This window comes from Bubalus kerabau, chromosome 16 (assembly GCF_029407905.1).
Source record: "Bubalus kerabau isolate K-KA32 ecotype Philippines breed swamp buffalo chromosome 16, PCC_UOA_SB_1v2, whole genome shotgun sequence".
Taxonomy (NCBI): domain Eukaryota; kingdom Metazoa; phylum Chordata; class Mammalia; order Artiodactyla; family Bovidae; genus Bubalus; species Bubalus kerabau.
Genome location: NC_073639.1, coordinates 4,715,940 through 5,004,297, shown reverse-complemented (window position 1 = coordinate 5,004,297; position 288,358 = coordinate 4,715,940). Strand labels below are relative to the sequence as shown.

Below are 288,358 nucleotides of genomic sequence, written 5' to 3'. Positions count from 1 at the left end.
TTCCAGCCCTTCACTTTCAGTCTGTATGTGTCCCCTGTTTTGAGGTGGGTCTCTTGTAGACAACATATGTAGGGGTCTTGTTTTTGTATCCATTCAGCCAGTCTTTGTCTTTTGGTTGGGGCATTCAACCCATTTAAGTTTAAGGTAATTACGGATAAGTATGATCACGTTGCCATTTACTTTATTGTTTTGGGTTCGATTTTATACACCATTTTTGTGTTTCCTGTCTAGAGAATATCCTTTAGTATTTGTTGGAGAGCTGGTTTGGTGGTGCAGAATTCTCTCAGCTTTTGCTTGTCTGAAAAGCTTTTGATTTCTCCTTCATACTTGAATGAGATCCTTGCTGGGTACAATAGTCTGGGCTGTAGGTTATTTTCTTTCATCACTTTAAGTATGTCTTACCATTCCCTCCTGGCTTGAAGAGTTTCTATTGAAAGATCAGCTGTTATCCTTATGGGTATTCCCTTGTGTGTTATTTGTTGTTTTTCCCTTGCTGCTTATTGCAAAAAAAAATAATAACAGAAAATTAACATGTGATAAGTATAAAGAATCCGCCTGCAATGCAGGAGACCCAGGTTTTGATCCCTGGGTCAGGAAGATCCCCTGGAGAAGAAAATGGCAACCCACTCCAGTATTCTTGCCTGGAAAATCTCATGGACAGAGGAGCCTGGGGGGCTACAGTCCATGGGGTGCAAAGAGTCAGACACAACTGAATGACTAAGCACACACAGTATTAGTAACTAAAGTACAGGTTTTATTCAAGTTTCACGCTTTATGCTATTATTTGTTTTCATACCTTATTCAGAATTCCATATTGTATTTAGTTGCTTTGAGCAGCTTCAGCTGCATACAATAAATTCTGATAAAATCTGTTACAAATATTTTTATTTTGTTACAAATATTTCTAATTATCCTTGTTTATGGCTTCTTAGATGTAACCATCATTTACAAATGGAAATTTAATTTCCAAATACATGCTTTTTTTTTTAAGCATGCATGCATGCATGTGTGCTCAATTGCTTTAGTCATGCCTGACTCTTTGCAACCCCATCGACTACCAGGATCCTCTGTCCTTGGGATTCTCCAGGAAAGAATACTGGAGTGAGTTGCCTTGGCCTCTGCCAGGGGCTCTTTCCAACTTGTGACCCCTGAGACTCCTGCAATGAAGGTGGATTCTTTACCCACTGAGCCACCTGGGGAGCCTTTTATAAGTATCATTGATATTAATTTCTCATTTAAATTTAGAGAGAATAGCATTGAAACATGTATATTATCATATATAAAACAGATAGCCAGTCCAGGTTCTATGCATGAGACAGGATGCTCAGGGCTGGTACACTGGGATGACCCAGAGGAACGGGATGGGGAGGGAGGTGGGAGGGGGGTTCAGGATGGGGACACATGTATACGCATGGCTGATTCATATCAAGGTATGGCAAAAACCACTACAATATTGTAAATTAATTAGCCTCCAACTAAAATAAATAAATTTTTTAAAAATGTAAATACTGTCTTCTCTGAAATCACCCTTTGTGTTTTTTTTTTTTTTTTAGTCTTTTAACCTTCTTGAGGCTTTCAATTGCTAAGTCAAATGTCTCTTTTGGTAAATATTGCATTGCACTTGAAAATATGTGGTTATTTTCAAATATCTTTTGATAACGATTTCTAACATAATTCCACAGCAATAAGAGAACAAATTTTGTGTGATTTCAATACCTTTAGACTGTAAAGTTATATGTCTTGGTATATGTCCATGGATATGTTCCAGTATCTCCTGGTTTATAGTCTATGGGAACTTGAATAGAATTTGTACCCTGCTACTGTGTGAAAAATGCATAAATCTTAATTACATTGAATTGCTTCATAGTGTTTTTCATGAAAAGCTTACTATATCCTTCTATTTTTCTGTCTGGCCATTCTATTAATTTTTGAGAATTTGATGCTGAAATTCTAACTAGAAATCTTAATTTATCTACTTAAGAATATAGCTATAATATATAGTGGAACTATATGTAACTTTGTTCTATATTTTAAAGTCTCTTATAAATTTTTTATCATCCTTTCATAATTTAAATTAAAAAAAATATAGTTCAAATGTCTCCAGCATTCAATACTCTTTCTCATATTCTCCAGTCCCAACTATAACCCATCCATTCTTCACAGAACAGCTAGAAGAAGGAGGAAAGGAAGAGGAGAAGATGGAATCAGATCTTGCCATTCCTCTTCTTTCTAATTAATAACAAAGTCCAGAATCCTTAATCTGACATCCATAGTAAGTATTTAAGTCACTATTACTCTCTAATTCTTGCTGATGCCTTCTAGTTTCCAACTCTGCAATTTTTTGACCTGCCATAGTCTGCAAAGCCAAAGATCCTACCATCTTTCACAGTCCTTCACCTCCATCATCTTCTCATCCACTTCTTTGAAAAATTGGACATTTGATCAGTAATTATAACCAGTTTTTTACATATAACCTTTTGTTATCCTAGCAAAGCCCAAACACTCCATTTATGCTTAATATCTTATTTCTTCTCATCCACTTGAACACATGGCCTCATACCTTTCACATTTCTTTCCAGTACCTTAAAATTTTCCTCTGCACTTAATCTTTTCCAAAAGCACATGAACAGTATACTTTCTCCCATGTTAAAATTTGTGCTTTATTTCATATGCTCCTCTATTTCTGTTCTATTTCTACTTTTTTTTTCTACAATAAAACACCTCAGAGGAGTTCATTGTTATCAGTATTCCTCTCCCCTTTCCTTGAGCCCACTCTAATTGTCCTTTTAACTACTGAGTTGGAAACATACACTCCTCCTGTGGGTCTCTTTTGCTTTCACACGGTACCACATTCACAACATTTCTGATGCCAGATATGTGGGGGTTTTCCTCAATCAAGCAATACTCTAATACCAGCTGAGTGTCCCAAAATTTAACTCACTTCTGACACTATCTATCTGGAGATGGCATCAGATCCCATAGGACTCAGTCCCACAATAGTCCCCCTCCTCATTATAGATGTCAATTACTCTTCACCCCTAATTCTGCCAACCAGCTATAAGTCAACTTTTCCATAGCCCTCTCTCTGGATTGGACCATTTTGTAGAAGGGCTCACAGAACTCAAGGAGACACCTATTTATGTTTACTAGTTTATTAAAGGATATGATTAAAAAAAAAAACAAAAAAAAAAAACAGATGAACAGTCAGAGAGGGTGTCCCTGGTGGCTCCATGGTAAAGAATCCACCTGCAATGAAGGGGATGCAAGTTCAATCCCTGGATTAGGAAGATTCCCTAGAGAAGGAAACAGCAACCCACCCCAGTATTCTTGACTGGGAAATCCCTGGACAAAGGAGTCTGTGGGATCACAAAAGAGTCAGACATGACTTAGCAACTAAACAACAACAAATAGCCAGATAAAGCAATACGGAGGGGGGAGGTCTAGAAGGACCTCAAATACACAAGCTCTATCCCCATGTAGTTGGAATACGCCACCTTCCCAGTATTTAGATGTTTTCACCAACTCAGAAGCTCTCTGAACCCTGTATTTTGGGGATTTATATGGGCACTTCATCATATAGGCATGACGAGCTATTAACTCCACTTCTAGCTCCTCTCCCCTCTCTAGAGGAGGTAGGTAGTGGCAGTACTGAAAGTTTCAAGCTTCACCTCATGGCTTGGTCTTTCAGATAACAGGGCCACATCCAGAAACTGTCAAGGAGCTCACCCAAAGTCACATCATTAGAACAAAGTCACTCCTGTCACCTAGGAAATTCCAAGAGATTTGGGGGCTCTGGGTCAGGAACCAGAATCAAAGAACAAGTATTAGAACAAAGGATGCTCCTAGTTCTCTTATCATTCATGAAATTACAGAAGTTTCAGGACCCCTGTACCAGGAACTGTAGCTGCTGCTGCTGCTAAGTCACTTCAGTCATGTCTGACTCTGTGCGACCCCATAGACCACAGCCTGCCAGGCTCCACCATCCCTGGGAGTCTCCAGGCAAGAACACTGAAGTGGGTTGCCATTTCCTTCTCCAATGCATGAAAGTGAAAAGTGAAAGTGAAGTCACTCAGTCCTCTGACTCTTTGCGACCCCATGGACTGCAGCCTACAAGGCTCCTCCGTCCATGGGATTTTCCAGGCAAACATACTGGAGTAGGCCGCCATTGCCTTCTCCAAGGAAGTGTAGGCAGAGACCAATAGATACAATTTCTGTTATTTCACAACTACCACTCCCACAAAACTTCATTTACCTAATTCACCTCAAAGTTGTTAAAACCCAGTGCTCTATGTTTCCAAGCTATCTTTTATGTGACTTGCAGCAGTATTTGAAACAGTTCTTTACTGTTCTTTACTTTACACCCCCTGCCTTGTTTACACTTCATTCAATAATGTCTGGCATCCCATACTCACTTGCTTTACCTTCTATCTCACTGGTCATTCTTTCTCAGTCTACATTGTTGGCTCCTTGTCTTTCCCCCAATCTATTACTGTTGATGTACTCTAAGGTTGAGTCCTCAGACCATTTCTCCTCTCTTTCCAGTCTTCTTCCGTTGACGATCTCACTCAGATTCATGGCTTTATATAGAATGTGGTGGTGGTTTAGTCACTAAGTCATGTCCAAATCACCCTATAGACTGTAGCCTGCCAGGCTCCTCTGTCATGGAATTCTCCAGGCAAGAATACTGGAGTGGGCTTCCATTTCCTTCTTCAGGGTATCTTCCCAACCCAGGGATCCAACCCATGTCTCCTGCATTTCAGGCAATTTCTTTACCACATATATCATGCATATACTAATAATTCCCTAATTTATAACCCTGAACTCCAGATTCACAAACCCAAGCACCTTCTCAATAACCTTCAGTTCAGTTCAGTCGCTCAGTCTTCTCCGACCCTTTGCGACCCCATGAATCGCAGCACTCCAGGCCTCCCTGTCCATCACCAACTCCCAGAGTCCACTCAGACTCACGTCCATCAAGTCAGTGATGCCATCCAGCCATCTCATCCTCTGCCGTCCCCTTCTCCTCCTGCCCACAATCCCTCCCAGGATCAGAGTCTTTTCCAATGAGTCAACTCCTCACATGAGGTGGCCAAAGTACTGGAGCTTCAGTTTTAGCATCATTCCTTCCAAAGAAATTCCAGGGCTGATCTCCTTCAGAATGGACTGGTTGGATCTCCTTGCAGTCCAAGGGACTCTCAAGAGTCTTCTCCAACACCACAGTTTAAAAGCATCGATTCTTCAGTGCTCAGCCTTCTTCACAGTCCAACTCTCACATCCATACATGACCACAGGAAAAATCAGAGCCTTGACTAGACGGACCTTTGTTGGCAAAGTAATGTCTCTGCTTTTCAATATGCTATCTAGGTTGGCCATAACTTACCTTCCAAGGAGTAAGCATCTTTTAATTTCATGGCTGCAGTCACCATCTGCAGAGATTTTGGAGCCCCAAAAAATGAAGTCTGACACTGTTTCCACTGTTTCCCCATCTATTTGCCATGAAGTGATAGGACCAGATGCCATGATCTTCATTTTCTGAATGTTGAGCTTTAAGCCAACTTTTTCACTCTCCTCTTTCACTTTCATCAAGAGGCTTTTTAGTTCCTCTTCACTCTCTGCCATAAGGGTGGTGTCATCTGCATATCTGAGGTTATTGATATTTCTCCCAGCAATCTTGATTCCAGCTTGTGCTTCAATAACCTTAAATAACATCTAAATGTTTAAAAGCTATTTAAAACTTAAAATGTCCAAATTTGAGCTCTTGATCCTCCTTCTCAAGCTTTCACCTCTAAAGTCTTCCCCATTTCAACTCTATTTTTCCAGGAAAGTAGGCTGAAATCTTTCTTTCTCTCATACTGCACATCCAATATGTCAGCACCCTATGCAGGTACCACCTGAATACAAACTACTAGGCTTCCTGTTTCTCTACAAATTACCTGTGTAGATTACTGCAGTAGCATCATAACAGGTCTCCCTGCCCTTATCTTTGCCACATTACAGGTTTTTCTCAATGCAGCACCCAGAGTGACCCTGTTAAAACATAACTGATCCCATCAAAACCCTCCAATAGCATCCCATTTCAGTATATGGAAAAACCACAATCCTTAGTATAGCCTACAGGGATTTAAGTGACATGACCACTACCACTCTGATTTCATATCTTCCTATGTCCTCAGTCTGCATTGTTCACTTCATTCCAACATACTGGTCTCCTCATTGTTGCTGAAACAAGCCAGGCAGAAGCCCTGTACTTGCAATTCCTTTTCCCCAATGATTAGCACAGCTTATCTCTTTTATCTTCTTCAGGAATTTTTTAAATACTACTATTTAAAATGATAACCTCTCTTTTCCTACAATACTTCCTATTCCTCTTTACTGCACTATTTTCCTTGGTACCACTTATCAATATTATTCATTTATGAATTCACTTCTCTGGAAATTCTTCAACTTCTTTAATCCATGAAGTATGCATGCCTGTGTGTGTGAGATAAGGGAGACCATATTGGACCCAGTCCTCTAATCTGAATGCAAACAGAATAGAGTGGAAGATTTTCTTCTGGGTGTCTCATGAGTCCCCCATCAATGGTATAATTAAAATCTGAGACTAAGCGATACTTCATAATAATCATTTTTATCCCTATTTTTGCAGATAAGAGTGTCTCAGAAAGACTTTAAATGACTGCCTAAGGTCACTTAGCCAGTAACAACCTGAAACATAATCTAAATCCAGGACTTTCTGACCCCAAAGTTCATGCACAAAATCACTTTCTAGGCCACACTGTCCTAAAGCTGTGCTAATTATGTAATATATAACTTTCATGAAAAGAATGTACTTTCTTTTGCAATATACTAGCTGCTTAATAGTTATTTTGCCTATGAATGTTATAATACAAGCTATGACTTCTTTGTCCTTTTTCCATAGTACGTTAATTCTTTGTAATTATAAACTGCAAATTCCATTAATTCTAAACTGAACACCTGCTTACATCTTCAGTACCACAAATATTTATTTTAACAACTTGCTTTATTCTTTCTACTTTGCTCAATATACTCATAATTGCCATAATTGAGGCTGAGATTCATTTTTCACAGTCAACCTAGGCCAAACAACAAACATAGATTTGTACTTTGTGAAAATGAAATGTGATTCACACTACCAGAAATTTCTCCAGGCTTTATTTAGGAAACAGCTAAAGATATCTAATGATATGTCTCCAAAATATTCCAACCCACTCACCTCCCTTCACTCACTCCTAGATTGATGACTTTGATTTCAGCTTCTCTGCAGAGAGGCAGCAATAGACAGCCTTGCCAATACCTTCTATGAGATGCACTGCAGACCTCTGTGGTAAAGACCAGGGTTAGTTCTGCCTTCTGAGCAAATCTTTTCACTCTTCTTCTTCACATTTGGCACCTGTTCCTGGTCAGCTGGCTAAAACTGAGCTACTCCTCAGTACAACTGACCAAATACCTTCCATTTTATGGAAAAGAAAACTTTTGAATTAATGGGGATTCCTGGGGTTTAGAGTAGATAACAGTCATTTTGTAGGTACTTCATTGTCGATCTCAGTAAGTTCATATATGCTGAGCCTTCAGAGAAAAATCAGTGTCTAAATTCTTCATTCAGTCAACTCAAGAAGCCTGAAAGTTTCCTACTGGCTTCCTTTCTTTGATTTTAGCATTAGACCTTTCCTGGACTTATTTTAAATATAAATATTTCTGAAAGAAGTAAAATATTGTTAGTATCACTTTACTGCTGACTAGTTTATCAGATGTTTTCATAGAACAGAAGGCATAGAAGCAGTATTAGATTTATGACTTAAAAAAAGGTGGAAGTGCTGGCCCAGAAAAGGGAAATCAGTAATGCATAGCATAAACCTGGCACTTTTCCAAGTCCCCATAAGAGGTTGATGAGAGAAAGAAGGAAGGAAGGAGGAGTAAAAGAAAATTATGTAATATTTTCATAGAAATACAATAAACACAAAGATTTTTTTTTTCTTAAGTCTTCTAAGAGTTAAGTTTCAACAAGGTTCAACATTACTTTTATAACCCACATTCAATATTTATATTCTCTAAAAATAATTTTAATCCAAAGTTTCTATTCAAGATTTTCTCCATCATTTCATTACCAATTATACTCACTTAAATATTATTGCTCACTCTCCAGAACTACACCACCCTCCCATTTCAGATACCTAATACCTGAAAAGTAAGAATCAGTCATTAGTGTTCATCCTTCCTAGGACTAAACTTCTATAGAATTTCCTAGATCTAGGATTAATCTGTGTGCTTTGTACTTCTCCACTCTGCAAAGAGTACAGTAATACCTTCAGTTCTAGAGAAATACTCAGATTCCCTTATATAAAGGGAATTAACTCAAACAGCTCTGCTAAAATCACGCAAGCCTGATTATCCCCTACAGAACATTGGAAAATACTTCAACCATCTTAACCTCTATTTGCCTAGTCCCTATCAGCAGTTTACTTTACTCTCACTGAAATTATCTAAGGATTTGCAAGCAGTCGGTTGCAAGGAGAAAAAAAAGCCTATAAAAATATCCACATTGTTTTTTTCTACTTCCTTCTTCTAAGTACACTGGAAAGGACAGGATTTCACACAGGAAACACTTAATGATAATATTTGGAGGAAACTTGCTGACTTTGTAAGACACAACTGGCCAAAATTCAGGTCAGAAATACCCAGGGAAGTAAAAGACTCCTAGAATTATGGAGATGAGGTTTCTGCAGGCAAAGAAGCCCTCTGTAAAGGACAAAAGATAATATGCTTTCAAATGAAAAGAGAGAAATATTAGCAAGGCTGCTAACAGCCCAGAGTATGGTAAACAGGTATGCCAAAAAGTAACTAAAGTTACTTTGAGTTGCAATGAGTGAAAGAGAAAAAGGCCTTTGACTTAATGAATACAGGAAAAGATAAGGAGAAGGAAAATGAGAAAGGGAAGGGAAAGGAGAAGATGAAGGCAAGAAAAGAAAATAACTACCCAGGAACAGATTCAGCAAAATAAGATCTGTGCTGTAGGATTGAGTGGATAATTCTCTGAGATACCAATGGAGAGAATTCTATAAGAATATCCTTTACTAACGAATGTTTGAGAGTGTTCTTGTTATGTGCATGTACCCTTAGTCGCTTCAGTCCTGTCCAACTCTTTGCTACCCTATGGACTGTAGCCCACCAGGCTCCTCTGTCCATGGGGATTCTCCAGGCAGAAATACTGGAGTGGGTTGCCATGCCTTCCTCCAGGGGATCTTCTCAACCCAGGAATTGTACCCACATCTCTTATGTCTCCTGCATTGGCAAGCAGGTTCTTTACCACTAGCACCACCTGGGAAGACCCTGGTTTTTGCTATAGTCATTAAATTTATTAATAATTATAAACTGCTGAGCCCATGAAGTAAAGTTATCACTTCGTTTCCTAAAAACATAAGTACTACAAAGAATTTTAATTTATTTCCTCTTAAAGCCTATAAAGATAAATGTGTTTAGTCCTATTAAATTCACTGGGGAACAAGTTCCAATGGCTAATATTGGAATATATGGAAGGACATGTTAGATGTTTAGAATGTTAGGCAATCAAAATCAAAAGATATCTTAAATGTTATGAGTTAAGAAACCAAAGATAAATGACACCCAAAGTCATATCCAGCTAGACAGAACTTTCACCCAGTTTAATATCCAGTTCCCATGAGCTGTGATAAAGAGCCGTTTCCAAGAGTGTTAAGAAAAGGAAAAGCCCATTATCTTCTCAGCCACAAATGCATATGATGCCAGGAACTGGACTAGGGACTAGGGATATTAAGGTGACTCCCTCACGGCATTCATGAGCTGAGGGAGAAAATGAGACAAATACTTATAAACAACTAAAATCTATGAAGACACACATGGGATAATATCAGAGTATACAGTTGGAGCACCATTCTGGAATTCTGGGAGACAATTATAAGGGAATGGAAGGCCAAAGATAAATAGGTACATTAGAAATGTTGTCTATAAAGATCAAAGTTTTGCTAACAACTAAACAAAAATGATTTCGCCTCCCCAGCTTCTCAGAGAAGACTGAACAGAAAATGGGGGAATGCCTTTGGGTTTGGAATGTCCCTGTCTGGACCCAGCAGATCTGAGATCCAGCATTTTAAACTGGCACAGAGCCCAGGCTTACAGCTGACAGTGTGTGTCCAGAAGGGCAAAAGGAAAGCCTGTTCTGCAGGACATTTTCATGTGTTTCACTCCTAAATCCCTTTCCCTGAGGTAGATTTTGGCTGTAAAAACACTTCTGCTAATTCCTTGCTAGAAGAATTCATTATACTCATAAATGCTGGTCATAGAACCAGGAAGTGATCTCAGAAGCTTCTGAAAATCAGACATTCTATAAAGCCCTCTTTGAATTGGAGAGTTTCATCTTTAATAATTTCAGAAGTAAGCTTTTGAGTTTTGCTAAGTGGCTGGTCTTGGGCATACTCTCCTCAGTACTGTAGGCACTGGAGAAGATGGGCCTAAATAATGAAGAAATGTTCCTTTATTCTTCTGAAGATGTCAAGAGCCCTGAATACATGACATAGTTGAGACAGAGGAACAAGAACAGAAATTAGCACAGAGCATGAAGCTTCTGAGCTTCCTTTAGTTTAGTGTATAGGACAAGGAACACTTTTCTCCCTGGAGCTGCAGAGTTTGAGATCATTTGAGCATACACTGCTTAATAGGGACTAGAGTGATCATTAGAGCTGGGAGGAAGTAACAATGCAGGAATGTGATCTAGGAAGTAATGGAACTAGTATTTCCTATATAAAGAGTAGGAAGGAGAGAATGTTTTCCATATAGTTTTTCAGGTATACACTAATTATATCATATGTGGTAATTCTTGCTAATAGACAGTCCTCCCCTCAATAGGAATGTGATGTCCATCATCTGAGGAAAGCAGAACTCAGAATCAAAGGAGAAATGTTCATCTTTACACTTACAAAACAAACTCTAAAAGTCCAATTTGGAGACAAGGCTTTCACTTGGGAGATCTAAGCTATGTTCAAAAAGGAAAGAATTTGTGTAATACAAGGAGCCAAGGTAAAGACCAGAACATATATAAAAGTGTATGGGGAGGATGGAGGGAGGAGGGTTCAGGATGGGGAACACATGTATACCTGTGGTGGATTCATTTTGATATATGGCAAAGCCAATACAATATTGTAAAGTTAAAAAAAAAAAAAGTTAATCAGCGCACATGAAAGTGTGCTGGGTAATGTAAAATTGCATTTTACCACCCCCTGGGAGGAGAAGAATCCCTTCTTGGATCAGGCAAAGATGCTATAGAACAACTAGAAAGGGTTAAGACATTAGTACAAGGTCTTCTCCCTTCTTCCAATTTGGGATTAAAGTTTTCAAAGGATAATGGAGACACCAAGATAATGTTTGTGATTCTGATGCCTGAAAGTCTGTGAGAAGACTACTCTAACAACTTTACCAAGCAGAGGGTAGGCTCAGAAAGGGGAGAACAGAGGAACTAGGAAAACCCTTGATTGTTCCTCTGTTTGAACAAGCTCCCTACGGTGTATATGGTTGTAATATCTATTTTGCCTGTGCTTCCTCTGTTCTGCTCTTAAGTATTGGTTGTTGAAAGGCACACTTGTTCAGGCCTCATGTTTCCTTGTGAGGGAATTTCACCTAGAGGGACACTTCTGGTTTATCTCCAGCCCCTCTCATAACTCCTGAAAGCAAGAAGCACAGCTTATTTTATTGCTGAGCTTGGGAGAGGGACAAAGCTCTGTGACCTCTGACCTGTCTATCCAGAAAGTCTGCCTCTGGGTCAGATTAGACAACTATGTGGGGTGAAAGGTGAAGGTTTTATATGTAGATGCAAATGTCCTTCTGGACTTGGGAGCCAGAAGCAGGCCCATAATTATCACATGCTATCACAATGATTTTTTTCTTACATTGGGTCTATTAAAACTTGAAATTGTACTTTCTTAAGGAATCTTCATATTCAGAAACAACCTGTGTTTGTAAACATACATGTTATTGAGCACTATTGCTTGTTCATGAAAGCTATTGCATTTGGATTATATTGACTAATGGATGAACACTCAATGATATTATATTTTAATGACAAATGAAATGGTATAAAATAAAAACTAAGTACTCTACTGTGCTTTCTTGGGAACACAGAGTGTTAGAAACTACATGAAACAAGTAAGTAAGCAAGTTTTAATTCTGCTTTTCTTACCACAGCCATCAGCACTTTTTCTAGCGTTATCATTAAAAGTTAAATTGTATACTGCTGCTAGATTTCTATATAATCAGAAGCATCTACTATCTTTGAATTAAAACCTGGCAGATGAAAGAAATTACAAAAGTTTCAAAATGTACGGATATTTGTATCAAAGATTTTCAAAGACATGGGATACTGTAAATTGTAAATACCTGCAAAACTATTTTTGATTAGACTGAGAGACCAGAGCCTACTATATTTCAATTTGTCTGTCAATGGAAAATTAAGGAGATACATACCATCTTGAAATTTCCAAGTGAGTCTAGCAGAGGAAACTGCATACAGATGGCCCAGGTACAGCACCCTATAAAGCAGCACACACTGCATCTCTAGGAAGGAAATCATTACCTCACTGAGTATAATTTGGAACTGTGTTTTCAAGAAGTCAGATTTCATCTTGTTTAGTTGAAACATGTTGTGTTTCAACTGTGTGTGTGGCACACATTTCAGGGCAAATATACCTTATTCTTCCCTTGAAGCCTATAATTTAAGCACCAAGGATCTTCAAAACAGATATTTCACATAAGGGATGAAACATCTGATTGATTTCCCAATTTCTGACAGCAGAAACATCCAAGAAGTCTAGTTCATGGGATAGTGTTTTCACTGGCATCCCCAGCTGACAATAATAATAAAGAGATTCAGAGATCTTCCAAATGTGGTTCAAAGGTTCTTGATTCACAGCATCCTCTCATATCACTGCAGACTTCATGTGAAAAGTATATAAAATCTGCCCCATTATAGAAGAACTAGGGGTTAGGAATGTTATTTAATTCTTTAAGACAAAGACAGCATACAAAGCTCAACCTTTTGAAATCTAAGTCTCAATTCACATTCTTAAATTGATTATACAAAGTGCAGTTGAAATATGGGTTATACAGCTAATTTGATCTTTGTGGACAACAAATTAGATTTGTTTACTTAAATGTCTTAACACAATCCAGGTAAAATTGAGTGTTAAATGTTAGGTCTGCACAGATGAATACACTATACTTGGACTTTAATAATAAAAACCTAAAACATAAGAAATTGAATGATTTGAGATCTCAAGGTGTTAACCATAATACTCCAGTTAGCTTGTTCTTCATGTTGAAATCTTAGGATGAACAACTTTTATTAACTTTGTTTTTTCCTTATATTTTGAATCTCATAGTGTCAACAATATTCAAATCACAGCTTGGAGCTGAATATCTATAGTTAGATTCTTGCTGCAGTTTATGCTGACCACAAACCCCCTCCTGTTTCCACCTCATGCCACCATGCTCTTCTATTAGTTATTCTCCTCCTGTGCTATCTCTGAATATTATTCTTCAAGAGATTTCTGAACCAAATTGCCTGGATTCAAATCACAGATTGGAAGCCTACATGTGTCTCCATTTCCTTACATGTACCTCATGCTTGTTGCAAGGATTAAATACGTCAATGACTATAGCCCATAGAGGCCAAGATAACAGAGTAGGAATAACTTGAACTCACCTGCATTACAGCTATTGTAAAGAAACTACAGCTATTGTAGAGAATCTACCAATGAGAAAGAAACAAAGATTATCAGAAGAGATTTTCCACTTCTAAAGATATGAAGAAGAAAATCCACAACCCAGGTAGGCACCCACAAATGACAAGTACAGGGGCAGAAATCTCTAATTGATATACATATTTAAAAAAAGAAAGTAATACAAACATAACAATAAAGACAATGATCAAATCACAAGGGAAGAGAACAAAAGAAGAAGTAAAAAGAAAAACAGAGCTATAAAACAATCAGAAAACAATTATCAAAATGGCAATAAGTACACACCAATAAATAATTAAGTGGTAATAGACTGAAACAATCAAAAGAGAGTATCTTAATGAATTTTTAATTTATTTCCTTTTTATTAAAATATAGTTGATTTATAATGTCAGTTTCTGCTGTATAGCAAAGTGAGTCACTTATACATATGCATATATCCACTCTTTTTTTTGGATTCTATTTCCATATAGGGCATTACAGAGTATTGACTACAATTCCCTGTGCAATAAGCAGGTTATTATTAATTATATAGCTTATATATAGTAGTGTGTATGTGTCAGTTCCAATCCCTAATTTATCCCCCAGGTACCCATAAGTTTGTTTGCTACATCCATTACTCAATTTCTGTTCAGTAAACAGGTTCATTTGTATCATTTTTTAATATCATGTGATATAACATATTACATGATATTTGCATGTATCTGACTTACTTCACTAGGTATGACAATCTCTAAGTCCATCCATGTCACTGCATATACATTATTTTGTACTTTTTATTGCTGAGTAGTGTTCCATTGTATTTATGTACAATATCTTATTTATCCATTCCTCTGTTAATGAACATTTAGACTGCTTCCATGTCTTGGCTATTATAAATTGTGCTGCAATGAACATTGTGGTGCATGTATGTCTTTACATTATGATTTTCTCCAGATAAGTGCCCAGGAGTGGGATTGCTAGGTCATATAATAGTTCTATTTTTAGTTTTTTAGGAACCTCCATACTTTCCTCCACAGTGGTTGTACCAGTCTACATTTCCACCAAAAGAGTAAGAGGATTCCCTTTTTTCCATACCTTCTCCAAGATGTACTGTTTATAGATTTTTTGATGACGGCCATGCTCACCAGTGTGAGGTGATAGCTCATTGTAGTTTTTATTTACATTTCTCTAATATTTTTTTTTTATGTTGAGCATCTTTTCATTTTTTTTTTCTTTTGCCATCTGTATGTCTTATTTGAAGTAATGCTTATTTATATCTTCCCCTCCATTTTTTATTGGTTTTATTTTTGTTTTGTTGTTGTTGTTGTTTTTATTGAGCTGCATAAGCTATTTGTTTATATTGGAGACTAATCCCCTGTTGGTCACTTCCTTGCAAATATTTTCTCTCAATATCAGGGTTGGTTTTTTTTTTTGTTTTGTTTCATTTATGATTTCTTTTGCTGTGCAAAAGATTTTATGCTTACTTAGGTTCTGTTTGCTTTTGTTTTTATTTTCATTACTCTAGGAGGTGGATAAAAAAAGATCTTGCTGTGATTTATGTCAGAGTGTTCTACTTGTGTTTTCTTCCAAGAGTTTTATAGTATCAGGCTTTACCCTTACATCTTTAATCCATTCTGAGTTTATATTTGTGTACGCTGTTATGGAGTGTTCTAATTTCATTCTTTTACATGTAGCCGCCCAGTTTTTCCAGCTCCACTTATAGAAAAGGTTGTCTTTTCTCTATTGTGCATCCTTGCCTCCTTTGCCATAGATTAGATGACCTTTACTTCTGGGGTGTCCATCCTGCTCCACTGATCTATATTTCTTCTATTGCACCAATGCTATACTGTCTTGATTACTTGATTACTGTAGCTTTGTAGTATAGTCTGAATTCAGGGAACCTGATCCCTCCAGCTCTCCTCTACTTTCTCAAGATCACCTTATTTTTTTGTACTTCCATACAAATTGCAAAATATTTGTTCTAATAGTGTGGGAAAATGCAATTGGTAATTTGATAAGGAATGCTTTCAATCTGTAGATTACTTTGGATAGTATAATTATTTTCACAATACTTTTTCTTTCACAATACTGATAACATGGTATATCTCTACACCTATTTCTGTCAATTTTGATTTCCTTCATCAGTATCTTATAGTTTTCTGAGTACATGTTTTTACCTTCTTAGGGAGATGTATACCTAGGCATTTTATTATCTTTGTTGTGATACTAAATGGGACTGTTTCTTTCTGATCTTTCATTGTTAGTGTACAGGAAATTTATGTGTGTTAATTTTGTATCCTGCAGCTTCAACAAATTCATTGTTTAACTCCAGTGGTTTTCTCGTAGCATGTTAAGGACTTTTAATGTATAGTATCATGTCATCTGCAAACAGTGAAAGTTTTGCTTCTGCTTTTCCAATTTGAGCTCCTTTTATTTCATTTCCTTTTGTAATTGTTGTGTTTAGGACTTTCAAAACTATGTTGAATGATAGCAGTGAGAGTGGACATACTTTTTTTATTCCTGATTTTAAAGGAAATGCTTTCAGCTTTCTCCATTGAGAATGATCTTAGCTGTGGATGTGTTATATATGGCCTTAATTATTTCGAGATATCTTTCCTCAGTGCCCACTTTTTGAACAGTTTCTATAATAAATAGGTGTTGAACTTTGTCAAAAGCTTTTTCTCCATCTAATAAGATGGTCTTATGTTTTTTTTCTCTTTGGTTTGTTACTGTGGTATATTATATTGACTAATTTGCATGTGTTGATGAATATTTGCATCCCTTGGATAAATCTCTCTTGTTCGTGGTGTTTGACTCTTTTAATGTGTTTGTAAATTCTGTTTGCTAGTATTTTATTGAGGATTTTTCATCTATGTTCATCAGTGATATTGACCTGTAATTTTCTTTTTTGTGTGATATTTTTGTCTGATTTTGGTATCAGGGTGATTGTGGCCACATAGAATTACCTTGGGGGTGTTCCTTCCTATGCAATTTTTTAAAAACAGTTTGAGAAGAATAGATGTTAGCTCTTTTCTAAAAGTTGGGTAGAATTCACCTGTGAAGGTTTTGTCTGCAAAGTGATGTCTCTGCTTTTTAATATAATGTCTAGGTTTGTCATAGCTTTTCCTCCAAGGAGTAAGCATCTTTTAATTTATGCCTTCAGTCACTGTCCTCAGCGATGTTGGAGCCCAAAAAGATAAAGTCTGTCACTATTTCCATGCCCCGTTTCCAAAGCAGAGACATCACTTTGCAGACAAAGATCATATAATCAGAGCTATGCTTTGTCCAGTAGTCATGTATGGATGTGAGAGTTGGACCATAAAGAAGGCTGTGGTGCTGGAGAAAACTCTTGAGTCCCTTGGATAGCAAGGAGGTCAAACAATTAATCTTAAAGGGAATCAGCCCTGAATATTCATTGGAAGGACTGATGCTGAAGCTAAAGCTTCAATACTGGTCACTTGCTGGGAACAACTGACTCTTTGGAAAAGATCCTGATGTTGGGAAAGATTGAAGGCAGAAAGAGAAAAGTGACAGAGGATGAAATATTTGGATGGCATCACTGATTCAATGGACATGAACTTGGGCAAAGTCGGAGATGATGAAAGACAGGGAGGCTTGGCATGTTGCAATCCGTGGGGTCACAAAGAGTTGGACACAACTGAGCGACTTAACAACAACAATCTGTGAAGCCATGTAGTTCTGCACTTTTATCTTTGGAAGATTTTTAAACACTGCTTCAATTTCTTTACTTATGATTGGTCATTTTATGTTTTCCATTTCTTCCTGGTTCAGTCTTGGAAGATCGTATATTTATAAGAATTAGTCCATTTCTTCCAGGCTGTCCTTTATTGACATGTAGTGGCTTTTAGTAGTTTCTTATGATCCTGATGTCAGTTTTAACTTCTTTTTCGCTTCTAATTTTACTAATTTGAAACTTCTCCATTTCTTTCTTGATGAGTCTGGCAAAAGGTTTTTTAATTTTTCTTTAACTTCTCAAAGAACCAGCTTTTAGTTTCTTTGCTGTTTTTCTTCATTTCTATTTCATTTCTCCTCTGATCCTTACAATGTCTTTCATTCTACAAATTTGGGTTTTGTTTCCGCTTCTTCCTCTAGTAACTTTAGGTGTAAAGTTAGGTTATTTATTTGTGATTTTACTTGTTTATTTTCTAATCTATTGTTATTTTTTAATACCAAAAATATTTTTGTATTGCAGTATAGCTGATTAACAATGTTATGACAGTTTCAGGTGAAGAGCAAAGAGACTCACCATACATATACATGTATTCATTCTCCTCCAAATATGATATCATACCTAGAAAACTCTAAAGATTCTATCAGAAAATTACTAGAGCTAATCAGTGAATTTATTAAAGTCACAGGATGCAAAATCAATACACAGAAATCACTTGCATTCTTATTCACTAACAATGAAACACCAGAAATAGAAATTAAGGACTCAATCCCATCTACCATTGCAAGAAAAGAATAAACTTTACCTAATAACACAAAAGAGCAGTATACATAAAACTATAAAACACAGATTAAAGAAATCAAAGACAACGTTCTTCAATGTTCCTGAGTTGGAAAGGTCAATATTGCAGAAATGAATATACTACCAAATGCAATCTACAGATTCAATGTGATCCCTATAAAATTATCAATGGCATTTTTCATAGAAGTAGAACAAAACAACAACAACAACAACTCACAATTCATATGGATACACAAAGACCCCCAGATAGCTAAAGCAATCTTGAGAAAGAAGAATGGAGCTGGAGGGAATCTACCTTCCTGACTTCAGACTATACTACAAAGCTACAGTCATCAAAACAGTGATGTACTGGCACAAAAACAGAAATATAGACTAATGAAACAAGATAGAAAGTCCAGAGATAAACCCAAGCACATATGGGCATCTTACCCTTGACAAAGAAGGCAAGAATATACAGTGGAGAAAAGGTAGTCTCTTCAATAAGTGGTGTTTGGAAAACTGAACCAGTATGTGTAAAAGAATTAAATTAGATTTCCCAACACCATGCTCAAAGGGAAACTCAAAATGGATTAAAGACCTAAATGTGAGACCAGAAACTATAACATCTTAGGGGAAAACATAGGCAGAACACTGACATAAATCACAGCAAGATCCTCTGTGACTTACCTCTTAGAATAATGGAAATAAAACCAAATATAAACAAATGGGACCTAGTTAAAAGCTTTTGCACAGCTTTAAGGAAACTATAAACAAATTGAAATGACAACTCTCAGAATGGGAGAATATAAGAGCAAATTAAACAACTGACAATGGATTAATCTCCATAATATACAAGCAGCTCATGCAGCTGAATGTGAGAAAAACAAACAACACAATCAAAAATTGGGAGAAAGAAGACCAAAATAGACATTTTTTCAAAGAAGACTTACAGATGGCTAATAAACACAGGAAAAGATGCTCAACATAGAAATGCAAATCAAAACTTCAGTGAAGTATCACCACTGATTAGAATCAGTTCAGTTCAGTTTCTCAGTCGTGTCTGACTCTTTGTGACCCCATAGACTGCAGCACGCCAGTCTTCCCTGTCAATCACCAACTCCCAGAGCTTGCTCAAACTCATGTCCATTGAGTCAGTGATGCCCATCTGATCAGAATGGCCACCATCAAAAATATATACAAACAATAAACTCTGGAGAGGGTGTAGAGAAAGAGGAACCCTCTTGCACTGTTGATGGAATGTAAACTGATACAGACAACATGAAACAGTACAGAGATTCCTTTAAAAATTAGAAATAAAGCTATCATGTGACCTAACAATCCCACTACCAGGCATATACTCTGAGAAAACCATAATTGAAAAAGACACATGTGCCCCAATGTTTCATCGCAGCATTATTTATAATAACTAGGACATGGAAGCAACCTAGATGTCCTTCAACAAATGAATGGATAAAAAATTATGGTACATATATACAGTGGAATATTACTCAGCCACAAAAAAGGAACGCATTTGAGTCAGTTCTAATGAGGTGGATGAACCTAGAGGCTAGAGTCAGAAAAATAAAAACAAATGTTGTATATTAATGCATATATGTGTAATCTGGGGTTTTCCCAGTGTTGCTGGTGGTAAAAAGCTGCCTGCCAATGAAGGAGACATAAGAGATGCAGGTTCCATCCGTGGGTGGGGAAGATCCCCTGAAGGAGGGCACAGCAACCCACTCTAGTATTCTTGCCTGGAGAATCCCATGGACAGAGAAGCCTGACAGGCTACAGTGCATTGTGTTGCAAAGAGTGAAACACAACTGAAATGACTTAGCTTGCACACATGCACATATGGAATCTAGAAAGATGATACTGATGAACCTATTTTAGGGCAGCAATGGAAACTTAGACATACAGAACAGCCTTGTGAACACAGTGACGAGAAAAGTGTGGGACGTGTGTGTGTGTATGTGTGTGTGTATATATATATATATATATATATATATATATATATATATATAATCTTAAAGACACCATGAAAACTATAAAATTTAATAAATGAATTCAATAACGTTTCAGGATACAAAATTAATCTACAGAAATTTGTTTTTTTCTCTGCACTAACAATGAACTATCAGAAAGAGATATTAAGAATACAATCCCATTTATAATTGCAATGAGATATCACTTTATACCTGTCAGAATAATTGTCAAAAAGAGAATAAATAGCAAGGGTTGGCTAGGATGTAGAGAGATGAGAACCCTCGGTCACTGTTGGTGGGAATGTAAATTGATGCAGTCACTATGTAGAACAATATGGAGGTTCCTCAAAAAGTTAAAAATAAAATTATCCAAAATCCAGCAATTCAACTTGTGGGTATTTTTCCAAATAAAACAAAAACATGAATTTGAAAAGATATTGCAACTCTATGTTCTTCAACATACCCCACAATAGGTAAGATATGGGAGCAATCTAAGTGCTCACTGATAATAAATGGCTAAAGATGCAGCATATGTGTATGTGCACAGGGGAAGACTACACATGGACATCACCAGATGGTCAACACCAAAATCAGATTGATTATGTTCTTTGCAGCCAAAGATGGAGAAGCTCTATACAGGCAACAAAAACAAGACCAGGAGCTGACTGTGGCTCAGATCATGAACTCCTTATTGCCAAATTCAGACTTAAATTGAAGAAAGTAGGGAAAACCACTAGACCATTCAGGTATGACCTAAATCAAATCCCTTATGATTATACAGTGGAAGTGAGAAATAGATTCAAGGGCCTAGATCTGATAGACAGAGTGCCTGATGAACTATGGAATGAAGTTCGTGACATTGTACAGGAGACAGGGATCAAGACCATCCCCATGGAAAAGAAATGCAAAAAAGCAAAATGGCTGTCTGGGGAGGCCTTACAAATAGCTGTGAAAAGAAGAGAAGCGAAAACCAAAGGAGAAAAGGAAAGCTATAAGCATCTGAATGCAGAGTTCCAAAGAATAACAAGAAGAGATAAGAAAGCCTTCTTTAGCGATCAATGCAAAAAAAAAAAAAAAAAAATAGAGGAAAACAACAGAATGGGAAAGACGAGATCTCTTCAAGAAAATTAGAGATACCAAAGGAACATTTCATGCAAAGATGGGCTCGATAAAGGACAGAAATTGTATGGACCTAACAGAAGCAGAAGATATTAATAAGAGGTGGCAAGAATACACAGAACTGTACAATAAAATATCTTCATGACCCAGATAATCACGGTGGTGTGATCACTGACCTAGAGCCAGACATCCTGGAATGTGAAGTCAAGTGGGCCTTACAAAGCATCACTATGATCAAAGCTAGTGGAGGTGATGGAATTCCAGTGGAGCTATTTCAAATCCTGAAAGATGATGCTGTGAAAGTGCTGCATTCAATATGCCAGCAAATGTGGAAAACTCAGCAGTGGCCACAGGACTGGAAAAGGTCACTTTTCATTTCAATCCCAAAGAAAGGCAATGCCAAAGAATGCTCAAACTACCACACAATTGCACTCATCTCACACACTAGCAAAGTAATGCTCAAAATTCTCCAAGCCAGGCTTCAGCAATACGTTAACTGTGAACTTATAGATGTTCAAGCTCGTTTTATAAAAGGCAGAGGAACCAGAGATCAAATTGCCAACATCCGCTGGATCATCGAAAAAGGAAGAGAGTTCCAGAAAAACATCTATTTCTGCTTTATTGACTTTGCCAAAGCCTTTGACTATGTGGATCACAATAAACTGTGGAAAATTCTTCAAGAGATGGGAATACCAGACCACCTGACCTACCTCTTGAGAAATTTGTATGCAGGTGAGGAAGCAACAGTTTGAACTGGACATGGAACAACAGACTGGTTCCAAATAGGAAAAGGAGTACGTCAAGACTGTGTATTGTCACCCTGCTTATTTAACTTATATGCAGAGTACATCATGAGAAATTCTGGGCTGGAAGACGCACAAGCTGGAATCAAGATTGCTGGGAGAAATATCAGTAACCTCAGATATGCAGATGACACCACCCTTATGGCAGAAAGTGAAAAGGAACTAAAAAGCCTCTTGATGATGGTGAAAGAGGAGAGGGAAAAAGTTGGCTTAAAGCTCAATATCCAGAAAACAAAGATCATGGCATCTGGTCCCATCACTTCATGGCAAATAGATGGGGAAACAGTGGAACCAGTGTCAGATTTTATTTTGGGGGGGCTTCAAAATCACTGCAGATGGTGACTGCAGCCATGAAATTAAAAGAACACTTACTCCTTGGAAGGAAAGTTATAACCAACCTAGACAGCATATTCAAAAGCAGAGACATTACCTTGCCAACAAAGGTCCGTTTAGTCAAGGCTATGGTTTTTCCAGTGGTCATGTATGGATGTGAGAGTTAGACTGTGAAGAAAGCTGAGCCCCAAAGAATCGATGCTTTTGAACTGTGGTGTTGGAGAAGACTCTTGAAAGTCCCCTGGACTGCAAGGAGATCCAACCAGTCCATTCTGAAGGAGATCAGCCCTGGGATTTCTTTGGAAGGAATGATGCTAAAGCTGAAACTCCAGTCCTTTGGCCACCTCATACGAAGAGTTGACTCATTGGAAAAGACTCTGATGCTGGGAGGGATTGGGGGCAGGAGGAGAAGGGGACAACAGAGGATGAGATGGCTGGATGGCATCACCGACTCAATGGATGTGAGTCTGAGTGAACTCTGGGAGATGGTGATGGACAGGGAGGCCTGGTGTGCTGCGATTCATGGGGTCACAAAGAGTCGGACATGACTGAGTGACTGAACTCAACGGAACTGAACTGAGTGGGTTCAGACGCCCTAATCTTAGTTTAATATTCATAATTAAGTTGGCTTTTCCATCCTCCTCTTTTAACCTCACCAACAGATTCTTTAGTTCCTCTTTGCTTTCTGCCATTAGAATGGTATGATCCACATATCTGAGTTTGTTGATATTCTCCTGCCTGTCTTAATTCCAGCTTGTAACTCATCTCGCCCAGCATTTCTCATGATGTGTTCAGTATATAATTTAAATAAATAGAGTGAGAACGGACAGCCCTGTCATACTCCTTTCTCAATCCTGAACCAATCAGTTGTTCCATACAGGGTTCTGCTACTTCTTGACCTGAATACAGATTTCTCAGGACACAAGTAAGATGTCCTGGTATTCCCATCCCTTAAGAACTTTCCTCAGTTTGTTATGATCCCCACAGTCAAAGGCTGTAGCGTAGTCAGTGAAACAGAGGTAGCTGTTTTTTCTGGAATTCCTTTTCATTCTCTATGACCCAGTGAATGTTGCCAATTTGATCTCTGGTTCCTCTGCCTTTTGTAAACCCAGCTTGAATGTTTGGAAGTTCTTGGTTTGTGTAATGCTGAAGCCTAGCATGCAAGATATTAAGCATGACCTTACTAGCACAGGAGATGAGTGCAATTGTCTGATTGCTTGAGCATTCTTTAGTACTGCCCTTCTCGGGAATTAGGATAAGGATTGACCTTTTCCAGTCCTTTAGCACTGCTGGGTCTTCAGAATTTTTGACATATTGAGTGCAACACTTTGACAGCATCATCTTTTAGAGTTTTGAATAGCTCTACTAGAATTCCATCACATCCACTAGCTTTATTGACAGCAGCCCTTTCTAAGACCCACCTGACTTCATACTCCAGAATGTCTGGCTCTGGGTGACTGATCACACCATCGAGGTTATCTAGTTCATTAAGATCTTTTTTGTACAAATCTTCTGTTTCTTCTTTCCATCTCTTCTTGATCTCTTCTGCTTCTACTAGGTCTCTACCATTTCTGTCCTTTAGTCTGCCCTTCTTTGGATGAAATGTTCCCTTCATATTTCCAGTTTTCCTGAAGAGATCTTTAGTCTTTCCCCTTCTGTTGTTTTCCTCTATTTTTAAGCATTGTTCATTGAAGAAGGCCTTCTTGTGTCACCTTCTTATTCTTTGGAACTCTGCATTTAGTTGGGTGTACCTTTCCCTTTCTCCCTTGCTTTTTGTTTCTCTTCTTTCTTTAGCTATTTGTAAAGCCTCCTCAGATAGCCACTTTGCCTTCTTGCTTTTCTTTTTCTTTGGGATTGTTTTAGTTGCTGCCTTCTGTAGAATATTACAGACCTCTGCCCACTGTTTCCTAGGTTTAATCTCTTGAATCTATTCATCACCTCCACTGTATATTCATAAGGGATTTAAGTTGTACCTGGCTGGCCTAGTAGTTTTACCTGCTTTATTTAGGTTAAGCCTGAATTTTGCTACAAGAAGCTGATGATCTGAGACAGTCAGTTCCAGGTCTTGCTTTTGCTGACTCTATCTTTGGCTACAAAGAATGTAATCAATTTGATTTTGGTATTGATCATTTGGTGATGTCCACTTGTAAAGTCATCTCTTGTGTTGCTAAAAAGGGGTATTTTCTATGACCAGTGCATTCTCTTGGCAGAATTCAGTTAGCCTTTTCCCTGCTTTATTTTGTACTCCAAGGCCAAACTTGCCTGTTACTCCAAGTATCTCTTGACTTCCTACTTTGCATTTCAATTCCCAATGATGAATAGAATATCTCTTTTTGGTGTTAGTTCTAGGTGGTCTTCTAGGTCTTCATAGAACTGGACAGCTTCTTCAGCATTGGTGGTAGGGGCATAGATTTGAATTCCTATGATATTGAACGGCTTACCTTGGAAATGAACCAAGATCATTCTGTCATTTTTGACAAGTGCTGCATTCGGGATGCATCCAAGTGCTGCATTTCGGATTATTTTGTTAATTATGAGGGCTACCCCATTTCTTCTAAGGGATTCTTGCCCACAGTAATAGATATAATGGTTATCTGAATTAAATTCACCCACTCCCATCCATTTTAGTTCACTGATTCCTAAGATGTCAAAGTTTAGTCTTACCATCTCCTGTTTGACCACATTTAATTCACCTTGATTCATGGACCTAATAGTCCATGTCCCTATGCAATACTGTTTTTGCAGCATCAAATTTTACTTTTATCACTAGACATATCCACAATTGAGCATAGATTCTACTTTGGCCCAGCTGCTTCATTCTTTCTGGAGCTATTAGTAGTTGTCCTCCACTCTTTCCCAGTAGCATGTTGTACACCTACCAACATGGTGGGGCAGGGGCTCATCTTTCAGGGTCATACCTTTGTGTCTTTTTGTTCATAAATAAAATATTTTTATTCATGAAGTTCTCACGACAAGTAGACTGGGGTGGTTTGCCATTCCATCCTCCTCCTCCTTATTCCAGCTTTAATGTCTTTGTTAGTCACTTGTCTCCCAAGTGAAAATCTCAAGAGTTTTAACTGACCCCTCTCTTTTGTTCACCTTACATGTTCAAGTCTATCTGCCTGATAGATCTCATGTTTTTCTTGTCCTCATTTCCCACCCCGACACCCTTAGTTTGGACTTTCCTCATGTCTCATATATAACAATACCCTGCACTTTGCCTGCCACCAATCTTTCCCCCTCCTCTCCATTTTCCAACTGCTGCTAGGTGATCTTTCTAAAAAGAACAGCAAAAAAAATCAGTGTAACAATCTTCCTGAATAAGGTCTGAACTCTTCAAGGTAAAGGCTTGCATTATTTGGCCCCTGTCTAACTCTCCAGCCTGATTCCTCATGATTAATCTCTTGTTTATATATAATGCCCTATAACTTGGCCATACTGTACCCTTTTGAAAATGCTGAGATTTATTCACATGACTTAATTTGTAGGCTTAAGCACAAAAATAAAGTGTGCAGTCAAGATAAAATTTAATTTTGCCATCACCAAAAATTCCATCCTACCAAATATGAGTAAAAATTCATGAGTACTTCAAATATACATTCAAACTGCAATATTTTAAAGATAACAATTGTCAAATCAAATGAGCATGTTGAATGATACTTTCCTTTATGTCACATCAATTTTAACGTCGGTGTTTTCAGTGAAGAAAAATCCAACAAAGAATCTCTCAAGTCTCATGTCATACTATTCTCAACATAGAACTCATTGGGCTCAAAATTCAGTCTCTCAAGCCTTTAGGCATTACATGCTGCTCCCTTTCCCCCAAATCTTCTTCACCTCATGTCTTCTTAACCCTATGACTTCAAGTTGGATATAATTCCCTTCAAAGAGTCTTTACTAGCCTCTTGCATACCCACTGTAATTCTCTCATCCCCACTCCTGAACCCTCGGTGCACACCACTGTGGCTGCCTATTTTGTCCGCATGTCCTTCTAATCCTATTTAAGGCAGCCACCCTGTCTATTGACTAGTGAATCACAACAACATGTCAATCATCGTGTTGCACACAGTAAGTGTTCAACGATTGCTTGTTAAAGAAATTAACAGGTAAAATGCAAGTATAAAGTAATATACAATGCGTTATGGTAAATACAAAAGATAGAAAAGTGAATAGAGTAGAAAGGCACAAAATAGTAAATGGTACTGTATTGACTTTACAATATACTTTGGAGAACCAAATTATGTGATACAGACCAGCTCTCTCAGTAGTTTTTTCCCCCTTTATTCTTCAAATAATAAATGTCAATGACAATTTTTCAACTGCATTCTGATACAGCAAAAATATTCTGAAAAACTACATTAATTTATAACAGTCAATAATTGTGTTTTGACAGTGTATTTATGATCATTTATTGCCTTTAGTACCCCTAATAAGGAAGAACAGAATCCTCTGCCTCAGCACCCATAGCTGTCACTCACTGCCTTTATTACCTGTGAGCAGTACATGCTTGCCAATGCTAGTTGTATATGAATTGGGGTTTGCATTTCATGAACTTAGACAATAGCAATTGATAATTTTTCCTGTGCTCTTAAAATCTCACTATTATAAATACCTATAAATAATGTCACTCTATATTGGCACATGAACCTGTGAAACATGTCATCCTGAAGCTAATCATAGATAATGCTGCTGTCACTGATTCTAGACTTTAATTCCTAACATCTTGATAAAGCCATGGCTGTGAGTCTTACTGGGTTAGTATGCACTAGGACAATGTCTCTGATTTTATCCACACAAAAAATCAGCTTTGAGTCATTTCACTTTTTAGACAAAACATCATGAGCATTTTCCACCAAAACTTGTTTTTAATTAGGGCCTTTTTACAACATGGATGCCAGACTGTTCTAGAAAAAGCAGTAGCCAACCAGCTAATAACACTCCTGGGTAAATTGCTGACTGAGTTTGCTTCTTGCTGCACGAAAACTAAAGCCAGACATTTATGGGTTCTTGAGCTTCCCTTGTGGCTCAGCTGGTCAAGAATATACCTGCAAGTCAGGAGACCTAGATTCAATCCCTGGGTTGGGGAAGATTTCTTGGAGAAGGGAAAAGCTACCCACTCCAGTATTCTGGCCTAGAGAATTCCATGGACTGTATAGTCCAAGGCGTTGCAGAGTCAGACAAAACTGAGCGACTTTCACTTTCACTTTATGGTTTCTTAGACATGAAATCCTGCAGGCACATCATAGATCACATACCAAGGACAACTGACACTTTTTTAAAAACCTATGTTTTTAAATAAGGTGTAGGAATTAGGGGAAAATAGATATATCAGGTCAGTTTACCTGATGACAGTAAAATTTTATTGCGCCAGTTTTGAGAGATCGGTCATGTGCTACCAGAAATGCAGCCCATTGAGCTTTTGCCAGCATTCACACTCAGCTCATAGATTTTAAGAGTACTAAACATAACCAACTCAGAGAATAGAAGCCCTCAGTTCAGTCGCTCAGTCATATCTGACTCTTTGCGACCCCATGAATCACAGCACACCAGGCCTTCCTGTCCATCACCAACTCCCAGAGTTTGCTCAAACTCATGTCCATCGAGTCAGTGATGCCATCCAGCCATATCATCCTCTGTCATCCCCTTCTCCTCCTGCCCCCAATTCCTCCCAGTATCAGAGTCTTTTCCAATGAATCAACCCTTCTCATGAGATGACCATAGTATTGGAGTTTCAGCTTTAGCATCATTCCTTCCAAAGAAATCCCAGGGCTGATCTCCTTTAGAATGGACTGGTTGGCTCTCCTTGCAGTCCAAGGGACTCTCAAGAGTCTTCTCCAACACCATAGTTCAAAAGCATCAATTCTTCAGTGCTCAGCTTTCTTCACAGTCCAACTCTCACATCCATACATGAACACTGGAAAAACCATAGACTTGACTAGAAGGACCTTTGTTGATAAAGTAATGCCTCTGCTTTTGAATATGCTATCTAGGCTGGTCATAACTTTCCTCCCAAGGAGTAAGTGTCTTTTAATTTCATGGCTGCGATCACCATCTGCAGTGATTTTGGAGACCAAAAAGATAAAGTCTGACACTGTTTCTCCATCTATTACCCGTGAGGTGATGGGACCAGATGCCATGATCTTCGTTTTCTGAATATTGAGTTTTAAGCCAACTTTTTCACTCTCCACTTCCACTTTCATCAAGAGGCTTTTTAGTTCCTCTTCACTTTCTGCCATAAGGGTGGTGTCATCTGCTTATCTGAGGTTATTGATATTTCTCCCAGCAATCTTGATTCCAGCTTTTGCTTCTTCCAGCCCTTCATTTCTCATGATGTACTCTGCATATAAAAGTCCTAACAACATCTGAATATTGTTGGCAAACAATTTTTTCTTACTATGTCTCAAACTTGTGAGATTGCCAGTTGACTTTTTGTCTTCTCAGAGCTTAGAGTCAAAGCAATATATCTTTTATACAGACATGATTAATGGGCCACAAATTCAAAGTCTCCACTGTGATATGTGTAATGAAATAATAAAGAGAAAGAAGAAAATGGGAGGATTCTGAATATATATCACACTAAAGCAATCTACAAATTTAAGATGCATGTATAAAGCTAATGATAATAATTTTTGAGGAAATTATTATAGAGCCTATTTATGAACCATTGCTTGAAAGACAGTCCATTGGTACTTATATAACAATGTTTCTCAAATGTGTCAAATATCTAAACCAAATATGGAACCTAACTAGATGAGTCTGGAGGGAACATACAGGCTAGGAGAAGAGGAAATTAAAAGAGATTGATCATGTCTCCTAATAGAGCCAAGTATCAATTGCTACGAGAATTTTAAGAGATGGAAAGGATTAGTAAAAGCTCTTTAAAGGAAGTGATATCTAAATGGAGGACTAAAAGGCTGTGTTTTGAGCCTTCTGAGCTCTAAGTTTCTCAAACAGAGCCCAAAAATGTCTCCAAGCTATACTGGCCAAACATAAAGAGGGGAGGGGCAGGTAGAATGTATAATCGTTATAGTTTGGATGTAGTTTGAATACTTATTGTCAAAATCAGCCTCTATTAGCACACTCACTAGAGCCTTATTTGGGAAATATCCTTATGCCCATGTACTGGAACTCTGTTGGAGAAATATGTCTTCTTGAACCTTTGATTTGCTATACCCATTGAAAAGTAAAGAAGGAACACTTTGTTAAATTCAAATCCAGTCTTTAATACATTAGCAGCAGGCTTCAGAATATTCTATGCCTTGTCCAACCTTTCCCTGAATCCCACTCACACACATGATTCCCAGATTTTTAGAAAATTGTTAACCTAGAATCAAATCCATCCATTCTATAGTTAAGCAAAATAACAAGCTTTCTCTTTTTTTAATACTCCATCTTAAGATGACCTTTTACATTGAATGCTTTTTCATTTGACATAAGTTGGCATTACAAAATGAAATGTAACTGGAAATTAAGCATATTCTTTCCAGTGTCATATTTAAAATTGCTTATATTTTGAAATATTGACCACTAAGTAAGGTTTAATGACTTTTCCAACATTTTTATATCTCATTTACATAATAAAATAACAAGTAACAAATGAATGCTGTTGATTGAAAAGATGTATATTATAACTATAACGGATTTTATTTAGAGCTCAGAGTTGGAAATAAGCTTTCCAACCATAAAGAACAGGAAAGTTTTGAGAATAACAAGTATCTTTGCACTTTCATTATGTATCTCAGGAGAAAAATAAAGTAGTTTTGAAAATAAACTGATAACCGGAACTTCTTTATGTATTTTAACATTAGATCTCAAAGCAAAGCTAAGAAGATTTAAAATGGAGCATAAAGAATCTTGGTGTGTTACAAACACTGTTAAAATCAGATAATGAAAGGGAAAAGTTTGGGCATCCATATTACCAGAGCAGATAATTGCTTATGCCAAGAAAATTATGTTATGTTTCTAATTCATACATTCCAGGGTTCTATGTGTGTGTCATTAATATTCCTGCTTTAAAGATAAGCCTGTGTTTCATAAGGACACTGAATTTGCTATTATACTTAAATTGAAAAGTAGTCTGGCTATAATAAAAGTTAGTATTTATACAGAGGGCACTATACTCCCTGTACTACTTTAAACCTTTACATATGTTAATTCAATATAAACTCACCTAAGTTAGGTGCCATTCCAATCATAACCCTATAAGATAAAAAATCAGAAGTTTAAGAGGTGGATATCTTGCCCAAGTCACACAGCTAATATGTGACAGAGAAAGAGCTAACCTCACCATTCTGAGTCATTTTCCACTTAATCAGCACATTATAATATTCTTTAAAAACAAACAAACAAAAAATGACCAGGAGGGAAATCAGGATGGCCAAGAAGGAAGATGCTGAACTCATCTTCCATCCTTGAACACATTAAAAATACACCTACATTGGAGCAATTCCCACTGAAAACAATCTGGAGACTTATAGAAAGGCTCTTCTACTACCAAGGCTATAAAGAAATATTCACACAGAGTTGGGTAAGAAGGGAAGAGGGACGATCAGATAAGAACGTGTGTCCCTGAGAGGGTACTCAGGAAGTGGATTACACAGGCAGAGATCCTTCCTGGGGAATGAGGGGTTTGAGCCACATATTAGGCATCCTAGATCTGGGGTCTGACATCAGGAAATGACCCCCTTTAGCTGGTTTGAAAACCACTGGGTCTTAACTGAGGGCTATAATAAACCAAGACTCTGCTCATACACAGTACACACACAGGCCTGCTTACATCCAGGAACAGTGCAGAGGAAACAGGCTGAAAGCTACCTGAGGCATTGACTGACTTTCCAGGATCATCCTAACACACAGCCCAGCCACATAAAGAACTTCTCAGAAAAACAAAAGGTGAAAGAGTTTCTTATAAATAAACCAACTTTCCAAGAAATGATAGTCTCCTTTAAGTGGAAAAGAAAGGGTTGCAATAAGAAGTAAGAATTTACAGGAAAAGAAAAACTCTAGAAGACAAAAATGGTAAAATAAACTAAAATTACAATAAAGATAAGGGATAGACATGAAGATATAAAATATGGCATCAAAAACAAAAAGAATTAGTGGGAGAAATGTAGATGTTTTAGTATGTTTCAATTTAAATGACTACAAGTTTAAAACAAGTAGATATATTATTGTCAACATATATAAACCCCATGGTAACTACAAATCAAAAACATACAAAAGATACACAAAAACTAGAAAAAAATCACAAGCATGCCACTAAAGAAAATTATCAAACCACAAAGGGAGAGACTAAGAAAAGAACAGAGAAGAAATAAAAAAAAAACAACTAGAAGATAAAGAACAAATTTGGCACTAAGTATCTACTCATCAATAATAACTTTATTTTTAAAAAACATTTTATTTTATATTGGAGTATAGCCAAGTAATAATGTTGTGGTCTTTTCAGGTGGACAACAAAGGGATTCGGCCATATATGTATCCGTTCTCCCCTAAACTTCTCTCCCATTAGGGCTGTCACATAACATTGAGTAAAATTCCACGTGCCTTTCTTGATATTCCAAGTAGGCCTTTCTTGGTATGCCACTTTAAATATAGCAGTGTGAAAATGTCAATCCCAAAGTCCTCAATTATCCCTTCCCCACATCCTTCTCCCCTGGTAATCCTTGGTTCTCTAAGTCTGTGAGTCTGTTTCTGTTTTGTAAATAAGTTCACTTGTATCATTTATTTTAGATTCTGCATATGAGGTGTCATACAATATTTCTCCTTCTCTGTATGGCTGGCTTCACTCAGTGTCACAACCTCTAGGTCCATCCATGTTGCTTCAAATGGCATTATTTTGCCCTTTTTCATAGCCAAGTAATATTTCATTATACGTATATGCATCGTACCTTCTTCATTCATTCCTCTATCGATGGACAGATAGATTGCTTACATGTCCTTGGCTATTAAAACAGTTCTGCAATGAACGTTGGGGTGCATGTATACTTTTATGTTGTGTTTTTCTCTGGATATATACCTGGGAACAGGATTTCAGGGTCACATGGTAGCTTTATTTTTCATTTTTTAAGGAACCTCCATACTGTTCTCCATAGTGGCTGTACCAATTTACATTTCCACCACCAGGGTCAGAGGGTTCTCTTCTCCCCATACCCACTCCAGCATTTAGTGTTTGTTGATTTTTTTGAGGATAACCATCTTAACTGAAGTGAGGTGATATCTCATTGTAGTTTTGGCTTGATTTGCATTTCTCTAATAATTAGCAATGTCGAACATTTTTCATGTGCTTCTTGGCCATCTGTATGTCTTTGGAGAAATGTCTATTTAGGTCATCTGCCCAGGTTTTGATTGGGTTGTTTTGATGGTGCTAATCCTCTTGTGTTTATGAATTATGGAGACTAATCCATTGTTGATCACAAAATTTGAAAATATTTTCTCCCAATCTGTAGGTTGTCTTTTCATTTTGTTTATTTTTCCCTTTGATATGCAAAAGCTTTTGAGTTTAAACAGGTCCCATTTGTTTATTTGTGTTCCTATTTCCATTATTTTTGGAGACAGTTCAAAGATATTACTGCAATTTATGTCAGACTCTAGGAGTTTTACAGTGTCTTTTCACACATTTAATATCTGAGAAAGTGGTGAATATTGAGTAACAACCTATTTTGCTCTTAATTTCTTTAAAATGCATGACTGTTTAATGTGAAAATCATGGCGTCTTATGTAGTTTATAATGCACATAAATGTAACACATATGACAACCACAGCATAAAAGCAGAGGCATGGTCAATGGGCCCATATGGTTGGACATTTTCTACATTTTACATGAAGTGAAGTACTAATGTTAACTCTAAATTGAACATGAGAAGTTAAAGTTGTATATTTTTATTGCAAAAAAAATGATTTTTAAATTAAAAAGCATATAACTAAAAAGCCAAAAATAAGCAGAAATAAACAGAGGACACAACTGGAAAATAATAATAACAAGAATAATAAGTACATGTGAAGTCACTTCAGTCAAGTTTTACTCTTTGCAACACTATGGACGATAGCCCACCAGACTTCTCTGTCCATGGAATTTTCCAGACAGGAATACTGGAGTGGGTTGCCATTTCCTTCTCCAGGAGGTCTTCCTGAGCCAAGGATTGAACCCGTGTCTCTTAAGTCTCCTGCATTCACAGGCAGATTCTTTATCACTAGTGCCACCAAGAAATAATAATAATAACTACATGAAATATTAGTAGTCTTTATCAACTCAATAAAAAGATAGAGATTTTCACATTAGATTTTTAAAAGTAAGACTCAACAATATACTATCTATATAAACAATATAGATATTTTGTCAAGAGGGACTTGCCCAGCTTTATTATAAAACCGTTAATAACTGACACAGTGCAAAGATAAGCAAACTGACCAAACTGAAGAATTATAGAAAACAGAAATAGTCCCCAAACCAGAAATGGATTTAATTTTTTCAAGGTAGGCAAAGTCTTCTGTTTAGAAAAGAAAACTATAACATTTATAGAAGACAATAGAGGAAACAATGTATAGGACCTTGGGAGAACAAATGATTTCTTAAGACAAAACAAAAACTAGCTGTGTTAGTTTCTTTCCAGAGAAAGAGAACCAATAGGAGATGATAACTAGATACATAGATACACAGATAGATACATGGATAGATATAAATAGATGTGTGCATGCTAAGTTGCTTCAGTCATGTCCAACCCTATGCAACCCTATGAACCATAGTCTGCCAGGCTCTTCTGTCCATGGGATTCTTCAGGAAGGAATACTGGAGTGGATTGCCATGTTCCTCCAGGGGATCTTCCCAACCCAGGGATCAAACCTGTGTCTCTTATGTCTCCTGCATTAGCAGGTGGGAAGACAGAAATATATTTATTATAAGGAATAGGCTCACTCAATTAAAGAAGATGTGTCACTCTTCATCCTATTCACAGTGCCAATTTTCTTGCCATTCACACTGTCAGCACTGTTCACTGAACCCAGGGTAGACAAGGTGTGAAGCTAAGAAGCCAGAAGAAAACTCAAGGAGCCATAGGAACTGCTGATGTGTTTATCCTTTCCTGGCTGGTGCAGCAGCCATAGTAGTAGACACACTATAGTCTCTCCTCTCATGGCAGACACACTATAGTCTCTCCTCTCATGGCTGAAACAATGGACACAGCCATGACACAGCAGTAATGCCACTACTTTCTGGGTGGAGCTCACATAGCCCTACAGCACAAAGTGACTTGTGACCAAGCAAGTACCTCGTGACATGCATGCACAGTGCTATAAATGATCTCACCTGCTACATAGTCATTATTTACAAAATGTGGAGCAAGAGAGCCTGAACATGCCATCTTGGCTAATTTGCTCTCTCCACACAGAGGCCAAGTCCCAAGATCTGAAGCCAGCAACCTGGATACCTAGAAAAGCTGATAACATAAATTCCAGTCTGAATCTGAGTACCTGAGAACCAGGAGAGCTGACACTATAGTTTTTGTTTGAATGTGAGCAGGCTCAAAACCCAGAAAAAGACAATGTTTAAGTTCAAGTTTGTACAACAAAAAGAACTGATGTGCCAGGTCAAGGAAATCAGGTAGAAGTTCCTTCTTAATTTTTATTCTATTCAGGCCTTCAACTAATTGGATGATACTCATTCACATTACAGGGGGCAAACCACTTCACTCAGTCTCTGATTCAAATATTCATCTCATTGAGAAACATCCCACAAACACACCCAGAATAATTCTCTACCAAATGTCTGGGTACCCTGACATTGGTACATCTGCCAATCAAGTTAATACATAGACTTAATCATTACAGGTTCACCCCTTGTTAGCTTGGCACCCATACACATCTCCTTAAACCATACTTAATTTCCAAGTAAAGACAATAACAAGGTCATAATTCAATCTTACACAATATAACTATGCTGCCTACAACCTAAAAGGGACTAACCCCATCCCCAGGAGTTTTCCTTGAGTGATGTTTACTCTTTCCTTGATGTCTATATCCTAACACCTAATGTCTATAACCTAAACACTATGATCTAAAATTAACAATGCTGAAGAAGCCGCAGAAGATGGCAGAGTAGTAAGATGGAAGATTGTCAGCCTCCCCACAAATATTCAAAAACTCGTCAAGATGTGGAACAACTCCTTCAAAGCAACCTCTAGGAGACAGCAGAAGACCCCAGACCTCCAGAGGGGCAGGCAATGAAGTAGAAGAGAGGATAGAAACATAAAAGGGGGAAATATGGAGAACTTCTGGATGGGAGCTTCTGCTCGGGGTGGAGGGAAAGAGTCCGGAAAGAGACGGAGTTCCCGTGCCCATAGAAGCTCCCTCGCAGGCAGGCCGAAGGGGAAGCTGCGGGGTCTTGGAAAACTGGGCAAAGCAGAGACTTAGAGGGCAGAAAATAGAGAAAGCTGCACTTCTCAGCCCTTAAACAGCTCACAGACTGTGGCCTCTATCAGTCTGTGGGCTCGGAGGACCAAGAGAAGCCCATAGATTCCCCACGGCACAGAGGGCAGGCCTGGGGTGCTGAGAGAGGTGAAACATACAAATCTCTCCAGAGCACACAAACCGCGGGATGCAGAGGGAAGGCCCTAGGAGCTGAAAGAAGAACACACAAGTCTCCGCAATGCAGCAGGCATGGTCAGGGACCCGAGAGAACATCCACACAAGCCCCTACCTGTCAAGCTTCAGTCAGCAGTGCAGGGAAGTACCAGGGAACAGAAGCACCAGCAATGATTCCAGGGACAAGTAGGGGGCTGGCAGCAGTGAAGATATGCTGAGGGGGCCACTTTGAAGTGTCTGTGGAAATAGAGGTGTCCAACACTGCAAAAGCTAAAAGGACTGCCCAAAAACATATTGAACCCATAGACATCCCAAAACCTCTACTGGACACTGAACTGCCCTTTAGAGAGAGGAGATCCAATTCCATCAACTAGAACACAGGCACAAGCTCCCCCAACCAGGAAGACCTCACAGGACACTAACCCAACCCCATCCACAGGGGCAGACACCACAACCAAGAAGAACTACAACCTTGAGAACACTTTTTTATTTTTTTTTTATTTTTTTTATAAATCACACTGTTCATTCCCCCTACTTATTTCTAACTTCACATTAACCTTTTGCGGTGCTGTGGAGTTTTGCTCCTTGTTTTTCTTGTTAAAAACAAAAATTAATGTTAAGATTTTTTCATCTATTTTTTTGGGAGGTGATTTTTCTGATTTTGTTTTTTATATATTTGACTGCTTTCCTTATAGTTCTTTACCCACTGTAGCTCTTTCTGAATATATATAAATCTTTTTCACATATGTATATTTTTCTTTGCTTTTCTATTATTTATTTTCTCTATTTTTAACCCTCTTTTCCATCCCCTCTTTTTCAATTTTCCCCCCCTTCTCCTCTTTTTTTTTTTCTTCTCATTTTTTTTCTTCACTTTTTCACCAAGTAAGTTAAATTTTTGAGCTCTTTTTGCTATATTCCTCAGTTGGCTCATGCTCAGTTTTCCAGATTGAGCATTAGCTTGCTCTGCTTTTAATTGCTTAATATCACTTATTGTTTCTCTTGTTCACAAAGGCAATCTCCTGTACTCTTTTCTTTAGAATATTTTGGTTATAACTGTGTGTGGAAGTATGTGTATATGTCCCATTATTTCTATAATTACCTGTTTGATCTGCTTGATCACCTCACACTAGAACACAGGCACTAGTCACCCCTAACAAGAAGTCAGCACAAACCATTCAACCAGCCTTTCCCTCCAAGGGCAAAACCAAAAGGAAGAAGGAATACAACCCTAAAGCCTGCAAAAAGGAGACCTCAAGGGGAGCAAGTTCAAAAGAAAAATTAAAAGACAGAGAAATATAGCACAAATGAAGGAACAAGGTAGAAAATCCCAAGACCAAATAAATGAAGAGGAAATAAGCAATCTTCCTGAAAGATAATTCAGAATAATGATAGTAAAGATGCTCTGACAACTTGAAAATAGAATGGAGAAAATGCAAGAAACACTTAACATGGTTAATACAATCACCAAGATCATAGAAGAAATAAAAATTAAGCAGATAGAGATAAATAACACAATTACTGAAATTAAAAATACTCTAGAAGGAACTAATATCAGAATAACTGAGGCAGAGGAACAGAAAAGTGAGCTGGAGATAGAATGGTGGAAATAACTTCTGAAGAGCAGAATAAAGGGAAAATAATGAAAAGAATTGAGGACAGCCTCAGAGGCATTTGGGACAATATTAAATGCATCAACGTTCAACTTACAGGGGCCCCAGGGGAAGAAGAAAAAGAGGTGCTGAGAAAACCTTTGAAGAAGCTATAGTTGAGAACTTCCCCAACATGGGAAAGGAAATAGTCAACCAAGTCCAGGAAGGGCAGAGAGTCCCTTACAGGATAACCCAAGGAGAAACACATTGAGACACATATTAATCAAGCTAACAGAGACTAAACACAAAGGAAGAATATTAAAAGCAGCAAGGGAAAGACAGCAAGTAACATACAAGGGAAAACCCATATGATTAACAATGCCTCTTTCAGCAGAATCTCTGCAAGCCAGAAAGGAATGCAGGATATAATTAAAGTACTGAAAGAAACAAATCTACAGCCAAGATTACTATACCTGGCAAAGATTTCATTCAAAATTGATGGAGAAATCAAAGCTTTAAAGGCAAGCAAAAGTTGAGAGAATTTAGCACCACCAAATCAGCCTTACAACAAATACTAAAGGGACTTACATAGCAAGTAAACACAAGAGAAATGAGAGACCTACAAAAACAAACCCAAAACAATCAATAAAATGCCACTAGAAACATGTATCAATAATTACCTTAAATGTAAGTGGATTAAATGCATCAATCAAAAGATACAGACTGAATGGATGAAAAAACAAGACCCATATACAAACTGCCTAGACCACTTCAGACATAGAGACACATACAGGCTGAAGTAAAAGGATGGAATAGGATATTTCATGTGAATGGAAACCAAAAGAAAGCTAGAGTGTCAGTCCTTATTTCAGACAAAATAGACTTTAAGAATATTCTAAGAGATAAAGGGGAACACTACGTAACAATCAAGGAATCAATCCAAGAAGAAAGTGAATAAAAGGAAGTGAAAGTCGTTCAGTCATGTCCAACTCTTTGCAACCCCGTAGACTATGCAGTCCATGAAATCTCTAGGCCAGAATACTGGAGTGGGTAGCCTTTTCCTTTTCCAGGGGATCTTTCCAACCCAGGTTCCCTTCACTGCAGGCAGATTATTTACCAGCTGAGCCACAAGGGAAGCCCAATACAAGAAGAAGACATAACAATTGTAAATATTTATACACCCAACATAGGAGTACCTCAATACATAAGGCAAACACTAACAGAAATAAGAGAGGAAATCAACAGTAACACAATAATAGTATAGGACTTTAACACTCCACTTACAATGGACAGATCATAAAAATAGAGAATCAATAAGAAAACACAAACCTTAAATGAAATATTACATAAAATGGACCTAATTGATATCTTCAGGACTATGCATCCAAATGCAGAAGAATATACTTTCTTCTCAAGTGCACATGTAACATTCCCCAGGATGGACCACATCTTGGGTCACAAATCAAGCTTCAGTAAATTTAAGAAAATTGAAATCATATCAAGTATTTTCTCTGAACACAACACTATGATACTAGGTATCAACTACAGGGGAAAAAACCTGTAAAAAACACAAACTCAAGGAGATTGAACAATATATTGCTAAATAATGAAGAGGTTACTGAAGAAATAAGAAAGGAAATAAAAAGATTCCTAGAAACAAATAACAGTGAAAACACGATGACCCAAAGCCTATGGAATTCAGCAAAATCAGTTCTAAGAGGGAAGTTTATAGCAATACAATCCTACCTCAATAAACAAGGAAAGCATCGAATAGAAAACCTAATGCTACATTTAAACATGTGGAAAAAGAAGAAAAAAAGAACCCCAAAGTCAGCATAAGGAAAGAAATCACAAAGATCAGAGCAGAAATAAATGAAAAAGAAATGAAAAAAACAATAGCAAAGATTAATAAAACTAAAAGCTGGTTCTTTGAGAAGATAAACAAAACTGACAAACCACTAGACAGATACATCAAGAAAAAAAAAAAAAGAAGAAAATTTGAATTAACAAAATTGGAAATGAAAAAAGAAGAGATTACAGCAGACAACACAGAAACACAAAAGCTCATAAGAGAATATTATAAGAAACCATATGCTAATAAAATGGGCAACCTAGAGGAAATAAACAGATACTTAGAGAAGTTCAACCTCACAAGACTGGACCAGGAAGAAACAGAAATTATGAACAAGCCATTATGAAATTATGAAGTCAAAACTTATGATCTTGATATATTTTTGATATATACATATATATTTGATATATATATATATTTGATATAATTTTTTATATATATCCCAAAATACAAAAGCCCAGGACCAGATGGTTTCACAGGGGAACTCTATCAAAAATTTAGAGAAGAGCTAATGCCCATTTTTCTGAAAACTTTTCAAAATTTGGAGAGAAAGGAACACTTCCAAACTCATTCTACAAGGCCACAATCACCCTACCGAAACCAGGCAATGACAACACAAAAAAAGGAAAATTACAGGCCAATATCACTGATGAACATAAATGCAAAAATCCTCAACAAAATTCTAGCAAACAGAATTCAACAACACATTAAAAGGTCACACACAATGATCAAGTTGGGGTTATTCCAGGGCTGCAAGGATTCTTCAATATATGCAAATCAGTCAATGTGATACACCATATTAACAAATTGAAAGATAAAAACCATATGATAATATATGTAGAAAAATCCTTTGACAAAATTCAGCACCCATTTATGATAAAAACGCTTCAAAAAATGGGCATGGAAGGAAACTACCTCAACAAGGTAAAGGCCATATGATAATCCCATAGCAATCATTATTCTCAATGGTGAAAAGCCAAAAGCATTCCCTCTAAGATCAGAAACAAGACAAGGGTGTCCACTTTCACCACTATTATTCAACATAGTTCTGGAAGTGCTAGCTACAGCAATCAGAGACAAAAAAGAAATAAAATGAATCCAGATCAGAAAAGAAAAAGAAAAACTCTCACTGCTTGCAGATAACATACTATACATAGAAAACCCAAAATAAGCTTATCGGAAAATTACTAGAGCTAATCAGTGAATTGACCAAATGTCCAGGATATAATGTCAATACACAGAAATCACTTGCATTCCTATACACTAACAATGAAAAATCAGAAAAAGAAATTAAGGAATCAATTCTATTCACCATTGCAACAAAAAGAATAAAATATCTAGGAACAAACCTACCCAAGGAGACAAAAGAGCTGTAAATGGAAAATTATAAGACACTGATGAATTAAATCAAAGATGACCTAAACAAATGGAGAGCTATTCCTGCTTAGGATGAATCAATAATGTGAAAATGACTATATTACCAAATGCAATATGCAGGTTCATTGCAATCCCTATCAAACTACCAATGGCATTTTTCACAGAACTGGAACAAAAATTTTCACAATTCATATGGAAACACAGAAGAACCCAAATAGACAAAGCAGTCTTGAGAAAAAAGGATGGAGCTGGAGGAATCAACCTTCCTGGCTTCAGAATATACTACAAAGCTACATTCATCAAGACAGTATGGTAGTGGCACAAAAACAGAAACATAGACCAATGGAACAAGATAGAGAGCCCAGAGATAAACCCACAGACCTATGGGTACTTTATTTTGACAAAGGAGGCAAAAATATTAAATGGGTCAAAGAGAGTCCCTTCAATAAGCAGTGATGGGAAAACTGGGCAGCGATGTGCAAAATAATGAAATTACAACAGTTCCTAACACCATACACAAAGATAAACTCAAAATGGATTAAAGACCTAAATGTAAGACCAGAAACTATAAAATTTTTAGAAGAAAACATAGGCAGAACACTCGATGACATAAATCAAAGCAAGATTTTCTATGACGCATCTCCTAGAATAATGGAACTAAAAACAAAAGTAAACAAGTGGGATCTAATTAAACTTAAAAGCTTTTGCACAGTAAAGGAAACTACAAACAAGGTGAAAAGACAACCCTCAGAATTGTAGAAAATAATAACAACAAAGGAAACAACTGACAAAGGATTAATTTCCAAAATATACAAGCAGTTCATACAATTTAATGCCAGAAAAACAAACAATCCAGTCAAAAAGTGGGAAAAAAGACTCAAACAGACATTTTTTTAAAGAAGACATACAAATGGCTAACAAACACACAAAAAGATGCCCAACACCGCTCATTATTAGAGAAATGCAAATCAAAACTACAATGAGATACCACCTAACACCAGTCAGAATGGCCATCACCAAAAAGTCTACAAACAATAAATGCTGGAGAGGGTGTGGAGAAAGGGGAACTCTCTTGCATTGCTGGTGGGAGTGTAAATTGATACAGCCAGTGTGGGAGATGGTAAGGAGATTCCTTAAAAGACTAGGAATAAAACCACCATATGACCCAGCAATCCCACTACTAGGCATATACCCTGAGGAAACCAAAATTGAAAAAGACAAATATACTCCACTGTTCATTGCAGCACTATTTTACAATAGATAGAACATGGAAGCAACCTAGATGTCCATTAACAGATGAATGAATAAAGAAGCTGTGGTACATATACAGAATGGAACACTACTCAGCCATAAACAGGTAACACTACTCAGCCATAAACAGGAATGCATTTGAGTCAGTTCCAACGAGGTGGATGAACCTAGAGTCTATTACACAGAGTGAAGTAAGTCAGAAAGAGAAATATAAATATTATAAACTGACACATATACATGTAATCTAGAAAGATGGCATTGATGAATTTAATTTCAGGACAGCAATAGAGAACAGATTTATGGACATGGTGGGGAGGGGTGGAGGGAAAGGGTGATATGTATAGAAAGAGTAACATGGAAGCTTACAATACATAAATATGTAATGTGTAAAATAAATAGCCAATGGGAATTTAATGTATGACTCGGGGAACTCAAAGAGGGGCTCTGTGACAATCTAGAATGGTGGGATGGGGAGGCAGATGGAAGGGAGGTTAAGGAGGGTGTGGACACAGGGGTACCTATGGATGATTCTTGTTGATGTTTGATAGAAAATCAAATAATTCTGGAAAGCAATTATCCTCCAGTTAAAAAAAATAAATAAAATGACAAGTAAAAAATAAAATCAACAATGCTTAAATACTATGATACAGAGTCCATACACCTTACATTACATTATAAGGGGATAAGAGAAAAAAGAAAACAAAATATATCTATCTATCTATATAATGTTATATACATATTAAAATATTTTACATATTATATACACACACATACACTTCCATAAGAAAACAAGGAAGAAATACTAATGACAGTTATAGGTCTTGTTTCTGTAACCGACATGCAGGACATAGCAGTCATATTTATAACCATGTTTTTCACTACCCATCCCATAGTCCCTTCACCCTCAACAAGCAGCTCAGCTAGTTATTGTTTTTCATCAAACCTTCATTCCATTAGCAGTTTTTCCTGGGTTGGTTGGTTGTAGATTTCCATTGACACATTAATCACAGGGCAAGGTAACACTAAGAGATGCGCTATAGAATGTCTTGTGGGCTTCCCTGGTGACTCAGAGGTTAAAGCGTCTGCCTGGAATGGGGGAGACCCGGGTTCGATCCCTGGGTTGGGAAGATCCCCTGGAGAAAGAAATGTCAGCCCACTCCAGTACTCTTGCCTGGAGAATCCCATGGAGGGAGGAGCCTGGTAGGCTCCAGTCCATGGGGTCTCAAAGAGTCGGACATGACTGAGTGACTTCACTTTCACTTTCACTATAGAATGTCTTGTATTCTAGATCTAATACTCTTCCTCTAGGCCAACAGGGGCTTCCCAGGTGGCGCCATGGTAAAGAACCTGCCTACCAAAACAGGAGATGTTAAAGACATGGGTTCAATCCCTGAGTCAAGAAGATCCTTTGGAGAAGGAAATGGCAACCCACTCCAGTATTCAAGCCTGGGAAATCCCACGGCCATAGGAGCCTGGTGGACTACAGTCCATGGGATCGCAGAGTTGGGCACAACTGAGCACACATGTAAGCAGGCTAATAGAGCATAAGGTTGTAGCAACAGGAAGCAAAGAGTTTGCTAAAGGGTGTCTTTCTTATTTTTATCATTCTTGGACCTGTGAACCGGCTATGAGAGAAACAATGCCGCATATTAGTTACTGATTCAGAACATATACAGCCTTCAAGAGTACCCCCACTTTAGTAGCAACCGCTTTATGAACCGGGATTTCATCTTCTATTATAATGCAACCAGTTGCAGGATGAGATTCTAGGCTTGATATTCAGCAGTCTCAGCCTTGTAGCAACAGGAAATAAGGGTTTCATTCATGGCAGGCAAGTTCAAACTTCTGAGGTCATCCTTTTCTTGTACCACTTTATCCAGTGGAACAAGCATCTGGAAAACCAGCCTAGGAACAACCAGCCTACAAGTTACATCCACTGGTCTGACAAAAATGTTTGAAAGCATCATATTCACAGTCACCTATCTCCTTGCTTTTTTATGGATTTGGAGTGCCCAGTGGTGAGATTCTGAGTATCTCCATCACCAGATCATGCTATGGATTATCAGTGTTCTCTACTTCTGGAAATAGAGCCATTAGCATCTTCAAATGTAATTAGGTTAGAGAACCAATTTCAGAAACCAATTCAAGACATCTTGAATTTTTATCAGAACAGATTAAAAAACAGATCCTTAAAGTTTTATTCCTCTAAAACTACTCTTGGTGCCAAAATCTGTATTAGTCAAGGTAACCATTGGCCTAGTCAAGTTGACATTTAAATTAACCATCACACTAACCAAAAGAAAAGGTTGATAAATGTAACCACATTAAATTTAAGAACTTCTTTTCATCAAAAGATACTATAAATAATTTGAAAAACAAGTCACAAATTTGGAAAGGACAATTGCAACATAAGTAGCCACATAAAATTAAATCTAGACTATTTAAATAACTCTTGTGAATCAATCTCACTTATAATCAAAGAAATAAAATTAAAAAGGCAGCATTTTATACCCACAGGATTGGTAAAATAATATCAAGTATTGATAAGGCTATGAAACAACTTACACACTTTATTAGGAGGGAAATTGGTCATAATAATCATCTTAGAAAATCATTTTACATTTCCTAATAAAATTCAGCATGCACAAATCCTATGACCCAAGAATTTTCTTAGGAATACATCCTAAAATCACAAAGCAAATTTTTCCCTTGCCCAACAAGTCCTGTACAGAAATATTCTTACCAGTAAAGCTCAGTAATAACAGCCAAAATCTGAATACAGCCCAAATACCTATCAGCATTAAAATTGAGACATTGATATGAAATAAACTTTTTTAAAAGAAATTGAAGCATCAGGGATTCCCTGGTTACTCAGTGGTAAAGAATCTGCCTGCCAATGCAGTTGCCACAGGTCCAATCCCTGATCTGGGAATTATCACGGAGCAACTACTCAATCTGTGCTCTAGAGCCTGTGAGTTGCAACTACTGAGCCCATGTACCACAAACATTGAAGCCTGCATGCTTTAGATCTGGCACTCCACAACAAGAGAAGCCACCTCAATGAGAAGCCTTGTGGGCACCACAACTAGAGAGTAGCTCCTGCTCACTGCCACTAGAGAAAAGCCCATGCAGCATCAAAGACCCAGCACAGCCAAAAATAAATAAATAAATAAATAAAATTATTTTTTTTAATAAAATTATTTTTTAATTGAGGCATTACTGCTGCTGCTACTGCTAAGTCGCTTCAGTCCTGTCCGACTCTGTGCGACCCCATAGACGGCAGCCCACCAGGCTCCCCCGTCCCTGGGATTCTCCAGGCAGGAACACTGGAGTGGGTTGCCATTTCCTTCTCCAATGCGTGAAAGTGAAAAGTGAAAGTGAAGTCGCTCAGTCGTGCCCAAACTCTTAGCGACCCCATGGACTGGAGACCATCAGGCTCCTCCATCCATGGGATTTTCCATGCAAGAGTACTGGAGTGGGGTGCCATTGCCTTCTCTGAATTGAGGCATTAATCATGCATATATAAGGAACTCTATATGACAGTGACAATAAATATAGCTACATGCACCAATATTATATGGGGCACTGAATCATGGACAAATATAACAATAGTAATAATATGTACAATTATTGTTCTTTTCTTATAGATGAGGAAACTGCACTAAGAGGGATGAAATAATTTGCCCAAATTGACCCAGCTATCTAGTGAAGAGGTTATAAAGTGAATTTCAAGCCCTAAGAATATGAGGGCAGTCTATTGGGTAAAGTTTGGTATGTAAAAAAATGATTTGAGAATACATATATGCATGTTTATTATGAGAAAATGTGTTGGAATGATTCACATAATGTTATTCCTCTAGATACAATTAAAGGAGGGGGATTTTGATATTTCAGTATTAGCAGAATTCTTTATTTCTTAAGCTGAGTGATATGTATATGGTTGTTCACTCTATTACAATTCTTGAGCTTATATATATATATATATATAGTATGTAAATATATACACTTACACATGTAAGTACACATACCTGTAAATGTGCTTTTATATATGTGGCATGTGTTTGTGCACATATGTACACACTCCATGCTATGGTTGGGTATGCTTTCCTCTTACTCATTTACTTTAATCTCTGAAACTGAAGCCAGGAGGAAACTTTTGTCTTACTAGATACCTTCTTTACCAAAGTGAGTCAAAATGACCTTGTCTATAAATGGGAATGGAGAAAAACAAAAGGAAAAAAAAAATAAAGGAAAAATTAGCTACTATTTCAGAAAACATTATACTATCACAGAAGAAGGAAATGTGAGAGAAGAGGAAATAATAGATAAGGTAGGAAGGGAAAAAAAGAGGAGAAAGAGGTAAAGATGAAGTGATATTTTGAAGAGAGGAAAAGGAAAGGAAGAAGGAAAAAAGAAAGGTCAGCTAATGTTTCTCTGAGTGGATTTCATAGTTTACCTGTGAGATGCTGAAAGGAATCTGTGCCACTAGACACTTGCAAAAGGCCAACTATCATTGCTTGCTAGGAGTGATCTCATGTACACACAATGATCAACAATAAACACCTAATGATCAAAGTCTACTTTAACTTTTATTAGCTATCCTAGTCACCATACCTTGATACTTAAAGTATATATTTATTTGACATCAAATGCAAAAAGAAATTAAAGAATGGTTTAAATAGATGTTTACATTGATATAAATTTTAGCAAATCAATCAGGCTCACTCTGGGAGGAAGATGGAAATCATGTGCTCCTAGAAAGCATGTGTTTCAATATCTTATTTCTTTAAAACTCTATGCGCTGAGAAGAGATATTCCTTGGGCACCACTTGGAAAGCTTCCAATTATATTTCAGGCCCTGATTTATCACTGGGTGATAAATTTATTTATTTATTACCTGATTTATTGGGTGTTTTTCCAAGATAAAACAGTAAGAATCAAAACTTATGAAATTTTTCAAACCTCTAATAATAAAAGAAATTAAACACCCTTGAAATTTCAATTCAACAAATCTTGTGCAAGCAGAGACTTCTTATAACATCCACTTTTGTAGAGGATAAGAGGAAACATGCATCCTAACATAATGATGATTGGCAACATGAATAAGAAGCCTTAAGATGTGCCTATTTTTAATATAATAATTCCATATACAAGAACTTGACCTAAGGAAATTATCATGAATATGCTCAAAGTTTTAACTACATAAATGTCTATTTCAATGCTATTATAGTAGTGCACAGCAAGGGCAATGTCCAACAACTTAAGATTAAATAGTGGCATATGTACTGAATGGAATAATAATAATTTAAATGATATCAGAGAATGGAAATCAACATCAAAAATTAAAATATTTAAGTGGAAAAATTCTTCTTAGAATCTATACATACAACTCTTCTGCCAGGTAGTTAACTTTAATATCTGAAGGAAGGAAATAGGAAGGAATAAGAGCTTCCCAGGTGATGCTAGTGGTATAGAATTCGCACTGCCATTGGAGGAGATATAAGAGACATAAGTTCGATCCATGGATAGGAAAACTTCCCTGGAGGAGGGCATGGCAACACATTCAAGTATTCCTGCCTGGAGAATCCCATGGACAGAGGAGCCTGATGGATCACTGTTGATACGGTCACAAAGAGTAGGTTATGGCTGAAGCAACTTAGGATATGCACACATAGATATGAAACATGGCTGGCAAAGAATAGTGAAAGTCTCACCAGTTGCCTAAGTCCAACACTAGTTGTAAGGCTCAAAATAAAGCCTAGTTTCTTTTTTTAAAATAAATGATAAGCTATGTTCTATAAAGTACATACTATCAAAGAAGAAATGATTAAGAATATTTAAATGACCTTAGTTTATTGATGGAGAAAGCAATGGCAACCCACTCCAGTACTCTTGCCTTGAAAATCCCATAGATGGAGGAGCCTGGTAGGCTGCAGTCCATGTGGTCACTAAGAGCTGGACACGACTGAGCGACTTCACTTTCACTTTTCACTTTCATGCATTGGAGAAGGAAATGTCAACTCACTCCAGTGTTTTTGCCTGGAGAATCCCAGGGAAGGGGGAGCCTGGTGGTCTGCCATCTATGGGGTCGCACAGAGTCGGACACGACTGAAGTGACTTAGCAGCAGCAGCTTATTGATAAGAGAAAGAGAAAATTTTAATGAGTATGCAGTTTGCATACAGTCCCATTAGACTTTCTGATCATGGCTGATGTAAAGAAACTGAAATCAATGATGTGGATTCATTTTGATATATGGCAGAACCAATACAATATTGTAAAGTTAAAAAAAAAAGATAAAAATAAACAGGACCCCCCCAAAAAAAAATAAAAAAATAAAATAAAATCAATGATGTTAAATCCCACAAAGAAAACAAAATGTTGGGATGGTCAAAGCTCTGTAATCACAGACAATCATTCATGAGAATGCCAATAGCCCATCTGCAAAAGTGATATATTAGTCCTGGATCATTGATCTAGAACTTTGCAAAGATAATTCTAATTGTTTATGTATTTTTTTCCAAAAGAACAAAAAGTTTCTCTCACCTACTTCTTAAAGGAAATTTATACATTCTTTCCTATAGGAATCAGGATTGGGATAATTGTATCCAGGATTTTCAACACATCTCACATATGTATTTAAAAAAATTATTATGGACTAAAAAGGCAAAACATTTTACATCTGTAAGACAACGTGGTTGAAAAGTGTATGTGTTAAATAAGATGTTAAAGTCATGAAAAGCATGCATTTGTTGACCATAAACACAAACCACCAAATCTCAAAATACTAAATATGAGCAAAAACAGAAGTAGTTCTGGAACAACTTTACTAAACATATGGAGCTCATTTCCCCCAATAAATTGTGTGAGGCAAAATTGGAATAATCCAAGAAGCGATTGGCTAGAGCTCTTTTGTTTATGGATTATTATGAAAAGAGGGTAGTAAGGACAGTCTATGAAGACTATCAGAGCAGGAAACCCAACCTTTTCCAAACATGTGTTTTTATGTCACTGACAGTTCCCAAACAGATTTTGCACAATGTCATTTATTGCATTTTACCTGCATTGGCACAGTGCCTGGTATACAGCAAATCCTTAATGTATATTCACTCAGTGACACCAAATAAAATCTGTATATCCCAGCATCCTTCAAACCATCATTTATCTTCAATCTGCTATGTCATTGCTCTTCAGTTCAGTTCAGGTCAGTCATTCAGTTGTGAGTCAGTTCTTCACATCAGGTGGCTGAAATATTGGAGCTTCATCTTCAGCATCAGTTCTTCCAATTTATTTAAAGTTGCCCATTATTTATATCTGTCATTTTAATACAAAAACACTACTTAGCAAAGAATCTCATCATGCTACATCTTCTCCTTCATCTTACAATTGTTTTATGAAATTTTGTTACTTTTTCAAAAGATCTATGAGAACTACAGGGGCAGCCACTTCCTGAATAAGATCATCCTTCCTGGGACAGTGAAAGTTGCTCAGTCGTGTTCAACTCTTTGCGACCCCATGGACTACAGTCCATGGAATTCTCCAGGCCAGAATACTGGAGTGGGTAGTCTTTCCCTCCTCCAAGGGATCTCCCCAAACCAGGGATTGAACTCAGGTCTTCTGCATTCCGGGTGGATTCTTTACCAGCTGAGCCACAAGGGAAGGCCAAGAATGCTGGAGTGGATAGCCTATCCCTTCTCCAAGGGATAGGAATTGAACCAGGGTCTCCTGCATTGCAGGTGGGATTCTTTACCAACTGAGATATCAGGGAATCTGCCGGCAATGCAGGAGACCCTGGTTCGATTCCTGGGTCGGGAACATCCACTGGAGAAGGGAAAGGCTACCCACTCCAGTATTATTGGTGTGGAGAATTCCATGGACTGTATCATCAATGGGACTGAAAAGAATCAGACACGACTGAGCGACTTTCACTTTCATGACAACTACAGAGTTGTGACTTGAGTTCTATCTTGTCTTCTTGTCTTTCGAGAATAAAATTTGTGAGAAAATAAACCCTGCTTTCTTTCCTTTCTACCAACTTTTCTTATGCAGAGGCACCCAAGAACATCCCTTGCAAGAAGTAGTTCAAAATGCATGGCTACCTTTCAGGGTTCCCAAGCTCTGTCAACAAAAGGAAATAGTCATAATGCTATAAAATGCACTGTATGTGATGATTCTGACAGACATGTATGTAATAAGTTACAAGATGATTCCCTCCTATGTATTCCAGCCTTCCCCTGGATCATAAGGAATGTGCCATGTATTTTAATCACATTTCTTTACTAACCTTCTGGAACCTACTCTTGTAGCTACAAAGAATAATGAGTCAAGATTTTCTCAAATTTCCAAGCTATATATCAATCAAAAATGAGTCTCAAAAGAAAGTGTATCTTAGAAGTCCAAACTTGCTGTTCCTGCATCATTCTAATCACTGCTGGGATATAGAGGGAGATGAAGTCATTAGAGTTTAACACCACACAGGAGACAAAACTAATAAGTCAAAGCAGAACTTCTACTTCCTAGAATGAAAACTAAGTATAGGAAGACAAGATAAAATAGTCAGTAGGGGTTTTGAGAGAGTCAATTTCTAGGTAGGTTGATAAGAAGCCCAGAGTCCCCAAAGAGGAGAGAGGGATCTGGGGCTTTGAAGAGGAGATAGGGGTCTGGATTTCTCAAAGAGGAGAAAAGAACAAACTCTTATTTTTTTTCTACATTGCTTTGTCTTGGTCAATATAACATATATATTTCTTTGTTTGACTCTACACATGGACATCACCAGATGGTCAACACCGAAATCAGATTGATTATATTCTTTGCAGCCAAAGATGGAGAAGCTCTATACAGTCAGCAAAAACAAGACCAGGAGCTGACTGTGGCTCAGATCATGAACTACTTATTGCCAAATTCAGACTTAAATTGAAGAAAGAAGGGAAAACCACTAGACTATTCCGGAATGACCTAAATCAAATCCCTTATGATTATATAGTGGAAGTGAGAAATTGATTTAAGTTACTAGATCTAATAGAGTACCTGATGAACTATGAACTGAGGTTCGTGACATTGTACAAGAGACAGGGATCAAGACCATCCCCATGGAAAAGAAATGCAAAAAATCACAATGGCTGTCTGGGAAGGCCTTACAAATAGATATGAAAAGAAGAGAAGCTAAAAGCAAAGGAGAAAAGGAAAGATATAAGCATCTGAATGCAGAGTTCCAAACAATAGCAAGAAAAGATAATAAAGCCTTCCTCAGTGATCAATGCAAAGAAATAAAGGGAAAAAAAAAAAAAAACAGAATGGGAAAGACTAGAGATCCTTTCAAGAAAATTAGAGATACCAAGGGAACATTTCATGCAAAGATGGGCTCGATAAAGGACAGAAATGGTATGGACCTAATAGAAGCAGAAGATATAAAGAAGAGGTGGCAAGAATACACAGAAGAACTGTACAAAAAAGATCTTCACGACCAAGATAATCACGATGGTGTGATCACTCACCTAGAGCCAGACATCCTGGAATGTGAAGTCAAGTGGGCCTTAGAAAGCATCACTACAAACAAAGCTAGTGGAGGTGATGGAATTCCAGTGGAGCTATTCCAAATCCTGAAAGATGATGCTGTGAAAGTGCTGCACTCAATATGCCAGCAAATGTGGAAAGCTCAGCAGTGGCCACAGGACTGGAAAAGGTCAGTTTTTATTCCAATCCCAAAGAAAGGCAATGCCAAAGAATGCTCAAACTACCACACAATTGCCCTCATCTCACACACTAGTAAAGTAGTGCTCAAAATTCTCCAAGCCAGGCTTTAGCAATATGTGAACCATGAACTTCCAGATGTTCAAGCTGGTTTTAGAAAAGGCAGAGGAACCAGAGGCCAAATTGCCAACACCTGCTGGATGATTGAAAAAGCAAGAGAGTTTCAGAAAAACATCTATTTCTGCTTTATTGACTATGCCAAAGCCTTTGACTGTGTGGATTACAATAAACTGTGGAAAATTCTGAAAGAGATGGCAATATCAGACCACCTTACCTGCCTCTTGAGAAATTTGTATGCAGATCAGGAAGCAACAGTTAGAACTGGACATGGAACAACAGACTGGTTCCAAATAGGAAAAGGAGTACATCAAGGCTGCATATTGTCACCCTGCTTGTTTAACTTATATGCAGAGTACATCATGAGAAATGCTGGGCTGGAAGAAGCACAAGCTGGAATCAAGATTGCCGGGAGAAATATCAATAACCTCAGATATGCAGATGACACCACCCTTATGGCAGAAAGTGAAGAGGAACCAAAAAGCCTCTTGATGAAGGTGAAAGAGGAGAGTGAAAAAGTTGGCTTAAAACTCAACATTCAGAAAATGAAGATCATGGCTTCTGGTCCCATCACTTCATGGGAAATAGATGGGGAAACAGTAGGAACAGTGTCAGACTTCATTTTGGGGGGCTCCAAAATCACTGCAGATAGTGACTGCAGCCATGAAATTAAAAGACACTTACTCCTTGGAAGAAAAATGATGACCAACCTAGATAGCATATTGAAAAGCAGAAACATCACTTTGCCAACAAAGATCCATCTAGTCTAGGCTATGGTTTTTCCAGTGGCCATGTATGGATGTGAGAGTTGGACTGTGAAGAAAGCTGAGTGCTGAAGAATTGATGCTTTTGAACTGTGGTGTTGGAGAAGACTCTTGAGAGTCCCTTGGACTGCAAGGAGATCCAACCAGTCCATTCTGAAGGAGATCAGTCTGGGATTACTTTGGAAGGAATGATGCTAAAGCTGAAACTCCGGTATTTTGGCCACCTCATGTGAAGAGATGACTCATTGGAAAAGACTCTGATGCTGGGAGGTGTTGGGGGCAGGAGGAGAAGGGGACGACAGAGGATAAGATGGCTGGATGGCATCACTGACTCGAGTCTGAGTGAACTCCGGGTGTTGGTGATGGACAGGGAGGCCTGGGGTGCTGCAATTCATGGGGTCACAAAGAGTCAGACACGACTGAGCGACTTAACTGAACTTGCTTTATTTATCCTTAACAAGAACCTTCTGACTAATCTTGTTGACTTAAAACCTATATTGTGGGAGAGGGTCTGTTAAGACCTTTCTATTGTTAGTTCTTATCTTGTTAATTTAAGTGGTATGTTGTGGGAGCGGGTTTGGTAAAAGTATATAAGGCCTTGATAAGACTAGTGAGTGTGGGCACTCTCTGTCCCCCTCCTGATGTCTATGTCAGAAGCTTTCTCTGTCCCTTTTCATACTTTAATAAAAATTCTGCCATACAAAAGTTCTTGAGTGATCAAACCTGGTCCCTGGTTCTGAGGCTGAATCTTTTTCTTCAGAGATCACGAATCCAACATCGTTCACCATAAGCTATCTGTTTGATATGTAGTCAGGAACCCAAAGCCCATGCCCTGTGACAACCTAGAGGGGTGGGGTAGGGAGGGAAGTGAGAAAGGGGATCAGGAGGGATGGGACACATGTATACCTATGGCTGATTCATTTTTAGGTATGGGAAAAAACATCACAATATTGTAAATTAGTTTTCCTTCAATTAAAATAAACAAAAATTCAAAAAAATTTAAAGAATGGAAAAATATTTTCTCTCAATGATTCTCGTAGACAGTATCTTTTTATTTTGAAAAAGTTCATGTCTATATAAAATTGAAAGAATAGTACAAAGAACATTTGTATATCATTTACCTATATAAACCCACTGTTAGTAAACTTGTTGCATCTGCTTCATCTCTTTCTATGTTTAGGGACCCAGAATCAACTTGTCAAAAAAGGACATTTTACACGCATAGTATCATTGTTTTTGCATGATTATCCTTTCAGGTTATCACAGTCTGTTACTGGTGGCTTATCTAAGAACGTACAGGTTTACAGGGCCTTAAAGTGATACCCAGCACACATGCTGTCAGTCATGTCTGACTCTTTGTGACCCCATGGACTGCAGCATGTCAGACTTTCCTGTCTTTCACTATCTTCCGGAGTTGTCTCAAACTCATGTCCATTGAGTCGGTGATGTCATCCAAACATCTCATCCTCTGTTGCCCCTTCTCCTTTTGCATTCATTTTCCCCAGCATCAGAATCTTTCCCAGTGAGCCAGCTCTTTGAATCAGGTGGCCAAAGCATTTGAGTTTCAGCCTCAGTATCAGTCCTTCCAATGAATATTCAGAGTTGATTTCCTTTAGGATGGACTGGTTTGATCTCCTTGATGTCCAAGGGACTCTCAGGGGTCTTGTCCAATGCCACTTCTCTATATAGAAACCTACAAATACTACCTTCTGCCAAACCATCCAAAAGTAAGCTGTGAACAGGACACCTCACCTCACATTCTCCCACTCAGCCAAACACTATTACAGCATTACTTGAATTAAATAACAGCATTCAATATCTAAGCCATACTCAAATGGCCCCGCTTGTCCCTGATAATTTCTTAATAGCTTTTTTAAACATTCAGGATATGGTCAGACCCACATATTTGAATGCCATGTGTACATTTCATCTTCCATTTTCTCCCACAGACCTTTATGACACTGAATCTTTTGATGAATCCAAGCTGATTGTTCTACAGAATATTCCACTTTCTGAATTTGTTTGTTTCCTCAATAGATTTGAATAAAACATTTCTATCAAGAATTCCACTTAGGTGATGCTGAGTAATCACCTACTGCATCACACCTGATGGCACCAATGTTAGTCTTGGCCATTTATGCAGGGCTGAGCTCCTCCATTTTATACAGCATTTGCTGTCAGATCTTTCCACTGTAAAAGGCACATGCTGTCCCATTGGAATTAACAAGTGATATGTGGTGTGAGACTTTGAAACCATGTCAATACTCTGTCACTCAATAACCTAGAATCTGATTGGCATTTAGAGATGTTCTTCAATGAAATTATTTTACTAGGAAATTTACAAAACAGAAAAATTTCTAATTCTATCATTCCTTCTGCATTTATTACCTGACATACTGTGATCCCTTCATGGGTCACAGCCTTATCATGTTGAAGGGGTTTGCATAACTCAGTGAAGCTATGAGCTTTGCCATGCAGGGTCACCCAAGATGGAAGGATCATAGTGAAGAGTTATGATAAAACGTGGTCCACTGGAGGTAGAAATGGCAACCCACTCCAGTATTCTTGCCAAGAGACCCCATGGACAGTATGAAAAGACAGAGAGCTATGATACCATATGATGAACCTTCCAGGTTGGAAGGTATCCAATATGTCACTGGGATGAATGGAAGTGGCTGGGCCAAAGCAGAAATGACGCTTAATTCTGGATGAGTCTAATGAAAGTCCAATGCTGTAAAAAACAATATTGCATATGAAGTGGGAATGTTAGTTTCATGAATCAAAGTAAATTGGAAGTGGTCAAGAAGGAGAACGCAAAATTGAACATCAACATCTTAAGAATCGGTTAACTGAAATGGACATGAGTGAGTGAATTTGATTCAGATGACCATGATATCTACCACTGTGGGCAAGAATCCCTTAGAAGAAATTGAGTACCCCTCATAGTCAACAGAAGATTCAGAAATGCAATACTGAATACAATATTGGGTGCAATCTCAAAAATGACAATATCATCTCTGTTCAATTCCAAGGTAAACCATTCAATATCACATTAATTCAAGTCTATGCCTGAGCCACTATTGCCAAAGAAGTTAACGTTGAACAAATCTGTGAAGACCTTATGGGCCTAACATCAAAAAAAAAAAAAAAAAAGACGTCCTTTTCATCATTGGGGATTGGAATGAAAAAGTAAGAAGTCAAGAGATACGTGGAGTAATAGGTAAGTTTGGCCTTGGAGTACAAAATGAAGTAGGATAATGGCTGCCGAGTTTTGTCAAAAGAACATGTTTGTCATAGAAATCATCTTTTTCCAACAACCCAAGAGATGACTTGACACATGAAAACTGCCAGGTGGTCAATATTGACAAATTAGACTGACTATGTTTTTTGCAGCCTAAGGGGGAGAAGCTCTATACAACCAGGAAAAACAATACTTGCAGTTGGTTATGGCTCAGATGATGACCTCTTTATTGAAAAATACAGGCTTAAATTGAAGACACCAATAAAAAACCACTAGGTCATACAGGTATCAGTTCAGTTCAACTCAGTTCAGTCGCTCAGTCATGTCCGACTCTTTGCGACCCCACGAATCACAGCACCCCAGGCCTCCCTGTCCATCACCAACTCCTGGAGTTCACCCAGACCCACGTCCATCGAGTCAATGATGCCATACAGCCATCTCATCCTCTGTCGTCCCCTTCTCCTCCTGCTCCCAATCCCTCCCAGCATCAGAGTCTTTTCCAATGAGTCAACTCTTCGCATGAGGTGGCCAAGGTACTGGAGTTTCAGCCTTAGCATCATTGCTTCCAAAGAAATCCCAGGGCTGATTTCCTTCAGAATGAACTGGTTGAATCTCCTTGCAGTCCAAGGGACTCTCAAGAGTCTTCTCCAACACCACAGTTCAAAAGCATCAATCCTTCAGCACTCAGCTTTCTTCACAGTCCAACTCTCACAACCATACATGACCACTAGAAAAACCATAGCCTTGGCTGGATGGACCTTTGTTGGCAAAGTAACGTCTCTGCTCTTGAATATGCTATCTAGGTTGGTCATAACTTTTCTTCCAAGGAGTAAGCGTCTTTTAATTTCATGGCTGAAGGCACCATCTGCAGTGATTTTGGAGCCCAAAAAAAGAAAGTCTGACACTGTTTCCCCATCTATTTCCCATGAAGTGATGGGACCAGATGCCATGATCTTTGTTTTCTGAATGTTGAGCTTTAAGCCAACTTTTTTACTCTCACTTTCATCAAGAGGCTTTTGAGTTCCTCTTCACTTTCTGCCATAAGGGTGGTGTCATCTGCATATCTGAGGTTATTGATATTTCTCCCAGCAATCTTGATTCCAGCTTGTGTTTCTTCCAGTCCAGCATTTCTCATGATGTACTCTGCATATAAGTTAAATAAGCAGGGTGAAAATATACAGCCTTGACGTACTCCTTTTCCAATTTGGAACCAGTCTGTTGTTCCATGTCCAGTTCTAACTGTTGCTTCCTGATCTGCATACAAATTTCTCAAGAGGCAGGTAAGGTGGTCTGGTATTGCCATCTCTTTCAGAATTTTCCACAGTTTATTGTGATCCATACAGTCAAAGGCTTTGGCATAATCAATAAAGCATAAATGGATGTTTTTCTAGAACTCTCTTGCTTTCTCTATGATCCAGCGGATGTTGGCAATTTGATCTCTGATTCCTCTGCCTTTTCTAAAATCAGCTTGAACATCTGGAAGTTCACGGTTCACATATTGCTGAAGCCTGCCTTGGAGAATTTTGAGCATTACTTTACTAGCGTGTAAGATGAGTGCAATTGTGTGGTAGTTTGAGCATTCTTTGGCATTGCCTTTCTTTGGCCTATATCATATCCCTTATGATTATACAGTGGAGGTGATGAATAGATTCAAGGGATTAGACCTGATAGAATCCCTGAAGAACTATGAACAGAGGTTCATAATAATATACAGGAGGCAGTAACCAAAACCAACCCAAAGAAAAAGAAATTCAAGAAGCTATGTGGTTGTCTGAGGAGGCTTCAAATAGCTGAGTAAAGAAGAAGAGCAAAAGACAAGGTTGGGGAAAGGGACAGATATAATCAACTAAATGCAGAGTTCCAGAGAATAGCAAGGTGAGATCAGAAGACTTCTTAAAAGGACAATGGAAATAAATTGAGGAAAACAGTAGAATGGGAGAGATGAGAGAAGAAAGAAGAAACTTGGAGATATCAGGGAAAATTTCACACACGCATGGACAAAATAAAGGACAGAAATTGTAAGGATTTGACAGAATTAGAAGAGATTAAGAAGAAGCTTCAAGAATACACAGAAGAACTACACAAGAAAGGTCTTAATAACCTAGATAACCATGATGGTGTGGTCACTCATCTAGAGACAGACATCCTGGAGTGTGAAGTTAAGTGGATCTTAGGGAGCATTCCTATGAAGAAATATAGTGGCAGTGACAGAATTCTAGTTGAATGTTTTTTTTAATTTAATTTAATTCTATTTTTTAACTTTACAATATTGTATTGGTCTTGCCATATATCAAACTGAATCCACCACAGGTATGAATGTGTTCCCCATAGTGAACCCTCCTCCCACCTCCCTCCCCATACCATCCCTCTGGGTCGTCCCAGTGCACCAGCCCCAAGCATCCAGTATCATGCATCGAACCTGGACTGGAGACTCATTTGCTGTAGTAAATGTCAGAAAATTTGGAAAGCTCAGCAGTGGTCACACGACTGGAAAAGGTGAATTTTCATTCCAATCCCAAAGAAGGACAATGCCAAAGAATGTCCCAACTACCATACATTTGTGGTCATTTCATAAGTTATCAAAGTTATGCTCAAAATCCTTCAAGCTAGGCTTCATCAGTACCTGAGCCAGGAATTTCCACATGTACAAGCTTGGTTTAGAAAAGGCAGAGGAACAAGAGATCAAATTACTAGCATTCACTGAATCATGAAGAAAGTAAGGGAGTTCCATAAAAACATCTACTTCTGTTTCACTGACTGTGTTAAAGCGTTTGACTGTGTGGATCACAACAAAATATGGAAAATTCTTAGAGAGATGGGACTACCTGACCACCTTACCTTCTTCTCCTGAGAAACCTATATGCAGGTAAGAAGCAACAGTTAGAACCAGACAAGAAACAATGAATTGGTTCAAACTTAGGTAAGGAGTATGATAAGGCTGTATATTGTCACCCGGCTTATTTAAATTATGTGCAGAGTACATCATGAGAAATTCTGGGCTGGATGAATCACAAGCTGGAATCAAGATTGCCAGGGGAAGTATCAACAAGTTCAGATATGCAGATGATACCACTCTAATGGCAAAAAGTGAAGAGAAACTAAAGAGCCTCTTTATGAGAGTGAAAAAGAAGAGTGAAAATGTTGGCTTAAAACTCAACATACAAAAGAATAAGTTCATTGGAGCCAGTCTCAATCATTTTATGGAAAATAGATGAAGAAACAGTGGAAGCAGTGACAGATTTTATTTCTTGGGCTCCAAAATCACTGCCAATGGTGACTACAGCCATGAAATTAAAAGATGCTTTCTCCTTGGAAGAAAAGTTTTGACAAACCTAGACAGTGTACTAAATAGCAGAGACATCACTTTGCTGATAAAGTGTAGTCAAAGCAATGGTTTTTCCAGTAGTCTTGTACGGATGTGTGTGTTGGATCATAAAGAAGGCTGATCACCAAAGAAATGATGCTTTCATATTGTGGTGCTGGAGAAGACTCTTGAGAGTCCCTTGGACTGCAGAGATCCATGAAGTCAATCCTAAAGGAAATCAACCTTTAATATTCATTGGAAGGGCTGTTGCTGAAGCTGAATCTCCAATATTTTTGCCCCTTAATTCAAGGAGCCAACTCATTAGAAAAGACCTTAATGCTGGGAAAGGTTGAGGGCAAAAGGAGAAGGGCCCTCCAGGGGATGAGATGGTTAGATAGCATGACTGACTCAATGGACATGAATATTTGAGCAAACTCTGTGAGACAGTGGAGGACAGATGAGCATGGTATGTTGCAATCCATGAGGTTTCAAAGAGTCAGACACAACTTAGTGACTGAACATCAACATCAAAAATACAGACTTACAGAGGAGCTTTTATTTTCTTCTTTCTTTCTCCCTCTTTTTCTCTCTTTCTTTCTAATATAATTATGGAATCAATGAATTTTCATATTTGTTATACTTTATTGTCCATCAGAGGGCAAACAGAATGGAAACCACAATTACAGAAAACAAATCAAACTGCTCTCTTGGATCACAGACTTATCTAAGCCAATGAAATTATTAGCCATGTCCTGTAGGGCCACCCAAGACAGACAGGTCATGGTGGAAAATTATGACAAAATGTGGCCCACTGGAGAAACGAATGGCAAACCACTTCAATATTCTTGTTGTGAGAACACCATAAACAGCATGAAAAGGCAAAAAGATATGACACCGAAAGCTGTGCTCACAGGTAGTAGGTGCCCAATCAACTACTGGAGAAGAGCAGATAAATAGCTCCAGAAAGAATGAAGAGGCTGAGAAAAAGTGAAAACAACACCCAGTTGTGGGTGTGACTTGTGATAGAAATAAAGTCCAATGCTGTAAAGAAAAGTATTGCATAGGAACCTGGAATGTTAGGTTCATGAATCAAGGTAAATTGAAAATGGTCAAACAGGAGATGGCAAGAGCAAACATCGACATTTTAGGAATCAGTGGACTAAAATGGACGGGGACAAATTTAATTCAGATGACCGCTATATCTACTACTATGGGCAAGAATCACTTAGAAGAAATGGAATAGCTCTCATAATCAACAAAATAGTTTGAAATGCAGTACTTGGCTGCAATCTCAAAAACAAAAGAATGATCTCTGTTCATTTCCAAGGCAAACCATTCAATATCACAATAATGCAAGTCTATTCCCCAATCACTAATGCTGAAGAAACTGAAGTTGAACAGTTCTTTGAAGATCTACAAGGCTTTATAGAACTAACACCAAAAAAAAAAAAAAAAAAAGGCTTGTCCGTTTCATCACAGGGGACTGAAATGCAAAAGTAGGAAGTCAAGAGATACCTGGAATAATAGGCAACTTCGGTCTTGGAGCACAGAATGAAGTAAGGCACATGCTAACAGAGTTTTGCCAAGAGAAGGCACTGATCATAGCAAACACCCTCTTCCAATAATATAAGAGACGACTTAACAGATGGACATCACCAAATGGTCAATACTGAAATCAGATGGATTATATTCTTTGAAGCCAAAGATGGAGAACAGGTTTTACTGGTGGAACTGCAAGAATGGACTAAAAGGGCAACTGTAATTGAAGGACCAGGAGCCAGAGGCAGGAGACTTAACTCCAGAACTTTAGAACATCAGAGAACTCCAGACTCCAGGGAACATTAATAGACAAGAGTGCACCCAAAAGTCTCCACACCTACACTGAAACCAAGCTTCACCCAAGAGCCAACAAAATCCAGTGAAAGACACACACCACAATAATTCTCCAATAGAACAGGATTATTAAAAACGGACTGCCAAAAGTCATGCTAAACCCATAGAAACTCCAAAACTCACTACTGGACACCTCATTGCACGCCAGACAGAAGAGATTAAGTTCCACACACCAGAACACAGACACAAGCTCCCCCAACCAGGAAACCTTGACAAGCCAGTAGTCCAACCCCACCCAGAGGAAGCAGACTCTGCAATTAAGAGGAACCACAAACTTCCAGACTGCAGAAAGGGCACCACAAACACAATAATCAAACAAATGAAACGCAGATAAATATTCAGCAGGTGAAGGGGTATGATAAAAACCCACCAAACCAAACAAAAGAGGAGATAGAGAGTCGACCTGAAAAAGAATTCAGAATAATGATAATAAAATGATCCAAAATCTTAAAAAAGAAAAAACAAACAAACAAAATGGAGCTGTAGATAAATAGACTAGAGACAAGAATTGAAAAGATGCAAGAAATGTTTAACAAGGATCTAGAAGAAATGAAGAAAAAGCAATCAATAATGAATAATGTAATAACTGAGATCAAAAGCTGGAGGGAACCAACAGTCAATTAACTGAGGCAGAAGAGAGGATAGGTGAGATGGAAGATAGAATGGTGGAAATAAATGAAGCAGAGAGGAAAAAAAGAAAGAAGAATTTAAAAAACTGAAGACAACCTAAGAATCGTCTGGGACAATGTTAAATGCCCCAACATTCGAATCACAGGTGTCCCAGAAGAAGAAGATAAAAAGAAAGGGCATGAGAAAATAGGTGAGGAGATAACAATTGAAAACTTCCCTAATATGGGGGAGGGAATAGCCACTCAAGGCCAAGAAACCCAGAGACTCGCTAATAGGAAAAAACTAAAGTAATACACACCTCAGATCAGATCAGATCAGGCCCTCAGTCATGTCCGACTCTTTGCGACCCCATGAATAGCAGCATGCCAGGCCTCCCTGTCCATCACCAACTCCCGGAGTTCATTGAGACTCACGTCACTCGACTCAGTGATGTCATACAGCCATCTCATCCTCTGTTGTCCCCTTCTCCTCTTGCCCCCAATCCCTCCCAGCATCAGAGTCTTTTCCAATGAGTCAACTCTTCGCAAGAGGTGACCAAAGTACTGGAATTTAAGCTTTAGCATCATTCCTTCCAAAGAAATCCCAGGGCTGATCTCCTTCAGAATGGACTGGTTGGATCTCCTTACAGTCCAAGGGAATCTCAAGAGTCTTCTCCAACACCACAGTTCATAAGCATCAATTTTTCGGTGCTCAGCCTTCTTCACAGTCCAACTCTCACATCCATACATGACCACAGGAAACACCAAAGCCTTGACCAGACGAACCTTTGTTGGCAAAGTAATGTCTCTGCTTTTGAATATGCTATCTAGGTTGGTCATAACTTTTCTTCCAAGGAGTAAGCGTCTTTTAATTTCATGGCTGCAGGCACCATCTGCAGTGATTTTGGAGCCCAGAAAAAGAAAGTCTGACACTGTTTCCACTGTTTCCCCATCTATTTCCCATGAAGTGATGGGACCAGATGCCATGATCTTCGTTTTCTGAATGTTGAGCTTTAAGCCAACTTTTTCACTCTCCTCTTTCACTTTCATCAAGAGGCTTTTTAGTTCCTCTTCACTTTCTGCCATAAGGGTGGTGTCATCTGCATATCTGAGGTTATTGATATTTCTCCCGGCAATCTTGATTCCAGCTTGTGTTACTTCCAGCCCAGCGTTTCTCATGATGTACTCTGCATATAAGTTAAATAAGCAGGGTGACAATATACAGCCTGACGTACTCCTTTTCCTACTTGGAACCAGTCTGTTGCTCCATGTCCAGATATAACTGTTGATTCCTGACTTGTATATAGGTTTCTCAAGAGGCAGGTCAGGTGGTCTGGTATTCCTATCTCTTTCAGAATTTTCCACAGTTTATTGTGATCCACACAGTCAAAGGCTTTGGCAAAGTCAATAAAGCAGAAATAGATGTTTTTCTGGAACTCTCTTACTTTTTCCATGATCCAGTGGATGTTGACAATTTGATCTCTGGTTCCTCTGCCTTTTCTAAAACCAGCTTGAACATCTGGAAGTTCAGGGTTCACGCATTGCTAAAGCCTGGCTTGGAGAATTTCGAGCATTACTTTAGTAGCGTGTAAGATGAGTGCAATTGTGAGGTAGTTTGAGCATTCTTTGGCATTGCCTTTCTTTGGGATTGGAATAAAAACTGACCTTTTCCAGTCCTGTGGCCACTGCTGAGCTTTCCACATTTGCTGGCATATTGAGTGCAGCACTTTCACAGCATCATCTTTCAGGATTTGGAATAGCTCCACTGGAATTCCATCACCTCCACTAGCTTTGTTTGTAGTGATGCTTTCTAAGGCCCACTTGACTTCACATTCCAGGATGTCTGGCTCTAGGTGAGTGATCACACCATCGTGATTATCTTGGTCATGAAGAACTTTTTGTACAGTTCTTCTGTGTATTCTTGCCAGTTCTTCTTAATATCTTCTGCTTCTATTAGGTCCATACCATTTCTGTCCTTTATCGAGCCCATCTTTGTATGAAACGTTCACTTGGTATCTCTAATTTTCTTGACGAGATCTCTAGTCTCTCGCATTCTGTTGTTTTCCTCTATTTCTCTGCATTGATCGCTGAGGAAGGCTTTCTTACCTCTTCCTGCTCTTCTTTGGAATTCTACATTCAGATGCTTATATCTTTCCTTTTCTCCTTTGCTTTTTGCTTCTCTTCTTTTCACAGCTATTTGTAAGGCCTTCCCAGACAGCCATTGTGATTTTTTGCATTTCTTTTCCATGGGGATGGTCTTGATCCCTGTCTCCTGTACAATGTCACGAACCTCAGTCCATAGTTCATCAGGCACTCTATCAGATCTAGGCCCTTAAATATATTTCTCACTTTCACTGTATAATCATAAGGGATTTGATTTAGGTCATACTTGATTGGTCTAGTGGTTTTCCCTACTTTCTTCAATTTGAGTCTGAATTTGGCAGTAAGGAGTTCATGATCTGATCCACAGTCCGCTCCTGGTCTTGTTTTTGCTGACTGTATAGAGCTTCTCCATCTTTGGCTGCAAAGAATATAATCAATCTGATTTTGGTGTTTACTATCTGGTGATGTCCATGTGTAGATTTTTGTCTTGTGTTGTTGGAAGAAGGTGTTTGCTATGACCAGTGCGTTCTCTTGGCAAAACTCTATTAGACTTTTCCCTCCTTCATTCCGTATTCCAAGGCCAAATTTACCTGTTACTCCAGGTGTTTCTTGACTTCCTACTTTTGCATTCCAGTCCCCTATAATTAAAGGGAAGGAGAAATTGTCCTCAAACATGATATACTGTTTTATATAATCCTTAGAACAAAGTTTAAACTAAGTTGTTTGTTGTGTAATCATTAATTTACTAAAAAAAAATAAAATTTTATGTAACTAAGACTAAAGAATGTAAAGGGGAAGAAAAAGACATTTGTCCTTCCTTCCTCTTGGAGAATTCCAGACCCTTATCTCCTCTCCTGGGACCCCAGACCCCTCTCTCCTCCTTGGGAGTCCCAAACCCCTTTCTCCTCCTCAGGGACCCCAGACTTCTTATCAATCTGCCTAGGAATTGACTCTGTCATTCTCTACATAGAAAACCTTAAAGACTCCCTGAGAAAATTACTAGAGCTTATCAATGAATATAGTAAATTTGCAGTATGTAAAATTAATACACAGATATAACTTGCATTCCTACACACTAACAATGAGAGAACAGAAAGAGGAAACTATCCTATTCAGCATTAAAATGAAAAGAATAAAACACTTAGGAATAAATATACCCAAAGAAACAAAAGACCTTTATATAGAAAACTATAAAACACTGATGAAATCAAATTGACACAAATAGATGGAGAAATATACCATGTTCATGGATTGTAAGAATCAATATAATGAAAATGAGTCTACTACCCAAAGCAACCTATAGATTCAATGCAATCCCTATCAAGCTACTAATGGTATTTTTCATAGAACTAGAACAAATAATTTCACAATTTGTATGGAAATACAAAAAACCTTAAACAGCCAAACGATCTTGAGAAAGAAGAATGGAACTGGAAGAATCAACCTGCCTGACTTCAGACTATACTACAAAGCTACAGTCATCAAGACAGTATGGTACTTGCACGAAGACAGAAATATAGATCAAAGGAACAAAATAGAAAGCCCAGAGATAAATCCACACATTTATGGACATCTCATCTTTGACAAAGGAGGTAAAAATATACAATGGAGAATAGACAATGTCTTTAACAAGTGGTGCTGGGTAAACTGGTCAACCACCTGTAAAAGAATGAAACTAGAACACTTTCTAACACCATACACAAAAATAAACTTAAAATGGATTGAAGATCTACATGTAAGACTAGAAACTGTAAAACTTTTATAGGAAAACATAGGCAGAACACTCTCTGACATAAATTACATCAAGATCCTCTAAGATCCACCTCCTATAGGAAAGGAAATAAAAAGAAAAATAAACAAATGGGACCTAATTAAACTTAAAGCTTTTGCACAATGAAGCAAACTATAAGCAAGGTGAAAAGGTAGCCTTTGGAATGGGAGAAAATAATAGTCAATGAAGCAACTGGCAAAGAATCTCCAAAATATACAAGCAACACATGCAGCTCAACACCAGAAAAATAAATGACCCAATCAAGAAATTGACCAAAGAACTTCGTGATCATTTTACAATACATACAGGGGTGGAGTCATTGTGTCATCTACCCAGATCTAATATAGTGCTAGAAGTCACTTATGCCTTAATAATAATGTGAATCAGTGAATTTGTATCAGATCAGTTCAGTTCAGTCACTCAATCATGTCCAACTCCTTGCAACCCCATGGACTGCAGGACACCATGCTTCCCTTGTCCATCACAAACTCCCAGAGCTTGCTCAAACTCATGTCCATTGATTCAGTGATTCTATCGAGCCATCTCACCATCTGTCATCCCCTTCTCCTCCTGCCTTCAATCTTTCCCAACATGAGGGTCTTTTCCAATGAGTCAGTTCTTCACATCAGGTAGCCAAAGTATTGGAGCTTCAGCTTTAGCATCAGTTTTTCAAATTAATATTCAGGACTGATTTGCTAAGATTGACTAGTTTGATCTCCTTGCAGTCCAAGGGACTCTCAAAAATCTTCTCCAACACCACAGTTCAAAAGTATCAATTCTTCAGTGCTCAGCTTTCTTTATAATCCAACTCTCACATCTATACATGACTACTGGAAAAATCATAGCTTTGACTAGATGGACACTTTTTGGCAAAGTAATGTCACTGCTTTTTAATATGCTGTCTAGGTTGGTCACAGCTTTTCTCCAAGGAACAAGCATCGTTTAATTTCATGGCTGCAGTCACCATCTGCAGTGATTTTGGAGCCCCCCAAAATAAAGTCTGTCAATGTTTCCATTGTTTCTGCCATGAAGTTATGGTATCAGATACCATGATCTTAGTTTTCTGAATGTTGAGGTTTTAAGCCAACTTTTTCACTCTCCTCTTTCACTTTCATCAAGAGGCTCTTTAGTTCTTCTTCACTCTCTGCCATAAGGGTGGTGTCATGTGCATATCTGAGTATCCACAATGCCCAGTTGTGGATGTGATGGAAGTAAAGTCCAATGCTGTAAAGAATAATACTTGATTGGAACCTGGAATGTTAGGTCCATTAATCAAAGTAAATTGTATAAAATATTGACACAGATTATGTGAATTGTATTTTGACACTAACTTTATCTTTAAAATTGTATTTTGCTTAAGCTCATTAAGAAATTAACTTGTCTTCTTGGAGTTTACATTGACATATATGAGGCAAAGTCCACCAGCCCTTAAGTGAATTATCTTCTGAATGTAATTTTCAAATGTAAAAGTAACTGTAAGCCACACTTACTTTTTATACTTACAAAGTATGTGTAAGTCACACTTACTTCAGCCTTTCTTTGTCTTGTTACTGCCCTAGCTTAGGTGTTTAGTTCCTCTCACTTAGACTTCAACATAACATGATAAGATGTCCTTATTTTTAGAATTCATGTGTTGAAGCATTTGACAGTGAAGAGGCAAGATGCCTGAAATATACCTTCAAATAGATCAGGAGGAAAAACTACAGAAAGCAAATATGGGAAAATGTTAAGAATTGAACCTAGAAGCTGCATATACAGGTTTTCATTGTGCTTATCTTTCAGCTTTTCTGTGTTTAAAAATTTTATAGCAAAATAAGGAAAAATAACTCCTTAATTGATTCAACCTACTCATCCTCTAAGTCTTTGCAAAGCAACTATAATTGTCTTCTTTAAACCTAATGATAATATCACTCTCTTGCTTAGAAAACTCCAGGAACTCCAAAATCACCTTGTAGCATTGGAGACACTGTTTATTAATAACACTGATGATAAACATGGGCCCTGTGGTCAGGCCCTGTGGTTCAAGTCCTAGAGTTACTACTTGTTATCTTGTGAAATGGACACATTTCTTAACCTCTCTGTGCCTCAAATTCCACATATGTGAAAAGAAAAGTGAAGTTGCTCAGTCGTGTCCAGTTCTTTGCGACCCCATGGACTGTAGCCAACCAGGCTCCTCCATCCATGGAATTTTTCAAGCAAGAGTACTGGAGTGGGTTGCCATTTCCTTCTCCAATATATGAAAAGAAGATAAATAACAGTACCTACTGCAGGAAGTGTCCTAAGGATTAAAATGGGCAAATACATGTAGCTCACAAAAGACTGTGTGCCCAGCACATAGTTATGTATCACTGGTAATTTTATATAGTTTTAAGTTATTTCCTTTCATAATATTATTTTTATTTTTTTATTATTTTTTTATTTTATTTTATTTTTATTTATTATTATTATTATTATTTTTACTTTACAATATTGTATTGGTTTTGCCATACATCAACATGCATCCACCACGGGTGTACACGTTTTCCCCATCCTGAACCCCCCTCCCATCTCCCTCCCCATACCATCCCTCTGGGTCATCCCAGTGCACCAGCATACACAAAAATAAACTCAAAATGGATTAATGATCTAAACATAAGACCAGAAACTATTATTTTTAAAAGATCCTGTGGTCACAAGCCTTTAGAAAATGCCAGATTAAATTAAGTAAAGTGAAAATCTTGACTGTATGAATTCTATTTACAATTAAATATTTTAGTGTCAATAATGAATCTTCAGATATGTGAATCTCACATTCAGTGTATCTCCTTGGATAAGTACAATGCAGATGTGACTTAGGGAACTGCTGAAGTAGGAAATAAAATCTCAGTTCCTTCACTTGATTTTGAAGGGCTTCCAGGACAAAGCTCTACCCACCTGCCAGCCTCTCAGTCTTCTGCTTTCACTTACTTTGCTCTTCAGCCAAACTTCAATCCCTGCCACATCCCAGTGTGCCATTCATTTCCCCAAGAGTGCTTTCCTGTCTGCCTGCAGAAATTTTTCTCCCATCTCCACCCATTAAAACCCGCTCAGGTCGAGTTGCCTTTACAAAGACCACCCAGAAGCTCCCAGGTAAAATTAATTTTCTATCCTTACTCCCACTGCATATTTTGTTTGTTGCTGTTTAGTTGAGAAGCTATTTTCAACCCTTTTGCAGCCCCAGGGACTGTATCCTGCCAGGCTCCTCTGTTCATGGGATTTCCCAGACAAGAATACTAGAGTTGGTTGCCATTTCCTTCTCCAGGGGATCTTCCTGACCCAGGGATAGAACTCACATCTCTTACATTGGCAGGTGAATACTCTACCACTGAACCACCAGAGAAAGCTGAGTATTTTGTTCAAAATTCTATAAAATGCTATAAAAATAAATGACATTTTATCATATATTGCGGGGTTTTACTTTAGTTTTTATGAAAAAATGTATTGGAATTATCTGTAACTGTGTAAGAAGAGAAGCACATTCAAGATATAGAGGAAAACATTTGTTCACCACTGATTTTAATTTCTTCCCTCAAAGAATTTTTTAATTCTTTGTGACACACACTGGTAGTAGTATATTCTGAACTGAACATGTCTGTGTTCATACAAAGCTATACATTGCTAGAGGGTCAAATAGAATCTGGTCATTTTCTACATGTCTCATAATACCTAACAGAGTTCAATCAGTTCAGTTCAGTCCCTCAGTTGTGTCTGACTCCCTGTGACCCCATGGGCTGCAGCCAGCCAGGCTTCCCTGTTCATCATCAATTTCTGGAGCTTGCTCAAACTCATGTCCATTGAGTTGGTGATGCCATCCAACCATCTCATTCTCTGTCGTCCCCTTCTCCTCCTGCTTTCAATATTTCCCAGCATCAAGGTCTTTTCAATAAATACAGAGTATAATACATAAACATGTGGAACATTATTGACTATCAAAATCTGTGCTCACACACTTTGACTCAGAATAGAAAAAAGAATAGAAAGAATAACTTTTAAAATAATAGCTATTTTGGAGAGGTGGGCAAAATGGCAAAGTAAGAAGACCCTGACCTCACATCTTCCTTCTGTTACACTAAAAAAAATTACAACAATTTGCAGAGCAACTACCAATAAGAATGGCCTGAAAACTAATAGTAGAAAAGATTCTCTGCAACAAAATATATGAAGAAGGAACTACACTGAGATAAGTTGGAGGGGCAGAGTCCCAGTCTAGTCTAGACCCATATCCCTGGTCCATGACTCACAAAGAGGAAGATAATCAGTCACAATTGCAGAGGTTCTCACCAAGGAGTGATGGACCCAAGCCCCACATCAAGACTGCAACCCAGAGGTTGTGCACCAGAACGATAAAGCCCCAGGATGTCTGGCTTTGAAAGCCAGGAGGGCTTGCATGGGGGAAAGATGTAGGGCTATAGTAAACAGAGACTTTGCCCTTAAAGGACGCACTCAAAATCTCATACACTCCAAGTCTCCCAGTGCAGAGGCAGTAATTAGAAAGGAGTCTGTCAGACCCACTTGCTTGCTGATCTTTGAGAGGTTCCTGGAGAGACAACTGAGACTCTCTCTGGTGACAGAAACACTTGTGGCAAGTATTTTGAGAATCTCATTCTACCATGAGGCCACTAGTGCTGGCAAGCACCATCTTGGTGTCCTTCTAACTTATTAGTGTCAGAGGCTTACTCACACACAGGTAAGTTAACACCAGTCCTGGGACACCCTGGGCCAAACTGCCAGCCATAGAGGGACCCAGTCCCATATACTGAAGAGCTAGTCTCCTGCCCCCACAACTGTGCTGAATCCCAGCCCCACCCACTAGTAGGCTAGTAGCCAACCAAGCCAAAGGTCAGCCCCCCATTACCATTCTTATAATAGCCCCACCACAACAGAAGGGCCAACACAGCACACAGGGTGGCACCTCGAGCATATAGCTCTGGTGATAAAAGAGAGTGCTGCTGGGCCACATAAAGCATCATATACATAAGACCATTTCTCCAAGATCTGAGAATTTGCCTGACCTACCTAACATATAGAAATAAATACAGACAATTAGGCAAAACGGGGAGAGAAAGAAGTACGTTCTAAATAAAGAAACAAAGCAACACTTTATAGGAAGAACTAAACAAAGTGGAGATAAGCAATCTACCTAGTAAAGAATTCAAGGTAATGATCATCAAGATGCTCAATGAACTCAGGAGAACAGTAGATAAACACAGAGAGAACCAAGTGTTGGAAAATACAAAGAAGAACCAAACAGAGTTGAGGATTACAATAACTGAAATTTCAAAATACACTGGAAAGAATCAAAAATAGATTAGGTGATAACATAATCTATATATTCAATGCAACCTCTGTTAAAATTCCACTGGCATTTATCACAGACCTAGAACAAAAAATGTTAAAATGTGTATGGAAATAAAAAAAAAAAAAAACAAGAATAGTTAAAATAATATTGAGAAAGAAGAACAAAGGAAGAGGTATTATGCTTTCTAATTTCAAATTGCAGTTTGAAATGTGCAAATCTAGAGTAATCAAAATAGTATGGGAGGAGACATATGTATGCTGCTGCTGCTGCTGCTAAGTCGCTTCAGTCGTGTCCGACTCTGTGAGACCCCAGAGATGGCAGGCCACCAGACTCCCCCGTCCCTTGGATATACGTATACCTATGGCTGATTCATGTTATGTTTGGAACAAACCAACACAACATTGTAGAGAAATTATCCTTCAATTAAAAATAAATAAATTTAATTATATTTACCAAAAAAAAAAAAAAAAACAGTGTGGTACTGGAACAAAGATAGATAGATAGATAGATAGATAGATATCAATAGAATAGAATAAACAACCCAGAAAGAAATACACACCTATATAGTCAGTAGAGACAAGACTATACAATGGGGGAAATACAGCTTCTTCAATAAATAATGGTGGGAAAACTGGACAGCTATGTGCAGTAGATTATGTGCAGTGGATTACTTTCACACACCATACAAAAATAAATAAATAAACTCAAAATTGATTAAAGCTGTAAATGTCATATCTAAAACCATAAAACTCCTGAATGAAAACATAGTAAAGGATTTTGATCTCTGTCCTAGCAGTATTTTTTTTTTCAATCTATCTCCTCACACAAGTGCAGCAAAAGCAAAAATAAACAAATCAAACTAAAATGTTTACTCAGAATTGCTTTGGCAATTCTGGATATTTTGTGGTTCTGTATAAAATTTAGGATTATTTGTTCTAGTTTTATGAAAACATCATGGGTATTTTCCTTGCATATTTTATGAAAATGTCATGGGTAATGTCCACAAAGAGTCAGACATGACTGAACTAACTTGGGTATTTTGACAGGGATTACAATCTGTAGATCACTTTAGGTAATATGGTCATTTTAACAATATTAATTCTTCCTAACCCAAGAGCATGAGCTATCTTTCCATTTCTTTGACTCATCTTCAGTTTCCATTATCAGTGTTTTATGGTTTTTAGCATATAGGTCTTTCACTTCCTTGGTTAAGTTTATTCCCAGATATTTTTTGATGCGATTTTAATGAGATTTTATTTTACTCTTTCTCATATTTCTTGGTAGTGTAAAAAAATGCAACAGATTTCTCTGTGTTAATCTTGTACCCTGATACCTTGCTTAATTTGTTTATCAGTTCTAATAGTTTCATGTGTCGTTTTTAAAAAGAAGGTTCACACCAGTCATAAAGACTATCCTCAAAAAGTCTTCAAATAATAAATGCTAGAGAGGGTGTAAACTCTAACACTCTTGATAGGCATGTAAAGTGATACAGACACTATGGAAAATATATAAAAACTCCTTAAAAACTAAAATAGAGCTACCAAATGGCCCAGCAATTCAGCCTTTGGGCATATATCCAGAAAAGGTGAAATTCTAATTTGATAAAGATATATGTACCCCAGTGTTCATAAAAGAACTATGTGCAATAGCCAAGACATGGAAACAACCTAATTGCCCATCACTGGACAATTAATACAAGAAGCTATATGTAATGGAGATTGCCTTTTGCAGCAAATCTATGGACCTAGAGAAAATCATACTAAGTGAAGTAAGTTAGACAGAGAGACTCAAGTATTGTATCATTTATATGTGGAATCTAAAAAGTAATAAAAATGAATCTATAAAGAAAACAGAAACAGAATCACAGGCAGAAAACAAACTTATGGCTACCAAAGAGGAAAAGGGTGGGAGGAGGATAAATTAGGAGTATGGGATTAATATATACTAGTTCAGTTCAGTTGCTCAGTCCTGCCCAACTCTTTGCAACCCCATGGATTGCAGCATGCCAAGCTTCCCTATCCCTCACCAACTGCTGAAGCTTGCTCAGACTCATGTCCATCTAGTCAGTGATGCCATTCAATCGTTTTATCCTCTGTTGTCCCCTTCTCCTCCTGCCTTCAATATTTCCCAGCATCAGGGTCTTTTCCAATGAGTCAGTTCTTCACATAAGGTGGCCAAAGTATTGGAGTTTCAGCATCAGTCTTTCCAATGAACATTCAGGACTGATTTCCTTTAGGATGAACTGGTTTGATCTCCTTGCAGTCCAGGGGACTCACAAGAGTCTTCTCCAACACCACAGTTCAAAAGCATCAATTCTTCAGTGCTCGGGTTTCTTTATGGTCCAACTCTTACATTTATACATGACTACTGGAAAAACCAAGCTTTGACTAGAAGGGCCTTTGTTGGCAAAGTAATGTCTTTGCTTTTTAATATACTGTCTAGATTGGGTCATAACTTTTCCTCCAAGGAGCAAGCATCTTTTAATTTCATGGCTACAGTCACCTTCTGCAGTGATTTTGGAGCCCAAGAAAATAAAGTCTGTCAATGTTTCCATTGTTTCCCCATCTATTTGCCATGAAGTGATGGGATCAGATGCCATGATCTTAGTTTTTTTTAAATGGGTCAGATCATGAGCTCCTGGTTGCAAAATTCAGACTTAAATTGAAGAAAGCAGGGAAAACCACTAGACCATTCAGGTATGACTGAAATAAAATCCCTTATGATTATAAAGTGGAAGTGACAGATTAGGGATTAGATCCAATAGACAGAGCGCCTGAAGAACTATGGGCAGAAGTTTGTGACATTGTACAGGAGGTAGTGATCGAGACCATCCCCAAGGGGGGAAAAAAATGCTAAAAGGCAAAATGGTTGTCTGAGGAAGCCTTACAAATATCTGAGAAAAGAAGAAAGTGAAAGGCAAAGGAGAAGAGGAAAGCTATACCCATCTGAATGCAGAGTTCCAAAAACTAGCAAGGAGAGATAGGAAAACTTTACTCAGTAGTCAATGCAAAAAAATAGAGGAAAACAATAGAATGAGAAAGACTAGAGATCTCTTTAAGAAAATTAGAGATACCAAGGGAATATTTCATGCAAAGATGGGCACAATACTGGACTGAAATGGTATGGACCTAACAGAAGCAGGAGATGTTAAGAAGAGAAGGCAAGAACACAAAGAAGAACTATACAAAAAAGATCTTCATGACCCAGATAACCACGATGGTGTGATCACTCACCTAGAGTCAGACATCCTGGAATGTGAAGTCAAGTGGGCCTTAGAAAGCATACGAACAAAGCTAGTGGAGGTGATGGAATTCCAGTTAAGCTATTACAAATCCTTAAAGATGATGCTGTTAAAATTCTGCATTCAATATGCTAGCAAATTTGAAAAACTCAGCAGTGGTCACAGGACTGGGAAAGGTCAGTTTTTATTCCAATCCCAAAAAAGGCAAGGCCAAATAATGTTCAAACTACCACACAATTGCACTCATCTCACACACTAGGAAAATAATGCTCAAAATTCCCCAAGCCAGGCTTCAAAAGTGCATGAACCAAGAACTTCCAGATGTTCAACCTGGATTTAGAAAAGGTAGAGGAAACAGAAATTAAATTGCCAACATCCATTGGGTCATAGACAAAGCAAGAGAATTCCAGAAAAACATTTACTTCTTCTTTACTCACTGTGTGCATCACATCAAACTGTGGAAAATTCTTCAAGAGATGGGAATACCAGACCACTTTACCTGCCTCCTGAGAAATCTGTATGAAGGTCAAGAAGCAACAGTTAGAACCAGACATGGAACAATGTACTGGTTCAAAATTGGGAAAGGAGTAATTCAGGGCTCTATATTGTCACCCTGCTTATTTAACTTATTTGCAGAGTAAATCATGCAAAATGCTGGGCTGGATGAGTTGGAATCAAGCACAGCTGGAATCAAGCTTGCTGGGAGAAATATCAAAACCTCAGATATGCAGATGACACCACCCTTATGGCAGAAAGTGAGGAGGAACTAAAAAGCCTCTTGATGAAACTGAAAGAGGAGAGTGAAAAAGTTGGCTTAAAACAGATACTAACCACTATACATAAAGTAGATAAGCAACAAGATTTACTATATAATGCAGGGAATTGTAGTCAATATTTTGTGATAACCTACAATGGATGTATATAAATTATGTGTGTATATACAATGGATGTATATAAATTATGTATATATATGTATATATCACTTTTCTGTACACCTGAAACTAACACAATATTGTAAGTCAACTTTCTGTACTGTACTTTCTGTGCTAATTTTTAAAAATAAAGAACTTTTTCTGCTTCCCTATTTGAATTCTATAAATTAACAAAGAAATGAACTCTGTAAACAAACTGAATATTTTGATTTCACATTAGTAATGGCAATAGGCAAGGTGCAGAAACCAAAACTTACTACGGAGAAAGTAAATGTTATTTGGGCAGCATACCTCATTGACATGAAATCCAGTGGGAAATGGTAATTTGATATGCTTACATTCTTATCATCTGGAAATATTGCTTTTGTTCAGTTGCTCAGTCATGTTTGACTCTTTGCAACCTCATGGACTGCAACATGCCTGCCCTTTTCCCTGTCCTTCACTGTCTCTTGTAGTCTGCTCAAACATATGTCCATTGAGCTGGTGATGCCATCACACCATCTCATCCTCTGTGGTCCTCTTTCCCTCCTGCCCTGAGTCTTTCCCAGCATCATGATCTTTTCCAATGAGTCAGTTCTTCACATCCAGTGGCCAAAGTATTGGAGCTTCAGCCCCAGGATCAGTCGTTCCAATAAATATTCAGGGTTGATTTCCTTTAAGAAAAGAATGAATGATACACATCCGATGAATTGTTTTAGAACTCCCTATAGGAAGCTTCTAAGTTTGATTTGTGTTGGAGAAATTTTGATCAAAAAAGATACATGTGCATGGGATTTGAATATAGTCCAAAAAGTGGCCTTCTTGGACCCCAAATCATGTAATTCTAGAAGACAGCATAAGGAGAGTAATGTCTGGAGAACTCGTGGAGTTAACCAATAAATATCTACCTAGAATTTCTAATCTCTCAGGCAATAAGCAATTTGATATTTTATATGAGAACCTTTACATTAGAAACAAAATGCCCTACCAAAAATTGTTGCTGTAAATTCTGTAAGCTTTAAGCACTGGGAGTGATTCCAAAGCAAAAGGAAACAACTAAATGGTGTACAGACAACATTTCACTCCCATAAAGTAGTAACATTAGCAGAGCTTATTTTAAGCCAGGCAAAGGAGAGCTGAGCGGTATAGATTTTGGCTATTTTCAGAAGGGGGCTAAAGGCATTTGTAGAAAATAATAACATGAAAATTCTATGGACTTATATAGATTAAATCACAAACCAGTTTTTCTGGAAGCATAAAGGCAGTGAAAGAGTCATCTTGTTGTTGTTCAAAGGTATTATGGTACTCAAACGACTGAACTAATAATAAGTGAAGCAGAGAAGGAAGAATCTGACTCTCTAGCTTTTCCAGGCATCATTGGGCTAACCATGACTTAGAGGTTTGACTCTGTTTGGAAATTTTAAGTGGATATGAAAGAATTGCCAGGTTTCAAAATTTTCATGGAAGCAAATTTAAAAACATAATTACCTTGGGTCCTTCAAAAAGCAGGGGTGGAGGGTGTCAGGGAATACATTTGTCTATATTATCATTTGAAATAACAAGTATGTTCTCATTTGGTTTTCTTCTTCCTACTCCTGAAATGTGAATTGCAATCTTAAAGCCTTCAGTTATGAGTAATATACCGCAGATGTGATCTCCTGAAGCAAATAGTTTCTGTAGAAGGAGAAAGCTGGAATAAAGGTCTGAAGAGCTTGAAAGATGATTTCTTTCATATCATGGATTGGCCACTCACTAGGTTGTATCTTTAGTTAAGACTCCAAGCTTCGGTTTCCTAATCTAAAAAATGGGATAAATTATACCTACCATACAGTATTGTAAATATAAAATAAGAAAATGCATGTACAGTGCTTTACTTGTAGTAAGTCTGCCTTTATTTTTCAGTCTTTTTATTTGAGAGTCTAGATAAAACCATGTTATTGTTGTTCAGTCACTCAGTCATGACCAACTCTTTGCAATCCCATGGATTGTAGCATGCCAGCCATGATAGATAGTAAGTACATATTTTAGTTTCTAATACAGTCTATTTTTCTCAACCAGAAATGTGTCTGACTGCTTCCATATTCTTCATCATAAAATTTAATTCCCTGGTGATGCAAAGCAATAAAATCACTGTGTGATTATGATCATCAAAGTCTTGTGTGTGCTAAGTCACTTCAGTTGCTCTTTGTGAACCCATGGAGTGTAGACCAACCAGACTCTTCTCCAGGAAAGAATACTGGAGTGGGTTGCCATGCCCTCCTCCAGGATCTTCCCAACCCACGGATCAAACCCACATGTCATGTTTCCTAAATTGTAAGGCTTGTTTTTTACCACTGAGCCACCTGGGAAGCCCTACCACTGAAGCCTTAACTATTTATCATTCAAGTACTTTGAGTAACTTTTCATATTCTCATCTGATTCTCATGGTAAAACTAGCTTTATGTCTGTTTTTCCTAAAGCAGGCAATAAAGCACAAAAACTTAAACAATCTGCTTATAGTTACACAGCTTATAAGTGGCAGCCCTGAAACTCAATCCCAAGTAGTCTGACTCAAGGGCCCATACTTTCAGAAACTATTACCTACAATGATGAATACACACTCAGTTCCAAGAATACTTTTGTTCCCAGTGAGAGAGAAAACGTGTGCTGCATCCCCTGATAACAACTGCCCTCAGATCTCTCCTGCTATCACATACACATGTACAAAGTCATTTTCAATGATAATGCTCACACCTCATTTTCATATGAGATTTTTTAAGAACTATCAGGAAAAGTGCTAGGATTTCACCTACTTCAATACTGCATTGAAAGTTTATATGCCTATTAAAGGAAAGCTACCTTCTGACTCCAAGAATCTTGTCTGTGTGTTGTGTTAATATATCCAACTTTTTGCAACCCCATGGACTTTAGCCCACCAGGCTCCTCTGTCCATGGAATTCTCCAAGCTAGAATACCGGAGTGTGTTGCCATTTCTTTCTCCATCAGAATCTTGTCTGGTATCTAACAAAGAAAGCCTATCATTAGTCTGTTTCTCCATTTTTCACTTCATTGGTGGATTAGTAGATTAGTGATGCCATTGAGGGGAGAGTTATTTCTATCACTGTCCACCAGCTAATTTCTTCATCCTTCAGATGCCCTCTGGAATGTCACTTCTTCAGAGAAAACTTCCATTCCCCTTCACAGACTTAAGCTACTCACTCATCCAGCTTGTAACTTTCAATACCATGAAATGGTAATGATGTCAGTTCCTAAATTTATACCTCCAACTGAGACAAAGTATTGACCTCTGCATGATCAACACACACTTCAATCTTGACATGTCCTAAACTGAATTCCTGGTCCTTAACCTCAAAACCTGCCCCATCCTCAGTCTCTCTCATCTCAATTAGTGGTTCCTCTACTTTTAAGTTGATCAAACCAAATGTCTGTCCAACAGACAAATGATTGTGTCTCCTCTCTTTATCTCCTGCTCTCTTTAAAAATGTTCCATCCAAAACTGGAAAAAAATGGTACTTGATGAACCTAGTAGAGAATGGACTTATGGACACAGCAGGTAAGGTGAGGATGGGGTGAATTGAGAAAGTAGCATTTACATATATGCACTATCACTTGTGAAATAGTGGGAAGTTATTATTGTGAAATAAGTGAAATTAGTGGGAAGTTGCTAAATAGCACTGGGAGCCCAGTCTGGTGCTCTGTGATGACTTAAATGGAGGGGATGAGGGGAAGGAATGGAGGCTCATGAAGGAAGGGATATATGTATAATTATGACTGGGTCACATTGCTGTATGGCAGAAACCAACACAAAATTGCAAAGCAATTTTCAACCAATTAAAAAAATAAATAATTTAAAAAAAAATTTCCATCCAATCCTTCAGGAAATTTTATTAACTGTACCTTCAAAGACTAGCCTGAATTTTACCACTTTTCAATAATATCTACATCCATACTACTATAATATTTCTCTGAATTTTGGATATCTTGGCTTCCCTCTTTGATGCTTTAAAACTTTCGTCACAACAGCCAGAGTGATCCTCTTATAAGTAAGATGATGTCTCTATTCAGAACATTCATAGCTCCTGGCTCTGACCAAGATAGTGTTTCAAAGACCTACAAGGCCCTACGTGGTCTGCCACTTACTACCTCTCTGAAAAGTCCCCTAAATCTCTCTATTCCTTCCAGCCACATTGGCTTCCATGCAGCTCCTTCAACTCACCAGATGTGTTCCTGCTTGCTCCAGGGGTTTGCACTTGCTCCTCTCTGACCACAGCTCTTTCCCTAATTTCTTTCAAGTTTTCAGGCACACTTCGCCCTCTCAAAAAGGCCCTTTCTCACAGCACCATTAAAAATTGCAGATTCTTACTCTGTGCTGTTTTTCTCCTTTCACAGCTTTATACTTCTCCATAGCACTTATATTGGAAGCAATATACTACAAAATTAGCTTCTTTTGTTTGTCTGTATCACTAAAGAAATAAATCAAAAGAATTCAATATGGAAATCTTTCTTCAAAAGCTTGCTCGAATCTGGGAGGTATCATCCAAGAATAAGAAATTTCTTCTGAGGATAATAAAGAAGAATGTTATAGGATTATTTCAGCATATTCCAAACAGAAAAATCAAGTTACAAGTCTGAATTACCTGAAGCCTGAAAGAAAAGAGGTTAGAAAATTTTTTACTCCTAAGAGCAAGCTGACTTTGTGCTTTTATTTTTAAAAAATTTGGTGTACTTTTGATAATTTTTGTGTTTTTGTTTTGTTTTTACTCCTAGTACACAATTACCCCTCTCAAGACAGTTGTCTTTAAACTGTGATAGCAGAAGTTAAACTTGCTTTGAAATTGGGGGAAAAAAATTTCTTAGCTTTTTGTTGGTGTTATATTGCCATCTAGTGATGAAAAATTATATGACTAGCACACAGCTAAAAGGCAAAGTAACAGTAAAATCTCCACAGGGCTTTTCCTTTACTTTACTTTCTAAAAATTTACTGGAGTGTGGCTGATTTACAATGTTGTGTTAGTTTTATATGTACAGAAAAAATGAATTATCTATGCATATGCATATATCCATTCTTTTTTAGATTCTTTTCCCATATAGGGCATTATAGAGTGCTATACAGTAGGTTCCTAATAGTTATCTATTTTATATATGGTATTGTGTATATATCATTCCCTCTCCCATATCTCCTTGTATCCATAAGTATTTTCTACATCTGTGATTCTGTTTTATAAATAAGTTCATTTGTCCCCTTTTATTAGATCCCATATATAAGTGCACATATAGGGCTTTCCAGGTGGTGCTGGTGGCAAAGAACCCGCCTGCCAGTGCAGGAGACTTAAGAGACACAGGTTTGATCCCTGGGTTGGGAAGATCCCCTGGAGGAGGGCTGGCAACTCACTTCAGTATTCTTGCCTGGAGAATTCCATGGACAGAGGACCCCAGTGGACTAAGTCTGAAACCACTGCACTGCACATAAGTGATATTATATATTTTTCTTTGTCTGACTTACTTCACTGACTTTACTTCAATCTCTAGGCTCATCCATGTCACTGAAAATGCCATTACTTCATTCTTTTTTATGGCTGAGTAATATCCCATTGTACTTTATCCATTCCTCTGTTGATGCACATTTAGGCTCCTTCCATATTCTGGCTATTGTAAATAGTATTGCAATGAATATTGGGGTGCATGCATCTTTTCAAATTATGGTTTTTTCCAGATATATGGTCAAGAGTGGGATTGCTGAATCATATGGTAGTTCTAAAGCAAATATATACAAATGGTACCTAATTAAACTTAAAGATTTGCACAGCAAAGGAAACCATAGCAAAACAAAAAGACAATCACAGAATGGGAGAAAATGTTTGCAAATGAAGTGACTGACAAGGGGTTAATCTCCAAAATAAGCAGCACATGCAGCTCACTATCAAAAAAAGAAAAAAAAATGGACAAAAGTTCTAAATAGCTATTTCTCCAAAGAAGATATACAAATGACCAAAAAAGCTCATGAAGAGATTCTCGACATCACTAATTATTATATAAATGCAAATAGAAACTGCACTCACAATGGTCAGAATGGTCATCATCGAAAAATCTACAAACAATAAATGCTGGGGAGGGTGTGGAGAAAAGGGAACCCTCTTACACTGCTTGTGGGAATGTTCAGTTCAGTTCAGTTCAGTTCAGTTCAGTTCAGTCGCTCAGTCCTGTCCGACTCTCTGTGACCCCATGAATAACAGCACGCCAGGCCTCCCTGTCCATCACCAACTCTCGGAGTTCACCCAGACTCACATCCATCGAGTCAGTGATGCCATCCAGCCATCTCATCCTCTGTCATCCCCTTCTCCTCCTCCTGCCCCCAATCCCTCCCAGAATCAGAGTCTTTTCCAATGAGTCAACTCTTCGCATGAGGTGGCCAAAGTACTGGAGTTTCAGCTTTAGCATCACTCCTTCCAAAGAAATCCCAGGGCTGATCTCCTTCAGAATGGACTGGTTGGATCTCCTTGCAGTCCAAGGGACTCTCAAGAGTCTTCTCCAACACCACAGTTCAAAAGCATCAATTCTTCGGTGCTCAGCTTTCTTCACAGTCCGACTCTCACATCCATACATGACCACAGGAAAAACCATAGCCTTGACTAGACGAACCTTTGTTGGCAAAGAAATGTCTCTGCTTTTTAATATGCTATCTAGGTTGGTCATAACTTTCCTTCTAAGGAGTAAGCGTGTTTTAATTTCATGGCTCCAATCACCATCTGCAGTGATTTTGGAGCCCCAAAAAAGAAAGTCTGACACTGTTTACACTGTTTCCCCATCTATTTCCCATGAAGTGATGGGACCAGATGCCATGATCTTCGTTTTCTGAATGTTGAGCTTTAAGCCAACTTTTTTCACTCTCCACTTTCACTTTCATCAAGAGGCTCTTTACTTCCTCTTCACTTTCTGCCATAAGGGTGGTGTCATCTGCATATCTGAGGTTATTGATATTTCTCCCAGAAATCTTGATTCCAGCTTGTGTTACTTCCAGTCCAGCGTTTCTCATGATGTACTCTGCATATAAGTTAAATAAGCAGGGTGAAAATATACAGCCTTGACGTACTCCTTTTCCAATTTGGAACCAGTCTGTTGTTCCATGTCCAGTTCTAACTGTTGCTTCCTGACCTGCATACAAATTTCTCAAGAGGCAGGTCAGGTGGTCTGGTATTCCCATCTCTTTCAGAATTTTCCACAGTTTATTGTGATCCACACAGTCAAAGGCTTTGGCATAGTGGGAATGTAAATAAGTTCAAAAAGTGATGTGGAATGTAGAAAAGGATACAAATGAACTTACTTACAAGACAAAAATAGAGTCAGAGATGTATAAAACAAATCTATGGTTACTGGGGGGACAAAGCAGGGAGGGATAAATTAGGAGACTGAGATTGATACATACACACTACTGATAGAACAATGTCAGAAACCTGATCTCCAAAGAAGATTTAGCTTCAGGATCACTCAAAACCAGGCTTGATCACTCAGAACTTTTGGGTGGCATAAGATTTATTACAGTGAAAAAGGACAGACAGAGATTCTGACATAGACATCAGAAGGACAGAGAGTGCCCAATCGCTACTCTTAGCAAGGGAGTTATATGCTTTTCCTATTGGTTATTCAATTCAGTTCAGTTCAGTTGTTCAGTCATGTCCGACTCTTTGCGACCCCATGAATCGTAGCACACCAGGCCTCCCTGTCCATCAGCAACTCCTGAAGTTCACTCAGACTCACGTCCATCGAGTCAGTGATGCCATCCAGCCATCTCATCCTCTGTCATCTCCTTCTCCTCCTGCCCTCAATCCCTCCAAGCATCAGAGTCTTTTCCAATGAGTCAACTATTCGCATGAAGTGGCCAAAGTACTGGAGTTTCAGCTTTAGTTAGCATCATTCCTTCCCAAGAAATCCCAGGGCTGATCTCCTTCAGAAAGGACTGGTTGGGGGGAGGAGCCAAGATGGCAGAGGAGTAGGATGGGGAGAACACTTTCTCCCTGACAAATTCATCAAAAGAGCATTTAAACGTTGAGTAAATTCCACAAAACAACTTCGGAATGCCAGCAGAGGACATCAGGCACCCAGAAAAGCAACCCAACTCTTCGAAAGGAGGTAGGAAAAAATATAAAAGACAAAAAAAGAGACAAAAGAGGGAGGGACGGAGTTCCGTCCCGGGAAGGGAGTCTTAAAAGTAGAGAGGTTTCCAAACACCAGGAAACCTTCTCACTGCCGAATCTGTGCCAAGCTTTGGAAGCACAGAGGGCAACATAACAGGGAGAAAAAATAAATAAACAATTAAAACTCGCAGATTGAGAGCCCTATGGTAACTCCCCCAGCAGCAGACGCCTGCACACACCATTAGCAAGCAGGGGCTGGGCAGGGAGGCACGGTGCGGGCTGCATCGCTTAGAGTAAGAATCTGGCTTGAATACCCTGAGCGCTATTTGAGTGAAATAATTTGGGCTAGCAAACCAGACTGTGGGATATCTACCACACGAAAAGCCAGCCCTAATCTAAGACACCGCCAGGCCTGCGCACAGAACAAAGGACTGAACAGAGATAGCCGGCTGCAGACCTTCCCCCTCCGGTGACAGGCAGCCAGAGCCAGAAGGGGGCAATCGCAGCCCCAGAGAGACATTATCTATAAAACTGTAAGCAAGCTTCTTTGCTAACTAAAACTTCTTGGGGGTCTGGACGGTCAACATCTGCCTGAGAAGGTGTGCCGGTTTTACACCCAGATAACCGAGTGGCAGGGAGGCGATAAGTCACAGAATTGGCGCTTGCCAAACACCTCATCACCTGAGCTGCTCGGACCTGGGAAGAGCACAAAATGCAGGCCCAGCCGAGTCTGTGCCTCTGAGGGCTACCCAAGTGCCTGAACCTGAGCAGCTTGGACCTGAGAGGTGCATGCAGCCCAGGGCCGGCCTCGGATTGTTCCCGGTGGAATAACCTAGAGCCCGAGCAGTGTGGAAAGGGAGACTACACGTGCCATGAGCGGGGGCAGACCCAGTGTGGTTGAGGCACTGCGAGCGCACGCCAGTGTTATTTGTTTGCAGCATCCCTCCCTCCCTCCCCACAGCGCGACTGAACAAGTGAGCCTAAAAAAAAAAAAAAAAAAAAGTGTCCTCCACCGTCCCCTTTGTGTCAGGGTGGAAACCAGACACTGAAGAGACCAGCAAACAGAAGAAGCTATAACGGAGGGAAACGCCTTGGAAGCTATAGGCAATAGATTAAAACCCTGTGGTTACTACGGACTACATAGGAAGGGGCCTATAGATCTTGAGAAATATAAGTCGGACCAAAGAACTAGCCAAAAATGAGCTGAACCCACAATACTCACAACAAAACCAGAGAAAATCCTAGATATATTTTTACCATTTTTATGATCATTCTTTCTTTCTTTTTTTTTTAATTTTTAAAAAAAAAAATTAAGTCCTCTATTGTTCCTTTAATTTTCACTTTTATAACCTATTACTTTGCAAAAAAAAAAAAAAAAAAAGACCCTATTTTATTCTTCTTCAGCAAACTTCATATATATATATATTTTATAATTTTTTGACTTTGTTTTTTCTTTTTTTCTTCTCTTTAACATTGTATTTTTGAAATTCCAAACTCTACTCTAGATTTTTAATTTTAGCTTTTTGGTATATGTTATCAATTTTGTACCTTTATTTTTTTTATAATTTCTGTGACTTTTTTTTTCTCTGTTTCTTTCTCTTCTTCTTTTATATAACATTATATATCTGAAATTCCAAACTCTACTCTAGATTTTTAATTTATGCTTTTTGGTATTTGATATCAATTTTGTACCTGTATTTTCTTTATAATTTTTGTGACATTGTTTGTTTTTGTTGTTTGCTTGTTTTCTCTCTTTACTTTTCTTCTTCTTTTTTTTTTAACATTGTATTTTTGAAATTCCAAACTCTACTCTAGATTTTTAATTTTTGCTTTTTGGTATTAGTTATCAATTTTGTACCTGTATTTTCTTTATAATTTTCGCAACCTTGTTTTTCTTTGTTCGTTTTTTCTCTCTTTCTTTTCCTTCTTCTTTTCTTTAACATCGTATTTTTGAAATTCCAAACTCTACTCTAGATTTTTAATTTTTGTTTTTATGTATTTGTTACCAATTTTGTACCTTTAAGAACCCAATCTTCAGGACCCATTTTTCACTAGGGAGCGAGGTTACTGGCTTGACTGCTCTCTCCCCCTTTGGACTCTCCTTTTTCTCCACCAGGTTGCCTGTGTCTCCTCCCTAACCCCTCTCTACTCTACCCAACTCTGTGAATTTCTGTGTGTTCCAGACGGTGGAGAACACTTAGGGAACTGATTACTAGCTGGATCTGTCTCCCTCCTTTTCATTCCCCCCTTTTATCCTTCTGGCCACCTTTGTCTCCCTCCTCCTTCTTCTCTTCTCTGTATAACTCTGTGAACATCTCTGAGCGGTCCAGTTGTGGAGTGCACATAAGGAAGTGACTACTGGCTAGCCCACTGTCTCCACTATTGATTCCACCTCATCTCATTTGGGTCACCTCTAACTCCCTCCCCCCTCTTCTCTTCTCCAAGTAACGCTGTGAACCTCTCTGAGTGACCCTCACAGTAGAGAAACTTTTCATCTTTAACGTAGATGTTTTATCAATGGTTCTGTATAGAAGGAGAAGCTTTGAAACTACTGTAAAAATAAGACCGATAACTGGAAGCAGGAGGCTTAAGTCCAAACCCTGACTCCAGGGAACTCCTGACTCCAAGGAACATTAATTGACAGGAGCTCATCAAACGCCTCCATACCGACACCAAACCAAGCACCACACAAGGGCCAACAAGTTCCATGGCAAGACATACCAAGCAAATTCTCCAGCAACAAAGGAACACAGCCCTGAGCTTCAAGATACAGGCTACCCAAAGTCACCCCAAAACCATAGACATCTCATAACTCATTACTGGACATTTCATTGCACTCCAGAGAGAAGAAATACAGCTCCACCCACCAGAACACAGACACAAGCTTCCCTAACCAAGAAACCTTGACAAGCCACCTGTACAAACCCACATAAAGTGAGGAAATGCCACAATAAAGAGAACTCCACAAACTGCCAGAATACAGAAAGGATACCCCAAACTCAACAATTTAAATAAGATGAAGAGACAGAGGAATACCCAGCAGGTAAAGGAACAGGATAAATGCCCACCAAACCAAACAAAAGAGGAAGAGATAGGGAATCTACCTGATACAGAATTCAGAATAATGATAGTGAAATTGATCCAAAATCTTGAAATCAAAATGGAATCACAGATAAATAGCCTGGAGACAAGGATTAAGAAGATGCAAGAACAAGGACCTAGAAGAAATAAAAAAGAGTCAATATATAATGAATAATGCAATATATGAAATTAAAAACACTCTGGAGGCAACAAATAGTAGAATAACAGAGGCAGAAGATAGGATTAGTGAATTAGAAGATAGAATGGTAGAAATAAATGAATCAGAGAGGATAAAAGAAAAACGAATTAAAAGAAATGAGGACAATCTCAGAGACCTCCAGGACAATATTAAATGCTACAACATTCGAATTATAGGGGTCCCAGAAGAAGAAGACAAAAAGAAAGACCATGAGAAAATACTTGAGGAGATAATCGTTGAAAACTTCCCTAAAATGGGGAAGGAAATAATCACGCAAGTCCAAGAAACCCAGAGAGTGCCAAACAGGATAAACCCAAGGCAAAACACCCCAAGACACATATTAATCAGATTAACAAAGATCAAACACAAAGAACAAATATTAAAAGCTGCAAGGGAAAAACAGCAAATAACACACAAGGGAATTCCCATAAGGATAACAGCTGATCTTTCAATAGAAACTCTTCAAGCCAGGAGGAAATGGCAAGACATACTTAAAATGATGAAAGAAAATAACCTACAGCCCAGATTATTGTACCCAGCAAGGATCTCATTCAAGTATGAAGGAGAAATCAAAAGCTTTTCAGACAAGCAAAAGCTGAGAGAATTCTGCACCACCAAACCAGCTCTCCAACAAATACTAAAGGATATTCTCTAGACAGGAAACACAAAAACGGTGTATAAATTCGAACCCAAAACAATAAAGTAAATGACAATGGGATCATACTTATCGGTAATTACCTTAAAAGTAAATGGGTTGAATGCCCCAACCAAAAGACAAAGACTGGCTGAATGGATACAAAAACAAGACCCTATATATGTTCTCTACAAGAGACCCACCTCAAAACAGGGGACACATACAGACTGAAAGTAAAGGGCTGGAAAAAGATTTTCCATGCAAATAGGGACCAAAAGAAAGCAGGAGTAGCAATACTCATATCAGATAAAATAGACTTTACAACAAAGGCTGTGAAAAGAGACAAAGAAGGTCACTACATAATGATCAAAGGATCAATCCAAGAAGAAGATATAACAATTATAAATATATATGCACCCAACACGGGAGCACCGCAGTATGTAAGACAAACGCTAACAAGTATGAAAGGAGAAATTAACAATAACACAATAATAGTGGGAGACTTTAATACCCCACTCACAACTATGGATAGATCAACTAAACAGAAAATTAACAAGGAAACACAAACTTTAAACGATACAATAGACCAGTTAGACCTAATTTGTATCTATAGGATATTTCATCCCAAAACAATGAATTTCACCTTTTTCTCAAGCGCACATGGAATCTTCTCCAGGATAGATCACATCCTGGGCCATAAAGCTAGCCTTGGTAAATTCAAAACAATACAAATCATTCCAAGCATCTTTTCTGGCCACAATGCAGTAAGATTAGATCTCAATTACAGGAGAAAAACTATTAAAAATGCCAACATATGGAGGCTGAACAACATGCTGCTGAATAACCAACAAATCACAGAAGAAATCAAAAAAGAAATCAAAATTTGCATAGAAACTAAAGAAAATGAAAACACAACAACCCAAAACCTGTGGGACATGGTAAAAGCAGTCCTAAGGGGAAAGTTCATAGCAATACAGGCACACCTCAAGAAACAAGAAAAAAGTCAAATAAATAACCTAACTCTACACCTAAAGCAACTAGAAAAGGAAGAAATGAAGAACCCCAGGGTTAGTAGAAGGAAAGAAATCTTAAAATTTAGAGCAGAAATAAATGCAAAAGAAACAAAAGAGACCATAGCAAATATCAACAAAACCAAAAGCTGGTTCTTTGAAAGGATAAATAAAATTGACAAACCGTTAGTCAGACTCATCAAGAAACAAAGGGAGAAAAATCAAATCAATAAAATTAGAAATGAAAATGGAGAGATCACAACAGACAGCACAGAAATACAAAGGATCATAAGAGACTACTATCAGCAATTATATGCCAATAAAATGGACAATGTGGAAGAAATGGACAAATTCTTAGAAAAGTACAACTTTCCAAAACTGGAAAAGGAAGAAGTAGAAAATCTTAACGGACCCATCACAAGCACGGAAATTGAAACTGTAATCAAAAATCTTCCAGCAAACAAAAGCCCAGGTCCAGACGGCTTCACAGCTGAATTCTACCAAAAATTTAGAGAAGAGATAACACCTATCCTGCTCAAACTCTTCCAGAAAATTGCAGAGGAAGGTAAACTTCCAAACTCATTCTATGAGGCCACCATCACCCTAATACCAAAACCTGACAAAGATCCCACAAAAAAAGAAAACTACAGGCCAATATCACTGATGAACATAGATGCAAAAATCCTTAACAAAATTCTAGCAATCAGAATCCAACAACACATTAAAAAGGTCATACACCATTACCAAGTGAGCTTTATCCCAGGGATACAAGGATTCTTCAATATCCGCAAATCAGTCAATGTAATACACCACGTTAACAAATTGAAAAACAAAAACCATATGATTATCTCAATAGATGCAGAGAAAGCCTTTGACAAAATTCAACATCCATTTATGATAAAAACTCTCCAGAAAGCAGGAATAGAAGGAACATACCTCAACATAATAAAAGCTATATATGACAAATCCACAGCAAACATTATCCTCAATGGTGAAAAATTGAAAGCATTTCCTCTAAAGTCAGGAACAAGACAAGGGTGCCCACTTTCACTATTACTATTCAACATAGTTTTGGAAGTTTTGGCCACAGCAATCAGAGCAGAAAAAGAAATAAAAGGAATTCAAATTGGAAAAGAAGAAGTAAAGCTCTCACTATTTGCAGATGACATGATCCTCTACATAGAAAACCCTAAAGACTCCACCATAAAATTACTAGAACTAATCAATGACTATAGTAAAGGTGCAGGATCTCATTCAAATATGAAGGAGAAATCAAAAGCTTTACAGACAAGCAAAAGCTGGCAGAATTCAGCACCACCAAACCAGCTCTTGAAAAAATGCTATAGGATCTTCTCTAGACAGGAAACACAAAAAGGGTGTATAAACTCGAACCCAAAACAATAAAGTAAATGGCAATGGGATCATACTTATCAATAATTACCTTAAACGTAAATGGGTTGAATGCCCCAACCAAAAGACAAAGACTGGCTGAATGGATACAAAAACGACACCCCTATATATGTTCTTTACAAAAGACCCATCTCAAAACAGGGGACACATAAGATTGAAAGTGAAGGACTGGAAAAAGATATTCCATGCAAATAGAGACCAAAAGAAACCAGGAGAAGCAATACTCATATCAGATAAAATAGACTTTAAAACAAAGGCTATGAAAAGAGACAAAGAAGGACACTACATAATGATCAAAGGATTAATCCAAGAAGAAGATATAACAATTATAAATATATATGCATCCAACATAGGAGCACAGTAATATGTAAGACAAATGCTAACAAGTATGAAAGGGAAAATTAACAATAACACAATAATAGTGGGAGACTTTAATACCCCACTCACACCTATGGATGGATCAACTAAACAGAAAATTAACAAGGAAACACAAACTTTAAACGATACAATAGACCAGTTAGACCTAATTGATATCTATAAGACATTTCATCCCAAAACAATGAATTTTACCTTTTTCTCAAGCGCACACAGAACCTTCTCCAGGATAGATCACATCCTGGGCCGTAAATCTAGCCTTAGTAAATTCAAAACAATTTAAATCATTCCAAGCATCTTTTCTGACCACAATGCAATAAGATTAGATCTCAATTACAGGAGAAAAATTATTAAAAATTCTGACATATGGAGGCTGAACAACACACTGCTGAATAACCAACAAAATCACAGAAGAAATCAAAAAAGAAACCAAAATATGCATAGCAACGAATGAAAATGAAAACACAACAACCCAAAACCTGTGGGACACTGTAAAAGCAGTGTTAAGGGGAAAGTTCATAGCAATACAGGCATACCTCAAGAAACAAGAAAAAAGTCAAATAAATAACCTAGCTCTACACCTAAAGCAACTAGAAAAGGAAGAAATGAAGAACCCCAGGGTTAGTAGAAGTAAAGAAATATTAAAAATTAAGGAAAAAGAAATAAATGCAAAAGAAACAAAGGAGACCATAGCAAAAATCAACAAAGCCAAAAGCTGGTTCTTTGAAAGGATAAAAAAAATTGACAAACAATTAGCCAGACTCATCAAGAAACAAAGGGAGAAAAATCAAATCAATAAAATTAGAAATGAAAATGGAGAGATCACAACAGACAACACAGAAATACAAAGGATCATTAGAGACTACTATCACCAATTATATGCCAGATGCCCATCAGCAGATGAATGGATAAGAAAGCTGTGGTACATATACACAATGGAGTGTTACTCAGCCATTAAAAAGAATATATTTGAATCAGTTCTAATGAGATGGATGAAACTGGAGCCTATTATACAGAGTGAAGTAAGCCAGGAAGAAAAACACCAATACAGTATACTAACGCATATATATGGAATTCAGAAAGATGGTAACAATAACCCTGTGTACGAGACAGCAAAAGAGACACTGATGTATAGATCAGTCTTATGGACTCTGTGGGAGAGGGAGAGGGTGGGATGATTTGGGAGAATGGCATTGAAACATGTAAAATATCATGTATGAAACGAGTCGCCAGTCCAGGTTCGATGCACGATACTGGATGCTTGGAGCTGGTGCACTGGGACGACCCAGAAGGAGGGTATGGGGAGGGAGGAGGGAGGAGGGTTCAGGATGGGGAACACAGGTATACCTGTGGTGGATTCATTTCGATATTTGGCAAAACTAATACAATATTGTAAAGTTTAAAAATAAAATTAAATTTAAAAAAAAAAAAAGAAAAATAAAAGCCATACGATTATCTCAATAGATGCAGAGAAAGCCTTTGACAAAATTCAACGTCCATTTATGGTAAAAACTCTCCGGAAAGCAGGAATAGAAGGAGCATACCTCAACATAATAAAAGCTATATATGACAAACCCACAACAAACATTATCCTCAATGGTGAAAAATTGAAAGCACTTCCCCTAAAGTCAGGAACAAGACAAGGGTGCCCCCTTTCACCAGTTATTCAACATAGTTTTGGAAGTTTTGGCCACAGTAATCAGAGCAGAAAAAGAAATTAAAGGAATCCAAATTGGAAGAGAAGAAGTAAAGCTCTCACTGTTTGCAGATGACATGATCCTCTACATAGAAAGCCCTAAAGACTCCACCATAAAATTACTAGACCAAATCAATGAATACAGTAAAGTTGTAGGATATAAAATCAACACACAGAAATTCCTTGCATTCTGATACACTAATAATGAGAAAACAAAAAGAGAAATTAAAGAAACAATTCCATTCACCATTGCAACGAAAAGAATAAAATACTTAGGAATATATCTACCTAGATAAACTAAAGATCTATATATAGAAAACTATAAAACACTGGTGAAAGAAATCAAAGAGGACACTAATAGATGGAGAAATATACCATGTTCATGGATTGGAAGAATCAATATAGTGAAAATGAGTATACTACCCAAAGCAATCTATAGATTCAATGTAATCCCTATCAAGCTACCAACGGTATTTTTCACAGAGCTAGAACAAATAATTTCACAATTTGTATGGAAATACAAAAAAACCTCAAATAGCCAAAGCTATTTTGAGAAAGAAGAATGGAACTGGAGGAATCAACCTGTCTGACTTCAGGCTCTACTACAAAGTCACAGTCATCAAGACAGTATGGTACTGTCACAAAGACAGAAATATAGATCAATGGAACAAAATAGAAAGCCCAGAGATAAATCCACACACCTATGGACACCTTATCTTTGACAAAGGAGGCAAGAATATACAATGGATTAAAGACCATCTCTTTAACAAGTGGTGCCGGGAAAACTGGTCAACCACTTGTAAAAGAATGAAACTAGAACACTTTCTACGGAGAAGGCAATGGCACCCCACTCCAGTACTCTTGCCTGGAAAATCCCATGGATGGAGGAACCTGGTAGGCTGCAGTCCATGGGGTCATGAAGAGTCGGACGTGACTTGGCAACTTGACTTTCACTTTTCACTTTCATGCATTGGAGAAGGAAATGGCAACCCACTCCAGTGTTCTTGCCTGGAGAATCCCATGGATGGGGGAGCCTGGTTGGTTGCCGTCTATGGGGTCACACAGAGTCGGACAAGACTGAAGCGACTTAGCAGCAGAACACTTTCTAACACCTCACACAAAAATAAACTCAAAATGGATTAATAATCTAAAAGTAAGACCAGAAACTATAAAACTCCTAGAGGAGAACACAGGCAAAACACTCTCCAACATAAATCACAGCAGGATCCTCTATGATCCACCTCTCAGAATACTGGAAATAAAAGCAAAAATAAACAAATGGGACCTAATTAAACTTAAAAGCTTCTGCATAACAAAGGAAACTCTAAGCAAGGTGAAAAGACAGCCTTCAGAATGGGAGAAAATAATAACAAATGAAGCAACTGACAAACAACTAATCTCAAAAATATACAAACAACTCCTACAGCTCAATTCCAGAAAAATAAATGACCCAATCAAAAAATGGGCTAAAGAACTAAATAGACATTTCTCCAGAAAAGACATACAGATGGCTAACAAACACATGAAAAGATGCTCAACATCACTCATTATCAGAGAAATGCAAATCAAAACCACTGTGAGGTACCATTTCACACCAGTCAGAATGGCTGCGATCCAAAAGTCTACAAGCAATAAATGCTGGAGAGGGTGTGGATAAAAGGGAACCCTCTTACACTCTTGGTGGGAATGCAAACTAGTTCAGCCACTATGGAGAACAGTGTGGAGATTCCTTAAAAAACTGCAAATAGAACTGCCTTATAATCCAGCAGTCCCACTGCTGGGCATACACACTGAGGAAACCAGAATTGAAAGAGACACATGTACCCCAACGTTCATTGCAGCACTGTTTATAATAGCCAGGACATGGAAGCAACCTAGATGTCCATCAGCAGATGAAGGGATAAGAAAGCTGAGGTACATATACACAATGGAGTATTACTCAGCAATTAAAAAGAATACATTTGAATCAGTTCTAATGAGGTGGATGAAACTGGAGCCTATTATACAGAGTGAAGTAAGCCAGAAAGAAAAACACCAATTCAGTATCAGATCAGATCAGTCGGTCAGTCGTGTCCGACTCTTTGCAACCCCATGAATCGCAGCACGCCAGGCCTCCCTGTCCATCACCAACTTGGTAAGTTCACTCAGACTCACGTCCATCGAGTCAGTGATGACATCCAGCATCTCATCCTCTGTCATCCCCTTCTCTTCTTGCCCCCAATCCCTCCCAGCATCAGAGTCTTTTCCAATGAGTCAACTCTTCACATGAGGTGGCCAAAGGACTGGAGTTTCAGCTTTAGCATCATTCCTTCCAAAGAAATCCCAGGGCTGATCTCCTTCAGAATGGACTGGTTGGATCTCCTTGCAGTCCAAGGGACTCTCAAGAGTCTTCTCCAACACCACAGTTCAAAAGCATCAATTCTTCAGCGCTCAGCCCTCTTCACCGTCCAACTCTCACATCCATACATGACCACAGGAAAAACCATAGCCTTGATTAGATGGACCTTTGTTGGCAAAGTAATGTTTCTGCTTTTCAATATGCTATCTAGGTTGGTCATAACTTTCCTTCCAAGGAGTAAGCGTCTTTTAATTTCATGGCTGCAGTCACTATCTGTAGTGATTTTGGAACCCAGAAAAATAAAGTCTGACACTGTTTCCACTGTTTCCCCATCTATTTCCCATGAAGTGATGGGACCAGATGCCATGATCTTTGTTTTCTGAATGTTGAGCTTTAAGCCAACTTTTTCACTCTCCACTTTCACTTTCATCAAGAGGCTCTTTAGTTCCTCTTCATTTTCTGCCATAAGTGTTGTGTCATCTGCGTATCTGAGGTTATTGATATTTCTCCCAGCAATCTTTATTCCAGCTTTTGCTTCTACCAGCCCAGTGTTTCTCATGATGTACTCTGTATATAAGTTAAATAGGCAGGGTGACAATATACAGCCTTGACGTACTCCTTGTACTATTTGGAACCAGTCTGTTGTTCCATGTCCAGTTCTAACTGTTGCTTCCTGGCCTGCATACAGGTTTCTCAAGATCAGGTCAGGTGGTCTGGTATTCCCATCTCTTTCAGAATTTTCCACAGTTTTTTGTGATCCACACAGTCAAAGGCTTTGGCATAATCAAGAAAGCAGAAATAGATGTTTTTCTGGAACTCTCTTGTTTTTTCCGTGATCCAGCAGATGTTGGCAATTTGATCTCTGGTTCCTCTGCCTTTTCTAAAACCAGCTTGAACATCAGGAAGGTCACAGTTCGCATATTGCTGAAGCCTGGCTTGGAGAATTTTGAGCATTACTTTACTAGCGTGTGAGATGAGTGCAATTGTGTGGTAGTTTGAGCATTCTTTGGCATTGCCTTTCTTTGGGATTGCAATGAAAACTGACATTTTCCAGTCCTGTGGCCACTGCTGAGTTTTCCAAATTTGCTGGCATATTGAGTGTAGCACTTTCACAGCATCATCTTTTAGGATTTGAAATAGCTCAACTGGAATTCTATCACCTCCACTAGCTTTGTCGTAGAGATGCTTTCTAAGGCCCACTTGACTTCACATTCCAGGATGTCTGGCTCTAGGTCAGTGATCACACCATCGTGATTATCTGGGTCGTGAAGATCTTTTTTGTACAGTTCTTCTGTGTATTCTTGCCATCTCTTCTTAATATCTTCTGCTTGTGTTAGATCCATACCATTTCTGTCCTTTATCGAGCCCATCTTTGCATGAAATATTCCTTTGGTATCTCTGATTTTCTTGAAGAGATCTCTAGCCATAGCAGTAGATATACTATATTCTCTCCTCTCATAGCTGACCCAACAGACCCAGCCATGACACAGGAAAAAAAAAAAAAAAAAGCCACCTCTTTCTTGGGTGGAGTTCATATATTCCTACAGCACAAAGCAGCTCATGACCAAGCAAGTACCTCATGGCATGCATGTGCAGTACTATGTGATCTCAGCTGTTACATAGTCATTATTTACAAAACGTGGGGTGAGAGAGCCTGAACACACCATCTTGGCTAATTTGAACACACCAAGTACACACATATGTACTTGGCTTTAAAATACCTCTGTATATTTAGTGCACAGGGAAATATATTTTAAGTATGAGAGGGTAACAGGCAGGAAGGCCAGGGGTCTCCAAACGGAGGAAATAGGCTGTAAGTGTCAGACATTTTTATCTCTCTCTTAAGCGGCAGGAGGAAACAAACTGTGATATATTTTTCCCCCTTCTCAAATTATCCATTTCCCTCCTTCTACAAATTTAAAAGGAGGTTTCTCTTAAAATACTGTATTGCCATAATAACACCTGGTTCCACCTGAGTTAACTATTCTCAAAGCTTGAGTTAACCTATGTATTCTTCTTATGGAAATGTTTGTCTTAAGCTATGTTAATGTACCATGCATTTACCCCAGACTCTGTCTTCAAGTCAGTTCCCCCTAATGGCTCAGAACCTACTTGACAAACCAGTATGTTATACTCAGATATTGTTCCCCTAATCTATGTAAATGAAACTATTTGTATGGTAACCTGCTCTTCTACAAGATTCAACTCAATCGTTTTATGGCCCGGGATGAATCACCTGGTGCTGAGATTATCCCAAAATACATCTTATGGATGAGGGGCCTGGTGCCATTCTAAGTTTTAAGACATTTCTTTCTTTCATTAACAGACTGCTGCTGCTGCTGCTAAGTCACTTCAGTCGTGTCCAACTCTGTGCGACCCCATAGACGACAGCCCACCAGGCTCCCCCATCCCTGGGATTCTCCAGGCAAGAACAGTGGAGTGGGTTGCCATTTCCTTCTCCGATGCATGAAAGTGAAAATTGAAAGTGAAGTCGCTCAGTCGTGTCCGACCCTCAGCGACCCCATGGACTGCAGCCCACCAGGCTCCTCCTTCCATGGGATTTTCCAGGCAAGAGTACTGGAGTGGGGTGCCATTGCCTTCTCCACATTAACAGACTGCTAATGACTATGTAACATCCAGCTGAAGACTAGCATGGGGGTACTCTTTCTGCCCCCTTCTGATGCCTATGTCAGAAGCTTTCTCTATCTCCTTTATATTTTAATAAACTTTATTACACAAAAGCTCTGAGTGACCAAGCCTCATCTCTGGCCCTGGATTGAATTCTTCTCCTCCAGAGGCCAAGAATCCTGGCATCTTTTCGTGGGCCAGCAACAACCTTTCAGGTTTAAAGTGAAAAATGCTGCACCACCGCTGCTCTAATCTTCCCTGCATGCATGCCAGCATGCAAAGTCACTTCAGTCATATCTGACTCTTTGCAACCCTGTGGACTGCATCCTGCTAGGCTCCTCTGTCCATGGGATTCTCCAGGCAAGAATACTAGAGTGAGTTGCCATGCCCTCCTCCAGGGACCACACCCCAAATTCCACAGCCACATTTCACGTGATCAGATGAACCAGGGCAGCAACTGCACAGAGCCCTCCTGGTCAGGCTCAACGTTTTCCCTCACCAACTTGCTCTTCAAATTTAAGGTTTAAAAAAAAAAAAAATGCAGAGGAAAAGCTGCAGGTATGTTTCTGGAGTGAAGGATAGCTATGGGCAAATGACTGTGGCCAGCTGCTTGTAGACTGTTTCATTGCAAGGGCAGATGAGAAGGTAACAAGCAGGAAGGCTAGGGATCCCCAAGTGGAGAAAATAGGCTGCAAGTGTCAGACTTTTTTTTTTCCCCTCTCTCTTAAGCAGCAGGAGAAAACAAACTACAAGTGTCAGGTTTGTTGTTGTTGTTGTTTTTTTTTCCTTCTCTATACAAACTTAAAAGGTTTCTTTTTAAAATTCTATGTTGCCATGATGATACCTGGTACCACCTGAACTTAACTTTCCTCAAACCTTGATCTAAGCAATGCATTTTTTTTTTGTATGGAAATGTTTTTCTTAAGCTATGTTAATGAACTATGTATTTACTTTATCTTTTTAAAATTAATTTATTTATTTTAATTGGAGGCTAATTACTTTACAGTATTATGATGGTTTTTGCCATACACTGACATGAATCAGCCACAGGTGTACATGTGTTCTCAATCCCAAACCCGCCTCCCAATTCCCTCCCCATCCCATCCCTCTGGGTTGTCCTGGTGCACTGGCTTTGAGCACCCTGTTTCATGCATCGAACTTGTACTGGTGATCTTTTCACATATGGTAATATACATGTTTGAAGGCTATTCTCTAAAACCATCCCACCCTCACCTTCTCCCACAGAGTCCAAAAGTCTGTTCTTTACATCTGTGTCTCTTTTGCTGTCTCGCATATAAGGTTGCTGTCACTATCTTTCTAAATTCCATATATATGCATTAATATACTGTATTGGTGTTTTTCTTTCTGACTTATAATAGGCTCCAGTTCCATCCACCTCATTAGAACTGATTCAAATGCGTTCTTTTTCATAGCTGAGTAATATAATATTCCATTGTGTATATGTACCACAGCTTTCTTATCCATCCGTCTGCCAATGGGCATCTAGGTTGCTTAAACAGTGCTGCAATGAACATTGCGGTACACACGTCTCTTTCAATTCTGGTTTCCTCAGTGTGTATGCCCAGCAGTGGGATTTCTGGGTCATATGGCAGTTCTATTTCCAGTTTTTAAAGGAATCTCCACACTGTTCTCCATAGTGGCTGTACTAGTTTGCATTAACACCAACAGTGTTAAGAGGGTTCCCTTTTCTCCATACCCTCTCCAGCATTTATTGTTTGTAGGCTTTTTGATAGCAGTCATTCTGACTGGCATGAGATGGTACCTCATTGTGGTTTTGATTTGCATTTCTCTGATAATGAGTGATGTTGAGCATCTTTTCATGTGTTTGTTAGCCATCTATATGTCTTCTTTGGAGAAATGTCTGTTTAGTTCTTTGGCCCACTGTTTGACTGGGTCATTAATTTTTCTGGTGTTGAGCTGCATGAGCTGCTTGTATATTTTGGAGATCAATTCTTTGTCAATTGCTTTGTTTGCTATTATTTTCTGCCACTCTGAAGGCTGTCTTTTCACCTTGCTTATAATTTCCTTCATTGTGCAAAAGCTTTTAAGTTTAATTAGGTCCCAACTGTTCATTTTTGTTTTTATTCCCATTACTCTGGGAGGTGAATCATAGAGGATCTTGCTGTGATTTAAGTCAGAGAGTGTTCTACCTGTGTTTTCCTCTAGGAGTTTTACAGGTTCTGGTCTTACATTTAAATGTTTAATCCATTTTGAGTTTATTTTTGTGTATGGTGTTAGAAAGCATTCTAGTTTCATTCTTTTACAGGTGGTTGACCAGTTTTTCCCAGGACCACTTGTTAAAGAGATTGTCTTTTCTCCATTGTATTTTTTTTTTTTGCCTCCTTTGTCAAAGATGAAGTGTCCATAGATGTGTGGATTTATCTCTGGGCTTTTTATTTTGTTCCTTTGATCTATATTCCTGTCTTTATGCCAGTACCATACTGTCTTGATGACTGTAGCTTTGTAGTATAGTCTAAAGTCAGGAAGGTTGATTTCTCCAGTTCCATTCTTCTTTCTCAAGATTTCTTTGATTATTCAAGTTTTTCTGTATTTCCATAGAAATTTTGAAATTATTTGTTCTAGTTCTGTGAAAAATATCATTGGTAACTTGATAGGGATTGCATTGAATCTATAGATTGCCCTGGGTAGTATACTCATTTTCACTATATTGATTCTTCTGATCCATGAACATGGTATATTTCTCTATCTGTTTCTGTCATCTTTGATTTCTTTCATCAATGTTTTATAGTTTTCTATGTATAGGTCTTTTATTTCTTTAGATAGATTTATTCCTAAGCATTTTATTCCTTTTGTAGCAATGGTTAATGGGATTGTTTCCTTAATTTTTTTCTGTTTTCTCATTGTTAGTGTATAGGAATGCAAGGGATTTCTGTGTATTAATTTTATATCCTGCGACTTTATTACATTCTTGATTAACTCTAGTAATTTTCTGGTGGTGTCTTTAGGGTTTTCTATGTAGAGGGTCATGTCATATGCAAACAGTGAGAGTTTTACTTCTTCTTTTCCAATCTGGATTCTTTTTATTTCTTTTTCTTCTCTGATTGCTGTGGCTAAAACTTCCAAAACTATGTTGAATAGTGGTGGTGAGAGTGGCACCCTTGTCTTGTTCCTGACTTTTGGGGAAATACTTTCAATTTTTTACCAATGTTTTCTGTGGGTTTATTATATATGGCCTTTATTATGTTGAGATATGTTCCTTCTATTCCTGCTTTCTGGAGAGTTTTTGTCTTAATGGGTGTCGAATTTTGCTAAAGGCTTTCTCTGCTTCCATTGAGGTAATCATATGGTTTTTATCCTTCAATTTGTTAATGTGGTGTATCACATTTATTGATTTGCAAATATTGAAGAATCCTTGTATCCCTGAGATAAAGCTGACTTGGTCATGATGTATAATCTTTTCAATATATTGTTGGATTCTGTTTGCAGGAATTTTGTTGAGGATTTTTGCATCTATGTTCATCGGTGATATTGGCCTGTAGTTTTCTTTTTTGTGGTGTCTGTCTGTTTTGGTATTAGGGTGATGGTAGCCTCACAGACGGAGAAGGCAATGGCACCCCACTCCAATACTCTTGCCTGGCAAATCCCGTGGACAGAGGAGCCTGGTAGGCTGCAGTCCATGGGGTCGCTAAGAGTCGGACATGACTGAGCGAGTTCATTTTCACTTTTCACTTTCATGCATTGGAGAAGGAAATGGCAACCCACTCCAGTGTTCTTGCCTGGAAAATCCCAGGGACGGGGAAGCCTGGTGGGCTGCCGTCTATGGGGTTGCACAGAGTCGGCCACGACTGAAGTGACTTAGCAGTAGCAGTAGCAGCAGCAGCAGCCTCACAGAGTGAGTTTAGGAGTTGACCTTCTTCTGTAATTTTCTGGAAGAGTTTGAGTAGGATAGGTGTTACCTCTTCTCTAAATGTTTGGTGGAATTCACCTGTGAAGCCATCAAGTCCTGGGCTTTTGTTTGTTGGAAGATTTTTTTATTACAGTTTCTATTCTGTCCTTATGATGGGTTTGTACAGATTTTCTATTTCTTCCTGGTTCAGTTTTGGAAGGTTATACTTTTCTAAGAATTTATCCATTTCTTCCAAGTTGTCCATTTAATTGGCATATAGTTGCTGATAGTAGTCTCTTATGATCTTTTGTATTTCTGTGTTGTCTGTTGTGATTTCTCCATTTTCATTTTAAATTTTATTGATTTTATTATTCTCCCTTTTATTCTTGATAAGTCTTGCTAATGGCTTGTCTATTTTATTTATCTTCTCAAAGAACCAGCTTTTAGTTTTGTTGATTTTTGCTATAGTCTCCTTTGTTTCTTTGTCATTTATTTCTGTCCTAATTTTTATGATTTCTTTCCTTCTACTAACCCTGGGGTTCTTAATTTCTTCTTTTTCTAGTTGCTTTAGTGTAAAGTTAGGTTATCTATTTGATTTTTCTCTTGTTTCTTGAGGTAAGCTTGTAATATTATGAACCTTCCCCTTAACATGGCTTTTACTGAATCCCATAGGTTTTGCATTGTCATTGTTATCCTGGGCCATAAATCGCATCTAAGTAAATTAAAAAAAAATTGAAATCATTTCAAGCATCTTTTCTGATCACAATACAGTAAGATTAGATGTCTACCGCAGGGGGAAGAAACTATTAAAAATGCAAACGTATAGAGGCTAAATAACATGATTCTGAATAATCAACAATTCATGGAAAAAATAAAAAAGGAAACCAAAATATGCATAAAAACAAATGAAAATGTAGTTACTTTAGATTCTGCCTTTCTTCAAGCTGGTTCTGCCTAAGACTCAGAACTAATAATGGCTGAACAAACCAGTAGGTTTTATTCATGGAAATGTTCTCTTAAGCTATGTTAATGAAACTATGTGTTTGCTTGGAAATCTGCCTTTCTTCAAAATTCATGTCTGTTGTTTTATGGCCTGGGATGACTCCACTTGTGCCAATGCTATCTCAAAATGTATGTTTTTGGTGAGGGACCTGGTGCCACTATCTGAGTTTTGAGACATTTCCTCTCTCTAATTAGCAGCTTGCTTAATTTATTTCTGCTTTATTGACTATGCCAAAGCCTTTGTGTGGATCACAAGAAACTGTGGAAAATTCTGAAAGAGATGGGAATACCAGACCATCTGACCTGCCTTTTGAGAAACCTATATGCAGGTCAGGAAGCAACAGTTAGAACTGGACATGGAACAGCAGACTGGTTCCAAAGAGGAAAAGGAGCACGTCAAGGCTGTATATTGTCACCCTACTTCTTTAACTTATATGCAGAGTACATCATAAGAAACGCTTGGCTGGAAGAAGCACAAACGATGGGATGGAGTCAAGACTGCTGGGAGAAATATCAATAATCTCAGATATGCAGATGACACCACCCTTATGGCAGAAAGTGAAGAGGAATTAAAGAGCCCCTTGATGAAAGTGAAAGACGAGAGCGAAAAAGTTGGCTTAAAGCTCAACATTCAGAAAACGAAGATCATGGCATCTGGTCCCATCACTTCATGGGTAATAGATGGGGAAACAGTGGAAACAGTGTCAGACTTTATTTTGGGGGGCTCCAAAATCACTGCAGATGGTGACTGCAGCCATGAAATTAAAAGACGTTTACTCCTTGGAAGGAAAGTTATGACCAACCTAGATAGCATATTCAAAAGCAGAGATATTACTTTGCCAACAAAGATTCGTCTAGTCAAGGCTATGGTTTTTCCAGTGGTCATGTATGGATGTGAGAGTTGGACTGTGAGGAACACACAGTAGTTGCTCAGTCGTGTCCGACTCTTTGCGACTCCATGGATTGTAGCCCACCAGGCTCCTCGGTCCATGGGATTTTCCAGGCATGAATACTGGAGTGGGTTGCCTTTTCCTTCTCCATGGACTATAAGGAAAGTTGAATGTCAAAGTATTGGTGCTTTTGAACTGTGGTGTTGGAGAAGACTCTTGAGAATCCCTTGGACTTCAAGGAGATCTAACCAGTCCACCCTAAAATAAACTGGTCCTGAGTGTTCATTGGAAAGACTGATGTTGAAGATGAAACTCCAATACTTTGTCCACCTCATGCAAAGAGTTGACTCACTGGAAAACAGTGAGTTTTTGCTGGGAGGGATTGGGGGCAGGAGGAGAAGGGGACGACAGAGGATGAAATGGCTGGATGACATCACCAACTCGATGTACATGAGTGTGGGTGGACTCCGGGAGTTGGTGATGGACAGGGAGGCCTGGCGTGCTGCGATTCATGGGGTTGCAAAGAGTCGGACACGACTGAGCAACTGAACTGAACTGAACTGAATAGGTATATAGCCTCTTGCTAAAAACTAGCAAGGGAGGAACTCTTTTTGCCCCCTGCTGATTATGTCAGAAGCTTTCTCTATCTCTTTTATACTTTATTAAAACTTTATTACACAAAAGCTCTGAGTGATCAAGCCTCGTCAATGGCCCCAGATGGAATTCTTCTTCTCTGGAGGCCAAGAATACCAGGGTCGTTCACAGCTTATAGTGACAACCTTTCACAGGGATGGAAGTATGCCTGGTGGTGTCAGAGCTTATTTTTCAGGAATTTCTAGAGTAAATGTTAGTGTAAATGTGGGTGAGAAGAAACAGAAATTTTAGCCAAAAGGTTCAGTGGAAAGCTGTAAGCCATCTAATCACAACAATAAGAAGAATGCATTATTATGATATTCAATCTCATGAAATTTGACTAACTCAACCTTTCGTTTACATATTTTGTACTTGTTATACTTCCTTTTTGGTAATAAGTTGGTGATTTCTTAGAAATTTGGTAAATATTCATTAGTCAGGTTTTTAAAGTCCATGAATAGGTTTTCTGTCAATGAACACAGAGCTAGTTAATATTTAATTCTGAAAAGAAATATCAGAAAAAGACTGTACTTTGCCCAGTTTTACAACAATTATAGTATGTACATTTTGTGTTAAGTAAGAAGGGCCAGATTATTGTGTCTATTTCATCAGTGTTTTCTTCCTTGTAAGTTTTCTAAATTTGTCAAATGGATTGCTTGCTGTTGATTAGACTCTGATCATATTTGTGTGTCAATGTTGGAACACCTTTATTCAAAGTCAGCCTGCTTACCTGACAACACGTGCCTTCCTTTCCCATATCATCATCCTTCCAAAACATACCTAAGGATAGACATTCATGCCCAGTAACTCTGTGTCCCACCATCTTCCATCACTGGCCTCTCAACATGGATGTTTAGCTGATGACATTTCAGAAGCACCAAGATTTCAAAATGCAGGCTGAACACTAACCTCACAAATCTTCAAGTACTGATTTATTATTATTTTATTGCTCTTTTTCATTTTATCATTCTGGCTTTATGATTGCTAATTAAATACAACAATGAGTAGAAAAATATCAATAATTATTTTAGATCATTTTCAGTTATTCAAATACCACTATAGTTGACACTAAAATTATACCTAAAGAAGATCCTTTTACATGAGGCTCACATCTCTTTCCCTTTTCTGCCCACTGATATCATGATCAGACTCAAATCAACTTTGGCTACCTGGACTGATCCTAATCTAACAGAGGGATATTTAAACAACTCTAAGAGTCTTATCTCCATCTCAGTATTATACCATTGCACTTCTGATAACTAGGTTTTCATCTCGTTTCCAAGTTCTGGTCCGACCTGTGGGTCTTTTACCTGAGATTTTTCCATGATTCCAGTTTCTCAGTACCAAATCTAGTAACTTATCTTGCAATAAAAGCAATGGTATAAAACATCTTTGGGTAATAATAACAAATTTTTGAGAAATAATAATTACATTTTGAGCACTTGCTACATGCCAGGCAGTTTTCAAAATGCATTACACATTAATTCATTTAATATGTGCATCACAGGTGCTTCCTGCCAGCCTGCCTCATAGAATGGCAAACTGACTGAGAATCTTCATCCAGGAACATAAGCCTCTCTCTTCAAGGAGAGCAGACTTGACATTAAGGGTCCCTTCATCCCTTTAGTGAAGTGTTGATACATCAATTTCTACCTGACTTTAGGGACTCTACTATTTCATTTCATACCCTCCCACCCACTCTTGCTGTAGCTTATCCTGAATGCAATGTCAAGAAAGACAACTTCTGAAACCAGAGCCAGTGGTTGGTCAGCTTTCCAGGAAATGGAGAATAAGAGGCATTTGTGGTGTCAGGCTCTCATTTCCTCATGTGCCCTGCTTTGTTATCAGTTACTGACGTGTCCTGGTAAATCCTGAAATGCATCTCTCTACAGAATTCATGTGAGGGCCAAACATCACCATGTCCACAAGGAACTTGATGAAACTAATTGATTCACACTAATTCCATGTAGCAAGAAGCTGTCAAACATAAGCTCATTATATTTATTTGCAAAATGTTCTAATTATCTTTAAAGGGTATTTTTAAGAATAGATAATAAATACTCCCCAGAAACCCAAAGTATAGCAATAAGCGTATGTGAAGTAGTTAAAAAAATAGAACAACAGTATGCTTAATCAGGAAGAATACAACTCTTTCTAGGTCATTCTAGAAAAATAAGGAAACATGGCAAGCTCAGGGTCAAGCAATCAGAAGTGTTAATCTTGGTCTCTCACTTACCAGCTGTGTGAAGTGAGGAATTTAAGTTCTGCATCTGTTTCTTTATTTGTTAAATAGAAATGCTGAGACATTTCTGTCTTACAGTGCTATGGCATGGCTTCCAACTATGGCATTTCATATTTTGAAATGCCTGTCATGGAGAGTGACACAGATGCATGTGCAGTAGTGGTGAGGATGCTACTGATGTAATGCTGATGAGTACAGTGATGATGGCCATGGACATAAACCCTGGAGATGTGCTATTTGGCTCTCTGGGAGAGCCTGCAGGATGGGATGAGCATTTGGTAATTGATGAAGAAAATGTCAAGAAAAATAAATGAGAAATAAAAAGAAGGGAAAGTGGGGGGGGGGGGAGCTAAGATATATTAAAAACTAGAAGAGTCAAAAGAAAGTGAAGCAACCTAAACAAATCTAAAGCAATTTAAAACCAGCCTTGTAGCCCCTGGCATCATAAACATTTCCTACAAGCTTCATCAAGGTGATTTTTCTTTTCTCAGCCATTACAGATATTTGAAAATCTGCTTGGGTTGCAATGAGGATCCTTAACCCAACTGAGTTTTCGACTGTCTTTAAAAACATTGATTCTCCAGGAATTTGTGATGATTTAAATTAATCACATGAAACTAAAGGTATGCATTCAATACAACACTATGCTACAAACAGAAGTTATAACTGAGATGATTCTTTGTTTGTCTGGTAGAAAGAAATGAAGGATAAAGAATCAGAACATTCGTTAAGTACCTAGAATGAATGTTTACCTAAGAATAGCAAAAGCAGGAAGTAGTATATACATAAAGTGAATCCTGAAATTCAGTGCTATTCTATCAGACTTTTCTGAGGTAGACTCCCCAAATGCTATCCAATCCCAACAGAAGATGACCCTCATGAGAGTTTTGAAAGAGAAGTTGAGTCATATTTTGGAAAAAGTGATAAGTTTTAGTCTCCCAGAACATCAAATTGTCAAAAGATTTCAGAAGTATAAATAAAATATGACTAATGAACACGACTGAGCGACTGATCTGATCTAATCTGTTATGAACATCAAAGTTTAAAGTTCCCTTCCTGCAAGTTTATCTTTGGATGAATTGAAAATCAAAATGTGAGTGGAGATTCCTTCTGTAGTAATGTCTGATTTTCATTGTCAATGAGGAAAAAACAAAGTTCACGTATGTTCATTATTTCATTAAAAATCAACTGCCTAGTCCTCTCCCTTCCTGATTTTGGTTACCTAAAATAATTTGGTCTTGTTGTTTATGTTTTTGATTTGCTTAGCCCTCAGCTTCATATCCCTCATGTTCCTCTCTGCTCTAACTTGTACTTTCAAATCAAATCAGAGTTTACAGTTATGCTAAGTTTATGTGAGGCACAAATGTGACATAACCTCCAAAAAAAAGGTAAGTATCATCTTGGAAATAAGAGAAGTACACTATTCAGAATGCAAGAGATGCTGGTCCAATTTCACCTTTGGAAAAAAATTTCACTTTTGGAAAAAGGAAAAAAAGAAAAGCCACACCAAACATATTATTTATGTCTCTTACAGATTTTAGGGATTCATTACATAATATCCATTTCTCCCATTGTTGTGTTTAGAACCAACCGAAAAATAAGACACAAAAGACTAACACGTTAAATTGTCAACTTTATTATTGATAAACTAATTGGAGAAAGTGACATTTAAGATGCCACCCAACTGTCTCATCCTCTGTTGCACACTTCTGCCCTCAGAATTTCCCAGCATCATGTCAGCAATTTGTATCAGGGACCCAAGTATTTGAGCTTCAGTTTCAGCATCAGCCTATCACATGACTATTAAGGGTTGATTTCCTTTAAGACTGACTGGTTTGATTATCCTGCAATCCAAGGGACTCTCACCCTTGGAGTCCAGAACCACAGTTCGAAAGCATCAGTTCTTTGCTGCTCAGTCTTCTTTATGTTCCAACTTTCATATGCATATATGACTACTGGAAAAACCATAGATTTGTCTATACAGACTTTTGTCGACAAAATGATATCTCTGCTTTTGAAAACGCTGTCTAGATTTGTCATAGCTTTTCTTCCAAGGAACAAGCATATTTTAATTTCATTCCTGCAGTCACCATCTGCAGTGATTTTTTAGCCCAAGAAAATAAAATCTGATACTGCTTCCGTTATTTCCAAATCTATTTACCATGAAGTGATAGGACCAAATACCATGATCTTAGATTTTTGAATGCCAGTTTTAAGCCTGCTTTCTCATGCTCTTCTTTTCCCTTCATCAAGAGGCTCTTTAGTTTCTCTTTGCTTTCTGCCATTAAAGTGGTATCACATGTATATCTGAGATTGTTGATATTTCTCCCAGCAGTCTTGATTCAGCCCAGCATTTCCTATGATGTATTCCCATTGTAATTCACCCAGCCCAGCATTTCCCTTGATGTACACAGCATGTAAGTTAAATAAGCAGGGTGACAGTATATAATCTTGATGTACTCCTTTCCCAATTTTGAATCAGTCTGTCATTTCATCTCCATCTTTTGTCCTGAATACAGGCTTCTCAGGAGACAAGAAAGGTAGTCTGGTATTCCCATCTCTTTAAGCATTTTCCACAGTTTGTTGTGAGCCACACAATCAAAGGCTTTAGGATAGTCAATGAAGCAGAAGTAGACATCTTTTCTGGAATTTAGCTTGCTTTTTCTATGATCCAAAGGATATTGACAATTTGATCTCTGGTTCCTCTGTCTATTCTAAATCCAGCTTGTACATTGAGTTCTCCTTTCATGTACTGTTGAAGCCTAGCTTAAACGATTTTGAATGTAATCTTATTAGCATGTGAAATGAGTGCAAATGTATGGTAGATTGAACATTCTTCTGGCAGTCCTTCTTTGCAGTTGGAATTAAAACTGACCTTTTCCAGTCCTGTGGCAACTGCCGAGTTTTCCATATTTGCTGGCATATGGAGTACAGCAACTTAATAGTGCCATCTTTTAAGATTTGAAATAGCTCAGCTGGAATTCCATCACTTCCACTAGCTTTGTTGGTGGTAATGCTTCCTAAGACCCACTTGATTTCACACTCCAGGATGTTTGGCTCTAGGTGAGTGACCACATCATCATGGTTATCCAGGCCATTAAGACCTTTTTTATAGTTCTTCTGTGCATTCTTGCCACCTCTTCTTAATCTCTTCTTCTTCTATTAGCTCCATACCATTTCCATCCTTTATTGAGCCCATCTTTGCATGAAATGTTCCCTTTGTATCCCCAATATTCTTGAAAATTCTCTAGTCTTCCCCGTTCTATTGTTTTCCTCTATTTCTTTCCATTATTTAAGGCTTTCTTATCTCCTCTTGCTATTCTCTGGAACTCTGCATTCAGTTGAGTATAGCCTTTCCTTTCTCCTTTGCTTTTCACTTATCTTCCTTTCTCAGCTATTGGTAAGTCCTCTTCAGGCAACCACTTTGCCTTCTTGCATTTCTTTTTCCTGGGGATGGTTTTGGTCACCACTTCCTGTACAATGTTCCATCATAGCTCTTTAGACACTCTGCCTACCAATCTAATCCCTTGAATCTATTTGTCATCTCCACTATATAATCATAAGGGATTTGATTTAGGCCTAGTGTTTTTCTCTACTTCCTTCAATTTAAGTCTGAATTTTGCAATAAGGAGCTCATGACCTAAGCCACAATCAACTCCAGATCTTATTTTTACTCACTGTAGAGAGCTTCTCCATCTTCAGCTGCAAAGAATGTAATCAATCTGATTTTGGTGTTGACAATCTAGTGATGTTCATGTGTAGAGTTGTCTTTCATGTTGTTGGAAAAGGATGTTTACTATGCCCAGTGCTTTCTCTGGGCAAAGCTCTGTTAGCCTTTGACCTGCTTCACTTTGTACTCCAAGGCCAAACTTGCCTGTTACTCCAGTTATCTCTTGACTTCCTCCTTTTGCATTGCTTCTTTGACTTTACTGGTTGGGGCATAGACTTGGATTGCTGTGATATTGAATGGTTTGTCTTGGAAGTAACTAAGATCATTCTGTCATTTTTGAGATTGCATCCAAGTACTGCATTTCAAACTCTTTTTTTTTTTTTTTTTTTTTTTTTTTTACTATGAGGCCTACTCTATTTTTTTTTAATTTAATTTAATTTAATTTAATTTTTTAACTTTACAATATTGTATTGGTTTTGCCATATATCAAAATGAATCCACTACAGGTGTTCCCCATCCTAAACCCTCCTCCCTTCTCCTTCCCCATACCCTATTTGATTCTTGTTCATAGTAGTAGATATAATGGTCATCTGAATTTGCCCACTCCTGTCCATTTTAGTACTGATTCCTAAAATGTTGATGTTCACCCCTTCCATCTCCAGCTTGATCACATCCAATTTACCTTGATTCATAGACCTAACATTCAAGGTTCCTATTCAATATTTTTCTTTACAGCATTGGACTTTACATTTACCTCCAGACACATCCACAATTGGACAACATTTCCATTTTGGCCCAGGCTCTTCATTCCTTCTGGAGCTCTTTCTCTGCCATTCTTCAGTAGCATATTGGAGACCTACTGACCTGAGGGGGCTCATCTTCCAATGTTATATCTTTTTGTCTTTTCACTGTGTTCATGGGGTTCTCAAAGCAAGAATACTGAAGTGGTTTGCCATTTCCTTCTCTAATGGACAACATTTTGTCAGAAATCTCCAACAATGAACCATCCCTCTTGGGTAGACCTGCATGGCATGGCTCATATCTTCCTTGAGTTACACAGACTTTGATCCAATTCTAGATTGCTTATCAGATAAAATCTGAGCATGCTGAGACCATGACCAAGATAGTGCAGGCCTTTGAAACCCTGTTTTATAACCATTGTATACTTTTGCTTAGTCGCTCAGTCATGTCTGACTCTTTGCAACCCCATGGACTGTAGCCCACCAGGCTCCTCTGTCTATGTGGATTCTCCTGGCAAGAGTACTAGAGTGGGTTGTCATGCTCTCCTTCAGGGGACCTTCCCAAACCAGGGATAGAACCCCAGTCTCCTGGATTGCAGGCAGATTCTTGACTGTCTGAGCCACCAGGGAAACCCAAGAATACTGAAGTGGGTAGCCTATCCCTTCTCCAGGGGAATTTCCCAACCCAGGAATTGAACTGGAGTTTCCTGCATTGCAGACTGATTCTTTACCAGCTGAGCTACCAGGGAACCATAAGTGATTGTGATGGAAGAACTACATGAAATTAAAACCTTCCTTCCAACTGTTAAATAAGTGACAAGTTGGCCTGCATGGCCTTGTGGCAGAGACAGACATGCTATTTGCAATATTTTCTGTATCCTCTACACTGCCCAGTAAATTGTGAACACAGCTGACATGCTACCTACAGTCCAAGGTAAGTCTATTCTTGGTTCTTGGGTCTCTCACCCTCTGTTGCAGTGACCTGGAGGTCCCATATTCCAGATATTGAGCAGTGCTAGGTGGGGCCTCTGTCAACTTAGATCCTGAGTGAATGAGAAAACCTACAAGAAGGCAAGGTCATGGCTGCAGGGAACAATAAGAGGAAGTGCTTTCCAAAGTGTAGAATCAATTCTGAAGACAAAAACATCCTTCATCCCCCAAAGAGAGGCCTATAAAATATTTGTTCAGCAAGATTTCAGAATTGTTGAGGACCAATGAACACTGGGCACATCTTACTCCTCATCATTCTGCAGGGAGTGTTTACTGTGTTCCATCATTGTATGATGGGTGTGAGGGACACATACAATCTCGCCTTTTAGTTCACAATTTTCTGGAGCAAGAGTGACCATATGCATGTCTGATACAGAGGCTATCATGGGATTCCTCAAAAATTCCCAACTTGAAGCTCAAAGCCCTTGATTTGATGTGACTTTTAAACTGCCTCCTCTGTGGAGGAGTTAGATGAAATATATATTTGGAAAAAGATGTGCAAAGGTATGTTGAAGGCCAATAGGGAAGACTAAGCTGTAGACAGTGATGCTCACCAAGCTCTCTGGATCAACAAGGCTAAGGGCTGAAGTCTTGAGCAGTGGGCAGAAGTGACTTCAGGTATGTTCCTATGACTAAAACTAGAGACTGAGGAAGCTTTATGCTGAGACAGCAGAGCTGCAGGCCAGAAACATTCCATAGGAGCATCACTACATGCAGGGACAAATTTCCTGGAGAGTTACATAGACCTATGTAATTTCATGTAACCATGAAATTACTGTTAAGTTAAACTACTGAGACTTAGGGTTGTTTCTTACTACATCATAGCCTAACTTATCCTATCTGATATGAACCACAAGGAGCAGAATTCTGAAGTTCCTCAGAAATCAGTCCAGGTCTTACTTCCTTCTATCTCTATGGCCTCTTCTTGGGGGGTCTTATACATTCCCATGATTTTATATGACTTTGTATACCATCTATATGTAGGGGAACCTACTCTCAATCTTGCCCCATGCAGTTCTGAACTGTATTTCCTGTCCTGGCAAAATTAATTGTACCCCTTTCATTCTCAAAACTGCCCTGGATTTGGATAATTAATAGCTCTTTATTTATATGCCAATTAAATTCAAATTTATATTTCCAAACCCAGGCATCTTTTAGAGCTTCACACAGAGACTAGGCAGCCACAAACTCAACATCTCTATTTGTGTATCTTATAAGTATAAGCAAAATAAGCTTAACATTTCCTATATTGGATTTTTTTCTTCTCACCTCTTCAAATCTTCTGCTTCTCCAATATACCACATGCCACGTATTCATGATCAAGTTAGAAACATGATGTCACCTGTGATACCTGCCTCCCCCTCATCACCCACATCCAATTTCTCACCAAGATCTGTCAATTCTATCTCTGAAATACACTGCAAACCACCCACATATTCTTATTTCTACTGCCAAAACATGATCCAAGTTACTGCTTTTCTAGGCCCTGCAACAAATTCCTGACTAGTCTCTACTCTTCCTTCTACCCTGTACACAGCAGCAAGAAGAACCTTTTAAACTTAAATTAGATCATGTCCCTTCCTATCTTGTGTTGTTGGAAGAGGGTGTTTGCTATGACCAGTGCATTCTCTTGGCAAAACTGTGTTAGCCTTGGCCCAGCTTCATTTTGTACTCCAAGGCCAAACTTGCCCGTTACTCCAGGTATCTCTTGACTTCCTACTTTTGCACTCCAGTCCCTTATGATGAAAAGGACCATTCAACTTCAGCTTCTTTGCCATTAGTGGTTGGTTCATAGACCTGGATTATTGTGATAGTGAATGCCTTGCCTTGGAAATGAACCACGATCATTCTGTCATTTTTGAAATAGTACCCTAGTACTGCATTTCAGACTCTTTTCCTGACTATGAGGGCTACTGCCGGGGTCCAGCCCCGGCTGATCCAGGGTATTCGAAGCGGGGACGGCGTCGGCGACCTATTTATATTTATTTATTCATCAAAGATTCAAAGAGTAATAGAATAAGGATAGCTCAGTGAGGAAATTCAGTGGAGAAAAGCGGCTGAAATAAGGATAGCTCAGTAGGAAAATTCAGTGGAGAAAAGAAGCTGAGTGGCTTGGTTTACGCGGAAAATCAATATAACCCGTGACACCAGGTTAGCTCTGACCACGGAGGCCGCAGGCGCCCTCTCGAATAGCGGAAGGTGCCCCACCTTAGACACCTTCTCGAGTGGGTCTTAGAAGCCCAGGCAAATAAATGGTCGCAGAGGACATCCGCGCTCCAGATGGACACTCAGCTGGAATTTGGGAGAGAGAGTGACATGGGGAGACCAAGTTTCAGTGAACAAGGCCCGCACTTTATTTTCCAAAGTAGTTTTTATACCTTAAGGTATGCATAGAGGATAATGGGGGAAGGGGTAGAGTCATGCAGCAAGCCAGGCTTTTTTCCTGTAAACTTATCATATGCAAAAGTTCAGGTGATAGACATCATCTTCTGGCCCGAAGGCCTGTTAACATTTTAAGAAACTTATCTTTCTCTAAAGGTGATTATTCCAAAGTCAGGCGCCAGCCTTCCAAAAAGCATTGGACAAAGCGGCATTTTACATTTCTATACACCCATTATATCAATCAATACACTGCCAAAGACACAGTAGGTAAGGAGTATGGAGACTTAGCAGCAAACATTGGCCCAACAAGTGAAAAACCCTTCACCAATACATTTTCTAATCAATCTTTTAACTACTCAAAGGAATCTGTGTTTAGGCAGTTTAGAACATCTCCTGCCTCTCACAGTTGGGAGGCTCTGAACAATCACATGTGGCCGGAAAAACCTATTCAGGCAGGCTAGAGGATTTCCAAAGGAGTTTGTAGGTTGAAACACTGTCACATCCAGGAATTATTAACTGGAGCTGTAAGCTAACTCTTTTTTCCAGAGAGAGGTAGTGGGAGACAGCCCCCCGTAAAGTCAGAGGTGTAGGTGAAAGCACAAAGCAGAAAGTAGGCAGACTCTGGTTTTGGGGGTAGATGCTCGAGAATTTCCAGGGGGACTCCTGAGGCTCGACCCCGCCTTTGCGTATGCCGAGCCTCCTTCCTCATGACCTTTGTCATGGGTGGAGTGCCTCACGCTGGCTCTCAGCAGTGATAGAATTCCAGTTGAGCTATTCCAGATCCTCACTCAATATGCAATATGCCGGCTCCCAGCAGGCTACCCCATTTCTTCTGAAGGATTCTTGCTCACAGGAGTAGATATAATGGTCATCTGCATTTGCCCACTCCTGTCCACTTTAGTTCACTGATTCATAAAATATTCACTCTTGCCATCTCCTGTTTGACCACTTCCAATTTACCTTGATTCATGGACCTAACATTCCAGGTTCCTATGCAATATTTTTCTTTACAGCACTGGACTTTACTTTCACCACCAGACATATCCACAACCAGGCATTATTTCCACTTTGGCTTGGCCTCTTCATTCCTTCTGGAGCTATTTCTCCACTCTTCTCCAGTAGCATATTAGGTGCCTACTAACTGGGGAGTTCAACTTTCAGTGTCATATGTTTTTGATTTGTCATACTGTTCATGGGGTTCTCGAAGCAAGAATGTTGAAGTGGTTTGTCAGTCCTTTCTCCTGTGAATTTTGTCAGAATTCTCCACCATGACCCATGTGTCTTCAGTGGCCTTACACAGCATGGCTCATAGTTGAGTTAGACAAGGCTGTGATCCATGTGATCAGTTTGGTTAGTTTTCTGTGATTGTGGTTTTCATTCTTTCTGCTCTCTGATAAATGAGGATAAGAGGCTTGTGATGGGAGAGGCTGGCTGTGGGGAAAACTGGGTCATACTCTGGTGGGCAAGGCCATGCTCAGTAAATCTTTAATCCACTTTTCTGCTGATGGATGGGTCTATGATCCCTCCCTGCAGTTTGGCTTGAGGCCAAAGTATGGTAGGGATAATGGCAACCTCATCTAAAAGGACTTATACTAGTCCTCACAGGACCGAGGCAGTCAATGTCCCTGACCCCAAAGCAGGCCGCTGTTGACCCACATCTCTGCCAGAGACTCCCAAACACTCACAGACAAGTCTGGCTCAGTCTCTTGTGGGGTCACTGCTCCTTCTTCCTTAGTCCTGGTGTGCATAAAGTTTTGTTCGTGACCTCCAAGAGTTTTTGTTTTCCCAGTCCTATGGAAGTTCTGTAATCAAATCCAACTGAACTTCAAAGTCAAATTCCCCTGGGTTCTCAACCCCTTCGCTTGATCCTCAGGTTGGGAAACCTGTTGTGGGTCCTCGAACTTTCCCAGCAGTGTGGGAACTTCTTTGGTATAATTGTTCTCCAGTCTTTGGGTCACCACTTGGCAATGCTGTAGTGGGTTTGATGGTGACCTCCCACAAGAGAACTTACAAGCTTACCACAAGCTGTGGACTGCTGCATGAGGTGGCGCTGCACACGGATGCCACCGGACGGCCGACACTGAGTCAGATGATTACACTCTTTGCAGCCAAAGATGGAGAAGCTCCATACAGCCAGCAAAAACAAGACCGGGGCTGACTGTGGCTCAGATCATGAACTCCTTATTTCAAAATTCAGACTTAAATTGAAGAAAGTATAGAAAATCTCTAGACCATTCAGATATGACCTAAATCAAATCCCTTATGATTATACAGTGGAAGTAACAAATACACTCAAGGGATTAAATCTGATAGAGTGCCTGAAGAACTACAGATGCAGGTTAGTAACTCACAGAAAACTAGTCAATCTAATCACACTAGGACCACAGCCTTGTCTAACTCAATGAAACTAAGCCATGCCCGTGGGACAACCCAAGATGGGCGGGTCATGGTGGAGGGATCTGACAGAATGTGGCCCACTAGAGAAGGGAATGGCAAACCACTTCAGTATTCTTGCCTTGAGAACCCCATGAATAGTATGAAAAGGCAAAATGATAGGATACTGAAAGAGAAACTCTCCAGGTCAGTAGGTGCCCAGTATGCTACTGGAGATCAGTGGAGAAATAACTCCAGAAAGAATGAAGGGATGGAGCCAAAGCTAAAACAATACCCAGCTGTGGATGTGACTGGTGATAAAAGCAAGGTCCGATGCTATAAAGAGCAATATTGCATAGGAACCTGGAACGTCAAGTCTATGAATCAAGGCAAATTGGAAGTGGTCAAGCAAGAGATGGCAAGAGTGAATGTCGACATTCTAGGAATCAGAGAACTAAAATGGACTGGAATGGGTGAATTTAACTCAGATGACCATTATATCTACTACTGTGGACAGGAATCCCTCAGAAGAAACGGAGTAGCCATTATGGTCAACAAAAGAGTCTGAAATGCAGTACTTGGATGCAATCTCAAAAACGACAGAATGATCTCTGTTCGTTTCCAAGGCAAACCATTCAATATCACAGTAATCCAAGTCTATGCCCCAACCAGTAACACTGAAGAAGCTGAAGTTGAATGGTTCTATGAAGACCTACAAGACCTTTTAGAACTAACACCCCAAAAAGATGTCCTTTTCATTATAGGGGGCTGGAATGCAAAAGTAGGAAGTCAATAAACACTTGGAGTAACAGGCAAATTTGGCCTTGGAATACGGAATGATGCAGGGCAAAAACTAATAGAGTTTTGCCGAGAAAATGCACTGGTCATAACAAACACCCTCTTCCAACAACACAAGAGAAGACTCTATACATGGACATCACCAGATGGTCAACATTGAAATCAGATTGATTATATTCTTTGTAGCCAGAGATGGAGAAGCTCTATACAGTCAGCAAAAACAAGACCAGGAGCTGACTGTGGCTCAGATCATGAACTCCTTATTGCCAAATTCAGACTTAAATTGAAGAAAGTAGGGAAAACCACTAGACCATTCAGGTATGATATAAATCAAATTCCTTATGATTATACAGTGGAAGTGAGAAATAGATTTAAGGGCCTAGATCTGATAGATAGAGTGCCTGATGAACTATGGAATGAGGTTCGTGACAGGAGACAGGGATCAAGGCCATCCCCATGGAAAATAAATGCAAAAAAGCAAAATGGCTGTCTGGAGAGGCCTTACAAATAGCTGTGAAAAGAAGAGAAGCGAAAAGCAAGGAGAAAAGGAAAGATATAAGCATGTGAATGCAGAGTTCCGAAGAATAGCAAGAAGAGATAAGAAAGCCTTCCTCAGCAATCAATGCAAAGCAAGAGAGGAAAACAACAGAATGGGAAAGACTAGAGATCTCTTCAAGAAAATTAGAGATAGCAAGGGAACATTTCATGCAAAGATGGGCTCGATAAAGGACAGAAATGGTATGGACCTAACAGAAGCAGAAGATATTAAGAAGAGGTGGCAAGAATACACAGAAGAACTGTACAAAAAAGATCTTCATGACCCAGATAATCACGATGGTATAATCACGGACCTAGAGCCAGACATCCTGGAATGTGAAGTCAAGTGGGCCTTAGAAAGCATCACTACAAACAAAGCTAGTGGAGGTGATGGAATTCCAGTTGAGCTATTTCAAATCCTGAAAGATGATGCTGTGAAAGTGTTGCATTCAATATGCCAGAAAATTTGGAAAACTCAGCAGTGGCCACAGGACTGGTAAAGGTCAGTCTTCATTCCAATCCCAAAGAAAGGCAATGCCAAAGAATGCTCAAACTACTGCACAATTGCACTCATCTCACAGTCTAGTAAAGTAATGCTCAAAATTCTCCACGCCAGGCTTCAGCAATAGGTGAACTGTGAACTTGCTGATGTTCAGGCTGGTTTTAGAAAGGGCAGAGGAACCAGAGATCAAATTGCCAACATCCACCGGATCATGAAAAAAGCAAGAGAGTTCCAGAAAAACATCTATTTCTGCTTTATTGACTATGCCAAAGCCTTTAACTGTGTGGATCACAATAAACTGTGGAAAATTCTGAGAGAGATGGGAAACCAGACCACCTGACCTGACTCTTGAGAAACCTGTATGCAGGTCAGGAAGCAACAGTTAGAACTGGACATGGAACAACAGACTGGTTCCAAATAGTACAAGGAGTACGTCAAGGCTGTATATTGTCACCCTGCTTATTTAACTTCTATGCAGAGTACATCATAAGAAATATTGGACTGGAAGAAACCCAAGCTGGAATCAAGGTTTCCAGGAGAAATATCAATAACCTCAGATATGCATATGACACCACCCTTATGGCAGAAAGTGAAGAGGAACTAAAAAGCCTCTTGATGAACGTAAAAGTGGAGAGTGGAAAAAGTTGGCTTAAAGCTCAACATTCAGAAAACGAAGATCATGGCATCCGGTCCCATCACTTCATGGGAAATAGATGGGGAAACAGTAGGAACAGTTTCAGACTTTCTTTTTTTGGGCTCCAAAATCACTGCAGATGGTGACTGCAGCCATGAAATTAAAAGATGCTTACTCCTTGGAAGGAAAGTTATGTCCAACCTAGATAGCATATTGAAAAGCAGAGACATTACTTTGCCAACAAAGTCTAGTCAAGGCTATGGTTTTTCCAGTGGTCATGTATGGATGTGAGAGTTGGACTGTGAAGAAGGCTGAGCGCTGAAGAATTGACGCTTTTGAACTGTGGTGTTGGAGAAGACTCTTGAGAGTCCTTGGACTGCAAGTAGATCCAACCAGTCCATTCTGAAGGAGATCAGCCCTGGGATTTCTTTGGAAGGAGTGATGCTAAAGCTGAAACTCCAGTACTTTGGCCACCTCATGCAAAGAGTTGACTCACTGGAAAAGACTCTGATACTGGGAGGGATTGGGGGCAGGAGGAAAAGGTGACGACAGAGGATGAGATGGCTAGATGGCATCACTGACTCGATGGACGTGAGTCTGGGTGAACTCCGGGAGTTGGTGATGGACAGGGAGGCCTGGCGTTCTGCGATTCATGGGGTTGCAAAGGGTCGGACACGACTGAGCGACTGAACTGAACTGAACTGAACATTGTACAGGAGGCAGTAATCAAAACCATCCTCAAGTAAAGGAAATGCAAAAAGACAAAATGGTTGTCTGAGGAGGCTTTATAAATAGCTGAGAAAAGAAAGGAAGTGAAAGGCAAAGGAGAAAAGGAAAGATGTACCCCTGTGAATACAGAGTTCCAAAGAACAGCAAGGAGAGATAAGAAAGCTTTCCTAAGTGATGATCACAAAGAAATGGAGGAAAACAATAAAATGGGAAAGACTAGAGATCTCTTCAAGAAAATTTGAGATACTAAGGGAACATTTCATGCATGGATGGGCACAATAAAGAACAGAAATGTTATGAACCTAAAAGAAACAGAAGATATTAAGAAGAGATGGCAAGAATACACAGAAGAACTATACAAAAAAAGATCTTAATAACCCAGATAACCATGATGGTGTGATCGCTCACCTAGAGTTAGACATCCTGGAATGCGAACTCAAATTGGCCTTAGTGAAATGGGAAACCAAGTTCTTTGCAGGACAAAAGAATGAACTTCACAAACACACAAATTTCACAGTAGCCAGAAAATAGGATTTATTTTTAAAAGAAAGTACAAATCTGTCAGCATAGACACTGAGAGTGGGCAAAGTGTCCCCCAAAGGTGGGGCTAACAGCAGCTTATATCCTCATTAGTATTGATCTGTACATTTGGTATTGATATTGTTGGTTCCTCTCTGTAACATATGCCATTTCTAACCAAACATTTTTAAATGTTTAACTTGATATTTTTATGGTTTCTTTTGATTCCCAGTTTCTAAGTCTAAAACATTGAGTTACCATCCTGTGACCCTACCTTATAACCCTGGCCATTCCACAAAGGACCAGATATAGGCCAAAAGTTGATGGTCTACCTGTTGTTTTTCTTTTAGATAAGAGGACCAGGAGTTAATGGTTGTCCTGTCCAGGATCTGAGTGTTTCATGATCTACCAGACTGAAGATGAATTGCTCTGAAAGTCAGGAAACTGAAACAAAGGGTACAGCTTTAGGTTATGGAGTGAGATGTTTACTGAAAAAAAGACTGAGATCAAAGAGCCCTACACTGACTGCCTGCCTAGCAATTTCTACCTCATTAGGAAGCATGACTACGCACAAAGCTTAAGGGAAGTGATAGAATTCCAGCTGAGCTATTTCAAATCCTGAAAGATGATGCTGTTAAAGTACTTCACTCAATATGCCAGCAAATTTAGAAAACCCATAGTAGCCACAGCACTGGGAAAGGTCAGTTTTCATTACAATACCAAAGAAGGACAGTGCCAAAGAATGTTCAAACTACAGTACCATTGTGCTAATTTCACATGATAGCAAGGTAATACTCAAAATCCTCCATGTTAGGCATCAATAGTATGTGTACTGAGAATTTCCAGATACACAAGCTGAATTTAAAAAAGACAGAGGAAGCAGAGATCAAATCACCAACATCCTTTAGATCATAGAAAAGCAAGAGAATCCCTGAAAAACATCTACATCTGTTTAATTGACCACCCTGAAGCCTTTGACTGTGTAAGTCACAACAAACTGTGGAAAATTCTTCAAGAGATAGGAATGTCAGACCACCTTACCTGCCTCCTGAGAAGCCTGTATGCAGTAAAGAAGCAACAACTTGAACCAGACATGGAATAATACACTGGTTCCAAATGGGGAAAGGAGTACATTAAGGCTGTATATTGTCACCCTGCTTGTTTAATTTATATGCAGAGTACTTCATGTGAAATGCCAGGCTGGATGAAGCACAATCTGGAGTCAAGATTGCTGGGAAAAATATCAGCAACTTCAGATATGCATATGACACCACCCTTATGGCAAAAATCAAGGAGGAATTAAAGAGTCTCTTGATAAAGGTGAAAGAGGAGAGTGAAAAAACTGGCTTAAAACTCAACATTCAAAAAACTAAGATCATGGCATACAGTTACATCACTTCATGGCAAATAGATGGGAAAACAATGGAAATATTAACAGACTTTATTTTCCTGGGCTTCAAAATTACTGCAGCTGGTTACTGCAGCCATGAAGTTAAGAGATATTTGCTTCTCAGAAGAAAAACAAGGACAAACTTAGACAATGTATTGACAAGCAGAGACATTACTTTGTCAACAAAGGTCCATATAGTCAAAGCTATGGTTTTTCCAGTAGTCATGCATGAGTGTGAGAGTTCGACCATAAAGAAGGTTGGGCGCTGAAGAATGGATTCTCATGAACTGTGGTGTTGGAGAAGACTCTTGAGAGCCCCTTGGACATCAAGGAGATCAATCCAGTCAATCCTAAAGGAAATAAACCCTGAATATTAATCAGAAGGACTGATGCTGAAGCTGAAACTCCAATACTTTGGCCACCCAATGGGAAGAGCCAACTCATTGGAAAAGACCTTGATGCTGGGAAAGATTGAGGACAGTAGAAGGGGACGACAGAGGACAAACTGATTGTATAGAATCACTGACTGAATGGATATGAGTTTTAGCAAGTTCTGGGAGATTGTTAAGTACAGGGAAGCCTGGCGTCCTGCAGTCCAATGGGGTTGCAAAGAGTCAGACATGACTGAGTGACGAGCAACTACTACTTCTAGCTTAAAACCATTCAGTGATTCTAAAATCAAAACCCCATAATCTCAATTCTGGTCCATAAGGTCCTGCATGACTTCATGCCTGCTGACTTATCTGGCCTTGACTTTCCACCTCTCTTTCTATTCCTTCACCAATCCATGTTCTTTCCTAACCCCCGATGCCTCTACATGTGCTGTTCCTTCTATCTAGCAGAGACTGCAGATGCTCACCAAAGATCAAGTTTTCCTTCACCAGCCGAGGTGTGCTGATGGACTACGTTGCCTAGATTCTCTTGCAAATATTATGGCCAGAGGATACAATTCTAGGCAATATTATGTGAGCAGAAGTAACATATACTACTGCCAGGCCTAATTCATACAGGCAACCCTAACCTGCTCCTCCATGGTCTTTCCTCTTTCCCACTGGCTACAATGAAGATGAACACCAGCAACTTTGGTGGCCACATGTGGAAGATGAAAGATCATCTGTCAGAATGAAACTCAGAATGCCAAGGTAGAGAAAAGCCATCTAATCTTTCTGTCTTCTGCTCAGTACAGGTATCTGAGCAAGAAATATACTTCTACCATGTTTAAGCCAGAATATATTTTTGCAGCTATTACAATGGTTAAAGCTATGTAATAAAAAACCTATACCCACCTTAAATTGAAGACAGTAGAGAAAACCACTAGGCCATTCAGGTATGACCTAAATGAAATCCCTTATAATTATACAGTGGAGGTGATGAATAGATTCAAGGGATTAGAGCTGGTAGATAGTGCCCGAAGAACTATGAACAGTGGATCATAACTTTGTATAGGAGGCAGTGACAAAAACCATCCCCAAGAAAAAGAAATGCAAGAAGGCAAAGTGGTTGTCTCGGGACACCTCATGAATAGCTGAGGAAAGAAGAGAAGTAAAAGGCAAAGGAGAAAGGTAAAGATACATCCAACTGAATGCACAGTTTGAGAGAATAGCAAGGAGAGATAAGAAAGCCTTAAGTGAATAATACAAAGAAATGGAGGAAAACAATAGAATGGGGAAGACTACAGTCCTCTTCAAGAAAATTGGAGCTACCAAGGGAACATTTCATGCAAAGATGGGCATGATAAAAAACAGAAATGGTAAGCTAGCAGAAGAACAAGAGATTAAGAAGAGGTGGTAATAAGAATGCACAGAACTATACAAGAAAGGTCTTAATGCCCTGGATAACCATGATGGTGTAGTCACTCACCTACAGCCATGTGTTAAAGTGCTACACTGAATATGACAGCAAATTTGGAAACCTCAGCAGTTGCCACAGGATTGGAAAAGGTCAGTTTTCATCCCAATCCCAAAGAAGAACAATGCCAAAGAATGTTCAAACTATTGTACAATTGTGCTCATTTCACATGCTAGCAACCGTGTGTGAAATAAGAACTTCTAGATGTACAAGCTGGATATAGAAAAGGCAGAGGAATCAGAAATCAAACTGTCAATATTTGTTGGATCATAGAAAAAGCATGGGAATTCAAGAGAAACATCTACTTCTGCCTCATTGAGTACCCTAAAGACTTTGACAGTGTGGATCACAACAAAATGTAGAAAATTCTTAAGATCAGATCAGATCAGATCAGTTGCTCAGTCGTGTCCGACTCTTTGCGACCCCATGAATCGCAGCATGCCAGGCCTCCCTGTCCATCACCAACTCCCGGAGTTCACTCAGACTCACGTCCATCGAGTCAGTGATGCCGTCTAGCCATCTCATCCTCTGTCGTCCCCTTCTCCTCCTGCCCCCAATCCCTCCCAGCATCAGGGTCTTTTCCAATGAATCAACTCTTCGCATGAGGTGACCAAAATACTGGAGTTTCATCTTTAGCATCACTCCTTCCAAAGAAATCCCAGGGCTGATCTCCTTCAGAATGGACTGGTTGGATCTCCTTGCAGTCCAAGGGACTCTCAAGAGTCTTATCCAAAACCACAGTTCAAAAGCATCAATTCTTTGGTGCCCAGCCTTCTTCACAGTCCAACTCTCACATCCATACCTGACCACTGGAAAAACCATAGCCTTGACTAGACGAACCTTTGTTGGCAAAGTAATGTCTCTGCTTTTGAATATACTATCTAGGTTGGTCATAACTTTCCTTCCAAGGAGTAAGCGTCTTTTAATTTCATGGCTGCAGTCACCATCTGTAGTGATTTTGGAGCCCAGAAAAATAAAGTCTGACACTGTTTCCACTGTTTCCCCATCTATTTCCCATGAAGTGGTGGGACTGGATGCCATGATCTTCGTTTTCTGAATGTTGAGCTTTAAGCCAACTTTTTCACTCTCCACTTTCACTTTCATCAAGAGGCTTTTTAGTTCCTCTTCACTTTCTGCCATAAGGGTGGTGTCATCTGCATATCTGAGGTTATTGATATTTCTCCTGGAAATCTTCATTCCAGCTTGGGTTTCTTTCAGCCCAGCATTTCTCATGATGTACTCTGCATATAAGTTAAATAAACAGGGAGATGGGAATATCAGACCACCTTTCTTGTCTCCTGAGAAACCTGTATGCAAGTCAAGAAGCAATAGATAGAACTGTACATGGAACAATGGATTGGTTCAAAACTGGGAAAGGAGTACATCAAGGCTGTGTATTGTCACCCTACTTATTTAACTTACATGCAGAGTACATTCATGCAAAATTCTGGACTGGATGAATCACAAGCTGGCATCAAGATTGCTGGGAGAAATATCAACAACCTCAGATATGCAGATGACACTATAATGGCAGAAAGGGAAGAGGAACTAAAGAGACTCTTGATGAGGGTGAGATAGGATAGAGAAAAAAGCTGGCCTAAAACTTAGCATTCAGAAAACTAAGATTATGACATCCAGTCCCATAACTTCAAGGCAAATAGATGGGGAAAAAGTGGAAACAGTGACAGATTTTATTTTCTTGGGCTTCAAAAATCACTGCTGCCAGTGACTGCAGCCATGAAATTAAAAGATGCTTGCTCCTTGGGAGAAAAGCTGTGACAAACCGAGACAGTATATTAGAAAGCAGAGACATCACATTGCTGACAAAAATCCATATAGTCAAAGCTATGGTTTTTCCAGTAGTCAGGTATGGATGTGAGAGTTGTGCCGGTGCCAGGCGGCAAAGTCGATCAGGTCCCGAGAACGTGCACGGTGGGGCTGAGAAAAGAAACTAAAGCAAGAGAAATCTGCAACAAAGATGGGGTCGAGAGGTTCAGACACGTCTCCACAAAGGGACGCAGTCTGACACCAACTTTATTCAGCATCTCATATTTATACAGAAAAGCGTGAGAAAGACAAGACAGTTAACATTTTCTTTATTTGACCTACACATCTTACAAACAGTCACAAGAAATCTTGAGAGCATGGGAATGGCACCCTGTTATTATTTCTTACACCAGATAACATTTCTCTGTGTGTGAGAAGTTTGCACAGAACTCCAGGTGCCTGCAGTAAATAACCGCCTAATCTCTGGGGTGGCGGGACAGAGAGCTATGTTTGCAAGCAAACCCTCAAGGACTGAGGCAGCTCCCAGAGCTGTGTCCTTCGGACAAAGGACCCTGTTCTCATGAGCAGCTCCCCGCAGAGTTGGACTATAAAGAAAGCTGAGTGGTGAATAATTGATGCTTTTGAACTGTGGTGTTGGAGAAGACTCTTGAGAGTCCCTTGAACTGAAGGGAGATCAAACCAATCAATCCTAAAGGAAATCAACCCTGAATATTCGTTGGAAGGACTGATGCTGCAGTTGAAATTCCAATATTTTTTCACCTGTTATGAAGAGACAACTCATTGGAAAAGATCCTGATGCTGTGAAAGATTGAAGGCAGGAGGAGAAGAGGGCAACAGAGGATGAGATGGTTGCATGGCACTACCATTTCAATCGACATGAGTTTGAGCAAGCTCTGGGAGATGGTGAAGGTCAGGGAAGCTTGGTGTGCTGCAGTCCATGGGATCACAAAGAGTCGGACACAAACTAGTGACTGAACAACATCATCAACCTGAAGCATTGCTCAACCATATCACCACAACCATACATGCAAATGTATGCTCAGTAACTCTGCATTGCTCACACATACTCATAGTCAGTAGGTGCCCAATATGCTACTGGAGATCAATTGAGAACTAACTCCAGAAAGAATGAAGAGACGGAGCAAAAGCAAAAACAACACCCAGTTATGGATGTGACTGGTGATGGAAGTAAAGTCTGATGCTGTAAAGAGCAATATTACATAGGAACCTGGAATGTTAGGTCCATGAATCAAGGCAAATTGGAAGTAGTCAAACAGGAGATGGTAAGAGTGAATGTTGACATTTTAAGAATCAATGAGCTAAAATGGACTAGAATGGGTGAATTTAACTCAGATGGCCATTATTTCACTACTTTGGGCAAGAATCCCTTAGAAAAAATGCAGTAGCCATCATAATCAACAAAAGAATCCAAAATGCAGTACTTGGATGCAATCTCAAAAAAGACATAATGATCTCTGTTCATTTCAAAGGCAAACCATTCAATATCACAGTAGTTCAAGGCTATGCCCCCAGCAATAATGCTGAAGATGCTGAAGTAGAATGGTTCTATGAAGACCTGCAAGATCTTCTAGAACTAACACCAAAAAAAAAAAAAAAAAGGTGTCTTTCATTACAGGGGACTGGAATGCAAAAGGAGGAAGTCAAGAAATACCTGGAGTAAGGAGAAATTTGGCCTTGGAGTATAGAATGAAGCAAGGCAAAGGCTAACAGAGTTTGGCCAAGAGAACACACTGGTCATGGCAAACACCCTCTTCCAACAACACGAGAAGACTCTACACGTGGACCTCACTAGACGGCCAACACCAAAATCAGATTGATTATATACTTTGCACCCAAAGATGGAGAAGCTCTATACAGGCAGCAAAAACAAGACAGAGAGCTGACTGTGGCTCAGACCATGAACCCCGTATTGTAAAATTCAGACTTAAATAGAAGAAAGTAGGGAAAACCACTAGACCATTCAGGTATGACCTAAATCAAATCCCTTATGACTATACAGTGGAAGTGACAAATAGATTCAAGGTCTTAGATCTGATAGACAGAGTGCCTGAAGAACTCTGGACAGAGGTTCATGACATTGTACAGGAGGCAGGGATCAAGAACATCCCCAAGAAAAAGAAATGCAAAGGGAAAAATGGTTGTCTGAGGAGGCCTTACAAACTGATATGAAAAGAAGAGAAGTGAAAGACAAAGGAAAAAAGGAAAGATATATCCATTTGAATTCAGAGTTCCAAAGAAGAGCAAGGAGAGATAAGAAAGCCTTCCTCAGTGATCAATGCAATGCAGTGGAGGAAAACAATAGAATGGGAAAGACTAGAGATCCCTTCAAGAAAATTAGAAATACCAATGGAAATTTTCATGCAAAGATGGGCACACTAAAGGACAGAAATGGTACGGGCCCAACAGAAGCAGAAAATGTTAAGAAGTGGTGGCAAGAATACATAGAACTACACAAAAAAGATCTTCGTGACCCAGATGATCACAATGGTGTGATCACTCACCAAGAGCCAGTGGGTCTTAAAAAGAATCACTACAAACAAAGCTAGTGGAGGTGATGGAATTCCAGTTGAGCTATTACAAATCGCCAAATATAATGCTGTAAAAGTACTGCACTCAATATGCTAGCAAATTTGGAAAACTCAGCAATGACCACAGGACTGGAAAAGGTCAGTTTCATTCCAATCCCAAAGATAGGCAATGCCAAAGAATGCTGAAACTACTGCATAATTGTATTCATCCCACACGCTAGCAAAGTAATGCTCAAAATTCTCCAAGCCAGGCTTCAGCAATACATGAACTGTGAACTTCCATATGTTCAAGCTGGATTTAGAAAAGGCAGAGGAACCAGAGATCAAATTGCCGACATCCATTGGATCATCGAAAAAAGAGATTTCCAGGAAAAAATCTACTCCTGCTTTATTGACTACACCAAAGCCTTTGACTGTGTGGATAACAGCAAACTGTGGATAATTCTTCAAGAGATGGGAATACCAGACCACCTGACCTGCCTCTTGAGAAATCTGTATGCAGGTCAGGAAGCATCAGTTAGAACTGGACATGGAACAACAGACTGCTTCCAAGTCGGAAAAGGAGTACATCAAGGCTGTATATTGTCACCCTGCTTATTTAACTTATGTGCAGAGTACATCATGAGAAATGCTGGACTGGATGAAACACAAGCTGGAATCAAGATTGCTGGGGGAAATATCAATAACCTCAGATAAGCAGATGCTGCTGCTGCTGCCAAGTCGCTTCAGTCGTGTCCGACTCTGTGAGACCCATAGACAGTAGCCCACCAGGCTTCTCCTCCTCCCCCTTCCCCCCCACCCCCGTCCCTGGGATCTTCCAGGCAAGAATACTGGAGTGGGTTGCCATTTCCTTCTCCAATGCATGAAAGTGAAAAGTGAAAGTGAAGTTGCTCAGTCATGTCCGATTCCTAGCGACCCCATGGACTGCAGCCTACCAGGCTCCTCTGTCCATGGGATTCGCCTGGCAAGAGTACTGGAGTAGGTTGCCATTGCCTTCTCCGGATATACAGATGACACCACTCTTATGACAGAAAGCAAAGAACTAAAGAGCCTCTTGATGAAAGTGAAAGAGTGAAAAAGCTGGGTTAAAACTCAACATTCAGAAAACTAAAATCATGACATCTGGTCCCATCACTTCATGGCAAATAGATGGGGAAACAGTGGAAACAGTGACGGACTTTATTTTGGGAAGCTCCAAAATCAATGCAGATGGTGACTGCAGTCATGAAATTAAAAGACATTTGCTCCTTGGAAGAAAAGTTATGACCACCCTCAGTTCAGTTCAGTTCAGTTGCTCAGTCATGTCTGACTCCTTATGACTCCATGAATCGCAGCATGCCAGGCCTCCCTGTCCAACACCGACTTCAGGAGTTCACTCACACTCACGTCCATCGAGTCAGTGATGCCATCCAGCCATCTCATCCTCTGTCGTCCCCTTTTCCTCCTGCCCCCAATCCCTCCCAGCATCAGAGTCTTTTCCAATGAGTCAACTCTTCGCATGAGGTGGCCAAAGTACTGGAGTTTCAGCTTTAGTATTATTCCTTCCAAAGAAATCCCAGGGCCAATCTCCTTCAGAATGGACTGGTTGGATCTCCTTGCAGTCCACAGGACTCTCAAGAGTCTTCTCCAACTCCACAGTTCAACCTAGACAGCATATTAAAAAGCAGGGACATTACTTTGCCAACAAAGTTCCATCTAGTCAAAGCTATGGTTTTTCCAGTAGTTACGTATGGATGTGAGAGTTGAACTATAACGAAAGCTGAGATCCAAAGAACTGATGCTTTTGAATTGTGGTGTTGGAGAGAACTCTTGAGAATCCCTTCATCTGGAAGGAGATCCAACCAATCCATCCTAAAGGAAATCAGCCCTGAATTCATTGGAAGGACTGATGCTGAAGCTGAAATTCCAATAATTCAGCCACCTGATTCGAAGAGCTGACTCATTTGATAAGACCCTAATGCTGGGAAAGATTGAATGTGGGAGGTGAAGGGGACGACAGAGGATGAGATGGTTGGATGGCATCACCGACTCAATGGACATGAGTTTGAGTAAACTCTGGGAGTTGGTGATAGATAGGGAGGCCTGGCATGCTGCAGTCCATGGGGTCATAAAGAGTCAGACACGACTGAGAAAGTGACCTGACTGAACTGAACTCATAGGCTAAGTATGGGCTTAACTTGCATTAAGAAGCCATCCCTGAATCTAGTCTAAAGCAAGTTGCTCTGACATTTCTCTTTATCCACACACTAGTCCTTCCTATCACTTTACTCATCACAATGCTTAATTACATGTTCATTTTTTGTGTATATGTATTTAAAGTTTATGTCCACACCTGATTCATGGAATCACATTTTGACCACCAAAATAATGTACACAGTGCATGCAGTGCTTGCACTGTACTTGGCATACAGCAGTCACTTAACAAATTTAAAATTATAGAAGATGAATCAATAAGAGGCTGCTCTCAAGGGAATACATTTTTTATCACGTGATCAAAACTGTAGACCAAAAATAAAAATAATTAAAGTACATACCATAGGGATTTTTTTTTATATCTTTATTCATTTAGAATGCAATTCTGGGACAATCTACAACCAAGAAAAACCCTACACTTTGAAGTAGTGTTAGCACACTGAATAATATAACACTATTGCGCCAATGTATACAAGCAAGAAATCAATTTCCACTCTTTTCATAAAACTTCTCACTAAACATTTACATTTTATTCCCATCAAGTATACTTACCCCGTTGTCTCAGAGGGTAAAGCGTCTGCCTACAGTGCAGGAGACCCGAGTTCAACCCCTGGGTTGGGAACATCCCCTGGAGAAGGAAATGGCAACCCACTCCAGTACTCTTGCCTGGAGAATCCCATGGACAGAGGAGCCTGGTAGGCTACAGTCCATGGGGTCGCAAACAGTTGGACACGACTGAACGACTTCACTTTCACTTTCCCATCAAGAATGCATTAACAAGATCATACTTCTATAGCTAGACAGCACACTACACAATGATGATTAATACAGGACTGTTTAAGTTTTGCAGTATAGTGCTCACAACTCAAGCTGTAGCTATTGACTTTTCCAGTGGCTTCATTATGTGACACTGTCACCAATTACATTAATTAAAGGGACTCTATTTTTTCTTTTTTTTCACTTTTAGCTTTTATCGTGTCCAAGTAACCCTTGTTTACTCTCCCCTTCTATCCATTGCACAGATGCTTTTTCAAATACATTTTCCTTTTTTTTAGGATTTTTAAAAATTTTTACTTTATATTAGAGTTTAGCTGATTAACAATGTTGTGATGTTTTGAATGTATGGCAAAGGGACTCAATCATATATATATATATATATATATATATATATATATATCCATTTTCTTCCAAATATCCCTCCCCTCCAGGCTGCCAGATAACACTAAGCAGAGTTATCTGTAGTATACAGTAGGACCTTGTTTGTAATCCATTTTAAATATAGCAGTGTGTACATGCTGATCCCAGACTCCACATCTCTTCTTCCCCTACAGCAACCATAAGTGGACTCACTAATTTTTAAAACCTAGAATTACTCAAAAAGTTCTATATTGTAAATAACATATGGAATATTGTATCTAAGCCTAAAATGGCAAAATCACTCAAATCTCTTCTACAGTACTCTGTATCACATATATAGGAAAATGAATGTTATAGACCAAGTTCTTATATTTTAACCTAAGAGTCTATTTTAAGTAATGTATATTAATATTTAGATGATGAAAAATAAATCAATGTTAAATATTAACTGCACAAAATCTAAAAGAAAATGGCCACATTACATCATACTACATACATTATATAGATTACAAGCAATTAATTAGAAGCCTTCTTAAAAGTTTAAAGTTTCTGACATCATCTTCCACCATTCCATTAATTCCTCCTTCTCTTCTTCTTTTCTTTCAGAAAATGACTCCAGTTCAAAATCAACCTAAAGGAGAAAATAAGAATATATTATTATCAAATTGATTGTGTACTTTTAAAAACTAAAATTAAAAATGAACAGGTTTAAAGTTTATTAGAATAATCTCAATCTAGCCATCTGAATAAAAGTAAATCCTAAGAAATCTCTCATGATAACCAAAAAGATACTTTTAGGGAAAAAGGATATCAAAAGTCATTATGTTTGAAATGTGCTTTCATCTAATAAGGTCGCAAAGAATCGGACATGACTGAAGCAATTTAGCACATGCGCATGCTCAGGATTCTTGGAAAGCAGATTATTTATAGACAGATTATTTAAAGGCAGTCTTTTCTCCCATAAAAAGATGTAACTTCTCTCAAATCACCCCACCCTCTCCTCCCTCACCGCATCCAAAAGTCAGTTCTTTATTCCTGTGTCTCCTTTGCTGCCCTGCAAGTAGGATCATCATCAGTTCTTTCTAGATTCCATGCTGCTGCTGCTAAGTCGCTTCAGTCATGTCCAACTTTGTGCGACACCATAGACGTCAGCCCACCAGGTTCCCCCGTCCCTGGGATTGTCCAGGCAAGAACACTGAAGTGGGTTGCCATTTCCTTCTCCAAGGCATACAAGTGAAAAGTGAGAGTGAAGTCGCTCAGTTGTGTCTGACTCTTAGTGACTGCATGGACTGCACTCCACCAGGCTCCTCTGTCCATGGGATTTTCCAGGCAAGAGTAGTGGAGTGGGGTACCATTGCCTTCTCTGTTCTAGATTCCATATATGCACATTAATATATATTGTCTTTCTCTTTTTAACTTACTTCACTCTGTCTATGGCTGATTAATACTGATGTATGGCAGAAACCATCATATATTGTAAAGTAATTATCCTCTAATTAAAAATAAAAATTAAAAAAAAGTAGCTTTTACAGGGTTCTGTTTTCCAGAATCTTGCATCTGTGAAAGAACTGATGGGAATACACACACCTCCAAACCACCATGAAGATCAGTAACCCAGGAACTCAACTCGCCTGTAGACTGGGCATCCTATCAGGTCTATGGAGAATTCATACATTTTTCCACAAAGGACTATTTAAAATATGCAACCTCTTTGGGCCCGTGAGCTAGCCATGCTCCATTCCACATGGAGCTAAGAGCTCTTTGATTTGGCCTCTCAGTTCAGTTCACTTCAGTTGCTCAGTCATGTCTGACTTGTTGCGACCCCATGAATCGCAGCACGCCAGGCCTCCCTGTCCATCACCAACTCCCGGAGTTCACTCAGAATCACATCCATCGAGTCAGTGATGCCATCCAGCCATCTCATCCTCTGTCGTCCCCTTCTCCTCCTGCCCCCAATCCCTCCCAGCATCAGAGTCTTTTCCAATGAGTCAACTCTTCGCATGAGGTGACCAAAGGACTGGAGTTTCAGCTTTATCATCATTCCCTCCAAAGAAATCCCAGGGCCAATCTCCTTCAGAATGGACTGGTTGGATCTCCTTGCAGTCCAAGGGACTCTCAAGAGTCTTCTCCAACACCACAGTTCAAAAGCATCAATTCTTCAGCGCTCAGCCTTCTTCACAGTCCAACTCTCACATCCCTACATGACCACAGGAAAAACCATAGCCTTGACTAGACGGACCTTTGTTGGCAAAGTAATGTCTCTGCTTTTGAATATGCTATCTAGGTTGGTCATAACTTTCCTTCCAAGGAGTAAGCGTCTTTTAATTTCATGGCTGCCGTCACCATCTGCAGTGATTTTGGAGCCCCCCAAAATAAAGTCTGACACTGTTCCTACTGTTTCCCCATCTATTTCCCATGAAGTGGTGGGACCAGATGCCATGATCTTCGTTTTCTGAATGTTGAGCTTTAAGCCAACTTTTTCACTCTCCACTTTCACTTTCATCAAGAGGCTTTTTAGTTCCTCTTCACTTTCTGCCATAAGGGTGGTGTCATCTGCATATCTGAGGTTATTGATATTTCTCCCAGCAATCTTGATTCCAGCTTGTGTTTCTTCCAGTCCAGCGTTTCTCATGATGTACTCTGCATAGAAGTTAAATAAGCAGGGTGACAATATACAGTCTTGACGTACTCCTTTTCCTATTTGGAACCAGTCTGTTGTTCCATGTCCAGTTCTAACTGTTGCTTCCTGACCTGAGTATAGATTTCTCAAAAGGCAGATCAGGTGGTCTGGTATTCCCATCTCTTTCAGAATTTTCCACAGTTTTTTGTGATCCACACAGTTAAAGGCTTTGGCATAGTCAATAAAGCAGAGATAGATGTTTTTCTGGAACTCTCTTGCTTTTACCATGATCCAGCAGATGTTGGCAATCTGGTCCCTGGCTCCTCTGCCTTTTCTAAAACCAGCTTGAACATCAGGAAGTTCACAGTTCACATATTGCTGAAGCCTGGCTTGGAGAATTTTCAGCATTACTTTACAAGCATGTGAGATGAGTGCAATTGTGTTGTAGTTTGAGCATTCTTTGGCATTGCCTTTCTTTTGGATTGGAATGAAGACTGACCTTTACCAGTCCTGTGGCCACTGCTGAGTTTTCCAAATTTTCTGGCATATTGAATGCAACACTTTCACAGCATCATCTTTCAGGATTTGAAATAGCTCAACTGGAATTCCATCACCTCCACTAGCTTTGTTTGTAGTGATGCTTTCTAAGGCCTACTTGACTTCACATTCCAGGATGTCTGGCTCTAGGTCCGTGATTATACCATCGTGATTATCTGGGTCATGAAGATCTTTTTTGTACAGTTCTTCTGTGTATTCTTGCCACCTCTTCTTAATATCTTCTGCTTCTGTTAGGTCCATACCATTTCTGTCCTTTATCGAGCCCATCTTTGCATGAAATGTTCCCTTGCTATCTCTAATTTTCTTGAAGAGATCTCTAGTCTTTCCCATTCTGTTGTTTTCCTCTATTGCTTTGTATTGATTGCTGAGGAAGGCTTTCTTATCTCTTCTTGCTATTCTTTGGAACTCTGCATTCAGATGCTTATATCTTTCCTTTGCTCCTTTGCTTTTCACTTCTCTTCTTTTCACAGCTATTTGTAAGGCCTCCCCAGACAGCCATTTTGCTTTTTTGCATTTCTTTTCCACGGGGATGGTCTTGATCCCTGTCTCCTATACAACGTCACGAACCTCATTCCATAGTTCATCAGGCACTCTATGGTTATTTAAGAATGTGACTACTCAACACTTCTTTGAATTAACACATAGCAGAAAGGCCAAGGGTCAAAATGAAATCTTTTATAACCTGAATCTGAAGCCACATTTTTCCAGGATTTATTTGTTCAAATTTACCTCCTGATTTTAATACATATCCAGCCTAATAAACACATACAATCGAAACCAAAGAATCACTTAAAAAACCAAGATATTTAGCTTGCAAAACCGACCATTTATACTCCAAACTTAGGGTATATAACCAAAAATATAATAAATTCTTTTCAAGTAAGGCTTTTAATTGGAAATCCTGTAGGCCATTCCATAGTAATATATTACAAGGATAATAGTAAAATCACACTCTATGAGATTTTTGGTCTCATCACCATCACCCTTAGTAGGTATCAATATCAATAAATGGCATCTACTTAAATAAGTATCATTTTTTATAGTTCTTATCACAGAGGACCTGACTTTGCTCATAGTATGTGCTTAATAGATGTTTAGTTAATGCCTAAAATTACGTTGCAAGCCTAATTTATTTTTCAAAATACTCATTGAGTAAGCTATGATACTAGTTGTTTGGGATAAAAAGATAAATCAAACAGAACATTATTTAGATATAAATCAAGATCAGCAAATAAAACCTTACTTTTTTTAAGTTTTATTTAATTTTTTTGTGGATCTCTTCAGAAATTGAGAAATGGTAACAAAGTTTCACATTGAGTGGTATTAAATTAAACACTGAGCCTTTTGGCAAGTCACTTAGCTTTTCAAGGCCTCAGTTTTCTCATCTTTTAACAGATGGACAACAAGGTAACAATAACTCTACCTCATAGAGTTATTATGAAAGCTAAATATAATGATTAAATATGCCTGACCTATGGTAAGTGTTTAATAAATTTTAGCTATTATCACAATCACTTACCCTGACAGCAGGGCTATAAGGAACTGCCACTTTCTTTGCTATTGCCAGATAGCCCGGCGCTGAGGCTGTAAGTTTATAGTTTCCAGGAACGAGCAATCTCCAGTAATCACCATCCTTTGCTGTGGGGAACAGAATATCAAGTCACAGTTACATATGTGAAATTCATAGTTATGCCACCTAAATTCAATTTTTATTCTCTGTCTTTAGTTATTTATAGAATTTAATGAAATTCCATTGAAAAGAGTATGACACTCTCTAGAAGGCATCATTTTTTATAGCAGTTTTACAGATACTAATGTTATTTAATGAATCTTCTAATATAATGAATCATCATATTCACGTCAGAAATAACACAGATTAAAGGATATTCTCAAGTCCCCAAGCTGCTGGCACCATTTTGATTTGATTCTTGCTGCCATCTGGCTGTGAAGATCTGAGAGTCTGGTCAGTATCTCACAAAGTGTGACCCGATGGCACTTCTTTGGAAATCCTGAGGGACGTGTTAGAATTTAGATTTATAAAGACTCAGAATAGCTGGCATGCTTTCTAGGATTGCATTTTCTACCAGCTTTCCAGAGGATTTCTAAGCAGAGTTGTGTTCCTGTACCTCCATCCTCTCTTTGAGCAGCTTAGGTTCCCAGACCCCCTAGTCATCCACTCACATGTCTCCTTCAACTGATGTGCTGTTCCCCACCTGCTTATATGACTGGCAAGCCACCAGCACTGGGAAACACCCACCCCTCTACTCTCTGCCTGCCTCTGTGGCTGCAAGGGGCTGGGGAAAACACACACCGATGATGAGCTGTCCCCTGTCTACAAACACAAGGCCCTGGTCCTGCCCTGTCTTCCTCCAAAGTCCTTTCACCTTCCTGTATCTTAGGTTAGTGCACATCAGTCACCTGAGAAACAGTAAGGAGCAAATTCTAATTCCCTAGATCTGGGATGAGGCCTGAGATTCTGCATTTCTAGCTAGCTCCAGGTGATTGCTGAATTCAATCTTAATAGGAGCCACACTCTGAATAGCAAGGTCCAAGTGGAATTTTCCCTTTTCCTAACACCTGTACAGCATCCTCTTCATCCTCACTCTTAGTTGATGCTTCACATTGTATTAATATTTCACTGTGAATATGGAAACCATCAGAAAAAAATAAACTCCCATCACCATCTCTTCTCCTCTCTGGACTCTACATCTCCTTTAAGCTAGTGTCTCATTTCTGTTCTTCACTTTACAGCAAAAGTTCTAGAAAGACTTGTCAATACTCTCCATTTCAGGCCCTTTCCTCCTCCTCCACAGTCCACTGAAATAGACTCATCAAGACTCCACACTGCCTCATCCAAAGGTGCATCTTTCCTGACACTTCACATTTCATCTCTCCTGAAACACTTTCAGGATTCCCAGACAAGGCACTACATTTTCTCTCTACCTTTGACTCCACTGCCCCATTGCTTGTTTCTCCTTACTACCCTATGCTGCCCTTGAAAAGCTGCAGTGTCAAGGGAGAACAAGATAGCAGAGGAGTAGGTGGACGTGGAGTACATCTCTCTCCATGGATACATCAGGAATACACCTTCAGACACAGAAGTGCATCCAGAACACCAGCTGAGAGTGGACAGGAGTACCCGACTGGTGGAAAAGAATATGTAGAACCACACAAAATTCGGTAGGGTGAAGGAACTAGGGGGGAAAACAGGAGTGTTAGTAGGACTGGACCTGCCTTTCGTGGGTGGGGGAACTGAAGCAGGGGTCCAATCCCCACATTGGGGCAACTGTCTGAGTCAGAGGAGAAACATTTAAGGCTGAGAGTGAAACAGCTGATCTGTGGCAGCCTAAATGGAATGAGAATCAGACAGTCCTTGCCACAGCCATACATACCCTGAGTAGGAATGCTGGTCTCCTGGAAGGGGCAGCTGCTGGGAGCTGGAGTTTAGGGATTGTGGAGCAATGCCAGGGTGAGGGCTGCGGTTGACTGCAGAGTGATGGATTGAGGGGATGTGAGGGAGGAGATAGTGGTGGGAAATGCCGGTAGAAGAAAGCCAGGCAACCATGGAAGCAAGGCGATACTACTGAGTCACGCATAGGGGGTGAAGCCATCACCATAGCCTCTTTCTCCCCACATGCCAGCATTTGCAGCAGAACAACAGAGAGGCTGGCCCATCAAACACCTGATTCCACTGAACTACAGAGTAGGACCCCACGCAGGGTACTCCTTTCAGTAACTGATGCGCCAAACTGCAGAGTAGGAACCCACCTAGAGTGCCCTTTTAAGTGTCCCATGTGCCAATCTACAGAGTACGACCCCAGTCAGGGAGGCCCCTCTATGAGCCTGACCCCAGGCAAAGGAGCCCTCTAAGTGCCCAAATGGGTGGAGTTGTGAAGAAAGACTGGCCAAAGAGGCCTTCTGATCACCAGCTACAAGAGGCTCGAAAAAGACTCTGATAGGGCCTACCTCCTGCAGTGGAAGCAGTCTGTGTTCCTGCACACTTGGCGCCACCAGGATCCCCGAAACGCAAGCAGCTGCACCATGTTCACGCTCAACTCTCACAGGGGACGAGATGCCACAGGCAAAAAAAAAATAGTCTTGCATTTACACGTACAGGGTCACTTCGGTCATGTCCAACTCTTTGCGACCCTGTAGACTGTGGTCTGTCAGGTTTCTCTGTCAGAGAGAGGGTTCTCCAAGCAAGAATACTGGAGCGTATTGGCCAAGACTAGTTGCCATAGCCTTCTAGAGCACTATACTTCCTGCGGCCCTAGCCGCCAATCCCCCTTAGTATCTGGTGCTGCCAGAACCCCTGCGACCCAAGCAGCTGCACCACCTTCACACCTGGCCCTCACTGGGGCAGACTGAAGTCCAGGGCAGCCTCAGGAGCTAAACCCCAGTGCACGATCTACATGCAGAGGTGGGAATAAAACCGCAACTGAAACCCAGAGGTAGTGAGGCTAAGAAAAAAGAGCCAAAACATTCCCATCAGCTGTACAAGCTGTAGATTAAAGCCACACGATCAACTAAGTAGACTCTGTATCTATGGAATGTATAGAAGGCCATTGAGAGTGCCCACAAAAGAAAATGCACTAGCTCTGATAGCTGTGGACATTGGAGGCAAGAACACACAGGAGTAGGGCCAGATTAGAATCTGAGCAGCCCCTACAGCAGGTCCAGAGATCAGCACAGTGTTGGAGGGCACCCTAGGGAGTTAAGGTGGACTGTGTTTCCCAGCGCGGGAAAGGACTCTTACAGCAGTGACTCAAGAAAAACATTTATTATTATTTTTTTTTACTTATTCTGTAGATTCTTTTTTTTTTTTCCCCTTTCCCCCCCCTCTGTTATAGTTGTCAATTTTATTGGCACTAAGAAATCCAGTTAAGCTTTTGAGCTTTTTTCTTTTTTTTCCTCAGTCACGTTTTTTATTGTTGTCATAAACCTCTGCCTTTACGTTGGGTTTTGCAGTTCTGTAGAGTTGTCCTCTCTCTCTTTTTTCCTCTTTTTTTAATTTTAATTTTTAATTTTTTAAACCTATTATTTTTTCCCACATGTATTCCTTTGTTTGCTTTTCCTACTGTTCTTTTCCCATTGCAGTTAATCTTTAACATATATAAATCTTCTTTTTCTACCTCTATTTAACTTTGCATATCTATTCTTTCTTTCTTTTCTTTCTCTCCTTTCTTCTCAACATATTTGTTAGTTTTATCTTCATTGCTTTATTCCCCACTTGGCAGCTTGCTTTAGTTTTGTTTTCCAGTTTGTGCTTTAATTAGTTTTGTTCTGGTAGGTATAGTTTTTGGCTTTTTTTATTTTCTGGGTCAATCTATTGTACTTTATCTTTGGAGAGCTGTTTGGATTTTGCTTATGGGTGTATATGTATATGTGTGTATTCAGTCACATTTTCTATTGTTGTTATAAACCTTTGCCTCTACACTGGACTTTTGCAGTTCTGTAGAGTTTTCCCCTCCCCCCCCCCCCTTTTTCTTTCTTCTTCCTTTTTTTCTCTTTTCTCTTTTTTATAATTTTAATTTTGAATTTTTTAAACCTATTATATTTTTTCTACATTTATTCCTTTTATTTGCCTTTCCTACTGTTCTCTTCCCCTTGCAGTTAATCTTTAATGTATATAAATCTTCTTCATACACCTCTATTTAACTTTGCATACCTATTCTTTCTTTCTTTCCTTTCCTCTCAACATATTTGTTAGTTTTGTTTTCACTGCTTTATTCCCCACTTGGCACCTTGCTTTAGCTTTGTTTTCCAGTTTGTGCATAAGTTAGTATTGTTCTTAACTGGTAAATATAATCTTTGATTTCCTTTGTTTGCCAGATCAATCTACTGTATTTTATTTTTGTTGGACTGTTTTCACTTTGCTCATGGGTGTATATGTATATGTATATGTTTATATTCCATTATTTTAACTATTATTTGCCGGATTTTGTAACTGCAATTGTCTGGGATTCATCTTTGGTTTCTCATTTTTGGATATTTGTTTTAATCTCACTTAATGGTATAACAAATCACTTGTGGTCTTCATTCCTGACCAGAGATCAAGCCCTGAGCCTTTGGAGTGGGAGAACTGACTCCAAGACCCTAGAATACCAGAGAACTAATCCTAAGGAGTATCAAATAGTGAGAACTCATACAAAGGAAACCACTTAATAAAAGACCCAGCATCACCCAACCGCCAGGAGCACCCTGTGCAGGATGCCTCATCTAAACAAGAAACAAAACAAAAATACAAACCCAACCATCAGCATACAGGATTACCACCTCACTCAGCCTTGCCCATCAGAGGAAAAACAAACGAACAAGCAAACAAAAACTCAGCACAAATCTCACCCTATATGAAGCTCACATAAACCACTGGATGAATCTTAGGAGGGCAGAAACCAAAAGGAAGAAATAATTCAACTTTCTTCAAGGAAAGAATTCAACTTTCTTTGAAGCCTGGAAAAAGGAAACCTCAAACACAATAACCTAAAAAAAAAAAAAAAAAAAAAAAAAAGAAAAGAAAAGAAAGAAAGAAAAGGCAGAGAAATACTGCACAAATGAAGGAACTAGAAACACAGAAGTCCAAATAAATGAAGAGGAAATAAAATTATCTGAAAAAGAATTCAGAATAATGATAGTAAAGATGATCAAAACCTTGAAAATAAAATGAAGAAAATGCAAGAATCAATTAACAAAGGCCTATAATAATTAAAGAATAAACATACAGAGACAAACAACACAATTACTGAAACTAAAAATACTCTAGAAGGAATCAATAGCAGAATATCTGAATCAGAAGAACAAATCAGTGGGCTGGAAGATAAAATGATGGAAATGACTTCTGAGAAGCAGAATAAAATAAAAATAATTAAAAGAGCTGAGGACAGTCTCAGAGACCTCTGGAACCATATCAAATGCACCAACATTTGAATTATAGGGGTCCCAGAAGGAGAGAAAAGAAAGGGTATGAGAAAATTTTTGAAGAGATTATAGTTGGAAATTATCCCCAACATGGAAAAGGAAATAGTCAACCAAGTCCAAGAGGCACAAAGGGCCCCATACAGGATAAACCCAAGGAGAAACACACCAAGACACATGCTAATCAAATTAACAAAGACTAAACACAAAGAAAAATATTAATGTTGGGACCAGCCCAACAACAAACCGACCTGAGGGAGTGGTGATGCAGAAGAATAAGGAAAAATAAGACTCAGAAATAAAGTGGGAATCAGGGGGCTGATGCCAATCGCAGTCAAAAGCCCAGATCCTAATCCTCGCATGCCTTTTATTGTTAGTTTCTACTTCTTTACTCATGCTCTAGAGATATCTATTCTTTACAATCTCAGATCGGGGATAAAGATATACAATGCACAGTCTTCAGTGTCAAACCTTCAGGCCTTTCATGACTTTGTTTAGCCCTTTGGCTAGTGATGCCCTTTCTCAGCATCTCCTTCAAGTCTCTGGTTATGGGAACAGTCACTAATGGTTTTCCATCAGTCACATCAGTACTTCAACATCTTGCTTTCAAGATGTCTTTCCACGATGGACCTTTTACTGCTCCCAGCCCTTCACCTGGGGGAGATGAGAAAGTTATTATTTTTCAAAGGGGCTCTATTAATTATAGTATAGGCTTGTGCATAGCAAAGTGAAGTGAAGTGAAGTCGCTCAGTCGTGTCTGACTCTTTGCGACCCCATGGACTGTAGCCTACAATGCTCCTCTGTCCATGGAGTTTTCCAGGCAAGAGTACTGGAGTGGGTTGCCATTTCCTTCTCCAGGGGATCTTCCCAGCCTAGTGATCAAACCTGGGTCTCCTGCATGCAGTCAGACACTTTACCGTCTAAGCCACCAGGGAAGCATATTCCCTGAATTAAAAGCAGCAAGGGAGAAACAATAAGTAAAATACAAGGGAAACCCCGCATGCTTAAGAGCTGATCTTTCAGCAGAAACTCTGCAGACCAGAAGGGAATGGCAGGATATATTTAAAGTACTGAAAGGGGAAAATCTACAATCAAGATTAATGTCCTAGCAAGGATCTCATTCAAAATTGATGGAGAAATAAAAAGCTTTACAGACAAGCAAAAGTTAAGAGAATTCAGTACCACCATCCAGCTTTGCAACAAGTGTTAAATGGACTTATATAGTTGAGAAATACAACAGAAGAAAAAAGATCTACAAAATCAACCCCAAACAATTAGAAAATGGCAATGGGAACATATACATCAATAATTACTTTAAATGTAAATGGATTAAATGCTCCAACCAAAAGACACAGAGTGGATGAATGGATACCAAAAAAAAAAAAAAAAAAAAAAAAGACCCATATATATGCTGTCTACAAGAAATCCACTTCAGACCTCAAGACACATACAGACCAAAAGTGAGAGGACAGAAAAATATATTCCATGCAGATGGGAAGCAAAAGAAAGCTCGAGTAGCAATCCTCATATCAGACAAAATAGACCTTAAAATAAAGAAGATTACAAGAGATAAAGAAGAACACTACATAATGATCAAGGGATTAATCCAAGAGGAAGACATAACAATTGTAAATATCTATGCACCCAACATAGGAGCACCTCAAAATACAAGAAAAACACTAACAGACATAAAAGAAGAAATTGACAGTAACACAATAATAGTAGGAGACTTTAACACCCCACTCATGCCAGTGGACATATCATCAAAACAGAAAATTAATAAGGAAACACAAATTTTAAATGATACATTAGATGATATGGATCTTATTGATATCTTCAGGATATTTCATCCAAATGCAGAAGAATACACCTTCTCAAGTGCACATGGAACATTCTCCAGGATAGACCACATCAGGGGTCACAAATCAAAACTCAGTACATTTAAGAAAATTGAAATTGTATCAAGCATCTTCTCTGATGAAAACATGCTATGAGACTAGATGTCAATTACAAAAAAAAAAACTGTAAGAAACACAAACAAATGGAGATTAAACTACACATTTCTAAATAACCAACAGGTTACTGAAGACATCAAAGGGGAAATAAAAAAAATTTCTAGGAACAAATGACAATGAAAACACAACAACTCAAAACCTATAGGATGCAGCAAAAGCAGTTCTAAGAGGGAAGCTTATAGCAATACAATCCTACCTCAAGAAAAAAGAAAAATATCAAATAGACAACCTAACTTTACACCTAACGCAACTGGAAAAAGAAGAAGAACAACAACAACCGAAAAAAAAAAAAAAAATTAGTAGAAGGAAAGAAATTGTAAAGCTCTGAGCAGAAATAAATGAAAAAGAAATGAAAGAAACAATAGTAAAGATTAATAAAATTAAAAGCTGGTTCTTTGAGAAGATAAACAAAACTGACAAACACTTAGCCAGACTCATCAAGAAAAAAACAGAGAAAAATCAAATCAACAAAATTAGAAATGAAAAAGGAGAGGTTACAACAGACAATGCAGATATACAAAGGATTATAAGAGACTATTATGAACAACTATATGGCAATAAAATAGATAACCTGGAAGAAATCCATAGATTCATAGAAAAGTTCAATTATCCAAGACTGAACCAGAAAGAAATAGAAATTATGAACAATCCAATTACAAGCACTGAAATTGAAGCTGTGATCAAACATTCCCCCCCCCCACCCAAAAAAAAAAAAAAAGCCCAGGACCAGATGGCTTCACAGGAGAATTCTATCAAACATTTAGAGAAGAACTAATGCCTATCTTTCTAAAGCTCTTTTTTTTTTTTTTAAATTAAAAAAATTTTTATGCTTTTTTTTATTTTTTTAATTGTCTCTTTTTTTTCTTTGCAAAGTCTTAACCACTGGGTTACCAGGGAAGTCTGAGTACTTTCATTTTACAATGCTCTTTAGATACACATTAGCCAAAACCTTAGAGCTCAAGATTTAGGTCACTCAATATCCAGAAATATCCACTGCAAAACACTTAGCAAAGCCTATTCTTGTTGTAAAAAAGTTAGCTAAATCACACTGTTTTGTTAGGGAAAAAAATTCAACTTTGTTTTTCAGTTCAAACAAAAATGTTAATATTGTTTCAAGAAATAGTCTTAAAAAACACTGAGAGACAAAATATGGAACATACTTAGTAAAATTAATGATTAAAAACAGTCAAATTGATATTAAAATAATACTGATATAATTCAGTTCAGTTTGGTTGCACAGTCATGACCACTCTTTGCAACCCATGGACTGCAGCATGCCAGGCTTTCCTGTCCATCACCAACTCCCGGAGCTTGCTCAAACTCATGTTCATCGAGTCGGTGATGCCATCCAACCATCTCTTCCTCTGTTATCCCTTTCTCCTCCTGCCTTCAATCTTTCCCAGCATCAGGGTCTTTTCCAATGAGTCAGTTCTTTGCATCAAGTGGCCAAAGGGAGTTTCAGTTTTAGCATCAGTCCTTCCAATGAATATTCAGGACTGATTTCCTTTAGGATTGACTGGTTTGATCTCCTTGCAGTCCAAGGGACTCTCAAGAGTCTTCTCCAACAGTGCATTTCATTTTTTTTTAAATTTTATTTTGTTTTTAAACTTTACATAATTGTATTAGTTTTGCCAAATATCAAAATGAATCCGCCACAGGTATACATGTGTTCCCCATCCTGAACCCTCCTCCCTCCTCCCTCCCCATTCCATCCCTCTGGGTTGTCCCAGTGCACCAGCCCCAAGCATCCAGTATCGTGCATCGAACCTGGACTGGCAACTCGTTTCATACATGATATTTTACATGTTTCAATGCCATTCTCCCAAATCTTCCCACCCTCTCCCTCTCTCACAGAGTCCATAAGACTGTTCTATACATCAGTGTCTCTTTTGCTGTCTCATACACAGGGTTATTGTTACCATCTTTCTAAATTCCATATATATGCGTTAGTATACTGTATCGGTGTTTTTCTTTCTGGCTTACTTCACTCTGTATAATAGGCTCCAGTTTCATCCACCTCATTAGAACTGATTCAAATGTATTCTTTTTAATGGCTGAGTAATACTCCATTGTGTATATGTACCACAGTAAAGCTCTTTTTAAAAATTGCAGAGGAAGGAACACTTCCAAATTCATTCTACAAGGCCACCATCACCCTGATACCAAAACCAGACAAAGACAATACAAAAAACAAAACTACAGGCCAATATCACTGATGAACATACATGCGAAACTCCTCAACAAAATTTTAGCAAGTAGAATTCAGCAACACATCAAAAAGCTCATATACCATGATCAAGTTGAGTTTATTCCAGGGATGTAAGGATTCTTCAGTATATAGACATCCCTCAATGTGATACGCCACATTAACAAATTGAAAGATAAAAACCATATGATAATCTCAATAGATGTAGAAAAAGCCTTTGACAAATTTCAGCACCCATTTATGATTAAAACTCTTCAAAAAAATGGGCATAGAAAGAACCTACCTTAACATAATAAAGGCCATATATGATAAGCCTACAGAAAACATTATTCTCAATGGTGAAAAACCAAAAGCATTCCCTCTAAGATCAGAAACAAGACAAGGGTGTCCACTTTCACCACTATTATTCAACATAATTCTTGAAGTCTCAGCTCAGCAATCAGAGAAGAAAAAGAAATAAAAGGAATCCAGATTGGAAAAGAAGTAAAGCTCTCACTGTTTGCAGATGACATGATACTGTACATAGAAAACTCTGAAGATAGTATCAGAAAATTACTAGGGTGAATCAGTGAATTTAGCAAAGTTGCAGGATACAAAATCAATACACAGAAATTACTTTCATTTCTATATACTAATAATGAAAAATCAGAAAGAGAAATTAAGAATCAATCCCATTCACCATTGCAACAAAAAGAATTAAATATCTAGGAATAAACTTAACTAAGGAGACAAAAGAACTGTACACAGAAAATTATAAGACATTAATGAAAGAAATCAAAGACAACATAAACATGTGGAAAGATATACCATGTTTATGGTAGGAAGAATCAATATTGTGAAAATAATTATACTACCAAATGCAGTCTACAGATTTAATGCAATCCTTATCAAATTACCAATGGTATTTTTCACAGAACTGAAACAAAAAATTCACAATTCATATGGAAACACAAAAGATCCTGATTAGCCAAAGCAGAATTGAGAAAGAATGGAGCTGGAGGAATCAATCTTCTGATTTCAGATAATACTACAAAGCTATAGTCATCAATACAGTATGGTACTGGCACAAAAACAGAAATACAGCTCAATGGAACAAAATAGAGAGCCCAGAAAAAACCCATGCACCCATGGGTACCTTATTTTTGACAAAGGAAGCAAGAATATAAATGGGGCTAAGATAGCCTCTTCAATAAATGGTGCTGGGAAAACTGGACAGCTTCATATAAAAGAATGAAATTAGAACACTTCCTAACACCATACACAAAGATAAACTCAAAATGGATTAAAGACCTAAATGTAAGACCAGAAACTATAGAACTCTTAGAGGAAAACATAGGCAGAATACTCGATGACATAAATCAAAGCAAGATCCTCTATGACCCACCTCCTAGAGTAACAGAAATAAAAACAAAAGTAAACAAGTGGGACCTGATTAAACTTAAAAGCTTTTGTACAGCAAAGGAAACTATAAGCAAGGTGAAAAGACAACCCACAGAATGGGAGAAAACAATAGCAAATGAAACAACTGATAAAAGATTAATTTCCAAAATATACAAGCAGCTCATACAACTCAATGCCAGAAAAACAAACAACCCAATCAAAAAGTGGGGAAAAGACCTAAACAGACATTTCTCCAAAGAAGACATACAGATGGCTAACAAACACATGAAAGATGCTCAACATTGCTCATTATTAGAGAAATGCAAATCAAAACTACAATGAGATACCACCTCAAACTGCTCAGAATGGCCCTTATCAAAAAGCCTACAAACAATAAATGCTGGAGACAGTGAGGAGAAAAGGGAACGCTCTTGCACTTTTGCTGGGAATGTAAATTGATACAGCCACTATGGAAGATGGTATGGAGATTCCTTAAAAAAAAAAAAAAAAAAACTAGGAGTAAAACCACATATGACACAGCAATCCCACTTCTAGGCATATACCCTGAGGAAAAAAAAATTGAAAGAGAAACATGTATTTCATTGTTCATTGCAGCACTATTTACAATAGCTAGAACATGGAAGCAACCTAGATGTCCATCGACAGATGAATGGATAAAGAAGTTGTGGTACATATACACAATGGAATATTACTCAGTCATAAAAAGGAATGCATTTGAGTCCGTTCTAATGAGGTGGATGAACCTAGAACATACACAGAGTGAAGTGAGTCATAAAGAGAAAGATAAATACCTTATATTAATGCATACATATGGAATCTAGAAAAATGATACTGAAGAATTTATTTACAGGGCAACAGTGGAGAAACAGGCATAGAAAATAGACTTATGGACACGGGGAGAGGGGAGAAGAGGGTGAGATGTATGTTAAGAGAAACATGGAACTTACATTATCATATGTAAAATAGATAGCCAATGGGAATTTGCTGTATGGCTCAGGAAACTCAAACAGGGGCTCTGTATCATCCTCGAGGGGTGGGATGGGGAGGGAGGTGGGAGGGAGGTTCAAAGGGAAGGGGAGATATGTATTCCTATGGCTGATTCATGTTGCGGTTTGGCAGAAAACAGCAAAATTCTGTAAAGCAATTATCCTTCAATAAAAAATAAATTATTTTTTTAAAAACTACAGTCCCAGAACCTGCTCCTCAGATTTCATTTCTTTCTACCTATTTATACTGCCAACGTGAGATTTTCCTAAAATTTTCACATCTGGAATGCAGATAAAATAATGTTTATATGTTACTAATGTTAACAAAAGCAGTTGCTTGTGGCCATAGGGTGCACGGCCTAGGTCCTTCAAGAAGTCCTGCCCCAGGGGTGAAGGGAGCAATAATTTGGCACAGGTTCTGGCATATTGGTCCAGAAGGTGGGCTGGCACTTCATCGGGTGTTGAAAAGCATTGTTGTTTGAATAAATAAATGGATTTTTAGAAAACAAATATTCAAGATTAAAAAATACAAATTATAAATGTGGAGGTTAAATAAGAGTTAATGGTATAGGATGTTTGGGAACTAATTTAAAGGTTAACTAATGCTAAGGTCTTGAAACATGTATAAACAGAGTTTATAGCTAAAAAGATATTGTTGTTTTTGATAAGATACCAACAAATGAGAATTACACTAAAATGAGTTGGAGAGATGTTTGTTAACAGGAGTAGATAGGAAATCGCAACCCGCTCCAGTGTTCTTGCCTGGAGAATCCCAGGGATGGCGGAGCCGGATGGGCTGCCATGTGTGGGGTCGCACAGAGTCGGACATGACTGAAGCGACTTACTAGTAGTAGATAGGTTTGCCAGAAAAACACATCATTTCCCCCAAAGTAGGAAAATGGAAAGAGGGCTTTAACCCTAGAAATAACTAACATCAACTTCAATCCTGTAAGGTCCTTTTCAGCCTTGGATACATATGGCTTTATGACACAGATTAAATGAAGAAATGGATGGGACATCCTAGACAACAAAACACAGGCAGTTACCCTCCTTCCTACTCTTCTGCTCCCTCCTGAGGTCCACAAATTAACAGCTCTTTAGAATCTCTTCTTGAAAGTGAAAGTGAAGTCGCGAAAGTGAAGTCGCTCAGTCGTGTCTGACTTTTTGCGATAATGGACTGTAGCCCACCAGGTTTCTCCATGGGATTTTCCAGGCAAGAGTACTGGACTGGGTTGCCATTTCCTTCTCCAGGGGGTCTTCCTGACCCAAGGATCAAACCCAAGTCTCCCGCATTGCAGGCAGACACTTTACCCTCTGAGCCACCAGGGAAGCCCTTCTTAGGAGAGATCATTAAGATACAGCATTTTAATTACAGCTGGTTCATCTTCCTTTGCCTTGACAACTGCAAAGAGTCTCACAGACGGCCCTGCCTCACATACCTCCTAAGTAACTGCCTGACCTGTTCCCCAGATGAAAATTTAACTAGATCAAAGCTGGAGGGAGTGTAAAGAGACATGAGGCATTTAATTGCTTTGCATAGAACAGTATAAGAATGTAACTATGCTAAGAAGTAGCCACGGTCTCATATGCAATACTAGAGCCTCTGATCACAGCAAAGAACACCCACCAGATGTGACATCATGGTCTATTCCTTCCACAGAGATGGTGGCGTTAGCAATTGGGTTACCCTGAAGATCTCGGACAAATCCTTTAACTCCTCGGTGTATCTGCGATGGTCAAGAATAACCAAAAAAAAATTGTATTAGAAACAACCTAAAAACATGCTTCATATCAAACATCTCCTTATTTTCTAGCAAAATACTGCAGATTTCTATTGTTTAGGTATCAAAACAAGCTCAAAAAGTCACTGAATTTTTTGTACATTCTTTACTCTGCTTTTTCTCAAGTAGACAAATGAGAAGTAACCCCTGGAAAATTGATATCTTATTCTGAGTCAAATAAGACTTTGAAGTACCTTCCAAACTACCAAAACAAACAAACAAACAAAAAACCTGTCAATGTGTAAAGCAGTTCTGGTTTGAACATATTTCATTGCTTTCTATTTTAAATTTGGTTAATTATGTATACTTTACATGCCATGTATTAGTTAACAAGATATCACATTATAGCCCTTCAATACTTGTTCCTTTTAGATAAAAGGATATATATACTGTGTATATTGTTGCATTAAACCCACTAATAATATTATTTTGGTTGAAAATCAGTGCACAAAAACTCAGTGAACTTACTAACTGAAAACTGGGTTTATTAATAAAAAAGAAGAGTTTATGTTGAGAACAAGCTATTGAATTAAGTTGCTGTCATCAACTAACTACCACAATGAAAACTACAAAAACAACTTTATTTCTAAATGATAATTCAACCAAGTCAACATGTATTTGAAGTAAAGGAGGGTCACTTAAGGTCTTTGAGAAAGTATTGCTTCTGGAATATCAAATGATAATCTATCAATCTTGATAATTTAGCAAAACACCATCCACCCCACTCCAGTTGCTCTTCACTCATATGACCCCAGAAAATAAATTTTCTTTTGCTATTGATGATATTTACATATTTCCTACAGAAAGTAGAATAAATCTCATGTGTCCCTTTGTCACTGGAGAGTAAATATGGCAGTGGTACAATGTTTTATCAAAGAGATACCCTTTGCATACTAGTAAAATTTTTTTGAATTTTCTATTTTTTTAAAAAAAGCAAAACTCTTTAAGTAACACATAATTCTTTTCTCTAAACGCAATTTACTCATGGTAAAAAAGTGATACAGGGACTTTCCGGTGGTTCAGTGGCTAAGACTGTGTGCTCTCAATGCAGGAGGCCTGAATTTGATCCCTGATCAGAGAACTAGATCCCACATGCCACAACTAAAAAATCCTGCATGCCAAAGATCAAAAATCCTATGTACTAAAACTAAGATCCAATGCAGCCAAATAAATATTTTTGTAAAAAGTGATACATTTGCAGTAATAATAATAATTTTAATGGCAACCAGTAAAGTGAGAAGAGAGTAAACACAATTTTAAAACAAAAAGATATTTTTAATCTTTTCCCCAAGACTCACCTATGGATTAGCCAACCAAAATTTAATGAGACTGAAAATGATCTACTGGAAACAAGAGAAGTTAGCTTTCTGAATGAAATTCACATAGTAAAATATTAGAAAAATTGTAGAGATCAATTTATTCACCTTGGGGCATTATAATCCTGATATATAAATTTAAAATGTCCTCATCATTAAAAAAATAAATCAATCACTTCAAAAACATATAATTCACCTACATTAGGTATAAATATACCCATTAATATTCATAATTGTACATTTTTCTGCCTCTGCAACCCAAGACTTAAATACAGTATGTGATTAACAAATAGCTATGTTAGGTAGGAAATTAGGCATGAGCAACAAGCAGTGGCCTAGCCGAAAAGGATGCAAGCTGATCTCTAAACCCCATCCTAAACACACTCAGGAAAGCTCACAGATATGCTACAGAAATAACCACAGAGATTTTTCCAACTCCTGCACATGCACCCTAGGCACATAGTGAATACAAACTAACCACAGGGGTTTCTTCAAGTAAACTTAAACAGCTAGGAGCCCATTAAGAGCTCATAAATACTCATATTCTTACATAGTCATAAATATGCATGTGTTCATATATACATATATCTGATTGTACAAACTGAATGATGGGAAAGACATGCACAACAGAGACTGTTGCTGTGTAACTTGCAAGTGCCAACTAGCCTTGAGGGTATGCCCTTTCCTGATAGGTGGTGACTACAGGCCCTATTTTGCACAGGACAGAACCAAGAGGAAGAGACAGGAAGTATAAAAGGAGAAGCCAAGAGGGATTGTTATGATTCCTTTCAGGTTGGCCCACTTCCACGTCTCTTTAAAAAACATTCTGTCTGCTTGAGCTATAACTGAACTGCAACTTGTCTGTTGTTTCAAACCCTTTAGTCCATCATTCTAAATCTTTGTTACTATGAGACAAGAACCAAGGGTGAGAAATAAACCAACCTGATGGTTAAATAAATAAATGTATGATATGCCAATTATGGAGCATTATTTTTCTGTTTGAAATTTTCCACTATAGGAATAAATCTCAATGGAAATGTTATGGGCTACCAGGACTCCACAGGAATGCAGACTGGAAAACAGTCACTTTATGGTGTTTGCAAAAGAAACCCCAGAAGTTTATTAATAAATTTCACTCATATCTGGGCAAGTTATTTTACTACACTTGTTCTTCCTATAATTCTCCTTCCCCAGATTCCAGACATTTCAATCAAGCAAGGCTAAAAACAAACAAAAAAAAATTAAATCTTCATTGTCACTAGAATAGTTTAATGTCAATAACCTTTAAATCTTCAAATACTTAAGTGTCCTCTAGAGGGCTTGCTGAAATGGAGACTCTGGGGTCCTGCCTTTCAAGGAGTGTGATTCAGTGTTGGGACTGAAAACTCATTTTTAACAATAATCTAGATGAGTCTGAGGCAAGTGTTCATGAACCATTCTTTGAAAAATTCTTTGGAAATTTTGAGAACTAGACAGTTCCATGGCTATTGCATAGGAGCTCTTCTTAGAAAACTATTTATGTTGATTAACTTTACAACTCCAGGTCCTAAAAACATCCTTTTAAGGCTCTGCAAGAGATTTCTTCTCAACCAGTCATTGAATTGGATCTCCTAATCACGAATAGAGTTTTGCCAAGAGAACACACTGGTCATAGCAAACACCCTCTTCCAACAACACAAGAAAAGACTCTACACATGGACATCACCAGATGGCCAACACCAAAATCAGATTGATTATATTCTTTCCAGCCAAAGATGGAGAAGCTCTATACAGTCAGCAAAAACAAGACCGGGAGCTGACTGTGGTTCAGATCATGAACTCCTTATGCTGTATTCAAACTTAAATAGGAAAAAGTAGGGAAAACCACTAGATCATTCAGGTATGACCTAAATCAAACCCCTTACAATCATACAGTGGATGTGAGAAATAGATTTGAGACACTAGATCTGATAGAGTGTCTGATGAACTATGGATGGAGGTTCATGACATTGTACAGGAGACAGAGATCAAGACCATCCCCATGGAAAAGAAATGCAAAAAAGCAAAATGGCCGTCTGAGGAGGCCTTATAAATAGCTGTGAAATGAAGAGAAGTGAAGAGCAAAGGGGAAAAGGAAAGATATACACATTTGAATGCAGAGTTCCAAAGACTAGCAAGGAGAGAAAAGAAAGCCTTCCTCAGTGATCAGTGCAGAGAAATAGAGGAAAACAATAGAGTGGGAAAGACTAGAGATCTCTTCAAGAAAATTAGAGATAGCAAGGGAACATTTCATGCAAAGATGGGCTCAATAAAGGACAGAAATGGTATGGACCTAACAGAAGCAGAAGATATTAAGAAGAGGTGGCAAGAATACACAGAACTATACAATAAAGATCTTCATGACTCAGATGATCACCATGGTGTGATCACTCACCAAGAGCCAGACATTCTGGAATGTGAAGTCAAGTGGGCCTTAGGAAGCATCACTACGAACAAAGCTAGTCGAGGTGATGGAATTCCAGTTGAGCTATTTCAAATCCTGAAAGATGATGCTGTGAAAGTGCTGCACTCAATATGCCAGCAAATTTGAAAAATTCAGCAGTGGCCACAGGACTGGAAAAGGTCAGTTTTTATTCCAATCCCAAAGAAAGGCAATGCCAAAGAATGTTCAAACTACCTCACAATTGCACTCATCTGACATGCTGGTAGAGTAATGCTCAAAATTCTCCAAGCCAGGCTTCAGCAATATGGGAACTGTGAACTTTCACATGTTCAAGCTGGATTTAGAAAAGGCAGAGGAACCAGAGATCAAATTGCCAACATCCACTGGATCATCAAAAAAGGACGAGAGTTCCAGAAAAACATCTATCTCTGCTTTATTGACTATGCCAAGGCCTTTGACTGTGTGGATCATAACAAACTGTGGAAAATTCTGTGGGAATACCAGACTACCTGACGTGCCTCTTGAGAAGCCTGTATGCAGGTCAGGAAGCAACAGTTAGAACTGGACATGGAACAACAGACTGGTTCCAAATAGGAAAAGGAGTACATCAAGGCTGTATATTGTCACCCTGCTTATTTAACTTATATGAAGAGTACATCATGAGAAACACTGGGCTGGATGAAGCACAAGCTGGAACTAAGATTTCTGGGAGAAATACCAATAACCTCAGATATGCAGATGACGCCACCCTTATGGCAGAAAGTGAAGAAGAAGTAAAGAGCTTCTTGATGAAAGTGAAAGAAGATAGTGAAAAAGTTGGCTTAAAGATCAACATTCAGAAAACAAAGATCATGACATCGGGTCCCATCACTTCATGGGAAATAGGTAGAGAAACAGTGGCTGACTTTATTTATTTATTTATCTCCAAAATCATGCAGATGGTGATTGCAGCCGTGAAATTAAAAGATGCTTGCTCCTTGTAAAGAAGGTTATGACCAACCTAGACAGCATATTAAAAAACAGAGACATTACTTTGCCAACAAATGTCCATCTAGTCAAGGCTATGGTTTTTTCAGTAGTCAAGTATAGATACGATAGTTGGACTATAAAGAAAGCTGAGTGCTAAAGAATTGATGCTTTTGAACTACGGTGCTAGAGAAGACTCTTGAGAGTCCCTTGGACTGCAAGGAGATCCAACCAGTCCATCCTAAAGGAAATCAGTCCTGGGTGTTCATTGGAAGGACTGATGCTGAAGCTGAAACTCCAATACTTTGGCCACCTGATGCAAAGAGCTGACTCATTTGAAAAGACCCTGATGCTGGAAAAGATTGATGGCAGGAGGAGAAGGGGACAACAGAAGATGAGATGGTTGGATGGCATCACCAACTCAATGGACATGAGTTTGGGTAGCCCTCGGGAGTTGGTGATGGACAGGGAGGCCTGGCATGCTGCAGTCCCTGGCGTCTCATAGAGTCAGACACAACTGAGCGACTGAACTGAAATGAACTGAATCACCTATTTTTCCATCTGTTATAAAACTAGTCAATGATTAGATTTTAGGCCCAGGTGTTCAATTATTTATCACCACCATATTCCACTGTCGTGAAATAATTTCAACACAGAACTTCTGGAAGCTTTCACTAATATTCCACCAGCCTTTGATTCCCTAATCTGGAGTGTCCTTTGAGGCAAGCTGGCGTGGGATCACTGCAAATACCAATCTTACTGCTTCCATACATTCTGTACAATAATAGTGATGTCACACCAGGATGGATCACAGGGATCTGTCGACAGATCAAACTTTCAAGTGGCATAAAACAGGACTGTATCATCTGATTCCTCTTATTTTCAGCTGATTCTTACATAAACTGATACAGATTTTAGATTAATTAATGCAACTGCCACCATAAATATGACAATCATTCTACTCTTTCTGATGGCACACATTTGGGTTTTGTTTTATAGTGCAATTTTTCTCAAGAACTAAGATAGGACTTCCTTGATAGTTTAGTGGTTAAGAATCCACCTGCCAATCCAGGGAACATAGGTTCAACCCCTGGTCCAGGAAGATTCCACATTCCATAACCATGCACCACAGCAACTGAGCCTGGGCACCACAACTACTGAGCCTGTGCTCTAGAGCCCACGAGCCACAACTACTGAGCTTGCACACTCTAGAACCCATGCTCTGCAACCAGAGAAGACACCACAATAAGAAGTTTGCACACCACAACTAGAGAGTAGCCCCTAGTCACTGCAACTAGAATAAGTTCATGTGCAGCAATGAAGATTCAGCACAGTCAAAAATAAATAAATTAGAAATAAGAACTTAAATAGCAGCTGAACATTTTCTTTTAATTGTTGATGGGGTAATAATTTTACTGACATCAACTGTAGGGAATGCTAGAGCATAGCTCCAAGAAGCCTTTTCTGAACTGGCAGCACTGGGTTAAGGATTCTTCTGTGTACTGCTATTGCTCTTTATTTTAGCATTTATCATCCTCTCTTGTAGTTAGGTATTGATATCTGAACTTAAGATGAAACACACTCTCCCCAGAGCCTTATAGGGTGCCTAGGACACCCCACTCCAGTACTCTTGCCTGGAAAATCCCATGGATGGAGGAGCCTGGTAGGCTGCAGTCCATGGGGCCGCTAAGAGTCGGACACGACTGAGCGACTTCACTTTCACTTTTCACTTTCATGCATTGGAGAAGGAAATGGCAACCCACTCCAATGTTCTTGCCTGGAGAATCCCAGGGACGGCGGAGCCTGGTGGGCTGCCGTCTATGGGGTCGCACAGAGTCGGACACGACTGAAGCGACTTAGCAGCAGCAGCAGCAGGACACAAAAGTAGCTTAATAAATTTTTGCTGTAAAAATAAATAAATAAAATGAAAAGAATTGAATTAAGGAAGCATTCTTTGCTATCTAAGCAAACAACACACCAAATAGCCCCATCTTACTTACTCAGCCTACAACTTTACTTTTAAATTTTGCTCTTAAAATATCCATCCAAATATTGCTCTGCTCAAACAACATTCTACAAGGGTGCCCACTAAAGTTTTTTCAGAATCAACATAGCTAATTATCTTTAGCTTTGTTGTTGAAAATATCTTTTTGTGTTAACATGCACTTTTATGTTAATTCCACTGACATAAAAATCCTGTATAATGGATGTTTTTAAATCACTGTCATCACTGTATCTCTTCCATGATAATACCTTTTGGTAAGGTATATGGATACTTGTGGAGAAGGCAATGGCAACCCACTCCAGTACTCTTCCTGGAAAATCCCATGGACAGAGAAGCCTGGTAGGCTGTCTCTATGTCCCCATGCAGTCCATGGGGTCGCCAAGAGTCAGACACGACTGAGCAACTTCACTCTCGCTTTTCACTTTCATCCATTGGAGAAGGAAATGGCAACCCACTCCAGCATTCTTGCCTGGAGAATCCCAGGGACGGGGAATCCTGATGGGCTGCCATCTGTGGGGTCGCACAGAGTCAGACACCACTGAAGTGACTTAGCAGCAGCAGCATGGATACTTGACAAGTGTAAAAGAATTCTTAAGCTGATTTCACATTTTTAATGTATTGGGTTCATGTGTATATGTTTCTATGTACCTGTGGGTGTGAGCTAAGTCACTTCAGTGGTGTCCTATTCTTTGCAACCCTATGGACTGTAGCCCACCAGGTTCCTCTGTCCTTGGAATTTCCTAAGCAAGAACACTGGAGTGGGTTGCCATTCCCTTCTCCAGAGGATCTTCCTGACCCAGGGATCAAACTTGCATCTCTTATGTCTCCTGCATTGGCAAGCAGGTTCCTTACCACTAATACCACCTGGGAAGCCCATTTATATGTACATGTATGTGCAAATAGCTACTTATCTATATAATAGCATTTGTTTATATCAAATTAGTTTAAAAATCAGTCTATACTACCTGCCAGTATATGAAGCTAACATTACTCTCCCTGACTTTGGATGTAAATGGCCACATACAGAATGGAAAGTAAAACTGTCAAGGCACTGCAAGCAAAGAACAGAGTCCTTCGGTCTTTCCCAACAGTACTGCCCCTGGTGTCAGTCTCTACCTAGTACATAGGGGTGGGGCTACAGGGAACTGGCTTGGATCAAGTTTGAACAGGTAGGTATTTTATTCTGACACATGGTGAGATTCTACAAATTTCTGTACAGTGACTGTCTGCTAAAGATCTAAATTTATGTCATGAGGGGCAATACAGCATGGTGATTCTGGAACTAGACAGCCTGGATTCTGGCAGAATAACTTCAGGCAAGTTGTTTAACTTCTCTGTGCTTCTGATTTCTTATTTTTAATTCATGGATGATAATGGTGGTGGAATAAAATAAGATGATGTTGATGATGATATAACTTTCCTTATGGAGTTGTGACAATTAAATTAATCAATTACTACATGTAAGGCATTTAGGATAATGCCCGGGAAAGAGTTAATGCCCAGTAAATGTAACTTACCCATCATTGCCATTACCTCAGTTCCAGTTGAGTGTGGGCTGTGACAAGTGAGGCATAAGGAGACTTTCACTCCTAGGTGCTAATCCTACACCTGCATAACCCTGGGAGTGAATAGCTCATTAAATTTTTCATCCTGGGTGCTTCATTTACTTCATTCTAGTTTTGGTCCTGCCTGGAATGTCTGACAAATCCAAGGTGATCAGGGTAGAGGAGTATCCTAGGATTGCCCTTAATTAATGCAATATGAAAGAAAAGAGGGTGTCACCCTACCTTTCCATAACTCCAGTTTAATCAGTTCTCAGCAAATATTCATGAACTAAAAAACCAATTACAAATGAAAGACTATTTGAATCATGACTGATGCATTTTCCAAATGTAGCACTCTCACTTTGGGTCAGGTGAATTCATATAGTCTGGGATCCTCTTAGGAGACTATTGTGCACCATGTTACTATTGTGCACTTAGATCTCTTATTTTATGCTGGAGACTGGGTTTACCTGCTGAATGTAGCTAATGAGGGAGTTTTTGTTATCCTCCCAGTAGTTCTTCAAAGTCTCTTCAGGTGGAAACTTTTCACAGCTAAGCTCCACAGTAATCTCAAAGCAGTTGCTGCTGAGGTAATTGAAATCTTGCATTCCTGCCAAAACACCAAATGAAAAGTTAAATTATGCATGTGGTGACTAGAACCCACACCGACTGTTCTGCTGACAACTAGGTAAATACTGTACCAATCCATGCATCTTGAGGAGACTGTGGGAAATTGCAAGTGAAATCACCTACTATATGAAAAGGAACAACATACTTCGGGGATAGTTACCACTTCACAAGCACAAGCAGTCATTTAGTGTAATGCATTGCTGTTGTATAGTCCTAAAGCAAGTATCAGCCACATTCCACAGTGCTGGAATCAACTTCAAAGACAACAGGAGAGTGACATCATCAAAAAGGTGAAGCAGAAATTTTCTACTGTCTTCCCTCCCCCCAAAAATACAAATTTTAACAATTACCCATGAATAGAATGTGTTTGTGGAAGTTCAGGAATCTAATGGAAAAGTTAAAGCACACTATTGGAGAAAAAAATTCAAGACTGGACACGTTGAAGTGAGGAAGAGGAACAGTTTCACTTTACCTGTATCACCTCCTTCCCTAAAGTGGGGTAGCTTAGTGCCAAAGAAACTTAATTAGTAATATGAAAACATATAAAAACGTACAACACATTGGTAAAGGTAAGTATATAGTTAGATTCAGAATATTCTAGTACTGTAATATGAAAGTGTATTATTCACTTTACTATAAAGTTTTTTAAATATTAAAAATAAGTATAGCTACAATAATCTGTTCATAGATACACAAAATGGAAAGATGTAAATTGTGACATCAAAACATAAAATGTGGGGTAAAGTTTTGCTTGCAATCAAAGTTAAGTTGTTGACAGCCTAAAATGGACTATTACACTATATGATGTTTTATGTAAGCCACATGGTAACCATAAAGCAAAAACCTATTCAAAAACAGTAAAGATAAAAGAATCCAAGCATACCATTGTAGAAAATATACAATTCACAAAGAAAGAGAGCAAGAGAAGAAGAAAGGAACAAGGTAACTTCAAAACAGAAAACAACAATACAGCAAGGCCTTACCTATCAATAATTATTTTAAATGTAAACAGATTAAATTCTTTAATCAAAAGGCATAGAGTAGCTGAATAGATTTTAAAAAAACAAGACCCAACTATGCGGTGCCTACAAGAAACTCACTTCAGGTTTAAGAAGACGCATAAGCTAAAAGTGAAGGGATGACAAAAGATATTCAGTGCTTATGAAAACCAAAAGAGAGAAGAGGTAGCAGTATTTTCCTCAGACAAAATACAGTTTAAGCCAAAAACTGTAATAAGAGACAAATATCATTATATTTTGATAAAGGGGTCAATTCATCAAAGGATGATACAACTATCAAAAATACACAAACACTCAACATTGAAGTATTTAAATATATTAAGCAAATACTAATAGGCCTGAAGAGAGGAATGACCACAGTACTGTAACAGTAGGGGACTTCAGTATCCTACTTCCAATAATGGTTAACTAGACCATCCATACAGTCTCAGCAAGGGAACACTGGCCTTGAACTATACTTTATATTATATGAACCTAATAGCCATACAGAACAAGCCATCCAACATGGAACATTCTCTAGGATAGATCATATCATAGGTTACAAAACAAATCTCAGCAGACTAGGGTAGGCTGAAATCATGCCAACTATTTTTTCCAACCACAGTGGTACAGAACTAGAAATCATAACAAGAGAAAAACTAGAAAATTCACAAACATGTAGAAAAGTAAACAACACACACTTGAACAAGTCAAAGGGAAACCAAAATATCTTGAACAAATGAAAACAGTAACACAACCTACCAAAACTTATGAGATGTAGCAAAAGCAATCCTAAGAAAGAAGCTCATTATGATAAATGCTTACATTTAAAAGAAAAAAGAAATATGTAAAATAAATCATTTAATCTTACACTTCAAGAAAAGTAGAAAATGAACAAATTAAGCACAAAATTGCAGAAGGATGGGAATAACAAGGATCAAAGCAGAAATAAATGAAATAGAGGCAGGGAAAAGATGAGATAAATAAATAAAGAAATAAAATAAAGATAAATTAAAAAAGATAAATAAAAGAAAAGATAAATCTAAGAATGTTTTTTATTTTCTCTTATGTTTTATTTATTTTTTAATTAATTAATTTATTTTAATTGGAGAATAATTACTTTATAATATTGTGATATTTTTTGCCACACATCAACATGAATCAGCCATGGGTACACATGATTGGTTTTTGAAAAAGATAAAATAGAAAAAACTTTAGTTGGACTTACCAAGAATAAAAGAAAGGGGAGACATTTCAACTAATACCATAGAAATGCAAAGGATCATAAAAGACTATGAACAATTATAAGCCAACAACTGGACAACCTAGAAGAAATGGATACATTCCCAGAAACATACAACTTACCAAGACTGAGCCAGGAAGAAACAGAAAATCAAAACAAATCAATTACTAGTAGGGAAATTGAATCAGTAATCAAAAACTTTGCAAAAAGGAAAGCCCAGAATCAGAAGGTTTCACTGGTGAATTCTACCAAACATTTAAAGAAGAATTAACATCAATCCTCATCAAAATCTTCCAAAAAAACTGAAGAGAAGGGAACACTCTCAAACTTTTTTTTACAAGTCCAGAATAATGCTGATTTCAAAGCCAGATAAGGATACTACAGAAAAAGAAATTACAGGCTAATTATCATGATGAATAAAGATGCAAAAATTCTCAACAAAAAATTAGCAAACTGAATTCAACAGCACATAAAAAACATCATACACCATGATCAAGTGAAATTTATCCCTGGGATGCAAGGATGCTTCAACAAAGACAAATCAACAAATATAATATACTGCATTAATAGAATGAAAGATAAAAATTAAGTGATCATCTCAAAATACAAAGAAAAAATACCTGAAAAAATTCATCATGTTTTAATGATAAAAACTCTCAACAGGTTGGGTAAAAAGGGAACATACTTTAACAAAAAAAGTCCATATATGACAATTCCACAACTAACATACTCAATGTCGAAAGATTTAAAGCTTCTCCTTTAAGATCAAGAACAAGACAAGGAAGCCTACTCTCACCATTCCTATTCAATATAGTTTTAGAAGTCCTAGCCAGAGAAATGAGGCAAGAGTAATAAATAAAAGATACACATGTTAGAAAGGAAGAAGTAAAATTATCTCTGTCTGTAATGATATGACTTTATATAAAGAAAACACTAGAGACTACCAAGAACATACACACACAAAAAAAACTATTCAGACTAATAAAATAATTCATTAAAGTTTCAGGTTACCAAATCAATATACAAAGATCAGTTACATTTCTATCTGCTAACAAAAACTATCCAACAAATATATAAAGAAATCAATCTCACAATAGCAATAAAAACAATAAAATACTTAGGAACAAATTTAACCAAGGAGATGAAAGAGCTGAACAAAGAAAACTATAAAACAGTGATAAAAAAAAAAAAAAGAAAAGAAATGAAAGAAGGTACAATGATAATGGAAAGATGTCCCATGTTCATAAATTTAATACTGTTAAAATATCCATAGCACTCAAAGCTATCTATAGATTGAATACAAACCCTATCAAAATCTCAATGACATTTTTCACAAAGCTAGCAGAAAAAAATCCTAAAATGCATATAGAATCACAAAAGACACTGAGTAGCCAAAACAATCTTGAAAAAAAGAAGAAAAAATAAGAACTTCCTTATTTCAAGTGAAAAGTGAAAGTGTTAGTCACTCAGTCATGTCCAACTGTGCAACCCCATGGACTGTAGCCAACCAGATTCCTCTGTCCATGGAATTCTCCAGGCAAGAATACTGGAATGGGTAGCCATTTCCTACTCCAGGGGATCTTCTCAACCCAGTGATCGAACCCAGGCCGCCTGCATTGCAATCCATACTACCAAACTAAAATAATCAAAAGTTTGGTATCAGCATAAAAACAGACACATATCACTGAACAAAATCAAGAATGAGCTCAGAAATAAACCCTGATATATACAGCCAACTAAGGAGATCAGTCCTGGGATTTCTTTGGAAGGACTGATGCTAAAGCTGAAACTCCAATACTTTGGCCATATCATGCGAAGAGTTGACTCATTGGAAAAGACTCTGATGCTGGGAGGGATTGGGGGCAGGAGGAGAAGGAGACGACAGAGGATGAGATGGCTGGATGGCATCACTGACTCGATGGACATGAGTCTGAGTGAACTCCGGGAGTCGGTGATGGACAGGGAAGCCTGGCGTGCTGCGATTCATGGGGTCGCAAAGAGTCGGACACACTGAGCGACTGAACTGAAATGAACTGAATATTTGACAACAGAGCCAAGAATGCTCAATGGAAATAAGATAGTCTCTTTAATAAAACATTTTGGGAAAACTTGATACATACCTGTAAAAGCAACAAATAGGACTTTTATCTTACATTAACACAAAAATTAATTTAAAATGGGTTAAAGGATTAAATTCAAGACTTTGAACCGTAAAGCTCCTAGAAGGAAACAGAGAAAAAAGCTCCCAACATTGGTCTTAACTAAATTTGTGGGGTATGACACCAAAAGTATTAGATTAGTGCAAAAGTGCTTGTGGTTTTGCATTGTTGAATGTTGTCATTTGATATTGGAATGCATTCTTAAATAAATGTGGTTATGTTACACATCATTTTACTGCACAATGTCTAGCTTTATGTTTTTTGCTAATGCCATTGCTTGCTGTTTATTTTATATTTATTTTAGAGTATAGAAATGATGTTAGACAAAAAGCAAATTCGAGTGATCTTCTGATTTGAGTTCAAAATGGGTTATAAAGCAGTGGAGACAACTTGCAATAACAATGCATTTAGCACAGGAACTGCTAGTTCAGTTCAGTTCAGTCACTCAGTCGTGACCGACTCTTTGCAACCCCATGAATCGCAGCACGCCAGGCCTCCCTGTCCATCACCATCTCCCGGAGTTCACTCAAACCCATGTCCAACGAGTCGGTGTTGCTATCCAGCCATCTCATCTTCTGTCATCCCCTTTTCCTCCTGCCCCCAATCCCTCACAGCATCAGAATCTTTTCCAATGAGTCAACACTTCACATGAGGTGGCCAAACTACTGGAGTTTCAGCTTTAGCATCATTCCTTCCAAAGAACACCCAGGGCTAATCTCCTTTAGAATGGACTGGTTGGATCTCCTTGCAGTCCAAGGGACTCTCAAGAGTCTTCTCCAACACCACAGTTCAAAAGCATCAATTCTTCGGTGCTCAGCTTTCTTCACAATGAACATACAATGCAGCAGTAGTTCAAGAAGTTTGACAATGGAGACAAGACCCTTGAAGATGAGGAGCACAGTGGCTGGCCTTTGGAAGTTGACAATGACCAACTGAGAAGATCATCAACACTGACCCTCTTACAACTACATGAGAAGTTGATGAAGACTCAACATCAATCATTCTACAGTCATGAGGCATTTGAAGCAAATTGAAAAGGTGAAAAAGTTCAATAAGTGAGCTGATTGAAAATTAAAAAAAATCATTTTATAAGTGTCATATTCTCTTATTCTACATAACAACAATGAATCATTTCTCAATCATATTGTGATGTGCAACAAAAAGTGGATTTTACACGACAATAACTGGCAATAACCAGCTCAGTGGTTGGACCAAGAAGAAGCTCCAAAGCACTTCCTAAAGTCAAACTTGCATCAAAAAAAGATCATGGTCACTGTTTAGTGGTCTTTTGCCATCTGATCCACCACAGCTTTCTGCATCCTGGCAAAACCATTATATCTGAGAAGTATGCTCAGCAAATTAATGAGATGCACCAAAAACTGCAATGCCTGCATCTGGCATTGGTCAATGGAAAGGGCCCAATACTTCTATATGACAACACCCAACCACACATCACACAACAAATGCTTCAAAAGTTAAATGAATTGGGCTATGAAGTTTGGCCTCATCCACCATATTCATCTGACTTCTTGCCAACCATCTACCACTTCTTCAAGCATCTTGAGAGAGTTAGGCAGGTTGATAGGCAGTCCAGGGCCCTTTAAGGAGAAGGTGAATATTCTCACTCATGCTTTCCTTAAACCTTGTGCAACAATGTATCTTGCGCAAAAGAACTGGCTTTTCTTTAGATCTGGAGCTAATGAATATACAGCAGCCATACATTTTACTCAAGGAAAATGCTTTTCTTAGACCCCATTATGCTTTTATTAGGCTCTATGTTAATGATTATAATTGTAACAAATCTTGTCTGGGAAACTGTTTCTCAGTAACAATATATCTCATCCATAAATATATTGCCAGGGCAGTGGAAGAAAAATAAATAAATATATTGCCAGGAACTTATTCCTTCTGGCTAAGCTTGTACTGAAGTTATCTCAGGATGCATGCCTTGGGAGAGGGTCTGGTAGAACTTTTACAACCTTGAGGTATTCTTTTTATCTATTCTCAGCAGCCAGTTGAAAAGTATATAATGCTCTGCTTGAACTAGTGAGTTGGGTACTCTTTCTACCACTTTCTGATGTCAGAAGCTTCTATGTCAGAAGCTTTCTCTGTCCTATCAGTTATATAAAATGTTGCTGCACAAAGCTCTGAGTGACTGAGACTGTGTTGGTTCCAGAGTTAAATCTTCTCCTTCGGAGACCACAAACATGGCACCAAACACCATAAGCTATCAATCTCAATAATGTTTTACAAAGAAAATGCTTCTACAACCAGCAAGAGGCAGAAAAGTCTTTCCTAGAGTTTGCTGAATCCCAAAGCATGGATTTTTATGTTTTAAGAATAAACAAACTTATTTCTTGTTGGCAAAAATGTGTTGATTGTAATGGTTCTTATTTTGACTAATAAACATGTATTTGAGCCTAATTATAATAATTTAAAATTCACAGTCTGAAACAATTTTGTTTGCACCAACTTAATACACGTAACAAAAGCAAAAATTGATAAGTGGGACTGCATCAAACTGAAAGCTTCTGCACAGCAAAAGATACAGTCAACAAAATGAAAAGGCAATTTAAGGAATGAGAGAAAGTATTTCCAAATCATATATTGGATAAGGAGCTAATATTGAAAATATGTAAGGAATTCATACAACTCAAGATAAATTTCAAAAAAAAAAAAAAACTTGATTAAATAATGGGCAAAAGATCTGAATAGATATTTTTCCAAAGAAGACACACAGATGGGCTACAGACACATTAGTCATCAGAGAAATGCAAATGAAAACCACAATGAGATATCACCTCACACCTGTCAGAATGGCTATCTTCAAAAAGAACACAAATAACATCAGTGGACAAGAATGCAGAGAAGAACCCTCCAACACTGTTGTAGGAAATGCAAATTGGTACAGATACTACAGAAAACAGTATGAAGCTTTCTGAACAAACTAAGAATAGAAATACCATATAGCCTGACATACATCCAAAAAGAGACAAAAATACTAATTCAAAAATATACATACACCCCAACATTCAAGCAGCATTATTTACACTTGACAGGATATGAAAGCAACCTAAGTGTCCATCAACAGATGAGTGGATGAAGATGTGGTATATACACACAATTGAACACTACTCAGCCATAGAAAAGAATCAAAATTTGCCATTTGCAACAACATGGATGGACTTGGAGGGTATTATGCCTAGTGAAATAAGTCACACAGAGAAAGATAAATACTGTATGTCCCTTATACATGGGATCAAAAAAATAAAGCAGTGAATATAACAACAACAAGGAAAAAAAAAAAAAAAAACAGATTCACAGATATAGAGAACTAACTAGTGGTTACCAGTGGAGAGAGCAAGGAGGGGAGGGGAAAGATTGGGGAAGGAGATTCAGTTCAGTTCAGTCACTCAGTCGTGTCCGACTCTTTGGGACCCCATTAATCACAGCATGCCAGGCCTGCCTGTCCATCACCAACTCCCAGAGTTCACTCAAACTCACGTCCATCGAGTCGGTGATGCCATCCAGCCATCTCATCCTTTGTTGTTCCCTTTTCCTGCTGCCCCCAATCTTTCCCAGCATCAGAGTCTTTTCCAATGAGTCAACTCTTCACATGAGGTGGCCAAAGAACTGGAGTTTCAGCATTAGCATCATTCCTTTGAAAGAACACCCAAGATTGATCTCCTTTAGAATGGACTGGTTGGATCTCCTTGCAGTCCAAGGGATTCTCAAGAGTCTTCCCCACCACCAAAGTTCAAAAGCATCAGTTCTTCAGCGCTCAGCTTTCTTCATAGTCCAACTCTCACATCCATACATGACCACTGGAAAAACCATAGCCTTGACTAGACGGACCTTTGTTGGCAAAGTAATGTCTCTGCTTTTGAATATGCTATGTAGGTTGGTCATAACTTTTCTTCCAAGGAGTAAGCGTCTTTTAATTTCATGGCTGCAGTCACCATCTGCAGTGATTTTGGAGCCCAAAAAAAGAAAGTCTGACACTGTTTCCCCATCTATCTCCCATGAAATGATGGAACCATTTGATCTTCGTTTTCTGAATGTTGATCTTTAAGCCAACTTTTTCACTCTCCTCTTTCACTTTCATCAAGAGGCTTTTTAGTTCCTCTTCACTTTCTGCCATAAGGGTGGTGTCATCTGCATATCTGAGGTTATTAATATTTCTCCCAGCAATCTTGATTCCAGCTTGTGCTTCTACCAGCCCAGTGTTTCTCATGATGTACTCTGCATAGAAGTTAAATAAGCAGGGTGACAATATACAGTCTTGACGTACTCCTTTTCCTATTTGGAACCAGTCTGTTGTTCCATGTCCGGTTCTAACTGTTGCTTCCTGACCTGCATATAGGTTTCTCAAGAGGCAGGTCAAGCAGTCTGGTATTCCCATCTCTCAAAATTTTCCACAGTTTATTGTGATCCACACAGTCAAAAGCTTTGGCATAGTCGATAAAGCAGAAATAGATGTTTTTCTGGAGCTCTCTTGCTTTTTCCATGATCCAGCGGATGTTGGCAATTTGATCTCTGGTTCCTCTTCCTTTTCTAAAACCAGCTTGAACATCTGGAAGTTCATGGTTCACGTATTGCTGAAGCCTGGCTTGGAGAATTTTGAGCATTATTTTACTAGCGTGTGAGATGAGTGCAATTATGTGGTAGTTTGAGCATTCTTTGGCATTGCCTTTCTTTGGGATTGGAATGAAAACTGACCTTTTCCAGTCCTGTGGCCACTGCTGAGTTTTCCATATTTGCTGGCATATTAAGTGCAGCAGAGGTACAAATTATTACATATAAAATAAATAAGCTACAAGGATATATTATATAGCATAGGGAAGATAGCCAATATTTTATATGGCGACCCACTCCAATATCCCTGCGAAAAAATCATATGGATAGAGGAGCCTGGTGGTCTACAGTCCATAGTGTCACACATAGTCATATATGACTGAGCAACTGAGCACAAAGAAATTGAGTTCAACCTTTAAAAATTCTGAATCACTATGTTGTATACCTGTAACTTACATAATATTGTACATCAACTACCTCAATTTTAAATAAAACAAGATAAACATATATAAGAAAGAAGAATATCTGAAAGGATATATTTATCAGGGCATAATTCAACCAAAAAAGAAAAAAAAGGCATATTAAATGAAACAAGTCCTATAATTAGCCAGTACTGCTACTGTCCTAATTCTCTTTTCACTTTTCTTTTAGGTGGGCCACAGAAAATTTTTCTTAGGCAGAGGAAAAAAAATGGTATCTTTACATTTCACTCTTTATCCTTGTTAGAGGTGATACTACACAACTGTGAGTGATCCAGGTAGCCAGAAGAATGAGAGCTCTTCAAAGTTCATACTCGAACAGAAAGCCATAAGAGCTGCCTTGATGTCTAGAACTGCTTCCTCCAGCTGTGCTGAGGTGGGTTTTTCCATGTCCAGGCTCAATAAAATGTGTAGAGCTTTCTGAACTGATAATAGAACTTACTGCAGTAATGAATACAAAATAAACATCCCATATGAAGTGGAACTTATTAAATAAAAACAAAAGGTATGTGAACCAAGATATGCTAAAGGCCAAAGCCAGCCCTCTAAAATACACATTTACATATGTCAAAGCATGACTAACATATAATCATGATGGTATCTTGTTCCCTAAGGCCAGAATTTGAAAACTAGGGTAATTAACAGTGTTTAATTTGTATTTTCCCAGTGGATAGCTTCAGTTCCTTTCCTACATCTCTTCTACATCTCAAACTCATGTCCATTGAGTCAGTAATGCCATCCAACCATCTCATCCTGTCTTGTCCCTTTCTCCTCCTGGCTTTAATCTTCCCCAGCATCAGGGTCTTTTCCAATGAGTCGGTTCTTCTCATCGCGTGGCCAAAGTATTGGAGTTTCAGCTTCAGCATCAGTCCTTCTAATAAGTATTCAAGACTGATTTCCTTTAGGGTTGACTGGTTGGATCTCCTTGCAATCCAAGAGACTCTCAAGAGTCTTCTCCCACACCACAGTTCAAAAGCTAAATATAAATGGTAATTATTTTTTAAAAGTCACTACTCACATGAAGAGTGAAAGGGAAACTCACCTCCAGGCACGCTGTACCATGCAGCACCATTGGTCGTTCCTTCTACAAAGCTGCTGTCATCATCATTCTTGCGACATGGGGGCCGATCTGGGTCCGACATTGGGGGGTTGAAGGATGAGTATGCCCGAGCTAAGCTTTGGAAGATGTCATCATCTGGGCAGGAGCTGTATTCGTGAGCACTACCTGGAAAACAAAGCCACAACACTAAAGAAACTGACACAAACCAACTAGTACTGCATGTTTTCTGCAGATTGATTTAGTGTTGATCTCCTGCTGATGCATTTTTAGTTACATCACTATGGGAAAGGAGTGAAGGCTTAAGTACTCAACAATTACACTTAGTTTTCTTTCAGGTTTTATACAGTCCACTGCTGATACTGCAAAGTAGAAATTGAGTAAAATGTACATTCTTCTAATGAATTGAAAGCTTCATAAGAAAAAAGATAAGCACATAGTAAATTGGACTTGGGAAGACAGGAGATTTCCATTGTTAAAATTTTTAATTTATAAATTGTGCCTGTACAAATCCAATAGGCACTGTAAACCACTGTCACACATATTCTTCAGTATCTGAATTTACAGTTTTTAAAAACCTCCTACTACTGAAATAAATAATATATATTTTGGTACACAGTATTCTTATTCTGTATTATCAAATATGCCAGTCCTTTAAATTTCCAAGCTATTGACAAACCATAAAGTCTAAATTTCAAAAGTTTCCTGCATTGGTGCTTTCAAATTGTGGTGCTGGAGAAGACTCTTGAGCATTCCTTGGACAGCAAGAAGGTCAACCCAGTCAATCCTAAAGGAAATCAACACTAAACATTCATTGGAAACACTGATGCTGAAGCTGAAGCTCCAATACTTTGGCAACCTGATGTGAAGAGCTGACTCACTAGAATAGACTCTGATGCTAAGAAAGACTGAGGGCAGGAGGAATAGGGGATGATAGAGGATGAGATGGCTGGATAGTATCATCAACTCAATGGATATGAATTTGAGCAAACTCTGGGAGACAGTGAAGGACAGGGAAGCCTGGCATGCTGCAGTCCACAGGGTCACAAAGAATCAGACATGACTTAGAGTCTGAACAACAACAATACCCTGTATTACAAAGACCTAACTCTTCAAAGTCTCCTGAAAATTGATTCAAAGCAGGTAATTTCTTGGAACAACAAAAATTAAGCTGAGAATATCTATCTGGCTAAAGTTTGCTGTGTCTGAAGATTAGCTAAAACTAGTTAAAGAAAATCAAAGCATCACTTCTTCTCCCTGACACCACCAAGAAACAGTTCCAAATGTAGAAGTGTGAATGCATAATAAGACACATGCAGAGATATTCATGGGCCCCTGATGGAGTTCTAAAAGTTTGCCTTCAGTTTTAAGCTGTCTTGTACATAAAGCTACATAGATTCATTATTCCTCCATTTATCAGAATCCAAGAGTTACCCAAGTTCACAACTTTAGTTTTTCCCCTTTCTCTTACCTAAGTAATTATGTTTCTCTTCATTTAATTTTTTTTTTTTTTAAATTACAGTCTTTTGTTGCCAGATATATACCAATGCCATATGAAACAGGGGATATTCCAGTTCAACAGATGTATTTCTATAGGCAAAATCACTGAACAACCAGTTCCTTAAAAGAATATTACAGAAATCATTCAATAAACCCTTGTAAAGTAATTGTAAACCTTGAATCAGTTAGAGAAACAGGAAGAACACCTACCACTCCGTGTCTCATCATATGGATAATTGGCCACAAGGTCTCCTCCATGAAGATTGGCAGAGAGCACAAAAGGAATATCCATAATCCAATGAATGACAGCCTTCGTCTCAGGAGCAAGCTGTATTAAAGATTAGAGGTTAAAAGGATTCTAAATGTGGCAGTCGTTGGTGGGGTCACTTGACAGAAAAGACATATAAAAGGTAAGAACAATGACAACTGAAATCTTGTCATATTCCAAGCACTCTGTGATTGTTTTCATAGAAAAAAGAAAAGAGAAGCATTCCTCATCTCTATCTTTCTCAGACTTATAATAAAAAATATTTCTATTTCCTTAAAAGTTCTATTTAAAGGCTGCCAGTTTTCTTTCTTTGTAACTTGAAAAACAGCATACAAATCATTTACAAATTTGGGTACATCTCCATCTGAACTTGTTAATAATAATGATAAGACAAGGAGAAAAGAAAATAGCTGAGCCAAACAAGGTTCTTCTTTATGGTGGTTCAACTCAAGAAAGGTGGTAGATTTTCTTTCCAAGTTTTGTATACTATTTCTCCAATTCCCTTCAACCACTTAAACATTTTTCCTATAAAAAAAATTAAATTGGGTCTTTTTCAGATTTCACCACCAAATAATGTACTTTGGGATGATCACCTCAAATTTTATTTTTTTCTTTTTATTTTTTAAATATAAATTTAAGACAACAGCAATTTAGGAATTCATGTGGTCTTTTGAAAGATTCACAGCCCCTCTTACCTTGGAAGCAAAACAAAGGAGGAAAGAAATCTACACCAAAGAATTAATCTGAGCCAAAAGCTTGACACTTTTATGTGATGTGTTTTTAATAGCAACTAGGAAGACTCTCAAACTCCCAATTACCTTTTTTATTTGATTCCCACCACCACCACCCACCCCCCCCCCCCACCACTGGAAATATGGTTCACATTGTTCTTAGGGACAGAATATCTAAAAACCACTGGATTATATACTTCACATGGGTGAGTTCTATGTTATGTAAATCATATGTTAATAAACCTGCTTTTTAAAAAGAGAAAAAGAAAAAATAATACAGTCCTGAGTACACAAAATAGTATGTGACTACTGGATTTTTGCCTACTGTTAGTTCCTATGCAGAGACTATTTCTTACATATATTGCATACACTGTTCATGTTACTAAATGTTCAAAAACAAACTCCACAATTTGATCAGTTAAAGTTAATTTCTCTTTGACTATTAATAGAGTCTTTTAGGCTGACTAAATGCTGAACTATCCTCAGTACTGTAATCACATATTTAACTAATCCATAGAGGTGGCTTTGGAGCACCCCTAAATGGGGCTGGTTAAGCCAGTCCTTAACAGAATCTAGAGCCAAATATAACCTATTTTTTAAACTTTCATTGAGAGACTATAACTACAGTTCAAATGTTATGCTCTATATTTATATAGCTTGGCTCTTAAAATATATCAAAGCCATGTTTATTCTATATTCTTCACAACTCTAGCCACTAAAGGCAAGTATTTAATATAATTATTTGATGTAATCATTGTTTGGATGCAATCCAAGCCAAGGCCCATATACTGAGCCCAGACAATGGTGGACATAACCAGACTGAAGACCTCGAGGGCAGATGAGAAATGATTCAGCAGGAAGAACTCCAGGGAACAGAAGGAACCCTGTGCTCAGAGAGGTTCAGAAGAGCAAAGAGAGCATCTGGAGGACTTGGTAAAAATGTATGTTCCTTTCCATCACTCAACCCCATTGCATATACACCCCAGACTTCCTGATTCAACATTCACAGGAATCTGAATTTTTTAATTGACATATAGTTGATGTACAATATTACATGAGTTTCAGGTATACAGCATAGTGATTTTCAATTTTTAAAGGTTATATTCCATTTATAGTTATTATAAAATACTGGCTATATTCCCTGTGCTGTACAATATATCCTTGCGGCTTATTTATTTTATTCATGGTAGTTTGACCCTCGTAATCCCCTACCCCTATCTATCTCTTCCCCTTCCCCCTCCCCACTGGTAACCACTAGTTCTCTATATCTGTGAGTCTGCTTCTTTTTTGTTATAGTCACTAGTCTGTTTTATATTTTAGATTTCACAAATAGGTGATATCATACAGTATTTATCTATCTCTGTCTGATTTAGTCCACTTAATACCATCCATATCCATCCATGTTGTTGTAAATGGCAACATTTTACTCTTTTTTATGGTTGAGTAGTTTTCCATTATGTGTATATGTGTGTGTGTGTGTGTGCTTCTTTATCTAGTATCTGTTGCTTCCATATCTTATCTACTGTAAATAAAGAATCTGCCTTTTTAATCCTTCATTCCTACAACTCTATAGTTTTAAAACCACTCTAATGATACAGCATCTTCCCTCATAGCTCAGTTGGCAAAGAATCCGCCTGCAATGCAGGAGATCTGGATTCGATCCCTGGGTTGGAACAATCCCCTGGGGAAAGGAAAGTATACCCGCTCCAGTATTCTGGCCTGGCGAATTCCATGGGCTGTATAGTCCATGGGGTCGCAAAGAGTGAGACACGACTAAGCAACTTTCACTTTGTAATGATACAGAGAAGAGATTGATAGTTGCCAGAAGCAAATTACAAACTTTGGATTATAAAATAAATCCTAGATATGTAATTTATAGCATGGAGAATATAGTTAATAATACTGTATTGTACACTTGAAAGTTGCTAAGAGAAAACATCTTAAAAGTTCTCATCACAAACAAGAAAAAAAAAAAGTGTAACTCTGTATGGTGATAAATGCTAACTAGACTTATTATACAATCATCTCACAATATATACAAATATCAAATCAATATGTTATATGCTTCAAATTAAATAGTTATAAATTAATTATATCTATAGGTATGTATCTGTATCTATACCTATCTATATCTATAGATATATATAAACACAGAACCTACATACCTACATTTGAGCTATTTCAAATCCTAAAAGATGATGCTGTGAAAGTGCTGCACTCAATATGCCAGCAAATTGGGAAAACTCAGCAGTGGCCACAGGACTGGAAAAGGTCAGCTTTCAGTCCAGTCCTTAAGAAAGCCAATGCCAAAGAATGCTTAAACTACCACACAATTGCACTCATCTCACATGCTAGTAAAGTAATGCTCAAAATTTTCCAAGCCAGGTTTCAACAGTATGTGAACCAAACCATGAACTTCCAGATGTTCAAGCTGGTTTTAGAAAAGGCAGAGGAATCAGAGATCAAACTGCCAACATCTGCTGGGTCATCAAAAAAGCAAGAGAGTTCCAGAAAAACATTTACTTCTGCTTTATTGACTATTCCAAAGCCTTTGACTGTGTGGATCACAATAAACTGTGGAAAATTCTGAAAGAAATGGGAATACCAGACCACCTGACCTGCCTCCTGAGAAATCTGCATGCAGGTCAGGAAGGAACAGTTAGAACTGGACATGGAACAACAGACTGGTTCCATATTGGGAAAGGAGTACCTCAAAGCTATATATCATCAGCCAGCTTATTTAACTTATATACATCATGAGAAATGCTGGGCTGGAAGAAGCACAAGCTGGAATCAAGATTGATGGGAGAAATATCAATAACCTCAGATATGAAGATGACACCATCCTTATGGCAGAAAGTGAAGAACTAAAGAGCCTCTTGACGAAAGTGAAAGAGGAGAGTGAAAAAGTTGGCTTAAAGCTCAACATTCAGAAAACGAAGATCATGGCATGCAGTCCCATCACTTCATGGCAAATAGATGGGGAAACAGTGGAAACAGCGAGAGACTTCATTTTGGGGGGCTCCAAAATCACTGCAGATGGTGGCAGAAACCATGAAATTAAAAGACGTTTACTCCTTGTAATGAAAGTTATGACCAACCTAGATAGCATATTCAAAAGCAGAGACATGACTTTGCCAACAAAGATCTGTCTAGTGAAGGCTATGGTTTTTCCAGTGGTCATGTATGGATGTGAGAGTTGGACTGTAAAGAAAGCTGAGCACCAAAGAACTGATGCTTTTGAACTGTGGTGCTGGAGAAGACTCCTGAGAGTCCTTGGACTGCAAGGAGACCCAACCAGTCCATCCTAAAGGAAATCAGTCATGCATGTTCATTGGAAGGACTGATGCTGAAGCTGAAACTCCAATACTTTGGCCAGCTGATGCGAAGATCTGACTTATTTGAAAAGACCCTGATGTTGGGAAAGATTGACGGCAGGAGGAAAAGGGGACGACAGAGGATGAAATGGTTGGATGGCATCACTGACTCATTGGACATGAGTTTGAGTAAACTCCGGGAGTTGGTGATGTACAGGGAGACCTGGCGTGCTTCATGCCATGGCATTGCAAAGAGTTGGACATAACTGAAAGACTGAACTGAACTGGACATACCTACAAAGCATTAAAAGGCTAAGAGTGAAGCGAGAAAGGGGTGATGTGTAATAACATTAATGAAATGCCTACTATGTATCTTGTACTGGGCCATATCAAAACACTGTCTAAGCCTAATTGGCAAAGATGGAAAAAGGAGATAAGGCAGACATGGGCAATATCATCCATGATTTAAGCCGATTTACTGAAGATTTAGTAAAATATAAACAAATCTTGCTTCTGTTCCTGAAAAGAGTTCAAAACTTAATTTTTATATGTTTCTCTTATTACCTTTATAATTACCAGGAAAGGTATTGGCATTGAGACTTTTTAAAATAAAAGCTCTAATTTTTTTTAAGTTTCATGAACATGCATCTTTTTAAAGTATTTCTTAAACTAGATATATGAAAATATCTAATATAAAGCTTACAGAAATATTATATAGGTTCCATTGGAGAAAAGGATGGCAGTGCTGGCTGAAAATGACAGCATTTTCACTAAAACTGTTAATCTAATATCCTGTCAACATAAGTTTATTTCATGATTGTTCTATGATTGGTAACAAGAATTCTTTTTCTCGTTGCTTAGTTTCTTTTTTTCTATACAATAGTATAAGATGTTTATCAGTTTTCATAAGCAGTAGACAAAAAGTAAAAGATAATTGCAATTGCAAGCCATAATAGTAACATGATTAACTTAACAATGTAAAATAATTACATACAATTTTGGGGTCAAGTAGAGTGATGTGGTAAGTGGAAGTGCATACATGCACATGTTTTCATCCACCTAGTCAATCTATGTTTTTTGGCTGGTGCATTTAACCCATTTACATTTAAAGTAATTATTAATATACATGATACTGTTACCATTTTATTAATTGTTTGGGGTTTATTTTCTGTAGGTCTTTTCCTTCTCTTGTGTTTCCTGCCCAGAGAAGTTCCTTTAGCATTTGTTTTCAAGCTGGTCTGGTGGTGCCTCATTCTCTTAACCTTTGCTTGTCTGGAAAGCTTTTGATTTCTCTATCAACTCTGAAGGAGAGTTTTGCTGGGTAGAGTATTCTTGGTTGTAGGTTCTTCCCTTTCATCACTTTAAATGTATCATGCCATTCCCTCTGGCTTGTAGAGTTTCTGTTGAGAAATCAGCCTGATGTGAGTTCCTTTATGTTATTTGTTGTTTTTCCCTTGTTGCTTTCAATATGTTATCTTTGTCTTTAATTTTTGTCAATTTGATCACTATGTGCTTTAATGTGTTCCTCCATGGGTTTATTCTGCCTGGGACTCTCTGTGTTTTCTGGACTTGGTTAACTAGTTCCTTCCCTATGGTAGGGAAGTTTTCAGTTATTATGTCTTCAAATATATTCTCAGGACCTTTCTCTCTCTCTTCTCCTTTTGGGACTTCTGTAATGCAAATGTTGCTGCATTTAATATTGTCCCATAGGTCTCTCAGGCTGTCTTCATTTCTTTTCATTCTTTTTTCTATATTCTGTTCTGTGGCAGTGATTTCCACCATTCTGTCCTCGAGGTCATTTATCTTTCTGCCTCAGTTATTCTGCTATTGATTCCTTCACATCTTCTCCATTGTTTTCCCAAGATCCTAGACCATCTTCATTATTCATTACTCTGAATTGTTTCTCTGGAAGGTTGCCTGTCCCCACTACAGTTAGTTATCTTTCTGGGGTTTTATCTTGTCCCTTCATCTGGGACATAACTTTCTGCTTTTTCATCATGATTCAGTTCAGTTCAGTTCAGTCACTCAGTCATGTCCAACTCTTTGCGACCCTGTGAATTGCAGCACACCAGGCCTCCCTGTCCATCACCAACTCCCGGAGTTCACTCACGCTCACATCTATCAAGTCAGTGATGCCATCCAGCCATCTCATCCTCTGTCATCCCCTTTTCCTCCTGCCCCCAATCCGTCCCAGCATTAGAGTCTTTTCCAATGAGTCAACTCTTCGCAAGAGGTGGCCTAAGTATTGGAGTTTCAGCTTTAGCATCATTCCTTCCAAAGAAATCCCAGGGCTGATCTCCTTCAGAATGGACTGGTTGGATCTCCTTGCAGTCCAAGGGACTCTCAAGAGTCTTCTCCAACACCACAGTTCAAAAGCATCAATTCTTCAGCGCTTAGCTTTCTTCATAGTCCAACTCTCACCTCCATACATGACCACTGGAAAAACCATAGCCTTGACTAGACGGACCTTTGTTGGCAAAGTAATGTCTCTGCTTTTCAATAAGCTATCTAGGTTGGTCATAACTTTTCTTCCAAGGAGTAAGCGTCTTTTAATTTCATGGCTGCAGTAACCATCTGCAGTGATTTTGGAGCCCCCAAAAATAAAGTCTGACACTGTTTCCACTGTTTCCCCATCTATTTCCCATGAAGTGATGGGACCAGATGTCATGATCTTCGTTTTCTGAATGTTGAGCTTTAAGCCAACTTTTTCACTCTCCTCTTTCACTTTCATCAAGAGGCTTCTAAGTTCCTCTTCACTTTCTGCCATAAGTGTTGTGTCATCTGCATATCTGAGGTGATTGATGTTTCTCCCAGCAATCTTTATTCCAGCTTGTGCTTCTTCCAGTCCAGCGTTTCTCATGATGTACTCTGTATATAAGTTAAATACAGCCTTGACGTACTCCTTTTCCTATTTGGAACCAGTCTGTTGTTCCATGTCCAGTTCTAACTGTTGCTTCCTGACCTGCATATAGGTTTCTCAAGAGGCAGGTCAGGTGGTCTGGTATTCCCATCTCTTTCAGAATTTTCCACAGTTTATTGTGATCCACATAGTCAAAGGCTTTGGCATAGTCAATAAAGTAGAAATAGATGTTTTTCTGGAACTCTCTTGCTGTTTCCATGATCCAGCGGATGTTGGCAATTTGATCTCTGGTTCCTCTGCCTTTTCTATCATGATTAGCTTTCTGTAATGTGGTTTTTGTTTTAGCTGCTATGAGACTGTGGTTCTTCTTGCTTCTTCTGTATGCCCTCTGATGGAAGAGGCTAAGAGGCTTGTGTATGGTTCCTGATGGGAGGGACTGGTAGTGGGAAAAACTGGGTCTTGCTCTGGTGGGCAGGGCATTGCTCAGTAAAGCTTTAATCCAATTATCTGTTTATGGGTGTGGTTACACTCCCTCCCTGATAGTTTTTTGGCCTGAGCAACCCAGCCCTGGGGTCTTTGGGCTCTATGGTAGAGTTAATAGTGACCTCCATGAGGGCTTTCATCAAGGAAGATTGTCCCAGACTACTGCTGCCAGTGTCCCAGTCCCTGTGGTGAGCCCCTGCTGACCCACACCTCAACAGGAAACCCTTCATTTTGGTTCAGTCTTCTGTGGAGTCACTGTTCCTTTCCTCTGGGTCTTGGTGTGCACAGGATTTTTATTTGTGCCCTCCAAAACTGGAGTTTCTGTTTCCCCCAGTCCTGTGGAAGTCCTATAGTCAAATCCTACTGGCCCTCAAGGTCAAGTTCCTTGGGAATTCCTAGTCCCTTTGTTGGATCCCCAGGCAGAGAAGCCTGATGTGGGGTTCAGAATCTTTACAACAGTGAGAGAACTTCTTTGGTATTATTGTTCTCCAGTTTTCAGGTCATCCACCAGCAGGTATGGAATTTGATTTTATCATGATTGCACCCCTTCTATCATTTCTCTGTGGTCTCTTCTTTGTCTTTAGATGTGGAGTATCCTTTTGTGGTGGGTTCCAGTGTCCTCCTATTGATGGTCGTTCAACAGCTGGTTGTGATTTTAATGCTCTCACAGAAGAAGTTGCTCTCATTTCTTAGTTGTAACAGACAGCATGTGCAATGAGGAAAATTTGGGAAGATAGACACACTAAGCTTTCAGAACAATTTTTCACTTCTGTCTTATCCATGTCACACAGGACTATCCTCTTTTCCCTTCTGATTACCCCTGCCCTTTTCTTTTCTAGCCCTCCCTTCTCCCAGGAAAAGTGGTTTAGGAGCAGAAAAAAATGAAGACCTGTGACTCAGAGGCAAGAGTGTTTACATCACCCATTTATCACATTCTGCCAAAATCCTTGGCCCCAGGCAGCCCTTTTACAGACTGATCCCCATTTATAGACTCAGCCCAGGTTTCTAGGATGAATTCTAAATATAGACAGTAAAATTTTAAGAATTTTATACAAAAAAAAAAAAAGAATTTTATACAAATAATCTGAGACTCCCTTTCTCCTGGATCTTCTAACAAGTGTCCCAGCCATGTGCTGAGTGCATGTCTGGAGCTCCAGCAGCTGGTTTTCAGATGTTGTGATATGCTTGCCAGGCTGGATTGAACTCATTCATAATAGGCTTCAAGCCTACTATATGTTAGATTCAAATAGGAATTCTAATTCTTTTAATCAAGGGACTGAAATCTAAAATCAAAAAGAAAAACAGCTATATAAACAAATAGTATGACATATGACATATGTCATATGACATATATATGACATATATAAAGTTCTATATAACTATAAGCACCAGGCTGGAAGTATATATAAAGAACATAAAGGCAGGCTTAACAGAATGTCTGGAGGAGCAGAGAAAGGCTTCACAGAGGAGCTGATATGGAAGGAAAGTGAAAAGCACTGTGAACAGCTGGAATAAGCACACATATGAAGATATAAAGTTATTAGAAGATGGTACACTTAAGGAGTACATGGCATATCAAAGCCAGATTAAGGAGTGGCTGAGCTGGCAGCTGCTAGGGGCCAAGGGAAATTTGAATGGTCCTGGAGCTATAATAAAATGACTGTCCTTTCCAATCTCTCATTTATAAAGGTACTAGAAGAAGTTGATAAGTAAGAGTGGAATTGCCAGGAAAGACACAAGAGGCAGAGGGACCAGTAGTCCTCACCATTCCTCCATAAGGGGCTCACCTCCTCTCCATGGAACTAAAAACAGCATTCAAACAGTATAAGCTTCAAACTCAATGTTTAGTGGGTGGGTGGGTGTCCATTTGACCCTGTGGTCCATAATAAAGCACTGAGAAACAATGCTGACACAGTAGTAAGAATTCTAGATCCTGGACTCAAGCCCTTCATATGTACTAACTCACTCAATCCTCTCAACCACTCTATGCAATAGATACTACAATCATCTCCATATTTCAAATGAAGACAAAGAAGCACACAGTGGTTAAATAACTTTGCAAAACTCATACAGCAAGGACAGAACCAACATTTGAATCAAGGTGGCTGCCTCCAGAATCTTCACACTAAATCATCACAGTGGCCTCACATTTTAAGTTTTTACTTTATTCTTTGGAGCAATGGAGACCTGACAAGTTTAGAGTTTTTAACCAATAGAGCATTTATTTCTGTATGAAAATCACTCCAGAGGAATTTGAGAAGACTGAAAGGAGTTGGGAGAGGCTGAACCCAAAACAAGGATGGGGGCTACTTTCCTCATCAGAGCAGAAGACCATAGGGCCTGAGTTTTCAGAGAAGAGAGAGGCTGAGAGTGTCACCAAGATCTGGTAACATGTGTAGGGAGTGGTGACAGACAGAAAATTCAAGGTCTTAATGATTGAGTAAATGAGAGAATAGTGTTTTCTCAGAAAAAAATTTATTTCTGGCCATGCTAAGTTTGAGGCCCTAGATGTCACCACATAAAGCGACTGAGTGAGTAAGTAAAGAGATCTGGTAGAATCTGTATAATCAACAACACACTGAAGGTACAGAAGAGGATAGAAACTCAGGGAGAGAAATAAGGGTAGCAGATGGGACCCTAAAGGCCAGTGTTTAAGCCAAGGCAGAAGAAGCAGGGAAAGAAACTCAGAAGTGACTTAAAAGGTACTAGAAGAGGTAGAAGAAAATAGAGTTGTGCAAAGCAGGAGAAAGTTCTGGAAAAGAAGAAAAAGTCAACAGTGTAAAATGCTATAGGAGAAGCAAATCAAATGTGCTGTTAGTGTTAGTCACTCAGTCGTGCCTGACTCTTTGCGACCCCATGGACTGCAGCCTGCAGTCCATGAGATTTTCCCGGCAAGGATACTGGAGCGGGTTGCCATTTCCTTCTTCAGGGGATCTTCCCAACCCAGGGTTTGAACCCGGGTCTCCTACACTGCAGGCAGATTCTTTACTGACTGAGCTTCGCTTGGCAGCTCGGCTCCCAGGCCGCAGTCCTCCGTGGTCTCCCCCTTCGCCAGAACCACCTCAGCATCGGTGGTGACCATGGTCCAGGCCTGCAGCTTGGCCCCACTGCTCCCGCGCGCCAATGTGCTGATAAAGAGCCCCTAAATAGGCCAAAAATACTTTCTAGACAACTGGGTTCCTCCCTCCTTCCCTTACTGTTACATTCAATGTCATAAATTCATGACCAATTTTAGTGGCAGGACTAGCTTCCAGGCCCCAGGCTCCTGCCTTGACTTTCACAGCCACAGGGAAGTGTCCCATACAAGCATTCATGACACTTCTGCATCCTTCATTGTTATGAAGATAATAGATGTATTTCCTTAGGCTGGAGGAACAGAACCCAAGAAAACCATACATGTTCTCTACCTTTGTGTTTTGATCCACAATTTTCTTCAGATTTTTCAACAGATGATTATTTGGACCACCTTCTTTCTCATTAATATAAACTATTCTGTCCAGGTCAGGAAAGTTCCGGTTCAGATCTATTCCCTGGGCATTGCTTCGACCCACGAACCAGTCCTTCAGCTCACCAAGCTAGAAAAAAAAAACAGAGGAAAATCATCAGTTATTTATTGTTAATGTTATCATTTATTTAAAGTCTTCATTAATGGCTTTTAAAATAATTTATAAGACTATTCATTTCAACAATATCCTCCTACAGTGGCATTTTATTATCTAACTGATACACACATGAAAGTATCAGGTTTAAAGCATTTTTTATGGATATTTTCAAAACATTTTCAATGAACAATATTTTAAATGTTAATTACATATACAAGATATTCAACATCAAACTGCATATATGTTAGCTTTTAATGTAGATGGCATGTCTCACAGCACACTACTCTTTACTTTGTTTAAGTAAAATACTGTCTCTGAAAACCACAGCAATCTACTTACAAATATTTGAAAGAATAAATTACTAAAGAAGATTGGGCACGTAAAATGAGTTTAACATGAATTATTTACATATTACCTCTCTCTTATACTCTTAATGAAAAAGTGTGAGCTCTGTAACTTTTGTTTCAACTTTGTAAATTGAAAATTTTCTGCTTAATTCTAAAAACTTCATTTCACTAATGATATAATCCAGGAACTTAATAAAATTCTAGAATATTCAGTTATATTCCATTTTTGTTTTACTATTAATACTAAATCTCTAATACAGAGATAATGCACATATTCTTAAAGTCATGTAAGTTCAGATAGCTTAGACTGTGAGAAATTGAAATCTATAAGACAAAAAAATAGCAATGACAGTTTTTTGTCCATCCTGACAGTCCTAAATATCACTTTAAAATAGTCAGTAATTTAATTCTCTATGTACTAGAATATACTAGAATTTTTCTCTTCATAACTTTAGAAATTATATCAACATTGTACTTACAGAAATTCACTGGGTTTTTTACAAGGTCAGATGGTAATTGGATCTTTTATTTTTAATGTACAAAACAAATTCTTAGCTATAGATTAACATACTAAATATATACTTTAATATGTTCCCATTAAACATGAAAATTATTTCAAACTGTAGAAAACAATAAATAAAATGTCCTGCACTCCTGTCCAACAAAAAGGGAGCACACATAATTATGAAAACATAATTACTACCCAGTTTCTCTAACAGTTAAAATTTACTAAATTAGTTTTTATTTGTGTTAGGAAGGCTTTGTTCTGTTTATTTGTTTGTTTTTTACTTTATGGATCATGTATATCAATAGATAAGAATAGGATTAAGCATCCATAAAACATTATCTAGCCAAAAATCCTTATTTCTTGATTTCAGTAGATGGCAATATGATATTATCTCATTTAGAAACAGCAATGGCCTCCCTCTTCAATACATGGGAGTAGATAGCTGTCAACCTTCTGGATTTTTAGAAAGAAAGTTACCTAGTGACAAACATGAATGAATAAATATGATTCATTTAACAACAATAACCAAAAAATTAAATATTGACTTTTAAAATTTCTCATTTGGAATTTCTGTGGAAGAAACCCTCACCCATCATTCCTTACCTTCTGAACTTTTTTCTTACCCAGAAACAGAACATCATATCACTTATACTCAGCCTTGCACTCTCTGTAAGCTTCATGTGAGCATATATTCCTTGACTATAAGTGTATATGTACAAACCTTAAAAAAAAAAAATTCATGCTCTGCTGTGATCTGACCCACACCCACCTGAGATGCTGCCTTTTCAAAGCCATCAGGGTTCAGGGAAGGCATGATGTGGATTCGGGTGTTGTGGATCAGCTGGACAATTGTCTCATTCCCTTTTTGGTACTCATTGCACAGGTACTGGGCCAGAAAAATGAGCAGCTCCCGTCCAACAGCTTCATTGCCATGCATATTCCCAATGTATTTAAATTCAGGCTCACCTAAAAGCCCAAAAATAAATAGTATAAAGACTTTTTCTATCATACCAAAGAGAAGGCAAATAACACACAGTGTAAAAAAAGTTGTACAGTTACTAACTTATTACACAAAGATTATAACTTCTTTGCTCTCCACAGTTGATGTCTAAGAAATCTAATCTAAACATAAAATACTTAACATTTCCCTTCCATCTTTTGAGTTCTCTCTTCCCAGTCTCCCACTTATTGTACACTGAATTTAGACCCCCAAAATCTTAAGTCTAAATCCTAAGTTTGAATGTAATTGTATCTGGAGATATGACTCTTAATGAGGTAATTAAGGTTAAATGAGGTCATAACCCAGAAGGACTATTGCCCTTATAAGAAAATGAAGAGAGAAAGAACATAAGCAAGAAGAGCTACAATCCTAGAGCCTGCGAAATTAAAGCAACAATCACAGAAAGTTAGACAAAATGAAAATGCAGAGGATTGTGTCCTAGATGAAGGAACAAGATAAAATCCCCAGAAAAACAACTAAATGAAGTGGAGATAGGCAAACTTCAAAAAAAACAAACAAACAAACAAAAAAAAAAATTCAGAATAATTATAGTGAACATGATCCAGGATCTCAGAAAAAGAATGGAGGCAAAGACTGAGAAGATGCAAGAAAAAGTTAACAAAGACCCAAAAGAACTAAAGAACAAAGAGAGATGAACAATACAATAACTGAAATGAAAAATATACTAGAAGGAATCAATAGCAGAATAACAGACAAATGAGCAGATAAGTGACCTGGAAGAAAGAATGGTGGAAATCACACTGAAGAACAGAATAAAGAAAAAAGAATGAAAAGAAATGAAGATAGCTTCAGAGACCTCTGGGACAACATTAAATTCACCAACATTCACATTATAGGGGTCCCAGAAGGAGAAGAGAGAGAGAGGACATGAGAAAATATTTGAAGTCATGATAGTTGAAAACTTCCCTAATATGGAAAAGGAAGCAGTCAACCAAGTCCAGCAAGCACAGAGAATCCCACACAGGATAAACACAAGGAGAAACATATTGAGACACATACTAATCAAATTGACAAAAACTAAGACAAAGAAAAAATATTAAAAGTAACAAGGGAAAAACAAAAAATAACTTATAAGGAAACTCCCATAAGACCATCAGCTAATTTCTCAGCAGAAGCGATGCAAGCTGAAAGAAGTGTCATGATATATGTAAAGGTGTGAAAGGGAAGACTACATAACCAAGAAAACTCTACCCAGTGAGAATCTCATTCAGATTTGATGGAGACATAAAAAGCTTTACACACAACTAAAAGCTAAGAGAACTCAGCATCACCAGACCAATTTTACAACAAATGCTAAAGGACTCCTCTAGGCAGAAAAGAGAATAGCAATTCTAAGGAAAAATAATTCTACACATTCAGTTCAGCACAGCTCATTCTGTCATGTCCGACTCTTTGTGACTCCACGGACTGCAGCACACCAGGCTTCCTTGTCCTTCAGCACCTCCCAGAACATGCACAAACTCATGTCCATCAACTTGATGATGCCACCCAACCATCTCATCCTCTGTTGTCCCCTTCTCTACTTGTCTTCAATCTTTCCCAGGATCAAGGTCTTTTCCAATGAGTCAGCTCTTCTCATCAAGTGGCCAAAGTATTGGAGCTTCAGCTTCAGCACGAGTTTTTCCAATGAATATTCAGGGCTGATTTCCTTTACATTTGACTGGTTTGATCTTCTTGCAGTCCAAGGGACTCTCAAGAGTCTTCTGCAGTGCCACAGCTCAAAAGCATCAATTTTTTGGCACTCAGCTTTCTTTATGGTCCAACTCTCACATCCATACATGACTACTGGAAAAACCATAGCTTTGACTAGGTGGATCTTTGTTGGAGGTAATGGCTTTGCTTTTTAATACACTGTCTAGGTTTGTCATAGCTTTTCTTCAAAGGAGCAAGCATCTTTCAATTTCATGGCTGCAGTCACCATCTGCAGTGATTTTGGAGCCCAAGAAAATCAAGTCTTTCACTGTTTCCATTGTTTCCCTATTTGCCATAAAGTGATGGGACCAGATGCCATGATATTTGTTTTTGAATGTTGAGTTTTCAGCCAGCTTTTTTCATGCTTCTCTTTCATTTTCACCAAGAGGCTCTTTAGTTCCTCTTGCTTTCTACCATAAGATTGGTGTCATCTGCATATCTGAAGTTATTGATATTTTTCCCACCAATTTTGATTCCAGGGTCTGCTTCATCCAGCCCAGCATTTCGCATGATGCACTCTTCATACAAGTTAAGTAAGCAGGATGATAATATACAGCCTCAAAATACCTCCTTTCTCAATTTGGAACCAATCTGTTGTTCCATGTTCCATTTTAATTATTGCTTCTTGACTGGCATACAAATTTCTCAGGAGGCAGGTAAAGTGGTCTGTATTCCCATCTCTTGAAGAATTTTCTACAGTTTGTTGTGATCCACACAGTCAAAGTCTTTGGTGTAATGAATAAAGCAGAAGCAGATGTTTTTCTGGACTCTCTTGCTTTGTCTATGGTCCAAAGGATATTGGGAATTTGATCTCTGGTTCTTCTGCCTTTTCTAAATCCAGCTTCAACATCTGGAAGTTCTCAGTTCACATACTGTTGAAACCTAGCTTGGAGAATTTTGAGCATTACTTTGCTAGTGTATGAGAAGAGTACAATTGCATGGTAGTTGGAACATTCCTTAGCATTGCCTTTCTTTGGGATTGGAAGGAAAATTGACCTTTTCCAGTCCTGTGGCCACTGCTGAGTTTTCCAAACTTGCTGGCATATTGAGTGCAGCACTTATTCATAGCAGAGAAAATAGACTTTACTGTTACAAGAGACAAAAAGGGACACTACATAATGATCAAGGGATCAATCTAAGAAGACTTAACAATTGTAAGTATACATGCACACATCATAGAAGCATCTCAATATATAAAGCAAATAAGAACAGCCATAAAGGGAGAAATTAACAGTAATACAATAATAGTGAGGGAAGTCAACACCCAATTTTCATCAATGGGCAGATCATCCAAACAGAAAATCAATAAGAAAACACAGGTTTTAAATGACAAATTAGACCAGATAGACCTAATTGTTATTTATAGAGCATTCCACCCAAAAGCAGCAGATTACACATTCTTTTCAAGTGCACATGGAAGGACTGACCACATGCTAGACCACACAGCAAGCCTTAAAATTTAAGAAAACTGCAATCATATCAAGCATCTTTTCTGATCACAACACTATGAGATTAGAAATAAACTATAGGAAAAAAATATAAAAAACACAAACAATCAGGGCTCAACAATATTCTACTAAACAACCAATGGATCACTGAATAAATCAAAAAATACCTAGAGACAAATGAAGGTGAAAGCACACTGATTCAAAACCTATGGAATGCAGCAAAAGCATTCCTAAAAGGGAAGTTTACTGCAGTACAGTCTTACCTCAGGAAACAAGAAAAGTCTCAAAGAAACAACTTAACCATGTGCAACTCTCTCAGTCTTGAGACATTTCTTTTATCTGATTAGCAGCTTGCTAACGGATCTGCCTGCAGTGCAGGAGATCTGGGTTCGATCCCTGGGTTGGGAAGATCCCCTGGAGAAAGAAATGGCAACCCACTCCAGTATCCTTGCCTGGAAACATCTCATGGACATAGGAACCTGGTGGGCTGCAGTCCATGGGGTCGCAAAGAGTCAGACACGACTGAGCAACTAACACTTAAAGCTAACAAGTATATAACGCTTTGCTAAGAGCTCATGTGAAGAGCTGACTCATTGGAAAAGACTCTGATGCTGGGAGAGGTTGGGGGCAGGAGGAAAAGGGGACGACAGAGGATGAGATGGCTGAATGCCATCACTGACATGATGGACGTGAGTTTGAGTGAACTCCGGGAGTTGGTGATGGACAGGAAGGCCTGGCGTGCTGCGATTCATAGGGTCACAAAGAGTCGGACATGACTGAGTGACTAAACTGAATAGAAGAGCTCACAAGGGGGCACTCTTTCTGTCCCCTTCTGATGTCTATGTCAGAAGTTTTCTCTATCTCTTTTATACCTTAATAAAACTTTGCTACACAAAAGTTCCGAGTGATCAAGCCTTATTACTGCCTGTGGATCAAAATCCTCTCCTCCAGAGGCCATGAATCCTGGTGTCATTCACAGCTCGCAGCCAGAGCCTTTCACTTCTGAAAATGTTCCAGAACAACTGCAAAGGCAGAACAATTCCCAAACTCATTCTGTGAGGTCACCATCACCCTGATACCAAAACCAGACAAAGATATCACAAAAAAGAAAATTACAGGCCAATATCACTGTAAAGAATCTGCCTACAATGTAGGAGACCTGGGTTTGATCCCTGGGTTGGGGATATCTCTTGAAGGAGGGCATGGCAACCCACTCCAGTATTCTTGCCTAGAGGATCCCCAAGAACAGAGGAGCATGGCGAGCTACAGTCCATGGGGTTGCAAAGAGTCAGACACAACTGAGCAACTAAGCACACATGCATATCACTGGTGAACATAGATGCAAAAATCCTTAACAAATATTAGAATTCTGAATCCACAATCCATTAAAAGGATCATGCACCACGACCAAGTAGAATTTATCCCTGAGATACAAGGATTTTTCAATATCAGCAAATACCACATCAACAAATTGAAGAATAAAAACCATATGATCATCTCAATAGACGTGGGGAAAGTTTTTGATAAAATTCAACAGCTATTTATGATAAAAGCTCTCCAGAAAGTTGTCATACAAGTAACATACCTCAACATAGTAAAGTCCATATACAACAAACCTGCAGCTAACATCATACTCAATTGTGAAAAGCTGAAAGCATTTCCTCTAAGACCAGGGGCAAGATAAGGATGTCTACTCTCACCACCTTTATTCAACATAGTTTTGGAAGTCCTGGCTACAACAATCAGAGAAGAGAAAGAAACAAAGGAATACAAGTTGGAAAACAAGAAGTTAAACTGTCACTGTATGCAGACGACGTAATACTATACATAGAAAATCCTAAAAATGCTACCAGGAAACTACTAAAGCTCATCCAGGAATCTGGTAAAATTGCAGATTACAAAATTCATACACAGAAATCTTTTGCATTTCTATACACTAACAATGAAATTTCAGAAAGAAAAATTCAAGAAACAATCCCATTTACCACTGCACCAAAAAGAATAATATACCTAGGAATACACCTATCTAATGAGTAAAAAAAAAAAAAAAAAAAACTGTACTCTGAAAACTATAAGACGTTGATGAAAGAAACTGAAGAAGGCACAAGCGAATGAAAGATATACCATGTTTGTGGATTGGAAGAATCAATATCATCAAAATGACTGTCATACCCAAGGCAATCTACAAGATTCAATGCAATTCTTATCTAATTACCAATTGCATTTTTCACAGAACTAAAACAAAAATCTTAAAATTTGCATGGAGATATAAAAGACCTCTAATAGCCAAGCAATTTTGAGAAAGAAAAATGGAGCTGGAAGAATCAAGCTCCCTGACTTCAGACTATAAAAGCTATAGCCATCAAAGCAGTAAGGTATCGTGGAATAGGATAGAAAGTCCAGAAATAAACCCATGCACCTGTGGTCAATTAATCCATGACAAAGGAGGCAAAACTAAAGAATCATGGAAAGACAGTCTCTTTAATAAATGGTGCTGGGAAAACTGGACAGCTACATGTAAGAAAATGAAACTAGGTCATTCTTTTAAGCCACATTAAAAAAAAATAATAATAAGTTCAAAATGGATAAAAGACCTAAATGTGAGACTTCAGTTCAGTTCAGTTCAGTCACTCAGTCGTGTCCGACTCTTTGTGACCCCATGAATCGCAGCACGCCAGGCCTCTCTGTCCATCACCAACTCCCGGAGTTCACTCAAACTCATGTCCATTGAGTCCGTGATGCCATCCAGCCATCTCATCCTCTGTCGTCCCCTTTTCCTCCTGTCCCCAATCCCTCCCAGTATCAGAGTCTAGACACTATTAAACTCCTAGAGGAAAACATAGGCAGAACACTCTCTAACATAAATCACAGCAATATCTTTTTCAATCTATCTCCAAGAATAATGGAAATAAAAACAAAAATAAACAAATGGGACCTCTTAAACTCAAAAGCTTTTCCACAACAAGAAAACAATAAGCAAAATAAAAAGACCACCAAAGGATTGGGAGAAAATATTGGCAAATGATGTGACCCACAATGCATTAGTCTCCAAAATTTACAAATAGCTCATAAGGCTTTATATCATCAAAACAAACAACCCAATCAAAAACTGGGCAGAAGACCTAAATAGACATTTCTCCAAAGACATACTAATGACCAAGAGCCACATGAAAAGAGTTTCAACATCACTAATTATTAGAGAAATGCAAAACTACAATGAAATACCACACAAGTTAGAATGGCTATCATAAAAAAATCCATAAACAATAAATGCTGGAGAGGTGTGAAGAGAAGGGAACCTTCCTATACTCTTGGTGGGCATGGAAGTTGGTACAGCCACAATGGAGAACAGTATGGAGGTTTCTTAACAAACTAAAAATAGAGCTACACTACGACCCTGCAACTCTACTCCTGGAATATATCCAGAGAAAAACACGGTTCTAAAGGATACAAGCTCCCCAAGCATCATTACAGCAATATTTACAATAGCCAAGAAAAAGAATGAAATAATGCTATTTGCAGCAACATGCTGGACACAGATATTGTCATACTGAGTGAAGTAAGTTAGACAGATAAAGAGAAACATCATGATATCCCTTATATGCATAATCTAAAAAGAAATGAAACAAATGAACTTATCTACAAAATAGAAACAGACTCACATAGAGAACAAAATTATGGTTATAGGGGTTGGGGAGGAAGGATGGGGAAGGGATTGTTAGATAGTTTGGGACCAACATGTACACACTGCTATATATATATATATCATGGATAACAAAATAAGGACCTAAGTATGGCACAGGGAACTCTACTCAAAGTTATGTGGCAGCCTGGATGGGAAGGGAGTTTGGGGAGACTGGATACACATATATGTATGACTGAGTTCCCTTTGCTGTCCACATGAAACTACCACAACTTTGCTAATTGGCCATACTCCAATATAAAATAAAAAGTTAAAAAAAAAAAAAAAAAGAAGAAGAAGAGGAAGAGACACCAAAGAATCCTCCCTACCCACCCTCTCTCTTCAGATGCATGAAGAAAAGGTAATGTAAGGACACTGTGGACAGGCAGCTACCTAAAAGCCAGGAAGAGGGGCCTCACTAGGAGCCAACACTGCAGATACCTTGACCTTGGAATCCCAGCTTATAGAGCTGTGAGAAAACAAGTGTCCATTGTGGCATTTTGTTATGGCAGCCAGAGTGGACACATATACCACTCTACCCCCAGTAACTAATAATAGTACATTCTGTGCCTTCTATCCTTAAACACTGAACTTCCATGTTTTCTTATTTAGCCCCTATCAAACATCTTAAAATAAGTATTATTATCCACCTCTATTTTAAGGTAAGCAAACGAAAACTCAGACTGCTTAAGAGGCCTTACCTCAGTTACACAGTCAATAAACCCAGGACTCAAATGTTGGTCTCTTCATTTAGTTAAGAATCTACATTTTTTTTTTAAAACCATCATGACTGAAAGCACTAACTTCTAGAATCAGACTGTGTGTGTTCAAATCCTGGCAGCAATTCTTACTGGCTGGCCTCAAGTAGTTATTTTAGCTCTCTTTGGCTCTATTTCCCCATTTATACATGAAATACTAGATTCTACCTCACAATGTAACTATAAGAACTAAGTAACTAAGTGAAATAATGAGTGGCAAAACAAACAAGTGCCATGTGTTTGCTATAGTTTTTTAAATATCATTATCATATCACATTATCTTGTCATTGTGAGAAGACTTACATCAAATAATCTAGTTTTCTCTTTGCAAAAGCTCACTAAAATACTGAAGACACATTATCATTATCATAGAAATGCAAGAAAAGAAGATAAGTTTCCTTGAAGGGCCCAGAATTCAAACATAAATCATGTTGCCCATTCCATTGCATTTTATAAGGAGTAATAAAACTGCAGAGCATGGCTGCAAAATAATCTGAATTAATCTGTTGTTCTGATTCTTTCTGCTTCATCAATCCAACAGGCCCAATTTCTGCAGTGGAAAAGACCTTCCCATTTAAAAAAAAAAAAAAAAAGAAGAAGAAGAAGTTGGAATTATCCTTCTCTCAGAAATACATTATCTAAATATTTTCTGTGTGATTTGAGTGACCACTAACTTTAGAAACCATGTCCCTTGTGACTTCTCAGCCTGAGCTGAAGCTAATCCTAACATAAGTATCAGGTGGGAGCAGTAAGAGCTATATTTATAAGACCTTCATGTTTCACTTGGAAGGAAAGTCTCCATAAAACTACACTCAGGGACTCGTCCAGAAGGTATGTATGTGGAAAGCAAGTTTTCTTTCCTTCTGATTTCAAGTCATAATAATCTTGTACCTTACTGTCAAATTCACTCTCTCAGTGTGTGTGTTGGTGGGACTGAGGTACAGGGGAAGCTGCCACAGTCCACTAAGACTGGACCAAGAGAAAACAGACCAGGATGCCAGGGGCTCTTAGAAGCCTTCCTCCCCAAATATTTGAGGAGATTGCAATGTTGGAGGCTTTCTGGTCATGTTGCTTTACCCCAATACAACTTGGAAGCTTCAGTCACTCAAAAGAGCTTGGCCCACAACCCATAATGAACACATTGAAATTTTCGATTACTCTTCTGGATTAAAAAGCAAAAATTCTTTAATGACTTAAAGGAGAAATAGCAAACTCAGTCACTTAGCCAAATTTGGCTGCCAGAGCCTAAACTTGTGTTTGAATTTGAATGCTCTGGCATAGAGCATGCAGTTTCCAGTCTGCTTCAGGTGGCGCCATGCCATATCACTGCTTTATTTGTTTCTAGAGTCAGAAAATTTCCAGTGTGGTTTTGCTTCTTTAACTATGTAGAAAATCTGAGAAACAAATCTCTCCCAATATGCTTATTATATTTGTAAGAAGGTAGTAATGACAACAGCAATGCTTTAGGCTGACATAAAGGTAGGATTGTAAAGGTCATTTTATAGAAGATATTCATATATGGAAATAAAGTACAAGGCATATATGAGTTAGCAAAAGAAAATAAAGTGTATTTTTATATACTTCTTTGGTATTCAGGAATAAATTTGATTGCTAGATAATGCTACCACCAGAATATAGAAGGGCTATGATCTTTTAGCACTTCCCTTGTGGCTCAGACGGTAAAGAATTTGCCCACAATGTGGGAGACCTGGGTTCAATTCCTGGGTTAGGAAGATTCCCTGGAGGAGGGCATGACAACCCACTCCAGTATTCTTGCCTGGAGAATCCCCATGGACAGAGGAGCCTGGTGGGCTACAGTCCATGGGGTCACAAAGAGTCAGACACAACTGAGCGAGTAAGCACAGCACAGCACATGAGATAAGGAAGAGTCGTAGTTCAAATACAGCATTTGTTGAATGTATGCAAATATGCAAATCCCAGTGTCAGACAGTAAAAATTTGCTCCCAAAGCAAATAAAGCAGCACTCTTAAACTCAAGGAATGCAAGGTCTGGAGGAGGGTACAGACATGCAGACAGCAGTCAGGAGGGAGGAGGAAACCATGAAGAAGAAAGAAATGTTGGATACATAATGAACCAGCTTCAAGATGGTTCAAGAATCAGTCCTGAATGTTCATTGAAAGGACTGATGTTGAAGCTGAAACTCCAATACTTTGGCCACCTGATGGTAAGAGCTGACTCATTGGAAAAGACCCTGATGCTGGGAAAGATTGAAGACGAGAGGAGAAGCGGAAAACAGAGGATGAGATGGTTGGATGTCATCACCGACTCAAAGGACATGAGTTTGAGTAAACCCCAGGAGTTAGTGATGGACAAGGAGGCCTGGCATGCTGCAGTCCATGGGGTCCCCAAGATGAAATGTTGCCACCACCACTCTAGTCTCTCTCTAGCCCTTTTCCCTCCCAAGGCCAGATCTATTTTTTGAGAAATGAAATATTTTCCGCCATATCAGTAAACAAAGATGTCGCAGTCAGCAGTGGTTACAGCCTTCCAATGTCAGCTGGTGAGCCCTAAGGGCACTCAGGAAGGAGAAAAATACTTGTGATCTACCACTCATCAGACTGCAGCCACTTCATACAATGAACCCCAAGGGAGCTCAGGATGTGGAAAACATAATATACTGGCCCCAGATAGGTGAGGTACATATGAAAGGAATGATTTCAGTAAGCCCAGACTCTTGCACCTTCCCATACATAGAGAAGTGCTAAATTTTTTAATTGGGAATGCCTGGTTCTCTTTCAGTTTAGTTCAATTCACTCACTCAGTTGTGTCCAACTCTTTGCGACCCCATGGACTGCAGCATGCCAGGCCTCCTTGTCCATCACTAACTCCTGGGGTTTACTCAAACTCATGTCCGTTGAGTCGGTGATGACATCCAACCATCTCATCCTCTGTTGTCCGCTTTTCCTCTTGTCTTCAATCTTTCCCAGCATCAGGGTCTTTTCCAATGAGTCAGCTCTTACCATCAGGTGGCCAAAGTATTGGAGTTTCAGCTTCAACATTAGTCCTTTCAATGAATATTCAGGACTGATTTCCTTTAGGATGGACTGGTTGGGTCTCCTTGCAGTCCAAGGGACTTTCAAGAGTCTTCTCCAACACCACAGTTCAAAAGTATCAATTCTTCTGCATTCAGCTTTTTTATAGTCCAACTCTTACATCCATACATGACTACTGGAAAAACCATAGCCGTGACTAGACAGACCTTTGTTGGCAAAGTCATGTCTCTGCTTTTTAACGTGCTGTCTAGGTTTCCTTCCAAGGAGTGTCTTTTAATTTCATGGCTGCAGTCACCATCTGCAGTGATTTTGGAGCCCCAAAAAATAAAGTCTGCCACTGTTTCTACTGTTTTCCTATCTATTTCCCATGAAGTGATGGGACTGCATGCCATGATCTTTGTTTTCTGAATGTTGAGCTTTATGCCAACTTTTTGACTCTCCTCTTTCACTTTCATCAAGAGGCTCTTTAGTTCCTCTTCACTTTCTGCCATAAGGGTGGTGTCATCTGCATATCTGAGGTTATTGATATTTCTCCCGGCAATCTTGATTCCAGCTTGTTCTTCCTCCAGCCCAGAATTTCCCATGATGTACTCTTCATATAAGTTAAATAAGCAGGGTGACAATATACAGCTTTGACGTACTCCTTTCCCAATTTGGAACCAGTCTGTTGTTCCATGTCCAGTTCTAACTGTTGCTTCCTGACCTGCATACAGATTTCTCAGGAGGCAGGTCAGGTGGTCTGGTATTCCCATCTCTTTCAGAATTTTCCACAGTTTATTGTGATCCACACAGTCAAAGGCTTTGGCATAGTCAATAAAGCAGAAATAGATGTTTTTATGGAACTCTCTTGCCTTTTTGATGATCCAGTGGATGTTGGCAATTTGATCTCTGGTTCCTCTGCCTTTTCTAAAACCAGCTTGAATATCTGGAAGTTCATAGTTCATGTATGAACTTGTTGAAGCCTGGCTTGGAGAATTTTGAGCATTACTTTGCTAGTGTGTGAGATGAATACAATTGTGTGGTAGTTTGAACATTGTTTGGCATTGCCTTTCTTTGGGACTGCAATGAAAACTGACCTTTTCCAGTCCTGTGACCGCTGCTGAGTTTTCCAAATTTGCTGGTATATTGAGTGCAGCACTTTCACAGCATTATCTTTTAGGATTTAAAATAGCTCAACTGGAATTCCACCACTTCCACTAGTTTTGTTCGTAGTGATGCTTCCTAAGGCCCACTTGACTTCACATTCCAGGATGTCTGGCTCTAGGTGAGTGATTGTACCATCATGGTTATCTGGGTCATGAAGATCTTTTTTGTATAGTTCTTCTGTGTGTTCTCGCCACCTTCTTAATATATTCTTTCTCTGTTAAGTCCATACCATTTCTTTCTTTATTCTGCCCATCTGTGCATGAAATAGGCCCTTGGTATCTCTAATTTTCTTGAAGAGATCTCTAGTCTTTCCCATTCTATTGTTTTCCTCTATTTTTTTGCCCTGATCAATGAGGAAGCCTTTCTTATCTCTCCTTTATATTCTTTGGAACTCTGCATTCAAATGAGTATATCTTTTCTTTTCTCCTTTGCTTTTCACTTTTCTTCTTTTCTCAGCTATTTGTAAGGCCTCTTCAGACAACCATTTTGCTTTTTTGCATTTCTTTTTCTTGGGGATGTTCTTGCTCCCCGTCTCCTGTACAATGTCAGAACATCCGTCCATGGTTTTCTTTAATTAACTATAATCTTTTGATGTTCAGACTACCTGCCCTTTGTTGCAAAACTTCTGAATAACCTGGTTCCTTCCCGTGCCTCCTTGGGGCAGTTCTTTCAGGGTTACTTAAGATGCCATCTTCTGGGCTTGGAGTTCTAAAAATTCCCACTGAATAAAATATAACTCTCAACTTTAAGTTGTAAGCATTTTTAAGTTGACACTTCAAAATACAGTCCTCATCTAATTCCCTCTACATGAAAATCCATCAGCTAACTTCCCACTGGCCTGTACCATAAACACCAAAGTTCTCCATAGTGTTAGCTGAAAAAGGGGAGCATGAGCCAGGTGGCAGGACACCATGCATCTTGTAAACAGTGTACATCCATGGGCAGATAAAGAAAAGGAGGAACCTTCAGACTGACAGGAAACCACTCATTTTGAGGCAGAAAAAGAAAGGTAGGAAAAGGTAAGAATCTCCAGTGTCCAAATGTAACCTGTTGCTCATTACAATAAAATTAGCCTAGAAGCTAAGAAGCTAAGAAGTTATGCACTGATGCCATAAAAATTCTAATCTAAGCTAAATAAGGACAAAAATCCCTCCTCCTCTTGGGAAGGTGGATGTGGGATGAAAATCAAGGAAGAAGACCCTCCAAACTTCTTCCCTAATGAATATTCCACCCATTCATTTTATGCCCCTCATAACCAGCTTGCCAAAGAAACCCAGCTACTCTTTTGTCTGCCAGCTCTCCCTCTGAGAGCATATTCTTACTTAAATAAATCCTCACTTTACTTTCTTGATTTCCCTGTCTCATTTCTGAATGAGGGGTCTGGCCTGAGGACTCTGGTGTCTCCTGAGCACCATCTCCTCTCCCATCTTCCAGCCATACTTCCTTCAGCACAGGGCTCTTTCTGTGATGCTCTTTACTCCTCACACATATTTTGCTCTCTCATCTCTATGATCATGGTAACTATGATTTCCTTAGAGCATTTTTGTCATAGTTCAGTTCCTTTGTTATCTTAAATACCTCAGTTGGAAATGTACATTAATCAGAATGATTATATGTTTAATCCCCACCCTACACTGTATATAATGGGATGGTGTCCATGTCAGCTTACATGTTTATCACCTGTGCCTGGCATTGAGTCTGAGACACAGTGAGAGAATAGTTAAATTCATTATTAAGTAAATAAATGAATAGTGTTCTTCTAAATCCTATGATCCCAGCAGCATAGCTAACAGTAAAACTTGCCCTTGAGATGTTCCTTTCTGGAATAGTGAGAGGAATAATTGAATAACTGACGGGGGCCTGAGGCAGTGTCAGGGAAGTCAAGCCTGAGGCCTCAGCACTTGTTGCCCTATCTCACATTCTCAGGCAGGAATGGAAGTTCTTCTTTGGGAATGAAGGCAACAGTGTTGTGAACAGCTGCTGATCTCCTAGGAAGATTAATCTCCATGATCACAGAGAACCATAAAAACTCTCCAGGCAAACAGCTCCCTAAGGTTGTTTTTGCTGTAAAGTCCAAACAAAGGATTCTGAAGAAACTTTGCCTTCATAATCTTTAATCCAGAAATAGAGATAAAATGGAAGAATTTAGACTTGGAATAAGCTTCTCCGTGTCAATTTACTTTCAATTTGTTTAACAAAAGAGTGACAGCTTTTCATCAGCACTTTTGTTTTCTGTGGCTATACAGATGGAGTTTACAACAGGATGACATATGTATTCCTGTTTACCAGATCCAAGGTTTAACATGGACATCATTCCTTGTGGATATAACTGGTGACGCATGTGTACCCTGGCACGGGCTTATCTCTCTCCTGGCAACAAGAAGAAAAGGCAGCAGCCACGCTTCCCAGTACACTTGGGGATGGTTGTTTTTACTTTCATCTTACTTTACTCAGTATCTTTTTATGAAATAGTTACCCTGTTAAGTGGTTCTGCAGGTGAGGAATCACACTTGCACAGGCTGCATCACATTGGCTCAGGAAGTATAGTTTCCCTGTGGCATTAATTTTTCCTCAATTTTGTGTACTATCAGTTTTCCAGTTTTCCAGGCACACAATCCTCAATTAGGCCAGCATTAAAAGACAGTCAACTCACAAACCACATTCAGTCTGGGTCGGCTGTTTCTGTCTTTCTCATCTGTGTCTCAGAATGCACCTGAGTGGATCTGTATTCTCATCAGAACAAGATAAGAATAACTTACAAGGATTTTTAAACCTAAGATCCAAACTTTTATTGAAGTCAGAAATAATAAATACTAAACTGGAGCAAACAAATGATTTTAAACTCTTAATTTTTCCCACATGTATTGATATGATTTGAATAACTAAATCAGGAAGAAAGAAGAGGGGAAAGGGAGGAAGAAATTTATATTGCTTTAAAAATAAAATGTAAGTATTTTCTGCCCCAGAACCCCACATCTTTAGGCTCAGCATTTGAGTGAAGTCTACAGCTGACAGCAGAATGGCAAATCCCCAAATAGGAGTAATTAATGACCAGAGAGACCATGAAGCAGAATCCATATTCAATCAGCTGAGCCTGAAACAAAATGACCAAACAAATGGGTAAAAGTAAAAAATAATACTGCCTGCCTTTCCCACAAAAAAAACTTTCACCCCCTTATTTGATCCAGTTAGTCCCTCTAATATGTTTTCCTCCTGGAAATAACTGACAGACAAGCCAACTACTGGGTAGAATAAGTGATCAAATATTTTAAGGCCCCTTTAAATCTTAAGAGTCAGTTATTTAATGACTTTATGGGAAGAAACCTGCAGAGGGAAAATATTTATTGGAAAATGAGATAAATGTGAAAGTGGGTGGTAAATCGTGAAGTTCTATTTAAGAGGTGTAGGGCAATGGCAACCCACTCTAGTACTCTTGCCTGGAAAATCCCTCCTGGACAGAGGAGCCTGGTAGGCTGCAGTCCATGGGGTCGCTAAGAGTCGGACATGACTGAGCGATTTCACTTTCACTTTTCACTTTCATGCATTGGAGAAGGAAATGGCAACCCACTCCACTGTTCTTGCCTGGAGAATCCCAGGGACAGGGGAGCCTGGTGGGCTGCCATCTCTGGGGTCGCACAGAGTTGGACACAACTGAAGTGACTTAGCAGCAGCAGCAGCAGCAGCATCACTATATAGAAAAAATAGGCAGACTAAGGATACTTTAAGAAAGAACTTGATGATAGTAACAAACCCTTCATCTTTCATCCTGAAAATAGAAATGGAACTCATACCAAGATTAATCCTCCAACATCAAATTATTACCAAAATATAATTTCACTCATTTGAAGTAAATATACGTGCTCAGCTGTGTCTGACTCTTTGGGACCCCATGGACTGTAGCCCCATGAGGCTCCTCTGTCCATGGGATTTTTCAGGCACAAGTACTGGACTGAGTTGCCATGTTCTACTCCATATAAATTCTCTGGGCAAGAACATTGGAGTAGGTAGCCATTCCCTTCTCCAGGGGATCTTCCTGACCCAGGGATCAATCTCAGGTCTCCTACACTGCCATGCATCTGAGTCAGCAAGGAAGCCCCCACCAGGGAAACTCTCAAATACCTCCATATACTTAACTCACTGATTACACAGTTCTTAGAGCTAGGGACAATTCCAAATACATGTCCCCTGGTACATGTAATATATTAAACATACTACTGAATACCTATAGCATCCAAAACTAAAACCCCATTTCTCAAAGATATCATGTTAAAATGAGAACATAATCAATGATTTTGAGAAACAGATAAACAGTTACACAAGCAGCACAGTCACTGAACTGACTTGACTCACTGTGTAAGCAAGTCAGACACACCTTTGGAATAGATGGCCTTTTAATCAATGACTTTCCTCCCTCAGTGGTAAACCTAAGATTAAGACATTAGTGTTAGTAATGATTTCCAATTGTTTGACATCCTAACATATTATAGCCTGTAAACAGTTCTTACAGAATGAACCCTGCAAGTTTCCTAGAACTTGTGGACAAATAATAGTCATTAATTGGCTCCTGTGTTAGCACATCTTAGCAACCTAAAATGCTAAGCAAATTCCTAAAAGAAATGCAAATAAACAATGGAAGAGAGTGACTATGGTTATAAAATTAGATTCCTCTTCTACAGAAGCTATGAGAAGCAAAGAAAGAAGGAAGAGAAAAAGAAATATTTTAATTAAAATATTTGTTTTCACATGAGAATGCTAGATTACAATGAGAAGCTGGTAAATATTTAATAGCCAGCTCTGATCTGTAGCATTTGCTAATTTCCATGCTGTAAATACTCCCACCATAGCCAATTTGAAGCTATATACCTGAAATCAATTTGCCCACAAATTTACTGAATAGTAAAAAATAGCTCTCATAAACCAGCACAAACATATTCCAGCATACCACTGCATATGGAGAGCAATTATTTGGGATGTATGACTCTCGGTTTCTTCATAAGTTTTCCAGAAGGGGAATCTGAGGCCTAGAAAATCTGAAGGCTTTTCAAACACATGATAAGAAATATAACCAGATTAGCTTCTACTCTATTGTCTTTATGTTTCATTTTATACAGGAAGAATTGAAAGAGGTTCCGATTTTTTTTTTTTTCTTATATTGAAATAGACCTGTTTTCCAAAGCATTGCACCATTGTTCATTCATTCTAGGAGGAAGGAAAGGTAGAGAGAAGTGGGGAATATTTTGGGGCTGAGTTAATTATCCTAGCAGTTACTAATTCACTGGACCCTTTGCTCTAAATTTGGCCACAATAAATCAATGAAAAAAATTTAACTTTAACCTATTCAATAGTTTTTCTAAGATATTTATCAGCAATTTCATGTCTTCCAAGTTCCTCTGTTCTTCTTACAGTCTTGAACTACAAGACTATCTTTACAATGCATAAGGCAATATAATTTCTGTGCCCATTCACAGAAATCAGTATTTAAAATTAGTAATGTGAAACATTTTATAATTACTGAGGAGAGACTGCCCACAAAAACCTTTAGATTCAGAAAAATCTTTGACTTAAAAACATCTTGAAGTGAATAAAGAGACTTTTAATACAGAAATGAGATAAGGCAGATATTGTTTTAATGATGTAGTCTCATGATAGATAATCTTTCTGTAATCAGAGAATTGCTTTAAAGCACCACAACAATTATGGATCTCCTCAAAAGCTTGGTAGGGTGTGTTTGTGTATTCATTTACTAAAAATGGCTTGACCTTAAAGCATCCTTTAAAAGTATTAATTTCTAGTTATTTTAGATAACTCAGAAGATTCTGCTGTCTTTCACCGGTAGTCTTATCAAATAAAATAAACTATAAGGAAAAATTTATCTAAGAGGCCAGGAACAGAATAGAATTAAAAGAATTAGCACTAGAAGAGAAGAAAAGAAACAGGAAAGGACCTAGTTTCAGACAAGTGATTATGATTCGGTCTTTGCCTACTCTCTCTCTAACATATTTGGCTGTGATTGGTATGTCTATTTGAAAAACAATGCTCATGAAGAATTCACTTTGTATCTTGAGAAGATTAGATGTAGCATCAAGTTTCTAAAGTTTGAAATTTAAGTTTCCTAAAATTATGCGGGGATGGACTTAATTGATTCTGCAAAAGTCCAGAGGACAAAACTAGAGTTGAAACTAGAAGGTTCCAACAGGGAGCATTTAACACAGGTGAAGAACAAATCTTTCAGCTAGAGCTGTTGGAAGATAGAATGTCTGGGATGAAGTCATTAATTCCTCTGGAAGGCACAAAGCTATCTCAGAGACATGGTATAGAGGTTGGACTGGATGGTCTCTGAAACATCATCCTATGATTCCATTGAAATAGGACCTTTGACAAGCTACTGGTATTCAAGCATCTAAACTTGTATATAAATCACAGCCCTCGATATATGATAGGTGATAATTTTGATAGTTCTCTGAAAGAGAAAATGGTGAATCATCATAGTGAACTAAGACATGATCACAAATGTAATGAAAAAACATGAGTCTATTCCCACCAATGCCCATGAATAAAGAGTTCATCTTATTTCAAAAATAAATATTTGAGAGGGTGAATAAAATCTGTGTGGGTGGAAAATGCCAAGCATTTCTAGCAGACATGGATGAATGATGAAGAAAACCCTCAATTTGCTAATAAGCAGATAAAGTGGTAGCACAAGCATGTGCACTACCTAAAACAAAATCAGCAACGTAAAAATTTAGTTGATCAGTCCCTCACCAGAAACTCCTTGGAACTTTCTTTTCAATTCTCTCAGGAAAAAACAAACAAACAAACAAACTCAAAAGTCAAATTTACTTGTCAAACATCTTTAAGATGTTATTTTTTTCAACATCATAACTAACGACTTGCAATGCTAAACATATATCAGTCTCAGAAGAAATGAGCAATACAGTAGAATCTTTAAAGATGAGTAAAGGATCAAATAGAGCCTGGGTCTCTCTGCTGCCTCAGCACTGAAGCCAGCACCTAGCCAGTTATGGCTCACCTGTGGGAGGGCTGGGTCTACTCCAGGTCTCCCTCCAGATACTTCCATATCAGGGCATGCATGAAGTATCTTCTTTTTTTTCAAAGTAAAGAAAAGCATGCTGACATAACAGCTCTGTAGGTCAGAATCACTTGTGGGCTTCCTATACATACCGATTTCTGAGCTTCATAATCATAGATCTTACTTCAAAAGATCTGAGGAAGAGGCTGAACACATGTATTTTTTAAAGGATCTAGAGATGATTCCGATGAACTTCCAGGATTGAGAAGGAGTGGTTAAGGACGCAGGTACAGGGAAAGTCTAGTGGTGGGAGGAGGTCAATAATGACACCAGACAGATGGGAATTCCAACAGCTAATTCCATCAGAATATAACCCGAGTAGGGTGATAGTTCTTAACAATTTATGGGTCAGAATCTTTTTTTGAGAAGTTGATTTAAAACAACACTATGTCCAGGTTCGATGCACGATGCTGGATGCTTGGGGCTGGTGCACTGGGACTACCCAGAGGGATGGTGTGGGGAGGGAGGAGGGAGGAGGGTTCAGGATGGGGAGCATATGTATACCTGTGGCGGATTCGTTTTGATGTTTGGCAAAACTAATACAGTGTTTCAGGTTTAAAAATTAAATTAAATTAAATTAAAAATAAATAAATAAAATCCAAAAAAAAATAAATAAATAAAACAACACTATGAATTCTTTTTCCTCACACTTGCAAGAAAATAATCCACAAAATTATGTAAAGATCTTACAAATGTAAGGAATTGTATACTAAACAATGTATGGAAAGAGGGAATTACATGTCAGGAAAGAGGGAAAAGCATAGCCACCATAAATATTAATCTCGCACATAGGCTTGTTTTCCCTTCTAAACAAACAGGAGACTATTATGTGTACTTCCTTCCTGCAGATAGAACACTAAAGCAATTTGGCATTGTTTAAAAAGTTGGGAAAGTGGGGAGCATGCACTTGGGTAAGACAAACTTGGGTTTGAATTTCAGCTCTAACATATCTAAACTTCTGCACCTTCTCTGAGCCCTAGTGTTCTTTTCTGTAAATTGGCATATTAAAACCTCTTTCATTGATTTGTTTAGAGGGTTAAATAAGAAAATATACAGATATTTTGCACCATCCCAAATGAATAATAGGTAACCAATAAATGGAAGTAACATTACCCATTAAAAACATTGCTATGATATGAACAATCCTCCCTACCCAAGACATATAGAGGCTAGAAGCTTCCAACAGGAATATGAGGTTGTGCTTGGATCTTTCAAAGAACTATGGAACCAAAGTGGATTTGGAAAACTAACCAATTTTTCCAGGAATGTAGATAATAATTTCAGCCTACTGTCAACCTATCCCATATAGCAGGCTCTCTGAGCCTGGATATGCATGTGAATGGCCCAGAGATCCTGTTAAAATGTAGATTCCAATTCAGTAGCTCTGCGGTGGGGCATGAGAGCCTGAAGCTCTAATAATCTCCCTGTTGATACCATGCTGTTAGTCTGTGGACCACTCTTTCAATGTGGGAAGACTATCTGAAACCTCTGAAATCAAGAATAGGGGAGAGAAGGAGATAATAAGAGAGACTGACTTTTAAATAATAACTTGAGTGCTTTTTCTTATTGTTGGCTTACTCCAATCAACCTGAGTGCCTACCACCCCAAAGGCATACAGCATAATTCTGGAGGCCATTACACGGCCTTGGGTCTAAGATTCACTATAAATGCTAAACTGTGTGACTAAAAAACTATATGCTGGTGTATTCTGAACCCAAGTTAGATGCAGAAAGATGGTAGACTATTACAGGGTTTCCTGAAATAACCCTAAACACTCTGAAACTATTCAGATCATAGGAAAGCAAAAGGCTCTTCTCAATTCTAAATTCAATGTTTAACTTTTAAATATACATGAAATAATTATGTACAGAGCTACATTTTTAATAAAGTTATGAATAAATTATGAGTAGAGTCTTCAGGACATGTACTATAATATTTTATTTTGTTTATAGTTTTCTCATTAAGTACTTTCATGATTTTCACTCATTGAAACTATTCTAATTTTACCTCCCACTCCATCTCACCCATTTTCTGTTACTCTTTCTATTTCCTCAGAGACTAAGACCTATAGAAAAAAAAAATTTTTTTTGCAATGAAGAAAAAAGGTTAGTAAAATAAGGGACAAAATCATATAAGGACAAGTAGACAACTAAACAAATTCACATGGGCCCCCAAAAGACTAGATATTTCTGATCTTATATAATACTTAATATTAGTTTGTATTAGTACTTTACCTTTTCCTTCCCTTAGGGATTCTTTAATGTTAATTTAAATAATTGTTCTACAAGCATTCAAAAGTAAAAAAAAAAAAAAAAATGAAATGTTTTTATGAGTTACCTGGCTTCAGTTAAAAGATAATGAAGAAATAATATCCTAAATATTAGCTAATTACTTTTAATTTCATGTGATCACAAATAAACCATATCTAGAATCCCAAAATATCAACATAAAATTTTATATTGAACCCTGTCATTACTTTTGTTACCATTGATTTTGTTCATGATTCTTTTAAAGCTATTTAAGATTGTATATTTGGATGGTTTGAGATATCTTGTCAAACCATTCTTATGGGAACATTTCTTAGTGAACAAAATAAACAGTTGTCTGTTTATTTCAAGTTTAATGATAAGAATCATCATGTGTATCAAAAGTTTCTATCTAAAAAGATTTTCTAACTGCTTAACAGCTCAGAAAAAAGAAAAATAATTATATCCCAAGCCCAACAAGAGAAAAGAATGTCTTTTCTGGGAACAGAATTTATAACTAAAAACAAACAGAAAAAATGCACATGAAACTGCACGAAATCAAAAACAACCAAAAACTTGCACAGCTCTATTTACACAGATAGATATGTATACTTCAATAGCTTCTTCCAAAAAGTTACAGTAATTCACACACCCATCACCAATATATGACAGTATTTGTTTACCCATACCATTGCCAGCAATGAAGCTTGTTGTCTATTTTTAATTTTAATAATAATTTTGATTTAATTTTAATTTCTTTTATTATAGAAGTTGAACCTCTTTTATATATTTCATACATTTGTACTGGCCATCTGCCTTCCATCTTAAATACCGTGTTTAATTGCAGGCTTTGCCTATTTTTTTCATCATATTTCTATTTTTCTTATTGTTTTATAGAAGCTCGTTGCACATTAAGTACAAATTGCTTGTTTATCATGCAGTCTTGCAAATATTTTCTCAGTTTAGACTTTTTTTTTTTACTTTTTGTCATATATTTCCCACACAGAAATTCCTAATTTTGTTAGTCAAAAAATTTTCAACTCTTTTTAAGTGGCATCTGGATTTTTCCTCTCTTTTAAAAAAACTTAAACAAATGTAATTCTAAAGTTTCTTCTATTTATCATTTTAATCTTTGTATTTAGATCTTTATTCTACCTCAAATTTATATATATATATATATATATATATATATATATATATATATGATGTGAAATAGCTTTTAACTCTATCTTATTCCAGATGGAGACCATAATTGGAGGCCTATAACATTTTCCCTCTGAATTTAAATTAAACATTTATCACAAATTAGATTTCCATATATAACTTAAATCTATTTCTGGATGTTTTTCTTTTCTACTAGTTTCTGGATTTCATATCATGCTGTTTTGATCAGATAATCTTAAAAGTATATTTTAACAGCTGGTAACACAATATAATTTTCATTTTCTAAGACATTCTCTAGAATTCTGATCCATTCATTCTTTCACATAAGAGTGAAAATAATTTCCTTTATTTTGGAAACATAAGACTGTGGTTGGAATTTAATTAAAAATGCACATTCATTTTGGAAGAATTACTATTTTCATGATTGTAAGTCTTCCTATGAATTCAGTTTTCATTTATTCAACTCTTATCAATAATGTTGTACATCCTTCCTCACATAGAAGCTTCACCCTTCTTGTTAAATATATTCCTGGATATATAATGATGAAAGGAATGTATTTTCCACTACTATATCTAACTTATTATTGCTACTATTTTTAAAAAACTGTTAACTTTTTGTCATTCCCTTTATTTTTTCAAATGCAGAGAAAATACTAAAATCAGCAAAAGAAGGTGGGAAATTTTCAAAGCTATAAGCAAAAATTAACTAATACAATAGGAAATAAGAGCCTGTAAAGAGAAAAAAAAACAAAAAAGTAAAATAAATTTACATACTATTAGAAGAAAGGGGAAAATAACATAAATGTAGACAAAGTTAAAATCACTTTTATTCTTATTAGTAAAAAAAAAAAAAAAAAGGCAACAAAAGAGAAAGGAAACAAATGGGATTACATCAAACCTGTGAACTCTTTTCCCCACTTGGCCATCATCATCCCCAAAACTCCACCTCAATTAAAAGCTATTTCTTTGCCTAATACGTTTCAAACCCAAATGGACTGTCAAGAAGATAATGTCAAAATGCAAGTACTGGAGGTAGACAGGCTAGATTTCTGTGGTTCATCATTTACCAGCTGGGAGACTTTGGGTAGCAGAAGGCAATGGCAATCCACTCCAGTACCCTTGCCTGGAAAATCCCATGGATGGAGGAGCCTGGTAGACTGCAGTCCATGGGGTCGCTAAGAGTCGGGCACGAATGAGCAACTTCACTTTCACTTTTCACTTTCATGCATTGGAGAAGGAAATGGCAGCCCACTCCAGTATTCTTGCCTGGAGAATCCCAGGGACAGAGGAGCCTAGTGGGCTGCCATCTATGGGGTCGCACAGAGTCGGACACAACAGAAGCCACTTAGCAGCAGCAGCAGACTTTGGGTAAGGTATTCATCCCTTGTACCTCAGTTTCCTCAACTCGGACACTGGAATAACAATAAAACCTACTTCATAGCGTTATTGGGAGGATTAAATTTTAAAATCTATTAAAAGCACTTAGGATAGTGGCTTGCATGTAATAAATGCCTCAAAATATTAACTATTTGATAATAGTGATGATGGTGGACAGGAGGGAGGAGAGAGGGGAGTAGGAGAAAAGAGAGGAAGAGGAGAAAGCACTCAGAAAAACGCTGCTTGCTAAATTCTTAATCCTGACTTCTATGTGGAGGGCACTTCCAATGACTCTTAACATGCTCCTTCTCAGAATTCCTACAGAAACTTAAAAATGATCCAAACCTCAAGAGAGCCCCAAATCTTTGTACTTTAGTTCAGTTCAGTTCAGTCGCTCAGTCGTGTCCGACTCTTTGCGACCCCATGAATCGCAGCACGCCAGGCCTCCCTGTCCAACACCAACTCCCGGAGTTCACTCAGACTTACGTCCATCGAGTCAGTGATGCCATCCAGCCATCTCATCCTCTGTCGTCCCCTTCTCCTTCTGCCCCCAATCCCTCCCAGCATCAGTCTTTTCCAATGAGCCAACTCTTCGTATGAGGTGGCCAAAGGACTGGAGTTTCAGCTTTAGATCATTCCTTCCAAAGAAATCCCAGGGCTGATCTCCTTCACAATGGACTGGTTGGATCTCCTTGCAGTCCAAGGGACTCTCAAAAGTCTTCTCCAACACCACAGTTCAAAAGCATCAATTCTTCGGTGCTCAGCCTTCTTCACAGTCCAACTCTCACATCCATACAGGACCACAGGAAAAACCGTAGCCTTGACTAGATGGACCTTTGTTGTCAAAGTAATGTCTCTGCTTTTGAATATGCTATCTAGGTTGGACATAACTTTCCTTCCAAGGAGTAAGCGTCTTTTAATTTCATGGCTGCAGTCACCATCTGCAGTGATTTTGGAGCCCAAAAAAATAAAGTCTGACACTGTTTCCACTGTTTCCCCAACTATTTCCCATGAAGTGATGGGACTGGATGCCATGATGTTCATTTTCTGAATGTTGAGCTTTAAGCCAAGTTTTTCACTCTCCTCTTTTACTTTCATCAAGAGGCTTTTTAGTTCCTCTTCACTTTCTGCTATAAGGGTGGTGTCATCTGCATATCTGAGGTTATTGATATTTCTCCCAGCAATCTTGATTCCAGCTTGTTTTTCATCCAGTCCAGTATTTCTCATGATGTACTCTTCATATAAGTTAAATACACAGGGTGACAATATACAGCCTTGATGTACTCCTTTTCCTATTTAGAACCAGTCTGTTGTTCCATGTTCAGTTCTAACTGTTGCTTCCTGACCTGCATACAGATTTCTCAAGAGGCATGTCAAGTGGTCTGGTATTAGGACCCCTTTAATTGGTCTTTGCTAAGCTCTTTCATTTGTTCATTCACAGAAGTATTAACTGAGAGTCTGCTATGAGCCAGGCCCTGGGGTCACAGTGGAAAACAAAGCAGATGTAGACCTTGCCTTCATGAAACTTCAAGTCTCTCAGACCTAGGGTTCTAAATTCTGGGATCACTTTTATGTTTCATTGCTCTTCCTCCAAGTAACATAAAGGCTTCTCCTAGAGCACTGATTCACTAGCACAGAATCAGATATGAATACACAACTGTAGGTTGACTCAACTATATTTTCACTGGAGAATAAAAGGAGTGTTTATACAAAATCTTCCTATTCCTCTGTTATCTCAGTCCAGTAGAACTTTCTGTACTGGTGGCAATCTCCTATATCTGTGTTGTCCACTATAGTAACACGAGGGCACCCAAAATGTGGCTAGTGCAACTGAGAACTGAATTTTTAATTATACTTAATTTTATTTTTTTGAATTTTTTTAGCTTTTTTAAAATTTTATTTTATTTTTAAACTTTACAATATTGTATTAGTTTTTCCAAATATCGAAATGACTCCTCCACAGGTATACATGTGTTCCCCATCCTCAACCCTCCTCCCTCCTCCCCCCCATACCATCCCTCTGGATCGTCCCAGTGCACCAGCCCCAAGCATCCAGTATTGTGAAACGAACCTGGACTGGCAACTCGTTTCATACATGATATTATACATGTTTCAATGCCATTCTCCCAAATCTTCCCACCCTCTCCCTCTCCAACAGAGTCCATAAGACTGTTATATACATCAGTGTCTCTTTTGCTGTCTCGTACACAGGGTTATTGTTACCATCTTTCTAAATTCCATATATATGCATTATATGCTTAATTTTAATAGCTGAATGCAGCTACCATATTGAAGAACACAATATTGAACACATATGGAAGAATATTTTTGTTTGTTTATAACAATCTGGAAACTGAATTTGGCTTTTTTTATTATTATTATTAATCCCCTGTATGCTGAGTTTATTTACATTGCAAAAAAAAAAAAAAGTTTTGAGGAATATCGGAAGGAAGTTCAGAAATAGTGCTGTGTACAAACAAGCACAAGCTGTAGTTATATTTTGGAATAAAACTTCATCGTTTTGCATAAAAAGAAACATTCCTTAGTAGGGAAATTTTAAAAGGTTCTGCCAAACAAGAAATGCTACTTGAATAATAAAAATTTACTCACCTCACCCACCCCCCAGAAAAAGAATTTACTCCCTTCTCTTAGCAAGAGAGATGATCAATGATTAGAACAATTTACAAACGTCAGTTTGAACACATCTGCATTCGCAGCCTGGGACAGCAGTGAGAGAATGAAAGGGATGGTTCAACACCTGCATCTCCCTTGCTTTGTCTCCCTTTGGATGATCTTTGTACTGATAAAATTTTCCATCCAGTGACATCCTGCAGTTCCTTTAAGGTACAGCATTTTATATTCTTTTACTGATGAGATTAGATTGTAGGGGGTAGATTTTAAGATTTATGTCATACTGATGATTTTTGATGCTCTCCCTGCAATAAGGAGTGTAGAAGCCACACTGGGAACCAAGTCCCTAACTCAGAGGGGGCTATCAGACATTCAGTAGCCAGTGCTGATCAAGAATTCACAGCTCTTAGGGAAAGTGTCTCAAGGCAAGTATTTGCCCGTTGGAGATACGAGACAGATGTGGCCATACTTTCTTGCTCAGTCCTTGGAATTCCCCCAACACTGATTTTAGCATTTACTAAAGGTTAGAATGCTCAAATTACCGCACAATTGCACTCATCTCACATGCTAGTAAAGTAATGCTCAAAATTCTCCAAGCCAGGCTTCAGCAATACGTGAACCGTGAAATTCCTGATATTCAAGGTTTTAGAAAAGGCAGAGGAACCAGAGATCAAATTTCCAACATCCTCTGGATCATTAAAAAAGGAAGAGAGTTCCAGGAAAACATCTATTTCTGCTTTCTTGACTATGCCAAAGCCGTTGACTGTGTGGATCACAATAAACTGTGGAAAATTCTGAAAGAGATGGGAATACCAGACCACCTGACTTGCCTCTTGAAAAACCTGTATGCAGGTCAGGAAGCAACAGTTACAACTGGACATGGAACAACAGATTGGTTCCAAATAGAAAAAGGAGTTCGTCAAGGCTGTATATTGTCACCCTGCTTATTTAACTTATATGCAGAGTACATCATGAGAAACGCTGGGCTGGAAGAAGCACAAGTTGGAATCAAGATTGCCTGGAGAAATATCAATAACCTCAGATATGCAGATGACACCACCCTTATAGCAGAAAGTGAAGAAACACTAAAGAGCTTCTTGATGAAAGTGAAAGAGGAGAGTGAAAAAGTTGGCTTAAATCTCAACATTCAGAAAATGAAGATCATGGCATGCGGTCCCATCACTTCATGGCAAATAAATGGGGAAACAGTGGAAAGAGTGAGAAACTTTATTATTTTGGACTCCAAAATCACTGCTGATGGTGATTGGAGCTATGAAATTAAAAGACACTTACTCCTTGGAAGGAAAGTTATGACCAACATAGATAACATATTAAAAAACAGGGACATTACTTTGTCAACCAAGCCATCTAGGTGAGGCTATGGTTTTTCCAGTGGCCATGTATGGATGTGAGAGTTGGACTATAAAGAAAGCTGAGTACCAAAGAATTGATGCTTTTGAACTATGGTGTTGGAGAAGACTTTTAAGAGTCCCCTGGACTGCAAGGAGTCCATCCTAGAGGAAATCAGTCCTGAATATTCATTGGAAGGACTGATGTTGAAGCTGAAACTCCAATACTTTGGCCATCTGATGCGAAGAGTTGACTCGTTTGAAAAGACCCTGATGTTGGGAAAGATTGAAGGCAGGAGGAGAAGGGGACAACAGAGGATGGGACGGTTAGATGGCATCAACGACTCAAGGGACATGAGTTTGGGTAAACTCCAGGAGTTGGTGATGGACAGGGAGGCCTGGCGTGCTGTAGTTCATGGGGTCACAAAGAATCAGACACAACTGAGAAACTGAACAGAACTGAATAGGTCATAGTGACACTATAACATAGCTCAGGTGGGAAGATATGAAGAGCATATCCTGTAAAGTGGATAAGGCTTAAAGTATTACATAGAAATTATTATAAAAATTTACTCTTGTTCATTCCCATGGTGTTTCTATGAATCATAAAATCAGTGACATTTCCCAAAACCTTGAAAGTAATACCAGTATTCCAGAAACCAGTTTGGGAGGGAGTATGACAGTAGCTGCCACTCCAGTACTCTTGCCTGGAAAATCCCACCGACACAACTGAAGTGACTTAGCAGCAGCAGCATGGCAGTAGCTGAGGGAATTATGAAACTTATGCTTGGTTCATTTCTGCTGCAAATTGAATACTTTGGTAATACTTTCATTTGCTAACATGCATGTTATAAGAGGGACTTAGATGATCTGAATTCTGAATAAGTAAACAAAGTTATTTTCTGTGATGGTGAAGATTAACTCTGAAGCCACCAATCTTCCTGTCTCCCACTGATTCAGCACTGAAAAAATCATTATGGGCCTTTGTGGTTAAAGACATCACTGCATGAGAAGTATTTTGAAAACCTGGGAAAGATATATGGAAAATAAAAACAGAAAACACACATAAACACACTGTGCTTTTGCATGAAAAACTGAACAAGAAAAAAAGGCTGGTGTGGAAATCTTATGTAAAGCAACATAACAGCATAAATATAGTATGAAAGCAATAGCCTTTCAGCTAAGGTATTCAAATCTAAAAAAAAACCTAGAAAGCATAGAAGTAAGTCTTCAAACAGGAAAATTGTATTTTGTTCATTCATCAGGTTAATGAGTTGATCTGGGGAAGTGTAGCTGTCTCGTAAGTTCATCAGCTCCCCATCACCTCAACATCCTTTTCTCTAGACCATTGACATTTTCTCAGTTTAAGAAATCTGCTCTCCTTTTCTAATCAGATGGCTGCCCCAAGCTTCTGGTATACAGAAAATTCTAGCATCAACTGCAAATTTATATTCTCATTAGTAACAGCATCCTTTTATTGTTAGTCTCTCTGAATTTTTTATGAATAGGAAATGCAGCATAAACTTTTCATCACATAAGAAATAAGTTTAAAACTGAGGTAAAATCTTCAAAAAGACATAAAAAATGGCCGCAGCCAGTTCTGCCACAACATATTGTTTTACCCATGTGGATAAATCAGCAATAGAGAACACAGGTGGCTCTTACGTGAATAATTTACTTTTAAAAATTTAAGTAGGAAGTGAATTCCTCTTAACTCATAAATCAAAATGAAAAACAAGGACATGGTCTACTGTCCTTCCCCAGTTAAGTCTATGGTTTTTCCTCTCTTCTACATTATCCATTTCCCTTTTCAGATGATCTTTTTGTTGCCTTGACAAATTTTAAAGTTGGCTTAACCCAAGGTCACTCTTTGCAATTACTCAGTTCAGTCCAGTCACTCAGTGGTGTCTGACTCTTTGTGACCCCATGGACTGCAGCATGGCAGGCCTCCCTGTCCATCACCAACTCCCAGAATTTACTCAAACTCATGTCCATTGAGTCAGTGATGTCATCCATCCATCTCATCCTCTGTCGATCCCTTCACCTCCTGCCTTCAATCTTTCCCAACATCAGGGTCTTTTCAAATGAGTCAGTTCTTGACATAAGGTGGCCAAAGTATTGGAGTTTCAGCTTCAATATCAGTCCTTCCAATGAATATTCAGAACTCATTTCCTCTAGGATGGACTGGTTGGATCTCCTTGCAGTCCAGGGGACTCTCAAGAGTCTTATCCAACACCACAGTTCGAAAGCATCAATTCTTTGGTGCTCAGCTTTCTTTATAGTCCAACTCTCACATCCATCCATACATGACTACTGGAAAAAGCATAGCTTTGACTAGACAGACCTTTGTTGGGAAAGTAACGTGTCTGCTTTTTAATATGTTGTCTAGGTTGGTCATAACATTTCTTCCAAGCAGCAAGCGTCTTTTAATTTTATGGTTGCAATCACCATCTGCAGTGATTTTGGAGCCCAAGAAAATAAAGTCTCTCTGTTTCCACTGTTTCCCCATCTATTTGCCTGATGGGATCAGATGCCATGATCTTAGTTTTCTGAATGTTGAGCTTTATGCCAACATTTTCGATATCCTCTTTCGCTTTCATCAAGAGCCTCTTTAGTTCTTCTTCACTTTCTCCCATTAGGGTGGTGTCATCTGCATATCTGAGGTTATTGATATTTCTCCCAGCAATCTTGATTCCAGCTTGTGCTTCTTCCAGCCCAGCATTTCTCATGATGTACTCTGCATATAAGTTAAATAAGCAGGGTGACAATATACAGGCTTGATGTACTCCTTTTCCTATTTGGAACCAGTCTGTTGTTCCATGTCCAGTTCTCATTGTTGCTTCCTGACCTGCATACAGATTTCTCAAGAGGCAGGTCAGGTGGGCTGGTATTCCCATCTCTTGAAGAATTCTCCAGTTTCTTGTTATCCACACAGTCAAACACTTTGGCATAGTCAATAAAGCAGAAATAGATGTTTTTCTGGAACTCTCTTGCTTTTTCGATGATCCAATGGCAATTACTAGACAGCCAGTTTTTACGTTTTGTTATTTGGAGGTGGGGGATTTTTGGTGCTGGTTATTAACTGGGTTGGTTTCTAGGTTGGTTTTTTTAGAAACGTGAAACTAGACTATTTACCCAAAAACATCTTTAGTGAAACAGGCAAATGAAATGCTTTATCGATATTCTTTTTTTCTATGTCAGAATTATAAGAGCCATATTCTCTGAAGGTTTAAGTCTCTCCCCGGCTGCAAATCAGACCCCTTTGAAAAATACACTTACTCTTTTAAAATACCAGGACACATTAGTCAGAACTGCCTGTGCCAAATCACCCATTGTGAAAGGGAATAGTCCTCACACTGGAAGTCAGCCCAAGCATCTCTGCCTCTGCCCAGTCTTCACACTAAAATAGTAGTGAGCTTACTATTTTTTCATTTCCTTATATATTTCAGGAGTAAGAGTTTTTTAAGTTTTAACAAAAATTTTTAAAGATTGTAACTTTTCCCATTATTCATTAAGACTGCTCTTTATGGTCAGTCATTTTTATGATCCTACATTGCTATGCAAAGTGAAAACTGCCTATGTATTTAGGTATTATCAGCACAAAAGTGGCATCTAAAGCTGTGGCACTGTGTGAAACCTACTTCGAAAAATGTTTTATCAACAACAAGTTGTGACTCATAAGTGTGTACTGCAATGAATTTAGTGGATGTGAAGAGAATACTTAATGAATTAGAAAAGAGAAAAGAAAACATCAAAGTGCATTGTGTTGGGAGGACTTTGACGAGGTGTGTGTGTGTGTGTGTGAGCGCGCATGCTCAGGAATATCATCAAATGTAATTTTTTTTTTTTTTTTACTACATACGAATCAAAATGAGTTTCAAAGTAACTGAATAAAGAAATGTATACAGAGGAAAAGGCTCAAGGACCAAGTCCCAGATGAGTTTGGGTAGTTGAGGAACTCGGAGAAGGCAATGGCACCCCACTCCAGTATTCTTGCCTGGAAAACCCCATAGACGGAGGCACCTGGTGCGCTGCAGTCCATGGGGTCACTAGGAGTCGGACACGACTGAGCGACTTCACTTTCACTTTTCACTTTCATACATTGGAGAAGGAAATGGCAACCCACTCCAGTGTTCTTGCCTGGAGAATCCCAGGGATGGGGGAGCCTGGTGGGCTGCCGTCTATGAGGTTGCACAGAGTCGGACACAACTGAAGCGACTTAGCAGCAGCAGCAGTTGAGGAACTATAAAGCAAATAGAGAAGAATCAGCCAGTGAGAAAAGAGAAGAACTAAGAAACCATGCCAAAAAGTGTTTGTTGGGTGGTCGTAAGATGGCAGAGGAATAGGATGGGGAGATCACTTTCTCCCCCACAAATTCATCAAAAGAACATTTAAACGCTGAGTAAATTCTGCAAAACAATTTCTGAATGCTGGCAGAGGACATTAGGCACCCAGAAAAGCAGCCCATTGTCTTCGAAAGGAGGTGGGAAAAATATAAAAGACAAAAAAAGAGGCAAAAGAGGTAGGGATGGAGCTCTGTCCCAGGAAGGGAGTCTTAAAAAGAGAGAAGTTTCCAAACACCAGGAAACACTCTCATTGTCGAGTCTGTGGCGAGTCTTGGAAGCACAGAGGGCAACATAATAGGGAAGAAAAATAAGTAAATAATTAAAACCCACAGATTATGAGCCCATCGGTAACCCCCCCCCTCCCCCCCAGCGTAGAAGCAGCACAGACGCCTGCACCTGCCACTAGCAATCAGGGGCTGGGCAGGGAGGCACGGGCTGCATTGCTTATAGTAAGGACTGCGCCTGAATGCCCCGAGGGCAATCTGAACGAACTAACTTGAGCTAGCAAACCAGACTGTGGTATAACTACCACACAAAAAGCCCTAACCTAAGACACCGCCAGGCCTGCTCACAGAACAAAGGACTGAGCAGAGCTAGCTGGCTGCAGACCAGCCTATCCCCCTCTGGTGACAGGCAGGCGAGGGCAGCCAGAGCTGAAAGGGGGCAATTGCAGCCCCAGAGAGACATTATCTACCTAACTGCAAGCAGGCTTCTTTGCTAACTAAGACTTCTTGGGGTTCTGGACAGTCATCATCCACCTGAGAAGGTTCGCCGGTTGTACACCCAGAAAACCGAGCGGCAGGGATGGGAGAGGTGATAAGTCTCAGTGACCAAGCTCGCCAAACACCTCATCACTCAAGCTGCTCAGAGCTGGGAAGGGCACAAAACGCAGGCCCAACGGAGTCTGCGCCTCTGAGGACTACCCAAATACCTGAACCTGAGTGGCTTAGACCTGGGAGGTGCATGCAGCCCAGGGCCAGCCTTGGACGGTTCCCAGTGGAGCAACCTAGAGCCTGAGCTGTGTGGGCAGGGAGGGTGCACCCGCCATGAGCGGGGGCAGGCCCAGTGTGGCTGAGACACTATGAGCACACGCCAGTGTTATTTGTCTCCAGTGTCCCTCCCTCCCCACAGCGTGACTGAACAAGTGAGCTCCGCCCTCCCCCCCCCAAAAAAAAAAGTGTCCACCACCACCTTCCTTGTGTCAGGGTGGAAATCAGACACTGAAGACACCAGCAAACAGAAGAAGCTAAAACTGAGGGAACCGCCTTGGGAGTGACAGGTGCAATAGATTAAAAGCCTGTAGTTAGTACCAACTACATAGGAAGGGTCCTATAGATCTTGAGAAATATAAGCCAGATCAAGGAACTCTCTGAAAATGAACTGACCCCACACTGCCCATAACACTAGAGAAAGTCCTAGATATATTTTTACTATTTTTACAGTCATTCTTTACTTTTCTTTTCTTTTTTTAACTTTTTTTTTCTTTTTAAGTCCTCTATTACTCCTTTAGTTTTCATTTTTATAACCTACTATTGCTTTTTTTTTTTTTTAAAAAGACTATTTTTAAAGCAAACTTCATATATATATATATATATTTTAATAACTTTTGTGACTTTTTTTTCTCTTCTTTTCTTTAATATTGTATTTTTGAAAATCCAACTTCTACTCTAGCATTTTAATCTTTGCTTTTTGGTATGTGTTATCAATTTTGTACCTTTAAGAACCCAATCTTCAGTACCCATTTTTACTTGGGAGTGAGATTACTGGCTTGACTGCTCTCTCCCCCATTGGACTCTCATTTTTCTCCACGAGGTCACCTCTGTCTCCTCCCTCCCCCTTCTCTTCTCTACCCAACTCTCTGAATCTCTGTGTGTTTCAGACGGTGGAGAACACTTAGGGAACTGATTACTGGCTGGATCTGTCTCTCTGCTTTTCATTCCCCCCTTTTATCCTCCTGGCCACCTCTGTCTCCTTCCTCCCTCTTCTCTTCTCTCTATAACTCCATGAACATCTCTGAGTGGTCCAGACTGTGGAGTGATTACTGGCTAGCTTGCTCTCTCCTCTTTTGATTCCACCTCATCTCATTCAGGTCACCTCTAACTCCCTCCTCCATCTTCTCTTTTCCATGTAACTATGTGAACCTCTCTGGGTGTCCCTCATTGTGGAGAAATTGTTCATCTTTAACTTAGATGTTTTATCAATGGTGCTGTATAGAAGGAGAAGTCTTGAGACTACTGTAAAAATAAGACTGAAAACCAGAAGCAGAAGGCTTAAGTCCAAATCCTAAGAACATCAGAGAACACCTGACTCCAGGGAACATTAATCAATAGGAGCTCATCAAATGCCTCCATACCTACACTGAAACCAAGCACCACCCAAGGGCCAACAAGTTCCAGAGAAAGACATACCACACAAATTCTCCAGCAACACAGGAACACAGACCTAAGCTTCAACATACAGGCTGCCCAAAGTTACTCCAAAACTATTGATATGTCATAACTCATTACTAGACACTTCATTGCACTCCAGAGAGAAGAAATCCAGCTCCACCTACCAGAACACTGACACAAGCTTCCTTAACCAAGAAACCTTGACAAGCCACCAATACAACCCCACCCACAGCGAGGAAATTCGATAACAAAGAGAACTCCACAAACTGCCAGAATACAGAAAGGATACCCCAAACTCAGCAAGATAAACAAGATGAAGAGACAGAGGAATACCCAGCAGGTAAAGGAACAGGATAAATGCCCACCAAACCAAACAAAAGAGGAAAAGATAGGGAATCTACCTGATAAAGAATTCCGAATAATGATAGTGAAAATGATCCAAAATTTTGAAATAAAAATGGAATCACAGATGAATAGCCTGGAGACAAGGATTGAGAAAATGCAAGAAAGGTTTAACAAGGACCTAGAAAAAATAAAAAAGAGTCAATATATAATGAATAATGCAATAAATGAGACCAAAAACACTCTGGAGGCAACAAATAGTAGAATAACAGAGGCAGAAGATAGGATTAGTGAAATAGAAGATAGAATGGTAGAAATAAAAGAATCAGAGAGGGAAAAAAAAACAAATTAAAAGAAATGAGGACAATCTCAGAGACCTCTGGGACAATGCTAAATGCCCCAACATTCGAATAATAGGAGTCCCAGAAGAATAAGACAAAAAGAAAGACCATGAGAAAATACTTGAGGAGATAATCGTTGAAAACTTCCTTAAAATGGGGAAGGAAATAATCACCCAAGTCCAAGAAACCCAGAGAGTCCCGAACAGGATAAACCCAAGGCGAAACACCCCAAGACACATATTAATCAAATTAACAAAGATCAAACACAAAGAACAAATATTAAAAGCAGCAAGGGAAAAACAACAAATAACACACAAGGGGATTCCCATAAGGATAACAGCTGATCTTTCAATAGAAACTCTTCAGGCCAGGAGGGAATGGCAAGACATACTTAAAGTGATGAAAGAAAATAACCTACAGCCCAGATTACTGTACCCAGCAAGGATCTCATTCAAATATGAAGGAGAAATCAAAAGCTTTACAGACAAGCAAAAGCTGAGAGAATTCAGCACCACCAAACCAGCTCTCCAACAAATGCTAAAGGGTAATCTCTAGACAGGAGACACAAAAACGGTGTATAAACTTGAACCCAAAACAATAAACTAAATGGCAACAGGATCATACTTATCAATAATTACCTTAAACGTAAATAGGTTGAATGCCCCAACCAAAAGACAAAGACTGGCTGAATGGATACAAAAACAAGACACCTACATATGTTGTCTACAAGAGACCCACCTCAAAACAGGGGACACATACAGACTGAAAGGGAAGGCCTAGAAAAAGATATTCCATGCAAATAGAGATCAAAAGAAAGCAGGAGTAGCAATACTCATATCAGATAAAATAGACTTTAAAACAAAGGCTTTGAAAAGAGACAAAGAAGGACACTACATAATGATCAAAGGATCAATCCAAGAAGAAGATATAACAATTATAAATATATATGCACCCAACGTAAGAGCACCACAATATGTAAGACAAATGGTAACAAGATGAAAGGGGAAATTAACAATAAAACAATAATAGTGGGAGACTTTAATACCCCACTCACACCTATGGATAGATCAACTAAACAGAAAATTAACAAGGAAACACAAACTTTAAATGATACAATAGACCAGTTAGATCTAATTGATATCTATAGGACATTTCACACCAAAACAATGAATTTCACCTTTTTCTCAAGTGCACACGGAACCTTCTCCAGGATAGATCACATCCTGGGCCATAAATCTAGCCTTGGTAAATTAAAAAAAAATTGAAATCATTCCAAGCATCTCTTCTGACCACAATGCAGTAAGATTAGATCTCAATTACAGGAGAAAAACTATTAAAAATTCCAACATATGGAGGCTGAACAACACACTGCTGAATAACCAACAAATCACAGAAGAAATCAAAAAAGAAATCAAAATATGCATAGAAATGAATGAAAATGAAAACACAACAACCCAAAACCTGTGGGACACTGTAAAAGCAGTGCTAAGGGAAAAGTTCATAGCAATACAGGCATACCTCAAGAAACAAGAAAAAAGTCAAATAAATAACCTAACTCTACACCTAAAGCAACTAGAAAAGGAAGAAATGAAGAACCCCAGGGTTAATAGAAGGAAAGAAATCTTAAAAATTAGGGCAGAAATAAATGCAAAAGAAACAAAGGAGACCATAGCAAAAATCAACAAAGCCAAAAGCTGGTTCTTTGAAAGGATAAATAAAATTGACAAATTATTAGCCAGACTCATCAAGAAACAAAGGGAGAAAAATCAAATCAATAAAATTAGAAATGAAAATGGAGAGATCACAACAGACAACACAGAAATACAAAGGATCATAAGAGACTACTATCAGCAATTATATGCCAATAAAATGGACAATGTGGAAGAAATGGACAAATTCTTAGAAAAGTACAACTTTCCAAAACTGAACCAGGAAGAAATAGAAAATCTTAACAGACCCATCACAAGCACAGAAACTGAAACTGTAATCAGAAATCTTCCAGCAAACAAAAGCCCAGGTCTAGATGACTTCACAGCGTAATTCTACCAAAAACTTAGAGAAGAGCTAACACCTATCCTACTCAAACTCTTCCAGAAAATTGCAGAGGAAGGTAAACTTCCAAACTCATTCTATGAGGCCACCATCATCCTAATACCAAAACCTGACAAAGATGCCACAAAAAAAAGAAAACTACAGGCCAATATCACTGATGAACATAGATGCAAAAATCCTTAACAAAATTCTAGCAATCAGAATCCAACAACACATTAAAAAGATCATACACCATGACGAAGTGGGCTTTATCCCAGGGATACAAGGATTCTTCAATATCCGCAAATCAATCAATGTAATACACCACATTAACAAATTGAAAAACAAAAGCCATATGATTATCTCAATAGATGCAGAGAAAGCCTTTGACAAAATTCATCCATTTATGATAAAACATCCATTTATGATAAAAACTCTCCAGAAAGCAGGAATAGAAAGAACATACTTCAACATAATAAAATCTATATATGACAAATCCACAGTAAACATTATCCTCAATGGTGAAAAATTGAAAGCATTTCCCCTAAAGTCAGGAACAAGACAAGGGTGCCCAGTTTCACCATTACTATTCAACATAGTTTTGGAAGTTTTGGCCACAGCTATCAGAGCAGAAAAAGAAATAAAAGGAATCCAAATTGGAAGAGAAGAATTAAAACTCTCACTGTTTGCAGATGACATGATCCTCTACATAGAAAACCCTACAGACTCCACAAGAAAATTACTAGAGCTAATCAATGAATATAGTAAAGTTGCAGGATATAAAATCAACACACAGAAATCCCTTGCATTCCTATACACTAATAATGAGAAAATAGAAAGAGAAATTAAGGACACAATTCCATTCACCATTGCAATGAAAAGAATAAAATACTTAGGAATATATCTACCTCATGGACTGCCGTCTATGGGGTCACACAGAGTTGGACACGACTGAAGCGACTTAGCAGTAGCAGCAGCAAAGAAACTAAAGACCTATATATATATATAACTATAAAACACCAGTAAAAGACATCAAAGAGGACACTAATAGATGGAGAAATATACCATGTTCATGGATCGGAAGAATCAATATAGTGAAAATGAGTATACTACCCAAAGCAATCTATAGATTCAATGCAATCCCTATCAAGCTACCAACAGTATTTTTCACAGAGCTAGAACAAATAATTTCACAATTTGTATGGAAATACAAAAAACCTTGAATAGCCAAAGCAATCTTGAGAAAGAAGAATGGAACTGGAGGAATCAACCTGCCTGACTTCAGGCTCTACTGCAAAGCCACAGTCATCAAGACAGTATGGTACTGGCACAAAGACAGAAATATAGATCAATGGAAACAAATAGAAAGCCCAGAGATAACCCATGCACCTATGGACACCTTATCTTTGACAAAGGAGGTAAAGAAATACAATGGAGAAAAGACAATCTCATTAACAAGTGGTGCTGGGAAAACGGGTCAACCACTTGTAAAAGAATGAAACTAGAACACTTTCTAACACCATACACAAAAATAAACTCAAAATGGATTAAAGATCTAAACATAAGACCAGAAACTATAAAACTCCTAGAGGAGAACATAGGCAAAACACTCTCCGACATACATCACAGCAGGATCCTCTATGACCCACCTCCCAGAATATTGGAAATACAAGCAAAAATAAACAAATGGGATCTAAGTAAAATTAAAAGCTTCTGCACATCAAAGGAAACTATTAGCAAGGTGAAAAGACAGCCTTCAGAATGGGAGAAAATAATAGCAAATGAAGCAACTGACCAACAACTAATCTCAAAAATATACAAGCAACTCCTACAGCTCAATTCCAGAAAAACATATGACCCAATCAAAAAATGGGCCAAAGAACTAAATAGACATTTCTCCAAAGAAGACATACAGATGACTAACAAACACATGAAAAGATGCTCAACATCACTCATTATCAGAGAAATGCAAATCAAAACCACTATGAGGTACCATTTCACACCAGTCAGAATGGCTGCGATCCAAAAGTCTACAAGCAACAAATGCTGGAGAGGGTGTAGAGAAAAGGGAAACCTCTTACACTGTTGATGGGAATGCAAACTAGTACAACCACTACGGAGAAGAGTGTGGAGATTCCTTAAAAAAACTGGAAATAGAACTGCCATACGACCCAGCAATCCCACTGCTGGGCATACACACTGAGGAAACCAGAATTGAAAGAGACATGTGTACCCTGATGTTCATCACAGCACTGTTTATAATAGCCAGGACATGGAAGCAACCTAGATGTCCATCAGCAGATGAATGGATAAGAAAGCTGTGGTATATATACACAATGGAGTATTACTCAGCCATTAAATAGAATACATTTTACTCAGTTCTAATGAGGTGGGTGAAACTGGAGCCTATTATACAGAGTGAAGTAAGCCAGAAAGAAAAACACCAATACAGTATACTAACGCATATATATGGAATTTAGAAAGATGGTAATGATAACCCTGTGTCTGAGACAGCAAAAGAGACACAGATATATAGAACAGTCTTTTGGACTCTGTGGGAGAAGGAGGTGGGGGATGATTTGGGAGAATGGCATTGAAACATGTATAATATCATATAAGAAACGAATAGCCAGTCCAGGTTCGATGCAGGATACAGGAATTGGGGCTGGTGCACTGGGATGACCCAGAGGGATGGTGTGGGGAGGGAGGTGGTAGGGGGCTTCAGGATTGGGAACACGTGTACACCCATGGCAGATTCATGCTGATGTATGGCAAAACCAATACAACATTGTAAAGTAATTAGCCTCTAATTAAAATAAATAATTTTTTTTTAAAGTGCTTGTTTTAAGAAGGAAGAAATGACCAGCAAGAGCAACTACTAATCCAATCACTACTGTATCAGCAACATGGCTCCTGACAGTCTCGCAGTCAGAGATAGTAACCTTCAGTGGGGTTGAAGGAGAAAAAACTTAACTGTAATTTATTCAACAGGAAGGAAAGTGAAGACTCCAACACAAAGGTCTTCCAGTAAAATGGCACAGATAAATATCCAAAATGTGTGAGGGGCATGGCACCAATGAAGTGAAAAAATGTCAGTACACATGGTATCAATTATGGCATATAAAATGTGTTCAAATGTATTATTATACATAGTATTTTTCTCTCCCCTTCTGTACCTTTTATGAATCATAAAGCTAAGAGGGCACACAAGAGGTAACAGTACTCATATTTCCAAAACTTTAGGTAATTTTTAATATTTTGCATCATAGGTATAATCATTTTCTATGACTAAACAACCTATGACCTCTTCCACTAATGAATTAACTATATATGTTTTTGTAAAAACCCAAGCTCAAGCTTTCATCCTTTCTTCCTTTGCATCTCTGAATTATTTTCCAAGTTGTATTCTCTTCTACAGCCCCAAAAGTATTAGCATTTCAATTCTCCCAGAGTTTGGGAAATTTAAATGGGGGAAGCTCTGTTCAGGCTTCAGAAGCAGGAGAGCAAGCCTCTGATGTGCCTGGACACTGCCTGGATTCCGTGTCTGCCCGCAAGTCAGGCGGCACTTTAGATAAGAAGGGAGTGAGTCCTGAAATTCTTAATCTCCTGAAGTTCTGACCAATACTCAAAGTCTAACAAAATCCTATGAATCACCAGGTGAAAAAAAACAGCCTCGTAAAAAGGTTAAAGTAAACCCAAAGCTGAAACTTCTGTGTGCAAACTGATGATAATATCAGTTTGAGGCTTGGGATTATAATCAGGAGTCCCTGAAACTGCAATTTGAAGTCTCACCCAGGGGGTGAATGCACTACCTGGGACCCTTTCCCAAGTGGGACTCCAGATTGCTGTTAAGGAAGGGACTTCTCAGCACTGTTTTTAAGTCTGACTGCTGCTGCTGCTGCTAAGTCGCTTCAGTCGTGTCCAACTCTGTGCGACCCCATAGACGGCAGCCCACCAGGCTCCCCTGTCCCTGGGATTCTCCAGGCAAGAACACTGGAGTGGGTTGCCATTTCCTTCTCCAATGCATGAAAGTGAAAAGTGAAAGTGAAGTCGCTCAGTCATGTCCGACCCTCAGCGACCCCATGGACTGCAGCCTACCAGGCTCCTGTGTCCATGGGACTCTCCAGGCAAGAGTACTAGAGTGGGGTGCCATCGCCTTCTCCATTTAAGTCTGAAGATAAGCCCAATTTAATGATATGTACACTGAAGATAAGCCCAATTTAAGGATATGTACACTGTTACTTCTCTCTATTGTTTCTTTTCTTTTAATGATTGTATATTGAAATTAGGTCAAATAATCTTCTATAAAAAATTGAAATTGTTTATGTATGTAACAAGTGGTTTCTTCTGTTCTGTTAACGAATCCTTCAAACCTAAAATGGAAGTACAACTTTTAGCACAACACCCAGAAAGTCATAATGTGCAAAATCATGGTCCTTTTCATTTCACAGAGGCTATATAGATTATTTGAGACTATAACTTTTCCATGTTTTTTCCTATAGTTTTGACCAACTAGCTACAAAGATCTTTTGTTAGCACACATCAATCACCAAGTGTTGCTACAGCTCTTCTACCTGCTCAAACCCTACTAGCAGATTCCCTCATTCTTACTTCCAGAGCTTCATCTCCATCAGGAGTTCATTAAGCCCAATGTTCATGGCAACATAGTCCAGGTGGGCACTGTGATCCTATGTTGGTGTTTGTTGGTTCTAATGAGATCTATAGGTGCTGAAAGTAGAGAACTATAAGAAAGAGGGCACATTAGGTTGAGACACAAGAAACTGCCTTTTTTGTAGGTCAAGAATAGTCAAATGTAGGCAGTCTCATACAGTTCAGCCTCTGCAAAAAAATGTTTTTGTTGTAAAAATCTGTGTCCTCCATGGTTACATATCAAGTTTCACCTTCATACTAGAAACTAGAAACAGTTTCTCTAATATCAATTTTCACATTTACAGATAACAATTGTACATTTATTTATTTAGCAAATATTTGCTAACTGCCTAATCTAAAGGCATACTATTTGATGCTGAAAATTCATAGTTGAAACTCCAGATATGTTTCCTGACCCTCAGGTTTCACTCCTTAGTAAGAGGCTAAATGTTAGACAAACAATGACACAAGTGTTGTTTCATTAAAACTACAACTAAAAACCATTTTTTAAAAGTATGGACATAGCATAAAGAACCTAAATTGGTCTAGGGGGATAGGGACAATTTCCCTTGGAAAGTGATATTTAAGCTGAGAGCAGAAGGTTGAGTTGGAGTTAAGAAAGTTAAGTTTTCCGTGGAAAGGAAAATGACTTGTGTAAAGATCACAAGTCAGGAAGGAGCTTGGAGCTTTCAAGGATCTCACTGACATAAGGCCAAAAGGACTGGCTTAAAATGATCAAGAAAGAAGGGGGTCATAAGTAGATCAAAGATGTAGGCATTTCCAATTTATTCCCATGAGCTGTGAAAGCATTAGGCAGGAGTCAGACACCATTCACTCAGCATTTAAGCATCACAGGCCAGAGGAGGATTGAGCAGGATTTTCTAATTGAGGAGGAATCTCGGTAAACTATAGCTAGGACACTAAACCCTGTTGCTGCTGCTGCTGCTAAGTCACTTCGGTCGTGTTCGACTCTGTGCGACCCCATAGACGGCAGCCCACCAGGCTCCCCCCGTCCTTGGGATTCTCCAGGCAAGAACACTGGAGTGGGTTTCCATTTCCTTCTCCAATGCATGAAAGTGAAAAATCAAAGTGAAGTTGCTCAGTCGTGTCCGACTCTTCGTGACGCCATGGACGGCAGCCCACCAGGCTCCTCCGCCCATGGGATTTTCCAGGCAAGAGTACTGGAGTGGGTTGCTATTGCCTTCTCTGAAACCCTGTTGCTATCTGTCTGTAAATAAATTTTTATTGGAATACCAATACCATTTTGTTTATCCCTTCGATGACAGATTGAATAGCTGTGACAGAGATGGTATGGCTGAAAAGCTGGAAATTGTATCTATTACTGGACCTTTATAGAAAAGTTTGTTGACTCCTGATGTGGGGAATGAATTGGAGGAGACAATAATGTAAAAGGAAACAAGTTAGGAAGCACTGTACTGGCCCAAGCAAGACTGGAACTAGATGGTGGTGGAAGTCATGGACAGCTGTGGACAGACTTGATAAAGAACCAACAGGGATCGCTGATGGGCTTGGGGAGGCAGAGGGGCAGCTGGGGGTAGTGATGTCACTTAAGCAATTAGGAAGCAAAGAATAAATGGGTTCAAGAGGGCAGATTATGAACTGTCCCTGAACTTTCAAGACAAACAAGAGTAATCCATCTGGCTTCCCTGATAGCTCAGTTGGTAAAGAATCCGCCTGCAATGTGGGAGACCTGGGTTCAATCCCTGGGTTGGGAAGATCCCCTGGAGAAGGGAAAGGCTACCCACTCCCAGTATTCTGGCCTGGAGAATTCCAAGGACTGTATAGTCCATTGGGTCGCAAAGAGTCGGACACAAATGAGCGACTTTCACTTCACTTCACATCTGGATGATGGAGTCACTGATGAATGACAGAGTCACTAGTGAGTCTATCATCTGCACCCAACACCGTGACTAGAATATAGCTTACTCACAGAACATCAGGTGAAGGAAGGCAGGGCAAACAAATCTTCCCAAACCAATCACTTTCTCATTTTTTGAGTATCCAGACCCTCTTTTTCCTTTGATAGTCTTACATTGTTTTACAATGATTGTTTTTGTTTTGTTTGGGGGAGTGGATGGTGAGTAGGAGAGATAGAGTACGTGTTTTGTTCTGTTTTTCTATCTACCACATTCTTCTCTCTTGCCTTTTTTACTTAGGTTCTCTATTAGCCCCTGCAATTGATGGGAATATCTATTCTGTGAAATCCTCAATATGTGCCCTTCCCTTTAGATTTTTTCTCATATATTTAACCATGTTTATTACTCTCTGGGATTTTTATTATCCTTTACCACACTTTAGTGCCTTCATGTTCAAATAATCAAATAATCTAAAAATCAGCTTTCCCAAGTCTATGTCCAAAACTCCAAGTCCTTCAAGTACTTAATTTCAGTTATCACCATTGTATGTTATACAGAAAAAGCAAAAGCTTTTCATTTCAAATGTTTCAAATTTGTAAGGCAGCAGCATGTTGTGGTGGGAAAAGTATGGTTTTTTGCCCTTATTATCAACTATGTGTCCTCATGTAATGGTGCTATGAACACCTACTTCATAGAGAGCTAAGGGAATTAAATATAAAGATTCCATATGGAAAGCACTCCCAAGTTATCATCTTTCCCTTCTCCCCTTTCCCTTCCTTCTCTTACCCAGAAAGAAACAGTTCTGCCAGTCCTTTGCCCTTTTTAACAAGAGTAATTTTGTAGTATTAATATGCCTAAACCACAGTTAGAGTGGTTTGGAGTTGATATAAAAACAAATGCTAATACTAACCTGGGTGACATAATGTAGGCATGGACAGAGAGCAACAGCAGTGTCCCCTCAGGATAAGAGAGCCCTACCAGAGAAGGATCTGGTGGGTATGGAGCCCACTCAACACCAAAGCTCCTGAGCTCACAGGAAATATGGCCCATAGATCAATACAAGAAGATCTAAGGCAAAAAAAAAAAAAAAAAAAACTGGGAGGCTGGGGAAAGGCAGGGACATGTTGAAAACTCACTAGGAAATGGGGCTGGAGCTCCATCTTTCCAGAGTGAGCAGCTGCAGCAGCAGGCCGAGGCCAAGGGCTGAAGGGATGGCTGTCTTTGGAGGTAAGGCCAGAGCACAGGGCTGCTCATGAGCAACTATCAAAGCCAGAGTTTCCTTTGGTAGGGCACGCTTGGCATCAGTAACAGGAGACTACGGCTCTGACATGCCCAGAGTCCCATTCAATCCTTAGTCTCCTCCAGGCTGTGCCAGCATCCTTCAACATAAATCCAAATATTCAACGTAAATCATTTTCTGATTGTTCTTTTCACTTCTGAAGTACAACTTGCTCACCCTAAATTTCACTTAATAAGCCTGAAAAGTGTATCTCCTTAAATTTCTTTCTACATTTCTTTTATAAAGCATATAGATCTATCATTTTCACACAGATCTATATTTTTTCAAACTCCAACATGAAATGAAAACTATATATTTCACTAGCACACAGTTTCAATTATCAATCATAATTTGAATTTCAGAGAGCCCTTATCACCCTCCTTTTGGGACTTGTGCTAAAAATGATACTTAATATTAGTTGACAACAATTTTAGTCTGTTACCTTCAAAATGCCATTGAAATGGGATCCTGCAGAATATATCTATAAACATCATTCTGAAATCCCACACAAGCACTTAGGTTTAAAACCAGGCCCCCATAATAGTTTTTATTTTATTTTGTCACACATTGTTTTGCACTGCTTTAAAAAATTTTGTGCTAACTTACCAGTGTAACATTTTCTCCAGAGAAGAAGTCTTGTAGCAAATATAACTAAGATTACTTCTTCCAAAAATTGAAGTTAAATTTTCCAAAATAAGTTAAAAAATTCCCAAAATAAGTTAAAAATTAACTTATTAAGCAGTTATTTTTTTTAAATCAAAGCTATCCCTCATATATATTTACATACACATATACATGGAAAGAGGGCAAAAAAAGACTAATGCCAAAAGCACTACTGTGATTATTTATATTTTTAATTTTCCCAGCTATGTCCATGTCTTTCTTTCGTAAACCAGAAATGGTCCATTTCAGATAGACAAACGAGATTTTTACTTCCTCTTACTTCTAAAAGAATTTGAGGCAGCTTACACAATTTAATATTATATAAACTGTTGTTGTCCCTGTTTAGTTGCTAAGTCATATCCAACTCTTTCGTGACCTGATACGAAAATAAATAAAAAGACTAAAATCAATCAATTTTAAAAAGCATGGTATCAATAAATGACATTATTTCTAGTTTTCTTTGATATTTGCACTCAGCTTGCAAACAGAAGACTGACTCCCAAGAGAATCCTGGCTGAACTCATGCTAGATGAGGTTATGACTTTCCCAGGGATTAAAAGTTAAGCATTATCTTTTTTATAAGCCACTACACTCCAGTACTCTTTCAATGGCACCTCACTCCAGTTCTCTTGCCTGGAAAATCCCATAGACAGAGGAGCCTGGTAGGCTGCAGTCCATGGGGTCACGAAGAGTCGGACACGACTGAGCGACTTCACTTTCACTTTTCACTTTCATGCCTTGGAGACGGAAATGGCAACCCACTCCAGTGTTCTTGCCTGGAGAATCCCAGGAACGGGGGAGCCTGGTAGACTCGTGTCTATGGGGTCGCACAGAGTCGGACACGACTGAAGCGACTTAGCAGCAGTAGCAGCAGCAGCAGTCATATACAGCATGAAAAATAATCTAAAAACATAAGTCCAGCATAAACAAGAATTTATATTCCCTTAGAGTTTTTCTTGGTGGTTTATTTTTCTAATATTATATGTATGTATATTTAACCATTCTTATAAATTTTAAGTGTTGGTAATGTGACAGAAGCTTAATAATTTTTAAAGTGTGTGTAAAATAACAAAGAATCTTCTCAATATGCTTACTTTGGGAATGCTTTCTTACAGGTTTGGATTTCTAAACATTTCAAATAGGGGAGATGCAGGGTATTACTAGAAACTGTTAAATCAGAGACCTTTAAAGAATCACAACTCTGAGTTCACATCCTCTGTCATCCCCTCTGGCCTGCTGTTAACTCACAGCCTGCACAGGCAGATATAAGTGCAGTTATGAATCCACCAGCTTCTATATGAACTCAGGCAAACTGAGAACTGCCCAGCTGAACCTAGTCCAAACTGCCGACCCACAGATTTAGGAAAAAAATCAGATGAGTGTTTTAAAGCCACTAAGTTTTGAGGGTGGTCTGTTATGTAGCAATAGATAACAAACTAATACAGGAGAGAAGAGTGACAGGACTGGTTAAGAGAAACAATGAAGAGTGATGTTATTAAAAGATAAACGGAAATATATTAGAATTTTTTAGAATTTATTTCAGCAAAATTTGATTCAAATCAGGCAATATCCAATCTAGCAAATAGAAAGGAGCTTCATGAAGCTGTACAAAATGGCAAACTTCTACAGGCAGAAGGGAGCACAAAAAGGAAGTTATACAAGGCCAAAAAAAAAAAAAAAAAAGCAGGTCGCTTATTGCAAAATTACTTTCCTTCAGTGAATGGCAGAGATCTATCAGGCAGATTACCTACTAGTGCTGACAGGTGCTTCCTAATTGACTGATGAAGATTTCATTTCCAAATTTGCTGTATAACTCAGGGTACTCAAACCAGGGCTCTGAAACAACCTAGAGGGGTGAGATGGAGGTTCAAGAGGGAGGGTACATATGTATACCTATGGCTGATTCATGTTGATGTTTGGCAGAAACCAACACAATACTGTAAAGCAATTATCCTTCAATTAAAAATTATTTTTAAAAAAGAGAATAAAAAAAGAGATTCCATTTCCAAGAGACCTGAAACTATAATTAAGTCTGGTTTGGTGATGTGGGGCTCAGCATGAGTGATTCCATATGCTGTAAGAAGAGATACCACATACAAAAGATGAGAAAGCAATGCGACTACAAAGGCAGATACTAGAGTGAGGTGGCCACAAGCCAAGGAATGCTGGCAGCAACCACATTCTGGAACAGAAAAGGAAGGGGCTCACCCCTAGAGCTTCCGGAGGGAACACTGGCCCTGCCAACACCTTTATTATGGCTCAGTAATACTAATCTCAAAATTCTGGCCTCCAAAACTGTAGAGAGTAAATTTCTGTTGTTTTAAACCACCAAACTTGTTACATAACCCACAGGAAACTAATACAATAGGTAACAAATGTATATGGGAAACAAGCTGTCTTTATGTGTGATGTCAAAGAAAATATTATCTCTCATTACAGATAGATCTTTTTTCTTTGAGCAGTAGGTCATTCTTTGAGTGTTTTCACACTGGGATACTTCAAACTGGCCAAGGAGTAAGAAAGTACAGCATAAAGCATAAAAGCTTAAGGAAAGAGTTCATTTCACTAGTAAGTAATAAAAACATTATTTTTATTTATAGAATGTGATATAAATTCATATGATTTTTTTGAAGAAAATTAAACCTAAAATAATATCAAATGTACAAGGTATGGGTGCTTAAGAGTGCCCCCTGAGATTGTTGGAGATTCTAAATCACTATCCCCTACTGCTAGAGGAAATTTCATGAACAATACCGAGATGAATTATATTCATGTGCATTCACATGACAGGGACAATGGACACTCCTGACAGAGTCTTAGAGAGATGAAGCATCATCAGTAGGGAGTTCTGTCCACATTGTAGAAGACAGGGTCTACTTCAGAGGATCTAGTATTCAGAAACAAAGAATCAAAAAATTTTGTAGGTTCTTATCCCATGTCCATGTAATTTTTTTTTAATTCAGAAAGTATTCTCCACAAAACAATTATTCTACATCCACAAAATGGAATATTATGCAACCATTAATATGTCTTCCAAATCCCTGTAGGAAATGGTTGAGGAGATGTTTCTGATAAAATGCTTTTAAAAAGCAGGACAAAACTATAATATCTATATACACATATGCATGGAAAGAGGGCAAAAAAGGAGTAATGCCAAAGCACTGCTGTGGTTATTTATGTTTTTCATTTTCCCAACTGTGTTCATGTCTTTCTTTTATAAACCAGAAATGCCCCACCTAAGATGGACACAGATATTTACTTCTTCCTATGTCTAAAAGAATTTGAGGCAGCTTACAGAAAATATGAGGCTTCCTTGGTGGCTCAGACAGTAAGGATCTGCCTGCAATGCAGGAGACCCGGATTCAATCCCTGGGTCGGGAAGATCCCCGGAGAAGGGAATCTTCCACTCCAGTATTCTTGTCTGAAGAATTCCATGGACAGAGGAGCCTGGTGGGCTACAGTCCATGGGGTCGCAGAGTCAGATATGACTAAGTGACTAACATTTTCACTTTACACAATTTAACATTACATAAACTGCTGTTGTTTTTGTTTAGTTAAGTCATGCCTGACTCTTCTGCTACCCCATGGACTGCAGGCCACCAGGCTCCTGTGTCCATGGGATTTCCCAGGCAGAGTGATTGCCATTTCCTTCTCCAGGGGATCTTGCTGACCCAGGGATCAAACCCTCATCCTCTGCATTTGCAGGCAGTCTTTACCACCGAGCCACCAGGAAAGCCTCTTACATAAACTAAACAATGAAATTGAAAATAGAACCAAGACCAACAAAAGAGGTGTCTTAAACTTTACTGTGCATAGAAATTACCTGAGACCTTGTTAACTCAGAGATTTTGATGCGGTGAGTCTGTCTGGAACCTGAGAGACTGCACGTCTAAAGCAGATGTTGCCACTGCTGCTGGTAGAGAGGGCAGGATGGGCACCACACTTCAGAGAACAAGGAAATAAACAGGGAGCAGGTGGCATAGAGCACCTGAGATGACATACTCAATATAACTAGATGCTGGATTTAGCATTTTTCCTACTTGTTTAAACAGAATGAATCACCATACATAACAAAGGCTAACTTTGGAAACTGTAGTTTAGTAAAAAGAATTTCTCCAAAACCTGACCTTAAATTTTATTTTTTAAAAAAATACAGAAGTTTGCTGCACACACTTCTTGAAAAAAACAGTATTTATAGATTTACAAGGCGGGCACAGGAGAGCCGAGAGGAGCTACTCCACATTCAAGGTCAGGAGGGGCGGCGGTGAGGAGATACCCTTCATTCAAGGTAAGAGAAACCCAAGTAAGATGGTATGTGTTGTGAGAGGGCATCAGAGAGCAGACACACTGAAACCATAATCACAGAAAACTAGTCAATCTAATCACATGGACCACAGCCTTGTCTTAATTCAATGAAACTAAGCCATGCCATGTGGGGCCATCCAAGATGGGTGGGTCATGGTGGAGAGGTCTGACAGAATGTGGTCCACTGGAGAAGGGAATGGCAAACCACTTCAGTATTCTTGCCTTGAGAACCCCATGAACTGTATGAAAAGGCAAAATGATTGGATACTAGAAGAGTAACCCCCCAGGTCGGTAAGTGCCCAATATGCTACTGGAGATCAGTGGAGAAATAACATCAGAAAGAATGAAGGGATGGAGCCAAAGCAAAAACAATACCCAGTTGTGGATGTGACCGCTGATAGAAGCAAGGTCTAATGCTGTAAACAGCAATACTGCATAGGAACCTGGAATGTTAGATCCATGAATCAAGGCAAATTGGAAGTAGTCAAACAGGAGATGGCAAGAGTGAACATTGACATTCTAGAAATCAGCAAACTAAAATGGACTGCAATGGGTGAAATGAACTCAGATGACCATTATATCTACTACTGTGGGCAGGAATCCCTTAGCAGAAATGGAGTAGCCATCATGGTCCACAAAAGAATCCAAAATGCAGTACTTGGATGCAATCTCAAAAATGACAGAATGATCTCTGTTCATTTCCAAGGCAAACCATTCAATATCACAGTAATCCAAGTCTATGTCCCAACCAATAACGCTGAAGAAGCTGAAGTTGAACGGTTCTATGAAGACCTCCAAGACCCAAATAAGATGTCCTTTTCATTACAGGGGACTGGAATGCAAAAGTAGGAAGTCAAGAAACACATGGGGGTAACAGGCAAATGTGGCTTATGGACATCACCAGATGGTCAACACCGAAATCAGATTGATTATATTCTTTGCAGCCAAAGATGGAGAAGCTCTATACAGTCAGCAAAAACAAGACCAGGAGCTGACTATGGTTCAGATCATGAATCCTTATTGCCAAAATCAGACTTAAATAGAAGAAAGTAGGGGGAACCACTAGACCATTCAGGTATGACCTAAATCAAATTCCTTATGATTATACAGTGGAAGTGAGAAATAGATATAAGGGACTAGATCTGATAGATAGAGTGCCTGATGAACTATGGACGGGGGTTCATGACATTGTACAGGAGACAGGGATCAAGATTATCCCCGTGGAAAAGAAATGCAAAAGCAAATGGCTGTCTGGGGAGGCCTTAAAAATAGCTGTGAAAAGAAGAGAAGTGAAAAGCAAAGGAGAAAAGGAAAGATATAAACATCTGAATGCAGAGCTCCAAACAACAGCAAGAAAAGATAAGAAAGCCTTCCTCAGTGATCAATGCAAGGAAATAGAGGAAAACAACAGAATGGGGAACACTAGAGATCTCTTCAAGAAAATTAGAGATACTAAGGGAACACTTCATGTAAAGATGGGCTCAATAAAGGACAGAAATGGTATGGACCTAACAGAAGCATACACAGAAGAACTGTACAAAAAACACCTTCAAGACCAAGATAATCACAATGGTGTGATCACACGCCTAGAGCCAGACATCCTGGAATGTGAAGTCAAGTGGGCCTTAGAAAGCATCACTATGAACAAAGCTAGTGGAGGTGGTGGAATTCAAGTTGAGCTAATTTAAATCCTAAAAGATGATGCTGTGAAAGCGCTGCACTCAATATACCAGCAAATTTGAAAAACTCAGCAATAGCCACAGGACTGGAAAAGGTCAGTTTTCATTCCAATCCCAAAGAAAGGCAATGCCAAAGAATGCTCAAACTACCGCAAAATTGCACTCATCTCACACGCTAGTAAATTAATGCTCAAAATTCTCCAAGCCAGGCTGCAACAATATGTGAACTGTGAACTTCCTAATGTTAAAGCTGGTTTTAGAAAAAGCAGAGGAATCAGAGATCAAATTGCCAACATCCGCTGAGAAAGCAAGAGAGTTCCAGAAAAACATCTATTTCTGCTTTCTTGACTATGCCAAAGCCTTTGACTGTGTGGATCACAATAAACTGTGGAAAATTCTGAAAGAGATGGGAATACCAGACCACCTGACCTGCCTCTTGAGAAATCTGTATGCAGGTCAGGAAGCAACAATGAGAACTGGACATGGAACAACAGACTGGTTCCAAATAGGAAAAGGAGTACGTCAAAGCTGTATATTGTCACCCTGCTTATTTAACTTATATGCAGAGTACATCATGACAAACGCTGGGCTGGAAAAAGCACAAGCTGGAATCAAGATTGCCGGGAGAAATATCAATAACCTCAGATATGCAGATGACACCACCCTTATGGCAGAAAGTGAAGTGTAACTAAAGAGCCTCCTGAGGAAAGTGAAAGAGGAGAGTGAAAAAGTTGGCTTAAAGCTCAACATTCAGAAAACAAAGATCATGGAATCTGATCCCATCACTTCATGGGAAATAGATGGAGAAACACTGGAAAGAGTGGCTGACTTTACTTTTGGGGACTCCAAAATCACTGCAGATGGTGATTGCAGCCATGAAATTAAAACACACTTACTCCTTGGAAGAAAAGTTATGACCAAGCTAGATAGCATATTCAAAAGCAGAGACATTACTTGGCCAACAAGGGTCCATCTAGTCAAGGCTATGGTTTTTCCAGTAGTCCTGTATGGATGTGAGAGTTGGACTGTGAAGAAAGCTGAGCACTGAAGAATTGATGCTTTTGAACTGTGGTGTTGGAGAAGACTCTTGAGAGTCCCTTGGACTGCAAGGAGATCCAACCAGTCCATTTTAAAGGAGATCAGTCCTGGGTGTTCTTTGGAAGGACTAATGCTAAAGCTGAAACTCCAGTACTTTGGCCACCTCATGCGAAGAGTTGACTCATTAGAAAAGACTCTGATGCTGTGAGGGATTGGGGGCAGGAGGAGAATGGGATGACAGAGGATGAGATGACTGCATGGCATCATCGACTTAATGGACATGAGTTTGGGTGCACTCCGGGAGTTGGTGATGGACAGGGAGGCCTGGCATGCTGCAATTCATGGGGTCGCAAAGAGTTGGACATGACTGAGTGACTGAACTGAACTGAAGTGATAGATTTACAAAGGCTTTGGTTGATCCACTAAAATAGAGCCTTAAATTTCTAGTTTTGAAAGGCATTCCCCAACAGAAATCTTTTCAGTGTGGGAAAATTACCAGTTATTTTGACTTGGCTGAAAACTCTAGATCATAGCTAGTAAGAGCCCTGAAATCCAAAATACAGAGAATAATACAGAAAGTTTATTGCTGAAGTCTTCAAATAATTCATTCAGGCACTGATAGGTATTTGGATTTCTCCTTCTATCTTACAAAAATTATACAATGCACATCAACATTATAAAAAAATTTACTACTGTACATAAACACTTAATTTAAGATACCCCAGGCAATGGCACCCCACTCCAGTACTCTTGCCTGGAAAATCCCATGGATGGAGGAGCCTGGTGGGCTGCTGTCTATGGGGTTGCACAGAGTCAGACACGACTGAAGCAACTTAGCAGCAGCAAGCTAAAGAAGGTATAACTATGGCACTATTGCCCTTTGGGATCAGATTATTTATCATTGCAGCGCTGTCCTGTGCCCCATAGAATGTTTAGCATCATCCAGTGAAAAAATTGTCTTAAAGCTCAACATTCAGAAAATTAAGATCATGGCATTGGGTCCCATCACTTCATGGCAAGTAGATGGGGAAACAGTGGAAACAGTGTCAGACTTTATTTTTAGGGGCTGCAAAATCACTGCAGATGGTGATTGCAGCCATGAAATTAAAACATGCTTACTCCTTAGAAGGAAAGTTATGACCAACCTAGATAGCATATTCAAAAGCAGAGACATTACTTTGCCAACAAAGGTCCATCTACTCAAGGCTATGGTTTTTACAGTAGTCATGTATGGAATGTGAGAGTTGGACTGTGAAGAAAGCTGAGCACTGAAGAATTGATGCTTTTGAATTGTAGTGTTGGAGAAGACTCTTGAGAGTCCCTTGGACTGCAAGGAGATCCAACCAGTCCATTCTAAAGGACATCAGCCCTGGGTGTTCTTTGGAAGGACTGATGCTGAAGCTGAAACTCCAGTACTTTGGCCACCTCATGTGAAGAGTTGACTCATTGGAAAAGACTCTGATGCTGGAAGGGATTGGGGGCAGGAGGAGTGAGGGGACGACAGAGGATGAGATGACTGGATGGAATCACTGGCTTGATGGACATGAGTTTGGGTGAACTCTGGGAGTTAATGATAGACAGGGAAGCCTAGGGTGCTGCAATTCATGGGGTGGCAGAGTCTGACACGACTGAGCAACTGAACTGAACTGAAATGAACTGATGGCCTCTACACAATAGGTGGCAGTAAAACCTCCCCATGAGTTGTGACTACCAAAAATGTCTCCAGACATTCATAAATGTTCCCTGGGGAGCAATCTCCCCTTGAAAACCACTAATTTAAAACATCTACTTGGACTTATTGGTATTAAGTAAGTTTTTAGAAAAATATTTTACTTTTAAAAGTATCTGATTTTGAGCAATCTTTGCATGATTTTAAGTACATTGTCGATATCTTAACAACTCTGACAGATTGTCTTTCATTTATGGCTCATCTTTATCCAAGAAACAGGCAGGTTGAATTCACTATTAAATATTTTCCTAAACAAGAATCAGGCAAAGTTTTCACCCTGTAGGCACATAAAGGGAATATTAATCTGAAATATTGCTTGACTAGAGTTTTATAAATAGCTTAGACTTGAAATTAACTCAAGAATAAGAAAATACAGTAAGAAAAAAGGAACTGTAGCAGTTTCTTACGGAGAAGTTGGAGGCACCTCACTCCAGTACTTTTGCCTGGAAAATCCCATGGACGGAGGAGCCTCGTAGGCTGCAGTCCATGGGGTTGCCAGAGTCGGACACGACTGAACGACTTCACTTTCACTTTTCACTTTCACGCATTGGAGAAGGAAATGGCAACCCACTCCAGTGTTCTTGCCTGGAGAATCCCAGGGACGGGGGAGCCTGGTGGGCTGCCGTCTATGGGGTCACACAGAGTCGGACACAACTGAAGCAACTTAGTAGCAGCAGCAGTTTCTTAACAAGATAAAAGTATCAGATCAGATCAGATCAGATCAGTTGCTCAGTCGTGTCCGACTCTTTGCAACCCCATGAATAGCAGCACGCCAGGCCTCCCTGTCCATCACCAACTCCCGGAGTTCACTCAGACTCACGTCCATTGAGTCAGTGATGCCATCCAGCCATCTCATCCTCTGTCGTCCCCTTCTCCTCCCACCCCCAATCCCTCCCAGCATCAGAGTCTTTTCCAATGAGTCAACTCTTGGCATGAGGTGGCAAAGGACTGGAGTTTCAGCTTTAGCATCATTCCTTCCAAAGAAATCCCAGGGATGATCTGCTTCAGAATGGACTGGTTGGATCTCCTTGCAGTCCAAGGGACTCTCAAGAGTCTTCTCCAACACCACAATTCAAAAGCATTAATTCTTCGGCGCTCAGCCTTCTTCACAGTCCAACTCTCACATCCATACATGACCACAGGAAAAACCATAGCCTTGACTAGACGAACCTTTGTTGGCAAAGTAATGTCTCTGATTTTGAATATGCTATCTAGGTTGGTCATAACTTTCCTTCCAAGGAGTAAGCGTCTTTTAATTTCATCGCGTCCGAGGTCAGGGGCAGAGGCTGAGAGTACCAGACTGCGAAGGTGCAGGAACGTCAGAGAGGAGCTACCTGGTGTCTGAGGTCAGGGAGGGCGGCCGGGAGGAATACCCCAGGCCTCTAAGCCCGAGACCAGGGGCGACTGCCGGGAGGAGCAACCCACACCGGAGGCCAGGAGCCGGGACAAGAGGAGTTACCCGGAGCCACACCGGCGCAGGAGGGCCTAGAGGAGCTATCCCACATTGAAGGTCAGGAAGGGCGGCGGTGAGGAGATACCCCTCGTCCAAGGTAAGGAGCAATGGCTGCGCTTTGCTGAAGCAGCCGTGAAGAAATACCCCACGCCAAAGGTAAGAGAAACCCAAGACGGTAGGTGTTGCAAGAGGGCATCAGAGGGCAAACACACTGAAACCATTCTCACAGAAAACTAGTCAATCTAATCACACTAGGACCACAGCCTTGTCTAACTCAATGAAACTAAGCCATGCCCCTGGGGCAACCCAAGACGGGTGGGTCATGGTGGAGAGATTTGACAGAATGTGGTCCACTGGAGAAGGGAATGGCAAACCACTTCAGTATTCTTGCCTTGAGAACCCCATGAACAGAACAGTATGAAAAGATAAAAAGTATAGAAGCTGAAAAATCAAAGTAAAAACTCGTAAGTTAAATACAAAGAACCAATAAATATTAAAAGAGAATTTATATTTTTATATTAATAAAAAGATTGTAAATCTATATTATCTTTATGGTCAGCAACAGTGGAATTAAAAAGATTTCTACTTTTTAAATCATTATAGAAACTAAACGATGATGACCCTTGTTGCAAAATGCAGAACAGAAAGCAAATAGCAATAGAAAATAAAAGAATAACAAGATTAAGCATTATAATTATGGCAATCAATATCAATCTTTTATATTTAATATCAAAATGATAAAAAGCCTAAGATGTGATGAGAAATAACTAACTCTACAACTTCTGATAAGTATACCTAAAATAAAATGACATGGAAATATTTTTTAAAAGAATGTGTATAATGCATATAAAGCAAATCAAAAAATAAGAAAGTAAGCTAGTCTGCAGAGTTGACTTTAACTTTTTCTAAAAGAAAGTCATATTTTGAAGTCACAATATTACTGAGTACATATAAGTCTGAATAATGCATCAAGAAAAGTACATACAAAAACACCTTAGGAGATATAAGTAGAAAACTGTCAAAGGACAACTACATAAGAGACCAACCAACTTTAATCAGTTTTCAGTAAGTCAAGCAGACAAAAAGAAGAATAGCAGAGATTTTTAAAAATAAAGATAAATATTAATGAAAACATATTCAACTTGATAATCTAGAAATGAGGAATTCACCTTCTAAGCATACAAATGAAACATAATGACTAGTTACATAACTGGTCATAGACAAATGTCTGAGTAATTTTAAAAGGAAAGTTGTATAAATAAAACTATAGATCACATTCTCTAATAATCATACAACAAAACTGGTAATTAATAAAAAGCTTGAAAAGAGGCTTGTCACCCTGCTTATTTTTAACTTATATATAGAGTACATCACATGAAATAGGCTGGATGAAGCTCAAGCTGGAATCAAGACTGCCAGGAGAAATATCAATAACCTCAGATATGCATATGACAACATCCTAATGACAGAAAGCGAAGATGAACTAAAGAGCTTCTTGATGAAAGTGAAAGAAGAGAGTGAAAAAGCTGGCTTAAAATTCAACATTCAAAAATCTAAGATCATGGCATCCAGTCCCCTTGCCACTTCATGGCAAGTAGGAAAAAAAAATGGAAATGGTGACAGACTTTATTTTCTTGAGCTCCAAAATTACTGCAGATGGTGACTGCAGCCATGAAATTAAAAGATGCTGCTCCTTGGAAGAAAAGCTATGACAAACCTAGACAGTGTATGAAGAAGAAGAGACATCACCTGTGGCTGATTCATGTCGATGTATGGCAAAAACCACCACCATATTGTAAAGTCATTAGCCTCGAATTAAAATAAATAACAATTTTTAAAAAAAAAGAAAAACAGAGACATCACTTTGTTGACAAAGGTCTGTATAGTCAAAGCTATGGTTTTTTTCAGTAGTCTTTCATGGATGTGAGAGTTGGACCATAAAGAAGGTTGAGGGCTAAAGAACCGATGCTTTCAAATTACAGTGCTGGAGAAGACTCTTGAGAGTCCTTTGGACAGCAAGGATATCAAACCAGTCAATCCTAAAGGAAATCAACTCTGAATATTCATTGAAAGGACCAAGGCTGAAGCTGAAACTCCAATACTTTGGCCACCTGATGCAAAGAGCTGATTCACTGGAAAAGACCCTGCTGGGAAAGATTGAGGGCAGGAAGAGAGGAGGACGCAGAGGATGAAATGGTTGGATGGCATCAAAAACTCAGTGGAGATAAGTTTGTGTAAACTCCAGGAGATAATGAAGGACAGGGAAGCCTGGCATGCTGTAGTCTATGGGGTCACAAAGTCGGACAAGACTGAGCAACTGAACAGCAACAAATAAAATTAGAAAGTTTGAAACTTTTTTCCTAAAAAATTGCATAAATTTTTTAAAGAAAAAATTAAAAATAAAATAGCAATAATGAGTTTGCTTTACCAAAACCTTTAGGATTGGTCCCTTTAGGGCTTCCCTGGTAGCTCAGCTGGTAAAGAATCCACCCGCAATGCAGGAGACCCCCAGTTCGATTCCTGGGCCAAGAAGTTCCCTGGAGAAGAGATAGGCTACCCACTCCAGTATTTTGGGGCTTCCCTGGTGGCTCAGATAGTAAAAAATCCTCCTGCAATGTGGGAAATCTGGGTTCAATCCCTTGGTGGCGAAGATTCCCTGGAGAAGGGAGCAGCTACCCAACTCCAGTATACTGGCCTGGAGAATTCGTGGACAGAGGAGCCTGACAGGCTAAAATCTACGAGGTTGCAAAGAGTCCAACAGGACAGAGCAACTTTAACTCAGGATTTAGTGAGTTGGGATTGGTCAAAGGTATATGTATTCACAGATATTATCATTATTTTTTCATATTTACATATTAAAATAAATGGAAAAACCCATTTAAAAATTTAAAAAGATGGAAATTTTCTTTAAAAATAAGTAAAACTAAACAAATATGATGGAAAAACTGTGACTTGAATAAACAAATTCCAAAGCTCCTTTTTTGAAGAAAGAATAATGTTGATGAAATAGTTGCTCAGTCGTGTCTGACTCTTTGCGACCCCATGGATTGGGGCCCACCAGGCTCCTCCGTCCATGGGATTTTCCGGGCAAGAATACTGGAGTAGGTTGCCATTCCTTTCTCAAGGGATGAAATAGACTAACACTTTCCAAACTGGTGTTAAGAAAAAGTCAGTAACTGTGCCAAGAAACTCTTCCTCTACACAAATAAGTTCTTTATTTTTAAGTTCTTTAAAACATTAAATAGACCAGGAGTTTTCTCTTTTACTTTAAAACTTCTCAGATCTTTTCTTATGTTAATAAGTACTTTGAATCCTCAAGGAGGGTATTTACTGCAATTTACCAAGCTTATTTGCCCTCTTTTTTAGTATTCTGAGAACAGCTTGCAAAATCTTGTACTGGACAAACTTCTAGCAAAACTACTAATGAAAAAAAGCAGAAATAATAAATTAGAAAAATAGAAATAATATATAGAGAAAAATGTGCTAAAATGGAATGCTATGCACAGTCACACATTAATTAAAATGGGAGAACACAATAAAAAAATGCTACCTTCTCATTTTAACTTTTGTTTTAAATCAGGATGTGATATTAATTAGGATTATAAGATGGATGAAAATGTAAGCACAAAATATTTAGCCTAAATCAAATTTTAAGTGAGGATCCACAACTATAATTCATATTATCCTTTCTCCCACTAAAAAGATAGGCTGTTTGAAAAAATTAAAAAAAAAAGGCTGTTTGAAGGGAGACAAAGAAATTTCAAGTGTTTCTCTTTTAAAAGTGAGAAGGATAGGGGATTTGTTAGGCAAATGTGAGGGGTTCTTTGGGCAAACTTGGAGAAGAAAAGGGAATTCACCCACTGGAAATGATCCCTACTTCAGTGAGACACAGGGACAGGAACTTTAAATTGCCAAGTCCAGGAAATGGAATGGGGCAGAGGCTATTTGCTGATCAGTCACACAAGGGACATAAACATTAAGATTCAGTCTCTTCTCTGCACACTGGAGGACAAGGAGTCAGGCATGCACATCCTGAAAGTAAACCCTTCAATATATCTATTATTTTCTTCCCCAAAGAAATCATCAGCCTACAGAGCACAGCAATGAAAAGTCTCCAGATCCAACTATGAGGGGAGCATAAAAAAACAGATTTAGATGGTAAAATATGTTTTACTTTGCTACAACACTTAAGTGTTTGCCATGCTTAATTTGGCCAGTCTTAGGCAATTAAAGGGAAAGAGTAGATAATCACACAGTGTTAAGAAATGTAATTTTCTTATATGATACAGACCTAAATATATTTATTATTACATTAATAAATATGTTGATCTCCTTAAATGATTTTCTGAAAATAAATTACAACCCTAATTCCAAATCTGACAAAAATTATATAAAATAGAAAAGCCAACTGAAAAAAAAAATGCACAACCTAAAAGCTAAGAATTACTGGGGACAATATGAGGACTTAAGCCAGGGATACAGGCTCTCAGTAGCTCTGAGAGACAGCTCTGAAGAGGGAAGGGAGGATCCAGGATACATAGGAGTTTTTGCAACCAAGACCAGGTAATCAGAACATCAAAAGATTACTGTTAATTAAAGACAACCAGACATCTCAAGTTAATGAATTTAACACTTTTCTATGTTATCGTACTTATGCTCAGTCACTTAAGTCGTGTCCTTCTCTTTGCAACCCCATGGACTGTGGACCACCTGGCTCCTCTGTCAGTGGGGTTTTCCAGATAAAAATACTGGAGTGGGTTGCCATTTCCTTATCCAGGGTATCTTCCCTAAACAAGGATTGAACTCATGTCCCCTCTGTCTCCTGCCTTAGCAGGTGGATTCTTTACCACTGAGCCACCAGGGAAGACCTTTTTCTATGTATAGGAAGATGCAAGAGTCAGGGTTTATTAAATTATTCCTTTGATATGCATCTTAGCTCTCTAGGGTCAGTATCCTGCTTTTCTCCATCCTGAATCCCCTCAGGTCCACAAGTGAGAAGGAGGGTAACTGCAGTGCCTGACTGCTAGATGGTGGGGCATCCTGTTTCTATCCTGAGTTCTCTTAAGGCTCACTGTTAGGGCAGCTGTAATGTGATGGCTTGAAGGCTACAACACCATTTGTGACTGATACAGCAGGCAACATTTTTCATTGACAAAGCCAATCTCCTTTATGAAAATAGACATAAAAATCTAAGTGAAACATCAGAAAACAGAATATATTAGAACAACCCACCCCAGTCAGAGTTTTTTGCAATATCTTTTAAATAAAAAATTACTTCAAGTCAAAACAACATTTGATAAAACTAATTAAAGGCTAATTAAGGCTTAACATATTGAATCTGCAAGTGTAGAAGTATAGTCATTTACACGCTCAAGTAGGCACATGGACCATCATGCAGTGATACAGAGCCATCCCCTTAAAAGTCAGAGGAAAGAGATACCTAAAGGTATTGTTATGTAACAATATACTAGAAATTCTTAACTTTTACTAAACACATGTGAATAAATTAAGATATGTAAACTCTGAAAAAGAAAATGCAAACATCATATACAAATTATATTGTATATTCAGAAAAAATGAAAGGTCACCTGAACTGTTATTTGAGAGGTAAGCAAAATGGCCAAAAACAAGATACATATACAACAAATGAACAGTTCTTATACTCCAGCAATAACAACTTTAAAATACTATTGAAAGGCAATTCATCCACAGTAGCAATAAAAGCATTGTTTACATAAGAATGACTACAATAAAAAGTATATTACCAATATTAATAAACTGTTAGAATTTTCTGAGAAACAAAAGATATAAAATATTTTCATTTTTCCCAGATTCATTCTTTGATGCATTTTCAGTCAGTATAAAAGGGGATATTTTTGCTACATGATAAAATGATTCTACAGCCAACATCACAGTCAATGGTAAAAAGCTGAAAGCACTTCTTAGTTCCTTATCTTTGAAGAAATGCTTTCAGCTTTTTACCATTGACTGTGATGTTGGCTGTAGAATCATTTTATCATGTAACAAAAATATCCCCTTTTATACTGACTGAAAATGCATCAAAAAATGAATCTGGGAAAAATGAAAATATTAGAAGTCATAATTCAGAGAAGAAAAAGAAATAAAAACAATCCAAATTGGAAAGAAGTAAAACTGTCACTGTTTTGCACATGACTGATACTATATATAGAAAATCCTAAAAGCATTACCAAAAACCTTAGAACTCATCAATGAATTCAGTAAAGTTGCAGGATATAGAATTAGAAGTACATATACTTCCAATAATAATATATATACTGTATATTATATATATAGTTATATATATAATTATGTATATACTATATAGTAATATGTATATACACTGTATATATATATTACAGTATGTGTTATATTATATATAATATTAACAGTATTGTATTGTATATAATAATATTGTGTTATTATATTATAACAGTATTATATTATATATAATATATATATACCATATATAGAAGTCTATTGCATTTTTATACATTAAGAATGAGCTATCATAAAGAGAAATTAAGAAAACAATTTCATTTACAATTACATAAAAAAGAATAAAATATCTAGGAATAAATCTAGCCGATGAGGTAAAAGACTCAATACTCAGAAAACTAAAAGACTAATGACTTTTAGTCTTAAAGTCACTTTAAGTCAGAAACTTCTGTCTAAAGTCAGAAACTTAAGACAACACAAACAAATTGAAAGATATACTGTGTTCATGGATTGGGAGAATTAAAATAAAATGGTCATATTAACCAACACAATCTATAGATTCAATGCAATCCCTATCTAAATACCTAAGTCATTTTTCACATAACTAAAACAAATAATTCTAAAATTTGTATGGAAATACAAAAGATCCCAAATAGCCAAGTAACCTTATGAAATGAAAACAGGCTGAAGGTATTAAACTTCTGATTTCAAACTATACTACAGCAGTATTGTAATCAAGCATTATGGTACTGACACAAAAACAGACACATAGATCAATGGAATAGAATAGCCCAGAAACAAATCCATATGTATATGGTCAATTAATCTGTAAAAAAGCAGGCAAGAATGTACAAAGGGGAAAAGACAGCTTCTTCAATAAACAGTACTGGGAAAACTGGACAGCTAAGTGTAAAAGAATCAAACCGGATAACTTCCTCACACCATGTACAAAAATAAACTCAAATATGGATTAAATGTAAATCCTAAAACCATAAAAATCCTAGAAGAAAACATAGGTAGTACACTGTTTGACACTGGTCTTAAAATATTCTTTTTGGATTTTTCTCCTGAGGCAAGGGAAACAAAAGCAAAAATAAACAAATGGAAACACAACAAACTAAAAAACTTCTACACACTGAAGGAAAGTACCAACAAAATGAAAACTCAGCCTAGTACATGGGAGAAGATATTTGCCAATTATATGCCTGATAAAGGGCTAATATCCAAAATATACAAAGACCTTACAACTCAATGTCAAAAAACAACCAATCTGATTTTAAAATGGGCAGAGGATCTGAATAGACACTTTTCAAAGAAGACACACAGATCATCAACAGGCACATTAAAAAAAAAAAAAAAAAGCTCAATATCACTAACCAACAAAGAAATACAAATCAAAACCACAAAATACCATCTCACACTTGTCAGAATGTCACCTGATATCTATCTTGAAGGACAACAAATAACAAGTGCTGGTGAGAATGCAAATAAAAGTGGGGGGAACCCTAATGTTTCCTTGTGGGAATGTAAACTGGTGCAGCAGTTTACTATGGAAAATAGCATGGAGTTTCCTCAAAAAATTAAAAACTATTTTAATTAAAATTTTCATTAAAAATTAAAAGTAAGAACTATGACACAATTCAGTAATTGCCCTTTTTCTGAAGAAAGCAAAAACATTAATTAATTCAAAGAGATATATATGTACCCCTATGTAGAATGCAGCATTATTTATAATAGCCAAGATACAGAAGAAACCTAAGTGTCCATCAATAGATAATGGAAATGTGATATATATATATATATACACAATTAAATATTAATCAGTCATAAAAAATGAAATTTGCCATTTATGACAACATGGATGGATTTAGAGAGTATTATGTTAAGTGAAATAAGTCAGAGAAAGACAGATACTGTACGATCTCACTTATATGTGAAATCTAGGAAACAAAACAACATGAAAACAGACTCATAGATCCAGAGAACAAATGTGGTTGCCAAATGGAAAGGCAGTGGGAGTGGGTGGAGGAAATTGGTAAAGGGGATTAAGAGTATAAACCTCCAGTTACATAATATATAAATCCTAAAATGGAATATAGAGCATAAGTAATATAGTCAATAACATTTTAATAAATTTGTATAAGGCCAGATGATTAATGAACTTATCATAGTGATCATTTCATAATGTACTTAGATATCAAATCATTATATAGTATACCTGAAATAATATTGTACATCAACTACATTTCAATTTTAAAAAATTAAGCATAGACAAGTAAGTCCTTTACTTAAAACCTATTCCCAATTCTAAGTGTTTGACTGTGTCTAGTTTAAAACATTGAATGAATTTTTTTCAAATTCTCCCAATACCATGCCAAATGATCCATTCTCCCTGCTATATTTTACCCTCAACTTTTTAATTAAAATTCTGTACCTTAAGCCTCAATACTTTTATTTCTCCTTTTCTATATCCCATACCAAAGGCCTTTCTAAAGAAAAAAAAATCCAAAAATGTTTTTTATTTTCTTTCAGTTAAAAAATTAAAATTGCCATCCTATTGCCATTCTTAGGGGAAATGTTTATTACATAAAAAATGTGATAAAACTTTTAAAATAATTTTGGTCACAGTCTCTAAGTAAACAAAACCTCTAATGGAATAACCTATATCACATTTCTGTTATCCTGACACAAATATACACTTAATCATCTGTTTTGGTACTATTACTGTTTCTTTTAATAAACACTAGCCAAAGTTTTAATTTTTTCCCCAAACCTCAAAATATAGAGGAATAATTTTACAGTCTGTGATTTTTAGCACAATTACCCCTCACTGAATACTTCCTGTCACCATATGCCTCTGTTAAGGCCAAATAGAACATTTCTTGGCTTGCTTCATTTCTGCAATCAGTTGTCTGCATTTTTCTCACCACCTCCTGGCCTTCTGTATTTTTGGAGAGCTGCTTCAATCTGATCTAATCTCAGCTCTTCCCACTCATGTGTTCCTGGTTTTTCCAATGGATCTTGAATGTCAATCAATGGGCTAAGTTCTCATTCACATAAAATGTGTTTGCCTTGCTGCCAGCTGATGATACTTGTGTTTTAAGCCAACATACGTATTACTTCCTGTATCTATTATTCTAAACAACTGTTGCATCTGTATCCTCTGTCTTAAAGGTGTAAAGAACAAGAAACTTATTTTCCCTCAGAATTTTATTCCAACAGTGAGTATAACAACGTGTGTGTATGCTAAGTCGCTTCAGTCATGTCCGACTCATTACAAACCTGTGGACTTTAGTCGATCAGGCTCCTCTGTCCATGGGATTCTCCCGGCAAGAATAATGGAGTGGTTTTGCCATGCCCTCCTCTGGGGGATCGTCCCAACCCAGGGATCAAACCCAAGTCTTATGTCTCCTGCATAAGGATAGGTGGGTTCTTTACCACTAGCAGCACCTGGGAAGCCCAAGTGTAACACTATCATATGAATTTGATCCTTAAAGTCCTTCATAACTTACATTCAGTGAAATACCTTACACAGAACCATGGGGCGGAAATATCAGACTTTGTTAATACTGAGTGGAAAATGATTTATGGGCCTGACTTGACTTTTCTCATCCACCATAAATTACTTATTAAGTGTCCACCATGTTCCAGTCATTATTCCAGGGGCTGATGAGTCAACATATTAAAGTTATTATTAAAGAGACAACATATTAAAGTTATAACAGAAGTTACAGAACTTACAGCCCTAGACACTTTTGGATGAGTTAAATGGTGACGTTTCTCCCTTCTACTGACATTATCTACTTATTTTAGTGCTCTTTTCTACATAGCTTTTTCTGGAATAAAATCTAGGAGGTTCTAAATTTAATGTACTTGTTGCCATTGAAAAACACAAAGCCAGTGATGAAAAACTCTAACTGCCAACAAATATTTGTTTATGACTGAATAAGTGAATAGCTTCCAGCTCTATTGTTCATTAGCTTTGCAACTCTAAAGCTAATTAGTCCCTCTGAGCTTGTTTTCTTATCTCTAAAGTAAAGTTCACACCTCAATAGATTATTGTATTAAAGAAGGTAATAATCCACATCAATCCCAGCCCATAAATGTTGCTCAATAATATAGTTCTATATATACCTATCCCTGGTGGCTCAGATGGTAAAGCATCTGCCTACAGTGTGAGAGACCCGGGTTCAGTCCCTGGGTCGGGAAGATCTCCTGGAGAAGAAAATGCAACCCACTCTAGTATTCTTGCCTGGAAAATCCCATGGACGGAGGAACCTGGTAGGCTACAGTCCATGGGATTGCAAAGAGTTGGACACAACTGAGCGACTTCACTTTCTTTTCTTTCATATATACCTATAGCTGATTCATGTTGATATATGGCAGAAACCAACACAATATTGTAAAGCAATTATCCTCCAATTAAAAATAAATTTTAAAATAAGAAAAAAATAATATAGCTGTCTCTAAATCAAATGTCATCCAATAATATCAAGAGAACCATATTTCACTGAGTCCAAACATTTTCCTATGGCTACATATGCTTTTTAGGAAATTCACTTATTTAAAAAAAAAAGTTCAAATTAAACAGAATGGACAGTTTTCCAATTTCCATAATCATCAACACCACAACTGCCACTCACCCTGTACCAGCTACCCCATTCCATATTATCTTCAAGTCTGAGAAAATGCCTATCTCTCTGCCTCTTGAATTCAGTGGTCAGTTTACACCTTTTATAAGAAACGTACCAGCTTTCCAAATAAAATCCAATCCCTATCCAGAAACATTACAATGAAGAAAGCATCATCCAATAAGGTGAAAGGAAACCGGATGGCAGAGTTTCAGCTCTGTTTTTCTGAACTCCCATTCACTTTGACTCACTCAGACTTTAAAAAAAGTCAGACTTTGTTAATACTGAACAGAAAATGATTTACAGTTCTGACTTTTCTTGTCTACCATAAATTATTTATTAAGTGCCCACTGTGCCTCTAGCATGGTTCTGGGTGCTGAGGGTACAGCGCTGGAAAAGACAGACAAAATGCCTACCTCTGCAAGCAGAAGGCCTAACATGATGTGTGACTGCAAAACAGGGTGATGAACAGGCAGCTGTGGGTTTACTAGAGTCTATATGGCCAATATAAGCCAGACCTTGGGAACTGGGGGAATCTTACCTACTCTGAAATCTAAAGAGTAAGAAGAAGCTAGTCAGACAAAGATAGGAAGAGTAGACTGTGAAGAGGGAAACAGCATGTGCAAAGCCTGGAACTGGAGTGTTTGGGGGCTGTGCAGACAAAGTTATATGGAAGGGCTTAAACTGCCTATTGCATTTCCTTCCCTCGCTGGTTTCCAATCTGTTACCCCAAAGCCTCTAACTTCCCATGTGTGAGTGCTTCACCGTGCCATGAGCTGTGCTAATGAAAACTGGAAAGAGTATTCTGTGTCCTCACGTGGAAGCGAGCATGAGGAGAGCAGGCCCCCAGAACCAGGCCTGTGATGGCAGCTGGACTGCAGACAGCCACCAAGGGAGGAAAGTGGAGGGAGGCAGGCAGAGTCAGGACCAGGCTTGGTTACACCTTTCGTGGATACACTTTTCCCTCCGTCACACAGCATGGAAGATCAGGCTGAGTTGTACTAAAAAGGCCAGTTTTTAGTACACTGAACTGGAAGGCACTGACTTGGCCTCAATTAAAGTTATGGCTGAGCTAGCACAGTAGTATGGATGGTGGCCAAGCTGGCAGGGAATACAGATGAGAATGTGCTCACCTGGACCAGCACCTAAGTCTCCAAGAAAGCATGAATGCCATGCATAGAACTAGAGAACTCAAGCCAAGTTCATATTCTCTCTATTTTATATCTACTGTTTAAATCTAGTAGATCTAGATCCTAAAAAAAAAAAAAACAACAACAACAAAAAAAAAAAACTAAACTACACACTCAACCAAAGAGCCTGTCTTCTTTGAGGGCTTATATATAATAGCATGGTGAAGTTTATCTAGCCTTCCCTAATAGCTCAGTTGGTAAAGAATCCGACTGCAATGCAGGAGACCCCGGTTCAATTCCTGGATGGGGAAGATCTGCTGTAGAACGGATAGGCTACCCACTTCTATTCAATCCAGTATTCTTGGGCTTCCCTTGTAGCTCAGCTGGTAAAGAATGCACCAGCAATGTGGGAGACCTGGGTTCGATCCCCAGGTTGGGAAAATCCCCCGGTGAAGGGAACAGCTACCCACTCCAGTATTCTGGCCTGGAGAATTCCATGGACTATATAGTCTATGGGGTCGCAAACAGTTGGGCACCACTGAGCAACTCTCACTTTCATTTTAACTTTTTAATGAAATTTGGTTCATTTCTCACATTTTATTTACAAGGCAGACAAAGGACTTATTCATCACAATTTTGATCTATACAACATTATTATCTACAAAATTGAAATTATGCACTTTCAGGTTATGAAATAATTAGGTGATGCTGGGGGACCAGAAGGCTTCCCTGGAGGCTCATATGGTAAAGAATCCGCAGTGCGATGCAGAAGACCTGGGTTCAATCCCTTGATTGGGAAGATCCCCTGGAGGAAGACATGGCAACACACTACAATATTCTTCCCTAGAGAATCCCCATGGACAGAGGAGCCTGGTGGGCTACAGTCCATGGGGTCACAAAGAGTTGGACATGACTGACCGAGTAAACACAGCACAGCACAGGGGACCAGAGACAGACACAGACTATAAATGTTCACCCAAAAGTTTGTATTTCTGAAAATTTAAGTATTATTATTGTTAATTACCTCAAAACATATCTTCAAGGAAAATAACACTGAGAAAACATTAAAGACTGTGGTGACAGCTATCTTAAATAATGATGCTTTCATTTTGCTATATTTAATTCAGGTGGTAAAATAATTTATTAAAATTACCTTCCGGGTAGCAGGGTAGTTTTAAAAGACAACTCAAGTCAGTGATGGACAGGGAGGCCTGGTGTGCTGCGGTTCACGGGGTTGCAAAGAGTCGGACATGACTGAGCAACTGAACTGAACTGAACAAGTCAGTTCTTACATAATCATTCCCTAGAAAACAACTTGGAGAAGGCAATGGCACCCCATTCCAGTACTCTTGCCTGGAAAATCCCATGGACAGAGGAGCCTGGTAGGCTGCAGTCCATAAGGTCGCTAAGAGTTGGACACGACTGAGCAACTTCACTTTCACTTTTCACTTTCATGCATTGGAGAAGGAAATGGCAACCCACTCCAGTATTCTTGCCTGGAGAATCTCAGGGACAGGGGAGCCTGGTGGGCTGCCGTCTATGGGGTCACACAGAGTCGGACACGACTGAAGCGACTTAGCAGCAGCAGCAGCAGAGAACAACTTATACAATCCTATCTGTTATCCCCACATCAGAAGAAGCAGATTAGCTCATCACCACAGAAACCTGTTAAAAACTTTTTGCAAAGGTCCAGGGTATTCAAAGTGGGGACGGCATCGGCGAGGATCAGGATACAATAGCTTCAATTAGATATTAATTAGAGATGTAAAGAGTAATAGAATGAGGATAGCTCAGTAGGAAAATTCAGTGGAGAAAAGAGGCTGAGTAGCTTGGTTTACGTGGGAGACCAATAAAACTTCAAGACAAGAAGTTTGCACCACTTACGTAGGCCGCAGGCGTCCTTCCGTTCTCCCAAAGGAGAGGAGACACTGAGGCCTCCCCAGTCGGATCTTAGAAGCCCAGGCATAATTAGCAAGCATGGCGGGTTCCGCGCTCCAAATGGAGACTCAGCCAGAATTTGAGAGAGAGAGTGACATGGGGAGACCAAGTTTCAGTGAACAAGGCCCGCACTTTATTTTCCAAAGTAGTTTTTATACCTTAAGTTGTGCATAGAGGATAATGGGGGAAGGGGTGGAGTCATGCAAGGACAGCAGTTCCTGGTCTTAATCGAAGCCAGGCTTTCAAACTTATCATATGCAAAAGTTCTGGTGATTTACATCATCTTCTGGCCTGGAGGTCTGTTAACATTTTAAGAAACTTATTTTTCTCTAAAGGTGATTATTCCAAAGTCAGGCACCAGCCTCCAAAAAAGCATTGGACAAAGCTGCATTCCTATAGGGCAAAGGTGAGGTGGGCTCAATCAAGAAAAGAATTAACTCAAGGGTCCAAGGTTACAAACATTGAGGCTACTACTTACATTTCTATACACCCATTATATCAATCAATACACTGCCAAGGACATAGTAGGTAAGGAGTATGGAGACTTAGCAGCAAACATTGGCCCAATAAGTGAAAAACCCTTCACCAATACAATTTCTAATCAATCTTTTAACTACTCAAAGGAATCTGTGTTTAGACAGTTTAGAACATCTCCTGCCTCTCACAGTTGGGAGACTCTGAACAATCACATGTGGCCGGAAAAACCCATTCAGGCAGGCTAGAGGATTTCCAAAGGAGTTTGTAGGTTGAAACACTGTCACACCCAGGAATTATTAACTGGGGCTGTAAGCTAACTCTTTTTTCAGAGAGAGGTAGTGGGGGACAGCCCCTGTAAAGTCAGAGGTGTAGGTGAGAGCACAAAGCAGAAAGTAGGCAGACTCTGGTTTGGGGGTAAATGCTCGAGAATTTCCAGGGGGACTCCTGAGGCTCGATCCCGCCTTTGCGTGTGCTGAGCCTCCTTCCTCATGACCTTTGCCACGGGCGGAGCTCCTGCTCCCGGCAGTGATAGAATTCTAGTTGAGCTATTCCAGATCCTGAAAGATGATGCTGTGGAAAGTGCTGCACTCAATATGCAATATGCACTCAATATGCAATATGCCGGCTCCCGGCAGGAAGTCAATGATGCAGAGAAACTTTCAGGTTTGGCACTATTAACTTTTTCACTGATCTTAGCTGTTAGAGATTTGTGATCAGCAAGGCTAAGGATGTAACAAAGATTCTAGACCAATGTTTCTTTCAAACACATTAATTTGGAGTTAACTTATAACATGGAGGTAATAACTGGAAAACTCATCTTAGTGTTAACATTGCTACAAAAATTGGCTTCCTGTCCTTCCAATCTGGCACTTACTCTTTGAAACCCCATGGACTGAAGATTGGAGAGTTAAATAAAAAGATTTGTATTTTGTATTGATATGTTCTAGCAACTCTAAGTATTGAAAGCTTTTGTAAAGGGAGAGAAAAAGACCATATAGTAGTTACTTGACTTTTTGACAAGACATAGTATCATGTGATAACCTTGGAGAAGGGCAAAAATGCTCTTTTGGTTTTCCTCCTATCTGATTCATGTTCCATTCCTTCACAATTTCTTATATTGTCTCTTCTTGATTTTCTTGACCTCTAAATGTGAGGGTCCCAGATAGAATACACAGAAGAACTATACAAAAAAGACCTTCATGATCCAGATAATCATTATGGTATGATCACTCACCTAGACCCAGACATCCTGAAATGAGAAGCCAAGTGGGCCTTAGGAAGTCTCACTACAAACAAAGCTAGTGGAGGTGATGGAATTCCTGATTGAATAGTTGAGCTATTTCAAATCCTAAAAGATGATGCTGTCAAAGTGCTGCACTCAATATGTCAGCAAACTTGAAAAACTCAGCAGTGGCCACAGGACTGGAAAGGGTCAGTTTTCATTCCAGTCCCTAAGAAGGGCAATGCCAAAGAATGTTCAAACTACCACACAATTGCACTCATCTCACATGCTAGTAAAGTAATGCTCAAAATACTCCAAGCCAGGCTTCAACAATACATGAACCATGAACTTTTGATTTAGAAAAGGCAGAGGAACCAGAGATCAAATTGCCAACATTGGCTGGATCATCGAAAAAGCAAGAGAGTTCCAGAAAAACATCTATCTCTTCTTTATTGACTATGCCAAAGCCTTTGACTATGTGGATCACCACAAACTGTGGGAAATTCTTACAAAGGTGGGAATACCAGACCACCTGACCTGCCTCTTGAGAAATCTGTATGCAGGTCAAGAAGCAACATTAGAACTAGACATGGAACAATAGACTGTTTCCAAATTGGGAAAGGAGTACCTCAAGGCTGTATATTGTCACCCTGCTTATTTAACTTATATGCAGAATACATCATGAGAAATGCTGGACTGGATGAAGCACAAGCTGGAATCAAGATTGCTGGGAGAAATATCAATAACCTCAGATATGCAGATGACACCATCCTTATGGCAGAAAGCAAAGAAGAGCTAAAGAGCCTCTTGATGAAAGTGAAAAAAGAGAGTGAAAAAGTTGGCTTAAAACTCAACATTCAGAAAACTAAGATCATGGCATCTGGTCTCATCACTTCTTGGCAAATAGATGGGGAAACAGCATAGGCAGTGACAGACTTTATTTTGGGGCTCCAAAATCACCACAGATGGTGACTGCAGCCATGAAATTAAAAGACGCTTGCTCCTTGTAAGATGTGATCACCAACCTAGACAGCATATTAAAAAACAGAGACATTACTTTGCCAACAAAGGTCCATCTAGTCAAAGCTATGGTTTTTCCAGTAGTCATGTATGGATGTGAGAGTTGGACTACAAAGAAAGCTGAGAGTTGAAGAAATGATGCTTTTGAACTGAGATGTTGGAGAAGACTCTTGAGAGTCCCTCGGACAGCAAAGAGATCCAACTAGTCCATCCTAAAGGAAATCAATCCTGAATATTCATTGGAAGGACTGATGCTGAAGCTGAAACACCAATACTTTGGCCACCTGATTCAAAAAACTGACTCATCTGAAAAGACCCTCATGCTGGGAAAGATTGAAGGTTGGAGGAGAAGGGGACAACAGAGGATGAGATGGTTGGACGGCATCACGAACTCAATGGACATGAGTTTGAATAAACTCTGGTAGTTGGTGATGGACAGGGAGGCCTGGCATGCTGCAGTCCATGGGGTTGCAAGGGGTTGGACACGACTAAGCGACTGAACTGAACTTGACTGACTCAGGAGAAGCGAGTTCCATCCCTGGGTCAGTAAGATACCCTAGAAGAGGAAATGGCAACCTACTCCAGTATTCCTGCCTGAAAAGTCCCATAAACAAAAGAGCCTGGTGGGCTATAGTCCAAAGAGTCTCAAAAAGTCACTAAGGTTCACTTCAAAATGCAAATATTATCATCCGCAAATGATCAACTATTGGTGCAGTCATGTGACGTGGTACTTTTTAAGCTCAATTTTATTTCTGGGTACATTTTTCTGATTCACTTTACCATACACACACACACACACACACACACACACACACACACACGTATGTATGTATATATGGCCACCCAGGTTATTTTTGCCAACATTTCTTTGGATAAACAGTACAAACCAATTTGGATTTTTATCAAACTACTGTAATGATGGAACCAGTCAGGCTTCAAAGGAACACTTTTCAGCTTTTTAACAGACACACAATTTATTCAGAAAAAATATTCTTACCTTCCTGACTGCATTACTGTTGTTATTTTTCTTACATAAAAGCTATTCTTAGAAGCCTAACAAATTTTGTTTTTCAAATAAGAACATCTGGCTTTAGGTTGTATACAACTACACTTATTATTTAAATTCACCCTTCTTTAAGGCAGTTCATCCTATTCATTACAAGACTCTTTAAAATTTATAACGTTGCTTTTATTTATAATAAAAAAAACTTTCTTTAGAACAAAATATATATTACCGAAAAAGGCAGAACTATTTTCAAAATATGTTCATCTGACCAATTTGATACATAAAGCCTCTTCAAGGAATAATTCCTCAAGTTATTTTAGGAGAACCAATGAAAGAGTAAAAGCTTAAAATACAAATTACACACTTTTAAAAATTCTAAATCCTTAATGATTTTATTTTGCTATTCTATTCTAGGAAAAGTAAACAAATCTGTCAAGAAATAATAAAGCTAAGACTTTTTTTCCCAGTAAGCTATAAGCAAGTTCAGAAAATGTTTCAAACTGAACATTCTTCTTACCCATATTAGAAACAGTATTCTCCAAGTGCTATTAATAATTTAACTTAGAATCACTAATATGCATGCATGGAAGATCACTTGCCCTATCCCAATGCTCAGAAAGACCTTGGACTACACTTTTCAGAAAAATAAATGTTTAGTATCTCTAGGCATGTCTATACCAGATGCTTTAAGGAAGATGAAGACTTTAGTGGCAGCTTCCTGGACTGTGGGCTGCACTGGTTGCCGCTCCTCTGTGTTCCCACGGCAGTATCCCATAATATGCATTATGTGCCATAATTATCTGTTAACAAGTCAGTTTCCCACAGAAAAGTTTCCAAGCCATTTTAGTCATCCCTGCTTTTTCATTTGAGAAAACAAGCTCAGAAAGGTTAAGTAACTGGCTTAAAGTCTCAAAAGTAGTAAGTGATAAAGCCAGGATTCAATTAAGAGACATCTGATTACAAAGTCCCTCAGACTCTCATTATATGTTATATGTCAATTAAATTTCAATTAAAAGAGACAGAGATTGAGAGATAGAGAGCCTGCTAAGAAGTTTGAGTCTGACCAGAGTACAGGCAGATCACTGGAGGGTTTGAGCAGAGGAACTGTCGAGATCTATGTTTGGCAGAAAATACTCAACAGTGGGGAGAATGGGGAAGGAGGTCATGCTGATTGGAGGCTGGTAAGCCAACAAGGAGCCTGGGGCATTAATGTAGCAGTTCAAATATAGCACTTTCTAATTTTTTTTTATTTTTTCATATGTTTTCAATGTGAAGAAAAATACTTGCCCTGCTTGCCTCATGGGCTATTGTTACGGCTAAGACAGCACACAGTGGCAGGGCTGACTGCATGAACTGGGTATGCGGCACATGGGAGCACAGACTTGGGGGTAAGAAAGTCTGGGTGTCAACACTGTCTTCTCTGCTTCCTCTGTGAAACTCTGGGCAAGTTATGTCACCTCTCTGTGCCTCGGTTTCCTAATATGTGAAATAGAGGTAATACTGGAGTCTAATTCACAGTTTGTTGAGAGGATTTAATGAAAGAATGTCTGTTTTATTTATGGCCTTATTTCTAGCATCTAGAAGTGTGCCTGGTATTTAGTAAGTGCTTATTAATGTTACAATTAATTTGAAAATTATAAAGGACTATGTAATTGTAATGAGTTCCTCTTCTTTTACAAGATGATTTTGGCTATCTGAGAGCTTTCCAGATGGCTCAGTGGTAAAGAATCTGCCTGTCAATTCAGGAGACACAGGTTAGATCCACCAGTCAGGAATAGCCCCTGGAGGAGGAAATGGAAACCCATTCCAGTATTCTTATCCAGAGAATCCCATGGACAGAGGAGCCTGGCAGGCTACAGTCCATAGGGTCACAAAGAGTGGACACAACTGAATCACTGAGCATTCATATGTAATTGTGAGGAGTCACTGTAACTATAAAATGTATTTAATGTCTCCAATTTCCCCCACTAACACTATACTAAAAAAATTCCACAATATTTGTTAATAGCACATCTATTCTGTTAAACATAAAAAGGAAGTTTACATCCTTCTCTCTTTTTTTTTTTTTTACTCATTGAATATATTTATTGAAATAAGTTTTTTTAATCAATTAATTAATTTATTTTTTACTTTACAATATTGTATTGGTTTTGCCATACATCAACATGCATCCGCCACAGGTATACATGTGTTCCCCATCCTGAACCCCCCTCTCACCTCCCTCCCCATACCATCCCTCTGGGTGATACATCCTTCTCTTTCGTTTCTTTCTTAACTTTTTCATTATGTGCTCCATTCTTTCAAACAAAACCCCATCTGTTGAATGTATTTGTAAACCCTCAGTTTCAGGCTGGCTTGGACCCAAATGCCCTCCAGCATCACCTACACCTGCTGTGCTCGTGGACAGATACTGTTGCACCAGAAGAGCTGTCCCTTGGGTGAGACATACTAGCTCAGATGATGGCAGCTGCTTGCTGTGCCAAAAGTTGTGAATGAGCACAAAAAAGATGGTTCCATCATAGAAAGAAAAGACTTTTATATTTGAAGAGAGGGATTCATTCTCATGCAGGAATTTAGACACTCAGACCCTACTGTTCTGCACACTTGCTTTCTCCACTCCTTCCAGTAAAGAAAGATTTTCTCCTCCAATCATCAGCAACAGGTGTAGTGCTTCATCCAGCAGGGCCAGAATCCACTGAACAACTCATAAGACACTAATAAGAGCAAACTTCACTATGAATACAATTATTGAAAAAATCATTTGATCATATAAACAAAATGTGTTTGCCATGTACCCTTTCCCCTGACAGGCGCTACCCATGAGAAAGTGGCTTCAAGCACATTACAAGGTTTCCACTGTGTACCATAAAGAATTAGAATTCAAGTGGCCATACCTAAAAAAGAGGAGAACACTGGTGTCCATCCTCATTCAAAAGACACTAAGGAGGCCACTGTTGGCCAATCATTTAGCAATTTCTGTGGTACTGACTGGCCAACTGTATGGAATATCAAGTGGATTCTACTAGAGGGTTGACTGTGAACTCCAGAATGAGATAAACAATGAAACAAGGGGTCACAGGAAGTTGAGGGGGAAACGTAGCAAGGAGTTAGGAGGAAGAGAGAGAGGGAAAGGAGGAAAGGGAGGGAGAAAGTGGGAAAGGTGTGGAAGATGGGAAAGATGGAGTAAAAGAAGCAGAGTTGATAAAGTCATTTTTTAAATAAACAAGCACTGGCAGTGCCTCTCTTATGTGGCTAAAAAAGCTTCCTTTCTAATAACAGTTGTTTTAATTTATTTTCACAGAAGACAAAAAGGGGGGGTGGGGGGTGGTTAATATTTCCTCCAGAGAAGAAAAAGGCCAATTCTCAAAAACAATGAGTTAGATTTTTATCTTAAGTGATAGTGTGGTCAAGATCCTGTGCAATAATACTGAAATAATCACTTCCCTATATCTGTCACGTCTGAAAGACTATAACGGCTTCCATTCACACACTCTTTGGTCCTGGATTCATCTCCCTGTGCAGTCAGGAAATTACCTTTGACATCCCCCAAACCAGACTTCCTCCTGAACTGTTGTTATTAAGCCTCAAATACAGTAGCACCCACAGAAAGAAAATGCCAACACACACACATATACATACACACAATGTACCTAAGAGGCAAGGTAGCACCATGAATGGAAAAAAAATTTAGAGCAAGATTTTCTCATTCTCTAAATTAATCCCAGGTTTTTAGTTTTGTATGTTAGTCGCTCAGTCTTGTCCAACTCTTTGCAGTCCCATGGACTGTAGCCCACCAGGCTCCTCTGTCCATGGAATTCTCCAGGCAAGAATACTGGAGTGGGCTGCCATTTCCTTTTCCAGGGGATCTTCCCAACTCGGGTATCAAACTCAAGTCTCCTGCATTGCAAGTGAATGGTTTACCATCTGAGCTACTAGGGAAGCCCAGGTTTTTAGTTAAGCCTTTCAAACATCTGCTAATAAATTATTCCACCCTCCATCTGGGGAAGGAATAAATGTAAAAACAAATTTGATCCACTTCCTTTAGTTATCTTTTCTTTTTTTTTTTAATAGCTAAAATTTATAAAACTTCTGCCTCTTAAATCAAATAGTACTGAGATTCTATTTCAGCACTTTTGAGGATGACAAAAATCCATCCAAATATATACTAAAAAATAAATTCCATTAATAGCTGGGTCTTCGGCAGCTGACAGAGTTACTGGTCTCTTTAATTAACTCACCCAGAGGGGGTGTGAGTTCTTTGGGCACGACTGTGAATAGGACCATTAATAATCAGCCTGCATCAAAAAGGAATCAGTTCAAAGCTCTTGGCTTCAATGATCATTTTTTTTGATAAAATTGTCCTTCTCAGTAGATCATTCATACAATTCAAGACTGATCTACTAAGATCCCTAATTTTTTAAATTAATTAATTTAAAAAAGCCTTGTATGGTTGATAGATACAGAGGCAACCAGTACTCAATCCTGAGATTATATAAATTCCATTAATATTGCTTCTGCAATGAATTTACAGAACTCAGCAATATGAAGATTATTAGGTGAGCATAAAATCTAAATAAACTATAGTGTAAAACAATAAAGACTAGTCCATTCATGTTTACTGCAGGATGAGGTTATCATAGAATTTCAAAGTTTCTTAGAAAAGGAACACATTTGAGTCAGTTCTGATGAGGTGGATGAACCTAGAACCTAGCATACAGAGTGAAGTGAGTCAGAAAGAGAAAGATAAATATTGTATTCTAATGCATATATATGGAATCTAGAAAAATGGTACTGAAGAATTTATTTACAGGGCAGCAATGGAGAAACAGACATAGAGAATAGACTTATAGACATGGGGAGAGGGGAGGAGAGGGTGAGATGTGTGGAAAGAGTAACATGGAAACTTACATTACCATTTGTAAAATATAGCCAACGGGAATTTGCTGTATGGCTCAGGAAACTCAAATAGAGGCTCTGTATCAATCTAGAGGGGTGGGATAGGGTGGGAGATGGGAGGGAGGTTCAAAAGGGAGGGGATACATGTATACCTATGCCTGATTCATGTTGAGGTTTGACAGAAAACAACAAAATTCTATAAAACAATTATCCTTCAATAAAAAAATAAATTTAAAAAAAGAAGTAATAACCCCCCCCAAAAAAAACTTCTTAGAAAATCTTCTATTTTTTATATTTTCTTTATCAAGATTTCATTTGTACTTTGAAGGACTTAAAGCCAAAGAGAATCATCAAATTAAGTCCAATATTTAATTTTAGTCTGTCATACAAATGGCATCAATTCACTGAAACTGACTGTGGGTTAGAAGATTCTAACCAGCCTCACTCACATTACTTTCCTGAATCAGATTCACAGTCTAGCTGCTCTCGCTACACTTCTTCCACCAACTGCTCCTGAACCACCACCCATTCCACAATGAGATTGCCTTATGTACTCAGCAGCTCAGCTGCTGTAGGAAAAGTTGTGACAAAACAAATGTAAGAAAATACATTTCTGCTCTGTGATTTCAGCAGTTGGAAGCAAAGACCTGAGGTGGATTTCTTTTTTACTTTTTTTAAAAAATTTATTGCTATATAGTTGATTTACAATGTTGCATCAATTTCAGGTGTACAGTAAAATGATTCAGTTATACATACGTGTATATATATATATTTTTTAATACCCTGCCATTGTAGGTTATTATAAGATATTTAGTAGACTTCTTTAGTTATCTATTTTATATATAGCAGTGTAATGAAGTCACTCAGTTGCTCTTTGCAACCCCATGGACTGTAGCCCACCAGGCTCCTCTGTCCACGCAATTTTCCAGGCAAGAGTACTGGAGTAGGTTGCCATATGTATATTTTAATCCCAAACTCCTAATTTATCCTACTCCTATGTAACCATAAGTTTGTTTTCTATGTACTTCAGTCTATTTCTATTTTGTAAATAATTTCATCATTATTCTTTCTAGAGTCCACATACAGGCCATATCATATGATATGTCTTTCCCTAACTTACTTCACTTATTATTATAATCTGTAGGTCCATCAGTGTTGCTGTAAATGGCATTATTTGATTGTTTTTATGGCTGAGTAATAAATACTTCCTTGTATTTGTACACCACATCCTTTTATCTATTCAGTGCTGCAATTAACACTGGGGTGCATGTATATTTTTTAATTACAGTAATCTCTGATTATGTGCCCAAGAGTGGAATTGCAGAGTCAAGGAGGCAAGAAAATACAATGGTGAAAGACAGTCTCTTCAATAAGTGGGCTTCCCTGGAGGCTCAGACAGTAAAGAATCAGCCTGCAATGCAGGAGACCCAGGTTCAATCCCAAGATTGGGAAGATCGCCTGGAGAAAGAAACAGCTTGTATGCTTGCCTGCACATAAGTGGTGCTGAGAAAACTGGACAGCTACATGTGAAAGAATGAAATGAGAACACTTTCTAACACCATGTTGTCATTGTTCAGTCACTAAATCATGTCTGACTCTTTCTGACCCCATGGACTGCAGCATGCCGGGCTTTCTTGTCCTTCACTATCTCCCTGAGTTTGCTCAAACTCATGTCCATTAAGTCGGTGAAGTGAAGTGAAGTCACTCAGTCACGTCCAACTCATTGCGACAGCATGGACTGTAGCCTACCAGACTCCTCTGTCCATGGGATTTTCCAGGCAAGAATACTGGAGTGGGTTGCCATTTCCTTCTCGAGGAGATCTTCCCGACCTAGGAATTGAACCCAGGTCTCCCGCATTGTTGGAGAAGGAAATGGCAACCCACTCCAGTACTCTTGCCTGGAGAATCCCATGGAGGGAAGAGCCTGGTAGGCTACAGTCCATGGGGTCGCAAAGGGTTGGACACGACTGAGTGACTTGCCTTCCTTCCTTCCTTCCTCCCACATTGTAGGCAGACGCTTTACTGTCTGAGCTACCAGGGAAGTCGGTGATGCCATCCAAGCATCTCATCATCTGTTGCCCCCCTTCTCCTCCTGTCCTCAATCTCTCCCAGCATCAGGGTCTTTTCCAATGAGTCAGCTCTTCCCATCAGGTGGCCAAAGTACTGGAGCTTCAGCTTCAGCATCAGTCCTTCCAATGAATATTCAGGCTTGATTTCCCTTAGGATTGACTGGTTTGATCTCCTTGCAATCTAAGGACCATTCAAGAGTCTTCTTCAGCACCACAATTCAAAAGTATCAATTCTTCAGCACTCAGTCTTCTTTATGGTCCAACTTTCACATCAGTTCATGATTACTGGAAAAAAACAAAGCTTTGACTATACAGATCTCTGTCAGCAAAGTGATGTCTCTGCTTTTTATTAATAATTATTAATACATTAATTAGTAAACCTAGACAAACCATCTAGGTTTGTCATAGCTATCCTTCCAAGGAGCAAGTGTCTCTTAATTTCATGGCTGCACTCACCATGGGCAGTGGTTTATAAAATAAAATCTGGAGCCCATGAAAATAAAATCTGTCATTGCTTCTACTACTTCCCCTTCTATTTGCCATGATGTGATGGGACCAGATGTCATGATCTTAGTTTTCATAATGTTGAATTTCAAGTCAGCCTTTTCACTCTCATCAAGAGGCTCTTTAGTTCCTTTTTGCACATGTGTGCATGCTCAGTCATGCTCAGTAGCTTCAGTCATTTCTGACTCTCTGTGACCCCATGGACTGTAGCTCACCAGGCTCTTCTGTTCATGGGATTCTCTAGGCAAGAATACTGTAGTGAATTGCCATGCACTGCTCCAGGGGATCTTCCCAACCCAGGAATCGAACTCAAGTCTCCTGCATCTCCTGCACTGCAAGCAGATTCTTTACCGATGACCCATCAGGTAAGCCCAGTTCCTCTTCACTTCCTGCCATTACAGCAGTATCATCTGCGTATCTGAGATTATTGATATTTCTCCTGGCAATCTTGATTCCAGATTGTGACTCATCCAGCCCAGCATTTCACATGGTGTACTCTGCATATGTTAAATAAGCAGGGTGACAATATACACCCTTGTCATACTCCTTTCCCAATGTTGAACCAGTTCCTGTCCAATTCTAACTGTTGCTTCTTGACCCTCATACTTTTCTCAGGAGACAGGTAAGGCTATCTGGTATTCCTAAGAATTTTCCACAATTTGTTGTGATCCACACAGTCAAAGGCTTTAGAATAGATGTTTTCCTGCAACTCCCTTGATTTCTACAAAATCCAATGAATACTGACAACTTAAATCCAGCTTGCATATCTGGAAGTTCTCATTTCACATACTGTTAAAGCCTAGCTTGAAGGATTTTGAATCTTATCTTGCTAGCGTGTGCAATGACCACAATTGTATGGTAATTTGAACCTTCTTTGGTATTGCCTTTCTTTGGGATTGGAAAGCAAACTGACAGTTTCTAGTCCTGTGGCCACTGCTGAGTGTTACAAATTTGCTGGCACACTGACTGCAGCTTGTTAACAGCATCATCTTTTAGGATTTTAAATAGTTTAACTGGAATTCCACCACCTCCACTAGCTTTGTTCATAGTAATGCTTCCTAAGGCTCACTTGACTTCACACTCCAGGATGTCCAGCTCTAGGTTTGTGACCACACCATCGTAGTTATCCAGGTCATTAAGACTTTTTTGTATAGTTTTTCTGTGTATTCTTGCCACTTCTTCTTAATCTCTTCTATATCTGTTGGGTCCTTACCATTTCTGTCCTTTATCCTGCCCATCCTTGCATAAAATGTTCCCTTGATATCTCCAATTTTCTTGAATAGATCTCTCATCTTTCCCATTCTATTGTTTTCCTCTGTTTCTTTACATTGTTCATTTAAGGCTTTCTTATCTCTTCTTGCTGTTCTCTAGAATTCTGATTCAGTTGAGTATATCTTTCCTTTTCTCTCTTGCCTTTCACTTTTCTTTCCTCGGCTCTTTGTAAAGCTTCCTCAGACAACCACTTTGCCTTCTTTCATTTCTTTTTCTTTGGGATGATTTTGGTCACTGCCTCCTATACAATGTTACAGACCTCTGTCCATAGTTCTTCAGGCCCTCTCTCTACCAGATCTAATCTCATGAATCTAGTCATCACCTCCACTGTATAATCATAAGGGATTTGATTTAGGTCATACCTGAAAGGCCTAGTTGTTTTCCCTACTTTCTTCATTTTAAGGTTGAATTTTGCAATAAGAAGCTCCCTCATTTGAGCATAAGCATCATTTTAGCAGGTAGCATTAACTCAGCAGAAGGCTTGCCCTGAAATATACTCTCCAGTAAGTCTACTCCCATCTTTAATATTCCCAGTATTTAAATGAAGCAAAGATGAAAGTGTGAGTTAAGAGTTGCTTTCAAAGGTGGAATGGAAGCTGGTTTGCATGACAGTCTCTAGGAAGACTCAGCCAAGTGCTATCCTCTCCTGTCAATCAGATGTGCTCAGGTAAGGATCACAGTGAGGGAGATAGTCATTAATGCATCCTGACAGGTTCCTGAGAAAAGAAGAGTAAGGCCTTCTTACTTTTTACAAACTGCTGTACGGTATGAAAGAGGTACTAAATGTGATGCAGTTAGCTCCTGGGAAAAGTGATGCCATGCCAGTGAGGGATGAAATTCTCAGCTAGTTCAGGTCATTTTGTGAATAGCATGTGTCAGTTCCTGGAAATATACTGGTTGGCCCGAAAATTCATTTGGGTTTCCTAAAATGTTATGAAAAACCCGAACTTTGGGGCCAACTTTATAGTAAATAAACCCCAGAGCAGGAAATGGCAACCCACTCCAGTATTCTTGCCTGGGAAATCCCATGGACAGAGGAGCCTGGTGGGCTACAGTCCATAGCATCTCACAGAGTCAGACATGACCGAAGCAACAGCACGCACATGCACTTCCCCAGTAGCATATTGTACTCCTTCCAACCTGGGCATGGCTCATTATCTGGTGTTGAATCTTATGCCTTTTCATACTGTACGAGGTTCTCTAGGCCAGAATACTGGAGTGGGTTGCCATTTCTATGTCCAGTGGATCACATTTTGTCATAACTCTTCACTAAGACCTATTTGGGTGCCCCTGCTTGGCATGGCTCAAAGCTTCATTGAGTTGCACAAGCCCCTTTGCCACAACAAGGCTGTGATCCATGAAGGGGAAAAAAGAGACATACAAAAGCCACATGAAAAGATGCTTAGCATCATTAATTGTTAGAGAAATGCAAATCAAGTAACAATGAGATACCACTTCATACCTAGTAGAATGACTATGTCAAAATGACATAAAATAACCAGGTATTGATATAGGAAAATCAGAACCTTCATATATTGATGGGAGGAATGTAAAATGGTGCAGCCACTTTAGAAAACAGTCAGGCGTTTCCTAAACATGTTAAACTAAAAGTTACAATATGACCCAGCAATTTCATTGCTAGGACTGTATGTAAAAAAATGACAACATATGTCCACACAAAAACTTGTACATGAATGTTCATAGCAGCATTGTTCATATCATCAAAAAGTAGAAAGCAATCCAAATGTCTATCAGCTGGTGAATAGCTATTAAACTGTGGAATATTCACATAAATAAATATCATTTGGCAATAAAAATGAATTAGGTACTAATATATGCTAAAACATGGATGAATCTTGAAAATATTATGCTAAATGAAAGAAGCCAGTTAACAAAAGACCACACATTGTATGACACTATATATATGAAATACTTAGAAAAGGCAAATCCACAGAGACAAAAAGTAGATTAGTGATTGCCAAGGGCTGTAGGAAATGAGGAAATGGAAAATGACTGCTAATGGGTACAGGGTTCCTCATTAGGGAAATAAAAATGCTCTAAAATTGCCTGTGGTGATGGCTGCACAGAATTGTGACTACACTGTGTGAATTGTTTGATGTGTGATATCTTTCTCAATAAACAAAACACTGTAATAAATATACTATAGTAAATATAATAATAACAGTAAGGCTTCAGCCATTAAAATAAAAGAAGCAAGTTTTAGGATAGAGCTTGAGAACAGTATGACTGAAATCTCAGGGACAAAATCTGTGATGTCAGTTCAATTATATTCTTCTTAATTACAGTGTATCAAAGGACATTTTTAAAAAGATGAAAATAAGATTAAAAATGTGAGTTCAAGGGGCCATTGACTTTATCTTTTTATGTCATTAGCAAGTCAAAAAGTACATCCCTATGGTATATATGCAATTTAAATTTTCAAAAATTAAATCATTGTCACATTAATAGTAATGACAACATTTCAGAGCTGGGGCCCTAGTGATTGTCTATTTCAACTTGTGCTTTTTACAAAAATAAACTTCTCTAACATTTTTCATACCACTCCACACTGACTCCTCACCAGTATGTAAACATTAGCTTTTACTTAATGCAGCTCTAATAAGTTGTCTTCTGGAACATGAACCTGCCTCCACTCAGATAGGCAGGTGTTCTGCATCTCATCAAGATGGGAAATATGGGAGGAGAATAAGGTTTGAGGAATAATAGTAATTCCCATTACTTATTAAAGATTGTGTGCCATGAGCCATTATTAGCATATTACATGTGCTATCTCATTCTCTCCCCACATAAATCATGCTTGAGAGGTTTATTGGTTTTACAGAATGAACACTGAGTCACATAGAGTTTAAATATCTTCGGCAAGGTTTCTAAACAATTAAATGGGACAGCTGGCAACCTATGTCTCCCTTACTCCAACACTCAAATTCTCTACCATGTGTTGAATTTCACTTACAGTGAAAGTGTCCATTAGGCAGATGAATATATAAATCTGAAATTTTAAGAAGAGAAATCAGATCAATATTTTGCAGTCATTGGCTTAGGTTAGCTGTACCTATCTCTAAGAATGAGCATATCCACAGAGAAAGTGGATAATAGAAAGAAGGAAAAAACAAGAACAGAACTCTGAGCAATGCTACCACTTGAAGGCTGAAGAGAAGAAAGGGGGACCTGGGAAGTGACTGAGAATATATGAGGAGAACCAGGAGAGTTACTCAGCACAAGTCAAAGAAAAAGAATTTCAAGTCACAGTAAAAGATCATGATCAACTCATAAAGCAAAAAAATTAAATAAGGTCAGGTAAGATAAAAAATGAAAACTGCTCACTGAAATTTTTAGTTAAGAGCTAGCGTGACTCAGAAATTGTCATCCAAACCTGGACAGTTTTGAGAGTGAAAGACAGCTTCAGTAGAAAATACCTCCGGATCATGGAATATTGTCCCGTGCAAACCAGGACATAAGGATACCCTGTTAAGGGGTCACCAGTCCCCTTCATCCAACAGTTTCAATAGAGAGAAGCAGTGCAAGCCACACTGTTATGCGTTCAGAAGGAAAGTGCGATGAATAGTCTTTCAAGAACTTTGGTTTGATTGATGGGTAACAAAAAGGTTAGTGTTGTAGCGGAACACTTTCTCCACTTCCAACTATTCATGCTCTAACCTATTAAGCATCCTCAGCAATCATTATTTTAAAAAATACAGTGTGAGAGGATGTTTTATTGAATAGGTACATTTTTAAGTACATAAAAATTAATGTGACCATGTGAAGGTGTATATTTAGGGAATTAAATTTATGTAACATATGTTATTTATGTAGTATATGTAAAGCTCAAAAATAAAGCTTTTTAATTTCTAGTCTCATAGCCAAGAATTATGAATTACTAATTGGCTATAATAGGCAGTGATTTGAAGTAGAATTTCTTAGTCACTTATTTCTTAAGACAACTAATGCAGGCAAAACCTGTTTCTAACACCTCAGTGTGTCATCCCATATTCATTATCCAACAGAACTGTACCTTTTGAAACAGCTAATGCCAGATGGTCTCCTCAATAAAAAACAGCAGGAGGCAACATATTAATGCTACCCAGCAAGCAAGTCTGCAGACACTCAACCAATGAAATTAGTCTTCAGTTGCTAAGCCATCCTGTCACCATGGCAACATCTAGTTCAGAAAAAATATTGGATCTTCAAGTTAAAAGGGCCACCCATCTTAAAATTTAAGTATCCTCCAAGCTTATGATGATCATACTTCAGCTAAAAGAACTGCCTAGATTTTCTCACTCATCTCAAATCAGACCTACCCATTTGCCCTTTCACTTAAAAATATTTATTTACACTCAGTTTCTAACTTTATTGACTCCCAGATAAACACATTCCATTTAAAGGTGTTTTTGTGTATATAAATTTATGTGCACATACTTGCAGGCTAATAGTTGTAAATATAATGACAAATGTTACTGCCTTAGAAAATTTTCACTTGTACATACTCTTATCAGTCTGTTATTATATCTGATTAAAGAGAATAAGCAAAGAAATAAATAATGTGGTAAGACCAGAATGACATTCTTATTATTACTTGAGATACTAATATGAACATTCAAAGTAACAATTAAATCTTATTTTTAAAACAGCTTCATATTTAAGTTGAAATGATAATTTGCCCAAGGAAAATGATCTTATTTTACCTCACAAAAATGCAGAGAATCTGAAATAATGTTTGGAAATACATTGTAGAATCAAGATATGATGGTGAGGTGGAGAGGAGGCTTATTTTGGAAGCAAGGACACAGGGTATCTTAGAACATGGCAGCAACTCCCACTCAAATCACATGGTAAGAAGAATTCTCCAAAATGAAAGAAAGGCGAGAAGAAGGAGATAATTCAGAAGAAGGAAAGAGGATGAAGCAAATGGTGTCTAATGTACTTATTTTTATATTTAACTAACAATGTAGCTATATATAAATATATTTTTCATATCTTGGTTTTGCCACTTACAAGCCTGTGATCTCTCAGGTAAAGGAATAAATCACTTATCTCTCTGTGTTTTAGCTTCCTAATTTATAGAATAGGAATAATAATAGTACCAACTCCAGAGGGGTTGAGGATTAGATGAGTTAAGCTTTTAAATAGTACTTGCTATGTACTGAGCATTACTTAACTAAGAGGGGGGGAAAATATATTCATTGTACATTTTGCAACATTTAAATTTTCTGTTTAATCTTTCTATTTCATCTTTAAATTTGATTTTTTTTCTTACTTCTGTTTCCTAATGTTTTATTTTTTTTACATTTGCCTCACTTCCTTCTTTTATTTTGTTATATTTCAGTCTGTCTTAATCTTTTTAGCCATCTTTTATTATCTTAACTTCCTATCTGAGATTTCCTGTATTTGATGGCTCACTTCCTAGGAGATACCTCAAAGCCAAGATGTAGAAGTTACAACAGACAGTTTCATCCACCTCATTAGAACTGATTCAAATGTATTCTTTTTAATGGCTGAGTAATACTCCATTGTGTATATGTACCACAGCTTTCTTATCCATTCATCTGCTGATGGACATCTAGGTCGCTTCCATGTCCTGGCTATTATAAACAGTGCTGCGATGAACATTGGGGTACACGTGTCTCTTTCCCTTCTGGTTTCCTCAGTGTGTATGCCCAGCAGTGGGATTGCTGGATCATAAGGCAGTTCTATTTCCAGTTTTTTAAGGAATCTCCACACTGTTCTCCATAGTGGCTGTACTAGTTTGCATTCCCACCAACAGTGTAAGAGGGTTCCCTTTTCTCCACACCCTCTCCAGCATTTATTACTTGTAGACTTTTGGATCGCAGCCATTCTGACTGGTGTGAAATGGTACCTCATTGTGGTTTTGATTTGCATTTCTCTGATAATGAGTGATGTTGAGCATCTTTTCATGTGTTTGTTAGCCATCTGTATGTCTTCTTTGGAGAAATGTCTATTTAGTTCTTTGGCCCATTTTTGGAGCCTATTATACAGAGTGAAGTAAGCCAGAAAGAAAAACACTAATACGGTATATTAATGCATATATATGGAATTTAGAAAGATGGTAACAATAACCCTGTGTACGAGACAGCAAAAGAGACACTGATGTATAGAACAGTCTTATGGACTCCGAGAGAGAGGGAGAGGGTGGGAAGATTTGGGAGAATGGCATTGAAACATGTAAAATATCATGTAGGAAACGAGTTGCCAGTCCAGGTTTGATGCACGATACTGGATGCTTGGGGCTGGTGCACTGGGACGACCCAGAGGGATGGAATGGGGAGGGAGGAGGGAGGAGGGGTCAGGATGGGGAACACAGGTATACCTGTGGTGGATTCATTTTGATATTTGGCAAAACTAATACAATTATGTAAAGTTTAAAAATAAAATAAAATTAAAAAAAAAAGAAGTTACAACAGACAGACTGACGCCAGGCCACAAACCATGGTTGTGACACTGACAGCTCCCACACCACCTCTGTCACCTCCCCCTAGTTAAAGGTGACTTCAGAACTCGTCCCAGGAAGCAAAAACCTCACCGTGCAAAAAAATACAGCTAATGGTCTGAAAAGTTTTTTTCATGAAAACTGTTGTATTTGAAATTTCCGCATAAGAGCGCATATGTATGTGCACACACAAGCACACACACATGCATGCACACACACACACTTTCCCTTTGAAGGCAGGAGAAAAGAGCAAAGTAAATGGAACATCTCTGAGGTGCCTCCTTTTTGTGGGGAGAAAAACATTGCAATGGTCTTAGAACAACTGACTGGATAGAGGTCGATATAATTTTTTATTTATCATACTTAAGAGAAGGCCAGAATTCCACATCTCAGAATTAGCCAGGCCCTCTGGCCCATGCATGCGTGACTGAGTCATCACATGCTGCTTCTGAAGTACTCCAGGCACCCATGGGTCCTGCACGTAATGGATTAGCACTTTCTAGAATTAACATTTCCCAAGGGTCCTGTACAATTCCCTACATGGGAAACAATAGCTAATACCTTTGAACTACATAGAATGCACAGCATTTATGATTTCAAGGTGTATTCTAATTGTCTATTTAGCTTCTAAACTGAATATATACTTAACAGAAAGAAAAAAATGAAACCTGATTCACAGTCTTTTCTCTTTATTCTAATCCATTTACATAAAAGGACTTGGAAATGATGGTAATAAGTCACTGTTTATTAGTCTGACAAAAAGAAATGGCTACTAATAAAACTTCCCAAAGGATCCCAGCATTACTTACTGACCCCTACTATACACAGAACTCTCACTCCCCAACCTTCTTTCTGCCCTTGCACCTGATTAGGCTCTGGGCTCCCACTCTCCTAATGCCCAACACCTATGACTGTACACAGACCAAAAGAAGATTTAAGTAATTATCTGAATCATTCAGACCAAACACTTTCACCTGAAATAACATGGTCATCAAAAGGTAAGTTATTTGCCCCAAATTAACTGAAACTATCTTGTCATTTCACTGTGTTATTAGCCCCCTTCCTGCTCATGAGAATACAACCTCTCATGCAAACCTCAGCCTGAAGATATGGGCATGTTTTTTGTTTGTCCATATCCTGATTACAAACTACCAACAGAATTTTTATCATCTATTCATCTCGGTAGAGTTTCTCAAATGGCAAGAAACAAAACAAAAAATTTCAACTATATTTTATAAATATTCTTGAATTCCACTATTCCCTGAATAATAATTTAAGGACACACTTTACTCCAAGCATAGTTCTTATATATATTCATTCTTTTACTATAGGCTATTTGTTAGATATGCAACATAATATCAATAATTCTTACACCATTGTAATGTGTTATAAAATATTCACAAATATGAAGTTTGTTTTATTTTTAATTGGAGTATAATTGCTTTACAATGTTGTGTTAGTTTCTGCTGTACAACATGTGAATCAGCTATATGTATACATAAATCCCCTTCCTGTTAGGCCTCCCTTCCACCCTTCCCCATCCAACCCATCTAGGTCATCACAGAGAACCGAGCTTACTTCCCTGTGCTATACAGCAGTTTCTCAATCTAATGCCAAAAAGAAAAGAAAACCCTCTTGCACTGTTGGTGGGAATGCAAATTGATGCAACCAGTATGAGGAACAGAATGGATGTTCCTTAAAAAACTATAAATAAAACTACCATATGACCCAGAAATCCCACTACTGGGCATATACTCTGAGAAAAGCATAATGCAAAAAGACATATTTACCTGAATGTTCACTACAGCACTATTTACAAGAGCCAGGACATGGAAGCAACTTAATCATCCATCAACAGATGAATGAATAAAGAAGATGTGGTACAAATATACAATAGACTATTACTCAGCCATAAAGGGAACAAAATTGGGTTATTTGTAGCGATGTGGATGAACCTATGTCATACAGAGTGAAGTAAGTCAGAAAGAGAAAACTAAATATCATCAGTTCAATTCAGTTCAGTCGCTCAGTTGTGTCCGACTCTTTGCCACCCCATGAATCGCAGCACGCCAGGCCTCCCTGTCCATCACCAACTCCCAGAGTTTACTCAAACTCACGTCCATAGAGTCAGTGATGCCATCCAGCCATCTCATCCTCTGTCGTCCCCTTCTCCTCCTGTCCCCAATCCCTCCCAGCATCAGGGTATTTTCCAATGAGTCAGCTCTTCGCATGAGGTAGTCAAAGTATTGCAGTTTCAGCTTTAACATCAGTCCTTATAATGAACACCCAGGACTAATCTCCTTTAGAATGGACTGGTTGGATCTCCTTGCAGTCCATATTAATGCATATATATGAAATCTAGAAAAATGATACTGGAGATGCAGACAGAGAATAGACTTACAGGCACCGTGGGGGAGGAAGAAGGAAGGGCAAATTGAAATACTGGAAATAAAGTTCTTTAAGAAACTGTATGCTGATGGTTTAGAAAAATTCTCAATAAATATGTAATCCTCTTTTGTAAAAACAATTTTTTCACATCAAAATATAATGTAGACACTTGAACAGGTCAATACAAGTACTATTTTTCTGAAAGGAAACCTCACCCAATTTCAGTTATTTATATTCCATACACTTAACCTCCACTAATACAACATATTCATTCTGCTTGCTGCACAAATCTCAAACTGGCTTACAAACCATAACCCAAAGGCTCTCACCCAGCATTCTCTTGGGATCAGGATTCCAATTTGGAATACACAACTCAGGAACCTGGAAGTATAAGGTAAATGATCAGTAGAATGGGGGACATCTGGCTGACATTCCAAAAAAATGCTTTTATGGCTTCTAGGAAGCACTGCGGTATAGTGTGTATCTGATCTTTGTTAATAAGGTTAATAATTTCTTGTTTCATAACTTCTGTGTAATTGTCTTTCCTTGGACAACCTCTGGTTTTGGCGATATTGAAACAAGATTAAGTACTTCATCCCATTTCCCAAAGCAACCTACCATACAAAGCATCACAGAGCATAGAAGATTCTGTGATGTCTCCATTCACAATGTCTGTTTTCCCCAAAGTTCTCCTGAGACATTGCCTTTCTGTCCCTCTCTGACTCTCCACCAAGCCTCTGAAAATATGCCTCTTCTTTTTATTCAACTTAGCCTGTTCCTGAGCCCCAAAGACCCAGATCTCAAAAGAGTTCATCAGAACAGCCTTTCAACAAAAGCTTGTTTCTTCCTTGAGAAAGGGTTCTACTGCCAAGAAAAATAAGATTTTCTGTATATACTTCAGTTCAGTTCAGTTCAGTCGCTCAGTCGTGTCAGACTCTTTGCGACCTCATGAATTGCAGCACGCCAGGGCTCCCTGTACATCGCCAACTCCCAGAGTCCACCCAAACTCATGAACATCGAGTCGGTGATGCCATCCAGCCATCTCACCCTCTGTCATACCCTTCTCCCCCTGCCCCCAGTCCCTCCCAGCATCAGGGTCTTTTCCAATGAGTCAACTCTTCACATGAGGTAGCCAAAGTATTGGAGTTTCAGCTTTAGCATCAGTCCTTCCAATGAACACCCAGGACTGATCTCCTTTAGGATGGACTGGTTGAATCTCCTTGCAATCCATATTAATGCATATATATGAAATCTAGAAAAATGATACTGGAGATACAGACATAAGGAATAGACTTACAGGCACCATGGGGGAAAGAGAAGGAAGCGCAAATTGAAACACTAGAAATAAAGGTACTCTCAAGAGTCTTCTCCAACACCATAGTTCAAAAGCATATATATATATATCATAACCTCCATCTCAAATAGTTTTACCCTCCTGATGAGGGAAATCAACCCTAAAGGACAACACCCCAAAAACTATATTATCTCTAACAAGGTAGAAATTTCAAGTTAATGGAATGTGTCATTATTTCACATTAATGGAATATAATTATATGTCACAATGCTTACTGAATATAGCTAGGACACCACCATTGGGATAGTGGAGAAAAAGACATAAGATGCATCAATGATCTTATACTGGCACAGAATGAAGTCCTCTCATCTTCTTTCCAGATGTGGTTCATCCTTTAAGACCTGCTCAAATCCCCACATCCTTCTGAACACCTTCCTTTGACGATCTCTGTCAACTTTACCATAGAATTTGAATTATACCTTCATATTAAGTACCCTGTTAAAAACTGCTGTGTGCTGCTCCTTTTCTAAGTATCTCTTCAGTGTTCAGAATGTCACTAAAACAGCAGGCACTTGGCTATTCTTGTGAAGTACATTACAGATACAAATATAATAGCACACACAGTAATGAAAGATGCACTTCATTCTGCCTTGCACTATTCAAGAGTTTGAGTTTTAAATGTGAACTTGTTTAGAAGCATTTCTATCTGGTATTTCCAAATGTCTAGTGAATGAGTGCCTTGAGTTTTCTTGGTAATTTGTACAATTAGGGTGATTTATACCTGCAACATTAAGAAAACTAAGATCATGGCATCTGGTCCCGTCACTTCATGGGAACTAGATGAGGAAACAGTGGAAACAGTGTTAGACTTTATTTTGGGGGGCTCCAAAATCACAGCAGATGGTGATTGCAGCCATAAAATTAAAAGACGCTTAATCCTTGGAAGGAAAGTTATGACCAACCTAGATAGCACATTCAAAAGCAGAGATATTACTTTGCCAACAAAGGTCTGTCTAGTCAAGGCTATGGTTTTTCCAGTGGTCATGTATGGATGTGAAAGTCGGACTGTGAAGAAAGCTGAATGCCGAAGAATTGATGCTTTTGAACTGTGGTTTTGGAGAAGACTTTTCAGAGTCCTTTGGACTGCAAGGAGATCCAACCAGTCCATTCTAAAGGAGATCAGTCCTGGGTGTTCTTTGGAAGGACTGATGCTAAAGCTGAAACTCCAATACTTTGGCCACCTCATGTGAAGAGTTGATTCATTGGAAAAGACTCTGATGGTGGGAAGGATTGGGGGCAGGAGGAGAAGGGGACGACAGAGGATGAGATGGCTAGATGGCATCACTGACTCAATGGACATGAGTTTGAGTAAACTCCAGGAGTTGGTGATAGACAGGAGGCCTGGCATGCTGCGATTCATGGGGTCGCAAAGAGTTGGACATGACTGAGTGACTGAACTGAACTGAACTGATACCTGCAAGGTTAATATGATATAAAAATACTAAAGTGTTACTACCTTGGTCTGGAAACAGGACATCATGGAAAGTCTGGTATGAACTAACTACAAAGGAAAGCCTTTTTGGCCTCTTGAAAATGCTGGTAAGGGTATGAATGGTTTGCTTATGCTACTGTCTTTACAGAGGCTATAAACACATTACCTTTATTCTATAAATTTTGGGGGAAATACCATCCAGCCTCACCCTCTGTAGATTCATTTCAGAAACACGTTTTAATTCATTCCCTCTCCTTGTGCAAACATGGCATAGAATTACTGCAGCCAACGATTCAGCCTCAATGTTAAAAAAACAACAGCAATAATACAAGTTTTAAAACTATTCAGGAAAAATGCTTGATGTTTCTGAAAGTTATGTGTCATTTTTAAAAATATACTTTGTGCAAACTGAAACAGAGTCCAAAGAGAAGGGAAAATGTTTGTCAGAATAATACAAGGTGCCATCCAGCCATTTGAATCAACTATGAAAAGCACATCAAAAGTTCTAGAAATAATGTAAAAGATATCTCAGAAATATTAAAGACATTTATCACATATTTCATGGCTTTTACCATTAGTTCAAGACCTAGAGTTGTCCTCAACATACAGCACCTCATGTAGACACCAGAGTGAAATTAATTCTGTCAATGACATTTCTCCAGGTCGTCCACAGGTAACAGTGAAGAATGACAAATTAGGCACTAAGGTGGGTTTGAAAAGTACGTGAGAATGTGTAAAATACACATATGAACCAATTCCCCATGGATACTGAAGGATGACTGCACAGACTTAACCAAAATGTGCATTATTTTAAGATTCAAACTGTTCCTTCTACAGCTGTTAAAAATAACTTCCTTAAAAAATAAACACCTGAAGTTACCTGTCTTTTTTACAGTGTAACTGTTCTTACTATATTCACTAAGATTTTTCAAAATGTAAGTACAGCAATTTATGCACTTTTTAATAGGGAATTAAGATCATTGTGACAAGGTCTCTAAAAAACAAGACAATCCACATTTCTAATTTTTCTCTTAAATACCTCTTTTCAACAACCGGCAAACTCTCCTTGGATCTTTAAGTCCCCATAAAGATAAATATTATCTAATTCCTCACCTGTGATAGGTATGAAAAAGCTGTTTACTTAAGACCAAACTGGAGACTATTTATGGGGAGCCATGAAGTAAATGAGCCAGGACAACGAGGGTTTGTGCATGCTAGGTCGCTTCAGTTGTGTCCAACTCTGTGTGACCCCGTGGACTGCAGCCCGCCAGGCCCCTCTGTCCCTGGGACTCTCCAGGCGAGAACACTGGAGTGGGTTTTCAGGCCCACCTCCAGGGGATCCTCCTGACCCAGGGATCGAACCCAGGTCTCCCACGTTTGCAGGCAGGTTCTTTACCATCTGTGCCACCAAGGAAGCCCCACATTTATCAGAGGAAGCCTCCCAGCTGATACCCAGAAGATGACCCTTTTTTATTCTAATATCCACAGAAGAGGAGGAAGCAGAGGGGGAGAAGTAGAACAGGAAAGGCTACATCCATCTATTATGGTCTCCAAACTCATCTCAGAGGGTACCTAAGCAGAATCTTCATGAAAGGAAAGGCAATATGGCCAAATATTTAAAATCCTGGTGGAATATATGACCATATTTAAAGAAAAAAATAATAGCCCAAGAAAATTTTCTGAAAAAAATATTTTGAGAAGTGATTTTTCATATAAGCCACTTAGATAAAAAATAAAATTCTTTAATTTCTGATAAAAGCTACAGATAAAATAAAAACAATTAAAATGAAGGGATTCTATAGATGCAAGTGAAATTTAAAATAATGTAAAATGACTGCTCCACTCATGATTATCCCGCCGTCATCAAGACTTAGACAAAATCTACATGTCTATATGATATTTTAGTCTACATGTCAATATAGCATTAATCACTGTTGCTGCTGCTGCTGCTAAGTTGCTTCAGTCGTGTCTGACTCTGTACGACCCCACAGACGGCAGCCCACCAGGCTCCCCCATCCCTGGGATTCTCCAGACAAGAACACTGGAGTGGGTTGCCATTTCCTTCTCCAATGCATGAAAGTGAAAAGTGAAAGGGAAGTTGCTCAGTCGTGTCTGACTCTTACCGACCCCATGGACTGCAGCCCACCAGGCTCCTCCATCCATGGGATTTTCCAGGCAAGAGTACTGGAGTGGGGTGCCATTGCCTTCTCTGCCACATCCCTGAGGAACTCCTTATTTGAGTGTCTGCTAAAGAATTACCAAATAAATCCCTCAAAATATGAAAAGGAATATTAATAAGGACTGCAAGGAGATCCAACCAGTCCATCGTAAAGGAAATCAGTCCTGGGTGTTCATTGGAAGGACTGATGTTGAAGCTGAAACTCCAATATTTTGGCCACCTGATGCAAAGAGCTGACTCACTTGAAAAGACCCTGATGTTGGGAAAGATTGAAGGCAGAAGGAGAAGGGAACGACAGAGGATGAGATGGTTGGATGGCATCACTGACTCAATGGACATGAGTTTGGGTGGACTCCAGGATGAAGAGGCCTGGCGTGCTGCAGTTCATGGGGTTGCAAAGAGTCGGACACGACTGAGCAACTGAACTGACTGACTGAGTGCTACGCTTTTCAAACTAGTGTAATACCAATGGGTACAAGATAAGCTCCTTGGGGACAAAAAGAAATTCCATGGTGAAAATACTGTAGGGTATACAGTTGGAGGTTTGAAACACACATTATCATATTTCAAGTCTTGCCACACACAAACCTTTTAATCTTTGTTTACCTAATCCTTTTCAAACCAAGCTTAACTAATATTCCATTGAGTACACTTTGGGAAAAGCCGGTCATGTGTCACTAATTCTTCTGGAGCTGTTTTTGTATTTGTCAAAAATAGCTTTTCTAAAGAACTATAAAGGTGAGTATTGGAATATCCTCTGTGCTACACAATGAGGGAGATGCTGGCAGATGATTCCTTTGCTGCCTCTCAAATCAGTTTTCACAGAAAGACACTTATTTTATCTGATACAAGGTTAGGGGCCAGCTCAATTTCCTCTCTTCCTTTAGCCAATCACAAGTCAATCCAATACATTATTTCTGGCAAGAGCTACAGTGACTCACTTGGGTCTAAAAAATAACTCTTGACCACATGTAGTACATTTATATCCTTCTCCAGAATCTAACATCAATATTTACCAGTTGTAAGGTGTTACTCAGCTGTAAGCATTTTCCACTAATTCACACCAATCTAGTATTAAAAGAGGCCATACAAAATAACCAAAATCCCCACTTCTTTTTTTGAGTTGTATAGAAATTTTGACAGCATTTAATGTTCCATCACAATATTTGGCAAATGCACACTGGCATTCATACACTTTAAATCTGAACAGATTTGGGGAGGAACAAGTCCAAAATAATCATTCCAGACTTTGAGAGGGGAAAGTTTATGCCCTAAAGAACATTTCTAAGATAACATTTTAGCTATAAATCAGATTTACTCCCCAAGAGCAATTTTAAACTACATGTAAAAGAATTAAGAGCTTTAAACAAACTAATCTTAACTCATGTTTAGCCCTGAGAGAAGTGGTCTGGGAAAACAGATTCCATTGCTTAGACATAAATTGATAATGGTTTCTTTTATGAGTACTGCAATGATGAATATGTATGCCTAGGAAAGCATATATTTGGGTTCAAGCATATGAGCCCCTATATGTAGAAATATTTTAAATGTATAAAATATAAGCAAACAGAAGGAAAAATGGGAAACAAGAACAGGTTTGGCAGGTATATCTCAAGGGAACACATCTGAGTGCAGAGTCTAAATCTTAGCTGAGGCTCTATCCCAGTCCCAGGTCTGGAGTCCAGATTCACGATGTGTGAGGAGATGAGACTGGGGCCAAGACCACACACAGGTCTTCTGAGAATGGCTAAACCCATCACCCTCCTCCAGCAGATTTGTTCAGTCCTCCAAAGTAATGAAAACGACAACTGAGATCCAGCATCCAGCTGGTCAAAATAGATGTTGATATTCCTCCCTCACCAGTTCCAAATAGAATTTACTTTCCCTTTTGATGAGTTCAAATGCAGAATACCTGAGAGAATAGATCATTTTCAGAAGATCAGTTCAAATTCGGCCCATGGTCTGGTGCCAAACAAGTCTGATGATCATTTTTTTTCCACTTAGGAAGGGAGGTGGTAGGATATAGGAACACCCTCTGTCCATAACTGCAAATCTAACCACGTCAACTTCTACCACAGAGAAAGGCTTGATGTTGTCTTGTTTGGGGAGAGTTTTTCTATGATGATACTAAATATTTGGGCATGATCTACAATTTTTTAAAGTTCAGAAAAATAATTTAGATTAAGAATACACGTGATACCTCGCTCATGTTGGAAGATAAAATGAATATGGGAAACTTCATCAATGTTTAAGTCAAGCAAACAAATTTGTTAAGTTAAACATTATTTCTGAGTAGCTTCATCAGAAACATTATTTCAACTCTCCCCAAAACACTTATAATATGAAAACAGTTGAGGTACATTGGAATTGGTAAATTTCAGTAATCAGTATATCCCTGCCTTCTCATCATCCATTCTTCAATAACCAAATGCCCCTGACTTAATGTCTATAGTCTCCTTTCTCTGGGCCTCCCACTCCCTTCTTGCAGCCCTGATGACCTTTAAACTGTCCTGCAACCTCCCAACTCTCAATCTCTCACAGAGCGAGGACCATCCTGTGTATCACTATACAACCTACATAAGTTTGCTCACCTAGTGTGAGGGTGTTCAAAACACACTCAATTAAATCCATTTCTATCTCAAAATAAGTATGAAAATTCCTTAAAATATTTTAATCTAAAAAGGAATATGAAGGCCGTTTAAGAATGGTAACTACAGCCCTTTATTCAAAACTTCCTAAAAGTTAATTCCCACAAGTGCTATTAAGCTCATATACTGATCAGATCTCTGCATCCAAAGCCAGTGCTCTAGGACAACCCTGGGGCAACTGAGCTCACATGCCTCAACTAAAGAACTTGCATGCTGCAACTATTGGAACCCACATACGACAACTGGAGAGTCCATGTGCCAAAGGGAAAACTCACACCTGACCAACTAAGACCAGATGCAGCCAAATATATAAATAATTTTTTGAGGAAAGACAATAGGCACAACATGGAGTTGCTCATGCTAAAGCCTCACAAGACCAAACCAAGACTAAATTACAGTTTTGGCTCTTTCAGAAATGAAATCTTAACCCAATCAATTAGGAATCCTGTGATCAGTACAACGTCCTGTAAAAGGGAGTAACTTTGCAATAAGCAACCCATTTTTTGCCTAGTGTAACTTCCTTGTTCCAGCTCCCATCTACCTATAAGTTTTTCATTTTGTACAAATCTTAGGAACATTTTTTTATCTGCTAGATTAAATGATGTTCAATTCGTGAATCACCAGTCAATAAGATCTTTAATATTTACTCATTTTTTTTTTTAATTAGTTCCCTGAAGATTTCCAACCTGTTCATCTCTTCTTAAAAGATGGTGGAGGGGGAAATAACCCCATGTTTTTCATGCTGGCTCATAACAGTTTATTGCAACCTTTAAAAATACAACCGGTAGACATTTTGTATTCTATTTATTAAGTAATACCATGAGCTTAGTTTCCTTCATTTAACAAGCAGTAAAGCAGGTAATGTAAAATATTTCTTTCTTTGCCTTCTTAAAATGAGTTAAGTTGCTGTATTTTGTGTTTAAAAGGAACAAAACATAGAAGGCATTGTGTTATTCAGCAAATGACTGACTCATCTTTTCCCCTAATGTGACCTGAGTGCCTGCTGTGTGCCAGACCTACCCTGGGTGCTGGAGACACAGCTCTACCCCAAGGAGCCTAGAGCTGGAAAAGGGACCTGCAGATCTTGACAGACTATACAGTTCAGATATTTAAGCAAAAGAATTATGGTTTTCATTTTCAAAAGCATATCACATTTTAACAATAATATCACTTTACAATTTTGTTTCTAAACTTGAAGACAACAAATAGTTAACATTTGCTTTCATATGATCTCTTTGAAGAAACAACAAAATCTGAGGAGCAATCTATGATAGAATAACCAAAGGTTCCAATTAAATAGGCAAGGAGAATCACAAATATTTAGATTCTCCTTAAACCTAAGATGTCTTGACTTCAATTATCTAAAATAACTGAAGATGAGTTTTCACATATAAAATTTTTCTTTATCTTCAGATACAAATATGAAATTAACTTTCCAAATTTCCGATTCTACATGCTGAATCCCGCTAGAGAGCATTCAGTTCAGTTAAGTCGCTCAGTCATGTCCGACTCCTCGCGATCCCATGGACTGCAGCAGGCCAGGCCTCCCTGTCCAACTCCTGAAACCTACTCAAACTCATGTCCATCGCATCGGTGATGCCATACAACCGTCTCATCCTCTGTCCTCCCTTTCTTCTCCCGCCTTCAATTGTTTCTAGCATCAGACAGCACTGCTGCTGCCTCTAAGTCACTTCAGTCGTGTCCGACTCTGTGTGACCCCATAGACGTCAGCCCACGAGGCTCCCCTGTCACTGGGATTCTCCAGGCAAGAACACTGGAGTGGGTTGCCATTTCCTTCTCCAATGCAGGAAAGTGAAAAGTGAGAGTGAAGTCGCTCAGTCGTGTCCGACTCTTAGCGACCGCATGGACTGCAGCCCACCAGGCTCCTCCGTCCATGGGATTTTCCAGGCAAGAGTACTGGAGTGGGTTGCACTACTGAAAATGTTTTCCAGGATCTAGTTTTAGGGTTTTGATGGCAAAATTATACAAACCTTTCCATTTACATTATTTGAAGGTAAGAAATATTTCCCATTTTACTAAAAATTTACTATTGATCAGACCATACTCCTTCCATTTGAAGATCAAAGTGTCTCCATGGATCACATACTTTAATCCCATCTCAGTTTGGTTCTTAAATATCATTATAAAACTATTCTGGCCCTACATTTGAGAGTTTTTACCTGTTTTCTTGCTTTCTTTGTCATTAAAAAAGAAAAAAAAAAGCATAGCATGCTGATGTAATTAGCCCAGATTACTTTAACCTTAATGGTCAGAAGACCAGGCCTTAAAAGTTATGTTATTTTCAAAGAGCAAAGAAAAAGAAGAACCAAAAACATTTTTCAAAATATCTCTTTATTAATACCAATTGTGTAACATTTAACATAAATTAAAACGTGCCCTAACACACTCAAGAGGAAGATGAATAAGATGGTCATATGGAAACACCCGTTGTAATAAAATCCTGATCGCAAACTACTCATCTCCAAGGGCTAGAACAGAAAAAAAAAAAAAAAAAGGAATATTCCTTTTTCCTTAGAAAGACTGTGTGCAGTTTTGAGATCGGAATGCCTGCCAGAGGCGGCTTTATCACCCTCTACCCGCCAGCGTTACCAAGATCCTTAACATCCCAGCAGTGCGCGTTACCTAATACGCACATACAGGTAGAGATGGATACCTAGAGCCTCCAAGGCCAATAAACTGGCCCTCTGGAAATTAGGAAACAAATGATAAATGACTTTTCCTCATTTCCTCAGACCCTGCCTTCTCCACCTTACCGTTCTACTCCAGCTTGCAAGGAAGGACGACCTCCTTCCTGAGGCTTCACAGTTATTCCCTACGGTCTTAGGCACAGCGAAGTGGGGGGTGACAGCGGGTTTGCGGGGGCGCAGATTTGCTTGCTGCGCTCCCACCTCCATCAGCGGCAGCCCATCCGGCCTGGGCTTACCCAGGAGGAGGGGTGTGCAAGGCTGGGGAGGACAGCCAGCCGACAGGGGTTGGCAAATCCCAGCCCCAGCCCTCCCTCCACGTACACTTTCCACCCCGGGTGCCTCTCGCCCTCCTTTCCCACCGCCGGGCCACCCCGCGCGGCTCCCTTACCCGGCTCGTGGACGCCGGGGTTGTCGGACAGCTCGAGCACCAGCAGCTCGCGGCCCTCGAAGCTGCGCCCCACCGTGTAGATCCTGCTGACCGCGGCGCACTGCAGCCACACGGACACGAGCGCTTCACGAAGCTCTGGGTAGCGGTGGTACTCAAAGGAGATGCCGTCCTCCTGCGGCCGCCGGCGCCGCCTCGCGCCCGCCACAGGGCCCCCAGCCCCCCGGGCCTCGGCGCCCAGCAGCCAGGCACAGGCGGCCAGCGAGCCGCACAGCACCAGCAGCGCGCAGCCCCCTCGCCGGGCCATCGCGTCCCGCGTCTCCTGTGCGGCCTCCTCTGGGCCCGGAACCTCGGGGTGCACGGCCTGCGGGTCCCCTCGTCTCGCTTTCCGGCGGCCTGGAGCGGGGAGGGCAGCGAAGATCTAAGCAGGGACCGCGAAGCAGGAGAGGAGCGCAGGACGCACCGCCGCCGAGTGCGGGACGCAAGGGAGGCGGCGCGGAGCCCGGCGAGGCGCACGGGCGGGGCAGGGAGGGCGGCGCCGCCGGCCGGATTCGCGGCTAACCGGGGGCCGCTATGCTATTTGTGGGCTTGGAGCCACGTCAGAATCAAATGGCGCCGCTAGGACCCAGGTGAGATGACAGCTAAGGTCGGATGTGGGCACGTTGCTGTCATCATTGAGAGACCCGTGACAGTGCCTGTTGGGGGGAAAACACTCTGAGATTGTTCGAGTCTTTTAAACGTGCCATCAGTTCCAAGACGACCAGGTCTCCATCTAGATGTTCCCAAGACTAGATAATATTCCAGAAAAAAAAAAAAAAAGAAAGAAAGAAAGCAACACAAAGGCAGTCACTTGCCTTCTGCCTGTGACGTGTCTTTAATAATTGTATTGATAGTTCAAACACAAACCCACAGGTTGGTTGGTAATTGATTGCATGGTCTGTCTGAAAAACAGAACACTGGGGCACTTGGATTTAGAGGTTTAAGAAACTTAAATGCGTTCTATCGATTTGCAGATAGTGTCTTTAATTGTATTTATGCACATACCTGGGTTCTTCCAGCGGGGAAGGAAAAGAGTAAGACAATGTCATCTGCCAGTGCCTGTGCCAACCCCCTTCTGTAATTCCTGTGGGGAAAGCAGAGTACAGCCCGAGCGCTAGTCAAGGGATTTAGTTGGGTATTAAGGTTAAATCTTTCCAAAACAGCTTCTCCGGGAGGTTCAGGCTCAGTCTCTTACCTGGTTGTAACTAAGATGCTGCCAGGACTGCAGTCATCTGAAGGCTTGATTGGGGCTAGAGAATCTTCTTCCAAGAAAAAAAGTTAAAGATCAAAACTGTTACAGAAAGAAAACTCTGATCATGAAAGATAATATCTCCATTCCCCTCCCATAATTATTGCAAAAATATAAAATAATTTATAGCTTTAGATACCCAGCCTTTACACAGAATTTGTAGTAGAGCAAATGTTATTCTGAAGAGGTTGCCTTTTGGATTCAATAATAGCACAAATCTAAGTAAATAATCCATTGGGTATTTCAACCAAGCAGGAAAAATAGACATCATATGGGTAATTTTTTATGTTAGACATTTTTTTTGTCTTAACTCATTCTTTTTCCCCCTAACAGTGCACTGCACTGAATAAAAACTCTCTCCTGGGAATGGATTCATAAAAAAGAAAGAAAAGAAAAAATGGTGCTGGTTTCAAAACTTTCTAACAGCAGCATGGATCCTTTTTGAATTTTTTGGGATGAACTGACACTGTAAAGACATGCCACTCAGTTGAATTTGGACCTGGCCATGTACCTTGTCAATTTAGGCAGAGCTAAGAACCCTGTATTTTTCTCAGTGACCAATCTCAGTTTGATTACATGGTTCAAAAGTTTGAAACCAGAGTTATAATTAGATTTCTAAAATCATGCCCAAAAGAACAACCTAGTAAACCTAGAAAAGGAAAACAGTGTAGCTAAAACCAATAACTTCAGCAGTGGAAGGTTAAGATTTTCAGGTTAGCTATTTAAGGTAACCACACTAATTTGTGGCAAGATGGGTCATATACTAGTGACAACACATATAAACAGCATATGGTTTGGTGAAGTCCTGTGTTGCCCTTAAGTTTCTCTTCAAACAAAGGGTGTATTTTCTATTTTCTCCCAAATCTCAGTTTTATGGGTTTTGTTTTTTGTTTTTGCTTTTTTGTAAACAGGTGAGATCCTGCCAGCGCTATGGTCTCACTTGAAAGGGATCTTTTGGAAGAACCTTAGAAGTTTGTTTTCTTTATCTATTAAAATGAAATATTTTGATTCACTCAAGTGCAGCAGGGTCATCTAGAGAATTTGTAAAATGTGCAGATTCCTAAGCACTCACCAATACAGAGATGGGATTCAGGTATTAACAAGGTTCCAGGTTTTAATAAGAACCCAGGTATTTTTTATTTTGATGTTTGATTGATGAACATGCTTCGAAAATCTCAAATACTGCAACTCTGGAAGTTTTCTTTTTGAGAAAAGTTCCTGTTCACCAAAACACGGAGGCACACCACATAAAACAAGAAATCAATTCACAGGAATTAAAACTTTGTTTTTGAATTTCTGGGCAATTTTAGGTGTAGGTCAGCTTCACTGGAGTGTAATTATTTTTTGTAGCTTCATAGGCAATTATGTAAAAGGTCATATACCCATCCTGATTGCTAGATAGAAAATCTTGCATGCTAAGCATTTAATATGTTTGACCCTGTGCATTCATAGGTAAATCTAGTGTGAAGGCACATTTTAAATTATTCATATATATGCACACACACACAAGGAAGAAAGAGATCTGTTTTTTGTGTCACTTCTGAACATCTATATGAGCATATTTAAGCCCCCTGAGGCTTCACTTCCTGCATCACTTCTATTATTTTCAAATCCAGAAACTGTCTCTTCCTATATGCCAAACCTTGTATTCAGTTCAGTTCAGTTCAGTTCAGTCACTCAGTTGTGTCCAACTCTTTGTGACTCCATGAACTGCAGCACGCCAGGCCTCCCTGTCCATCACCAACTCCCAGAGTTTACTCAAACACATGTCCATTGAGTGGGTGATGCCATCCAACCATCTCATCCTCTGTCGTCCCCTTCTCCTCCTGCCTTCAATCTTTCTCAACATCAGGGTCTTTTCAAACGAGTCAGCTCTTCACATCAGGTGGCCAAAGTATTGGAGTTTCAGCTTTAACATCAGTCCTTCTAATGAACACCCAGGACTGATTTCCTTGAGGATGGACTGGTTGGATCTCCTTGTAGTCCAAGGGACTCTCATTAGTCTTCTCCAACACCACAGTTCAAAAGCATCAATTCTTCTGCGCTCAGCTTTCTTTATGGTCCAACTCTCACATCCATACATGACTACTGGAACAACCATAGGTTTGATTATAGAGACCTTTGTTGGCAAAGTAACATCTCTGCTGCTTAATATGCTGTCTAGGTTGGTCATAGCTTTTCTTCCAAGGAGCAAGCATCTTTTGATTTTATGGCTGCAGTCACCATCTGCAGTAATCTTGGAGCCCAAGAAAAGTCTGTCACTGTTTCCATTGTTTCCCCATCTATTTTCTGTGAAGTGATGGGACCAGATGCCATGATCTAATTTTTTTGAATGTTGAGTTTTAAGCCAGCTTTTTCACTGTCCTCTTTCACCTTCATCAAGAAGCTCTTTAGTAGTTCCTTATCACTTTCTGCCATAAGGGTGGTATCATCTGCATATCTAAGGTTACTGATATTTCTCCCAACAATCTTGATTCCAGCTTGTGCTTTATCCAGCCTGGCATTTCACATGATGTACTCTGCATGTAAGTTAAATAAGCAGGGTGACAATATACAGCTTTGAGGTACTCCTTTCCCAATTTGGAACCAGTTCATTGTTCCATGTCCAGTTCTAACTGTTGCTTCTTGACCTGCATACAGATTTCTCAGGAGGCAGGTAAGGTGGTCTCATATTCCCATCACTTTAAGAATTTTCCACAGTTTGTTGTGGTCCACACAAAGGCCTTAGCATAGTCAATGAAGTTGAAGTAGATGTTTTTCTGGAATTCCCTTGTTTTTTCTATGATCCCACTGATATTGGCAATTTGATCTCTGGTTCCTTTGCCTTTTCTAAAGTCAGCTTGTACATCTGTAAGTTTTTCATATAATTTATCTAATTG

The 288,358-nt window shown here is 38.7% G+C and overlaps 1 protein-coding gene and 1 long non-coding RNA gene across 2 annotated transcripts; both read right to left on the bottom strand.

Annotated features, from left to right (window-relative positions):
• Positions 1 to 130,010: 130,010 nt before the first annotated feature.
• Positions 130,011 to 284,696, bottom strand: CPE (carboxypeptidase E). Its single transcript, XM_055550261.1, has 9 exons — positions 284,195 to 284,696; positions 182,258 to 182,454; positions 180,439 to 180,606; positions 169,583 to 169,700; positions 167,858 to 168,040; positions 157,202 to 157,341; positions 148,325 to 148,424; positions 134,694 to 134,812; positions 130,011 to 130,627 (listed from the first exon to the last, which is right to left on the bottom strand). The coding sequence occupies exons 1-9, from the start codon at positions 284,496 to 284,498 to the stop codon at positions 130,529 to 130,531; spliced, it is 1,428 nt and encodes a 475-aa protein (XP_055406236.1). The 5' UTR covers positions 284,499 to 284,696; the 3' UTR covers positions 130,011 to 130,528.
• A 354-nt stretch (positions 284,697 to 285,050) lies between these two features.
• On the bottom strand, positions 285,051 to 285,610 carry LOC129630010 (uncharacterized). The gene is made up of 3 exons (XR_008703463.1): positions 285,426 to 285,610; positions 285,236 to 285,314; positions 285,051 to 285,132 (listed from the first exon to the last, which is right to left on the bottom strand). It is a non-coding gene; the product is annotated as an uncharacterized LOC129630010 (long non-coding RNA).
• Positions 285,611 to 288,358: the final 2,748 nt, after the last annotated feature.

Coding starts and splice junctions, on each gene's coding strand:
- CPE (XM_055550261.1), bottom strand. CDS start 284,498: ATGGCCCGGCGAGGGGGCTGCGCGCTGCTGGTGCTGTGCGGCTCGCTG. Junction 157,342..167,857: donor ATGGTACAGCGTGCCTGGAG/GTGAGTTTCCCT, acceptor GTGTTTTGGCAG/GAATGCAAGATTTCAATTAC. Junction 134,813..148,324: donor AGACCATGATGTCACATCTG/GTGGGTGTTCTT, acceptor TGTTCCCCACAG/CAAAGGATGGTGATTACTGG.